Source organism: Trachypithecus francoisi, unplaced genomic scaffold (genome assembly GCF_009764315.1).
Source record: "Trachypithecus francoisi isolate TF-2019V2 unplaced genomic scaffold, Tfra_2.0 Lachesis_group1, whole genome shotgun sequence".
Classification (NCBI taxonomy): Eukaryota; Metazoa; Chordata; class Mammalia; order Primates; family Cercopithecidae; genus Trachypithecus; species Trachypithecus francoisi.
The window spans coordinates 147,888,002-148,136,780 of NW_022681454.1; the positions used below are offsets into that span (position 1 = coordinate 147,888,002).

The window sequence follows — 248,779 nt, forward strand, 5'->3', positions numbered from 1 at the left end:
TAGACATCATCTCTTTGTTTGAAGTATAATTGACAAAAATTATATATATAGTCAAGGTGTACAATATGATCACTTAAGTATACATATATGTGAAACGATTGCCACAATTAAGTTAATAAACACATCCATCACCTTACATAGCTGTATGTGTCGGGGTGGGGGACGGTGGTGAGGACACTTAAGATTTACTCTCTTGTCCTTGCCATGATCAGGACTAAAACATAGAAAATAAAAAAAGATTTATGACTGGGCGTGGTGGCTCATGCCTGTAATCCCAGCACTTTGGGAAGCTGAGGTGGGTGGATCCCAGGATCAGGAGTTTGAGACCAGCCTCGCCAACATAGTGAAACCCCATCTCTACTAAAAATACAAAATATTAGCTGGGCGTGGTGGGGGGCACCTATAATCCCAGCTACTTGGGAGGCTGAGGCAGGAGAATCGCTTGAACCTGGGAAGTGGAGGTTGCAGTGAGCTGAGATGGCACCACTGCACTCCAGCTTGGGTTACAGTGCTAGACTCAGTCTCAAAAAAAAAAAAAATTTACTCTGTTAGCAAATTTCAAGTATACAATACAGTATCAACTATAGTCACCATGCTGTACATTAGCTCCCCAGAATTTATTTATTTTTATAATTGAAAGTTTGTACTCTGCTGGGTACGGTGGCTCATGCCTGTAATCCCAACACTTTGGGAGGCTGCGGGGCGTGGGGGGCAGATCACCTACGTCAGGAGTTCAAGACCAGCCTTGCCAACATAGTGAAACCCCATCTCTACTAAAAATACAAAAATGTAGCTGGGCATGGTGGTGGGTGCCTATAATGCAGCTACTCGGGAGGCTGAGGCAGGAGAATCGCTTGCACCTGGGAGGCGGCAGTTGCAGTGAGCCGAGATTGTGCCATTGTACTCCAGCCTGGGCAACAAGAGCAAAACTCTATATCAAAAAAAAAAGAAAAGAAAAAAGAAAGAAAGAAAGTTTGTATTCTTTGACTAACATCTCCCCATTTCCTTTTTTCTGATCTTAGGGAAAAGTCATCCCATTTTTTACCATTAAGTATACTGTTAGGTGCGGGTTTTTCATAGATGCTCTTTATTAGATTAGGGAAGTTCTCTTCTTTTCCCAGTTTAGGGGTTTTTATATGAAAGAATGTTGAGTTTTGTCAATGCATTTGATATGATGTATTACACTTACTGATTTTCCGATATTAAACCAACTTCATGTTCTTGGGATAGATCCAACTTAGTCATAGTTGCAATTTCTTTCTTTCTTTTTTTTTTTTTTTTGAGATGGGGTCTCACTCTGTTACCCAAGATGGAGTGTAGTGGCACAATTTTGGCTCACTGCAACCTCCATCTCCTGGGCTCAAGCAATCCTCCCACTTCAGCCTCCTGAGTAGCTGGGATCACAGGCATGTGTCACCACACCCACCTATTTTTTTTTTTTTTTTTGTATTTTTGGTAAAGACAGTGTTTTGCCATGTTGCCCAGGCTGGTTTTGAACTCCTGGGATCAACTGATCTGCCCACCTCGGCCTCCCACAGTGCTGGGATTATAGGTGTGAACCACCATGCCTGGCCAATCTCTGCCTTTAAATTGGATTGGTTAATTTATTCACACTCAGTGTTATTGGATTAGATTTACATCTGCCATTTTACATTTTTCTTTTCTATTATGTCTCATGTGTTTTCTGTTTCACTTATTTATTTTATTTAATTAATTAATTTATATTTATTTATTTGAGATGGAGTATCGCCCGGTCACCCAGACTAGAGTGCAGTGGCGAAATCTTGGCTGTCCTGTCTCAGCCTCTCAAGTAACTGGGATTACAGGCATGCTCCACCAGGCTTGGCTAATTTTTGTATTTTTAGTAGAGACTGGGTTTTGCCATATTGGCCAGGCTGACTGGTCTTGAACTCCTGACCTCAGACGATGCCCACCTCAGTCTTCCAAAGTGCTGAGATTACAGGCATGAGCCACCATGACTGGCCTATATATTTATTTTAAAGAGATGGGATATTGCTATGTTGCCCATGCTGGCTTCGAACTGGGTTCAAATAATCCTCCTACCTCAGTCTCCCTAGTAGCTGGGACTACAGTCATGCACCACTAGGCTTGGCAATTTTTTTTTTTTTGTACAGTCAGGGTCTTGCTCTGTAACTTACTTTTCAGTGCTCTTACTTTTTTTTTTTTTTTTTGAGACAGAATCTAGCTCTGTTGCCCATGCTGGAGTGTAGTGACACAATCTCTGCTCACTGCAACCTCTGCCTCCCGGGTTCAAGCGATTCTCCTGCCTCATCCACCCTAGTACCTGGGATTACAGGTGCCCACCACCACGCCCAGCTATTTTTTGTATTTTTATTACAGATGGGATTTCACTGTGTTGGCCAGACTGGTCTCAAACTCCTGACCTCATGATGCGCCCACCTCAGCCTCCCAAAGTGCTGGGATTACAAGTGTGAGCCACTGCACCCCACCTCTGTGCTCTTACTTTTTAGTGTACACAAAAATGGTTTGTGTATGTTTCAAATAACTTAGGTTGTTCCCTAACCAGTATATGCTGGATTTCCAAACCAACATTGAATACAGTATTACAGCTTTTTATTTTATTTTATTGTACCTTTTTTTTTTTTTTTTTTTTTGAGACGGAGTCTCGCTCTGTCGCCCAGGCTGGAGTGCAGTGGCCGGATCTCAGCTCACTGCAAGCTCCGCCTCCTGGGTTTATGCCATTCTCTCGCCTCAGCCTCCCGAGTAGCTGGGACTACAGGCGCCCGCCACATCGCCCGGCTAATTTTTTGTATTTTTTTAGTAGAGACGGGGTTTCACCGTGTTAGCCAGGATGGTCTCGATCTCCTGACCTCGTGATCCACCCGTCTCGGCCTCCCAAAGTGCTGGGATTACAGGCTTGAACCACCGCACCCGGCCTATTGTACCTTTTGAGATGGAGTCTCGCTCTGTCACCCAGGCTGGAGTGCAGTGGTGCAATCTTGGCTCACTGCAACCTCTGCCACCCAGGTTCAAGTGGGATTCTCATGGCTCAGCCTCCCGAGTAGCTGGGATTACAGGTGAGCACCACCACACCCGGCTACATTTTGTATTTTTAGAGAGATGGGGTTTCACCATGTTGGCCAGGATGGTCTTGAACTCCTGACCTCAGGTGATCTGCCTGCCTTGGCCTTCCAAAGTGCTGAGATTACAGGTGTGAGCCACTGCCTCCGGCCCAGTATTATGGATAATATAGTATATATTTTTTATTTTTGTTTTTATTTTTGAGACAGAGTCTCACTCTGTCGCCCAGGCTGGAGTGCAATGGTATATCTCAGCTCACTGCAATCGCCACCTCCTGGGTTCAAGCGATTCTCTGGCCTCTGCCTCCTGAGTAGCTGGGATTACAGGCACCCACCATCTTGCCCAGCTAATTTTTGTATTTTTGTAGAGACAGGGTTTTCACAAGTTGGCCAGGCTGGTCTTGAACTCCTGACCTCAGGTGATCTGTCTGTCTTGGCCTCGCAAAGTGCTGGGATTACAGGGTGAGGCCCTGTGCCTTGCCATTTTTTATTTTCTGTATATAATGATGTTTTGACATCTGAAAAAACTTTTCTGCCTAGAGTGATTGCCCATGCCAGGGCTAGCCAATTCTTTTTTTTTTTTTTTTGAGACAGCATTTCGCTCTTATTGCCCAGGCTAGAGTACAATGGCGCGATCTAGGCTCCCTGCAACTTCCACCTCCCGAGATTTTTAAGGGATTTTCCTGTCTCAGCCTCCTGAGTAGCTGGGATTACAGGCGCCCGCCACCACACCCAGCTAATTTTTTGTATTTTTGGTAGAGATGGAGTTTCACCAGCTTGGCCAGACTGGTCTTGAACTCCTGATGTCAGGTGATCCACCTGCCTTAGCCTCCCAAAGTGCTGGGATTATAGGCGTGAGCCACCGCCGTGCCGGCCTTTTTTTAAAAAAAAAAAAAAAAAAAAAATACAAAGTCTCACTGTTACCCAGGCTGGAGTGCAATGGTGCCATCTCGGCTCCTACCTGCAACCACCACCTCCCAGATTCAATTGATTCTCGTGCTTCAGCCTCCCGAGTAGCTGGGATTACAGGTGTATGGGACTGGGACTGGCTAATTTTTGTATTTTTAGTAGAGTCAGGGCCTCATCATGTTGGCTAGGCTGGTCTCAAACTCCTGACTTCAAGTGATCTGCCTGCCTCAGCCTCCCAAAGTGCTGGCATTACAGGCATGCGCTACTGTGTTCAGTCCCAATTATTTATTTTATTTTACTTTTTTGAGACAAGCTCACCAAGTCACCCAGCCTGGAGTGCAGTTGTGTGATCATGGCTCACTGCAGCCTCAAACTCCCCAGCTCAAGCTATCCTCCCACCTCAGCCTCCCAAGTAGCAGGGCTACAGGTGCATACCACCAAGGCTGGCCAATTTTTTTTTTTTTTTTTTTTAATCTTTGAGATGGAGTTTCACTGTCTTCCATGTTGGAGTGCAGTGGTGCTATCTCGGCTCACTGCAACCTCCGCCCCCAGGGGTTCAGGAGGTTCTCCTGCCTCAGAGTCCTGAGTGGCTGGAATTACAGGTATGCACCACCACGCCTGGCTAATTTTTATATTTTCACAAAAGTACAAATTAGCTAAAAATACAAAAAAATTAGCTGGGTGTGGTGGCGGGCACCTGTAGTCCCAGCTACTTGGGAGGCTGAGGCAGGAAAACGGCATGAACCTGGGAGGCACAGCTTGCAGTGAGCTGAGATCGTGCCACTGCACTCCAGCCTGGGCAACAGAGCAAGACTCCATCTCAAAAAAAAAAAAAAAAGAGAAAAGAAAAGGTTAATCTTTGGCCAGGCACAGTGGCTCACTCCTGTAATCCCAGCACTTTGGGAGGCCAAGGCAGGCATATCACCTGAGGTCAGGAGTTCAAGACCATCCTGGCAAACATGGAGAAACCCTGGTCTCTACCAAAAATACAAAAATTAGGTGAGCATGGTGGTGGGTGCCTACAATCCCAGCTACTCAGGAGACTGAGTCAGGAGAATCACTTGAACCCAGGAGGAGGTTGCAGTGAACCATGATCACACCATTGCATTCCAGCCTGGGCAACAGAGTGAGACTCCATCTCAAAAAAAAAAAAAAGTTAATCTTTGAGGTCAAATTTGGGTTTGAATTCTAGCTCCACACTTTTAACTGTGTGATTCCAGCCAAGTCACTAAACCATTGAGTCTTCTTTCCTCATTTAATAATCCTACCCTGCAGCAGTGTCCTGAGGACTAAAAGAGATTAAATGAGATCATGTAAATAATTCTAGTACTGAAACCACCTTTGCAAAATTATGACTGAGACAGTGAAAGAGATCTAACTTAACTGACTCCATCTTGCTTCTAGGTTGAACTAACTTTGGGAGAAACTTAGTTTGTAGTTTATAGTTTTAAAACAAAGACAGAGGCTGGGCGCGGTGGCTCAAGCCTGTAATCCCAGCACTTTGGGAGGCCGAGACGGGCGGATCACGAGGTCAGGAGATCGAGACCATCCTGGCTAACACAGTGAAACCCCGTCTCTACTAAAAATACAAAAACTAGCCGGGCGAGGTGGTGGGCGCCTGTAGTCCCAGCTACTCGGGAGGCTGAGGCAGGAGAATGGCGTAAACCTGGGAGGCGGAGCTTGCAGTGAGCTGAGATCTGGCCACTGCACTCCAGTCTGGCGACAGAGCGAGACTCCGCCTCAAAAAAAAAAAAAAAAAAGAAAACAGCAAAGACAGATGTTGGGCGTGGAGGCTCACCCCTGTAATCCTAGCACTTCGGGAGGCTGAGGTGGGTGGATTATGAGGTAAGTAGATCCAGACCGTCCTGGCCAACATGGTGACCACTAAAAATAAAAATAAAAATAAAAACTCATCTCTACTAAAAATAAAAAATAGCTGGGAATGGTGACGTGCGCCTGTAATCCCAGCTACTCAGGAGGTTGAGGCAGCAGAATCGCTTGAACCAGGGAGTCAGAGGTTGCGGTAAGCTGAGATCAAGCCACTGCACTCCAGCCTGGGCGACAGAGCAAGACTTAAAAACAACAACAACAAACAAAGACAGTAACAGTCCTTTCCCAAAGCACTTCCCCTTCTTGCCTGGATTGCCTTTGTAGGACTAGCATTAACCACAAGATTAGAAATTACGGTTTAGGGGCCGGGCGCGGTGGCTCAAGCCTGTAATCCCAGGACTTTGGGAGGCCGAGACGGGCGGATCACGAGGTCAGGAGATCGAGACCATCCTGGCTAACACGGTGAAACCCCGTCTCTACTAAAAATACAAAAACTAGCCGGGCGACGAGCGGGCGCCTGTAGTCCCAGCTACTGGGGAGGCTGAGGCAGGAGAATGGCGTAAACCCGGGAGGCGGAGCTTGCAGTGAGCTGAGATCCGGCCACTGCACTCCAGCCTGGGCGACAGAGCGAGACTCCGCCTCAAAAAAAAAAAAAAAAAAAGAAATTACGGTTTAGGATTCATGCAGCTGGAGACTACAAGATTCTGACCCTCCCTAAACTGCTCCTAAAATCAGTGCTTGAGATACTTTGAAGAAGCTGCACTTTATGGATCAGCTGGCACTACCCAGATGGATAAACTGGCTCATCTGATCTTGTGGCCTCCACCCAGGAACAGACTGAGAGACAGAAGACAGCTTCGACTCCCTGTGATTTCATCTCTGACCAATCAGAACTCCCAGCTCACCGGATTCCCCCTACCCACCAAGTTGTCCTTAAAGACTCTGCTTCCCGAACGCTCAAATGCTTGGGGACACTGATTTGAGTAATAATAAAACCCCGGTCTGACACTGATTTGAGTAATAATAAAACCCCGGTCTGACACTGATTTGAGTAATAATAAAACCCGGTCTCTCACAATCGGCTCTGTGTAAATTACTCTTTCTCTATTGCAGTTCTCCTGTCTTGAATCGGTTCTGTCTAGGCAGCAGTCAAGATGAAACCCATTGGGCAGTTATACTAGTAGGTCAGGATTTCCACGATGTTTTCTTTCCCATTGCCATTGTAAACCCCAAATATGTGAGACAGGTCTCAGTCAATTCAGGAAGTTTATTTTGTCCAAGTTAAGGATGCGCGCCCTTGACACAGCCTCAGGAAGTCCTGACAACATGTGCCCAAGGTGGTTGGGGCACAGCTTGCTTTTATGCATTTTAGGGAGACATGAGAGATCGATCAATATGTGTAAGATTGCCATTGATTGTCTGGAAAGGTGGGACAATTCGAAGCGGGGAGGAGGCTTCCAGGTCACAGGTGTTAAGAGACAAATGGTTGCATTCTTTTGAGTTTCTGATTAGCCTTTCCGAAGGAGGCAATCAGATATGCATTTATCTCAGTGAGCAAGGGGATGAGACTTTGAGTTCTGTATGTCCTTTGTCCACAAGGATATTCCCTGTGAGGGTGGTATGTAGCTTTTTAATCTTAGTAGCTATACATATTTGTAAGGAATAGAATGAAAGGCAGGGGCTGGGTGGGGTGGCTCATGCCTGTAATCCTAACACAGGAGGCTGAGGTGGGTGGATCACCTGAGGTCAGGAGTTCAAGACCAGCCTGGCCAACATGGAGAAACTTTGTCCGACTAAAAATACAAAAATTAACTAGGTGTGGTGGCATGTGCCTATAGTCCCAGCTACTTGGGAGGCTGAGGCAGGAGGATTCCTCGAACCCAGGAGGCGGATGTTGCAGTGAGCAGAGAGAGCGAGACTCTCAAAAATTTTAAAAAATGAAAATAAAAAGAATGAAAGTCCGGTTTTTAAGTAGTTCCCCAGCTTAGACTCAGTGATTTTGGGGTCCCAAGATTTATTCTATTTTCCTATCACACTATATTATAACGAAAGCTTCTACCTGTTTTCTCATTATTTTATTGTAACTACCAGAGGCTTAAATTACTTAAACTACTCATTTTAGCAACTACTGGGAAGGAAAAATGCACAAACAGGAATAGGAATAGAAAAATGAGGTATGGTATTTTCAAGAAAAAGAGAAATTCAGTATGAGATCATTTTTCAAGGTATTCAGAAAAATTAGTTGATATACCACCCTGGATGCTGGTGTATGCTCAAAGCCTGCAATGATAGCAATTTTTAAAAAAAAAACACTGAAAAGGCCAGGTGCAGTGGCTCACGCCTATAATACCAGCCCTTTGGGGGGCTGAGGCAAGCAGATCACCTGAGGTCAGGAGTTCGAGACAAGCCTGGCCATCATGGTATAAAACCCTGTCTCTAATAAAAATACAAAAAGGCTGGGCGCGGTAGCTCACGCCTGTAATTCCAGCACTTTGGGAGGCCAAGGTGGGTGGGTCACGAGGTCAGGAGATGGAGACCATCCTGGCCAGCATGGGGAAATCTCGTCTCTATTAAAAATACAAAAAATTAGCTGGGTGTGGTGGCATGTGCCTGTAATCCCAGCTACTCAGGAGGCTGAGGCAGGAGAACCCCTTGAACCAGGGAGTCGGAGGTTGCAGTGAGCTGAGATCATGCCACTGCACTCCAGCCTGGCGACAGAGTGAGACTCCATCTAAAAAAAAAAATTTGCTGGGCGTGGTGGCATGCACCTGTAGTCCCAGCTACTGGGGAAGCTGAGGTAGGAGAATCACCTGAGCCCAGGAGGCAGAGGTTACAGTGAGCCGAGACTGCGCCACTGCACTCCAGCCTAAGCAACAGAGCAAGACTCTGTCTCAAAAAATAAATAAATAAAAATAAAAATAACCAAAAAAAAATCACCATTTTATGCATTTTTTTATTTTACTGAGAGAATGCCAATAATCCTTTGAGGTAGGTAGGACAGGCATTATTAACTCCATTTTACAGGGACTTAAAACACAGAGGGATTGAGTGACTTGTCTGTGATTATAAAACTATTTGATGAGGAAGCTGGAAATGAAGTCATGTCAATTAATTACAAATTACATAGTCTCAGAGCTTTTGATAATATCTCAAAATAAAGGTCATACTGAGAGGATAAGGGTCATTATGCACTTATAAATAATACAATACAACACAATATATAATAATACAATAGTATTATTAACTATTGAATAAATAAATATCAGATTACAAACAAAAATTTTTTGTTGTTGAGATGGAGTCTTCGTCTATTGCCCAGGCTGGTGTGCAGTGATGTGATCTCCGCTCACTGCAGCCTCTACCTCCCAGATTCAAGGAATTCTCGTGCCTCAACCTCCTAAATAGCTGGGACTATAGGCGCTCACCACCACACCTGGCTAATTTTTGTGTGTATATATATTTTTTTCAGTAGACTCAGGTTTTCACTGTGTTAGTGAGGCTGGTCTCAAACTCCTGACTTCAAGTCATCTACCCACCTTGGCCTCCCAAAATGCTGGGATTACAGGTGTGAGCCCCACTTCCAGCCAGTGAAAATCTGATTACAGTGAATACCATTGCATACATACAATGAATGCCATTTGCATAGGAAAAGGAAGCAAAGAGGATCTCCATGCTATTTAAGATGAGCTTCCTATTTCCAATACAGATTTTGGGAACAGAGGGTAGGAAGCATATGTATGGATATTTATTCTGATCAAAATTTAGCAGCCTGGGCAACATGGTGAAACCTGGTCTCTACAAAACAATACAAAAAATTAGCCAGGCTTATGGTGGTGCATGCCTGTAGTCCCAGCTACCCAGGAGCCTGAGGAAGGAGGATCTCTTGAACCTGGGAGGAAGAGGTTACTGTGAGGATCACCTGTGAGCCCAGGAGGTCCAGGCTGCAGTGAGCCATGATGCCACCACTGCACTCCAGCCTGGGTGACAGACCAAGACTCTGTCTCAAAAAAAGTAAAACAAAATAAAAGTTTAAACAAAATGAGTGAATCTTTTGAAAGCTTTGTAATTTCCCAGGCACTGTGGCTCATGCCTGTTATCCCAGCACTTTGGGAGGCCAAGGCGGGTGGATCATCTGAGGTCAGGAGTTTGAGACCAGCCTGACTAACATGCAGAAACCACCGTCTCTACTAAAAATACAAAATGAGCAGGGCGTGGTGGCTTACGCCTGTAATCCCAGCTACTCGGGAGGCTGAGGCAGGAGAATTGCTTGAACCCGGGAGGCGGAAGTTACTGAAAGCCGAGATCACGCCATTGCACTCCCGCCTGGGCAACAAGAGCGAAACTCCATTTCAAAAAAAAAAAAAAGAAAGCTTTGTAATTTGACTTGACATGGACTTCATAGTAGTATGTACAGAACATTGCTGTTTTAGTAAACCACGTGAAGGTATCACTGGATATGGGAGTGTGTAAGTAAACAGACACACATTATTCAATATCCTTAGATTCCAGACCACAAGATCCCTGAGGATACAGCCTGATCTCTCTCACATCCACATCACAGTACCTAGCACTAATGAATGAATACATAAATGAGTGAGTGAATAAATTCATTTTCTTTAAAATTATCCTTCTCCAACTCATCTTGTCAAAAGTACGTTTCTCTACTTCTGACCCTTGGGGCCGCTATTCTGTCCTTAGTCAAAAATACTTCCACTCCAGGACGAGACTGAATTCCCTCCAGAAACAAGATCCATTCTTCCCTTTAATCTACGGGAAGATAAGTGACAGATTCGAGTGACTCTCCCAGTCATTTGACCCCCGACTATGTTGGGGTCTTCTGGACTGCTCACATATATTTGCTCATTACCATTTCCATTCTCTCAGTTTGCGTGTGTGTGTGTGTGTTTTTAGACAGGGTCTTGCTGTGTCACCAGGCTGGAGTGCAGTGGCGTGATCTTAGTTCACTGCAACCTCTGCCTCCTGGATTCAAGCGATTCTCGTGACTCAGCCTCCCGAGTAGCTGGGATTACAGGCACGTGCCACCACACCCAGCTTATTTTTGTATTTTTAGTAGAGACGGGGTTTCACCATGTTGGTCAAGCTGGTCTCGATCTCCTGACCTCATGATTCACCCCCCTCAGCCTCCCAAAGTGCTGGAATGTATCTTACTCAGTTTTTATAGCCCAAGCTTCTGATCAAAATCAACACATTCAAGGTTCTTACTGCTTGTTCTATTTTCCAAGCCTTTAATTTCTGCATGTCGATGAAAAGAGTCAAACTCTGCAAAATATTTAAAGAGATTTATTCTGAACCAAATATGAGTGACCATGGGCCATGACACAGCCCTGGAGATCCTGAGAACCTGTGCCCAACGCAGTCAGGCTACAGCTTGGTTTTATACATTTTAGGGGGACACAGGACATCAATCAATATATGTAAGATGTACAGCCCAGGCGCGGTGGCTCACGCCTGTAATCCCAGCACTTTGGGAGGCCACGGCAGGTGGATAACCTGAGGTCAGGAGTTGTAGACCAGCCTGGCGAATATGGTGAAACCCTGTCTCTACTAAAAATACGTAACTGGCCGGGCGCGGTGGCTCAAGCCTGTAATCCTAGCACTTTGGGAGGCCGAGACGGGTGGATCACAAGGTCAGCAGATCGAGACCATCCTGGCTAACACGGTGAAACCCCGTCTCTACTAAAAAATACAAAAAACTAGCCGGGCGAGGGTGGTGGGCGCCTGTAGTCCCAGCTACTAGGGAGGCTGAGGCAGGAGAATGGCGTAAACCCGGGAGGCGGAGCTTGCAGTGAGCTGAGATCCGGCCACTGCACTCCAGCCTGGGCGACAGAGTGAGACTCCGTCTCAAAAAAAAAAACAAACAAACAAACAAAAAAAAAAACGTAATTATCCAGGTGTGGTGGTGGGCGCCTGTAATCCCAGCTACTTGGGAACCTGAGGCAGGAAAATCTCTTGAACCCGGGAGGCGGAGGTTGTAGTGAGCTGAGATCGCGCCATTGCACTCCAGCCTGGGGTACAAGAGTGAAACTCCATCTCAAAAAAACACACAAAGATGTACATTGGTCAGGAAAGACAGGACAACTTGAAGTCCGGTCTGGTGGAGGGGCTTCCAGGTCATAGGTGGATTCAGAGGTTTTCAGATGGGCAATGGGTTGAAAGAGTTTATCTAAAGACCTAGAATCAACAGAAGGGAGAGTCTGCGTTAAGATAAGGAGTTGCGGAGACCAAAGTTCTTACTATGCAGATGAAGCCTCCAGGTAGCAGGCTTCAGAGAGAATAAATTGTAAATGTTTCTTATCAGACACGAAAAGGTGCCAGACTTAATTCGCTCCTGGATAAGGAAAAAGACCTGGAAAGGGAAGGGGATTCTCTACAGAATGTAGATTTTCCTCCACAAGAGATAGCCTTGCAAAGTCATTTCAAAATATGTCAAAGAAATATATTTTGGGGTCAGGTGTGGTGGCTCATGTCTGTAATCCCAAGAACTTTGGGAGGCCGAGGCCAACAAATTGTTTGAGCCCAGGAATTCGAGACCAGCCTGGGCAACATGGCGAAACCCTGTCTCTACAAAAAATACCCAAAAGTTAGCCAGGCATGATGGCACATGCCTGTAGTCCCAGCTACTTGAGAAGCTGAGGTAGGAAGATTGCTTGAGCCAGGACGGTTGAGGCTTCAGTGAGCTGAGATCACGTCACTGCACCCCAGCCTGGGCAATAGAGTGGGACCCTGTCTCCCCTCCCAATCCCCAGCATATCCCCCAAAATATATATTTTGTGATAGAATACTTTTATTTCTTTCAGGGCCCACTATCTGTCATGTTGGTATCTTATTGCTACAAGAGTTGGCTTTGTCAGTCTTAAGGTCTCTGTCAATGTTAATGCTGGTCAGTTGCACCTGAATTCCAACGGGAATGGGGTATAATGAGGCGTGTCGGACCCCCACTTCCCATCATGGCCTGAACTAGTGTTTTAGGTTTACTTTGGAATGCTCTTCGAGAGGAGTCTGTTCAGTTGGTTTGGGGCTTAGAATTTTATTTTTGGTTTATATTAAGAATCATTCATGAATTTATTATAGTATTCCACAGTTTTATGGATGTATGAACTTGCGATTAACCAGTTAAGAAAAAAAAATTGGCCAGGCACGGTGGCTCACACCCGTAATCCCAGCACTTTGGGAGGCTGAAGTGGGCAGATCACCTGAGGTCAGGAGTTCAAGACCAGCCTGGCCAACATGGCAAAACTCCGTCTCTACTAAAAATACAAAAAACTTATCTGGGCATGGTGGCACGTGCCTGTAGTCCCAGATACTTGGGAGCCTGAGGCATGAGAATCACTTAAACCTGGGCAGCAGAGGTTGCAGTAGGCAGAGGTTGCAGTAAGCCAAGATCGTGGCACTGCACTCCAGCCTGGGCAACAGAGAGAGACAGTGTTTCAATAAAATAAAAGAAAAAGAAAGAGAAAAAAATTCACTCTATACAATTGTTATTAATCTGTTGTAAATGGATTGTTAATCAGCAACTACTGGAAATAAGTTGCCTTTTTTGGTGAAAGGGTAAGGGTAAGAAGAATGGGAAAAAAAATGAAAGGAAGCAACTTTTTTTGAGCATCTACTTTGTGCCAGATATTTTACTATGCATTTAATTTTCACAAAAACCTTATAAGTAAGGGAGACAGATAATAATTGTTCCTAAATATCGGTTCTTCCCTTCTCGAAAAGTAACGGATTTTTGGTGGGCACATGGCTCTTCTGCTAAGTTCTATGATTATATTTATCAGCCTATCTCATAGCTAGGGACTCAGGAAAGTGGCATGAGCAGAATGGATGTGTATAACTTGTGGATGGTATTGTGTAAGGAAAGGAATGTGCCCTCCTCTTGGCTTCTCCCTCTCCCTGTTGGACTAAATGTCGACTTTTCTTTCTATTTTTTTAGAGACAAGTCAACCAGGCTAGAGTGCAGTGGTAAAATCACAGCTCCCTCCAGCCTTGAACTCTGGGGCTCAGGCGATCCTCCTGCTTTGGCCTCCCAAAGTGCTAGAATTGCAGGTATGAGCCACTCCACGACCAGCCTAAATGTTGACTTTTCATTCCAGACCACATGGATGAGAGCACAGTTTGAATAGCAGAGTAATAAGATTGATGAAATCACTGTCACCTAGGTAACTAACACTATGGTGCCTACACATCAGCCCTGGGCAGCATCCCCTTGGACTGTCACATAAGTGAGAAATAACTTCTACCTTGTTTTTTTTTTTTTTTTTCTGAGCCAGAGTCTCGCCCTGTCACCCAGGCTGGTGTGCAATGGCACGATCTTGGCTCACTGCAACCTCCGCCTCCCAGGTTCAAAAGATTCTCTTGCCTCAGTCTCCCGAGTAGCTGGGACTACAGGTGTCCACCACCACGCCCAGGCAATTTTTGTATTTTCAGTAGAGATGGGGTTTCACCATGTTGGCCAGGCTGGTCTCAAATTCCTGACCTCATGATCTGCCTGACTCAGCCTCCCAAAGTGCTGGGATTACAGGCGTGAGCAACCGTACCCGGCCAACTTCTACTTTGTTGATGTCACTGTTATTTAAGTCTCTGTTATAGCTTCTGAACCAAGTTGTTGTGTAATTCCCTGTGCAATCTATGTGAGTGGCTCTCCTGGAGTTGTCCAACACGACAGCCTTGACCTGAACTAATATGGCAATGAGAAAACAAGTTCAGAAAGATTAAAAATTTTTCTGAAGTCAAACTGCTATGTGATAATAGCAAAGACATGGAATCAACCTAAATGCCCATCAATGGCAGACTGGATAAGGAAAATGTAGTATATGCACACCATGGACTACTACGCAGCCATAAAAAAAGAACAATAAAATGTCTTTTGCAGGAATATGAATGGAGCTTGAGGCCATTATCCAAAGCAAACTAACACAGGAACAGAAAACTAAATACCACGTTCTTACTTACAAGTGTATAAGTGGCAGATAAATAATGAGAACACATGGGCACAAAGAGGAGAACACAGACATTGGGGCCTGCTTGAGAATGGAGGGTGGGAGGAAGGGCAGGACCATTAAAAATAACTAGTGGGTACTACGCTTAGTACCTGGGTGATAAAATAATCTATACAACAAACCCCCATGACATGGGTTTACCTATATAACAAACCTGCCCATGTACCCCTGAACATAACGTAAATGTTTAAAAACAAAAATGACAACAAAAAAACTACTATGTGATAAGGTGGGATTGAACCTAGACCTACATGATACCAAATAGTTACTGTACAAGATTCTAGATTCTAGCCCTAGATTTTCACTTTGTGAAACGTTGCTGACCAGAAGGAAAGTTCCAGCACTTGTGCTTTTAGAGTATGAGCAAAGTGGTTTTATATTTTTTATTTATTTATTTATTATTTCTGAGATAGAGTCTCTCTGTCACCCACAGAGGAGTGCAGTGGTTTCAATTCCCATATTAAAACAGCAACAACAACGGCAGTGTGGATCGTGAAGCAAAAGGAGTGCCCCTGCCCTGGACGTGTGCTGCTCTTAGGAACAGCAATGGTATGAAGGAATCCAGTTTGGTTGTACCTCTGGACTTTTCTAATGACACGAATATCACCATGTACAGATTTAATCTCAGCTTTTGTTCTCAATTCTCTTGCTTTATATCCTGGAACAAGTTCTTTCTTCCTACCTGGCAATCACAACAAACTCTGCAGGGGAGGCAGGGATGGGAAATGACTCCAACAAGAGTCACACTCGACAGAAAGTTATCACAAGGCTGAGGACAGGGAGACGTTGATATAAATGTCAGTGGGCAGGGAGAGAAAGCTAGATAATAAATCGGATTATTTATTTTAGGAAACAGAGAAAAGAAAAGTTAAAGTTACCGAATGTCTACTACAGTTATGTGCCACATAATGACTTCCAGTCAATACCAGTATCCCATAAGATTATAATACTGTACTTATTTTTTATTTTAGATAGAATCTCGCTCTGTCACCCAGGCTGGAGTGCAGTGGTGCAATCTTGGTTCACTGTAACCTCTGCCTCCCAGGTTCCAGTGATTCTCCTGCCTCAGCCTCCCAAGTAGCTGGGATTACAGGCGTCCATCATCATGCCCGGATAATTTTTGTATTTTTAGTAGAGATGGGGTCTCACTACGTTGGCCAGGCTGGTCTCCAACTCCTGACCTCAGGTGACCCACCTGTCTCGGCCTCCCAAAGTGTTAGGATTACAGGTATGAGCCACAATGCCCAGCCAATGAAACAACATTGACAGCTTACTAGGATTGATGTATTCTGACATTTTTCTGTTCCATTTTATTCTTTTTTTTTCAGAGACAGGGTCTCAGGTAGTGGTGCCATTACGGCTCACTGCTGCCTCAACCTCCCGGGCTCAGGCAATCCTCCCACCTAGCTTCCTAAGTAGCTGGGACCACAAGTCACCACCACACCTGACTAATTTTTGTATTTTTTGTAGAGACAGGATTTTGCCATGTTGTCCAGGCTGGTCTCCAATTCCTGAGCTCAAAAGATTCACCCGTTTCAGCCTCCCTAAACGTGGAGGCGTGAACCACCGTGCCTGGCCTGTTCCATTTTATTCTATCTGAAAATATTAAATGATGGTTGAGACCCAATAAACTGATTTCACACTCCCTAAATTTTATTCAACACACTTACATTAAAACTGTTTATTACACCATTTAATGTAAGAGGGTCAGGAAAATATTAATAGAATTTTTTAAAGCTTTTACTACAAAACAGAGTTGAGGATTGAAATACAGACCTCCGACAAATCTTAGGTGTTGGTGCTGCTAAAATAAATTAGATGCAGCTGACTTCATTAAGGCCTCTCCCTATGGCTTTCGCTCTTGGGCAGAAAGAGGAATCAGACCAGGAATAAGGTAAGTTTGGTTTTATGCTGCAGTAGGCAGACTAGAGGCCCTATATATATATATTTTTTTGAGACAGAGTTTCACTCTGTCCAGCCCAGACTGGAGTGCAGTGGCGTGATTTTGGCTCACTGCAGCCTCCACCTCCCAGGTTCAAGCGATTCTCGTGCCTCAGCCTCCCAAGTAGCTGGGACTACAGGTGTGCACCACCAGCTAATTTTTGCATTTTTAGTAGAGATGGAGTTTCACCATGTTGTCCAGGCTGGTCTCGAACTCCTGGCCTCAAGTGATCCATCTGCTTCAGCCTCCCAAAGTGCTGGGATCCTCCTACCTCAGCCTTCCGAGTAGCTGGGACTACAGGCATGAGCCATCATGCCGGGCTAATTGTTTTTGATTTTTAGTTGTGATGAGCTCTTGTAAATGTTGCCCAGGCTGGTATCAAACTCCTGAGCTCAAGCAAACCTCCTGCCTTGGCCTCTTAAAGTGCTGGGATTACAGGCGTGAGCCACCACACCTGGCCAAATTTACCATCTTAACCATCTTTTTAAAAAGGAGATGGGGTCTCACTATGTTGCCCAGGCTGGAGTCCAACTCCTAGCCTCAAGTGATCTTCCTGCCTCAGCCTTCTGAATACCTGGAACTGCAGGTCCAAGGAACCTGGCAAGGCTACCTTAACCTTTTTCAAGTGTACAGTTCAGTAGTGTTAAGTACATTCCTACTATTATGAAACTAAGACTTTGAATTTATCCTCCAGGCAACTGAGATTTATGGAATTACTGAAAGATTTCAGGACCCTACTAGAGGTTTAGGAAAGTTGTCTTAGGGGGTGGGCGTAGTGGGAGGTAGGTGATGGAGGCCAGCAGGACTGGAAGGGATTGTAAGTTTAAAAGCTTGCAGCAGGCCTCGTAAGTGAGGGTTGGTTTTTGGCTTGGTCACAGGGTTTTCTGCCAGACAGGAAGTTAGAGAAGGGAACTCAACACACCACTGGCTGAGTACCAAGCCTGTATGGGCCAGACGCTTTCCAAGGGCTGCACACTTGAGCTAGCCAGCCACATCTTGCCAAGATGTGCACTGTTAACCCCTACAGTTAAAAAAAAAAAAATGGGGAAAGGAGAGTCGGATTAGTTGCAAAAATGGAAAAATTTGGAGATTTCACTTTTTTTTTTGACAGACTTTCACTCTTGTTGCCCAGGCAATGGTGTGATCTCGGCTCACTGTAACCTCTGCCTCCCGAGCTCAGATTCTCGTGCCGCAGCCTCCCGAGTAGCTGGCATTACAGGCACCCACCACCACGCCCGGCTAATTTTTTGTATTTTTAGTAGAGATGGGGTTTCACCATGTTGGCCAGGCTGGTCTCGAACTCCTGAACTCAGGCGATCCGCCTGCCTCAGCCTCCCAAAGTGCTTGGCTTACATGCGTGAGTCACCGCGCCCAGCCAACGCCCTGGTAATTTTATAATTTTCTTGTAGAGACAGGGTCTAGCTGTGTGGCCCAGGCTAGTTTCCAATTCCTGGCTTCAACTGATTCCCCTGCCTCAGCCTCTCAAAGTGCTGGGATTACAGGTGTGAGCCACCGAGTTCGGTCTCACTCCACTTTTAACAAACCTTTTAATCAATATATAACAGACATATAGAAAAGGACACAAATAAGCGTAGAGTTCAGTGAATGTTCACAAAGCAACAACACCTGAGATGAACCAGCACCCACATGAACAAGCAGAACGTTGCTAGCATCTCTGGAGTGATGCTCATTTAACCCTACGAAACCTCATGAAGCCGACCGTTTTATCAACCCCATTTTACGCATCAGGAAACAAGCGTGGAGAGGTCGGTCTCAAGCAAAACCCTGTCGAAACCGACCTTTGAATCAGATCCGCTGACTGACTCCAAAGCCAATGCTCTCAAGAAGAAGCCGGTTTGGGGGTTAGACGTGAGTTCAGCTTTGAACGGATGTTGAGTGGGCGTCTCATTTTATCTCGTTTTACAGAAACTTACTTCCAGACGTCACAGCCACAGAAACCACAGCTAACCAGACGCCTGCACGTCAGGCCATCGACGCTTTGTCTACACAGCGCAGCTTCCAGTGAGCCCGCGGCGTGCCGCGCGACCTCCCCACACACGATGGCGCTGTCGCAACGACAGTAGCAGGATTGGCGCTCTCTACTGTCGCGGAATTCTTGAGGCCGGAAGAATGAGAGGGCAAAGGTCACGTAGACGGCGCGCCCCGCCCCGTACGCCTAAGTTCTCGCGCGACTTCCATTTTCGCCCTTTCGGCTCTCTGATCAGCGCCATGGCGGTTGGCAAGAACAAGCGCCTTACGAAAGGCGGCAAAAAGGGAGCCAAGAAGAAAGTGTAAGTGGCGACTGTTGTGGCGTCCTGCTTTTTGGATGTCTGCTGGAATCGGCAGGCTGGTCCTAGATCGCGGCGTAGGCCGGATGGCGAGGATTCCAGTCGGATTTTGCGGGCCGTGGCGAGTTGGTGCATCCAGGAACGCGGCCTGGCGGGTCTGGGTGTTGAGTAGCGGCAGGTCGGCTGCCTTTCCCAGGCCTTCTGGTCCTTGCGCACTTCGCATTTGAGCCGGCTTGCCGCCGCGACTCGGCTGGAATGTTTGTTTTGTGGGCTCACGTGCTGCCTCAATTCCGCGGGTGTTTGATGGCACTGCGACAGCAGGAGTTGAGGAAAGCACCCTCCTATCCATTCAGGACCTGTCAATCCTGCATTTGCTTGGTCCCGCTGGAATCTGCGAGCTCCTACTAAGCTTTGAGGCCATGCAGGGTCTTAGTTATCAGTACATGCCATTACGTACCAGCAAAGTTAATGAGATTGCATGTTACTCGTACCTGTGTAGTGGAAGGACCGATGGATGTTACTCGTGTCTGTGTAGTGGAAGGACCGATGAGGGTGGGAAGTGGACATAACCTTTCAAAGTCTGATGCATGCAGTGAAACGTAGAGTGGGAAGAGCTAGATTTATGTTTGTGCCCCTCACCTCACTGTGAGATACATTTTAGTATCAAATTGCCGGTTAGCTTTTTAAAATATTGATGGGAAATAACATTAACAGTGATATTAGAGTGAAGAAAGCACAGAATAAACACAGTAAGAATGATCTGCAATGAAACTTAAGCATTTTCTTAAAATCCAGGGTTGATCCATTTTCTAAGAAAGATTGGTATGATGTGAAAGCACCTGCTATGTTCAATATAAGAAATATTGGAAAGACGCTCGTCACCAGGACCCAAGGAACCAGTAAGTAGCTTATTCTTGGTTTGTATTTTCCTTAAGTTGGCGCTTATATATTGTAGCAGGCATCTTGGTCTGTTGGTCCTGTGGTGGGAGACTTTAAGGGAATGTCAGCTCTCGGTTGCAGCCTTAGCACCTGTGGTGCTTGTTTTTAGTACAGCACTTGGAGAAGCAAGATGGTGCTTTTTGAATTAAGAAAATGTGCCATAGGTAGTTCTTTTTTTTTTTTTTTTTTTTTTTTTTTTTGAGACGGAGTCTCGCTCTCTTGCCAGGCTGGAGTGCAGTGGCTGGACCTCAGCTCACTGCAAGCTCTGCCTCCGGGTTTACGCCATTCTCCTGCCTCAGCCTCCGGAGTAGCTGGATTACAGGCGCCGCCACCTCGCCCGGCTAGTTTTTTGTATTTTTTAGTAGAGACGGGGTTTCACTGTGTAGCCAGGATGGTCTCGATCTCCTGACCTCGTGATCCACCGTCTCGGCCTCCCAAAGTGCTAGGATTACAGGCTTGAGCCACCGCGCCCAGCCTTCGCCATAGGTAGTTCTGAGCTTCTAATAAGTACTGTCGATAAGTCACTGGTGTCTGGATAGATTTGACAACAAAGGTTAAGGTCTTTACGATTTACCATTAACTTAATTTCTACCCTCAGTTTACAGGCTTGACTTTGCTTATATGGTTCCTAAATGTTAAGATACTTGTTTTTTCTTTTGTAGAAATTGCATCTGATGGTCTCAAGGGTCGTGTGTTTGAAGTGAGTCTTGCTGATTTGCAGAATGATGAAGTTGCATTTAGAAAATTCAAGCTGATTACTGAAGATGTTCAGGGCAAAAACTGCCTGACTAACTTCCATGGCATGGATCTTACCCGTGACAAAATGTGTTCCATGGTCAAAAAGTGGCAGGTGAGACCCAGAGTTCCTTAGAGTGTGTTGTGCTATGCGTGTTTGACCAAGGATAGCATGGTTTGATATGACAGGAAGGAGCAAGTTCATTTTATTTATTTATTGATTGAGACCAGTGAAATGTCCACAAAGTTCATTTACAATTTTGTTTTCTTGCCATTATTGAGTGCTAACTCGGGTTGCTACACCATGATCTTTTACTTAATATTTAAATCTAAGATTTAATAGTGGTGTATCATCAAAGTCAGATTATCTTGCTGCATAGATCAGTGGTTTTTTGAGGAACGTTTAGGTGCAGGTGGACGGTTTTGCCTGTCTTCAGGATATTTTTTGACCTCAGAATTGAGTGTTGATTAACTGGCAAGAGAGTATAATTGTGGCAGAGCCTCCGGTGTGAGGTTAAAATCTTGGCTCCATTTCCCTATTGTGTTCTCTTTGGAAAGTAACTTGTTTTCTAAGCCTCGGTTTCTTTATTTGTAAAGTGCAGGTGAGAGTATCATTTTATTGAATTGTGAGGATGAAATGAAAATATTTCAGATGTTTCTGGCTAACTATCCAGTTAGAATATTTTGTGGGAGTTTTTTGTTTTTGGGAGATTGAGGCTCCAGGCTAGAGTACAGCGGCACCATCTCTACTCACTGCAACCTCCTCCTCCTGGGTTCAAGCGATTCTCGTGCCTCAGCCTCCCGAGTAGCTGGGATTACAGGTACCCGCACCATGCCCAGCTAATTTTTGTATTTTTAGTAGAGACAGGGTTTCACCATATTGGCCAGGCTGGTCTCGAACTCCTGACTTCAAGTGATCTGCCTGCCTCAGCCTCTCAAAAGTGCTGGGATTACAGGTGTGAGCCACTGCACCTGGCATAGTTTGAATATTTTGTATGTGGGAATGAACGATGACAAAATGTTTCGGTCCCAAATGATACATACTGATTATACCGTTACATTTATCCTGACATTCCTCTAAGGCTTTATGGTTTACATTTCTGGAAATATTTTAAGGTCCCTTATCTGTAAATTGTATTTGATTTTTTTTTGTTGTTGTTGTTAATACTAAGGTTTAAAATTTACAAAATGCAAAAAAGGTAAATCAGTTTTCATCACTACCCAATATGGTTTTTGTTTTTTCAATGTAGGCAATAATATGACCACTAATTAGGGTTTTTAATTATATTTTAGCTCTGAAATTGGGTATTTAATCATCAACATGGCTTTAGTTTGGAACATTAAAGACATCTCTCAAGGTGTACATTTAGAGTTGTTATAGCAGTTACCTATTCACAACACAGTTTTTTGAAAATGATATAATCACTGTAGATGTTCATATAAAATACCATGGATCCTCTCAGAACCTATTTTCCTCTGGCGTAGTTTTACACTTGAAGGGGGATGAGCTGTTTAGAGGGGTGTATGTATTTGCAGTGGATGTGGGTTTGGGTGCCGTCGAAATAGTAGTAGTGATGGAGGGTAGAGAGGAGGAAGGGCAGTTGAGAGGACCTGGTTATTTAATTGGGTAAGAATTTGGGGGTAACTATTGGTAAGTTCAAGGAAGTTAATTCTGTAAACTTAAGAGATGTTATTTATATTAGGATACTTTATATTTATTTATTTATTTATTGATACTTTATATTTAATAATGAATGTTGACAATTTGACAATCCAGCTTTTTTTTTTTTTTTTTTTTTTTTTTTTGAGATGGAGTCTCGCTCTGTCGCCCAGGCTGGAGTGCAGTGGCCGGATCTCAGCTCACTACAAGCTCCGCCTCCCGGGTTTACGCCATTCTCTCGCCTCAGCCTCCCAAGTAGCTGGGACTACAGGCGCCCGCCATCTCGCCCGGCTAATTTTTTGTATTTTTTTAGTAGAGACGGGGTTTCACCGTGTTAGCCAGGATGGTCTCGATCTCCTGACCCCGTGATCCGCCCGTCTCGGCCTCCCAAAGTGCTGGGATTACAGGCTTGAGCCACCGCGCCTGGCCGACAATCCAGCTTTTTAAAAGTAGAACTTCAGGGATAAATGGATAATGTAAAACCCGTTAAATCTGACAGTATCTTTTTTCTCCAGACAATGATTGAAGCTCATGTTGATGTCAAGACTACCGATGGTTACTTGCTTCGTCTGTTCTGTGTTGGTTTTACTAAAAAACGTAACAATCAGATACGGAAGACCTCTTATGCTCAGCACCAACAGGTCCGCCAAATCCGGAAGAAGATGATGGAAATCATGACCCGAGAAGTGCAGACAAATGACTTGAAAGAAGTGGTCAATAAATTGTAAGTGTTTCTTTGCTTCCTCACACATCAAAACCTTGAGTATTGATTATTCCTCAGATAAGGGAAAGCATATGAGACAAGGTAAAGGTCCGTTGAAATCCTGTCTGTGAATCCTTCTAGCTATATCCCTTTACGTGAAAGAGTAAGTACTCAGTAAATATTATTATTTGAGTCAGAGTCTTGCTCTGTTGTCCAGGTTGGAGTGCAGTGGTACGATCCTCCTTGGCTCACTGCAACCACTGCTTCCTGGGTTCAAGCAGTTCTCGAGCCTCAGCCTCCTGAGTAGCTGAGAATACAGGGGACTGCCACCATGCCCAGCTAATTTTTTTTGATTTTTAGTAGAGATGGGGTTTCACCATGTTGGCCAGGCTGGTCTTGAACTCCTGACTTCAGTTGATCTGCTAGTACGCTGTAAATGGTAACAGTTTTTGTTTGTTTTTATTTATTTTGAATGAAGCTGTCTCACAGTAGATGGAGTTGAAGGACAGGAAATGTTTTTCCCCTACTTGGAAAATAGACTGCTGAATAAGCTGAGTGCAGTGGGATGTGCCTGGAGTCCTGGCTACTCAGGAGGCTGAGGCAGTAGGATTGTTTGAGCCCAGGAATTTGAGGCCAGCCTGGGCAATATAGGGAGACCCTGTTCCAAAAAATAATAAACATACGTATATATATATACACACACAGACAAAGAGAAAATATACTGAATAGACAAAACCTTTCATGATTAATAACACATGGGAATAAGTGATGAAAAAAGTTTCGGTCCCAGATGATGGCCAGTGATAACTTACATTTTTCTGATGTTCCCATGCAATATACAGTTAGCTAAGAGGGTGTAATGGAAAAAGCATAAGACTTGGACTCAGAAGACTTTACTAAGTGTAATTCAGATAGATCATCTATCCTTTACATGTGAAAGGAAAATAATAGCTTATCTTACAGGAGGATTTATGCAGGTTAAATGAGGTAGGTGTTACATGTGTAAGTTTATTCCAAGGCTTCTCTACATTTAAAGGAAATGACTTATCCCCTTATATCTCATAATTAGGACTTTAAGAAAAAAAATTTACTGTTACTGGTTTGCAGGATTCCAGACAGCATTGGAAAAGACATAGAAAAGGCTTGTCAATCTATTTATCCTCTCCATGATGTCTTCGTTAGAAAAGTAAAAATGCTGAAGAAGCCCAAGTTTGAATGTAAGTGAGAAATCACATGATTCCTGTAGGGCCAAATACATTGTTTTTGGGTGGAGGAGGAGTTTGGGGCTATATCATGGCCTTCTTTTTCTTCCTGTCATGCTTGCATAGTAGTGATGACCATTGTTTCAAGATATACTATTACTGACAGGTTTTTTTTTTTTTTTGCCTTTTTAGTGGGAAAGCTCATGGAACTTCATGGTGAAGGCAGTAGTTCTGGAAAAGCCACTGGGGACGAGACAGGTGCTAAAGTTGAACGAGCTGATGGATATGAACCACCAGTCCAAGAATCTGTTTAAAGTTCAGACTTCAATTAGTGTCAAATAAAAAGTGCTATTTGTGATGGTTTGCTTCTGAATATTGTTTTTTTAAAAATAATCTGACAGCTTGGTGTATTAGATAGTAAATTTGACAGCTGGTAAACTTTTCTGACCCAGACAAATTGGATATAAACTTACTACTATGCACTTTTACTGTGAAGCTGAAATGGGGCAGAGAAGCTGTTACCAAGTGGGCATTTAGTGCTATCCACCTACAGTCATTCATTCATTCATTCAGTTTCTACCTCTTCTCAAGCCTTCAGTTTTCTCACTTCTTGCTTAGCTGATAACCTTGCTTCATATAATCACTAAAAAAGTTGTAAAGCAGATGAGAAAAGAACCCCACAAATTTCTGTTACCTATTACTTTGCCACCTATGCATGTGTTAAATCATACTACCTTCTGTCATACCACTGGATGGATTGTGCTAAGACATAAGACAGCCTTTTTGTTTTTGCCAAATTGGCCTCATGGCTCCAGTAGGTCACACCTTTATCAATTCCTTGCTATGCCTTCCATCACCACACAAATACTAGTAATAGAAATCCCAGAGCACCTTACTCAGCCCCTTGATAGCAAAGCTCAAAGGAATGTTTTATGTATCTACCATTTTTTTTTCTTTACATAGAAAAAATCACATATTTGAGGTCGTGTGGTAGCTCATGCCAATAATCCCAGCACTTTGGGAGGCTGAGGTGGGTGGACTGCTTGAGGTCAGAAGTTCAAGACCAGCCTGGCCAACATGGTGAGAGACCGACTCTTAAAAAAAAAAAGTTAGCCACGTGTGGTGGTGGTCGCCTGTAATCTCAGCTTTTTGGGAGACTGAGGCATGAAAATCACTTGAACCTGGGAGGTGGTGGTTGCAGTGAGCTAAGAACACACCACTGCACTGCAGCCTGGGCTACAAAGAGACTGTTTAAAAATAATGTTTGAGAGACATGATCTTCCTCTCACCCAGGATGGAGTAGAGTGTGATCATAGCTCGCTGTAACCCCAAACTCCTGGGCTTAAGCAGCCCTCCCTCTCAGGCCTCCTGAGTAGTTGGGACAGGTCTGTGCCACCACACCCTCCATTTTTTTTATTTTAAAGACAGCCTCACTTTGTCACCCAGGCTGGGGTGCAGTGTTGCGATCTTGGCTTACTGCAACCTCCATCTCCCAGGTTCAAGTGATGCTTGTGTCTCAGCCTCCCCAGTAGCTAGGATTATAGGTGCCCGCCACCATGCTGGGCTTTTTTTTTGCGTTTTTTAGTGGAGATGGGGTTTCACCATCTTGGCCAGGCTCGTCTTGAATTCCTGGCCTCAAGTGAGCCTCCCGCCTTGGCCTCCCAAATTGCTGAGGTTACAGGTGTGAACCACTGCACCAGGCCTACCCTGCTAGTTTTTAAGTTCTTTGTAGGGTCTTGGCTGTTACGTCCAGACTGGTCTCAAATTCCTGGCCTCAAGGGATCCTCCTGCCTGAGCCTCCCAAAGTGCTGGGAGTATAGGTGTGAGCCGTGGTGCCCAGCCACATTTTTTAGTTTTTATTTTTCTTGGATTTGTTGCAGTTAGGCTTTCCCTCCAACACCACTCCAAGAAATTTCATTGTTAAGATTAGCAGTGATTTTGTTGGTAAGTCCAGTGGTCCATTCTTTTACTTGAGGTCTTTTGACCTCTATTAGTGACTTTTGCTTGTCACCTCGTCCTATTAGTGATTCTTGACAGTTGATTTCTTCCTGATTTTAACTGTCTTCCAGATCCTCGACTCAAGCTTTTCCTCCTACATCATTGGCTACTCCTTTGCTAGTTCCAGTTTTTAGGCTTTTAATCAGTTTTATAAGGCCCTAGGGCTGGTCGGGTGCAGTGGCTCATGCCTGTAATCCCAGCACTTTGGGAGGCCGAGGTGGGTGGATCACGAGGTCAGGAGTTAGAGACCAGGTTGGCCAACAGTGAATCCCTGTCTCTACTAAAAAATATAAAAAATTAGCCGAGTGTGGTGGTGGGCATCTGTAATCCCAGCTACTCGGGATACTGAGGCAGGAGAATCACGTGAACCTGGGAAGCAGAGGTTGCAGTGACCTGAGATTGGGCCATTGCACTCCAGCCAGGGTGACAGTGTGAGACTCTGTCTCAAAAAAATAAAAGGCCCTAGGGCTTGGTCGGTCCTTAGACGTTTCTATACTCTCCCTAGGTTCTTGGTTTTAAATTAATGGAGATTTTTATGTTTCTAGCCTGTACCTTTCTTTGGGAGATCAAGGTTTGTCTAAGTGCCAACTTGATATCCCCACTTTGATGTTAGACAGGCATTTAACATAAAATGTTCTAAAATGGTATCATCTCAATTGTACCCACCCTTTTGGTTGCTTAGGCCAAAAGCCTCTGTGGTCATCCTTGACCATTCAGTTGATTCAAACTATATATATCTGGAGTCTAATCAGTTATTACCACCTTTCGCTATTTGAAACTAACCACCATTACTACTTGGATTGTTAACTGCCTACCTTGTCTATGTCCTCTCTTGTAGAAGTCTTTTATTTTTTATAGGCAGGATCTCACTCTGTTGCCCAGAATGGAATGCAGTGATGCAATCATAGCTCACTGCAGCTTTGCATTCCTGGGCTCAAGCGATCCTCCTGCCTTAGCCTCCTGAGTAGCGGGGGTTACAGGTGTGTGACACCATGGCTGGCTAATTTTAAAATATTTCTTGTGGAAATGGGGTCTTGCTATATTCCCAAGGCTCCAAGGCTGGTCTGGACCTCCTGGCCTCAAGTGATCCTCCCGATTACAGGTGTGAGCCACTATACCAGGCCCTGAAAATCTGTTTTAGATGATTCATTCAAAGATCCATGTCATCTTGCATCTGACTTGTCTCGTGCTCCTATTCCCCTTGCTCTTTCCTGTGCTTGAAATATTCTCCTTTACGTGGCCATAGTGGTTATTTCACCTCCTTGAAGTCTCTGCTGTTTGTTGTTTATTTTTAAGCAACCTGAATGAGGACTTGAAGTCTGTTCTAATAACGTCCCTCCATAGAATCTGCTGATGCCCTCTGACACTTGTGATTTTTTTCCAGTTTTGTTTACTTGTGTCTATGAGAAAAATTCCATGAGGACAGTGTTTTTGGTGGTGGTGGGGCACTGATTCACTGTCAGATCCTCATTGCCTAGGTGTTCAATTCGTTGAATAAAGGAATGAGTGATATACCCTATTAATGTCCCTTAGTCAAGAAACAAATGCCTTATTTTCTACTAAGGGCTGGTTTAGACATAGATATGGGTCCCAAATGGTAAGGGCTCCCTCCCCAGGGTAGAAAAAGAGGTCATGGGATGAGGACTGGTTATTACATAAATGGTGGTTTTCCTCTTGATGCATTGAGGCTGGATATAATTTAGTAAAATAATAGTATAATCCATAATCAAGCTCTAATCTGCTACACCTCAGAACAGGGGTTGGCATAGTATTCTACTTTTAGAAGGGCTCATTTGAAAAAGGTTCCAAAAGTAATTTTTTTTTTTTTTTTTTTTTTTTGAGACAGAGCCTTGCTCTGTTGCCAGGCTGGAGTGCAGTAGCATGATCTCGGCTCACTGCAACCTCTGCCCCCTGGGTTCAAGTGATTCTCCTGCCTCAGCCTCCCAAGAAGCCGGGACTACAGGCACCCGCCACCAGACCTGACTAATTTATTATATTTTTAATAGAGACAAGGTTTCGCCATGTTAGCCAGGATGGTCTCGATCTCCTGACCTCGTGATCCACCTGCCTCAGCCTCCCAAAGTGCTGGAATTACAGGCGTGAGCCACCGCACCTGGCCATATTTTATTTTTAAAAAATGGTTTGGCTTATTTGATGGATTTAATCCAGTTTCCTTCCCAGAGACCAACTCGAAGGTGGTTAACATAACTATCTACTGAAAAACACTGTAAGGGGTGTTGCAAATTTCTCATTTTAAGTATCTGGATGGCTTTCCTTTTTTTTTTAGAGACGGAGTTTCACTCTTGTTGCCCAGGCTGGAGTGCAGTAGAATGATCTCGGCTGGATGGCTTTTCTTTATTGATTTTACTTGAACTATTTTCCCTTAGTTTCTCATAGGAAAACTTTTGTGATCAGGGATCCACGACTCTTCAAAAACAGATGACTAGCTGGAGTGCAGTGGCTCACTGCAAGCTCCGCCTCCTGGGTTCACATCATTCTCCTGCCTCAGCCTCCTGAGTAGCTGGGACTACAGGTGCCTGCCATCATGCCCAGCTACGTTTTTGTATTTTGTAGTACAGACGGGGTTTCACCATGTTAGCTACGATGGTCTCAATCTCCTGACCTTGTGATCTGCCCGCCTTGGCCTCCCAAAGTGCTGGGATTACTGGCTTGAGCCACTGCGCCCAGCCAAGGCATCCCTGTTGTTAGCAGCAAACTGAATATTCAATTTGAAATGAGCTTTTGCTTCTTTAATTTGAACAGTTGAGCAGTATCACTAATGAAAGTGCATACTCATGTGAAAAGGGAGAAAAACTGCTAGGGAGAGTATCCTGAATTACCTGGGTAATTCAGTAATGACACCAGTTCATAAATGTGGAAGAGTGTGGAAGGGGAGATCAAATGATTACTGAAAACGGTTACAATTTTTGGGGGCATGTGCTTATCCCAATTTCCCCCACGAAGTTTTCATAGTTGCACTGTGTCAGAACTGCTTGAGTATACAGCCATCACTTGACTACTCTCCCTTTTAGCCTTCATTTAGTCTCAGTGCTGCGAGTAACTATGTTTTGTTGTTTTTTCTTTTGAGAAGAAGTCTTGCTCTTGTCCCCCAGGCTGGAGTGCAGCATGTGATCACGGCTCACTGCAACCTCCACCACCCCTGTTCGAGAGATTCCCCTGCCTTAGCCTCCCGAGTAGCTGGGATTACAGGCGCCTGCCACTACACCCAGCTAATTTTTTGTATTTTTAGTAGAGACAGGGTTTCACCATGTTGGCCAGGGTGGTCTCGAACCCCTGACCTTATGTGATCTGCCCACCTTGGCCTCCCAAAGTGCTGGGATTACAGGCGTGAGCCACCATGCCTGGCCACAAGTAACTGTTTAATGTCCACCACCAGTCTTTAGATTGATGGCTGTCTAGTTATTCTGGTTGTCTGAAGCATGTTCTTTGGTAGGTTCCTTAGGAAGTTCTTATTCTTCCATGATGAGTATAATTTGTCAGTGTACTTTCTGTCTCAAAAGCACTTTTGCTGCATCCTTAGCTCACTCTGAGCATCTTAAATACGCTACTTCAATTTTTTTTAATAACCTAAAGCATTGCTAGTGAAAAGTATGATAATTAAGTTTCTTTTAAAAGTCTTTGGCTTTGGGTAGAGGCCCCCCCAATTTTTTCTTTTTTTTTTTTTGGAGACGAAGTCTCACTCTGTGCCCAGGCTGGAGTGCAGTAGCACGATCTCGGCTCACTGTAAGCTCCACCTCCCAGGTTCACACCATTCTCCTGCCTCAGCCTCCCGAGTAGCTGGGACTTCAGGCACCAGCCACCACGCCCGGCTAATTTTTTGTATTTTTAGTAGAAACGTGGTTTCACCGTGCTAGCCAGGATGGTCTCGATCTCCTGACCTTGTGATTGGCCCGCCTCGGTCTCCCAAAGTGCTGGGATTACAGGCGTGAGCCAACCGCACCCAGCCTTTCTGTTTCTTTAAAATCCAGTAATTTTGCTTGAATATGTCTTGCTAGGGTTTTTTTCTGATTAAGTAGTGTTATGTAGGCAGTATATTCTTTTTTTAATTTTTGATACAGAGTTTTGCTCTTGATGCCTAGGCTGGAGTGCAATGGCACGATTTCAGCTCACTGCAACCTCTGCCTCCCAGGTTCAAGTGATTCTCCTGCCCCAGCCTCCTGAGAGGATGGGATTACAGGTGTGCACCACCATGCCTGACTAATTTTTTATTTTTAGTAGAGATGGGGTTTCACCATGTTGGCCAGGCTGGTAATCCCAGCACTTTGGGAGGCCAAGCTGGGCAGATCACTTGAAGTCAGGAGTTCTAGACCAGCCTGGTCAATGTGGCAAAACCCTGTCTCTACTAAAAATACAAAAATTAGCCGGATTTGGTGGCATAGGCCTGTAACCCCAGCTACCTGGGAGGCTGAGGCAGGAGAATCACTTGAACCCCAGAGGAGGAGGTTGCAGTGAGCCAAGATTGTGCCACTGCACTCCAGCCTGGGAGCCAGAGCCAGAATCTGTCTCAAAAAAAAAAAAAAAAAAAAAAAAAAAAAATTTGCAGGTAAAGTTTTCCTAAATTGCAGTTTTTATAGATTTGAAAAAATATTTTACTACCTGTGAAAATTATATGAAATTCAAAATAAATGTAAATATCCACAAATCAAATTGTATTGGAACACAGTCATACTCATTCATCGTTAAGTATTGTCTGTTTCTGCTTTTTAAAATTTTTAATCTACTTCTAAATAGACATGGGGTCTCACTATGTTGCCCAGGCTGGTCTTAAACTCCTGGACTCAAAATAATCCTATTGCCTCAGCCTTCCAAAGTGCTGAATTACAGGCATGAGCCACGGCACCTGGCCCACTTGCTGCTTTTTGCGCTACAACTGCAGTGGTGCGGATGCAGTTCACACTGAGGTGGTGCACTCATCACTTCATACTGAGGCGCACACTGCAAACTGCAGTGATACTGCGCTCAAACATTTTGAGCGCCACATGTGTTACCTGTGAAAACACACCTTCGCAAATGAAATACAGGCGAGGTGCTGTGGCTCATCCCTGTAATCCTACCACTTTGGGAGGCCAAGGCGGGTGGATCACTTGGGGTCAGAAGTTCAAGACCAGCCTGGCCAACATGGTGAAATCCCGTCTCTATTAAAAATACAAAAATTAGGCGTGATGGCATGCTCCTGTAATCCCAGCTACTTGGCTGAGGCAGGAGAATTGCTTGAACCTGGGAGGCAGAGGTTGCAGTGGGTGGAGGCTGCAGTGAGCTGAGATGGCGCCACTGCACTCCAGCTTGGGCAACAGAGTGAGACTCCGTCTTAAAAAAAAAAAAGAAAGAAAGAAATACAGAAAATCTTGTTACGAATCATTGTTCACAGATGAAAATTTGCAACTCATTTTTATAATGGGAATCACTAAGCCCTAATTTAATGAAATGTTAGTCCCCATCCCAAAAGAAAAAAATTCCATTTTTTTCCTCATTAGTAGATCTGTATTACAAAAAAAAGTACTCAATTATTATCATCATAGTTTGAATTTCATTAATAATTTTGTGGAAATTGTTTTCTCTTGTTATATGCCTACATCCCAGTTTTGCTTCTTGGCCCACAAGGCCACAATGATTTATCAGGCTTTTTAAGAAAAAAGTTTGCCAATGCCTACTGTAAATAAGGAAATAAAGCATCCAAATTCAACTGAAAGGGTTTGGGCAAAACTTGCAGTGGAGAAAAAGGTTTCTTAAATTTCTTAAATTTATAAAATTTATAAAAAAAATATAAAATTTTTTTTTTTTTGGATATGGAGTTTCACTCTTGTTGCCCAGGCTGGAGTGCAATGGCACGATCTCCGCTCACCGCAACCTCTGCCTCCTAGGTTCAAGTGATTCTCCTCCCTCAGCATTCCCAGTAGCTGGGATTACAGGCATGTGCCACCGCACCCGGCTGAGTTTGTATTTTTAGTAGAGATGGGGTTTCTCCATGTTGGTCAGGCTGGTCTTCAACTCCTGACCTCAGGTGATCTGCTGGCCTTGGCCTCCCAAAGTGCTGAGATTACAGGTGTGAGCCACCGTTCCCAGGCAAAAATATTGTTAAATTTAAGTGTGTGAGTCCCTCTGGGCCAATTCAGTGTTCTATTTTCCACTGCTAAATGTGAGATTGATGTGTACATGCTTGTGCACTTCATGTTTCAGAGGAGGATCTCCCATTCAGGGCACTGCTGTATTTAGAAAAGTGTTAATGGAACAAACTCCCCTGCCATTTGCCATGTGTGTGTGAGTGTCAGTATTTAAACACAAGTGTTTCTACTCTCTGATGGCCACAGTTTTCACATGAGAGAGAGGATGCTGTCCAGTTGTTTGACAACTCAGAATTCTCAATCTCATACTTCGTGGTTTCGCCACACCTCTACCAACAGGAGTGTTTGATAAAACTCCAAAAAAATCCAGGAGCCCATTCACCAAGTAGTTTCTTGGGACTGTGTGGATAGATTCACAGTGCTTAATCCCTCTGGCAGTCGAGGACAAACTGCTATCTCTAACATTTCACTGCTTCTAGGCTTATTGGAGGGCTTTGGGTATTGGAAACTGTAAGCCTCACTTAAAAAGCCTTGCTGATAAAAAAAAGTGTGTTCTGGGATGTAGCAGCCTTAGGATTGTCTTGGTTTTGCATGAAGTGCTAGTAGAAACTTCTGGAAAACTGTTTATCTCACACTCCACTGCGTGAAGCGTACTTGCACCTGTTGGCTCAATGGGGTCCTTACTTCACATAAGTCTCCTAAATGATTGGACCTGATTCACTGATGGCTCTGCAGAATGGCAAGCTGATACTATCCATTGTGCTGCTGTTGCAATTCAACTTCAGTGATAGCCATGCAACTGAAGTGAATGAAGTCCCTGCTCAGTGGGCGGAACTCAGTTCTCATAGCCAATACTGCTTTTGATTAACCTTGTCCTATTTTAAAAATTATTATTTTTAGAGACAGGGTCTTGCGCTGTTGCCCAGGCTGGAGTGCAGTGGTGTGATTGCAGCTCACTGCAGTCTCAACCTCCTGGACTAAGGGATCCTCCTACCTCAACCTCCTGAGTAGCTGGGGCTACAGGTGTGTGTCTCATGACCTGCTTTTTAAAATTTTTGTAGAGATGGGTGGGGGGGGGGGGTCTCGCTATGTTGCCCAGGCTGGTCTTGGATTCTTAGACTCAAAGGATTCTCCTGCCTCAGCCTCCCAAAGTTGAGATTACAGGTGTGAGCCATCACACTATTTTTTGCTGACTTGGGCTGTTACTAATGGCCTAGACATCTGGTCTGCCACTTGAAAGGCAGACTAAAGACATCTCTTTTAAGGCTATAAACTATGAAAATAAATTGTGGCTGCCAAGCGGAACATCTGGGTCACTCATGTCGATGGCTATGGTTAAGGGCTGATAATACCTAAGACTGATAACACCTTGGAATCAAGCTGCTGATGAAGTCAGCATCACCTGGATTGTCCTCACAATGGCAACACATCCACCATGGCGGACTAGGCACCCAGTAAAGAACTTTCTCATGCATGCCAATCTTGGTGACCCCTGCTAAAGTTATCCCATTTGTCTGGAGGTAAATAAGGCCACATTACACAGGATATGGGCCTACTTGCTCCGAACTGACTGACTACACTGGCCATTTGGCCTCCTCTTAGGGCAACTCATGACGGACGGGCTGACTGCTGTTGAGACATTCTTAGGCTAGGACGTAGCTGTTTCAGCCTTATCAACTGACTTTGACCACACAATTACAGCTATTGAAACTAATGTGTCATATTCTTAGCCTATCAAACTATTTGCAGTCTGACAATAGGGCTCCTTTTGTCACAAAGGCCGCTCAGCAGTGAGCCAAAAGAGATTATGTGATGACTATTTCACACTCCCTACCATCTGCAGATAACCGGCATTGTTGAGCATTAAAGAGGTTACTGAGTATATCACCGTGACAACTCCTGTTCCACATACCTGACTATCCAGTATTTGGGTCACAGAATAGGACAGTCCTAGAATCCCAGATAGAGATTATCTCCATTTCACTGTCTCCTGGATAGTAATCAGGACAAAGGTCTGGCTGAAAGAGGAAGGTGAAAGAAAAGGTCTGGATGAAAGATGGGATGATTGAAGAAAAATGTGTTACAGGTATTAATTTTGTATCAGTGGAGGGAAGGCAACAACCCTGGCAACCGGGGAGAAAACAGCTCAGACCACACTAAGGAGTAAAGACAGGGTCTCATTCCATCACTGAGGCTGGAATGCCACACTGCTATCACAGCTCACTACAGCCTTGACCTCCTGGGGTCAAGGGACCCTCCCACCTCAGCCTCCTAAGTAGCTGGGACTACTGGCACATGCCACTACGCCTGGCTAATTTTTTATTTTTGTATTTTTTGTATTTATTTTTGTATTCACTGTATTTCCCAGGCTGGTCTTAAAACTCCTGGCTCAAGGGATCCTCCTGCCTTGGCCTCCCAGAGTGCTGGGATTACAGGTGTGAACCACCATGCCTAGCTGGAAGGGGAATCATTAATGCACAATTTGTTCCCTAGGTCAGTTTCTCAACCTTGGCACTATTAATATTTTAGGCCGGATAATTCATTGTTTAGCAGTTACACTAGCCTGTACCCACTAGATGCCAGTAGCACCTTCCCTCTAGTTGTGACAAATAAAAATGGCTCAGACATTGCCAAATGTCCCCTGGGGGGGGGGGGGGCAAAACTGCCCCCAGCTGGAACCACTGCCCTTGATTCAAAACCACTACCTGAATCAAGTGGCAGCTGCAGCTAACAGTCTACCCTGCTGCTGGGTTTGTCCAGACCACTATGAAATGTGCTATGAAAACAGAAAATCTCTGTGGACATGGTCAGTCCTGCACTGTTCTGCTGTGCCTGATATCATCAACAACAGCACCCAAATTGGAATGTATACAGACATCAGGACCAACACAACCTTGATTCAATCTGACTGATCGTATGCTTTCCATGCCTGAGTGGTCTTGGGTAATACCATATATGGCTATTTGGTGACACTGCCCCTGTGACTTAACCAATGTGATGATACAAATCAGGTTTAGCAACGAGTCCTGAACCAAAGTGACTTGTGTCCTTTGCGGTTATATTTTTGTATGTAGGGGAAAAATGGGTCATGAGATGTCTCCCCATTAAGGACAGGGGTCACTTTCTGGCCCATTGATTGTCTAATTATTGCCATGACACCAGAGATTAACAGACCAGTTTAAACTCTCCGTGCAGGTCTTAATGAGTAAAATACCCTGGCCCTAGAATACCTCATGGCTGCCTAAAATCGGACTGGTACTCCCTGAGATTTATTCACAGTGAGCTGTCTGGGACCCTGGAGAGGAAGACTGAGATCAATACTGCAGGTTGGCTTCATCTGCTGCTTTGAGTCTTGATAATAGACTTAATTAAACGTCATATGAGACAAATTGAGTGGATTTGGTTCTGGCTTCTATTTGTTAGATTAATCGAAGTGGTTGGTTGTCAGAGAAGCACGCTTGTGTAAAAATTTAAGTTTGGCCAAGAATGTGTCAGGCTGAGGAGTGAATAGTGACAGAGGCAATGTACTGTAGACCCCAAGTGTCTCTGCACATTCCTGCTGAGTGTGCCAAGAATACAATCCCTTGACTGTTCTTTACCCTGGCCACTTCTCAGGGCTGTTTTTGCACCCTTGTGAGCAACCTTGAAGGATGAGGTAATGTCTCCCCCAGGAAAAAAGCAAGCTTGCTTCCACTTGCTATAAAAGTAGTAGATCTCAGTGTTCCTCTCCTGTCACACAACTCACTGCATAATGGGCCCTTTGCATCACCTCCTCGGGATTTGGGGGGGTATAGGAAACTGACACATAAGAACATGAAACTCTGGTTCTCACTTTTGCTGTGAGTGATAAAGTCTTTTGTTCCTGGCCCAGAAGTCTTATGTCTTCTGCTAACATCCATGAAACCATGACAGACTAACTTTTTAGCTTACAAGTTGCGTAAAATGGCTAACACTGCACAGTTCCTGTCAATTTCTCCTCCCCAATTATTTGAAGCAAATTGAACATATCAAAAGTAAATATTACATCATGTATCTCTAAAATGATTTAAAAAGAAATGTAACCACAATCCTATTAACACAACTCCAAATTTCAGTAAGAATCTTTAATATCTTTAAATATCCAGTCATACCAATTTAATGAGTCATTAATTCTCTGACATAATGCTGTGATCGGCAATGCAACTGTGACAGCTATGAAGGGTGATGGGTTGCCATTTGCTAAGATCATTTAAGAAGTCAAGGTAGGGCCGGGTGCGGTGGCTCACACCTGTAATCCCAGCACTTTTGCAGGGTGAGGTGGGTGGATCACCTGAGGCCAGGAGATCGAGACCAGCCTGGCCAACATGGCGAAACCCCATCTCTACTAAAAATACAAAAAATTGGCTGGGCACGGTGGCTGATAACTTTAATTCCAGCAGTTTGGGAGGCCAAGGTGGGTGGATCACCTGAGGTCATGAGTTTGAGACCAGCCTGACCAACATGGTGAAATCCTGTCTCTACTAAAATTACAAAAATTAGCTGGGCATGGTGGTGGACACCTGTAATCCCAGCTACCTGGGAGGCTGAGAAGGAGAATTGCTTGAACCCAGGAGGCAGAGGTTGCAGTGAGCCGAGATCACACCATTGCAATCCAGCCTGGGTTGACAAGAGTGAAACTCCATCTCAAAAATAAAAATACAGATACAAAAAATTAGCTGGGCGTGGTGGCAGGCACCTCTAATCCTAGCTACTCCAGAGGCTGAGGCACAAGAGTTGCTGGAACCTGGGGACAGAGGCTACAGTGAGCCAAGATCACACCATTGGACTCTAGCCTGGGCAGCAAGGGCAAAACGCCGGCTCAGGAAAAAAAAAAAAAAAGAAGTCAAGGTAGAAAAATTATTGCAGGTGTCAATTCCTCGAAGTGTGTAACATCCATCCCAGCCCTATTATTTTTTTGATACGTATTATTTTTTTGATATGTATATGTATATATACGTATATATGTGTATGTGTATACACATGTTTGTGTATACGTATATGTATATACATATGTATGTATATGCATGTGTATACACACATACGTATATGTACATGTATATATACAAACACGTGTATACATGTATACATACATGTATATATACATATACACATGCATACATATATAAATATACACATACCTACATATATGTATACACAAACACACTTTTTTTTGAGACAGTGTCTCTGTCACCCAGGCTGCAGTACAGTGGTGTAATCTCAGCTCACTGCAACTTCCATTTCCCAGGTTCACGCAATTCTCCTGCCTCAGTCTCCCCAGTAGCTGGGATTACAGGCCCGTGTGACCATAGCCTGGCTAATTTTTGTATTTTTAGGAGAGACAGGGTTTCCCTATGTTGGTCAGGCTGGTCTTGAACTCCTGACCTCAGGTGATCCACCCGCCTTGGCCTCCCAAAGTGCTGGAATTACAGGTGTGAGTCATAGTGCTCTGCCAGAGGCCAATATTTTGGTATTGTCAGTTAATTTTTGTGAAACACAGACAGACAACCAGTAGGTAATATTCCTGCCAGAATTATGAATATAAAACATTACTTCTCCTAAAAAATATTTAATTATTGCCTAATTTACAGTACTTGAAGATAAATAGTCCGTGGTATACATATAATTAGAATTCCTTTAAAAATCAGAATACGTCTCAGACTCTGAAATATAAATCTGTTAGCTTAACAGTGCTTTGGTTAATCTATTAGACTCCAATATACTTATACAGTGTTTTGTGTTATATTTTAATGAAAATCTAGATTTATGATTGCTCTACTGTTACCAAGGGTACAGCTCTACAAAATACAGCTGTACAAGATCTGATGTTCTAAAAATTTGAATATTTTCTATTAAAGACTAAAAGGAATCCCCATTAGTGGATCCATTCATGTTTCAGTTTCTAGGTGACATCAATATAAATTGTCCACACAAAACCGAGAAGCTGACAGGACTTTTCTTCCTGAAGGATAAAACTTCAAGGCTTTAATACATACTGTGTAATTCTTTCTAATCATTAAGTATTAGAGGCTACAACCATTACAGGACAACGAAACAGATCAATTCTTCTTGTTTAACTGCTAAAGAGAAATGTATCACGTTGCCATAATAAATGGAAAAAGAACTCGATTGGAAATCCACAGAGACAGGTTTTACTTTAGGCTCTGCAAGTAACTGTGACCTTAGGCAAATGATTTAACCTCTGCAAGTTGAGCTCTGGTCTCCAAGGGCTCTCTTCTGTGGTGTAACAGGATGAGCTCGCAATTAAGAGAGAGGCCCCTAGATGGTGGTGGTGTTCTGAGTCAGGCTTTCTATTTTTTTCCTTCTATAATTACAGTGAAGTAAAAAGGCACAAGTTAGAAAATGACTTCACGTTAGTTCTGAAAAAAATTCAGTTGGCTGGGCAAGGTGGCTCACGCCTGCAAACCCAGCACTTTGAGAGGTTGAGGCGAGAAGACTGCTTGAGCCCAGGAGTTCAACACCAGCCTGGGCAACATGGTGAAACTCCATCTTTACAAAAAATAAAAAATTAGGCTCTATGCGATGGCTCACACATGTAATCCCAGCACTTTGGGAGGCCGAGGCGGATGGTCACTTGAGGTCAGGAGTTCAAGATCAGTCTGGCCAACATGATGAAACCCGGTCTCTACTAAAAATACAAAAAAATTAGCCAGGCACGGTGGTGCGTGCCTGTAATCCTAGCTACTCAGGAGGCTGAGACAGGAGAATCACTTGAACCTGTGAGGCAGAGGTCACAGTGAGCCCAGATCGTGCCACTGCACTCCAGCCTGGGCAACAGAGCAAGACTCCATCTCAAAAAATAAAATAAAATAAAATAAAATAAAATAAAATAAAATAAAATAAAATAAAATGAAAAACAAAAAGTTTGCCAGATATGGTGGCACATGCCTATAGTCCCAGTTACTTGGGAGGCTGAGGTGGGAGGAACACTTGAGGCCAGGAGTCTAAGGCTGCAGTGAGCCGAGATCATGCCATTGCACTCCAACCTGGGCAACAAAGTGAGACCCTGTCTCGAAAAAAAAAAAAAAAATTCACTTTGAAGAATTCATTCAATGGCATTCAAAATGACATTGAATCATGAATCATATGGCTCATGTGCATTTTACATTAATTAAAAGAAATAAACCATTAATGATTATACCAAAGTGAACATATCACCTTATAATTAGTCCATATAGTCATCATTATTTTCTCTAGGTATATTTAGGTAAGCTTAAGAAACTGAGTAAAAACTAAGTGATGATTGTTAGGAGTACTGATTTACAACCCTATAGAAAAATGATTTTTTTTTCAAATGCCAGTTCTACTAATAAATTCTGATAAGCACACTTTCTTTCATTTTGAATATTACAGACTGAATTCAAGACCTGTGATTTCTATGAGCACAATGACAGATATATTCCATTACCCTTCCAGCCATGTAAACAAGGGCATCTTTTAAAGAAAAATGCTTTTAGTGTTCAAAGGATAAGAATAATATATTAAATGGCTTCTCTAGGTTTTTTTTCACTTGAGTCTGCTTGCTAGGAAAGGCTTCTCTAGGTTTAACTTATCAAAGAAAAAGGATTAAGAGATTCTAGTTTGAGGAGGTTTAGATTTTAACCTAAAATTCCTGAAAGGAAACAGAATGCATTCCTATTTCTCTCCCATAAAATTCACTGAGTATAAAAATTATGTTTCTCCTTAAACATGGTCAGTCTTGCCTTGAATTCAATCAATATGCAGAATAAGAAAGTACCTATGAGAGCCCATATATTAGCTTTTTGCTTCCTGTCGGTTGGGTGGGTAATGAGTGGCAAGCACAAAATAGAATATGAGAGTGAAATGACATAAAACTGTGAATTTTGTTTCAGTATAGATTTATGTCAAAAATTAAAGTGGAAAGATACTGAGTGAATCCAAGATAGTATCGCTGTATGTGAAAGTCATCCATCCATCCATCCATCCATCCATGCATCCATCCATCCATGCATCCATCCATCCATCCATCCATGCATCCATTCATCCATCCGTGCATCCATCCACTCCAACCAACCAACCTACCCAGCCCACCAACCAACCTTTATTGAGCCTGAATGGTGCAAAGGACTAGAGATACAAAGATAAGTAAGATACCACAGGCCAGGTGCAGTAATACCAGCACTTTGGGAGGCTGAGGCAGGCAGATTGCTTGAGCCCAGGAGTTTGAAACCAGCCCGGGCAACATAGTGAAACCCTGTCTCTACAAAAAGAAAAAAAAAAATACAAAAATTAGCTGGGCACGCTGATATGTGCCTGTAGTCCCAGCTACTCAGGAGGCTGTGGCAGGAGAATCACTTGAGCCCAGGAGGCAGAGGTTGCAGTGAGCCAAGATTGCATTGCACTCCAGCCTGGTCAAAGGGAATGAAACATGAAACCCTGTCTGAAAAAAAAAAAAAAAAAAAAAAAAAAATATATATATATATATATATATATCACTACCACCTCCATTCTCAAAAAACTCAGTCTAGTATGAGAAAGGGACTTTGAAAGTTCAGTTCAGTTTATTACAGTGTCAAGTAGATTTACAACTATTGCACTTATCATTCTGCTGACAGAAGGCCAAAATTTAAGATGGAGATTTTCCTCTAATAAAGATAGGTTTTCAGAATCTTCAATATAAGATGTTAAAATTATAAAGGCAAAGATATATACCTCATGTTCCAGTCCATATCCTTCCTGCTGTTGTACAGTTTGCTGCAAATGATAATTTAATTTGGATAATGCTTTAAATAGATTTCTCATGAAATTACTTTTGAGTGAAATTTGACAAGAATTTTCTTTATACTCTCTTCTTCACCAAAACGTATTAGAAGTCCCCATAGTCCAAAATAAAATGTAACCACAGAATGGGGAGATAACTTTAGTCAAACACCAAGTAAATATTAGCTTCTTTGCAGAACTCCAGGTGGTATTCATGTAAAAGTGTGGTCATTGGTTGCCTAACTTTTTGGACAATGGGGAAAAAAAACAATAAAAGCTAAAATGTGGTCCAGCATATGAAACTCTTCTCAAAAACAGAAGAAGGTCATGAACATTGTTGGGAAAATGTTTCACATTTCCAATGAAATTCTATTCCATTGATCTGTTTGAAAGATTGTCTTCAACCTATTTGGCTCTAGTCCATAAACTGTAATTGATTCAGTCATGTAAAGAACCACTTTTATCTTAAGCTTAGAATTTATAACAATGGAAAGCAGGAAAATGGTTTTTCATTTACTCTAATAATTGTGCAGGGATGAGCTAGGGAAAAAATAAAACAAAAAAGTATCAGTCTTCTGTCCTCTTATTTTTCATTCTGATTATATCACAAAGAAATGAGCTGTGGAGGTGTGGCACTGTTTTCCATCTTAACAGTTGTTCTGTATTCTAAGATTTTATATGTGATTCATAATGTACTACTATAACAAGACACAATTTTTATATATTACTGAAATAATGCAAAGAAAATGAATTTTCCTTTGGGTCCAGTAATTGTCAAAGGAATGATTGCAGATTCAGGAAATGTGCTTTGTAATAACTCTGTTAACATAAAGTATACACTGAGGAAAAAAATAAGTATGGCACATATATGGAAGGATTAGTTGTATTAGCAAGGCATTTCAGGGATGGTTTTGGTTCTTTAGACTAAGTAAGATACATCCAATTTAGACCCCCTTCAAATCCTTAGACAAATGGGAATCACTTGGTAACATAAGGATTATTTTGGTGGGCAGGGGCTGATTTCACCATGTGCTTACAAATGCTCCAACTAGTTGGTAAACTCCCACCTGAAGGAAGGATTTGCTCTGGTAATAAGGTTGATATGCTCAAGCTGTAAGAATTAATTTGAATATCAAAAATGAAATTTAGATTGCTAACCATGTCGTTACAGCATGTAGAATATTAAATGTTCTCTTTTTAAACTAAAGTAAAAAAAATGAAGAAGCATGGTTAATTCACTTGTGCTGATTAAAACAGACGTCCATGTGCAACTTCTGCGTGTAAGCCTCCCCATGCTGCCATGCATGCCACCAGATGCTTTCCCTTCGCCTTGCTCATCCCACTAGATGATTTCCTCGGTAGAACCCTAGCTCATGGGTTTCCATGTGCATGTTTGTACTGTAATGAAAACTATCTACAAAATCTAGACGTTTTCTGCTTTCAGAAAATTCTAGTGTACCATGTACGGCTTAGATATTTCTTTTTCAGTTAAAAAAAATAGTGCAAAAACATATCTGATAGTCAAGGTGATAGTTCAAGTGAGTTCTTGTGCCAAGGAACACAGTCAAGCTTCTCCTCTAGCTGATCTGTAGAAACTGTATGTAGTTTTTGGGAAATATTCCAGATTTTCCCATTAGTTCTCCACTCATCCAGTCATCATCTACAGATTCCAGCTCTGTTATTATATCTCCAGCCTGTAAGACAAAAGGAGTTAGAATTATTGGTTTCTGTTGAGAATAAGCATAGTAAATAGTGGTCTACCTAGGGCAGCATGAATAATCTTTTTTTTTTTTTTTTTTTTGAGGCGGAGTCTTGCTCTATCGCCCAGGCTGGAGTGCAGTGGCCCGATCTCAGCTCACTGCAAGCTCCGCCTCCCAGGTTCACGCCATTCTCCTGCCTCAGCCTCCCGAGTAGCTGGGACTACAGGCGCCCGCTACCTCGCCCGGCTAGTTTTTTGTATTTTTTATTTTTTTTTTTTTTTTTTTTTTTTTTTGAGACGGAGTCTTGCTCTGCCGCCCAGGCTGGAGTGCAGTGGCCGGCTCTCAGCTCACTGCAAGCTCCGCCTCCCGGGTTCACGCCATTCTCCTGTCTCAGCCTCCCGAGTAGCTGGGACTACAGGCGCCCGCCTCGTCGCCCGGCTAGTTTTTTGTATTTTTAGTAGAGACGGGGTTTCACCGTGTTAGCCAGGATGGTCTCGATCTCCTGACCTCGTGATCCGCCCGTCTCGGCCTCCCAAAGTGCTGGGATTACAGGCTTGAGCCACCGCGCCCGGCCTGCATGAATAATCTCTATAGAACTCATTTGTCTTGATTGCTGAGAGATTAAATGACAAAGATGATCTATACCTAATGATGCCCTTTGCTTGTATGCCTCTATTCCTTAAATCTCATTCATTTGCCATTGCCACCCTTGCTGCACTTTGATTTTCCTGCTTATATTTTGTGCCTCTCAAATTCACCACTCCTAATCTAAAATCCCTCTTGAACAGATAATATTAGTTACCACACACACACACACACACACACACGATTATTTATTGAGTACCCACTATGTGTCAGACACTTTTCTGGGCACAATTAATATTCCCTCATTCTACAACGGGAAGGCAAATAAGCTGGCAGAAGAGGACAGAAAGCATGGGATTGCCAACTCATTAGGGCCATCAAGGGAGGGCCTCACTGAAGGTGTCATAAAGGCAAAGACTTGGAGATGAGTGAGTCATGTGCTTCCTGTATGCCTTGTCTTATTCTGTGTACTTCACAGGAACTAACTTATGTAAACACCACCACAGTCCTAGAGATGAGTATTATGTTATCCTCATTTTAGAGATTTTTTTGTTTGTTTGTTTTTTCCAGACAGAGTCTCGCTCTGTTGCCCAGGCTGGAGTGCAGTGGCGCAATCTAGGCTCACTGCAACTTCTGCCTCCCAGGTTCAAACAATTCTCCTGCCTTAGCATCCCAAGTAGTTGGGATTACAGGTGCCCGTCACCACGTCCAGCTATTTTTTGTATTTTTAGTAGAGACGAGGTTTTACCACATTGGCCAGGCTGGTCTCAAACTCCTGACCTTGTGATCCACTTGCCTTGGCCTCGCAAAGTGCTGGGATTACAGGTGTGAGCCACTGCCCCTGGCTGAGATATATTTTTATAGATTTCCTTATTTTAGTGAAAAAGAAACCAAAACTCAGATAGATTATAACTTGCCAGTGTCGCATGTCTAGTTAGTGGTAGAACCAGATTTCAAATCTAGTGCGATTCCAGGGCTTGTATTCCTAACCACTAGACTATGTGGCTGCCACATTTTACAATGGTCCTTTTTACTTAGAAAGGCTTTTACTATAATTGCCTTTTATCAATACCCAGAGCATTTTGCACTTTACATTTATTCTTGTACATAATGGCATTTCTCCTCTACCATTTGGTTTATCACATTCCTCCTATGGCCCCGGTATCTTTTTTTTTTTTTTTTTTTTGAGACGAAGTCTCACTCTGTGGCCCAGGCTGGAGTGCAGTGGCACAATCTTGGCTCACTGCAACCTCCGCCTCCTGGGTTCAAGCGATTCTCCTGCCATGGCCCCAATATCAAATTTGCATTTTTTCCCATTTTAAAGAGCTTCACCTTGACTCAGGACACTGATTTATCTTCATCGGGTTAGTCAAAGGGGCTGTGTGTCTTATTCATGTGCAAATTAGAATTCCTTCAGCAGACGAAGACATAACTATTTTGTTCTTTATGGTTTCTAAACATTTCTTAGAATCTGTGTTTAAGATGCTACAATGGTCCAATATGACTCTGGCTACTGTTAAGAATACCTTTATCAGGCTAACTGGATTTATTTGTAGCCTTAGTACATTACCCTCTGGAAAAAAAAAGTGGCTTGATTTAAGGGTTTTCTTTATGGAAAACGGAAAGGAAACATGCTATCAGATGTTATTAATTTATGCTGCTCTGCTAAAATCTGTAAAAATTCTGGCAATTCAAAGTTTTTGTTATAAATAAGTTCCTTCTGGTTCCTAAATTATAATTTAATAGTTAACTGAAGCTATTTTTTTAGGTCTGGTCCAAACCTACATACCATGTCAGTTTCCTGAGGGCTAGGACTATTTGTTTTTTTTTTTGAGACGAAGTTTTGCTCTTGTTGCCCAGGCTGGAGTGTGATGGTGCGATCTCGGCTCTCTGTAACCTCCGCCTCCCAGGTTCAAGCGATTCTCCTGCCTCAGCCTCCCGAGTAGCTGGGACTACAGGCGTGAGCCACCACGCCTGGCTAATTTTGTATTTTTTAGTAGAGACGGGGTTTCTTCATGTTGGACAGGCTGGTCTTGAACTCCCGACCTCAGGTGATCCGCCTGCCTTGGCCTCCCAAAGTACCGGGATTATAGGCATGAGCCACTGTGCCCAGCCAGGCTAGGACTATTTTTAAAAATGAGTTTTGGCTGGGCACAGTGGCTCACGCCTGTAATCCTGGCACTTTGGGAGGCTGAGGCAGATGGATTGCCTGAGCTCAGGAGTTGGAGACCAGCCCGGCAACACAGTGAAACCCCGTCTCTACTAAAATACAAAAAATTAGCTGGGAGTGGTGGCACATGCCTGTAGTCCCAGCTACTCAGGAAGCCGAGGCAGGAGAATTGCTAGAATCTAGGAGGCAGAGGTTGCAGTGAGCTGAGATTGCACCTCTGACTGTACTCCAGCCTAGGCAGCAGAGCAAGATTCCTTCTCTAAAAAAAAAAAAAAAAAAAATCAGTTTTATCTATTAACATTCTGTGGATATTTAATAAAACTGAAAGCAGTGTAGAATCCCTTAATAACAACAACAACAACAACAATTCTAGAACTATCTTATGGACAACCACTTGTAAAATGAAATGAAGATAACCTGTTTTCTGGGAGATACTGTGCATTCTGTTATTTATATTGACATAGTTTAAATGAAGACCAAAACAACATCCAAGAAATTTGAATTCAGATTTTCACTTGCAGTAAGTTTATGTAAAGATAAAAGGAATACATTTCGAGCCACTGACTCTCAAGGACTAAGGCAACAGTTTTCTTTCTTCTTTTTTTTTTTTTTTTTAAATTTTATTTTAAAGATCAAGACTTTAAAGGAAAAAAGGGAACTGATAGAAGGTTATGAATTTTTAATTTTGCATAGCTACAGCATAAGAAATACCTATCATTTATGGCTGGGTGAGGGGGCTTATGCCTGTAATCCCAGCTCTTTGGGAGGCTGGGGGTGGGGTGGATCACTTTGAGCTCAGGAGTTTGAGACCAGCCTGGCCAATATGGTGAAATGCCATCTCTGCTAAAAATACAAAAGTTAGTCAGGTTAGTCAGGTGTGGTGGTGCACATCTTTAGTCCCAGTTACTTGGGAGGCTGAGGCAGAAGAATCACTTGAACCCAGGAGGCAGACTGAGAGCGTGCCACTGCAATCCAGCCTGGGCGACAGAGCAAGACTCCATCAAAAAAAAAAAAAAAGAAAGAAAGAAAGAAAGAAAGAAAGATATCTATTATCTGCTAACAATATATTATAACAGAAATGACATTTAATACAAAAGATGCAATAATTTTATTATTCAGAATAAAGTAAAACTCCATCACAAAATAGGAAGCTAGCAACCTTATGCTGACATATTTCAGTCAAGGTATCCCCCTCTTACCCCAACAAAGGCTGCACATACCTGATTCCGGTATTGCCTTGTTTTCCTCTTTTTCTTTGTTGAGATAGGGTCTTGCTATGTTGACCAGGCTGGTCTTTTTATTTTTTCATTTTTTATTTTTTTTATTTTTTATTTTTTGACACAGAGTCTGGCTCTGTCGCCCAGGCTGGAGTGCAGTGGCCGGATCTCAGCTCACTGCAAGCTCAGCCTCCCGGGTTTACGCCATTCTCCTGCCTCAGCCTCCCCAGTAGCTGGGACTACATGCGCCGCCACCTCGCCTGGCTAATTTTTTTTTTTGTATTTTTAGTAGAGACGGGGTTTCACTGTGTTAGCCAGGATGGTGTCGATCTCCTAACCTTGTGATCTGCCCGCCTTGGCCTCCCAAAGTGCTGGGATTATAGGCATGAGCCACTGCGTCCGGCCATTCAGGCTGGTCTTAAACTCCTGACCTCAAGTGATCCTCCTGCTTTGGCTTCCCAAAAGTGTTGGGATTAGAGGTGTGAGCCACTGTACTTGGCCTTTTTCTCTTCTTGTTGTAGGCAAGTGAAAACCCTGTTTGGCTCTCCACTGTTTTAAACCACACCTTGTCCAATCATTCCTTGATATGTTAATTCTTTCTATAGCATCCTTGCCTCTGACTGAATATCTTCAATGCTAGAGAATTTACCACTGTCTGACACAGGCTATTTTTACAGCAGTGACTACTAAATCCACCCTCCTTCTTCTAGCACTGTTCCCAAAGTACTTTCCTCTGACCATGGTCCAGTTGTGGATTAGGGAAATAGAATCATGAAAATACCTACTTTTGGCCAGGCGCAGTGGCTCACGCCTGTAATCCCAGCACTTTGGGAGGCCGAGGTGGGCAGATCATGACGTCAGGAGATCGAGACCATCCTGGCTAACATAGTGAGACCCTGTCTCTGCTGAAAATACAAAAAAATTAGCCGGGCGAGGTGGCGGGCGCCTGTAGTCCCAGCTACTCAGGAGGCTGAGGCAGGAGAATGGCATGAACCCAGGAGAGGGAGCTTGCAGTGAACCGAGATCACGCCACTGCGCTCGCTCCAGCCTGGGTGACACAGCAAGACTCTTGTCTCAAAAAAAAAAAAAAGAAAGAAAAGAAGGAAAAGAAAATATCTACTTTTACTTTAAGAAAAAATTAGGCATTTCTTCGGTGGAAAAACAAAACAAAACAAAAGCGAACAAACAAAAAACCTCTGCAAACTAGCTCAACCTTTTGGGACTATTTCCCCAAAGCTCTGGTCATTGCCTTTGTGGACAAGAATTTAGTGTCTTATAAGGCTACTATGCTACTAGTGCAAATTGTAGCAGGTGCTATCTGATTCTCCATCAGTTTCTTTTTTTTTTTTTTTTTTTTTTTTGAGACGGAGTCTCGCTCTGTCGCCCGGGCTGGAGTGCAGTGGCCGGATCTCAGCTCACTGCAAGCTCCGCCTCCCGGGTTTACGCCATTCTCCTGCCTCAGCCTCCCAATAGCTGGGACTACAGGCGCCCACCACCTCGCCCGGCTAGTTTTTTTTTGTATTTTTTTTAGTAGAGACGGGGTTTCACCGTGTTAGCCAGGATGGTCTCGATCTCCTGACCTCGTGATCCGCCCGTCTCGGCCTCCCAAAGTGCTGGGATTACAGGCTTGAGCCACCGCGCCCGGCCCATCAGTTTCAAAGACATGTCAATGTCAGGCTTGGAGGGCCATGTAGACGGTCATCTGTTACTAATAAAAAGCCTAATATTACTGAGATGTGATGATGTAAGACCAAGGAACAGGGGATTACTTTGGGGATGTATGGGGGTGTAAAGCCAAGGTTTTCTCTAAGTACCTTAATGCCTGGTTGATACTGTAAATTAACAGGCAGGCCTATTTGCACTATTCACTTTCTGTAATGTCTTCCCTTATAATTAGGGTCGGAGATCTCTTCATTCTTGAGTAATGATTAATATTCCACCCAAATGTTCCATCCTTCAATGGAAAACATTTCAAAAATTATAGTGCTTTATGTAGTTATGAAGAGACACACATTCTGACCTTGAAGGAAAGCTCATCTTCATTCTCCCCTCGGAAATCATATAAGGCTTTGGCCTTCCTCCCCTTCGGTACCATGGCTGACATACTTTTTGCCTCAGCTGTGAAGACATAAAAAATTTAAATATATAGAAACACAGTGGACTAAAACACAAATCTAACATCTAAAAAAAAAAAAACTCTTGTCACTCTAAAAACACAGTATTTTCTCTTCAGAGGTAGTGATATTAGAGATAAAAAACACTTTTAAAGATGAACAATGTCCTCTTAGCAGGGAAAAATTACATAAACTGTTTTTATTAGATGGAATATTAGCCATTATTTAGTGAAGACATTTTTATCTTTTTTTCTATAACTCTAACAAAGTATACGAATGCAGTTTGCACAACTTCATGTATCAGCTCTTTCAAATATAGACAGACAAACTGAGCATGGCCAGAGGGGAAAGGAATGTATATAGTTTTGAAGGTTTCAGGCTCCCCGTGAGGAGTAGCACTCATGTCTTGCGGTTGTCATACCTGGGCAGGGCCTCACAAACACTGCTGGGAAGATCCCCTCCCTGTCCTGCAGTCTGCCCCTGCACCAGTCAGAATCCAGACGTTCCAGAATCTGGATCCGGTCTCCCCTCTTGAAGGATAAGTCATCACTGGTCTCTGCTGTAAAACTGTGAAGAGCTTCACACCATTCTGCAGAAAGACTGTTAACCTGTTATCAATTAGAAGTGTGGTCAGAAATGTAAGATTTTATTTGAAATTGAGTTCTACAAAGCTTAAAGAGTAGTGTGGAAAAAAAGTTAAGTGGTCTTAAGATTTCAAAGCCTGAAGACTTCTTTAAATTATCTAATACTTTATGTTGCTATCAAGTTTCAGAAATAAAAGTTTCCAATAATTTTTTCTTAAATTATAACTCTAAATGACAAGTGTGATAGAATTTGTGGCTTTTCTGCTTTTGAGGGATATACAAAGCTTAAGCAAACACTTTTTTCCTTTTCTTTTCTGAGACAAGTTCTTACTTAGTAACCCAGGGTGGAGTGCAGTGACAGAATCATAGCTCACACTGCAGCCTTGACTTCCTGGGCTCAGGCAATCCTCCCTCCTCAGCCTCCCAAGTAGCTGGGATTACAGGAGCGGCCACCACACTCGGCTATTTAATTTTATTTTTGCGGAGATGAGGTCTCACTATATTGCCCAGGCTGGTCTTGAACTCTTGGCTCAAGTGATCCTCCCAGCCTCCCAAAGTTCTGGGATTACAAGCATGATCCACCTCACTCAGCCAAAAAACTTTTTTCTTACTATGACCTATTATATTGTTATATTGAAGAATTAGGTCAAAGCATAAAATATTTATGCATAGTATTTGACACTATGAAAAAATTCTGATACAGTAATTATCAGTGAAGCTCTTCTTTATTTAAATTAGGAAGGATTGGAATGGGTGGGTCTATTAATTCCCAGGTCTTTATTTGATTCAGAGACTATTAGATTCCATAGCACAGAACTTCATTAATTCACACTTTTAATTTTATGAGGTGTAGTTAACTCTGAGATGGGCAGGATAACACCCAGATGTGGTGGGCTAGTGTAAGAACGCTTTTATCCCAGGTACATTAGAGAAAGGTTTTGCTCTGTGAAGAGGCAGCTCTGCCAGTTTGGGATGGGAACCCTATGTTCAAGAGGCTCAAGCAGATAATAGAGGATAATGAAAAGGCTTTTTTTGTCCGAGATAGAGTCTCGCACTGTTGCCCAGGCTGAAGGGCAATGGAGCAATCTTGGCTCAATGCAACCTCCGCCTCCCGGATTCAAGCAATTCTCCTGCCTCAGCCTCCTGATTAGCTAGGACTACAGGTGGGCACCACTACACCCAGCTAATTTTTATATTTTTAGTAGAGACGGGGTTTCACCATGTTGGCCAGGCTGGTCTCGAACTTCTGGCCTGAAGCAATACACCTGCCTCGGCCTCCCAAGGAGCTGGGATTATAGGAGTGAGCCATAGCGCCTGGCCAGGACAAAGGCTTTGGAACTAGCCAGGCAAGGGTTCTAGACCCAGTTCTGCCACTTCTTAACTTTGTGACACTGGGCAAGATGCTTCTCTTAGCTGAGGCTCAGCTTCATCTTGGGGTTACTAAGAGGATTAAATGAGACAATGCATGTCTAACATTTAGCCCAGTGCCTGGCACATCTTAAGTGCTCAATAACTGATGGCTTACAAAACAAAAACAAAAAGCAAGCAAACAACATTAACCTTGCCCTCTTGCTCCTGCACCTGAGTAACCAACCCTAAAGGATGGAACTTATCATTCCCCAGAAATGCAGGCAACAACCATGTGAACATTTCCTTTTGGAGAACTGTAGTCAGTTTCCTTCCTGTTTCACTTTATCAGTGGGTAGGGACGAAAGGATTAGGGTACAAGTGACATTTTCACAAACATAATCATCCCATCAGGCTTAACTCTTCTAAATTTGTCACCAAAAAAACAATGGAAGGCTGGATGTGGTGGATCACCCCTGTAATCCTAGCACCTTGGGAGGCTGAGGCAGGTGGATTGCTTGAGCCCAGGAGTTTGAGACCAGCCTGGGTAACAAAGTGAGACCCTGTCTACAAAAAAGACAAAAATTAGCTGGGAGTGGTGGTGTGTGCCTGTCACCCCAGCTCCTTAGGAGGCTAAGGTGGATTGCTTGAGCCTGGGAAGCAGAGGTTGCAGTGAGCTGAGATCTTGCCACTGCACTCGGCCTGGGCATCAGAGTGAGACCCTGTCTCAAAAAACAAAACAAAACAAAAACAAAAACAACAAATAAACAAACAACAACAAAAACAACAACAACAAACTAAAAAACAACAGAAGGTACCATATTCCTAGTACCTTTAAGCACTTCTGGAGTCATGTTACAAAGTGTAAAAATTTTAACCCATTATTTTTCTCCTTCTCATTATACAAATGAAACAATTTTTCCTAAATATTTGGTAAGCTCAGAAATGTATAAAGAAATGGAGGAGGCCGGGCGCAGTGGCTCATGTCTGTAATCCCAGCACTTTGGGAGGCTGAGGCGGGTGGATCATGAGGTCAGGAGTTCAAGACCAGCCTGGCCAACATGGTAAAACCCTGTCTCTGCTAAAACTACAACAACTAGCAAAGCATGGTGGCAGGCGCCTGTAATCCCAGCTACTTGGGAGGTTGAGGCAGGAGAATCGCTTGAACTCGGGTGGCAGAGGGTGCAGTGAGTCAAGATCGCGCTATTGCACTCCAGCCTGGGCGAAAGAGTGAGACTCCATCTCAAAAAAAATAAAAGAAGTTGCGGGGGGGGGGGGGGACCTACCCATGTATATAATCTTACTACCTAGATGCAATTTAATACTAACTTGAATAATTTCCTTCCAGTCTTTTTATGCTATATATTCAATTTTATATCCCCTTTCCCTATATGTTTCCTCTCATGACATTTAAAAAATGATTTAACTTTATAAATCTAGTTTTTCATAGCTTTAGTACATTCTCCCAATAATGGTCATATTTAGGTCATTTCCAATTTGTTCTTATTATATTAGCACTATGCTCATCTTTGTGACTCAAATTCTCATTTTTTAATCCTTTTCTGTTTTTTTTTTTTTTTTTTTTGAGATGGAGTCTCGCTCTGTCGCCAAGGCTGGAGTGCAGTGGCGCGATCTCGGCTCACTGCAAGCTCCGCCTCCCGGGTTTACGCCATTCTCCTGCCTCAGCCTCCCGAGTAGCTGGGACTATAGGCGCCCGCCACCTCGCCCGGCTAGTTTTTCATATTTTTTAGTAGAGACGGGGTTTCACCGTGTTAGGGAGGATGGTCTCGATCTCCTGACCTCGTGATCCGCCTGTCTCGGCCTCCCAAAGTGCTGGGATTACAGGCTTGAGCCACCGCACCCGGCTTTTATCCTTTTCTTAGGGTGATAATAATGTGTACTTTCTCTCTTTGTTGACACTCACATGCGTATAATTGCTTGTTTAGTGTTGAGCAGCACTGAATCTTTGTTAACTGAATAGGTTAAATGGTATTTTATTGCTGTCTTATTATATATTTTCTTGATTACTAGAAAGGTTAAATATTTTTTCAATATTAGCCGCTTATTGTACCTCTTTTATGAACTCTCTAATCATGTCTCTTTTTCATTTTCTTTCTTTCTGTTTTGAGACAAAGTCTCAAAGTCTCGCTCTGTCACCCAGGCTGGAATGCAGTGGTGCTATCTCGGCTCACTGTAACCTCTACCGCCGGGTTCAAGCTATTCTCCTGCTTCAGCCTTCTAAGTAGCTGGGACTACAGGTACATGCCACCACACTTGGTTAAGTTTTGTATTTTTAGTAGACAGTGTTTCACCATGTTGGCCAGGCTGGTCTCAAACTCCTGACTTCAGGTAATCCACCCACCTTGCCTTCCCAAAGTGTTGGGATTACAGGCATGAGCCACTGTGCCCAGCATCTGTTTTCATTTTCTATCAGGGTTTGCATGTCTTTGCATGAGCTCTCTATATAAAATATATTAACCATCTAAGTAATTTATTAAAACATTTGTTGTATGAATTGAAAAATTAATTCATACTATATTCCCTTAATAACCTGGCTGTCACTATAGTCATCTGTTCAAGCAGCCTACCTGAGAGTTTGAACCAGAATCTTCTTTTTTGGTTTTCAGTGGTACCTTTGTGCCTACATTAAAAAAAACAAACAAACACAGGAAGTCAGAACATTAGATGTGAGGGCCATATAGTATTAAAAATAAATGGTTGGGGTGGGAGTGAAGAGTCTGGGATTCCACACCAGTCTCTTCATGTATTGCCTACGTTGCCTTAACCTGTAGTACCCTCACTGAGCTTGTTTAGTTAATTGTAAAGTAAGCACAATTATTTATAGTCTACATACATTAGTAACAGTCTATAGTTCATTTCTGTTTAAAAGTCTTTGCCATTTATTTATTTATTTATTTATTTGAAACAGAGTCTGGCTCTGTTGCCCAGGCTGAAGTACAGTGGTACAGTCATAGCTCACTGCAGCCTCAAACTCCTGGTCTCAGGTGATCCGCCCACTGTTGCCTCTCAAAGTGTTGAGATTACAGGTCTAAGCCACCACACCCAGCCTCTTTGCCATTTCTTATATGAAGTTATTGCTAATTACCTAAAATACCAAAACCAGCTCTTTGAGAGACGCCCACAAATGATGTCTATCCCACACAAATTCTCATTTTAAAATCAGTTTTCCTTCTACCTTAAAAATATGGCAATATGGATTATTATACAGCTTAAGTATAATGCTATTATTTGGTTTATTTGAACTAGGACATGACATAACAAAAAAAAATTCTCTATACTCACTTAAAACATTTGCACCAGAGGTGGGATAATCCTCAACAGGTTCCACAAAGTTCAGGGGGAAAATCCCAGTTCTGCCTCGAACTTCTCCTCTGGCCCATTCCTCATTCACGTACTCTTTAAGAATAATAACTTCTCCCTCTGAGAAACTCAACTCATCCTTCTGCTCTCCAATATATTCAAACCGAGCAACACATCTTGAGCCTCTGAATGAAAAACAAATTTTGTGGATTAGACTAGAGAGTGCTTTTAAAATGTTTAAAAACCTTCATTCAGTCTTTCAATAAGTATTTATTCTGGGTTTACCATGGAATAAGGTATACTAGGCTAATTTGAAATTATTCCATGAAAAACAGTAAGTTACACTTCTAATTAACAGATATGAACCTATTCACTCAAAAAGGCTAAAGCTCAAGATCACAGAGTGCACGCAGCTGGGTGGTTAGTTTATCCTGCTGTGTCTTTTGATCATCTTACTCCCCAGTCTCCATATGTTTGTATCCTTGGGCCACAGCAATCCATGGTCCAGTCTGAACCCTTCCAATTATAAATGCACTGAGTTGAGGAGTGTTAACCCTGAGAATCTCAGGGCAAGTCATCAAATTTCCTGACTACTAATCAGGGCAGAATGCAATGGGCATCAGCTGGGCAAAGTCGATGCTCAATTAATCAGTGAGTTGGCCTTAAAAACTAGGAGAAGGTTTAAGGAAAACAGAAACTCGGCATATCATAACACACAATCTCGGACCCAACTCTGTTACCTTTAAAAAGAAACGATTTTTGTATCGCCTTTAAAAGGGCTAAATTTCTGACATTTGGGACAATCCTTACATGATCTGCAATTTTGACTGAAAATAAGATAAAAGCAGAGATAAAATCGTGTCTCTAGAAGGTGTGCTTTAATACTAATCCCTAAATTTGAGGGTTTAGAAAGGAAGTTTCAATAGCAATAGGCTAAGGAGAAGCAATTGCCTAAAGAGAAAAGGTTGATTCTAGCTCTAACAGAATTCTGATTTAAGTCAGATCAATGGGTCAATGACTGTAAAAGCCCACTTCAAATTCAACCTGCTGAGACACAGTATATGCTGCTTAAAAATAGAGAAAAACTGAATCTGAAATAGAATTCAACTACTGTGGATCAGAAGTTTTCTTATTTGTGATAACCTTTGCATTTGTTTTCTAAAGTCCTCTGGGAGCATCTCCTTATGTCTGACCTATTCATAGACAGGTTTACAGTCTCCAGCAGGTAATGAATTCTATTAATTTGCTCATTTAACTGGAATATAAAGTTGCATTATGGCAGTGTTTTAAATCACAAAGGAGTTACAACGACGCATAAAATGGTATATAAATTCAGGGAAAGGTCCTCAACTTAACTCTTCCTTCATTTTCTTCTAGTTCCTCTTAAAAACAAAAAAATACAAAATGTCTAGCAGTTATTGTAGGGTTCATATTTCTACAGGATTTAATTATTTCTCATGACAAAAATACTTGAACCTTCTAAAAACTGGGTAGATAACACCAGAAGGCCAAAATAAAATGCAGTAAATGATGAAACTATCTCTGCTCATGCTAAGGCCAGGCTGCAGGAAGCACTGGCATAGACTGCGCTTTGCTGCTTTCTCTATGTCCCGCATTGATGTTGCAGAATTGCTTAGGTAAGCTTCTATCAGCATGTTCATGATGTATTTTCATCAGAATTTTAACCCATTGTCACCTTTTAAACAAGTTTTCTTTGTAATTAAAAAGACACAGTGAGCATCGAAATAATCACTATGTGAAGCGTTTTCTTTTAAAATAAAGAATAAATAAATAATAGAGAGGGGTTCTTGCTATGTGGCCCAGGCTAGTCTTGAACTCCTGGCCTCAAGCAATCCTCCCACCTCAGCCTCCCAAAGTACTGGGATACAGGTCTGAGCCACCATGCCTGACCTTGGAGTGTTTTAAGCTTGATAATTCTTCACGATATAGATGGTTATCTCCTTTGTATTTTGTGCAAAAGAACACAAATAAAACTTACTTAACACAATGAGATGAAACAGATTCTCTTTTCCCATTTCCTCCTTCTGGAATATCAATCTAGTAAAGACAAAATCAAGACAACAATTATTTTTTTTTCAGATTTTCGTCAGATAAATTTAAGGTTAAGTAATTAGAAAGTGCATGATTGAAATGGATTTGTTTCGCTAGGTGTTAATCTGATTAAGAGGAACTACAGGTGCTAACTGGATTAAAAAAAAGTATAACGTGTGAAGTAGCCTTCCTTGAGTAGCCAATCAATTCTCTTATTTGCTGGAATAACCACATTAATATCACTCTAATTCTGACTGAATTTTCTTTATCCCTTTTTTTTTTTATTTTTTTTGAGGCAGGGTCCAACTCTGTCACCCAGGCTGGAGTGCAGCGGTACAATCAGAACTCACTGCAGCCTCGACCTCCCAGGCTCAAGTGATCCTTCTGCTTTACCTCCCCCAAGTAGCTAGGACTACAGGTATGTACCACCATACCCGGCTAATTTTTGTATTTTTAGCAGAGACAGGGTTTCACCATTGTTGCCTGGGCTGGTCTTGAACTCTTGGACTCAAGCAATCTGCCTGCCTTAGCCTCCCAAAGTGCTGGTATTATAGGCGTGAGCTGCCACACCCTGCCAGCTCTATCCCATATTCTCCAGGTTGAAAACTGCAGCTGAGAAGGACTTAAGATAGAAATCAGGCATTAGGCATTCACAGTGCCACGCATTAGCTCTACCACACCTACTCCAAGTGTTGGTAGAACCCTGCAATACTTCTCTGACCCCAAGATAAAATATTTTAATAAAACTTTGGATTCTTGGGCCGGGTGCAGTGGCTCAAGCCTGTAATCCCAGCACTTTGGGAGGCTGAGGTGGGTGGACCAGGAGTTCGAGACTAGCCTGGCCTGGGCGACAACTGTGAGACTGTCTCAAAAAACAAAACAAAACAAAACAAAACAAAACAAAGCAAACAACTTGTGGATTCTCTTCACATTTATAACTGGAACATTTTCCCCCTTCAACATGAATAGGGAAGGAAGAAAGGAATCTGTATTTAGCAAACATCTACTAAGTGGCAAGCACTTTATTTTATTTATTTTTTGAGACAGGGTCTCACTCTGTTGCCCAGGCTGGAGCACAGTGGCATGATTATGGCTCACTGCAGCCTTGCCCTCCCATGCTCACACCATCTTCCCACTTCAGCCTCCCAAGTAGCTGGAGTTGCAGACACCTGACACCATGCCCAGCTAATTTTTCAATTTTTTTGTGGGGACAGGGTCTCACTATGTTGCCCAGCCTGGTCTTGAACTCCTGAGCTCAAGTGATCCTACCGCCTCAGCCTCCCGAAGTGTTGGAATTACAGGCATGAGCCACTCTGCCCAGCCAAGCACTTAATATAGTATCTTATTTACAAGGCTCAGTAGAGGAGGGCTGGGCTGCGATAAAACATTTGGCTATAATGCATGCAATCTAAAACTACTTAAAGCTTGAGGTTTATATTAACTAAATCAGTGCCTTCTTGATGAATTTTAAAGGTTTGAAGTTTTAAAACAATTTTTTAAACTTGCGGGCTTAGAAATAACACACCAATAATGTGGCAGATTCTGTGTGATTGATTTCAGTGTGGTAATTGTGCTTTTTAAAGTACTGCTACATCGGGCAGAAGAAAAATGAGGAAGAGTGCTAAAACAAACATTATTCTTAATATTAATTTAGAGAATGTAGTTGAACTTCTTCAAAGAATCAAGGCATAGATAAACTAGACAATTTTTAATGCCTACCCTTCATAATCCAAGAGATTCAAATTCATTTCTATTTGAAGAATTCAGATTTTCTGTTAGTCTTGTTTTCTAATTTTGTGATGTAATGGAATTTGTTTACTTTTTCCTTCCAAATAAGCTGTTAATGCAGTTAAGCTAGATTTTTTTGATATTTCATAGTATCATAAGTGATATCAGGGACGAAGTCATCCTCTTCCAATGATACAAATGTGTGAGGGCTGTCTGATTTTATCCCCATATTTCACAGCCATCTGGGCTTACACACAGCTCTCACACACAGGAATCCTTTCACAAGTTAGGCTGTGAGGGTATATAAAATTCTGGTACTTTAATATAATTATTCTAATCAGATTAGAAATTATTTTGTGGGCACAACCATTAATGAACCACTATCTACAATACAAATACCTCTGTATTCCCAAATAGATTTTTTTTTTTTAAAGACAGAGATAAATAAGAATGGAAAAGATGAAAGAAACCCAAACCAAAATGTACTCCAAAGAAAAGAAGTGGTACCATAATCTCAGAGGACACCTCTACAGGATAATCTAGTATCATTCAATTCATGTTCACTAAATGTCTCAAAGAATTACCATATATCCTTAAGTGCTTAACAACCCTCCAAGAACAGCTGATTCAGCAGTTGACCTATGGTGGTCTTTCACTTTAGGATTTCAGACAGCATTTAGGCATTAAGCTCTAACACCCCATAATATAATAATTAACCATCATCTAGTTGACCAAATCTTTATTTTTGAGTTTTCCAAATGCCAAATGAATCAATGAAAAAGAGAGAACTAGAATCTGGGTTTCTAGTTATTTTTTCCAAACTACAAGTCACATAGAACCCACTGAGTATATGACTAAATTAAAACAAATACAACCCACTTACAATCACTTTGACATAGTTGGCAGGAAATATGCCAGTCTGGTTTCTACAGTTCCCTCTGTACCAGTCTGTATCTATCTTCTCCAGAAGATAAACAATTTCTCCAGAAGTGAGGTTCAAATCATCAACTTGCTCTGTAATATAAAATTATGGTCATGTATGATGAATTATCCTGGTTGCAGATTTGATAAAGGCACAAAGTAGCATTTGGTTGTGTCCACTGAGGCAGTTACATTCCACTGATTCTGAGAATGTATTATACTAATCAAATTGACTTAAAAAATGCTATTCTTTTTTTGGATATTGTTATGAGCTCCCTTTTTAAAGACCAAATTAGTTACATTTACCATGCTTTGATTGATGGGAAATGGTTGAATAAAAACACTATTGTGTTAGCAAATGTTTCCTACTGTGCCAATATAAACCCATGCTGAATACACACTGAACAATGAAAAAAGTTTATAGACGTGGTATAATATTCTTATTATTCTCAATCATGCTTACAAATCATTTTAATTTCAAATGTTAACTAAGGGAGTACTATAAGTCTTTAGCAAATAAGTATACCCATACCAAAATAAAAATCAGCCTATCAAGTGGATAAAAAGAGATTGTAAGTAAATCAGGAGTTTATTTGTAGCCTTGGGTATGAGGGTATTTTAAAAATTATTACAAAAATAATTATATTATGTGTGGGCATGGGTGGCTCATGCCTGTTATCTTAGCACTTTAAGAAGCTAAGGTGGGAGGATCACTTGAGGCCAGGAGTTCAAGACCAGCCTGGGCAACATAGCGAGACCATGTCCCTGAAAAAAAAAAAAAAAAAAAAAATTAGCCAGGTGTAGTGGCACCCCTGTAGTCCTAGCTACTGGGGAAGCTGAGGGAGGAGGATCACTTGAGTCCAGGAGTTCAAGGTTACAGTGACTGTGCCACTGCACTCCAGCCTAGGTGACAGAGCAAGATCTCGTCTCAAAAAAAAAAAAAAAATATTTTGCTCTCATAGGTAAGTAGCAGCTGAGACAACTTTGAGGACAAAAGAACTTCAGTTATTATGTTAGAATTAACTTTATTACTAATTTTTTTTTTTTTTTTTTGAGACAGGGTTTTGCTCTTGTTGCCCAGGGTGCAATGGTACAATGTCAGCTCACTGCAACCTCTGCCTCCGAGGTTCAAGCGATTCTCCTGACTCAGCCTCCCAAGTAGCTGGGATTACAGGCATGCATCACCACGCCCAGCTGCTTTTTTGTATTTATAGAGATGGGGTTTCAACATGTTGGTCAGACTGGTCTGGACTCCTGACCTCAGGTGATCCACCTGCCTTGGCCTCACAAAGTGCGGGGATCACAGGTGTGAGCCACTATGCCCAGTCATATTACAATTGTTAATTAGTACCCACTATTTTGAAAGAGTTAAAGAGTTTGTGACTGGTAGGCAATTTGCAATGTTCATCTGTAAGGGAAAGTCTCTCTCTCTCTCTCTATTTCTCAGGGAGCTTCAAAGGCAAGGGTATACAACTAAGCTTTCTGGAATGGCTGGTACAATCGACCCTTCTTGAAGTGGAGTCCTGGATAAGATGACCTCTCTAGTCTAGGACAGTACAGGCATAGAAAACGAAGAAGGAAGCCCTTGAGAGGCTAACCCCAGGGCAGGGAGAAAGACTTACTCCTGGATCCTGTGGTTCTCCTACTGTATTATTTACATCCTTACCTGCTGGGAAATCATGAAGAACAACAGCATGAGGAGCACCACTGTCAACAGGCTTCTGAGCGTGGCTTGGATCCTTAGGGGGGAAAACAGGGCTGTGAATGAAGTGTGCAGGATAGATGGTGGATTTATTATTCACTCTGAGATCAATTTTTTTTTTCTCATTAGAGTCCTCTTGACACAATTACATTATGAGTACAAGATGCAAACCACACAGTTGAGCCAAACAAGGGAATTATTATCAAGTTGAAGAAGAATGTGTCCTTGCCAAGGGAGGACAAAAATCTCAATTAAAATATCCCCCAGTGTGTTTTGTTTTTGCTTTTTGAAACTGAGTAAAACAAAAGGGAACTGTTTGTTTACTTTTAAACAGTGTCTATTCTACCCTGAAGTAGTGGTTTTTGATCTCTTTCCCTTTCAAGGGTAGCTTTTTCCTTAAAACTGATCAAGACGGAGTCTTGAAAGTTGTGTCTTTATTAGGATGGGAAAAGGAAGAAAGTTCTATGATTTATGCTCTTGCCTTTTGTAATGAAAGGAGCTAATGACTTTCCACAAAAGTATAATTCACAAAAAGTAAAATCCATTTCATTTATTACCTTAACTAAGTGCTTTTTCTAATTTGAAAGCAACGCTGCCTCCCATGCCTGGTCTGCATTCTGTCTTTAATCCGAATGGTTTATTCCAACAGTAGTTCTAAATAAATTTGCAAAAATAAGCTAACATTCTCTATCCATCTAGCCAATTGCCTAGATTGGCCAGACAGAAGGCAAAGCTGAAGAGTGACCTCTTCTTATTGACTAGCAATTGTTATTCTTAGTTTCTTTACATGAAGAGACAGGCTTATCCTCATCACCATCAAATCTCACTGAAGGATATTATTTGGAGTTATAACTTAACACTCTTCAACACTGGCAAGCCTGTGAAATAAATAAAGGCAGATTTTTGTGCCCTTTCTTGTCTCTTCACCTCCTCTAATAACTCTTGTCCCCTTAGAGACATCCTGACACTTCGATACCTCTGCCCTTCCCCTGGCCATGATGCACCAGGCTGATCAGAGTGCACGGTGAATGATGGTCCACTCCATTTCAACCCTGCAGCGCCTTTGCTGAGATCTTTTCTAAATCTCACGTGCTCTTTCAACCAAAATGCCCCTGCAGAAACAAAACTTTCATTCTCTCAACTTAGGTAAACTGAAATATAACAAGTCAAGACTCTAATGGCTAATGTAGCTTACTAAAGTGGCTTACCAAGATGACCCTAACATTTTTTCATGGACTGCCTAATGCTTTTCTCTAAATAAATGAACACTATGGAAATTTCATGAATTCTGAGATATTTTAGTTCTGACATGGCTTTTTTTTCTTTTTTTTTTTTTTTTTTTTTTTTTTTTTTTTTTTTGAGGCGGAGTCTCGCTCTGTCGCCCGGACTGGAGTGCAGTGGCCGGATCTCAGCTCACTGCAAGCTCCGCCTCCCGGGTTCACGCCATTCTCCTGCCTCAGCCTCCCGAGTAGCTGGGACTACAGGCGCCCGCCACCTCGCCCGGCTAGTTTTTTTGTATTTTTTTAGTAGAGACGGGGTTTCACTGTGTTAGCCAGGATGGTCTCGATCTCCTGACCTCGTGATCCACCCGTCTCGGCCTCCCAAAGTGCTGGGATTACAGGCTTGAGCCACCGCGCCCGGCCTACATGGCTTTTTTTTCTTTGACACAGGGTCTTGCTCTGTCACCTAGGCTGTAGTGTAGTGGTGCAATCACAGCTCACTGCAGCCTTGACCTCCAGGGGTTAAGTTATCCTCCCACTTCAGTCCCCCAAGTAGCTACGACTACAGACATGCACTACCATGCCTGGCTAATTTTTGTATATTTTGTAGAGATGGGATCTCGCCATGTTGGCCAGGCTGGTCTCAAACTCCTGGGTTCAGGTGATCCACCTGTCTTGGCCTCCCAAAGTGCTGGGATTACAGGCGTGAGCCACCACACCCAGTCCCTCACTAAATTCTGGAATTTTACACAAAATCATATAATTTGTCAACTGTGAAGACAACTCTGTGGGCAGTTATCTCACACATTAAAAAAATAAAGTTTAGAGAAGTTAAATAACCACTGAAGAAGGTGGAAGGGGAACCAAATCCCACTTCCCTGAAACCCAGGTCTAGGGTCTCAACCACGTACCAGGCAACAACCTTCCACTGTTCCCATGATCTCTCTGATTCAACCACAAATGGTCATGTTCATTCAATATTTTCTGTTTGCCAAGTTAGGGGGAAAGTACAACACATTCGTAGAGATATTTACCTTAAAACTAGGCTTTCAAATAGGTAAGTTTTATTTTTAAAAAATGTAACAAAAGCCATTAACCCAGAAGCATAAAGGACGATTCATTTCATTATCACCAATAGCTGCCTATCAGAGGCCAACTCTCTGCAAGTCTGTAGTAAAAGATGAGAAGGTGGTATGTAAGGTGGGAAGAACTTTGCACTGTTATAAAAGACCAACTTTTGGCTGGGCATGGTGACCCATACCTGTAATCCGAACACTTCGGGAGGCCCATGCAGGCAGATGGCTTAGCCTAGGAGTTTCAGACTAGCCCTGACAACATAGTGAGACCCTGTCTCTACAAAAAATTTTTAAAATTAGCCAGGCATGGTGGCGCACGCCTGTAGTCCCAGCTACTCAGGAGGCTGAGGTGGGAGGATTGCTTGAGTTGGGAAGGTCAAGGCTGTAGTGATCATACCACTTTACTTCAGCCTGCCCATGGAGTGAGACCTTGTCTCAAAAAAAAAAAAAAAAAAAAATCTACTTGCTTTTAGCTTCTATTTTTCACAAAGGAAAGCTTTTTGGCAGTATAACTCCCACTGTTGCCATGAGTGTGTTCTGAAAAGAGGAAGGACAGCTATGACAGATGGATAATGCTGTACCAAAACAGACAAAAAGAGTCAGAGGAGAACTTGCCACGTGGGAGCTAAAGTAAGGATTTTCATATGCCAGCAGAAGCTACCTTAACACATATCTCTTCTGCTCTCCAAATACAATTTTTCAGTTTCTTAGCAAACTTCAAAAGATAAACTGCCTTCTAAGAAGAAAAAGTTGGAAAAGATTATGAAAACTGGGATAAATGGCAAACCAAGTACTTTACTTGATTACTATTATTTTTCATATTTACTCCATTTTTTATTTGTATTTTTTTTCAAGACAGAGTCTCGCTCTATGGCCCAGGCTGGAGTGCAGTGGTACAATCATGGCTCACTTGTGGCCTCGATCTCTTGGGCTCAAGTGATCCTCCCACCTCAGACTACAAGCATGCACCACCATGCCAGACTAATTTTTGTATTTTTACTAGGGACACGGTTTTGCCATGTTGCCCAGGCTGGTCTTGAACTTCTGGGCTCGAGTGATCTGCTGCCTTGGCCTCCCAGAGTGGTGGGATTACAGGCATGAACCACTGTGCCTGGTCTATTTTTCATATTTACTATGTTAACAGATAGTGAAATTTTACCTGGATAACTTAAGAAGCTCTTTAAAAAATATACTCCTACAAATTGTTCAACATCATTTTTCTTGCTAAACAAATGACTTTCAATAATCACTGCATCTTCCCAGGTTCCACAAAATCGGGACTTGAGGTTGTTGGATTACATTTCATTGTTTTATGAGCTATAATCAGAGAAATGAGGTTTATATTAAGCTTAAATCTTAAAGGGAAGTGCTTTTTAGTGTCAGACTTCCATTCTGCTAGAAAACTATTCTCTGACACTTTGGTAAACAGGTTTACATTACTTAAAAAACAAACAGCTCTTACAGTTGAAAATTAATGACTGAATATTCTGGTTGTCATAAGTCAGCACATTACGAAGAAAGCAAAACACAGGGTAGTCACTCTATCGAGGTGATTAATATGGCAGCGGCAAGTCTCTTAGTAGTAATTTATTCTAAAAGTGGAATAAAATGCTACTGTAATTTTTACTCTGGTTACAATAAATGTGCTAATAAAAACCTGAAGATGAGATGTAATTAATAGTTCCATGAAATGTGCTGCTACGTGTGATATGAGGGCTGTAACAATATTAATCCCTTACGTGTGGTCTGCTTCTAAGATGTTCATCAAGTGGAGTGATAATCTTCATTTGAGACAGGTGAACTCTGCCAGTGTCTTCTCCCTTTTGGCACTCCAAGTAATTATTTTCCGTCTGCTTCAGCATCACAAGTACATCCCCAAGCTGTAAGGTACAATACTACTCTCTAAAGCAATTATTATTTAATAAAACATTATTACTTTTTCACATTTTAATCTTTGGAGCCTAAAGCATTTAATAACGTGTAATAGTAGGATTAATTTTTTTTTTTTTACATTAACCAGTAAAGAAAGAGCTCTACTTTACCTTACAAGAGAGTTCTCCAGGGTTTTGTGAGACAATATCTTCATTGGCAATTCCATGAGGCACAGACAGCTTAAATGTAAACCAATAAAAGGCTTATTCACAATCAAATAACCTCCTCTTACGTTACTGATCATTTAGGAATTTGGCATGTGTGTGCCTAAAGAGCACCTTCTCCAGCAGCTAAACTCACCCGGCTTCATCACGCTCTAGATCAACGGGGCCTGTCATTTCTCATGGATGTTAAGAGGCTCTTGGGAGTTGGAGTTGGGCCCATAGAACCACAAGAGCTGAACATGGCCTAACATTCCCTTAATGACTATAACCAGGAAGTTCCATTCTACAGGATAAGAGCCACCAAGTCCCCTGGGGGTTTGAAGGAGAAACACCCAGCACTTGACCTCACAGCCAGTTCTTTAATTCAGGGTTCTTACAATGGTGGCCTCTGAAGGCTGATCAGTGATTGGAGCTCTCTGTGTACTGCCTGCCTGCCTGCCTGCTTGTTTCCATAGACCTTGAAGCTCTTCTTCTGCTAGAGTCTCTCTGATACCAAGTGTCTACTTAAATCCATTTCATGGCCTGATCCCAGCCACTTCCTGGTCCACTCAGCTCTGTCTGATCTTAGAATGTTTTTTACATCTCTACTGGACCTTGTCCAAGGGGCTCTGTTTCCTGCTTTGGAAAATTTTAGCTGATGAGTGCACATCAGAGGGTCTGTATTATATAAAAGGCATACCCCAGAAATGTAACCACGCGAGCTCACATCCAACATGGGAAGAAGGCTGCCTGGGCGTTGGGTCACCCAGGAGCAAAGATCCATAGTGCAAGGATGTGGCCCTGTACCGCTGGCTTGGTGGTGCCATTTCCCAGCATCTTTGTCAGATTCCTGGCTAGCAATTTAATGGTACTATAGGCAGGCAATAAATGAAAGATTTAAAGAATTATTTGTAATAAGACATTCAGCTCTAAATATACCATCATTTTGAATGTATTGAGTTTTTTTTTTTTTTTTTTTTTTTTTTTTTTTTTGAGACGGAGTCTTGCTCTGTCGCCGGGGCTGGAGTGCAGTGGCCGGATCTCAGCTCACTGCAAGCTCCGCCTCCCGGGTCACGCCATTCTCCTGCCTCAGCCTCCCGAGTAGCTGGGACTACAGACGCCCGCCACCTCGCCCGGCTAGTTTTTGTATTTTTTTAGTAGAGACGGGGTTTCACAGTGTTCGCCAGGATGGTCTCGATCTCCTGACCTCGTGATCCGCCCGCCTCGGCCTCCCAAAGTGCTGGGATTACAGGCTTGAGCCACCGCGCCCGGCCGAATGTATTGAGTTTTTAAAAATGCTTTATTGACATTATACGACTATGCTAAGAACTGTCAGGCCTCTGAGCCCAAGTTAAGCCATTGTGACCTGCACATGTACATCCAGATGGTCTGGAGCAACTGAAGAACCATAAAAGATGACATTCCACCATTGTGATTTGTTTCTGCCCCACCCCAAGTAATCAATCGACCTTGTTATGTTCCTCCCACGGAAAAAGAGTCACCTGATCTCCCTACCCTACACCTTGTGACCCCTGCCTCTGCCCACAAGAGAATAACCCCTTTAACTGTAATTTTCCACTACCTACCCAAATCCTATAAAACTGCCCCACTCCTGTCTCCCTTTGCTGACTCTTTTTCAGACTCAGCCTGCCTGCACCCAGGTGAAATAAACAGCCTTGTTGCTCACACAAAGCCTGTTCGGTGGTCTCTTCACACAGACGTGCGTGACAAGAACCAAACGTGAAATCTGGTTCCCCTTGAGAAAGGGCTCTTGACACAGAATGGCCAAATCAAGTAGAGGCTACAACTGGCATGATGGTTGGGAGCAGGCGTCAGAGCCAGCTGACCTGTTCTCAAATCTTGCTCCCACCATTAATTAACTGGATTTACAACCCTGGGCATGTTACTTTATGTCTCTGTTTCTTACTTTTCTCACTTGTTCAAGGATAATAATATCTACCTCACAAGGTTGGTGTGAGGAATAAATGAGTTATTTAATATACACATAAAGTGCTTCAAACAGCGCCTGGCTCATAATTAGTACTCAATATACATCAACTACTGTTTTTATTTATTAATTAAGTAATCTATGCCAAAGAACACTCCTGGGTTTTAGCAATTAAAGTTTTATCAGTTTAAATGAATATTAATATATATGAATATACTGCCTCCTTCTTATTTGTCTATACCCTTCTCTAAAGAGGATTTTTAAAAAACTCTGAACAGCTTAAAGAAAAAATAATTCCTGGCTCGATGATGGAAATGTAGTAACACAATATAGAATTATTAATTGCTGTTCTTGTTACAAGCTACTCTGTCATTCAATTGGTAAAAAGTGTAAGCAGTCCTGCTCTCATGATCATTTTTATTTTTTATTTTTTTTAAAAAAGAGACTCACTGTGTCACTCAGGCTGGAGTGCAGTGGCATGATCTTGGCTCACTGAAACCTCCACTTCCTGGGTTTAAGCAGTTGGCTTCCCAAAGTGCTGGGATTATAGGTGTGAGCTACTGCTCCTGGCCTCCTTATCATTTTTATTTGTTTTACATCTTTCAGGTTAACCTGATTAATGTAGAGAACACATCAACTTGTTGTTGTTGTTGTTGTTGTTTTGTTTTTTTTTTGAGATGGAGTCTCACTGTTGCTCAGGCTGGAGTACAGTGGCACAATCTCGGCTCAGTGCAACCTCTGCCTCCTGGGTTCAAGTGATTCTCCTGCCTCAGCCTCCAGAGTAGCTGGGATTACAGGCGTATACCAACACGCCCAGCTAATTTTTGTATTTTTAGTAGAGACAGAGGTTTCACCATGTTGGCTAGGCTGGTCTCGAACTCCCGACCTCAAGTGATCCACCCGCCTTGGCCTCCCAAAGTGCTGCGATTACAGGTATGAGCCACCAACCAGCAACTCTGTTTTTTAACTGTGGCAAATGCAGACAAAAGTTTAGGTCATTTGATGAGAAAAACATTAAAAGAGAACAAAATCAGTATCTCAACTATTGATGAAAACTTCTAACTGGTAACTATTAAATGGATCATGATAATTATTAGGCTTACAAAAGGGGAAAATGAGGGAAAAATCATCCATCTTAGTAAGAACTTTCTACTTCATTTTAAAATTTACTCAATGGGAAAAGGAGTTATTAGATATAAACTACATCAAGATATAAACCATAAGCCTGGAGGGGAGGCATGTTCCCATAGCCCCAGCTACTCAGGAGTGTGAAGCAGGAGGATCCCTGAGCTCAGGAGGTCGAGACTGCAGTGCACTATGACTGCATCACTGCACTCCAGCCTGGGTGATAGAGCGACACTCTTAATGAAAGGAAAAACAAAAGATATAAACTATAGTATCTATCAGAGTTTTCCCATTAGTATTACCCACAGGGTCAGGTTTTTCAAAATTTCTGTTTGGTCCAGCCAGGCAGCAAGTTACAAGCGTGGCCTGCCCGGCTTTCTCTCCCCTTTCCCTACATTTCTCCTAATAATGAAACCCTGCTTTAAAGACCTAGGTGTTTTGTTTGTTTTGAGACAGAGTCTTGCTCTGTTGCCTCGGCTGGAGTGCAGTGGCGCGATCTTGGCTCACTGCAATCTCTGCCTCCCGGGCTCAAGCAATTCTCACGCCTCAGCCTCCTGAGTAGCTAGGATTACAAGATTGTGCCATCACGCCTGGGTAATTTTTTGTAATTTTAGTAGAGACGGAGTTTCACCACGTTGGCCAGCTGGTCTCAAACTTTTGGCCTCAAGCTGCTGCACCAGCCTCAGCTTCCCAAAGTGCTGGGATTATAGGCATGAGCCACTGTGCCCAAGACCTAGAATTTATTATGGCTACTCATCTAAAGCACTCTTGGCGTCAAGGGACAATTCCACATTTGTTCCATCATCTTTTTCTAAGGAATAAATGAATCTTATATATACTTTAGGGCACATCTCTTGACCACGAACATTTTTAAAAGCTAAATTTACCATGTATTTACTGTAGAGAGGGTGTCCTGGTTTGGGGCGAGGGGGTAGCACCGGATCTTGATTTTTAAAAACTTGACTCTTGGCTTTTGAGAGTCCAGTTGCCAAGTTACTTTGTTTTTTCTGAAGATCCATGTCAGAAGAGGATCGATTAAAAGGCAGTTTCTTATTAGATCTTCTGGTTGCAGAAAGCTTTGGGGGAGGTGGTCTCTCAGGGGGCACCTTGGTTGGAGGCTGTTGAGTTGGAATGGTTTTTCCATTCACAGGTCTGAAAATCAATGTAGCAGCCATGAGTCAGTGTTCTGATCAGTATTAAATTCTGTTCTGTCCTGTCTTACACACATACACACACACACACACCACACACACACACACAGCTTTCTGCTAGTGGAATACAATTTACTGAAACATGCAGTGTATGCTATTTTTGAGCAAACGACTGCTGCTGCATTAAATTAACATTACATTATTAGAGGAAATGCCACGATTTTCCAGCTTCCTCTTATCTTGCACTAGAGATTCATTAGTTCAAGACAAACAAGCATTTACTATCATGAGCTCTCTAAGGTCCCATTTGCTCTTAAACACATCATGACTATTTCTGGAAACTAGGCACTTTCCACCAAAGTCTGAGATGAAAAGCCTGTAAGATATGATGCATGTGTGCTGGGGTCTTGCACATGATTAGAAAAGGAACATCAAAATCCCCTAATATTCATGTTATAGGTGTTACTATTAAAACTCTAATTTAGATTAATATAAAGAAAGCTGAAAGGATAGGACAACTGTTCTGAAAGGATAGGACAACTATTACTTTGAAAGCTTTTCCTTAATCTCTATGATATAAATAATTTTCAGCCGGGCGTGGTGGCTCATGCCTGTAATCCCAGCACGGATTTTTGGGAGACCCAAGCGGACGGATCACGAGGTCAAGAGATCAAGAACATCCTGGCCAACATGGTGAAACCCCATCTCTACTAAAAATACAAAAATTAGCTGCACATGATGGCTCATGCCTGTAGTCCCAGGCCTGTAGCCTACTCGGGAGGTTGAGGCAGGAGAATTGCTTGAACCTGGGAGGCGGAGGTTGCAGTGAGCTGAGATCGCACCACTGCACTCCAGCCTGGAGACAGAGCAAGACTTCGTCTCAAAAAATAAACAAATAAATAAATTTCAACATAGTAATAATGTCTTCTGATAGCATTACAGCCCTTTATTTGAACAGCTCTGGAACTCAGAAGGCAGTCACCTCTGAGCTCACAAAGCCAGTCCCCTTTGGAAATGTCAAAAACCAGTCTCTTAACCAGGAGGGTGTTAGTGGGCATGTATATGTATATTCTAGAAGTGGAGCTGTTTTAAGTTCAGAAATGAGTCTTGTTCATTTATTTGAGGAAATAAATGCTCTATGAGTTGAACTGTGTTAAAAAGGGAGCAGAGATTCCCACAACCTACCGTTATAAGCAGACTGTGGATTACGGGGCCTGGGTGAACTGGTGAGATTATTTCATCGCTAAAAAAAAGATCCAAGGCCAACAACACTGAATTGTGGTGGTAAAAAAGAGAGCTGGGTCTCTGAGTCATTAATTTTTCTCTAACTTTTCCCACATTTACTTACCTCGGTGGCAACCTTGGGGGTCCTCGCACAAAACCTCCTGTTTGACCCGGGTGGTTGGATTCCTACAAGTAGCAGAGAATGCTTTTTAGTTAAGGTTAATCTGAAACGAGAACTTGTCAAGAGAAATTCTGGACAACCTTTTGGCTGGATCTACAAGCAGAAATGCAGTTGAGTTATAGAAAGTAGCTTACAAGAGTTTTCAGCATTAAACAATATTAACTTACTTCTGCCTAAATTATTCATGTCCTAATACAAGTGAAAACACTGACAGGAAGAAACCAGTCTCCTGTTGTGGACCACAGCTTGAGCAATTGCACTGCATGGTCATGCACTCAGTGGATTCACGAGATATTAAGGGAAAATTTAAGCAGGCCCTAAAGAGAATTTAAAAATATATGTTCTTGGCCAGGTGCGGTGGCTCCGCCTGTAATCCCGGCACTTTGGGAGGCTGACGCGGATGGATCACGAGGTCAGGAGATCAAGACCATCCTGGCTAACATGGTGAAACCCCATCTCTACTGAAAATACAAAAAATTAGCCGGGCATGGTGGCGGGCGCCTGTAGTCCCAGCTACTCGGGAGGCTGAGGCAGGAGAATGGCGTGAACCTGGGAAGCATAGGTTGCAGTGAGCCAAGACCATGCCACTGTACTTCAGTCTGGGCAACAGAGTGAGACTCTGTCTCAAAAACAAAAAACAAACAAACAAAAAAAACTATCTATCCATCTATCTATCTATCTATCTATCTAATCTAATCTAGATAGATATATATGCTCTTTATTCATTCCTCTTTATTCATTCCGTGATCACACACAAGAAACATACTGCTCCTAAGTTTAAACACATAGTAAGTGGGGTGGTTACTAGTTGGTATTGCTTTGAATAGGCAGATCTTATCTCACCACTGTTTGGTTTCAACAATTTGCAGTGGGTTTTGAACTAGAAGGAGGTGGGAGTAAAAGAGCTTGCAGGATGGTCTGAGAGGAAGGCATGTGAGGAGAAATAGTTAAGGTCCAAGAAAGCAGTGTGCTTGTACCACTCCAGCAAAGGGGCTGGATGGGGTAAAAGAGTTTTGTAGAAAAAAGGAAAAGGAGAATAATGTGAAAAATAAAAGGTACAGTTGGAATGTTTTATTTTAATGGTAGATGAGAGAAATTGGAAGTGGACAGATCAATAGGAAGATTTCTGTAGGGGAAGGGATTCAAACTGTTCCATTTAAACAGGTTTTCTGAACATGTTATAGCCCAAGGATTGGGAAATGAGAGTAATACATGGAGAATATTTTCAGATCCTCTGTGAGTGGGAAGCCAAAGGATCTCAAAGCCAAAATTTCTGTTTTTTGGGCGGGGGAAAAAGCCTTCACAAAATTCTTTTTTTTTTTTTTTCTTTTTTGAGACAGAGTCTCGCTCTGTCCCCCAGGCTGGAGTGCAGTGATGCAATCTCAGCTCAATGCAACCTCTGCCTCCCAAGTTCAAGTGATTCTCCTGCCTCAGCCTCCCAAGTGGCTGAGACTACAGGCAAGACTACATTCCTCTAATGCTGTATTTTCTTTCCCCCCACTTTTCCTACTTTCTAAGTCCCCAACACTAACACTCAGGAAATAATATTTCTCCAAAACTTCATAAGAAAAAAAAATGCTGACCCTTTATATTACACTTTTTTTTTTTTGTAAAGGAGGTTTAATTAAAGCTTGGGAATCTTTGGGCTACTTCAGACTATTTTCTTTTTTTTTTTTTTTTTTTTTCCGAGGCGGAGTCTCGCTCTGTCGCCCGACTGGAGTGCAGTGGCCGGATCTCAGCTCACTGCAAGCTCCGCCTCCCGGGTTTACGCCATTCTCCTGCCTCAGCCTCCCGAGTAGCTGGGACTACAGGCGCCCGCCGCCTCGCCCGGCTAGTTTTTGTATTTTTAGTAGAGACGGGGTTTCACCGTGTTCGCCAGGATGGTCTCGATCTCCTGACCTCGTGATCCGCCCGTCTCAGCCTCCCAAAGTGCTGGGATTACAGGCTTGAGCCACCGCGCCCGGCTACTTCAGACTATTTTCCTCCTTCTTATAAATGAGCCAAAACTCACTTCCATGATTTTTAAATTATACTGAATATTTATAACCTTTTCCTTAAATACCAAATGATTAATTGCCAATAACTGTGATCATTTAAACATGTTTCAATGTTATAAAATCCCATTTTAAAAAACAAATTAAGCTTGCCCTTAAAACTTGGTTTCACTAATGAGTTCAGTTAATGTAGTGAGGCAAGTAACCAGCTCATAAACCCTGCAATATTCCAGAATATAATCCATGCCTTATAATTACACTGCTGCCCATATTTTTCCTGACAAATATTGCCATGATGCTTGAAAAATGCATTTATTTCTGTGGCTACCTTTAAAATTAAAACAAACTCTAGCAGATAGGAAGAAACTTTAATTGCTTTTATCAAAGCTGTAATTTTGGCCGGGCGCGGTGGCTCAAGCCTGTAATCCCAGCACTTTGGGAGGCCGAGACGGGTGGATCACGAGGTCAGGAGATCGAGATCATCCTGGCTAACACGGTGAAACCTCATCTCTACTAAAAAATACAAAAACAAAAACTAACCGGGCGAGGTAGTGGGCGCCTGTAGTCCCAGCTACTTGGGAGGCTGAGGCAGGAGAATGGCGTAAACCCGGGAGGCGGAGCTTGCAGTGAGCTGAGATCAAGCCACTGCACTCCAGCCTGGGAGACAGAGCGAGACTCCGTCTCAAAAAAAAAAAAAAAAAAAAAAAAGATACCTTGATAAACAAAATTTAAAAAACAGATGTATAAATTTGACATGGAAAGATGCAGATGATGTACTGTAATAAATGCATAGCATATGACTCTAATTTTGTACCAAATATTAGCTGTAGTTTTTCCTCGGTGGTGGTATTTTTATGGGAAATCTTCAACATCTTTTTAATTTCTTAATTTGCAACAGTAAGAAAATTTTAAATCAGAAAAAAAGAGTAGCACATTCAAATTCCTTTTTTTTTTTTCTGAGACGGAGTCTCGCTCTGTTGCCCAGGCTGGAGTTCAGTGGCACAATCTTGGCTCACTGCAAGCTCTGCCTCCCGGGTTCATGCCATTCTCCTGCCTCAGCCTCCCAAGTAGCTGGGACTACAGGCACCCTTCACCACACCTGGCTAATTTTTTTTGTATTTTTAGTAGAGACGGGGTTTCACTATGTTAGCCAGGATGGTCTTGATATCCTGACCTCGTGATTTGCCCGCCTCGGCCTCCCAAAGTGTTGGGATTACAGGTGTGAGTCATCGCACCCGGCCACATTCAAATTCTTTAGGGATGTTAGGCACATTCCTAAAGGCACTTCTTTATCTGACATACTCCAAATATTGAGAGAAGGAGATAGTTCTTGCAGGAGCCATTGTCTTAGCGTTTGCTCAAGTCTGGGTTTACGTCCAGGTTCTGCTGAGTCTTTGCAAGATAACTGATTAGGGACTTCTTCCTCGTGGGTATTCCACAAATAACCTGAAGGCTCTCTGCATTTGCTTTTTGGTAGTTTTTCTCTAGCTCTGATATCCCTGAACTCTGGCTTTTAATGTGTTTGGACAAGCATTTTAGTTTCTGGTGAAGCTGGTTTTCCTGCTTGTATTGTCTCTGCAGATTCCATCTTTTTGTTCAAAATGGAATAATCTTGGAACATTTTGGAATATTATTCCATTGCAATAATAATAGCTGGGACTACAGGTGTGTGCCACCACACCTGGCTCATTTTTGTATAATACTATTTCTTTTCTTTTTTTGGAGACGAGTCTTGCTCTGTTGCTCAGGCTAGAGTGCAGTGGTGCAATCTCAGCCCACTGCAACCTCCACCTCCTGAGTTCAAACGATTCTCCTGTCTCAGCCTCCCAAGTAGATGGGATTACAGGTGTGCATCACTATGCCAGGCTTTTGTATTTTTACTAGAGATGACGTTTCACACCATGTTGGCCAGACTGATCTCAAACTCCTGATCTCAAGTGATCCACCCGCTTTGGACTTCCAAAGTGCTGGGATTACAGGTGTGAGCCACCGTGCACCCCAATATTATTTCAATAGAGCTTTATAGTTTATGAAGTCCATTAAGTATGATGGACGTTACATATGATGGATATTAACGAATGATGTTTTACTTACTTATCACCCTCTCACTCCTTTTTATAACCATTTCAGAGTAGAAGCCAGTAACCTTCTCAGGCAACTTTTCCTCCACGGGAATTTGGGATTTTCCTATTTAACATTAGTATGGTAGGAACCCTGCTATCCTCTTTTGGGCTTTCTTGGCCCAGATTTAATAAAAATTTATTACCAGCTACTTTGAAAATCACAAGTGATCACTAAATTTTAATTCATTCTTCAGGAAAATCTCATTAACTAGATATTGACTAATTTAATTTAATGTCTCCTTCAAAGAAATTTTTCTTTGCCAGATGATTAGGTGGGCTTGCCTGTATAATAAACATAGTTAATGCACAATGTAAAACCATTATGAAATTTGAACTGCAAATTTGGTTCAAAGACTTTAACAGTTAATTTCTCTTAAAACAAGCCTTAAAGATCATATGCCATATGGACATCTAAAAAAAATGAGTGTGGTCCAGCGTGGTTGCTCATGCCTGTAATCCTGGAACTTTGACAGGCCAAGGTGGATGGGTCACTTGACAGGAGTTCAAGATCAGCCTAGCCAACATGATAAAACCCTGTCTCTAATAAAAATACAAAAAAAATTAGCTGGACATGGTGGTACGCGCCTGTAGTCCCAGCTACTTGGGAGGTTGAGGCAGGAGAACTGTTTGAACCCAGGAGGTAGAGGTTGCAGTGAGCTGAGATCGTGCCACTGCACTCCAGCTTGGGCGACAGAGCGAGACTCCATCTCAAAAAAAAGGTGTGATCTCATATCTAGAAAAACCTAAAGACTCTACCAACAAATCCCTCTTAGAATTGATAAATGAATTCAGTACAGTTGCAGGATACAAAATTAATATACAAAAATCGGTAACATTTCGATACATGACAAAGAACTAGCTAAAAAAAGAAATTGAGAAGGCAATCCCATTTACGATAGCTACAAAAAGAAATACCTTGTAATAAATTTAAGGAAGTGAAAGACCTCTACAAGGAAAACTACAAAACACTGATGAAAAAATGGAAGAAGATACAAAGGATACAAACAAATAGACATTCTATGCTCATGGATTAGAAGAATTAATACTGTTAAAATGAGAATATTACCCAAAGAAATCTACAGATTCAATGCAATCCCTATCAAAATACAAGTGACATCTTTACAAACATAGAAAAAAAAATCCTAAAACTTGTACAGAACCACAAAAGACCCTGAATAGTCAAAACAATCCTGAGCCAAAAGAACAAAGGTGGAGGCACCACACTATCAACTTTAAAATACACTGCACAAAGATGTAGTAGCAAAAACAGCATGGACCTAGCATAATAACAGACACATAGGCCAATGGAACAGAATAGAGAATCCAAAAATTAATCCACGTATCTACAGCCAACTGATTTTTGACAAAAGTGTCAAGGACAGTCACTGGGGAAAGCAGTCTCTTCAATAAAGGCGCTGGGGAAAACTAGATATTCATATGCAGATGCATGAAACTAAACCCTCCCACTTACTCTTGACAAGACTCAACTCAGAGACCTAAATCTAAGACCTGAAACAATACAACGACTAGAAAAGCAGGGAAAACACCTCAGTACATTGGTCTTAAAAAAGGTTTTATGAATAAGACCTCAAAAGCACAGGCAACAAAAGTAAAAATAAACAAATGGGTTTATATCAACCAAAAATCTTTTGCACAGTAAAGGAAAAAATCAACAGAGTGAAAAGACAACCTACAGAATGGCAAGAAATATTTGCAAACTACTCATCTGATAGGGGATTAGTATCTAGAATACAAAAGAAACTCAAACATCATAACAGCAAAAAACCCAAACAATCTGATTTTAAAGTGGGCAAATAAACTTTGGGAGGTGGAGGCCGGATGACTGCTTGAATCCAGGAGTTCAAGAACAGCCTGGGCAACATGGCAAAACTTGTCTCTACAAAAAATACAAAAAATGAGCTGAGTGTGGTGGCATGCACCTAAAGTTCCAGCTACTCAGGAGGCTGAGGTGGGAGGATCCCCTAAGCCCAGGTCAAGGCTGCAGTGAGCTGTGATCATATCACTGCACTCCAGCCCAGGAGACAGATAAGACCCTATCTCAAAAAAAAAAAAAAAAAAAAAATCAAATGATCTGGATATTTCTCAAAAGAAGACACATAAATGGCCAACAAATACATTAAAAAATGATCAACCTCACTAATCATCAGGGAAATTCACAACAAAATGGCAATGAGGTATCATCTCACCCCAGTTGGGATGGCTATTATCTAAAAGAAAAAAAAAAAAAAAAGTGCTGGCAAGAATACAGAGAAAGGGGAATTCTTATACACTGTTAGTGGGAATGTAACCTAGTACAATCACTGTAGAAAACAGGATGGAAGCTCCTCAAAAAACCACAAATAGAACTACTATACGATCCAGCAAGCCCACTACTGGAAATGTATTCAAAGGAAAGGAAATTACATCGAAGAGACATCTGCACATCCATGTTTACTGTAGCACTACTCACAATAGCCAAGATACGGAATCAACCTAGGTGTCCAACAACAGATAAATGGATAAAGAAAATGTGGCATGTGTACACCATGGAATACTATCCAGTCATATAAAAGAGTGGAAACCTGTCATTTGTGGCAACATAAATGGAACCGGAGGATATTATGTTAAGTGAAGTAAGCCAGGAACAGGAATTAAACACTGCATCTTCTCATTCATATATGGAAGCTAAAAATAAGTTGATCTCATAGAAATAAAAAGTAGAACAGAGGATACTAGAGGCTGGGAAGGGTAAAAAGAAGGGAGAGAGAAGGAGCTTTGTTAAAGAATACAAAATTATAGCCAGACAGGAGGAATAAATTCTAGTGTTCTATACCACTATAGGATGACTATCGTTAACAATAATATATAGCTTCAAATGACTGGAAGGAAGATATTGAGCATTCCAAACAGAAGTGGCGAAAAATGTTTGAGATGACAGATATGCTAACTACCCTGATCTGATCCCTATACAGTATATGTACTGAAACATCACTATGTACCCCAAGAATATGTACAATTATTATTTGTCAATTTAAAAAAGAGGAAATAATCAGGAGCTTTGTCATGGGCTTCCCATAAAGTTCTCTGAAAGCCTTTATTCATTCTTTATTTATTTATTTTTTGAGACGGAGTCTCACTCTGTCGCCCCAGGCTGGAGTGCAATGGCATGATCTTGGCTCACTGCAACCTCTGCCTCCCGGGTTCAAGCGATTCTCCTGCTTCAGCCTTCTGAGTAGCTGGGATTACAGGCACATGACACCACGTGCAGCTAATTTTTGTATTTTTAGTAGAAACGAGGTTTCACCATGTTAACCAGGCTGGTGTCAAACTCCTGACCTCAGGTGATCCACCTGCCTTGGCCTCCCAAAGTGCTGGAATTACATGTGGGGGCCATCGTGTCCAGCCAACTTTATTCTTTTTCTTAAATCACTTATCTAATTACTTGTTGCATGTCTGTTTCCCTAAGAAACCACAAAAGTTGGAAGACCAAAAAAAAAAAAAAAGTATGAGGATACTGAGGTTGAAATGAAAAATATATATATTTACTTCAAAAAATCTTTGACCACCATCTTAACAAGTGCACAGTAAAACACTACTTTTTAAATTAAAAAAATACATTTTTCTTAAATTTCAGATTTAAATATTCTTATGGTAATTATCTTAAATTTTGGTCACTAATTGGGTATTTTAAATAAAAACTGACAAGTTGAATAAAGTTATTTCCCTGAATATTAAAGGTGTTTAGAGATTTTAATAACCTCATTATTAGTTTCATTTAAAAGACAATGTCATTAAGTTGGTATACAAATTATTTTATAGTGAAGTACAATGAAGTGGCCTAATCTCTCTACAGGGACTATTTTTTTTTTTTTTTGAGACGGAGTCTCGCTCTGCCACCCAGGCTGGAGTGCAGTGGCCGGATCTCAGCTCACTGCAAGCTCCGCCTCCCGGGTTTACGCCATTCTCCTGCCTCAGCCTCCCGAGTAGCTGGGACTACAGGCGCCCGCCTCGTCGCCCGGCTAGTTTTTTTTGTATTTTTAAGTAGAGACAGGGTTTCACCGTATTAGCCAGGATGGTCTCGATCTCCTGACCTCGTGATCCGCCCGTCTCGGCCTCCCAAAGTGCTGGGATTACAGGCTTGAGCCACCGCGCCCGGCCATCTACAGGGACTTTTAACATATTGAACACTACATTATGTAAGTACATGGGGCTTAGAAACTGGTCTGTAATAGAGGGTTCTTGTTTTTAATTTGACCAGTAATAAAATAATTTAGATATTAGCTGACTATTCAAAATTAATGCATAACTACGTCTTCAATCTAATACAATCTATAATGACCACTTACCAAGTTTCTAGTTCTGTCAACATTACTGAGTTTTCCAGATACTGTACTGAAAGTGTTTCCAATAGGTTTTTCAGCAGGGAGAGGAGGTGGGCTTTGTGGATCCTCATGTAAACCTGGAAAAAGTAGCAGTAATTCATCAATAATTTCTAGTTTTTAGGATTCCAAAGAATGAAATTATTGCTGTTTAGTTTATTAGAAAAATGGCTATCATAAAAGATACACACAAATAGTTAAGCAAATGAGAAAGAGCTCCCAGCAAACTTCAGAAAATTGATGTGCTAGTCAACATCAGTTAATTTTACTATATGTTTTATAGAGAGTGAAAATAATACTAAATAATTACAACAGCAGCCAGCATTGTTGAGAACCTTTTATGTGACAGGCATTAAGTTAGGCTCTATATTTACATACATTTCACCAACCAAGATCTATGTGCTAGATTTGTCCAGTCCACTAGCTAGTAGCTACATCTAATGATTGTCTTAAATCTTAATTAAAATTTCAGTTCCTCAGTTGCACTAGCCACATTTCAAATACTAGCCACTGTGACTAGTGACTACCAGCACAGTTAAAGAACATTTCTATCTTTGCAGAAAAGTTCTATTGCACAGTGCTACACTAGATAATATCTTACCTGTTTTACAGATGAAGAAACTGAAGCTAAGAAAATAAATGCGCTAACCAAGGTCTTACTGCTAGTAATTGTCAGATCCATTGTTTTGAACCTAAAAGTCCATGTTCATTTTGATAAGACATGCTGCTTCTTAATAGGTGGTGTATTCAACACTCTCTCATCCAAAAATAATTCAATGTGTTTTCTTTCTTTCTTTTGTTTTTTTTGAGATGGAGTCTCGCTCTGTCACCCAGGCTACAGTACAGTGGCGCAATCTCAGTTCACTGCAAGCTCTACCTCCCGGGTTCACACCATTCTCCTGCCTCAGCCTCCGGAGAAGCTGTGACTACAGGTGCCTGCCACTAAGCCCAGCTAATTTTTTTTGTATTTTTAGTAGAGACGGGGTTTCACCATGTTAGCCAGGATGGTCTCGATCTCCTGACCTCATGATCTGCCTGCCTCGGCCTCCCAAAGTGCTAGGATTACAGGCGTGAGCCACTGTGCCGGGCCAATGTGTTTTCTAATTCATTAGCTTCTGATTAATGAACATAACTGCCCTCAATTAAACAAACAATACCTTTACATCCAAACCACAGCCATATCAGTGATAATTTACCCCCAACTTATCTTAAAAAGAAGGAAACAAAGATGACCAGATTTAATTAGTGACAGTTAATTAAAATGCGTGTGCAAAAACAACTGGAGAGTGGATGACTGTAACATACTGAAGGACGCTAAAGCCACCTTTTACACTGTTTGGTTTAGGCATTAAAAGGAGATGAGCAGATAAGCATTCTCTCTCTTTTCTTTTTTCAAATGTACACTCTCTACTTCCATTTCATGTGAAAAACCTATAACAAGAAGATGATTTGTCAGGTTCCTGTTTTATCCGCAGACAGGAAAACATTCTCAAAGGGAGGAAAATACCCAGGCCAGCAACTAGGAAAACAATGATTTAGAGCAAGGCAAACATTCTTAGTGAGAGGCAAGGCTGCTCTGGGAATTAAGACATATATAATAAAAACATCCAACTCAGTCACCATCTTGAAGATATTTTCTGTGCTGTGGTTTCCGTATTCTTACAAGGAAATAGTTGATTATTTAGAATATAATACTGTTGTGACAAATATTTAAGAGTATACGCCAGTAATATGAAAGTAGAAAGGAGATAGCTTACTGGAAGGAGGAACACAGGGAGTATCTGGTGTGAGTATGTGTGGGATGTGGAGGAAGGAGATTTCCAATTTTAAATAATGTAGTCAGGGAAGGTCTCTGAGAAAAAGTGGCATTGAGTGAAGACCTGAAGGACTGGTGAGGGAGGGAGCCTTGCAGACATCTGGGAAAAGGACAACCTGGTCAGAAGAAACAGGCTCCAGGGGAAAGGAGCTGACAGGTTCAAGTAAGATCAAGGACATTTGCACCATGAAGCTATCCCCTTTTTCCCAAATTCTTCAGACACCAAAGTTTAATTCTTTTTCCTCCACAGAATATATGCGTTGCTTATTAACAAAATTCTGAGGAACTGATTTTTGACATAAATACAAATAACTCTCTAGAAATCATTCTGTCATTTCAGTTCTCCTACATTTAGCAGTATAGAATTCAACTTTCTTTTTGTTTTTTTAAGACAAGGTCTCGCTTTGTTGCCCAGGCTGGAATGTGGTGGCATGATCTTGGCTCACTGCAACCCCTGCCTCCTGGGTTCAAGTGATTTTCCTGCCTCAGCCTCCCAAGTAGCTGGGATTACAGGCGTGTGCCACCATGACTGGCTAATTTTTTTTTTTTTAATTGAGCCTTTATTTTTATTTATTCATTTTTTAAAATAATTTTTTAAAAAATTTTACTTTAAGTTCTGGGATACACATGCTAAACATACAGGTTTGTTATATAGGTATACATGTGCCATGGTGGTTTGCTTCTCCTATGAACCTGTCATCCAGGTTTTAGGCCCCACATGCATTAGGTATTTGTCCTAATGCTCTCCCTCCCCTAGCCCCCAACTCCCCAACGGGCCCGGTGTATATTGTTCCCCTCCCTGTGTCCATGTGTTCTCATTGTTCAACTCCCACTTGAGAGTGAGAACAGGGGGTGTTTAGTTTTGTTTCTGTGTTAGTTTGCTGAGAATGATGGCTTCCAGCGTCATCCATGTCCCTGCAAAGGACATGAAATCATTCTTTTTTTATGGCTGCAGCCGGGCTAATTTTTATATTTTTAGAACAGATGGGGTTTCACCATGTTGGCCAGGCTGGTCTCGAACTCCTAGAATTCAATTTTCGACCAGTTCTTGGAGCTTTGTCAGGATAATAATTTTTTTTTTTTTTTTTGAGACGGAGTCTTGCTCTTTCGCCCGGGCTGGAGTGCAGTGGCCGGATCTCAGCTCACTGCAAGCTCCGCCTCCCGGGTTTTACGCCATTCTCCTGCCTCAGCCTCCGGAGTAGCTGGGACTACAGGCGCCCGCCACCTCGCCCGGCTAGTTTTTTGTATTTTTAGTAGAGACGGGGTTTCACCATGTTAGCCAGGATGGTCTCGATCTCCTGACCTCGTGATCCGCCCGTCTCGGCCTCCCAAAGTGCTGGGATTACAGGCTTGAGCCACCGCGCCCGGCCAGGATAATAATTAAAGTTGCTTCCTCAGCATATCCTTTTCAGGATTTCAGAGCTTATTAATGCAGTTTCTGAGTGTGCAGAAAAAGTAAACATAGCAGGCCTGAGACTTCATCCCTAGGAAGTCCTACTTACAAGATTGGTCCCTTTTTTTGAGTTTCGCTCTTGTTGCCCAAGCTGGAGGGCAATGGCATCATCTCAGCTCACTACAACCTCCACCTCCCGGGTTTAGGTGATTCTCCTGCATCAGCCAGGCACACGCTACCATGCCAAGCTTATTTTTGTAGTTTTAGTAGAGATGGGTTTTCACCATGTTGGCCAGGCTGGTCTTCAACTCCTGACCTCAGGTGATCCACTTGCCTCTGCCTCCCAAAGTGCTGGGATTATAGGCATGAGCCACCATACCCAGCCACAGGATTGGTCCTTGACTGGCATATAGGAACTTGGACTTTGGGACAGTTCTCGCCATCCTCAAAACTGATAAAACAGAATACGTGGTTTATGCTGAACATTTGCTTTCCTCCTGGAAATCTGGAATTTTGCTATGTGCCAACACTTCTAGGAGTGCCTACATAACCAGTCCCCAATAAAAACCCTGGTCACTGAATCAGTAGTGAGCTTCTCTGGTAGACATTTCACATGTGTCGTCACAACTCATTGCTGGAGGAGTTACGTATGTCCTCTGACTCCACCAGGAGAAGACTCTTGGAAGCTTGCATCTGGTTTCCTCCGGACTTCACCACATTTGCCTTCTCTTTGCTGATTGTACCACTTACACTTTTGCTATAATAAATAATAGCCATAAATACAACTATATGTTGAGTCCTGTGAGTCCTCCTAGTGAATCATCAACCCTGTGGGTGGTCTTGGGGACAATGACACAACAGATGAATAAATTTAAAAATTGTATTTATTACTAATGTCTGTAAAAGTTGTATTACTTAAAATCCAGGCAATATTTCTCATCATTGTATGTTAGTATAGCTGTTAAAATCCAGAATATATTTAACAAAGTAATAGCAAACAGGCAGATAACCCAATGAGCTATCATTTTACTGATTTGTGGGCTATATAATACTGTCAAAAGAAACATACTGCCCATTTTTTCTTTTCTATTTTTTTTTTGTGGAGATGGAGTTCTCGCTCTGTTGCCCAGGTTGGAGTGCAGTGGCATGATCTTGGCTCACTGCAACCTCCGCCTCCCGGGTACAAGCAATTCTCGTGCCTCAGCCTCCCAAGTAGCTGGGATTACAGGTGTGTGCCACCATGCTTGGCTTTTTGTATTTTTGATAGAGACGGGGTTTCATCAAGTGATCTGCCCACCTCAGCTTCCCAAAGTGCAGGGATTGCAGGTGTGAGCCACCATGCCTGGCTACCACTGGCTTTTAAATCTAACATTAAAATATTACCTGTAAAAAAATAAAATATAACTTCCTAAGAAACTAGAACCAGAATTTGATACCTCTGATTTTTTTCTCCTCCACATTCTTCATAGCAACTCAGTTCAGTTTTCTTGCTACTTGGCTGAGATCCATCAGTTAGTAACAGAATCATCAAGAAGACACTGAAACCAAGAGACTGATCCTTCTGGGTAGTGCTTTATGGAAAAACCAAACTCCTAAAATAAAGGGAATATGCCTGCAGTACAATCCTGGGTGCTACAGGTGAAAGAGTGGGATGCTTGTTCTGCTTTAGGAGGAATGAAGTGGGCAGAATCTCTTGTTAGACAAAGGCAAGAATGCATGTGGGCTATAATATAAAGGCATTGCAGGCATAAATGAAATTAGAGGCCCACAGAGAAAGCTGTGTGATCACTCCAAGCAGTGCCATGAACTGCTCTGGAACCCACTGTGTGTGTGTGTACACATAAAAAACACACTTTTAATCACACTTTTTAATAATCTGGTGCCTAAAATAAAGAGTACTGGCCCTTGTGGCTTTCCCATTATAATAAATATCAGATTTCTTTTTGAAGTACTTATTAAAGCTCCTACTGAATTTCATTTGCTATACTATTAAAAAATCAAGTAAGGAAAAAAATCAAGTAAGGAAGTAAACCAAAATGTAACGTTACACTAATTTAAGAAGTTTTCTTTTTTGAGAAGGATTCTTACTCTGTCACCAGGCTGGAGTGCAGTGGCCCAATCTCGGCTCACTGCAACCTCCGCCTCCCAGGTTCGAGTGATTCTCCTGCCTCAGCCTCCCAAGTAGTTGGGACTACAGGTACGCAGCACGACGCCCAGCTAAGTTTTGTATTTTTAGTAGAGACAGGGTTTCACCATGTTGGTCAGGATAGTCTTGATCTCTTGACCTCGTGATCCACCTGCCTTGGCCTCCCAAAGTGCTGGGAGGGATTACAGGCGTCAACCACTGTGCCTGGCCAATTTAAGAAGTATTTTTATAAACTATTATTTCAAGCTTTTGGTTACTGCTCTTCACAGAATTCACACATAGCCATATTTGAGATTATGCTGATTGGAATAATATACTCCTGACTGACAGACATATACACCTTTATTTGCTTTTAGTTTAGATTACTTTCCAACCAAATATGTACCAGAGGTGTTAACATGGGATATACTAATTGTTCTAAATTTCAGTCTCCCTCTATTCTTTGTCTAAAGACAACATTAAAGAAAAATGAAATCCCCAGCCTGACCAGTGAGATGAAACCCCATCTCTACTAAAAATACAAAAATTAGCGAGGTGTGGTGGCATGTGCCTGTAGTCCCAGCTACTCGGGAGGCTGAGACAGAGTTGCTTGAAACCGGGAGGCAGAGGGTGTAGTTAGCTGAGATCACGCCACTGCACTCCAGCCTGGGTGACAGAGTGAGACTCCCAAAAAAAAAAGGGAAAGGGAAGGAAGGGAAAGGGAAAGGGAAAGGGTAAGGTAATCCAAATTTACTGAACTAATTCTTCAAAGAATTGTGAAAAAACAACTTGCTTTTAAATAGCTTTGACTACGAATGAGAGATTATACATAATTTCAAAAGCAGACATTGATAAATTGGCATATATTTCTCCCAGGCTCTTGAAGAAGCAAATAAAGAAAGCAGAGAAGTGCTTACATTTTCCTGGTTTGGCTGGAATTCGAATTACAGTGGGCTTCCTGGTGGGTGCTGGTTGAACTGCTCGTTCTTTTACTGGTTCTGTTTTTGCAGGGAGCTGAAAGGGATCTAATGAAAAACATAGTTTTATTTTGCATGTTTTAGTTAACATGGACTGAAACAAAAAACCTCATTCATAATTTAAGAGTCATACTTTTCATGCCCCTGGGGAAACTATTCATGGATAAACAAAATCTCAGTTTGCAGAGACAAAAACAAAGTTGGAACTCATAAAAGGAAATAAGTTAGTGTTCTGTAAATAATTCATGTGGCTTTTCTTCCTCTCTGACGAGAGAAATCGAGGATGATCTTGAATTATGTAGAAGCTGATCTTTCAGGGGAGTGTAATCATTTCATACATGTCTGCCTGAAAATGAGGGGCAATTGAGAGGAGGAGACCATCTTTCCCACATCCTAAAGCCTCCCAGATGCCACAGAGAGGAAAGTCTCTTTCCCCGTACACCCCCTGTGCCTGTCCCAGAATATTTACTCCCAGGGCCCTCATCCTACCCAGTGCTGTGCCTGGCACAGGGAAGGTGCTTAGCAGTCTCAGATTTAGTAGTTTAGTAAAACTACACTTCAGTAACATAAAAACGAAAAACATTCTATCCCAGAAATAAAATAAGACATATCCCTTCAAATATTTAATTTTGCGGCAAGGATATATGACTCGGCATTCCTCTATCTTAACCGATTTATTAAGTAATTGCAGTTTTTGCCATTAAAAGTAATGCACCAACCCAATATTTTAAATGGACAGTATATACTTAGGAGAAATACTTTAAACAAAAGCATAGTTCTAAACCTTTTACTGAAACAGTCTTTAACATAAATGTCCTTTTTAGTGGTTTGGAAAAATGACTATAACTTTTTTTAAAAAACGGGAAATCTACAAGTAAAAAGATTAGCAAAAACAAAAGAAAATGCTCTATAATGGATATTCTACTCAGCACACAGGATCGCATGAGACTGTCTTTGCTTTTATTTAACAAGAGGCGAAATGAGTATATGCTGTAATTCTGCACCTGTTCTATGGATCTTGCCTGTGGGGAGATACTCTCTATAAAACTATGCACTCCATAGCTCCTGGGATGAACAGCATTCAAATTCTGCCTGTTATGAGGTGTAATTCAATAAGCACCTTTTGCTGACCAGCTCTTTGCAGGATACATGAATGGCTGAGCTAAGAATAAAAGCCCTTTTGGTAATCTGATACTTCGCCTTCTCTTCCACTCAGTTTTCAGTCAACCTCACCATCAGATACCCTGCCAGAGGCATCACTCTCTCACTAGCTACTTGCTCATATATTTATGCCAGTAACAGTGCTGGGTGGGGAAATATGACGGTAAAGTACAATCCTAGTTTAAGTTTCTTATCTACCACTTAGGAAGGGTCCCCAGATGGCAAGCTAGCTAGAATTATTATTATGCCACTGAGGAAAAAATAAATCGATGACTCCTCTGTGGAATCTTACCAGCTCACAGTGAGCGAGGCGAGCCTTACGTTAAAAACGCCAACTCAAGATTATCAGAAGAATGGTATCAAACTTTAAAAAAAAGACTACTAAATTAATAATATAACTTTCTTCCACTGTGACCTATGTCACCCATAAAACAACAAAGCTCCTGTTTTCAGATTTAACCAAATTCCTTAATTATTTAATTTTATTATAACAAATATATATTAAGTATAATAGTACATTTTTCACTTCACAGCAATATTTGTTGTAAAAGTAAGAAACAGTAAGAATTATATAAAATAGAAAAAGAAAACCTCTTGTAATCTTATCTCTCTAAAATTAATATTGTCTAAAATTTGGTATATCTGTCCATGTATTTTCTATAAATATTACATGTATCATTATTATATAAATATTTTGAAAAACAAACCCAGGATCATTTTATATCAATTTCTTTGTAGTTTAATATCAATTTCTTAGTACTTTTATATCAATTTCTTTGTAGCACTTTTGTTCATTCAATATTGACTGGGTGCCTGCTATGCATTAAATACTGGGAATATAGCAGTGAACAAAGCACAGAACTCTGCCTTCATGGAGTTTGCATTCCAGCAGGGAGATGGAGACAAGAAACAATACATGTAATAGACAAGGAATTTACGTGGTATATTAGAAGGTGAGAAGTATATTGAAAAATGAAAAAGCAGAAATGAAAAGGGTGAGGAACTTCAGGTGTGGGCAGAAGGGAAGCAGGCTGCAGAAGGAAATAGGAGTGCAGTAGGTGAGGCAGGTGACATTGTCTTTCCAAAAACTGGATTTTACATATTTCAGTAGTTCTTCCAATAATCATTCACGGTGTCCTACCTTTCAAGTAGTATTTCTTTCTTTCCTTTTTTTTTTGAGACACGGTCTCACTCTGTCACCCAGGCTGGAACGCAGTGGTGCAATCATGGCTTATTGTAGACTCGACCTCCTGGGCTCAAGCAATCCTCCCACCTCAGCCTCCTGAGTATCTGGGACTACAGAAATGTGCCAGCATGCCTGGCTAATTTTCATTTTTTGTAGAGATGAGGTTTCACTGTGTTTTCCAGGCTGGTCTGGACCTCTTGGGCTCAAGAGATCCTCCCATCTTGGCCTCTCAAAGTGCTGGGATTATAGGTGTGAGCCACCGTGCCTGGCCTGAAGTGCTATTTCTTAAATAGCTGCTTTTGGTACCAATAACCTGTTGGTTATTAGTTTAAAATTTCAGTTAATGATGCTTTTGGGGTGGGTGTGAAGGGCGAAGAAAATCTTGAGCATGTAATGACTTAAATTGTTTCCCAAATCAAATTAAATTCTGGGCCAGTATAAGACCTACACCTCACATTTCACAAGTAAGGGCATGGATGGGGGTAGGGGCGGGCAGGGAAAGGAGAAAAGAGGACAATCAGCACCTCTGAGGGGCTGAACACAGGGGGCATCCAAAATGTGCTTGCTGTGGGAAGAATGGCCTTAGGAAATCCTGACCCAAATCCTGCACACAGTGTGGGCAGAGCTCACCTATCGTGTTAAAGGGTCCAATCATTTTTTGTTTTAACCTGAAGGATTTAAATTGAAGTAGCATAGGTATAACTTATGAAGTATTCAAAGTGTCCTAGCTTACTCTCTCTCGTTTTTTCATTTTTAATACTGTTAGCTGTTTTTTAATAATTGGCACTTAGATCGTGTATAATCATTCTACTATACATGTCTTCGGAAAAAAAAAAATTCTTTCTCCATGTAGCGAGGCAAGGAAGTCTTCGTGTTCCATCACCGCAGGCTGTTTGGCAGGAGTGGTCTGTTTAATGATCTCCCCCAGCTGTGCTCACTGAGTCAGTGAGCTCTGCATCTGCCTCTCTGTCTGCATGTTGTCTGGGCTGTGATCCATGCGAGGAGTGCAGATTAGTGGGGAGGATAAACAGCATCACTTCAATGAGAAGGTGGAGCCAGAGGCCTGTTTTTTATCTTATGATGCTGTGCAAGCTTCTCTCTAGCAACATAAGTTCACTTTTTATGTCTTCTCATAAGAGGGCTATTTTTTTTCCAACAGAAGTTATAAGTGGGCAACATACAAAGCAAAGCTGGCACTTCATATTGGGGTACTCCAGACACCACCAGGTAAGAAATTGGATCATTAGTACTAGTTAAAATGTTTAACGTTCATAACCTTTGACTAGTAGTCCCACTTTCAGAAATTTATTCTTCAGAAATAAAAGCCTCAGCAGAAGTGAACATGCTTATGAGGGTATTTACTACAGCATTTTTTGTAGTGGCAAAACCAACAAGGAACAAAACAAAATAACCTCCCCCTCCACCAAATAAAAAACAAACGAAACAACCTGAATGTCCATCAACAGGGGAAATACTGAAGCAGCTATGATACACTATGAGGTATCAGGCAGGTATAAGGAGACAACGAATTAGAATTAGACCTATCATCCTGAAGAGAAGTGATAAATGGCATTGTTTAATAAAGCACTCTGCTGAGTAACAGGTATAGGATGGTAAAAATTTCTGGGAAAAGTCCATTATGTGTATATGTGTAAGCTTTGGTTTGGCATGCCCAAAGGCACAGAAGGCTGCATACTTTGTTCACACTGGTTACTGTGGGGAGATTACATTTTTTTTTTAAATCCAAAATCTCTGAATTGTTTGACTTGTTACAATGAATATATTTTACTTTTCTAACAGAAACAAATCCAATAAAATAAATTCAATCATAAGGAAAAAGTTACAAGATTAAGCTGAGTTAACACCTCTGCCAAACAAACCAGAACAAAACCACTTAAAAATAAGAGAACAAAAGAGGAAACTTCTGGTTTCTTTCGTTGCTTTTTCAAGGCAATAATGGCCATAAAATTTTCCATAAAGCAACTAGAAAAATAAAAACTCTTTTTTTTTGGATTTAATTTAAAAGAAAATAATGCAGATATAAAATTTTGAATTTATCTAATTTAGACGTATTTAGTTCATAACAATTCGCTTCTATTTGTAACCTTGAATAATATAACTGTTTAGATAAATCACTGTTTTGTTATTTTAAAAATTTCTACTTATCAGAATCTGAGGGTCAGTGGGGGAAGCAGTTCTTCAGAAGTGGCAAAGACGACAAGAGATAATTCTCCCAGTTTCTTTCAGCCTAATTATGCTTATGCTCAGCTATTTTAAAAAGATTATTGATCAAATACCTTGTTAAAGGTAATGCCTCCACATGGTCTGAAATTCAAAAGGGATCAAAATGCTTACAGTGAAACCAAGTTCCCTGTTCTTTCCTATCCAGTTCCTTCATAAAAGACAACCTTTGTACCACCTTTTCATACATCTCTGTACATTGCATTTGAAATTTAACACAAACAATAGCTAAAATAACACAAAAAGTATCCTGTATCTTGCATTTTTCATCTAATAATATCTTGGAGGTTGGTCCAAAGTAGGGGATAAAAGGTTTCTCTCCCTTTTAATTATCACACAATACTCCATTGTTATGGATGTACCATAATTTATTTAAGCAGTCCATTGACATTTATTTCCAATATTCTATAGTAGAAGTCCTTAATTCTAGAGCCCAAATGGGCCCTCGAAGCTCTGGATATTGTACCTTGAATTGTGTGCACATGACTAATGGCTATTTTCTTTTTTTTTTTTCCTCACGCTCCAGTCATTGAATTAATGGCTATTTTCAAGGCAGAGAAAAGACTCTAAGGCTACCTCAGATTCTCAGAGTTTGGTAGTCTGGAAAGGGTTAAGAATTTGCTGCCATAATTCTATTATAGACTGCTCTTGCTTCTACAGAAAAACAGAAAACAAAAAACACGGAGCATCTCAAGAAGAATCTCCTATCTGAATCTAAGACAAGAAAATGGCATTTTTGTCTACTTTTGTTTGCAGTGATGGCATTTTTGTCCACTTATATTTGCAGTGTTTATTCTGTCTTCCCTCTACCCCCTCACACCAGCACCAGTTATTCTACACCTGCTGGTGAACAAGCAGAGGCCTCTTTATAACTATACCCGCACGGTCTTCATTACCGGATTGAGAAAAACACTGATGATAAAGTAGTTTTCCACCCATTAACTGTCTCTAATAATATGCTTGTCATCACAATTAGTTTCACCATCCCTGGCTTGCTTTTCTGTCATTTCTTTCCCTTGAGTTCTGTTAATAGCAGAAATTGGCTGCTAAACTATTATTCTGGTCTGTGTAATGGGGCTGCCGGCAGAAACATTCTCCTTTTTCTGACAGCTGGGTATGATTTGTAAAGGTGTGAAGAAGAATTGCTAATACTTCTGGGCTCCATTACATTAACCTGGAAGGCATTCTACCCAAGAAATGAATCCAATATTAAATTGCCTGTTTTATGAGTTTTCCTTTAGTAATTTTTCTAATCTTTACAATGTTTTCATAGCTTCAGTATTTTCGGATCTCTATTTCCTGAGATTAATATGGCAACTTCATTTTACGAATGCTATTTTATTAGATTTTCTTTAATGTTGAGGTAAGAGAAAGGGAAGGGAAGACTTATTTGTAAGTTTCTCTTCTTTCTCCTGTGTTCCTCTCCCAGTTTCTGCCTGGTGTCTGGATGATTAGGCAAGGTTTCCCAGGACCATAAACCTTTACTTACAACGATAATGCTACCAAAATACCACCAAAAAGTCACAAACCCCAAATCAAAAAGCAAACAAAAACCCCTCCACAGGTCAAGGCATTCAGAGGTGATCCTGAAGGCCTTTGGAGGGCGTAAGCAGGGAGGCAACAAGGGCCAGTGTGCAGTATAGAAACTCCCCCTGGGTAGCCACAGTATGGAGTGTGATAGGCTTGTCTGAGTGGGCTCAATTTAGGAGGCCACTGCAGCCATCAGAGTGTAAAGGCCGAAAGTGGGGCAGAACAGGGAAGGATGAAAAGGAGAGGCAGAGTCAAGAACTATTTGGAAGGTAAAACCAGCAGGAGTTGGTAACTAATGAGATGTGAAGGCAGAGAAGTAGCAATCATAAAACTACTACTTAATGATCATCGTATTTCACACAATGTGATAGAGCTTTCCTATATGATCACATTAAACCCTTGCAATACTCTAGGTGAGAAGTAGTATTATGTCTTCCAAATGAGGAAACAGAGGCACTGTGAGGTTAAGAAAATTGCCCAAGGTCACATAACAAATGTGGTAGACCCTGGCGGACTCCAAATCTGAACAGCTAGTCACTGCGTGACACAGTGAGAAGACTCAACGATGATCTCTGGGTTTCTCCAGGGAAGGCTGGTGTGTGTGATGGTGTCACTAGTGAGTTGTAAAATATAAGAAGAAAGACAGGTTTAGAAAGAAGATAGTATTCAGCTCAGTATAACTCCATAGTCAAGAGCAATGGTTAAAGTCAGATAGCACAAGCAAATTACACATTTTGCTAAAAGACGCCCCAATAATTAAATGTTGTGCAATGAAGTGGTAGAAATCAAGAAACAGAAAAGGCTGAGTATGAAGCATGAGACTGTATTTATGTTGAAAGTATATTGTTGACCTTCCTTTTTGAAGATAACTATAATTATCTGCTAGATGATACAAAATAAATTCTCAGCAATTATTAGTCAAGTTGCCATCCCCATAGAAAGTAGCAAGTTCTACAAAAGGTAATATTTCTCCAGCTTGCTGCTGTTGGGTTTATCTATCCCTGTCCTTCTCTGAATCTTGTTAATACCAAAAAGGTTTATACAAGAAAATGGTATTATCAAAGACTTGAAAAGTTTTTAAAGTGTTGCCTGGTTAAGGATTCATGAAAATATTGGGTAGCAACATTATACAGTGAAAAATAAACTAGACTTAGAATAAAAACACTAAGTTTGAATCCTGACTTGGACAATTGTTTTATGACACTGGGCAAATGATCCATAGATCTCTCTCAGTCTCACTGTCTTCATTTGCAAACTTAGGCAGTGATATCTCACAGAAGGTTGTTGCAATTATTAAATAAAATAATAATGTATGTCTCAGTATTTAGCAGAGCATTAGGTACACTGCAGAAGCTTAATATATTCAAATGTTTTTCCTTCTACCCTTTATGGACAAAAGCCATGTATGTCTTTTAGTTTATATGCTAAAATGTTGTGTGTCAGTTACAATGTTCTGTGCATGATGAATGTTTAATAATGTGTATGTTTGCTTTCATTTTTTTTTTTTTTTGAGGCAGAGTCTCGCTCTGTCGCCCGGACTGGAGTGCAGTGGCCAGATCTCAGCTCACTGCAAGCTCCGCCTCCCGGGTTTACGCCATTCTCCTGCCTCAGCCTCCCGAGTAGCTGGGACTACAGGCGCCCGCCACCTCGCCCGGCTCGTTTTTGTATTTTTAGTAGAGATGGGGTTTCACCGTGTTAGCCAGGATGGTCTCGATCTCCTGACCTCGTGATCCGCCCATCTCGGCCTCCCAAAGTGCTGGGATTACAGGCTTGAGCCACCCCGCCCGGCCTGTTGGCTTTCATTTTAAATATACCTGTGCTATGCAGAATTTGGTTTTGAAATCACAGAGCCTTTCGATTTTGATGCATGTTATTTTGATGCATGTTATATTTTGATGCATGTTAAACATTTATACAGTGACAGTTAACCTTTTGAAAATTCTATTAAGTTTATATGTTCACAAATTCCACCCAAATAAGTAAACAGCAGTAAAATAAATCTTATCAATGACAAGTAGAGCAGCTTAGCTTGACAAATCAAAGACAAGCTTTACCATCACACTCTCCAACGGAACAGTGAGAAGAAAGAAAACACACTCTCTACCTTCCGGGATATTTAATTGTACTGATCTTGGCAGCTAATTTACAACTGTTGTATTTTATTTACAAAATTTTTCACTCTCAAGGGAAGATGTTCTGTGAAGGAACAATTTTGCAACATGTGGCTGGGTCTTCATTCCGTACATTTTCAAGTCCTCCCCTGGAGCTGGCCCCTCGCCCAGCACTCCCAGCTGAGGCCCATTTCATCTGAGGAGCCCCTCTGGGGCCAGGGCATGACTTCCCATCTATGAGAAGCCTCCTCTGCATCCTTCTACACGTTCCCTAACCTCCCTGGATCCTTTCAATGTGAAGCCTGAACTTCCAACTGTCAAGAGTAAGGGAAGCCAGCCCCACAACCTATTATAGTTTAGCCCCTAGCCCCAGTCTGCTTACTTCTGGCTCATATCATAGTAATCGATGCATGTCTCCTCCTTTCTGACTCCATCACCCCCATCCCGTATTTCCCCTTCCCTCTCTGTCTCCATTCCCCACTTAGCTCCATGTTTTGTGATCTCTCTGTTCATTCCTGTCTGTTTCTATACACACACATGCATGTGCATATACTTGCACACACACATCTCAGTAACTTACATACTAGAAACTAAAACAGCAAGTGCCATTTAAAATACCCTATCATGAATTTAGATTTCCCTCCACTGCTGACTTTTCACTCACCTAGAACCATCTCTGAACGAACAGATTCTTCAGCCAGGTTCCCCGATGGGGTGGGCAAAACATCATCATCAAAGCTGATGAGATCGATGTCCCCCAACGGCTTGCTCTGCAGAACTGGAACTGGGGGGTTGGCTGGGGGCCCTTCTCCCAGTGACTTGTATGCTTTGGCTTGTGATGCCCCCGCGAGTCGGGGAGGAACAGTGACAGGTTTCAGTGGAGCTGAAGGGTCGGTGGGATTTTCTGAGGAAACAGATTTCTTCAGCAGCAAAGGCCGCGGGGCAGGAGTTGGCACTTTCTTCCCACCATCAGAGCTCTCAGCCAGGGGCCCTCTTCCTGGAATCTCAGGATTAACACTTCGTATAAGGCCAGGGTTTGGTTTCTTTGGCAATTCAGGTTTGGTTACTGGGATGCTTCCTGCTTCTTGCAGGGGAGGGCATGGGGTGAGTCCTTCCTTGGAGGTCACCTTGAGTCTGTTCTCAGTCCCAGAGTCCCACTCTCCAGAAGCTCTGTTAGCAGCTGGTTTGGGAGCTACAGAAGGTTTCCCTGAGGAAACAGTAGGCTTTGGAGGAAGTGAACGTGGAGTAATTTCCGGTTTCTTGGGCAGTCCTGAGGTTTCTATATTTGCCTGACCCTCAAACACTTTAATTCTGGAAACAATACTATTTTGGCTTTGTTCCGTGTTCATAATGTTCATCACTGTCTGACTGTCTGAGGTGCTAGCGTTGTCCAGCAGAGACTGGGGCCGGCCTGGGGATGACTCCTCTCCTATGGCTGCTGGGCTGATTTTCTGGTGACTTTGCCCTTTAATGCGAGAATCTCTGAGTATTGGTCTGAGGTTGCTTTTTGATCTTGGTTTTGGCACTGGACATCTTGTAGCACTGGGGTTTTCTGGACAATTCTGTTCTTCAGAAATATCAAAGACTATTAAAGGTGCCACATTTGTTGGAAGATTGCCAGATGAGACTGTTGGGAAAGGCTGAAGAGGCTTGAGAGGTGCCTGTAGTGCTGATGAGACCAAAACAAAACCAAAACAAATAAAAACAAGCTGTAATGTTGACAATTTATAAGAAAAAAACATAGAAGATACACAGATTTAAAATTACATACATGGAATATCAAGAGATTTTGGTTTCTTTAATTAGTTAAAAGTGATTCAAAAATGGAAATGTTTATTCTGTTTCCTGTAGGAGTGCTCTTCATATAACACATTTTTTTTTTTTTTTTTTTGAGACAGGGTCTTGCTCTGTTGCCCTGGCTGGTGTACAGTGGCTCTAACGCAGCTCACTGCAGCCTCACCCTCCAGTGCTCAAATGATCCACTCACTTCAGCTTCCCTAGTAGCTGGGACTACAGGCACACACCACCACACTCAGCGTATTTTTCCATTTTTTTTTTGTAGAGATGGGGTTTCACCGTGTTGCCCAGGCTGGTCTCTTTTTTTTTTTTTTTTGAGACTGCGTTTCGCTCTTGTTGCCTAGGCTAGAGTGCAGTGGTGCAATCTCGGCTCACCTAAACCTCCACCTCCTGGGTTCAAGTGATTCTCCTGCCTCAGCCTTCCTGAGTAGCAGGGATTACAGGCGTGTGCCACCATGTCCGGCTAATTTTGTATTTTTAGTAGAGACGGGGGTTTCTCCATGTTGATCAGGCTGGTCTCGAACTCCCGACCTCAGATGATCCACCCGCCTTGGCCTCCCAAAGTGCTGGGATTACAGGCGTGAGCCACTGCGCCCGGCCATCAGGCTAGTCTCAAACTCCAGTGCTCAAGGAATCCACCCACCTTAGTCTCCCAAAGTGCTGGGATTGAGCCACATGAGCCACTGTGCAACACTTTAAAAAAGCCTAACAGGACAACCACCCTTAGCATCCTATCAAGTATAAGTTGCTAAATATAAGATACTTCTCAGTGGAAATGAATGGAATCAGTGGTAATACCCACCATGAATTATATAGATAATGTTTTTGTGATATAAACTAGGGTAAGCACAAGAGATTGGGGCTGCAGTTTGTACGAATGATCTATTATAATAATCACCACATACCCAAAAAAAGCAAGTGCACAGTGATCACACTGACTGGGCAGCAGAGCTCAATGAATTATGCACAAATTGCAAATTATTTTAAAGGCTGGAAGCCTACAGATCACTTCCCTAGAACTAGGTCAGAGTTAGGGAAGACAAATTACTTGCATTACTTTGAGGCAGATCGTTGTCTACTTCTGAAAAGTCAGTCTGAGTTGCAGAAGTAATAGTGTGCCTTGGAGTAGCAGCAGCATTATTATTATTTGTAGTATTAACTTGAACTTGGTTGATTTCTTTTATAACTTGTTCATAAGATGGTGGGAGCTGAAAAGTAAAGAATGAAGATTTTAGACATCTAAGGGCAATAGCCAAGGTGTTGACAGTCTCACTGTTCTTAGCTTCGAATTTCATTTAAAAAATAAAATGCAAAGAGATAATGTAATGTTTATTCACCTCAGCAGGAACCAGCTCATTAGGCCTCCAAGAGCCTGCTGCAGATGATGTAGGAAATCCCAATCCTGGGGGTGGGGTTCCTGGAAACCACGAGGCTGGCCTCAGCGGCTCAGCTGCCACAATGGTGATCTCTGGGCGCCTAGTGGACAGAAGCCTCAGTGAGGTTTTGCAGGATGGTAACAAGCTACTGTCTATCTGTAAATGTCCAAAGATTCATGAAAACCACCACCACCCAAAAAGTTACGAGAACTAACACAGTCACAGAAATGACCTGTCTGGCCTAGGCTGTCTCTGACAGTACACCCAGACAGGCTTCAAGGGAGCAAGTGACAATCATCCTCTATGACTTTGGCCTCAAAAAGTTAGAGCTGGACCCCGGGCACACTTGGCTCTGCCTTGGTTGATAAAAACTAAGTAAGGGCCTATACAATCTCTTCAATCCAGAGCTATCTAGCCTTAAGGCAGACATATAGCATAAGGTATAAAAGCCCACCAGTCAAATGGAATTGTTTTTCTGTTGTTATTATTATTATTATTTGAGACAGAGTCTCACTCTGTTGCCCAGGCTGGAGTGCAGTGATGTGATCTCGATCTTGGCTCCCTGCAACCTCCACCTCTCAGGTTCAAGCAATTCTCGTACCTCAGCCTCCCGAGCAGCTGGGATTACAGAAGTGCGCCACCATACACGGCTAATTTTTGTATTTTTAGTAGAGATGGAGTTCCACCATATTGGCCAGGCTGGTCTCGAACTCCTGACCTCAAGCAATCTGCCCACCTCAGCCTCCCAAAGTGCTGAGATTAGAGGCGTGAGCCACCATGCCCAGCTTGGTTTTCTGTTATTACAAAGCGCATACTCTGAAATGAAAATTACTATTTAAAAAGAATATCTTCTTCTGCCTTACTTCATCTCTGTTACAATTCACAGTTATGTTTAAGTGTTTTGGGTTTACATGTTCACTTCTAGACTTTGATATGTGTCTCTGGGTTCATGGTCAGTTTTGTATATGATTTGATGATTAATCTTTAATAGTGGAGAGCTGTAGTGATTTAGCATGGCTCCTTTTATCTTTTTCTTCATCTGATTCTACCTTCTCATGTTTAAAGTAATTAATTAATTTTGCAGAGACAGGGCCTCGCTCTGTTGCCCAGGTTGGAGGGCAGTGGCGCAATCACAGCTCACTGCAGCCTCAAGCTCCCCTCTCCTCAGCTTCCTGAGTAGCTGGGACTACAGGCACATGCCACCATGCCTGGTTAATTTTTAAAATTTTTTTGTAGAAATGAGGGCTCGCTATCTTGCCCAGGCTAGTTTCGAACTCCTGGCCTCAAACAATCCTTTCAAAGTGTTGGGATTAAAGGTGTAAGGCACTGTGCCTGGAGCATGTTTACATTTTCTCTTCAACCTGATTTCCTAACAAACACCAACTGTGTGACCCTGAACAAATCAATCAACAGTTTTGATTGGAAAACTCAGTTTTCTCACGGGACATATATGGATAATACCTGCTCTGCCTTTCTCTAGCACTCTATGGAAAATAAAAACAAAAAAGCACTGTCATTGTCAAAATTATATATTATATACACACTCATGCTACATTGTGAAACAGTAGAAGCTGATCATTGATTAAATTTGAACTGCACTCCCTAAGAACCTCTGCTTATAACTTTTGTCTAAACAGTAAGAGTTATTAGTTAATAAATGTTACGCATCATATGTACATTAATTCTTATGACAACCTTGTGATGTAGGTATGATTAGCACCATTTTAAAGATGGGATAAAGGAGCTAGCGAGATTAAGCAGCTTGTCATCCAAGGTCATATGGTAGAAAGTGGTGGTCAGGATTTGAACTTGGTTCTGATTCTAAAGTCCTTGTCCTTCATTATTCTATACCATACTGTAAGAAATTTGACAGCAGGGACCATGACTTATAAAAACCTCTCTATCTGATTGAATGTCATGATGTAATGTAAATAAAAAAGAATCTATCCATCCATTTAGCCATTTGTCCACTTCTCCCATTCTTTTATTTGTCCATCCATTCTCCCATCCATTCTATTGTCCATCTGTCCACTGGTCCTTCCTTCTATCTACCCAAATATTATCTCTTCTTCCTTCTCTTTTCCCTTCCTTTTTCCAAAAAGCCGTCCAGCCTTTATTCATCGTGCCTATCTCCTCTTTTCCTTTCTTTATCCTTTCATTCAATTTTCTATCCTGTCATCCATCCATTTGGTTAGGCAACAAGTACTACTATGTAGCATGAGGTACAAAGCATTTCTCTGAAGCAGTTACAATGCTTTACATGTAGCAGTTGTTTAACAAACATTTAAAAAATCAACTTCAGTAAATAATTACACTCAACATTTTCAAGTCTGTATCACTCATTCTCTCAAGCAAAATCATCTTTCAAACTTATAAGTTAATTCAGGAGATATACCGATGAAACAGAATATAAGAATACATTGCTTATGAAAGCAAAACATTTAACTTGCTACCTGATAACACACTTTTATTTCAGTTATTAGCCTAATATATGTCCTCCATTATAAATATAACCATACCTTCTATCTCGATGAAGTTCACTCTGAATAGAAGTCCGAGAAGCTGTTGAAGAAGGAATAAACTGGTATAGTACAAAATTAGTACGTTCAGTAAGGGTTTAAATTTTTACAGATTACACAATTGGAAAAAGCTTATACTTGACATCATATAGAATGTATGAATTTTAATATCCTTAAATAAAAAAGTAAATCAAAATGATTATTTTATTGGCATAAAGTTAATTATGGCTATATATTGGAGATTGCATAATGTATAGATTTCAAAAACTCCCCAAAGAACATTCTGTAGTTGTGAAAATAATTTGAAGAATGAACAGAGAAAAGAAGACACCTATTAAACATAAATTGCATGGTTGGAGCATTAAGATGATGACATGAAGTAACAATGGGCAGAAAAAATTTTAAATGTCTATTCTAATCTATATGACTATGCTTTTGTGATGTTTGTTTATAAATCTACTGTAGAATGAAACTGGTCAAATTTTCATTTTTAGTCTAACTTATCTGAAATTTTATAACCTTTAAGTTGTTTTATTATTTATTTTGAGACAGGGTCTCACTCTGTTGCTCAGGCTGGAGTGCAGTGGCATGATGTTCAGGGCTCAATGCAGCCTCAGGTTCCCAGGCTCAAGTGATCCTCCTGCCTCAGTCTCCTAAGTAGCTGGGACTACAGGCACATGACACCATGCCCAGGTAATATTTTGTATGTTTTGTAGAGATGAGGTGCCGCCATGTTGCTGGTCTCAAACTCCTGGGTTCAAGCGATCCTCCTGCCTGGGCTTCCCAAAGTGCTGGGATTACAGGCATGAGCCACTATGCCCAGCCTTTTATTATTTAAATTAAGATATAATAATAAATGTAAAAGGTGTTCAAATCACTTTTATAAATGTGTTTATAGCATATATTATATATGCAGCACTGACTTTTTCCTTAAGTCTCAAACTCAAGTCCTTAAGCTTGATAGTTAAAATTTTTCCCCAAATTTTATTTCATAAAGTAAACCAAGTCTTAATCAGATAATCTGGAACATATCACATATGGGGTCGTTTTTCTTTTCTTTTCTTTTTTTTTTTTTTTTTGAGACGGAGTCTCGCTCTGTCACCCAGGCTGGAGTACAGTTGCATGATCTCGGCTCACTGCAAGCTCTGCCTCCCGGGTTCATGTCATTCTCCTGCCTCAGCCTCCCAAGTAGCTGGGACTACAGGCAACTGCCACCATGCCTGGTTAATTTTTTTGTATTTTTAGTAGATATGGGGTTTCACCATGTTAGCCAGGATGGTCTTGATCTCCTGACCTTGTGATCCACCCGCCTCGGCCTCCCAAAGTGCTGGGATTACAGGTGTGAGCCACTGTGCCCGGCCCATATGGGGTCATTTTTTATGTAATAGAGACTATTACCTCTATTTTTCAAGGTACATATTCTAAAGATCTCTTTGGGGAAAAAAAATCTTCAAATACTATACTGTAAAGATTTGTGCACAAAGGAAATTTGTTTCAGATATAAAATATTTTAACCATTTGCTTTCATATCTCTATAATACTCAACTTGTTCAATTCTTCCTATTTGAAAAGATTGGAAGTATAGATCTTCCTCCTCTCCTATTAACTTCTGCTTCTCTCTGAACAAGGAGGCTGTCAAAACTGGGGGAGGCAGGGGTGGAAGTTGAAGGTGGGAATGAAATTTAGGCCGGATTGGAGCCGTGACAGGTAAACCTCTGCTGGGTTGGCAAAGCAAACCTCTAACATCTGAAACCAAAACCCTGGGTCTCTACTTGGAGGATGTCCTCATATTCACACCATCAACTGGTTTGACTGACCATTAACTTTTTTTTTTTTTTTTGAGACAGAGTCTTGCTCTGTCGCCCGGGCTGGAGTGCGGTGGCGCGATCTCGGCTCACTGCAAGCTCCGCCTCCCGGGTTCACACCATTCTCCTGCCTCAGCCTCCCGAGTAGCTGGGACTACAGGCGTCCACCACTATGCCCAGCTAATTTTTTTTTGTATTTTTAGTAGAGATGGGCTTTCACTGTGTTAACGAGGATGGTCTTGATCTGCTGACCTCGTGATCCGCCCGTCTCAGCCTCCCAAAGTGCTGGGATTACAGGCGTGACCCACAGTGCCTGGCCCATTAACATTTTTATTAGGAGCTAAAACCAAGCTGACAGGGAGGCTGGAGCTCTGCATGGTGTGTCTAATTGGTAAGAATGGTTTTATTAAGTCAGAGGCCCACTCAAGTTTGCTACAGTCACATTACCACCACCACTAACGCTGAAATCAGCAGGGATAACACTTTTGAAGACTACCTGTTATCGTCACAAACATACCTCTTCCACGGGGCATTTTTGCTGTGTACTATTCATGAGTGCTAAGGGAAAAAAAGAAGGGGTTATAGAAGAGGAAAGGAAGAGCAAAGAGTGAACCTAGTTGTCTAATCTTTAAAAGGAATTCAGGAGCATGACTGTCTTGCCATACCACTGATTACCCCTGCTATGCACACTTAAATGGAAAAGGAAAGTTGATGATCCACAGTTTCAGAGAGTAAAGAAATATTGCTGCAAAGATTTGTCTGTGCAGACCAGGATATCCACATACATAACCAATCGAAAAACCAGCTGGTAGGTTTTTTTTTTTTTTGAGACAAGTTCTCACTCTGTCACCCAGGCTGGAGTGCAGTGGCGCAATATTGGCTCATTGCAGCCTCGACTTCCCTGGCTCAAGCAATCTTCCTTCCTCAGCCCCCCTGAGTAGCTGGGACTACAGGCATGCACCACTACACCTGGCTACTTTTTGTATTTTTTGTAGAAACGGGGTTTTGCTATGTTGTCCAGGCTGGTCTTGACTTCCTGACCTCAAGTGATCCGCCCACCTTGGCCTCCTAAAGTGCTAGGATTACAGGCATGAGCCACTGTGCCTGGCCTGTCTGCAGTTTTTAACAACAGTTTTAAAAAATCTAAAAACTATTTTGCAAAATCAGTTTGCTACTTCAATAAGGATTGATTTTAAAGTATGGATAGTACTTAAAAGGTAATTCAGTAGTCGATTTACATTGTTTCAAATCAGCAATTTTAACTTGATTCTGCTGGTTCACACCAGAGGTCATTCATAGCAGGCCCCCTGGCACCAGAGTGGCACTGCTGCTGCAGAACACAGAGGGGTCTTGCAGTCATACTTACAGATCTCCTTCTGCACATCCTTTGAGAATCACTGCTTTGCCCTCTCCCTCTCTGATTTTTTTCACATTCACTCAGCTATGAAATCTTTCTTTTCTCTCTTGATCCTTCTGGAAAAACTGACACCTTCTGTCAGTGCTGAACAAGATTAATAGCTACAAACACTTTCAGTTTTTGCCGCAGATTTTCATGTGTTGTCTTATGCTCTTTCTGCTAATTTCTCAACTATCTGGTTATATATCTCATTTTCACTTCCCCAGATTAAACAAATTTGCTGTAGTTGCCCAGGAAAATCGAATTTGCCAGAGTGCCCATATAGACAAGCATGTCCCATTTTACCTTTCTGCCACAAGCTGCTAGTCTTGTACGTTTTGGGTTAATGCCACAGAATAAAGGCAGTATTTTCAGTAAAAGTTATCCTATCATTTCACAGAATTATTTTCAAACTTTTCTTTTTTTTTTTTGAAATGGGGTCTCACTCTGTCGCCCACACTGGAGTGCAGTGGCGCAACCTCGGCTCACTGGAACCTTCACCTTCCAGATTCAAGCGATTCTCCTGCCTCATCCTCCCTAGTAGCTGGGATTACAGGTGTCCACTACCGCGCTGGGTTCATTTTTGCATTTTTAGTAGAGATGGGGTTTCACCATGTTGGCCAGACTGGTCTCAAATTCCTGACCTCAGGTGATCCGGCCGCCTCAGCCTCCCAAAGTGCTAGGATTATAGGTATGAGCCACTGTGCTCAGCCTATTGTCAAACTTTTCTAGTTCAAGTGGTTAAATTCTAAACACAAAATATATTCATGTTAGAGTTGAGATGTAGATGTGCGGTATCACCACCAATAAAGAATCTTCTCGAATTCCAGCAGGATCTCAAGCCTGGAAAGGCCCTCAGTGATCAACCTACTCAAACTTCACAGAGGAGGAGACTGAGATACAGAGGGGTTAAATGAATTATCCCAGGTCCAACAGCCCTTTAGGAGCAAGGCTAGGAGCGGTTTGTTTCTTGAAGCAGTTTAACTCTACGTGGAGCCAGGAGAGGGGGATGCTAGCTAGTCTTGATCTAAATAATTCAAAATTATCAATTAAATGATATCAGAAGAAATAAACACACAGAAAGATTATTAATTATACATACCCTTGCCATAGAACTATGAATGAATGATCAATGAACTATGAATGAAAGATCAATGAAAATCACAATAATATAAGAAACTTACTGACTACATTTGTTTGGGACAGGGTATGAGAGTTAGATGCATTTGACATGATAACAAGAACGTCTGTAGAGTGGAAAGCTGAATGGCCTTGAAGTCAGGAAGCCAGGTTCATATCTCAGCTCTACCTTGTGAAGCCACTTAACCTTTCTGAGACTCAGTTTCACTACCACATGTAAAATGGGTCAACACCTACCATGCAGAGTGCTATTCTATAATGTATGGAAACAGTGCCTGACTTATGGTAGGTAAGCAATATTAACTAAGTCTGAATTTCAGAAAATAATTTTCTCTTAAAAAGTTAATGAAAGGAAGAATGTAAAATTCTAGATGTATCCAATTAGGATACATCAAAACACTTTACCAAAAATATTCAGGACTCATAAGAATACATGCAAAGAAAAGGACCCCAATGCTTGACTGGAACCAGAATGATTATGAAATAAGTTGAACTACAACCAGTTAAGGAATATCACTTTAAAATGGGATAAAGTCTTTCTGCTTGCCAGGGTTAGATGACTGAGTATGGGATAGTAACATAGGTACATTTTAATGGGCTGGCTGAGATAAAAATTATTTACAGCTTTTTCTTATAGAATAGGCAAAAAGAAGAAAACAAAAGGAAAAGGCACAATTGTTCCTCATTCTGTATTTATATGTTATCATGAAAGGATCTGTTTGGCCTTCCTGCCTAAACATCAGGAATACAAGTTTACTTTAGTGTTTACAAAGTGACTGACAGAAAAATTAAAAGACAACTGAGTTAAAAACCAAAAAACACCAGCTACTTCAAAGCAAGGGTTTTCCCTTTGTTTCACATCCTCCTTCCTCTCTCTGCTAGGGCCCTGTTTCATCGTTTTCTCTTCTTTCATGGCTCCAGTCTGATCCCTCCACTGACTGTTTCCCCGCTGCCTACAAATGTCTTCATGCTTCCTCATCCTAAACATGGTCAGATCTCCTCTTTCCTTAATTCTGCCTCCTTCTCAAACTACAGCCCATATCTTTCCTATTCACCACCAAATTTCATAAAAGAGTAGGCTACCCTAGCCGTCCCAACTTCCACATATTCTATTCATGGTTGAAACTGAAGTGTGGCTTCCAACTTCCATATTTACTGAAACTGCTCTCTCATGGGTCTGCACTGACCTCCTAAGCGCCAGACACAAGAACCTGTTCTCAGCACCTTTTGCTTGGCCTGGCTGTAGTATTAAGAGCTACTGGTAATTAGCCTGTTCCTTTTAAAATAGCCTTTGACCTCTAAAACACAGCTGTCTCTTGTTATTTATGTATGTATGTATGTATTTATTTATTTATTTACTCTGACCATCCCTTTTCAGCTTTTATTGCCCATGTCTTAGCTGAGCCTTGCACAGCATAGGGGTCTCTAGGTGAGCAAGATCCATCTTGGGGATCCATGGGAAGTCACGCACAGGTTGTGATTCCCTAACAAAAAAGTCCTGAAATCCAAGGGAGTTAAGGTAAGAAGCCAGGGGACAAAGGCAGGAGCCCACAGATATGACTCAGTGAAAGGAGGCCTTTCACAGCAGGGCTGGGGTCATTGGGTCATGCATTTTTGCCTTACGCCCCTTGAAGGCATAGCTTGTCCTCAGATGTCAGTGTCTCCAAGATTCTATCCCTTCTCATCTTTCTTATCCTGTGTACTTTCTCCCTACATGTTTGGCTACTTCCAGGATTTTGCTTATATCCGTGATTACTCTAAGTTATATCTCCAGCCAATAAATTCTTACCTGAGTTCTAGACCCTAATTTTGTATTTAAATTATCTCTCTGCCTGTCATCGCCTACCACCCCCAAGCCAAGGGTTATAAGGCATGAAAGGCTATCAAGAATTTTTCATTTTTATATCTGAATTCTTTTCATCCTATACCATAGCATTCCACATATTTATAGTTCACCAATAAAGCAAAAAAATGGAGTGGGGAAACATGGCATATTTTTCTGTATTGTCACCTTGTAAAATTTTCACTGGAATTGTTCAAATGCATGTTCTTCATGACCTGTGAATATCCTAAATTAATAGTAAATATTACAAATTATGGACCGGGCATGGTGGCTCACGCCTGTAATCCTAGCACTTTGGAGGGCCAAGGTGGACAAATCACTTGAGGTCAGGAGACCAGCCTGACCAATGTGGTGAAACCCCATCTCTACTAAAAATACAAAAATTAGCAGGGCATGGTGGTGGATGCCTGTAATCCCAGCTACTCAAGAGGCTGAGGCAGGAGAATTGCTTGAGCCTAGGAGGTAGAGGTTGCAGTGAGCCAAGATCGCGCCACTGCAGGCCAGCCTGGGTGACAGTGAGAGACTCTGTCTCAGGGGAAGAAGAAAAAAAACCAAGTTATGCTTCTAAAAATAGGGCACATTCTCCTCAGGGCAGTAACCTCAGCCCAAATAATGTGAAGAACATCTAAAATCCTATCTTTATCCTTTTCTAACACAGGCAATCCATGTTCTATTTTTAAAGAGACCTTTCCAGAGACTTTTATTTAAAAAAGTGTTAAAATACCACACTAATAGGAAGTTTTGAAGTTTTAACCAAGAGATAAGGACAGAAAATAGAAATGTTCCTTTCTGATGGGAATTCTACTCTTAGCACTTCTATCTTGATGTGGTAGTATAAGCCCGTCTTTATAGGCACTTATACAGTTAAAAAATAAATTTTGAAGAGTACCTGTAGAAACAAATGAACCACAAGGATTAATATTTCTTTTTTCTTTTCTTCTCTTTTTTTTTTTTTTTTTGTTTTTTTTGAGACAGTTTCGCTCTTGTTGCCCAGGCTGTGAGTGCAGTGGCGCGATCTTGGCTCACTGCAACCTCCGCCTCCTGGATTCAAGTGATTCTCCTGCCTCAGCCTCCTGAGTAGCTGGGATTACAGGCATGTGCCACCACGTCCAGCTAATTTTTGTATTTTTAGTAGACAGGGTTTCACCATGTTGGTTGGGATGGTCTTGAACTCCTGACCTCAGGTGATCCACCTGCCTTGACCCCCAAAATGGTGCTGGGATTACAGGCCTGAGCCACCGCACCCAGCCAGGGTTTAATATTTCTTAAACCTGTAAGATATCTCTAACTCTAGAAAATAGTTACATAAAATTTATATTAGATCACAGAAACTAACTAGATAGGCAAATTAAAAAAATAAAAAAACAGATTTATACTATCACATTTTTTAAGAAAAAAAACCCAGCTTTATTCTGTAAGAGACAAACACAGTTCTGAGAAACTGGCTTATCAATAAATATAAGCTGAAAAGTAGCTGTTTGTCTGAAATCCTTTAATACTTCTTAGGAGAAGCTACTCTTGGGTATTTTGTAGATTTGTCAAATACAATCACCTGCTGGAAATCTAAATCATCACTTAAAATTATTACAGAGGAAAATACAGAGAAGGAAAAAACAAACTTACATCTCTTGATTACCGCTCTAATGGATGACAAGGGTCCTTGGCTAGAAAAAGAAAGAAAACTTATTATACATTCATTAATCCTTTTGAGAAGAGTCATTCATAAGGCCGAGTCATTTCTGGGATTCAATATGGTGCCAAGCCACAAGTTTGATACATTCTTTACTGGCCTATCCTCTTTACAAATCAAAAATTAAGGAAATTTTTAAAATTACCTTTAATTTCTTTTATGGGAAATATATTTGCGGTGTAAGTAAAATTTTGCCTTAAAATTGCTTTCGTAGCTGCTTACGTATCTTCCAGTGAAAACCTGGATACCACTCGTAATTCGACAGCATTACATCGTGCTCAAAATAACGTTATTCCCTATAGCTCTTTTGTGTTTGACACTGAAATTCCTGTCTTCACATATCACATCAAAGTACATTATCTATATAGTCAATTTGACCTAAGGACCAACAGCATTTCTTCTTAAGATCAGAATTTAAAACATCACCACCTAAAAATAAAATAATCTTGTGAGACGTACCCCTCTCCCTCCCAGACTCCCTGTCTCTCTTTCCCGCTTCTTTCTCTCCCTTTCTCCCCTCCTATCCAACACCCTGCTTCCTCTCTTGCTCTTCTGCCTTTCACCATGGGATGACATGGTAACAAGAAGACCCTCTCCAGATACCAGCCTCTCAATCTTGGAATTCCCAGCCTCCATACCCATGAGCCAATACATTTCTGTTCATTATAAATTACCCATTTAGTGGTATTATAGAAACACAAAATTGACTAAAACAATACTATTGTGCTATACAAGGGGAAAGATTAAGCTCTAGGAGGTCTCTGATGCCATAAAGAGAGGACTGTAATATAAAGATACAACTGTTTACAGTAATACTGATTTTTAAAAGAGTGCTTGAAGGCTTTCTGTAAAACAGCTACTTGAAAAAAATGATTGGTATAAGGTACAGGTGGAATGTCCCTCATCCAAAATGCTTGGAACCAGAATTATTTAGGATTTCTTTTTATTTTGGAATATTTGCATTATATACTTACCAGTTAAGTATCCCTAATCCAAAAATCTGAAATCTGAAATGATCTAACGAGCATTTCCTTTGAACATTAAGTTACTGCTCAAAAAATTTCAAATTTTGAAGCATTCTGGATTTTGGATTAGGGATACTCAATCTGTAATACAGAAGGGGTAACAGCCCTCTTAGTGAATACATCACAATCTCCTTGCTCACTACCACTGATTTGGCAGGGATAATATTATGAATTTAAAACATCCTTTGTTTCTTTTGTTGAGAAGGAAGATGTACTGATATGGATGGAACATGGAAGGTGTTACGGGTTGAACATATCCTCCCTCAAAACGAAATGTTGGTGTCCTTACTGGTAGGACTTCAGAATGTGATCTTATTTGAAAATAGAGTCATTACAGATGTAAATAGTTAAGATAAGGTCATACTGGAGTTGGATGGGCCCCAATCCAACTTAACTGGTTCCTCAGAAGATGGTCATCTGAAGAGCCAAACCAAGGTACATCAAAGACTGTACCTTATGCTGGTCAACCTCCATAAGCTAATATGCAAGGAAGAATTCGCCTATGAGTTTCAGAGGAGGGCATAGCCCTGCTGACACCTGATTTCAGACTTCAAGCTTCCAAGACTGTGAGATGGAGTCTCGCTCTGTCGCCCAGGCTGGAGTGCGGTGGCACAATCTCGGCTCACTGTAAGCTCCACCTCCTGGGTTCACATCATTCTCCCGCTTCAGCCTCCCGAGTAGCTGGGACTACAGGTGCCCGCCACCACGCCTGGCTAATTTTTTGTATTTTTAGTAGAGACGGGGTTTCACCGGGTTAGCCAGAATGGTCTCCATCTCCTGACCTCGTGATCTGCCTGCCTTGGCCTCCTGAAGTGCTGGGATTACAGGCATGAGCCACTGCGCCCGGCCTAAAGGCATTCAGTTTTATAAGGGAAGCAGAGCATAAAAGTTTGGCAAATTTGCAGCCTGACAATGTGATAAAAGAGAAAATCCCATTTTCTGAGGAGAAATTCAAACCGGCTGCAGAAATTTGCATAAGTAACAAAGAGTCAAATGTTAATCCCCAAGACACTATGGAGAGAATGTCTCCAGGGCATGTCACAGGTCTTCATGGGGCTCCTGTCATCATAGGCCCTGAGACCTAGGAGAAAAAAATGGTTTCATGGGCTGGGCCCAGGGTCCCTCTGCTATGTGCAGTCTAGGGACTTGGTGCCCTGCCTCTCAGCTACTCCAGCTGTGGCTGAAAGGGGCCAACATAGAGCTTGGACTGTGGCTTCAGAGGGTGCAAGCCCCAAGCCTTGGCAGCTTCCATGTGGTGTTGAGCGTGCAAGTGCACAGATGTCAAGAACTGAGTTTGGGAACCTCCACTTAGATTTCAGGGGATTTATGGAAACACCTGGATGTCCAGGCAGAAGTTTGCTGCAGGGGTGGGGCTCTCAAGGAGAACCTATGGTAAGGCAGCACAGAAGGGAAATGTGGGGTCAGAGTCCAACACAGAGTCCCTACTAGGGCACTGCCTAGTGGAGTTGGGAGAAGAGGGCCACTGTCCTCCAGATCCCAGAACAGTAGATCCACTGACAGCTTGCACTGTGCTCCTGGAAAAGCTGCAGACACTCAATGCCAGCCATGAAAACAGCTGGGAGGGAGGCGATACCCTGCAAAGCCACAGGGGTGGAGCTGCCCAAAACCATGGGAACACACCTCTTGCATCAGCATGACTTAGATGTGAGTCAAAGGAGATAATTTTGGAGCTTCAAGATCATTTTGGAGCTTTAACATTTGACCTGCCCCACTGGATTTCAGACTTGCATGGGGCTTGTAGCCCCTTTGCTTTGGCCAATTTCTCCCATTTGTAATGGCTGTATTTACCCAATGCCTGTACCCACATTGTATCTAGGAAGTAACTAACTTGCTTTTGATTTTACAGGCTCATAGGTGGAAGGGACATGCCGTGTCTCAGATGAGACACTGGACTGTGGACTTCTGAGTTAATACTGAAATGAATTAAGACTTTGGGGGACTCTTATGAAGGCATGATTGGTTTTAAAATGTGAGGACATGACATTTGGGAGGGGCCAGGGGTGACATGATATGGTTTGGCTGTGTCCCCACCCAAATCTCATCTTGAATTTTAACTGTCACAATTCCCATGTGTCATGGGAGGAACTTGGTGGGAGGTGATAGAATTATGGGGGTGGGTCTTTCCTGTACTGTTCTCGTGATAGTGAACAAGCCTGGAAGATCTGCTGGTTTTAAAAAGAGGTGTTCTCCTGCACAAGGCACATAAGTAGAAAGCATGATGTATCCACTGGGGCAGTACAACTGTTGGAAGAGTAGGGAATCTGTTCTTATTTATTTATATATTTTTTGAGACACAGTCTCGCTCTGTCACCCAAGCTGGAGTGCAGTGGTGCGATCTTGGCTCACTGCAAGCTCTGCCTCCTGGGCTCATGCCATTCTCCTGCCTCAGTCTCCCCAGCAGCTAGGACTACAGGCGCCCGCCACCACGCCCGGCTTTTTTTTTTGGATTTTTAGTAGAGACGGGGTTTCACCATTTTAGCCAGATGGTCTTGATCTCCTGACCTCATGATCCGCACACCTCGGCCTCCCAAAGTGCTGGGATTAGAGGCGTGAGCCATCACGCCTGGCAAGTGTACAGAATATGTAGTCAGTTAGAGGTGTTTTCTTATTTGTGTGAGCTGTCCAATTTACTTACTTGCTGGAATTGTTTCCTTATCTGTAATATGAGGATACTAATGCCTATCTTTTGGCTTGTTGCTAAGACTGAATAAGAAAACTCTGTGAAATATATATCACAGTACTGGGCACATATTAGAGTCTCAAGATATGTTAAATTTCCTACCCTATTTTCCAATATAAACATTTCTGTGGTTCACAATATATATGGCTGAAATTTTTGGGACTATCCTGCCATCACCAGCAAGTTAACCTATAGTTATTATAACGCTACCTTATACATTTAAATGATCTGCATTTCTGCAGAATTATTATTTACCATTTACAATCATTCTGAGTTTCACAACACATACTTCTCATATACCCAATCTCCTATGAAGCCAAAGCAATAACAAAACCAAGAGAACAAAACAAACCTACAAGCTTTTGTGAACACTATATTTCCCCCATTGAAAACACAGACCTCTGTTCCTTTAGGTCATCCTTCTCAGGATGTTTCCCAGAAAATGGGCATGCTGATCAAGTAGCTATGTATATTTAGTTTCATATTTAACTCTATTAAAAAAGAAATTCCACAAAAAAGTTCAAAGATCTTGGAAAAGACTTTCAATTATGTTATTTATAACTACAGCCAGTTTAAAAATCAGAATATGTTGCCCCGTCCTTCTCAATTCTTCTTCTTTTTGTTTTTAATCACACATTCCTGTCTTGACTCTCTAATTAGGCTGCAAGCTTCTCAAGGAGAAAGAATGTATCACATAACATGTGCCCACTACTGGACTAATGTGAACTCAACTCTGCTCACAGAGAGAAAGAAATATTATAATTTAAATAGTACTAGTTATTCCACCTATAATCCACTTAATAAGCAAATCCCCAGGGATAATTTTGCTGCTGGTTTTGTTTTGTTGGACTCAATTGCCAGTTACATCTCACTATATGCACGTCTTATCAAGAGTGTTTGGTCTAATGTTTAAAGTAGTTTTTTTTGTTTGTTTTTTGTTTTTTAAATACAAAATGTCATCTTGATGAGCATTTGGTGTTAACTAAAGAATAGCACTCCTAATGGAAAACTGGCCAGGTTGAACTTATTTAGAGATGGTGCAGTAGACTTCACCAAGGCACTTAAATTGGCAATAAATCTTGTACTTTTAGTATAAATTAACAGAATTTTGGAAGTAATTCTGCAATTTGGTTTTCTCATTGTACACTTTCTTTAGAACCTGTCTCTTCATAAGTTAAGACTCTGGTAGTTCCCAAGCAACAAGCAGCACAAACTCTTCACTGGTATGTTGCTAAATTTCAAACCATGTGTAATATACAGTAACATACAGTGATGTTAATCAGATGGAACTTGTCTGAGTGGGTTATGTTACATGACGTGGAACAGATACAACTTGGTTTGGGAAGAGGTATGGTGCATGTCAACCCAGCACCTAAGAAATGTGGCATTTACGGCAACATATGAGCACATAATCTAACCCTTTCAAATGTGAACACAGAAAGGTTAAGAACTGTGGGTCTGATGTATAACTGTGCTCAATGAACACCTGTTGAATGAACCAAGGAATTAATAACCAGAATAAACCTTTTCTGGGGTTATATCTTTCCTCCACAGTCAACCTAAGTGATCTATAGAAAGAGTTTATACAGAAAACCTAAAAAGACAAAAAGGGCTAAAATCTAATCCTCTCTTTTCTAGATGTGTAGCAGTATAGTAGGATTAATTTTTTTTTTTTTTTTTTTTTTGTCACTCAGCTCTGTCACCCAGGCTGGAGTGCAGTGGCATGATCTCGGCTTACTGCAACCTCTGCCTCCTGGGTTTAAGTGATTCTCCTGCCTCAGCCTCCCAAGTAGCTTGGATTACAAGCGCCCACTACCACACCTGGCTAATTTTTTTGTATTTTTAGTAGACACAGAGTTTCACCATGTTGGCCAGGCTGGTCTTACACTCCTAATCTCAAGTGATCCACCCACCATGGCCTCCCAAAGTGCTGGGATTACAGGCATGAGCCACCACCCCCAGCCAGTAGGATTAATTTTTATGATTAGGAGTTATTTGTTGGTAAAAGGCATAAAAAGGATACACAGGTCTAAAGAGGTGTCTATTAAATGCCAGGAAAAAAATAAGAGATAAAATATAGACACATATATGGTAGTTTCAGTTTGAAGCATCCACAACATCTACAGACTGATTTTTCAAACTTTTGTCTTTTTCAATTCTCTCCCCTCAGTCTCCCGAGCAGCTGGGATTACAGGCACCTGCCACAACGCCCAGCTAATTTTTTGTCAATTTAGTAGAGATGGGGTTTCACCATGTTGGCCAGGCTGGTCTTGAACTCCTGACCTCAGGTGATTCGCCTACCTCAGCCTCCCAAAATGCTGGGATCACAGGCATGAGCCACTGTGCCCGGCTAAACTTCTGTCTTATTAGCTGATGATTTCTTTATTTTTCATCAAACAATTAATGTGCATTTAACTGTTAAGAGTTAACTTTAATTTTCAGCTGGGCATGGAGGCTCACACCTTTAATCCCAGCACTTTGGGAGGCTGAAGCGGGTGGATCACCTCACGGCAGGAGTTTGAGACCAGCCTAGCCAATGCGGTGAAACTAAAAATACAAAAATTAGCCAGGTGTGGTGGCACATGCCTCTAATCCCAGCTACCTGGGAGGCTGAGGCATGAGAATCACTTGAACCTGGGAGGTGGAGGTTGCAGTGAGCCAGGATTGTGCACTGCACTCCAGCCTGGGCGACAGAGGAAGATTGTCTTAAAAAAAAAAAAAAAAAAACAGGCCAGGCACAGCGGTGGCTCACGTCTATAATCCCTATAATCCCAGCACTTTGGGAGGCCGAGGTGGGCGGATCATGAGGTCAGGAGATCAAGACCATCCTGGCTAACACCGTGAAATTCCGTCTCTATTAAAAAAAAAAAAAAATTAGCCAGGCATGGTGGCGGGTGCCTGTAGTCCCAGCTACTAGCGAGGCTGAGGCAGAAGAATGGCATGAACCCTGTGGGCGGAGCTTGCAGTGAGCCCAGATCACCCCACTACACTCCAGCCTGGGCGACAGAATGAGACTCTGTCTCAAAAAAACAGAAAAGAAAAGAAAAAAGAGTTAATCTTAATTTTCAACCAAGAAACCTAATGCCTATGCTATTCCGGGCATTGTGCTGGGCACCAAAGAAAGAAGATTAACTAGGACATGGAGCCTGCCCATTGGTGCTCGTGGTCTAGTGAGAAGCCTGTAGATAAGAAAAGAGCTTATGATTTGAATTTCTGCTTTTCTTAAAATTAGAACATTTATATTTTTTTAATCTTTTATCAGAGAGGTATTTTTACATATTAGTTCCTCTACTAATTATAGAATATAATCTCCTTATCAGGCCATATACATGTTGGAATGATGTTGCACATAAATCCTAAATTAAAAAATAATTACAGCAAATTTTTAAAAATTGAGGCAATTTAAGAAGTCCTCTTCACACGCCCAGATTCTGTGCCATAAAATACTTGAGATCATATGTAAAGAAAAAGTTTCTGAAAAACAACTGACTCATCCAGTTACACCCTACTCCCTGCTTAACAATGACTTTAAAATATGTGAAGAGAAGTTCTTAAAAAAAAAAAGAAAAAAGAATTTTCTCAAACCTGTCATCCTGGTTTCAAAAACTATATATATATACACATCCCTTCGGACACTTCCTTAGAACGTTTGGGGAAAACCTAGTATAAGCTGCTGCCACAGACATGAGACTGGCAGGGGAACACTGCCTGGCAAGAGAAAGTAGGACACAGGAAGCTGGGTGGAAATTCAAACAGGAATCATTTGGTCATATCAAAAAAGGAACATCAAAGGCAGATGTTTTCTACATCACAGTCCATATTTAGAGTCTTAACATCTATACGTACAATAAGAAACAAATCTGGGCAACATAGTGAGACCCCTATCTCTACAAAAAAAAAAAAAATTAACTGGATGTGGTGGTGCGTGCCTACCCGTAGTCCCAGTTACTTGGGAGGCTGAGGCAGGGGGAAGGCTTGAGCCTGGGAATTCGAGGCTGCAGTGGGCCAGGATGGCACCACCACAGCCCAGCCTGGGCAACAGAGAAAGATCCTGTCTCAAAAACAAACAAACAAAACATAAAACACAAAGTAAAAGCCCTCTGTCCAGGGACGAAAAAATTCTCAGGGAGAAAAGGAAAGGAGAAAAGATACTAGCTTATCACTACCTAGAAAAATCTGCTATTTATAGTATTATTTTTTTTTTTAATTAAACATATACTGAATACTCCAATATGTTGGTTCTCATCAGAACACAAAATCTATTTTTCTTGATGGGACTTAATTAAATTAAAAAGCTTCTGCACAGCAAAAGAAATAATCAGCAGAGTAAACAACCCACAGAGTGGGAGAAACTCTTCACCATCTATACATCCAACAAAGGACTAATATCCAGAATTTATAAGGAACTCAAACAAGTCAGTAAGTAAAAAACAAACAATCCCATCAAAAAGTCGGCTAAGGGCATGAATAGACAATTCTCAAAGGAAGATATACAAATGGCCAACAAACATATGAAAAATGCCCGACAACATTAATTATCAGGGAAATACAAATCAAAACCACAATGTGATACTCCCTTACTCTGCAAGAATGGCCATAATCAAAAAATCAAAAAACAATAATAGATGTTGGCATGGATGCAATGAAAAGGGAACACTTTGACACTGCTAGTGGGAGTGTAAACTAGTACAGCCACTATGGAAAACAGTGTGGAGATTCCTTAAAGAATTAAAAGTAGAACTACCATTTGATCCAGCAATCCCACTCCTGGGTATCTACCTAGGTATCGCGCACTGTACTCCAGCCTGGGTGACAGAGTGAGACGATCTCAAAAAAAAAAAGAAAAGAAAAAGAGTTAACCTTAATTTTCAACCAAGAAATCGAATGCCTATGCTATTCTGGGCATTGTGCTGGGCACCTTAGGGTAAAATAAGTCATTATACCAAAAAGATACTTGCACATGCATGTTTATAGCAGCACAATTCACCACGCCCAGCCTTCTAATTTACTTTGAATTCACCAGAAGGGATAGTTGCATGGCCTGGGTGTATAATATCTACTGATGATGTGGCAATCAAAATCAGCACGAAAATTCAAATGTTCCAAAAGCAGTTAATATTTGGAACTAGGTTAGCAACAAATGTTACAAACAAAGGGGTGCGTGCATGCATGTGACCATTTGGGAAGATGCCTTAACCTTAACATGTGATATTTTCAAATGAGAGCATATTCATCTCAATTAACCAGTGCAATATTCTGTAAAAAATAAAACCCTACTATTAATTCTAAAACATATGAAAAATCAGTGTGTTTAGAAGGCAGAAGGGAAAGAAAAAAGGTGAGAACCATGATTTTGTTTCTCTCCATTCTTTACGAGATTAAAATAAAACTACTGTAAGGGAGAATAGTGGTCATTTTAAAATGTAAAAACAAAGACATATTTTAAGCATCTGAAAATGATCAAAGCATTAATTAAATGACATTTCTAAAAACTTAGAAATTAGGTCAGTTTGAAGCCAAGGCTTTATGTGAAATAGTGAGGCAGATACTTTTTTAAAAAGCAAAATTTAAATGTTATTAATAAAAATGCATAAATTATTTAAATTGTTGTGACACTGTAAGATTTTTTCCACATCATATAACTTTAAAAAAATATATCTTTCAGGCCAGGTGCGGTGGCTCATGCCCGTAATCCCAGCACTTTGGGAGGCCGAGGTGCGTGGATCTCGAGGTTAGCAGATTGAGACCATCCTGGCTAACAAGGTGAAACCTCATCTCTACTAAAAATACAAAAAATGAGCCAGGCCTGGTGGCACACGCCTGTAGTCCCAGCTACTCAGAAGGCTGAGGCAGAAGAATCACTTGAACCCAAGAGGTGGAGGTAACAGGAAGCTGAGATCACACCACTGTACTCCGCCTGGATGACAGAACAAGACTCTGTCTCAAAAAATATATATATAAACATATATATTTCTTTATATTATATATAAATATATATTTCTTTATATATATATATATATTTCTTTATATATTATATATATTTCTTTATATATATTATATATATATATATATATATATCTTTCAAATGTGAATGCCCTAGTCACCCATTTCTTAGTTTGTATCACTTGATCAAAGGTTTTAGGTTAGCTAAGCCTTCCTTTGACCTTTTAGAGGCTCCTACATCATTACATTTCTAGCTTTTCACCAAATATCTAGTGATGTCTAAGCCAAAATAAAATACGCTCAATCAATGGTTGAGAAAATAATGAAGCAACAAATATATACATAACAGCAAAACTTAATGTAAATTCATAAAAATGCATAAATTATTTAATTACCAACAAAAACAAACACATTTTAAACACTCATTTAATTGAGTCTTTCAAAAATAGGCAGCTCTTAAGGAGTTACTGTTATAAAGCTGAAGGCTTTAACCAAGAATATAAACACAACGTGGAAACAGCTGAATTCATTCTTAACAATCAAAGATTTGTTCTCCTCTGGAAATTGCAACAGAAACTTCAGCAGTGGGTAGGCACAAAACCTTTACTCTAAATATTCAACAATTTCTCCATGACACAAGCAGGGCTAGCAGCCTTCCCACCAGCTAATATCTCTCTTTTTTTTTTTTGCAAAGTCACTGGAGAACTTTCCCATTAGATACCAAGAACATACTTGGTAGCCCAAGGACATTAAAGTGATTTAAAATTATAAATACCAATAGTTACATGAAATTACCCAAAAGATACAGTAAACTTCTAGATTTGGGAGCTCACAAATAAGTATGTTTTAGGATATTATTAATATATGATGTATCTGAGGATACCATCATTTAAGGGGAATGACTGACTATAGACACTGCGTCTGAGTACATCTGTCCCCAAACAAGCAGATCTCTTTTCAGGATATTTAAAAAGATTCACAGAGAGGAAATGTGCCTTTTATCAGCTTCAGTTTAAAGAAGCAGACAGGAGAGACACAAGAATGTACAGCAGAGAATGTAGTACAGAACGGCAAGTATCGAGTTCAGCAGAACAAAGGATGGGGCACAATATTGTGGGCGGACAGAGCAAGGTTCCAGATATTCTCAAAGTAAGGACTCTGCCTGAGAAATGATAAAGTTCATTTGGCAGCATACTTTGAAATAACTGGCCTGCTGCACAGGGGGGCAGATGCTGTCCCATCCCCATTCATTCCCTCTTCTTTCCTGCCACACTGGAAGCATTTCATTCAGCTATTCTCATCTAGCCTCCCCTTGTGACCAGCTCCATCCACTGTGAAATGGCCTGAAGTGCAGACTGTAAAGCAAAAGAGTATGCATGACCAAATGACACCGGAATCCATGTCTACAAGGTAGATAAACAAGTCCCCAAACTATGAAATAGCATAATCCCAATATTATATGTAAAATCTTACTTTAAAAAATATATATCTCTTTTGCTGTGGTCTGAATGTTTGTGTACCCATCAAATTCATATATTGAAATCCTAACCCCCAAGGTTTTGGTACTAGGAGATGTGACCTTTGGAAGGTGATTAGGTCACAAGGGTAGAGCCCTCATGAATGGGATTAATGTTCTCATAAAAGAGGCCCCAGAGAGATCCCTTGCCCTTTCTGCCATAAGAGGAAACAGTAAGAAGATACTGTCTATGAACCAGACTGCAAGACCTCATTAGACAGGGTGGGAGTCTGCTGGTGTCTTATCTTGAACTTCCCAGCCTCCAGAAGTCTGGATTTTTTTGTCATTTATAAGCCACCTGCTCTACAGTATTTTGTTACAGCAGCCTGAATGGACTAACACATACATACATACACACACACACACACACACACACACGCACACACACACCCCACACACATACTTGTATAATTACATTTATACAAAAAAAGTGAGAATGCATCTACCCAGTGATGTGCTGGAGCCAGCTCATACTGGCTCATGTGAGCTGACAATTGAATTTTCAGAAATTTTGCAAGCCAGTTGTTAAATATAACCATTATGAAAAATTAAGTTATATAAACTTATAATTAAAACAAAGCTAATATTAAAGGTTCATCATTTCCTAACTATTTTCTTAAACTTTACTACTGCTAATGATGTGCTACTGTGCATCTCGTCCCAATCCATCACCAGCGGTATCATATTGGTAGCTTTAAATTGGCCATGGTGGTAATATTTATACCACAAAACTGGCAAATTAGGGCTTAATTTATCATTTTATTGACTGTCTAAACTTAAGAAAGTGACAAAGAAAATGTTAGTAATAATGCACGTTCAACCTAAAAGCATGTTATATGTGGCGCTGTTACATTATGACAAGAACAAAAAAACTGAGGAAACATTCTTCCAGTATTTGAAAATTATCATCTGAAACAGAAAAGAGGTTGCTCATGCAATTGACAAATGAATAGAAACTCTGACTTATATTTTGGTTTTGGTTTTTGTTGACACATATTTTGTTTCACGTTTATCTTACTCATTAATATAAACAAACATATCAACCAACATTCATACTGGAATTACACTCAGACAGCGAGTTGCTCACATTTATCACCATACCACTGCACCAGCCCCAGATGTTAACAATAGTTGATTCTAAGAGGTAGAGAATTAGGAATGATTTGTCATCTACCTGTGTCTCTGAATTTTTCAAGCTTTATAATTACTTTAATAATTTGTATGCTATTTTAAAAAATTGCTATAGCAAAAAGCAAAGCAAAATAAATTCACTGGTTCATGTCAAATTCATGACCTCTAAATAATGAAGATTATAGCCAAACCACCAGCCAATCAATCACTTTCTGGAAATAGCAGGCTGAGTTCAAAGTCACATGTAGATGTCATTATAGGGCTGAAAATTCCCCAGAATCCTGATGTGAATAACAAAAGTGAATTAGAGCATGCACACAACTTCAAATCTCTGTATTTCCCATACCCCCACCGCTCTAATATACAATAAAAATACAGGGCATTAATAATCCAATTAAATCCATATAAACATTTAGAATTTTAAAAGCATTAATTTAGATATTATTTCCCAAGTGTTTTCTATGTTCCAGCAATTTTCCTAGGTGCTGAAAACAAAAGTAAAACAAGATGAGTCCCTCTATTCAAAGAGATTACACTTAAGTACAGAAGACAGAGAAGTAAACAATTTTTTTTAAACAGGTAATTTTAATACAAATTAGAAAATGTGGAACCACCTAGGAATATCTGGAGTCTTTAAAAAATAGTATCACAAATATAGAACTAACCATGAATGCCAATTTCAATGAAATACAATTAAAGGAGAGGGTAAAGTATAATCAAACTTTAAAAAATTATAAAATAGGCCGGGCATGGTAGCTCATGCCTATAATCTCAGCACTTTGGGAGGCCGAGGCAGGAGGATCACCTGAGGTCAGGAGTTCCTGACCAGCCTGGGCCAACACGGCAAAATCCCGTCTCTACTAAAAATACAAAAATCAGCTGGGCGTGGTGGCGGCCACCTGTAATCCCAGCTAATGGGGAGGCTGAGACAGGAGATTCGCTTGAACCCGGGAGGCAGAGGTTACAGCAAGCCGAGACTGCCCCCTTGCACTCCAGCCTGGGCTATAAGAGCAAAACTCCAACTCAAAAAAAACAAAACAAAACAAAAGATAATAAGGCCGGGCGCTGTGGTTCATGCCTGTAATCCCAGCACTTTGGGAGGCCGAGGTGGGCGGATAATGAGGTCAGGAGATCGAGACCATCCTGGCTAACACAGTGAAACCCCATCTCTACTAAAAATACAAAAAATTAGTGGGGTGTGGTGGTGGGCGCCCGTAGTCCTAGCTACTCGGGAAGCTGAAGCAGGAGCATTGCTTGAACCCAGGAGGCGGAGGTTGCTGTGAGCCACCTCACAGTGACACTGCACTCTAGCCTAGGTGACAGAGCAAGACTCCATCTCAAAATAATAATAATAATAATAATAATAAAATAGATTCTTAGTGGCAAGACTATGCATACATGAATAGTAACATCTGCTTCTCTGTAGCAGCCAAAGCCAGAGTTGCTCCTCAGACTCCCAGCTAGTCCAGTGCTGGCATTTTTAGAATTGATGTGGCACTACAGTCCAGTACTAATTCCAACTTTTAGTTGTACTAAAGATGATCTTCCTCACACCTGTAACCAATGTCTATGTCACCATAAGAATGTCTATAAGATATGCCAACTGTCTCTTACGTCATGTCTCTTGTGTCATGTTGGAAAAATTCCTAATGATAGAAATCAACCGAAATGAAGGTGTGAATGGATAGATGGAGGGACAGGTAGGTAGGCAGACAGACAGACTTCTTTTTAACAACCTTACTTTCAAAACACAAGATACAGTCGTTAGTAATTTCCACTACCTTTAGGTTCCATCTATTTAGGTAGCAAGTATTTATGTTTTATTAATGGAGTAACAGAGCATGAGGGCCCTTCTAAACACCCAAAACTCGTGTGATAAAGTTGTACATTTTGCTTCCAGACAAATACTCTGACCATTAAAACCGGGTCTTCGATTTTCCCAGGAGAGATTATACAACTGTTTCGGTCTAAGTTGAACTATGTTGAGGCTATTTGGAATTCTGCCTAAAATTTCAAGAATGTTGGGGGGTTGAAGGGGGAGAGGAGATGGAGACAAATGAGTAAAGAGAAACGTGACTGTTGGTGGTGGGGTTAGGATCTAAGACTCACTTCCAAGCTTTACTCCTAATCCCACCTCATTCCCACAGGGCACAGCCCTAACACCAAAGGTCTGAAAAAGACAGGTAGAATTCCCATGACAGGACCTCGAGCAATCACAGCGTCGGTGCCACTGGCCCTGTCATCGCCACCAGCCCTTTTCCAGGAAGAGTCAGCTGATGCGGAACAATCCTTGGCAGTGGGGATCGGGGCTACTGGATGACTTCAGCAGTCTGAGAAGACAAACAGTGTGAAGATCACCAATGCACAGATCCTAACCAGAAAGATTTTCTTTAGCTTATTTATTTTTGCAAGTAGCTTCAAAAAGGAATAAACTTCTAGAGGTCCTCAGATTCTCTGTTGTTTTTATTTCATGTGAAAATGTTTCCTCTCCACTCAGTTCAGGAAACATTCACCGATCGCTGATAACCTCATGGTGTCGGACCACGGCTGGAGATACAAAGATGAACCACTGCCCTCAGGTGGGGATGCGAGCCCCATCAACTTATAACGGTCATTTGTGCTCTAGATAAAAGTATGCCAAGGAACTGTCTTTGCTTTGTTTTTGACCCTGAGGCATCAAAATGTTTCAAATAATAATTTTAATCCCAGTTTTAAAATTTTAACACCAAGACTTTGTACTTGTATTCCCTTCTAATTCTATCCCGCTGTTAGAGACGTTTGTTTTCAAACTAGGACTTTCTATAAGAATAATGACCTTTCTCTTACTGAAATAATTCAGCCTTGATCATTTTATTTTATATTATTTGGGGGAACAGGATAAAAGCTGGTCACCATGCTAATACTAAATTGCTGCAATTTATTTCATCGTAGTAATTTTGTATGTATGTTTTTGGGGGAGGATTTTTTTAAAATAAACTTTTAATTGTAAATTAGTTTTAGATTTCCAAAATAGTTGTGAAGAAAGTTCTCATATACTCCACACTGCTTTCCCTACTATTCTCATCTTACTTTAATATGTTACATTTGTCACAATATGTTTTTAAACTAATCTGGTATAAATTCTACTTTTCCATGTTTTATCTGTAAGAGGTTTATAGAAAGTAATAGAAAAAAGTCCTACATGAATTAGCATAACACTGAACTGTAAACACTGAGTGACAGTATTGTTAGCAAAAATGATGTCAAAACCTAAATATTTTCTTAAGGTAAAGTCATGTCCAAATTGAGAAGTGAGGTCAAGTAAGCCCATTCACAGGACTCACCACTTTGTCTAGCTAGCTCCGTACAAAGATAGAATATCTTGGTTGGTATTTTACAAAGAAGTACTAGTAAAAGGAAGAAAAAATCAGGAGGCAGGAAGACTGCTAACCCTTAATAGGGTTTATATAGTAAATCTGGGTGAAGCGAAAATTTCTGTAGATTTATTTTTTAGGGTTCCAAGTCTTTACATTTAGTATAAACTACTTCAGTGCCTAGCAAAATGCTTTTCACACACAATACCTTTTGAATATAAGTGAATCTCACTTTCAAAACATATCATAGTACAGAAACTCCAGTGTATCTGCTGTTTGATGTCAAATATGGATTCATCAATGTTTCATGGAGATGTTATTTTTAAAATCATGATCTTTCCCACATCAGGCTTACATAAATTAAAGTTGCAGTTTTGCCTCAGGCTTAAGCAGAACAAATCTATGGGAAACTCAAAGGTGGTATTTTTAACAATCATTATCTAAAGAAATATAGCAGTACCTTATTTAAATACTGAGATCAAGTCTGTTCTTTTTTTATTTTTATTTTTTGAGACAGAGTTTCACTTTGTTGCCCAAGCTGGAGTGCAGTGGTGTGATCTCTGCTCACTGCAACCTGTGCCTCCTGGGTTCAAGTGATTCTCCCACCTCAGTCTCTCAAGTAGCTGGGATTACAGGTGTGCACCACCACACCTGGCTAATTTTTACATTTTTAATAGAGACGAGGGTTCACCATGTTGGCCAGGCTGGTCTCGAACTCCTGACTTCAGGTGATCCGCCCACCTCAGCCTCCCTAAGTACTGGGATTACAGGCATGAGTTACTGAGGCCGCCCGGCCAAGTCTGTTCTTTATGCAAACCGAAGGCCAAAGAGAAGAGGGAAGAGGTGAGCATACAAAGGTATCCTGGGAATTTGTACAAACAGGAAGTACAGCTTAACTTTGTGCAGTGCTGGGAAACACGGTGGCTTTTCATGCAAGCTCTCATTCTTTCTCACTTTCTCTCTGAAAACACATAATTTCTGCTTCAGTCTTCACATCTTCTGCTACACTTGAACTCTTCTGGATTGTTCGCTGGCGTTCCTGTCTTTGTACATAAACCATCTGTTTGTTTTAGGCTATCGATGAATTCTTGGAGACACAGAGAATGTAGGACCATCCCCTTGATGGTTGTCAGACACAGCATGAACTGTGTGAGGAGTCTGGGGGTCTGACAAGCCCAATTTCAGCTCTGCCTTTACTCACTCCATGAGTATAATCACATGTCAGTTTCCTTATCTGTAACATGACATTATTGGGTTGGATGATCTCTATTCTACCCACTAGGTCTAAAATTTTTAAAATATGACACTTAAAACATTCCAAGATTCCAATTTAAATTCATTTAATAAGAACCAATTACTTAATCCAACCGCAGTAAAGGGAGCTGGACTTGATATTTAATCCATTCCAATAGTAATAAAGAAATAACTAATCTAATTGACCTATGCTAATGGTTTTACATCTCTTAACTCACTTAATCCACACATCCACCCTTATAAGAAGGTACTGTTATTATCCCAGTTTTAGAGATGAGAAAAGAGTTTACATAATTTAAATGCCAAAGGACTCACAGCTGGTAAATCGTGAAGTCAGGATTGGAACTTGGACAGTCTGGCTCCAGGCAGGGCCAGAGTTCTTTGCCACTGTGCTTCACTATCTCACAAAAAGTTCACATACAGTTGAATGTTGAGAGGAAAACACACACACACACACAAAACATATTAAGTGAGAATTGTGATTTAATTACCAAAGAACCTTAAGTACTGTCTTCTTTCACTGAACATCCCATGGCTGGAAGATTTAAATCAGGCAATGGTGGAGGAAAGGGGACAGAATCTTAAATAGTATCAGAAAATGATTTAAAACTTTTATCACTCCTGGGATTTATTCATAAAATATAACATGTCAGGGAGTATATACAAATAAATGATTGGATATTTATAGGTCTGGCTGTATTTTGTGTTGTTTTAGAAAATCCTACATTAAAGAAGGGTTTTGTGTGTGTGTGTGTGTCTGTGTGTGTTTTGCCTTTTGTTGATGAAAAAAGACAAAACAATAAAGTCTTCTATTACTCACTGGCATAGATCTGATGTCAGTGTTCATAAGACAAGCAATACACTTCCCTCTTCACACAACATATTATATGGCATGGCTTTTGTTTCTCCATAAATACTGTAAAGTACTACCCTACTCTATTTTCTCAATATATTCATGGCACCCTAATCTACATGGAAATAAATTCTAGAATCAAGGCTATAGTTTTGGTAGTCCTAAAACCAATGTGAGTATGTTAGGTATGTGACTTTCATTTCTAAATTACAGTAATTTTATCATTGTTTCTCCTAATGGTATTGCATTGTCTTGTGAGGTTAAAACAACCGAAACCCCTTTAAACTTGAATGAAATTAAAGGGGTTTTTATTATGAGCACACAAAGGTATCCCGAGAATGGGTATGAACAGGAAGTGCAGCTAAACTTTGGGCAGTGCTGGGAAACAAGGCAGCTTCTCGTGCACGCTCTCATTCTTCCTCACTTTCTCTCTGGGACCACATCATCTCTGCTTCAGTTTTCGCAGTCTTCTTCACTTGGACTCTCCGTTCACTCACTGGCATATCTGGCTAGTGTTCATCAGCATGCATATCCTACCAAGCCCACATCTAAATAATTTTAAAGCTCCAGAAACCATGGCTCTCAGCTCTGTGTCTTTTAGTTTAAACTTTCAAGAGAAAAAAACTTGATTAGCACACCCTACAGGATAGAGTTCTATCAACTATGGCCAAATGGGGTAGGACCATGTGGAAACCTGGCCACAGGTGCCTTTCCTTCAGCTGAGATTGGAGGCTTGGGAGGCACTTCTCAGGGATGCAGTGCAACCACCACTACTGCATGAGATACGATTTAGTAGTAGTGCATCACCACCTCATCGTTCAAAACTATGGAAAAAAACTAAGCACTGAAATGCAGGCCTAGAGAATCTACAAGAGGAGCAATTACAGGGGTTGTTTCCTGAGTGACTGGTAAAAGCTTTGAAACCCAAGGCCACCGGGAAGTATCCTAACAGTTTATCATGCTTTTTCCATTAGCTATTTTACTTCTGAGTGGTCTATCTTTTCCTACTTTGAGTGAGATGGCAAAGAAGACATCCTACATTCAAATGAGAGGAGGTTAGGTTATGCTCAAAGAAATGCAATGAGCTTCCCAAAAGGAAGTTGATCACTGTGTGGAAAAATTAGCACTAGTGAAAAGAGAGGACCAAATCTGTATCTTTTCTTCACGTAGCCAAAGGTAATATTCTGCCACTATGTCAGAGGCCTGTGGGACTCTCAACAGTTCCTATCAACTCCAGACTTTACCAGTGCATACAAAGCAGGCATGTGTAACAGTGTGCTTATCTAAGCACGAAGGGATAGCACAAATGTATAAGAGCAAATAGCGCCTGGATCAAGGTGTTTATGCAGATGATGGCTTATGTTCCTTCACAGAATCCCATTATGACCACACACCCTGGCTTGAGTTGAGAATCCTTGAGGACAATAATAATGCAATTGTAGTTTCTTATGACAAAACTAACAAATATCAAACTGATATGTCAGAAAGAACTTCTGGGTTACAGAGACTTGAAGAGCCCCGACCTTGAAAAGCAGAGATAACACTGAAAATCATTTCCGAGTGGGTTTAGTCTGCTTAACTGAGGTCCAAAGCGACTATGATAATCAATGTTATGTGTCAACTTGGCTAAGCTACAGTCTCCAGTTATTTAATCAAACATTAATTTACATGTCGCTACAAAGGCATTATGTCAGTGTGATGAAAGTCCATCAGTTGATGGGGCTTTATCAGAGATTATCCTACCAAATCTGTGTGGGCCTGATTTAATCAGTTGAAAAGCCTGAAGAGCAGAGCTGAGGCTTCCCAATGAAAAGAAATTTCACCTGTGGATGGCGGCGTCCATCCATGGATGAGAGTTCCAGCCTGCCCTTCCTGGTGGCCTGCCTTACAAAATTCTGACTTGCTTAAATCAGCTCCAACAATCACATAAATATTTCCCTGCAATAAATCTTTCTCTCTCTCTTTTTTTTAAAAGACGGAGTTTTGCTCTTGTTGCCCAGGTTGGAGTGCAATGGTGCAATCCTGGCTCACTGCAACCTCTGCCTCCCGGGTTCAAGCAATTCTCCTGCCTCAGCCTCCTGAGTAGCTGGGATTACAGGTGCTCACCACCACACCCAGCTAATTTTTTTGTATTCTTAGTAGACATGGGGTTTCACCATGTTGGCCAGGCTGGTCCCAAACTCCTGACCTCAAGTGATCTGCCCACCTTGGCCTCCCAAAGTGCTGGGATTACACGCATGGGCCACCACACCCAGCCTGAAAAAGTATTTCTTAAAAATCATTTCGGATTGCCCTAAAAAGCTTCCAAATTTGGGCATGACCTGAGAGTATTTTTAAAATTCATTTTGGGTCACCCTAAAAGTTCCCCAAATTTGAGCACAGACAGTCCAGATTACAAATACAGGCTTAAGGGTTATGCACTGGTGTCTATGCCTTGAATCCAGGTGATCTGACTCCTGAATGGCTTCAGAAAGGCCTCTGAAAAGCTCCGAGCATACAGATTTCCAGAGGCTGTGGATTAGCACAAGACCCCTTTTGGAAAGCACTCTTTTGGGATCTGAAATAAAAATAACAGAAATGGGTTAAAAAATCTGAGCATTCTAACATAAAAATACGAGTTACACTGGAAGAAACAATAGTCTTATTGGACACCTTCTAGAATAGAGTTCTATTAGCTATGGCCAAATGGCACAGGACCATTTTCTTCTGGTTCATACATAAACAACACAGGGAAAGGGAAGAACCTCAAAGAATGTTACAGAGGTAAGAATGCAACCCTTCATTAAGACAATTTGGTAGTATATATGAAAAGCCTTAAAATGTTTATATATTTTTTGTTCCATTAATTCTACTGTTAGGAATTTATCACAAGGAGACAATCAGTGATGGTCCATAAAAATGCAGGTATAAGAATCTGATTACAGGATTATTTATAATAGTAAAATCTTAAAATAACCTAAATGTCTGATAATAGAAAAATGGAGTTTGGTATACTACATGATGAAATGCCATGAAAATCATGTTATGGGAAAATGTTTATAAACTATTGTTTTATGAAAAGAAGTTTATACATCCCATCCCGAGTTTTTTTGTTTTTGTTTTTGTTTTTGTTTTTGTTTTTTTGAGACAGAGTCTCACTCTGTCACCCAGGCTGGAGTATAGATCATAGCTAACTGCAGCCTTGTGACCTCCCAGGCTTAACCCACCCTCTCATCTCAGTCGTCAGGAGTTCGAGAAAAGCCTGACTATCTCTAATTTTGTAAAAATACAAAATTAGCCGGGCATGGTGGCACATGCCTGTAATCCCAGGTACTCGGGAGGCTGAGGCAGAAGAATCACTTGAACCCAGGAGGCAGAAGTTGTAGTGAGCCAAGATTGCACCATTGCACTCCAGCCTGGGCAACAAGAGCAAAACTCTGTCTCAAAAAAAAAAAAAAAAAATAGTGAACATAATGGATAAATGCTGTGTGTGTTCTGACTGTTCCCCTGGCAGTTCCCCCATCTTTTCCCCTCTCCTTGGGTCTCCTTATTCCCTGAAACAATATTGAAATTAGGACAATTCATAATCCTACAGTGGCCTCTAAGTGTTCAAGTGAAAGGAAGAATTGTACTTCCTTCATTTTAAGTTGAAAGCTAGAAATGATTAAGTTTAGTGTGGAAGGCAGGTGGAAAACTGAGATAGGCCAGAAGCTAGGCCTCTTGCACCACACATTTAGCAAAGCTGTAATTAAAAAAAAAAAAAAAAAAAAAAAGATTCTTGAAGGAAATTAAATGTGCTATCCCATGGACCACATGAATGATAAGAAACTGAAACAGCCTTGTTGCTGATATGAAGAAAGTTTCAGTGGTCTGGATAGAAGATCAACCCAGCCACAACATTCCCTTAAGCCAAAACCTAATTTAAAGCAAGGTCCTAACTCTCTTCAATTCTATGAAGGCTGAGATAGGTGAGAAAACTACACAAGAAAGTGGGAAGCTAGTAGAGGTTGGTTTACGCAATTTAAGGAAAGAAGCTGTGTTCATGACATAAAAGTACAAGGTGAAGTTGCAAATGCTGATGGAAAAGCTGCAGCAAGTTATCCAGGAGATCTAGCTAACATGATTGGTGAAGGTGGCTACACTGAACAACAGATTTTCAGTGTAGATGAAGTAGCCTTATATTGGAAGAAGATTCCATCTAGGACTTTCCTACCTAGACAGAAGCTAATGCCTGGCTTAAAAACTTCAAAGGACAGGCTGACCCTTGTTAGAGGCTAATGCAGCTGATGACTTTAAGTTGAAGCCAATGCTCATTTACCATTAAATAATTTTTTGTTTTTTAGTGAGGTCTCACTCTGTCATCTAGGCCAGAGTACAGTGCTGTGATCAAGGTTCATGGCAATCCTCCTGCCTCAGCCTCCCTGGGACTACAGGCACATGCCAACACACCTGGCTAACTGTTATTTTTTGTAGAGACAGGGTCTTGCTATGTTGCTCAAGCTGGTCTCAAACTCCTGCCCTCAAGCAATCCTCCTGCCTTGGCTGCCTGAAGTGCTGGGATTATATGTGTGAGGGGCACCTGGCCTCATTCACCATGTTGAAAGTCCTAGGGCCCTTAAGAATTATGATAAATCTATTCTGCCAGTGCTCCATAAATGGAGTAACAAAGCCTAGATGACAGCATATCTGTTTATAGCATGGTTTACTAAGTATTTTTAAGCCTACTCTTGAGACCTATTGCTTAGGAAAAAAGATTCCTTTCAAAATATTACTGCTCATTGACAATGCACCTGGTCACCCAACAGCTCTGATGCAGATGTATAGGGAGATTCATATTGTTTTCATGCCTGCTGATACAACATCCAATCTGCAATCCATGGATCAAGAGTTATTTTGACTCTGAAGTCTTATTATTAAAGAAATATATTTTGTAAGGCCATAGTTGCCATAGATAGTAATTCCTCTGATGAATTGGGGCAAAGTAAACGGAAAACCTGGAAAGGATTCACTATTATAGATGCCATTAAAAATATCTGTGATTCACGGAAGGAGGCCAACGTAACAACATTAACAGGAGTTTGGAAGAAGTTGATTCCAACCCTCATGGATGACTTTGAGGGGTTCAAGACCCCCATGGAGAAAGTAACTGCAGATGTAGTGGAAATAGCAAGAGAACTAGAATTAGAAGTGGACCCTAAAGATGTGACCAAATTGATGTATCCGATGATAAAGTTTCAGTGGATGAGGAGTTCCTTCTTCTGGATGAGCAAATAAAGTGGAATTTATTCCTGGCGAAGATGCTGTAAACATTGTTGAAATGACAACAAAGGATTTAGAATAAATTTAGTTGATAAAGCAGTGGCAGGATTTAACAGGATTGGCTCCAGTTTTGAAAGAAGTTCTATTGTAGGTAAAATGGTACCAAACAGCATTGCATGCTACAGACAAATTGTTTGTGAAAGGAAGAGTCAATAGATGTGGCAAACTTCATGGCTGTCTTATTTTAAGATATTGGGACCAGGAGTGGTGGCTCACGCCAGTATTTTGGGAGGTAGAGGTGGGCAGATAACTTGAGCCCAGGAGTTCAAGACCAGACTGGGCAACATGGTAGAACTCTGTCTCTACAAAAAAAATACAAAAATTAGTCAGGCATGGAGGCATACACCTGTAGTCCCAGGTACTTACAAGGCTGAGGTGGGAAAATTGCTTGAGCCCAGGAGGTCAAGGCTGCAGTAAGCCATGATTGCACCACAGCATTCCAGCCTGGGTGACAGATCAAGATCCTGTCTTGGGTGGGGGTGGACGGGGGGGAGATAGGAATTAATAATATGAATTTATTTATTTATTTGACAGAGTCTTGTTCTGTTGCCCAGGTGTGTGGTGGTACAATCCTAGCTCACTGTAGCCTTGAACTCCTGGGCTGAGGACTTAATCCTCCTGCCTCAGCCTCCTGAGTATCTGGGACTACAGGTGCATGCCACTGTGCCTGGCTAATTTTTAAATTTTTTGTTGCCCAAGCTGGTCTCAAACGCCTGGCCTCAAGCATTCCTCCTGCCTTGGCCTCCCAAAGTGTTGGGAATACAGGTGTGAGCCACCACATCCAGCCTCATGAAAATATTTTGAAGACCGTAGTTCAGTTTACAAGGCTTCTTCTACCGAGAGTTTCTCTTCAGAATCCGTAACCAAGAGAAACCACTGGGCAACAGATAGTGATAAACTTTAAGTCCTGCCTGTCATTCCTTGATAGCATCCCTGAACTGCCTGCACAAGGCAGTGTGCCAAGGAAAAACATTATCTTGAGGAAACAGGTTTATAGCTGAGGGAACGTTTGTATTGTAGACACAATGTTACTCTGAAGCCTTCAAAGAATCGATACTTTCCTTTCATTCTTTATTTTTTTAATTAACAAAGGATACTGATTCTCAATCCTCCTATCCAAAAGGAAGGAAGGTCACCAACGAGTCCTTTCAGATTCCTGCCTTAAATTTTGCTGCATTTAGAAGTGTTGCAAAAGAGCCGGCTTGCTCACTCTGCATTTCTGGAAACATGGCCTACAACTAAAATGAGATTAGAAGTGGCAAAAACTTATTACGAGGGCAGAAATGAATGCTCTGATTTATTATGCAGGGGAGCTGCTAATCAACAAAGATACTTCTAACCTTGAAATTGAATTCTTGGGACCAGGCCTGATTTCTGGTTTCAGGAAAGGGTTTTACCTTTTTTTTGACGGAGTCTTGCTCTGTTGCCCAGGCTGGAGTGCAGTGGCGCACTCTTGGTTCACTGCAACCTCTGCTTCCTGGGTTCAAGTGATTTTCCTGCCTCAAGACTCCTGAGTAGCTGGGATTACAGGCGTATGCCACCATGCTCGGTTAATTTTTGTATTTTTAGTAGAGATGGAGTTTCACCATGCTGGTCAGGCTGGTCTCGAACTCCTGACCTCCTGATCCGCCCACCTCTGCCTCCCAAAGTGCTGGGACTACAAGCGTGAGCCACCACACCTGGCCAGGGTATTACCTTTAAGGACAAGACTGAATTCCAATCAACAGCAGTTTACTTTCAATGAGACAGGAGGTGACTGAGCTAATTAACAACTGTTTAGCAATTCTGTCCTAAGATTTTTCGAGGAATTAGCTAGTACGCTTCTGTGGCATACAGTCATAATCAATACATTTGAAGAACGTGATGTATGCTGTGTTCAATAAGGGAAAATATTTGAATAAAATTTTAAAGTCCACTTGCACAAGAATATTTATTAGTTGGAGTAAAACCATAACCTAAGGACAGACTGAGGGCCACAAAGATGTATACAAATTTCACTTGACTACAGGCTGTTTAACCGAGATTTTGTAGAACTGTATAAACAACTACTTCTAAATTACACTGCAGAAAGGTAAATAACTATTATAAAATATAACCCAAGGTAAGAGAGGAAAGAATTAGGATGAAAAAAATTTAAGGGCCAGGAGTTCCATGCGCCCTGGACTGCAGAGAAATGGGTGGCCAACATGCCCATCTTGAGAAAAAGTAATAAACACAGGACCAGCTGCTGTTCCAAAGTTAACTGCCTGCTGATAGTTTAATTTGAAACAACTTCAGAAAAGCCCCACACTAAGTACTATGGCAGTGGTAGACCAGCCAATAAAACTTTTCAATTACCTAACTGATACACCATATAAATGCTTCATTTTCATTCCCATCACACTAGGGGGAAATGCTAAAGTTACCTTTCTGAAAACCACAACAAAACAACACTCTGTGTGTGTGTGTGTGTGTGTGTGTGTGTGTATTCTCTGCAGGACGACAAAAAAATGTTAATGGTCCTTTCACATCTTCCTTTGCAAAAGAATTTCCTGCCCACAAAACCTGTATACATCGAAATGTTTCACATTGTTTATGGCATTACAGATGCTGCAGCAAAAGTAATGTTTCTCTTATAGCTTAGAAAACATAATGCCAGAAAGTAATTACACACAGCCATAGTTTATAGAGGTACAGGCATCAAAACATATGGTCAGGGAAATGCTACAGAATTACAGTATTAAACTAACCTCAGCAGAGCATGGTATTTTGATAGATATACTTAGAAAAGAGAACAGCTAAAACAAGTTGAATCTTTTGCTTTTCGCTAATCTATTTAAACCACAATGTGATGATAGTTAAGTGTCAAAATAAAATCTTCAACATCTTCATAGGATCAACAACAGGATACCAATGCAGAGAACCAAGACCCTTTCAAATTCTTAACGATATAATGATTGCTGTAAGTTTTAACATCACCAACTACTAACTCGGAGTGTACTAAACTATGTGTTACAAACATTCTGCATGTTGTTTCAGTCTCTCCCTGTGCTGGGTGACATTTCAGGTCACACTATGGGGAGGGAAGTTGTAATGGGCTCTAGAGAACTTGGAACAGTACCAAACACCAGGGAGCTATCTGAGATTTGGGAAGAAAACAGACATGTACGGTATATAGTATTTAAAAACTTAAAGTAATTGTGAATGAAAACAAAAACTTAAAAAAATCTATCTTGGAAGAACAATAAAGGTTTTCCTACATATCTATATACAAAGATATGAACATAAAGATGCTTATTGCAACATCATTTCTAACTGCAATGGATTGGAAACAACCTAAATGCTATCAATAAAGGACTGGTTAAATGAATTATAATAAGGTTACACTGGAAATTTTTATGCAGTAGTTAAAAAAAATAATGAAGTGGAAACTGACATGGTAATACTTTCTAAATAAGTGAAAAAGGCAAATTGACAGAAATACATATATATGTATATATACAGATATACAAACATACATATAAGCACACATACACACATATATAGCCCCATTTTTTTCTAAATATTATTTAAATATGTGCTATATATACACATAGAAAGCAGACTATGATAGACACTGAACCACCACTCTTAAGTCACCTATGGGATAAAGGCAGATACCACATGTTTCTGTACTACTAAAAAATGTTTTCATGAGATACTCGTAGAACTATTAAGTGACAAAAAGGAGACAAAAATTTTCAGAGAAATACAAGATGCTTCTGGTAAAAGGAGACATGGGAGCAGGACTATAAGTAGAGGTAAAATCTGAACAGTGTTTAATCAATTTTTTTCTGAACATTCTTGACTATTTCCTCCATTTAATTTTTCTCTTTAAAAAGAATTCACTCAATTTTATACTCATGCCCTATAAAAACATCTTCTTCACTGTCATAGGATTCAAGGTCTCCTGATGGCATTTTAAAAAAAAAATTATGAAAATATGCAGAGTTTTTTTTTTTTTTCTTTGTTTAGAGACAGGGCCTCACTCTGTCATGCAGGCTGGGATACAGTGGTGTGATCATAGTTCACCACAGTCTCAAACTCCTGGGCTCATGCAATCCTCCCACCTTAGCCTCCCAAGCAGCTAGGACTGCAGGCATGAGCCACCATGCCCAGCTAATTTCTAGGAGTTTAAAAAAGTACAGATATTGCAAATCCTATCACTTAGCTTAAGAAATAAAGCAGTAAAGGCCGGGCACGGTGGCTCAAGCCTGTAATCCCAGCACTTTGGGAGGCCGAGACGGGCGGATCATGAGGTCAGGAGATCGAGACCCTCCTGGCTAATACAGTGAAACCCCGTCTCTACTAAAAATACAAAAACTAGCCGGGCGAGGTGGCGGGCGCCTGTAGTCCCAGCTACTCGGGAGGCTGAGGCAGGAGAATGGCGTAAACCCGGGAGGCGGAGCTTGCAGTGAGCTGAGATCCGGCCACTGCACTCCAGCCTGGGCGACAGAGCGAGACTCCGCCTCAAAAAAAAAAAAAAAAAAAAAAGAAATAAAGCAGTAAAGATACACTTGAAGCTCCCTGTGGATCCTTTCCTGGCCCATCCATTTGATAATCAATATTCTAATTTCACTACTTATGACTTCGCACATCTTTTTATACTTTTAGTACCTATATGTAGTCATAAAAATATACAACAATGTATTGTTTGTGTTTTGCCATGTGGTCCTTGTTGTAATAACTGTCCTGTTGTAATGTGAAAGCAACCCAAGATGATATGCAAATGGACATGGCTGAGTTCCTATAAAATCTTAATTACAAAATGGTGGCAGGCCAGATTTGACCCATTTGCTGACCTCTGCTTTATATAAATGGTATTATACTGTATCTATCCTTCTACAGCTTGCTTCTGTCATCCAAAATTATGTTTATGAGATTTATCCATGTTCTCACATACTACATATCCTTAATTCAAACAGGGCTACTCTGAACTGACAAAGATTCTGAATCTTTTCCCAGTCCCATCTGTGTACTTCCTTGTAAAATCCAGTTTTGGCAGTAAGTCAGTTTAGCAAGAATCCTCATCTTCAATATCAGATTACTCTTAACACCTGATCAGGTTCAATCCCCCACCATCCTCCTGGTGAGGTCTGATCACCCTGGTCTGACTTCAACAAGAATCCTATTATGTCAGCTTAGCCATAATCCCCTTGATCCCCAATGTTTCCTCTCAGTAATTTTCTATCCACTGACCCCCACACCCTGCTCCTTTACTATAAATTCCCACTTGTTCATGAGTTGAGCCCAACCTATTTCCCCCACTGCAAAATCCCATTGCAGTTGTCTCTATACCTATCATGATGGTCCTGAATAAAGTCTTCCTTACAGTTGTACCAAATTACATACTCTCATATGTACTTGGTATTTTCAGTCTTTGAGATTTCTTTGCCAATTCCATGGAAGTGAAATGGTATCTCATTATCACGTTAGTGCACATCTTAATCCTAGCAAGGTGAAGAATCTTTTCGTATATTAACTGGTTACTTAGGTTTCATCTTTTATGTGTCCCCTACCCATATTTACTTGTCTTTTTCTTCCGTATACGTAGTTTTTCTTTATCCTGGATACTAACCTTTGTCACCTACGTGCACTGCACAGTCATTACTTCCCTTTTCACATGCTTCTGATGTACATAAATTTTAAATTTTCACATGGTCAGATTTATCAATCTTTTTCTTCATGGTTTGTATTTGTTGAACCTTAAGAACTCACTACCTCATAAAGATATTCGTATACATTTATTTGAAATGTTTCCATTTTACTTCTTTCATTTCTTTAGATTTTTATCTCATGTCATAAGATAAATCAAATTCTGTGTAGATTAAAAATATGGATAATCAGGCCGGGTGCGGTGGCTCAAGCCTGTAATCCCAGCACTTTGGGAGGCCGAGACAGGTGGATCACGAGGTCAGGAGATCGAGACCATCCTGGCTAACCCGGTGAAACCCCGTCTCTACTAAAAACTATAAAAAACTAGCTGGGCAAGGTGGCGGGCGCCTGTAGTCCCAGCTACTCAGGAGGCTGAGGCAGGAGGATGGCGTGAACCCGTGAGGCGGAGCTCACAGTGAGCTGAGATCCAGCCACCGCACTCCTGCCTGGGCGACCCAGCGAGACTCCGTCTCAAAAAAAAAAAAAAAAAAAAAAAGGATAATCAGTTATTCAAGCACCATCTGTTGACATCTGCTTTCCCTCACTGATCTGTAATGTCGCCTCTATCATATCACATGACACAGAACTCTATGTATTCATCTATGTCTGTGGGCTCTTTAGTCTGCTTCAGCAACCTATTTCTATGTTTGCTGACAAAAAAATTGTCTTAATTACTTACAAGAGTCCACCTCTCCTCTTTGATCTTCAAAATTGCCTTGGTTAGTCTTGCTCTTCCTTACACATTTTAGAATCACTTTGCTGAATTTCCATTTTCTTACTTCTATGATTTTTAATGAAATTTCATTTAATTTTATTAATGGATATCGAAGGGGATTATGACAGCTGACTGTAAGAAGGCTTTAGGGAGGCCAAGATTCAAATGACAATTTTTGAGAAATAGAGTTAAGATTCTTTGTTCTGCCGCCTCCTTTTTTTGCTTCTGTAAAATATTTCCTTGTAGTAGGTAAAACATTTGAGATGAATTAGGTGATAATTCAGACCCCTAAGTCATCAAGATCTATTATTTAGAGCTGGTGGGGTGGTAAAAACAGCTCTTAATTTTCTGTTCGTGGCACTGACTGCCATAGGGCTTAACATTCTTATTATCTTTAGCTCCTACTTCCCTCTAATTAGTTTCCCAAACTGCCATTCCATGGTACTTTTTTCTAGATGTTATTAATAGCTATGTCTGGGAAAAGAAGTTATAAATTCAACTAAATTTTCAAATGGGTGTGTAGTGTAGCTCTCACTTGGAGTTTTATAATGTACTTGAGTGTATTAAAGACTCTGAGGAGCATCACAGTAAAGAAATATGTCTCATTTTGTTTAATTCGCTATTTCATAAACTTTTCTGCATATTAACACTTATTTCTTGACATACTGATTAATAATCTACAGAAGAGAGTTCTGTGGGACATCAATTTGGGAAATGGTGTGTTTAAACTAACAAGGTTGAGACAAGAACAACTTAGATATTTCTCACATGTATATCAATCAATCGGCAGCAAGCAAATCAACATCAAAACAAAGTAATCAAAAAACACCCAGGATGCCTTTTGCTTGGGGTCTTAGTGTTGGCCTACATGTGATAAAACTTTTCCTTTAACTTGACAAGAATTATGTTTTCCTTCTTAGTCTAGCACTGAAGTGAAAGAACAGGCAGACGTCCCAGATTTATTCACCTCTTACTATGAAAGCTATAAGAGTGCGTGGCCTCTAAAAACACAAACAAGAGAAATGCATTTCTGTTATCACTGTGGGGCTTTGAGCCCATCATTCTTGCTGCTGAGTGGCCTGAGAACCGAAAAACCAAAATTAAATGACTTTTTGTTTATATTTTCTTCTTTCTGCTCTGTTGATGCAGCAGGTATTAATCTGCTTGATGCACTGCTGGCCTGGCAGGATAGCCCTGCTTAGTGGAGGATGGCAGGAGAAGAACAGGTCACCGCCAATGTCAGCAGATACCCTGGACAGAAAATGATGGCCTTTCCTGAAAAAACATTTCCCCTTTCTTATAGGGCATCACTTCTTGCTGTTGTAACACACATATCCAATAATAGTTGTGGGCGAGCTTTTCAGAGTCAGGTTCTTCCCGATTTGCAAGAGAAAAATACTGCCATTTCCCTTTCTCTCCTCAAAATACCTTTGGCATTTATTTATTCAACAGTTATTTATCGTTTATTGTGGGCCAGGCAATCTACTAAGTGTCAGGGTTACCATGAACAGTAACACAGTACTAAAGAACTTGTTTATACTAAAGTACAAGTAAGAGATTAAAAATACAGAGAATACTTTAGAATACCCTCAAAAGTACCACAGCATTGCCTAAAATATAACTGTAAAGACTGGGAACTTCACTTTAGGGTCAATAGATTCTCAGAGATTGGGAGTGTAAGTCCACAATAATGGACCCTCCATCAACCTGGAGACTTTTTCTTATATTCTATTGTATCCTCAGCCAGAATAGAGACTCACAAGAGATATTTATTGGCTATTAGTGTGCAAGGAGCTGGAGCCATCTAGAATAATGACTTAGCCATGCGTGAATCTTCTCTATTTTTATTTCCAGCGCTAGCTTGTTTAGCTTTTCTTTGACAGTATTACTTCACAGAGTAGCCCATGCCATTTTTGACCAGCTCTGTCAGGAAATTCTTCCTCATTTTGTGTAGAAATATATCTCCCTCCAAGTTCCACCCACAGAGGTGGATTCTGTCCTCCGGGACTCCCAGGAACACACACAACAGTTCTCTCCACTGTTTCTTTCTATTTTGAAATTTTCATGTGTACAAAAAAGCTGAAGAAACAGTATAAGTAACACCGATATGCCTTTCGTCTATTCACCAATTATTAATAGTTTTCAATATCTGCTTCTTTACTGCTCATCCTGGGTTTTTTCCCCCAAATTGAGATTTAGTTGCTAACATAAAACTATATCACCCTTATATTAATACCTTGGCATATATCTCCTAAGAATCACATTCTCCTGCATAATGACATTTCTATTCTACATCTTAAAAAGTAATGTTTAATAAAATATTATTTAAAATAACATCCATGTTTAAATTCTCCCCTCCCCAACCTTTTTTAAAGTTGGGATTTTTTAGTCCTAGATTTTTTTTTTTTAATTCACATATTAGATTTGGTTGTCAATATATCTTTGGTGTCTCTCTCTCTCCTCTCCTCTCTCTCTCTCTCTCTCTCTCTCTCTGGTTGTCAATATATCTTTGGTGTCTCTCTCTCTCCTCTCTCTCTCTCTCTCCTCTCTCTCTCTCTCTCTGGTTGTCAATATATCTTTGGTGTCTCTCTCTCTCCTCTCTCTCTCTCTCTCTCTCTCTCTCTCTGGTTGTCAATATATCTTTGGTGTCTCTCTCTCTCCTCTGTCTCTCTCTCTCTCTCTCTCTCTCAACAGAATCTCACTCTGTTGCCCAGCCTAGAGCGCAGTGGTGTGATCTTGGTTCATTGCAACCTCCACCTTGGCCTCACAAGTAGCTGGGATTACAGGTGTGGACCACCATGCCCAGCTAATTGTTAGCAGAGATGGAGTTGGCCAACGTTGAACTCCTGACCTCAAATGATTCACGTGCCTTGGCCTTTCAAAGTGTTGGGATTACAGGCGTGAGCCACCAGGCCCGGCCTCTTTGGTCTCTTGTTATCTGGAATATTCTCCCAGCTTTTTTTTTTTTTCTTCCCTAGGACTACTACATGAGTGTACTACTTATCTCACTAGTGATAATATACATGCTGACCACTTGATTTAGATGGTGACCACTAGGTCTCTCCATTAAAATGGTAAATTTTCCCCCTTTGCAATTAAAAACTGATCTATGGGGTGATATTTTAACAACTTTTCCCAATAACCTTTTCTTCTTCTTCTTCTTCTTTTTTTTTTTTAACAGCAGCTGGTATCTTTTGGTTTCCCAACAACTTTTTACAGAAGTTTTAGCTGCTACTGATGATCTTTGCCTGCATCAACTATTACTTTGAGAATTACAAAATGATGATTTTCTAAGTTCTGTCATTTCTTCTACATGGAATCCATTATCATCATTTTTTTGGATACTGAAATTACCCCAAAATTTGGCCAGTGAAAATCCCTTGATGCTACCATCTCTCTTTTCAACATGACCCCATTAGTTAAGCACATCCTAGCTTTCCACCACAACTAGATGTCCAGGATCATCTTGATTTTCCCTTAGCCCAGACCCAGAATCTGCCATTCCTCCAGTGGCCAGGGTTCCTCTTAGTAGAGAACAGTATTTATTAGGAAGAATTCTGCTAGTTTCCTCCACATATCAGCCTCTGGGTGTTTGAAGCCAGTTATCATTTCCATCCCATGCACTTCCCCAAACTTCCACATCTGGGTTAAGTTCTCCCAATTCCTCACACCAGTCTTCCTATGGTTTAGCTTTGACTTTTATCTTACTCTTCTTTTTCACCTTCCCTGTCCCAACTCCGCTGCTATATTCTAGACCAGTGGTCCCCAACCTGACTACACATCAGAATCACTGGGGGACTTGTTTAATATACAGATTTTGAGGATTCATTCGAGACTTATGAAATAGAATCTCTTGGGGTGTCAAAGTCCTTTTTCTTACATTGCTTTATTTTTATTTTTAACAGAGATGAGACAGTGTTTTGCTATGCTGCCCAGGCTAGTCGTGAACTCCTGGGCTCAAGTGATCCTCCTGCCTCAGCCTCCCAAGTAGCTGTGATTACAGGTGTGAACCACCATGCCTGGCTGCTATTTTTCTTTAGGTATCTAAAATAAAGGAATCTTACAAACTGTTTAATGATTATGGTGGTAGATACATAATTGTACATGCCTGTCAAAACTAATAAGATTATACACAAAAAAGAATGAATTTTAACATATGTAAATCGTACCTGGAAAACAAAAATCAGTCAATATTCTAAATACCCAGCTATATTCTTCTCTCAGATTAGGTCTCACTAACTTATTTTGATTGACAATTTCTGCAAAATGCATTGCTACTCTAAGTGATGAAATTTTTATAGATTTTATATTTTTATTGACTGAAGTCAATGAGGATTTGGTTTACCAAAGCAGTCAACCCAATAAGTACATTAACAATTCCCACAACATAAAATATTTAAAAAAGGTGGTAGAATGTGGAATAAAAAGAAATTAATATTAGAAAAATTATAATCTTTCATAGTACTGGGTTAAAAATATTAAATATAGCCTGTCAGTCCTGCCTATGAGAAGTCAGACAATTTTTCATCTCTAACTTTGACAAGGATTTTTTAATGTACTCTTCAGTGTCGGAGAATTCTAGTGAAATACACTCAGTGTGGTTGAGAGCCTAAGTGATACAACCTTCCCCGCCACTTGAAATACCTAACAAAAACATAAAATAATCCATTTGAATATATACATACATATATAATCTAAAAGTCTAGAAAGAAACATACCAAAATTTTAGCAATAGCCAGCCATTGCTGGCTGATGGAAGGCAGTCTGGGTTTTGTTTTGTTCTGCTTTTTTCATGCTCTGTATTTTTAAAATATCTTTTAAATTTCTACAGTGAGCCTATATTCATTTTATGATTAGGAAAACAGCAATACACACTTATAAAAATACTGGTTACAGGGAGGGGAGGAAAATAAGTAACAAAATAAAGAAATGAGAGTAAAATAATTTTTATGAAAATATATCTGTCACTGATAGGAATTCTTAAAATAAAACATGTTTTCCAGGTAGTCAATAGTTTTATATGAAATTTTTATTCAGAGAATGAACAAGATTTCCCTTATGAAGCTTCTCTGAATGCCACAGAAGATTCCAATAGACAGTAACTCTAAAGAAGACACTTACATTGCCTCCCAACAATACTTTTCAAATAAGAAACTTTATACAGGATTATCAGATACTGTAAATTCATACCTTGAAGAACGGTGTTCTGGTTTATTTCGTTCGTTGCGATCTGTAGAGAAAGAAGACGGTTACATGTGAAAATGTTCTTTAAAAGCTCTGGAAAGAAGTTTTTAAATACCAGCTGCCATACCATTAGATTTCACAAAGGATTGTTCAAAGGCAGTTGTGTCTTCCTAACTATAAGTCTCTTCATCACAGTTCGTCTGACAGAGGCAGAAAAGAGACAACGAAGGACAGGCGTAAAAGCTTATGGTTTGTTAAAATCATCATTGGAAAACGTATCGTTACATGTATTATTTCATTTTAAAAGATCTCTCCTGTGCTAAATACTTTGCTAACACCAGAAGAGATTTAGCTAAGGAAAGAAAGCAAGGAAACTGCAAAGCCACAGATTACTCAGCTCAAAAAAATCATTCCATGAATCATGGTTGGCAGAAGCTTCTAACAGAATGGGGAGGGGGAAAAATGAACAGTCAGCTACAACATCTGCAAATACTAAGACCAATACAGCTTCACCCTTAACTATCTATCACCCAGAACGTTTCAGAAGTTGGATTTCAATGTTTCTCCAGTAATTAGATATAATGTGCCCTCCATATAAAATTTTTGACTGTCACAACTGGGAAGAAGGGAGCTCTTCATGGGTAGAAAGCAGGAATGTTGCTAAAGGTCCTACAATGCATAGGGCAGTCCCTTTCACCAAAAGAATTATCTCATCCAAAATGTCAGTAGTGCAGAGGTCGAGAAACCCTGCTATAGGGTAAGAAATAAGAGCACAGATGCTTGAACTTTTCAAAAGTGCCTCTCTAGACTGCTGTAAAATGCTATTAATCAACCTGGAGACTATCATATATAAGAGAAACAATCATAAAACCCACAGGTTGTCTTTTTTGAATCTGAATAACAATTTTTCCTCCACTATATGCTTAAAAATTAAAAATAAATGAAGTAAAAGGCCGCAGTGTCATGCAAAAATAAGCAATATAAAGCAATATACAAACCACAACATATCCTAAGCAATGACTTTAAGAAAAAATCCTATGGAATATTATCAAAATACAGTTTTCTATAGTATCTTCTGAATTAATGCTAACAAGATAGAATTTAATGGCAATGTAAAGATTAGACAGGAATTCTTTTAGTTTTTCCTTAATTTTATTGCTGGTGGAACAGAATAAGAGGATTATGAAACATACTCTAAAACTTCTAGAAAGAAATATGGAAGAAAAGGAATAGGATTTATACAGTTAAACATATGTAACAATTCTTTCTGAATGAGTTCATAATGAAAAACAAATGTTTTTCAAAGCCAAAGAGTTAGCACTCATGAAAACACTGTTCTCTGAAAGACTAGTAAGTAAAAAGATCCACAATAAAGCATGTCTGCTTAGATATAATGCTTTCCAAACACATAGTGTTAGCACGTTTCTGGTTCCAATTTCTCTACACTGTGACTTAGTATTACTGCAGCTTTAAAAACTTTTCTGTTTTAATTTAACTTGGTTTTACCCCTCCCTTAAATGAAAATATCATGTTTTTCATTTGATGAGTATTAAGATTTTAAAGTCATAGTAACGCAGGGCACATTTAAGTCATTTCTTTCAATCATTCTTCTCCAGTTTTTAGTCTGCTAGCTTCGCTACAAAAATGACGTATAATGTCTCAAAGTAAAGCCAGAAACTGAATACAGATTAGCTATCCCCATATAACAAAGCAACAACTCTTACCTGTGGCTAAAGTTGAGCTAAAACTCTGTCCAGAACATCATTTGCTGTGGCTGTGATCCTAGTTTCATAGTTTATTTAGGCATGTAATAGCAAATTTCCCCACTAATCTTCCTAGTGGTACAACACACAAGAGGAAGGGAGAAACAGAGTCACGATGCATGTAAACAAGACTCAGTATCCAAGGGCTTCCCTCCAGGGCCTGTTCTGATTGGCAGATGTGCTATGACCAGTCTGCACAGCTGGAATGTGGCCACTCAGGAAGCAAATGGCTCACAGCTCTCCTTCATTCTTGGTTAAAACAGGAAATTCTACAGTCATTTTTACACTTTCTGCTCTAAGAAAATACGAATGCCTTCTCACAGCACTTCTCTATTGGACCAGTAATTAAAATTCAAGAAAAGACTTGATTATCTGCTGAGGGAAATTTAAAAAATTTTCCCCCGAATTCACTATTAGTGTTATCTGTGTTACATTCCTGTGTAAATATAGATACACAGTACTTATAAAATGTTACTCCTAAGAACTCATATAGTTGATAATCTGAGGGTAAGGGTAAATTATCCATTACTCACAATATTTCCCATACCTCACCTCTTGACAATGAAAAACAAATTGAAATACATGTTCTTGGCTTGATCTTTTCCCTCAAAGTATACAAATATTTTGATTTCACATTTTGCCATAGAGCCATATTTTAGCTTAAATACATATAAATAATGGTGTGTGTGTGTTGCGTATCTGTGTGTCTTATATACTTATACTTTTTCATATACTTATATTTTAAACAAAGTAATTTTCATGACAGTCAGGATTATTGTGCAATTGTCAAGAAATATATTAGCAGAAATAAACTTTTTGGCAAAATAGTAAGTGGTTATTATTTTGTTCCAAAAGCCAAGACTGAACAAAACAAATCACGAGGGTGGATTCAGAATCTGCTTTCTTGCCAACAATAACAAAACATTTGGATAAAATCCCCTTAAGAATGAGAACAGATCTACAGCAAACACGGAAATTTAATTTGGCTATATATAGTGCTTTAAGTGTATGGATTTTCTTTCAAATCAAATACTCTTCAGCACATTCTCCGAATTTTTTCTTTTTTCTTTTCTTTCTTTCTTTTTTTTTTTTTTTTTTTGAGACAAGGTTTCGCTCTGTACTCCAGGCTGGAGAGCAGTGGTGCAATCACAGCTCACCGCAGCCTTGAGCTCCTGAGCTCAAGTGATTCTCCCATCTCAGCCTCCCAAGTAGTTGAAGTAGTTAGGATTATAGGCACATGCCACCATGTCCAGCGAATTATTATTATTATTTTTTTTTTGTAGAGATAGGGTCTCCCTATTTTGCCCAGGCTAGTCTCAAACTTCAGGACTCAAGCGATCCTCCTGCCTTGGCCTCCCAAATTGTTGGGATTGCAGGTATGAGCCACCATGCTCAGCCTTCCAATTTTTTAGAGTTTCCAATTTTCAAATAATTGGGGAAGAATATTTCTAAAGCTTTTCTGAACTTCTGCATATTTAGAAATCATATGAATAACTTTCTGGCCCAAAGTCTCACCATTTCTATGAAAAAGAGTTATTAAAAATAAAATGCCTTAACTCTAAAATTTGACAAATGCTACACATTTGCTATGGATGATATACTTATTCCAGCGGCCCGCCCAGCAGAGCATGATGGTTTAGGTCACTCAAAGACCAGCAGGACATTCTCAGTGTGAGGGTAACCATGGCTGGGTAACCATGTAATGGTTTTGTAGATATGTATGACTGACACACACACACACACACACACACACACACACACACACACACCTCGTGTGTTCCTTGTCCCTCTCATCCATGCCTCATGGTTAATAAAGCTAACTGAGGAATAGAAGAGTACTCTGTAAGCAGAACAAAGACAGAAAATAAGGCAGAGGCTGGGGGCCATGGTTCACACCTGTAATCCCAGCACTTTGGGAGGCTGAGGTGGGTGGATCACCTGAGGTCAGGAGTTCGGGACCAGCCTGGCCAAGAGGCAAAACCCCATCTCTACCAAAAATACAAAAAAATTAGCTGGGCGTGGTGATGCACGCCTGTAATCCCAGTTACTGAGGGGGCTGAGGTGGGAGGATCACTTGAGCCCGGGAGACAAAGGTTGCAGCGAGCCAAAATCATGCCCATGCATTCCAGCCTGGGTGATGGAGTGAGACTCTGTCTCAAAAAAAAAAAAAGGCAGAGCTGGCACAAAGACTGTTGGTTGTGTATGTATAAATGCTGTGGGGGAGATGTGAGGGATGCAGTGGGGGAACCCATGGTTTGTCAAGGGGACTGAAGAACAGTTAGGAGAGTGGTAGGATGTTATCATGGGTTAAGGACTCTGTGTAAGAACTCCAGATTATCCACGTTTTCTTTTCACGTCAACTTGGTTCCATGTAATCTAGACGCATGATTCCAATGTTTATGTATTTAGGTGTTATACCACTTATGTAGAAATGGGCCCCTATTCTGGCAGGGACAGCTTTTGGGTACGGCTACGCAGATCCTACTGATGTGGAACCATTCAGAGTGATTCTGACTCTAATAACACTTTGAAATGGAAATGACAAAAATGCAAATGCCATCTTTGCTTTGATTAAGAGCCAACTCGGAACATATTAGAATCTGTTGTAAGACATTCAGGCTTTGATGATTTAGCTTTGATCACTTAACTGGAGAGAAAAATCAAACCCCATTGGGTAGGGACTTACTTTACTAACTTAAGTTGGAAATGAAAGACCTGAAATCATTCTTTGAAATTAGGGGGAAGGCTCAGTCTATATGAATGAATATACACAGATACACTCACAATGGAGTAAGAAGTGGTTTAAAGTGAGTCTATCTTTTTTTTTTTTTTTTTTAATTAAGACAGAGTCTCACACTGTCGCCCAGGCTGGAGTACAATCTTGGTGTGATCTCGGCTCACTGCAACCTCTGCCTTCCAGGTTCAAGCAATTCTTCTGCCTCAGCTGGGACTACAGGTGCATGCCACCACACCCAGCTAATTTTTGTATTTTTAGTAGAGACGGGGTTTCACCATATTGGCCAGGCTGGTCGTGAACTCCTGATCTCATGATCCACCCACCTCGGCCTCCCAAAGTGCTGGGATTATAGGTGTGAGCCACCGCGCCCGGCCGAAGTGAATCTCTTATATCTCATCTTGGCATATCAAAATCTCTTTAGCAGGAGCATTACCAAAGAAGTGATTCTGCAGCATACTCCCAAGCATTACTGTTAAGTTCCAGCTTGGGAGTATATATAGTAGATATCACTTTTAAAATATGGATGAACCCTACATAAGCCCTTTGTGCCATTCAGAATTAACTAAAGTTTCCTTGGGGCTAAAAAGGAATTATTTGCAGCAGCAACGTCATTACATCTTTACTTATGACAAGCAGAATAAATAAAACAATGAAGTCATCCATTATAAGACATAAGATACCCAGTGTTCATACATCTTACTCTGGTGATTCTTTAAAAGATTGCATAATTGATTCCAAACAAATAGAACATGGATGGGATTTTACTTATCAGATACCAAAATTTCAAATACTTTTCTAAAAACTTTAAATGGTTCTTATATTTAGAGAGAGAAAACTGCAAATATATATATATATAAAATATATCTTTCAAGTATATGCTTCAAGCATATATATATATATATACACACTTGAAAAGAAGGCAGTGCTCATTCTACAAAGTTACTGACACTAACTAATATGAATCCACCTCTGTTTTCTATTTGACAGCCTTGTTTAGGTGTGTCTCCAAACTGATTTTTATTTACATTTGAGATTCCCACAGTGATGGTCTATTCTTTACATGAGAGCTTTTCAATAAATATATATTTGTTGTTGCTGAACTAACACATTGTTGAACTTAAGTCAGAAAGTTCCTACTCTCTTGGTTAAAAAAGCCAAGAAATTAAAGAGGGTCTCTGTCAGTTACCACTGCAGCGGAGAAATAAGACATATGACAGAGAAGTTTACATGGCTGCTGCTGCCCACGCTTCTATGGGTAAATGGGAAAGTCTGGTCTACAGCACTATCAGTACTGACACTGTTCATTAATTAAAGTGCCTAAATTCATTACAATTCATTAAAATGCAGTAACCTAATCACCCAGGAAGGGAAGAATTGGAGATGAAAACGAAGTTTTTTCAAACAAGAATTTGTGTCTTAGCTGGGTGTGGTGGCTCATGCCTGTAATCCCAGCACTTTGGGAGGCTAAGGCGGGCGGATCACTTGAGGTCAGAAGTTGGAGACCAGCCTGGCCAACATGGTGAAACCCTGTCTCTACTTAAACTACAAAAATTTGCAGGACATGGTGGTGCACATCTGTAATCCCAGCTGCTCAGGTGGCTGAGGCGGGAGAATCGCTTGAACCCGGGAGGTGGAGGCTGCAGTGAGCTGAAGTCACGCCACTGCACTCCAGCCTGGGGGATGGAGCAAGACTCTGCCTAAAAAAAAAAAAAAAAAGAATTTATGTTTCAACAAAGAAGCAGACTATTTCTGGAATGTTTTCTCCTTCTCATCCCTACTGTTTTTACCCTCATTTTAGGTTCTTATCAGCAACTGTCTGGACTCTTAGGTCCTGACTGGATTTTCTGGCCCCAGTTTCTTCCCCTCCAACCCAATCATATTGCTGGTCAAATAAATCCAGGCCTCAGAGAAAATATACATCACTTAGATCTTGAGAGGATTAAATGAGATAATGCCAGTGACATTCTTAGCACCCTGTCCATACACTTAAGCACACCACAAATGTCAGCTGCCATCATGTTGTTAAAAGGCCAGCTATTAACTAGTTGTAGCAAATGATACTGCATCATAGTGACTGTACAAGTTGCTTAACCTCCTTAAGCCTCAGTTTTCTCATCTACAAAATGGGAAAATACTATCCTTATGGAGGTTTTATGAGGATAAAAGAATTAAAGGGTATGAAAGGTTTAGCTCAATATCTAGACCATCAATTCTAGGACTCTAATTCTGTGACTACCACTCTTAGTATCTTTAATGCATGGCTCAAGAACCACCTTCTCCATGAAGCTGTCCCTGATTCCTCTCTGTCTTCATCATCCTTGTATTCATTTCTTATTGCTGCTGTACCAAATTACCACAAATTTAGCAGTTTAAGATAACAAAAATGTATTATCTTAAAGTTCTAGAGGCCAGAAGTCAAAATGAGTATCACTAGACCCATCAATGTGGGGGTCCCCAACCCCTCTGCCATGGACCAGTACCAGTCCATGGCCCGTTAGGAACTGGGCCACAGGGCAGGAAGCAAGCAAGAATTACTGCCGGAGCTGCGCCTACTGTCAGATAAGCATCCACATTAGATTCTCACAGGAGAGTGAACCCTATTGTGAACTGCACATGGGAGGGATCTAGGGTTTATGCTCCTTAAGAGAATCTAATGTCTGATGATCTGTCACTGTCTCCCATCACCCCCAGATGGGACCATCTAGTTGCAGGAAAACCAGCTCAGGGCTCCCACTGTTTCTACATTATGGTGAGTTGTATAATTATTTCATTATATATTACAATGTGATAATAATATAAAGCACACAATAAATGTAATATGTTTGAATGATCCTGAAACCAGCCCTCTGCACCTGGTCCATGGAAAAATTGTCTTCCATGAGACCAGCCCCTGGTACCAAAAAGGTTGGGGATCGCTGCATTAAGGTGTTTGCTAGGCTGCATTCCCTTTGGATGCTCTAGGAGAGAATCCATTTCCTTGCCTTTCGCAGTTTCCTGAGGTCACTTGCATTCCTTGGCCTGCTGTCCTTTCCTCCAATAGTGTAGCATTTAAAAATCTCTTTATGACTCTGGTTTCCTCATCTACCTCCCTCTTCTACTTTAAAGGACTCTTATGATGACACTGGGTACACCAGGATAATCCAGAATAATCTCCCTATGTCAAGTTGATTCACAACCTTAATAGTCCTTTGCCATGAAATGTGACACATTTGCAGGTTCCAGGGATTACGATGTGGACATCTTTGTGGGGCGGGGGATAGCATCATTCTGCCTAACGCACATATCTGAACTCTCAGACTATCCATCTATAGCACTCACTTCACACTAAGCATGATAGTGTGCACTGCTGTTCAAGGTTTTGGGCATGTGTCTGTCCCCTTTATCGAAGCAATGTCTGATGTAGGCAGGGTCTCTGTGTTAGACTCTGCTTCACAGTCAGTACTCTGTAAATGTTTGTTCATAACGGGACTATCCAATGCCCTCCCATTTCCTTTTCTGCCCTGCATCCTTTATGCTATAGTTGGTTCACGGATATATCTAATATTGCTGCAAAATGATGTGTCTTCTTAAGAATTACCATACATTTTTTGACTTTTTATAAATACAATAGTGATTTTAGTGTCAACTTTCTCCTAAAACAATTCACATTTGGTCTATTCTTCTGCTGAACATAGGCCTCGCCAAAACAAAAAACGCACAGGAAAAAACTACAGCACATTTGAACTGGAAGAGAAACCAGCTATTTGGTGACAGGCTGCTAATTCTTTTTAATAGTTCTTCTTCGAAATGGTTCAAATGAATCATTTTGATTGTTGGATTCAACTATCGAATCAGGCTTTTAATGATTTGGGGTTCTTATGTTAGTCGTTTCAGAGATGAAAAATCAAAGCCACCATCTGTATTGCCCCTTTTTACCCCGGGGTGAATTTGGCAGAGACTTTAGGAAAATAACATTTGATCAGTGTCACTTGGGTCCTGGGAAGTAAGGCAGGGAGGGGAGCACCAAAGGAAGCTGGTTTAGAGACAGGGGGTCATCAACCCTTCCTGCTGCTCCCTCCTCAAGCTCCCTAATGATTCCTTTGCCTTAACAGTTACCTTCATACCTCTTTTTGTTATAAAATATTTTTCAGTAAGCAACATTTGTGATTTAAGGAGGGATAAAAGGACCTTTTAGTTCCCTATCAAATTCAAAATATTGGGCCATTCCTAAGGGTTTTTCTTTCTGTTTTTTGATTTTTGTTTTCTTTCCAAGTTTTTTTTTTTTTTTTTTTTTTGAGACAGGGGCTCACTCTGTCACTCAGGCTGGAGTGCAGTGGTGCAATCTTGGCTCACTGCAGCCTAGACCTCCTGGGCTCAGGAGATTCCACCTCAGCCTCCCCAGTAGCTGGGACTACAGGTGTGTGCCACCACACCCAGGTAATTAAAAACACTTTTTTTCCTGTAGACATGGAATCTTACTTTGTAGCCCCGGCTGGGCTCGAACTCCTGGGCTCAAGTGATCCTCCTACCTCAGCCTCCCAAACTGCTGACATTACAGGCATGAGCCACCACCCCCGGCCTCCAACTTTTATTTTAGGTCCAGGGGTACATGCGCAGGTTTGTTACATGCGTCAAAGGGATTTGGTGTACAGATTATTTTGTCACCCAGGTAATGAGCACAGCACCCAACAGGTCATTATTCAATCCTCCCCCTCCTCCCGCCCTCCACCCTCAAGTAGGCCCTAGTGTCCATTGTTCCTTCTTTGTGTCCAAGTGTACTCAATGATTAACTGTCACTTTTAAGTGAGAACATGTAGTATTTGGTTTTCTGTGGGTTTTTAATAAGGATCATAAATTTAACCTGGAATAAGATATGCTATAAGAAAGGCAATCTGAAAAAGTGACCTAATAACGGATTGCTTTCAGTGTTTCCCACGTTACAATAACCTCTCAAAATCCTGCAATTTAAAAAATTTATTTAACTTTGTTTAACACATTCCCCTAACTAATCTGAGGATAAAACTTTCTTACAGGCCGGGTGCGGTGGCTCGCACCTGTAATCCCAGCACTTTGGGAGGTTGGGAGGTGAATCACATGAGGCCAGGAGTTCAAGACCTAGCCTGGCCAACATGGTGAAACCCCGTCTCTACTAAAAACACAAAAATTAGCTGAGCGTGGTGGTGCACGTCTGTAATCCCAGCTACCTGGGAGGCTGAGGTTCAAGCTACCTGCTTGAACCTGGGAGGCGGAGGTTGCAGTGAGCTGAGATCGTGCCACTGCACTCCAGCCTGGGTGAAAGAGCAAGACTCTGTCTCAAAAAAAAAAAATTTCTTACAAAATCAGTTTGGATCAGACTTAGTATCTGGTACCTAAGCATAGACAATGTTATCTCATTATCACCATCCGCTCTCCCAGGAAACCAAAGTCCCTTATACAGAGCTTAGTCTTAGTCATCTCCATGTCCAGCACCAGGCCTGACCCACAGCTATCACTTCTCAAATGAATTGAACTCCAACTGCTATAGGGTCAGGTACAGGTTCCAAGTGCCAAAGGGAGTGGGAAGCAAAGATAAATTAGTCTCCCCTCCAATCCAATCAGGTCACAAACCTTTTAAGATCTTTTAAGATTATATTAATTATACATTTTCTTTAATTCTATCACTTATATATCTTTGATTTTGCATTGCTTAGGTTAATTTGTACATCTCAGAATAACAGGTTTCACAAAGAAGGTCAGCACCAATTGCTTACCATCTCCAGGTATCTACTACTGGGGTGTGCCTGCAGTAGAAAATCAATAAATATTTTAGTATGACAATCTACATAGATGTTAAAAGCAGGAACTCTACATCAGACAGGCCTTGTTTTGAGTTCTTGCTTCACTACTTATTTATTACCTGAAGGACCGCAACAAACTGACGTCTCTAAGCTTCAGGGTCCACATCTGTAAAAGGGGGAATAATAGTAATACCCATCTCATCAAACTGAATGAGGATTAAATGAATAAAGTTATATAAAGGGTAGTATATTTGCTACGAATAAGTGCTCAATAAACATCTGCTATTACGATGATAGTATCAGGAATACAGAATATTTAGCAAGTTCATAATATTGTGGGGAGAATTACCTAAATGGGTAATTTTCCTTTGTCTAATAGGGATTTCTTAATCTGTAGGATTTTTCTTTCTTATTACTGGTCAAGAGGACAGCAATGTACTAAAAGTAATTTCTAAACCTTCCCTTATTCAATGGTTCAGCCTATTTTTCCTTCTCTTCTTTCCCTTCCCAGCCCTTCTGAACCAGAGGCTATTATGAAAATTAATAAATCTGATTTTCATTTTCCCACTGTAGCCTTCGGCAGAAGTAATAAATAAGCCCTAAAAGTAAGCAGAAGAGGGAGAAAGAGAGCTAAAAGGCAGGCAGATAAACTGTGCTGACCAGGGATCACCATCCCTTCCATTCTCCCTAAAGTCTTCCCTCATTCCTAGTTCCTCATGTGGGTTTTAGTCCTCACTGTCATTTTTTAAGACTTAAGAGAAGAGTCCCCAAATGAATTTTCTGAATAGGATGAATGAGTGGCATAAAGCAAGGAACTGGATTAAATGTAAATTTTTTATCTATTTATGAAATTACTAGAATCTCCCATATTTCAGAGTAGTATGGAATCCTTAGACAATAATACAGAAAACAAAAATTAAAAGTATTATTTCAGGTGCCAAAGGATGGATAACATCTCTGTACATTGGTTTTCAGCTGTTAAGGGTAAAAATAAAGATTTTATTTTCTTTAAAGGGCAAAAGTCCCACTTTTTACTGTCTTTTCTTCCATTAGTTTTGTTTGTGCCACAGAGCTCATAACGTAAAGTTATACCTTTATGTAGCTGACCCTGCAAAATGAACAAATATCAGAAACTGCTGTAACCAAGAGACTCCTTCACGGGCTCCAAAGACCAGGCACCTCCCTCTGGTATAAGAACACTCAGCTCTGGCAACCTTTTCTACTTGGATGAGGATTCTTCTGATCTGTGTCTTCAAACTAAGATTTTTATCCACAGTGGGGCAGTCTTGGTCTCTAATCTAGAGTGATAAAAAAGAAATAATAATCTTTTTCTTTTAATCAAGAAGAGGTAAAGCCACAGCCAGGCCTTGACAAACTACCTGAGGATAGGGAATATATTCTCTGTACAATACAACATCTGTTGCAAATTCAAGCCCACTCCTGTCCTTCCTCTCCACTTCATTAACTTCCATCCATACAACACTTTCAAAATGATACAGAAATACAAACAAGGAGAATGTCCAATTGTTTCATTCTATTATTCACTGTGTAGAATGCTTCTAAAGTAAGTGTTCAATTCTGATTTTTCACAGTTCTAAAGATTCACAGAATTCTTGAGTGAGAAGAGACACCTGGAGACATCTGTCACCTTTACTTTGAAGCCTTATTTGATCTTCCACAGGCAGAAATAATGCCCTCCACCTTGACATCTATATATTCAGTGCTTAGCACCTATGGGCACTTACCACATTTTGACTCACATTATAATCCTCCTTATGGCTTATTGCTTCTACTAAGATAAGGTTCTTTAAGACAGAGCCTGTATATCCCTTGAAATGGCTGGCAGAGCACCTTACACAAAATAGGTACAACATAAGTGTCTGCTGTTGAAGATACTGGTGTGAGTCCTCTCCACACCTCTGCAAGCTGGAGATCAGCTGAGCTAAAAAGCCTCTGTGTTGTTTGTTTTTGTTCCTTTTAGGGGTGGATGTTATTAATTCATAGAGAAGAAATACTGTGCTTACCACAAGGCTTCAAAAATTTTTTATTTGGAAAGAACGCATTTTGAAGTACTACTTCAGAATTGCAGAATTACTAAAAACATAATATTCATGTAACGAAAAATGTACTATTTTGGGAGGGGTGGGAAGCAATGCAATCATGACAAGGAAGCATAGGAAGCTACATGAAGGATTCCCTTCTGTGGAATAGACATAGATAAATGTAATCTAAAAAATATGTTGACAGAATTTTAAAGAACACAAGTCAAAAACACAGAGATAGAAGACATAAACATTAAGAGCCAAGAAAAATAGATTCAGGAGGTCCGTATCATTCATTCTTTTACACTTCTCCTGAAATGCTAATTCAGCATAAGATTAGATAGTAGAGCTAATAGAGGGGGTAACATGTTCAAAGGTATGGCAGCTGAAAAGTTATAAATAGGAAATAAGCTACCCTGAGACTTTAGTGGATAAACGACCAGATTTATCTTTAGAACATGCTCTAAAATTCTGTTATGAAGAAAACTCTTGGGCCAGGTGCCATGGTTCACACCTGTGATCCCAGTGCTTTGGGAAGCTGAGGCAGGAGGATTGCTTGAGGCTAGGAGTTTAAGACTAGCTTGGGCAACATAGGGAGACCCTATTGCTACAAAAAAAAATTTTTTTGTATTAGCTGGGCACAATGGTATGGGCCTGTCGTCCCAGCTACTCAGGAGGCTGAGGTGGGAGGATCATTTGAATCCAGGAGTTTGAGACCAGCTTGGGTAAGATGGTGAGATCTAGTCTTTACAAAAAATAAAAATTAAAGTATTAGCCAGGTACCGTGGCATAAGCCTGTAGTCCCAGCTACCTGGGAGGCTGAGGCAGGAGGATCCCTTAAGCCCAGGAATTCAAGGCTGCAGTGAGCTATGATTGCACTACTGCACTCTAGCCTGAGTGACAAAGAACATGTCTCTTTAAAAAAAAAAACAAACAGGCCGGGCGCGGTGGCTCACGCCTGTAATCCCAGCACTTTGGGAGGCAGAGGCGGGCGGATCACGAGGTCAGAAGATCGAGACCATCCTGGCTAACATGGTGAAACCCTGTCTCTACTAAAAATACAAAAAAAAATTAGCCGGGCGAGATGGCGGGCGCCTGTAGTCCCAGCTACTCGGGAGGCTGAGGCAGGAGAATGGTGTGAACTCGGGAGGCGGAGCTTGCAGTGAGCCGAGATCGCGCCACTGCACTCCAGCCTGGGCGGCAGAGTGAGACTCCGTCTCAAAAAATAAATAAATAAATAAATAAAAAACAAAGTCAAGGGAGGTTTTCTTCACTATGTGTTTCATAAGCAGAAGATTCTGCACATGAGGCTTCATTTCTCAGTCATTCTCACCGTTGACCAGTTGTCACCGAAGCATGAGCAATATAATTTGTATGAATTTAATTTTAAGAAGTTACTAAGAATACACAATAAGATGCCACTTCACATCCATTGGGCTGGGTATAATGAAAAAGGCAGATAATATTAATAACAAGTGTTGGCAAAGATGTAGAGAAATCAGAACCCTCATACACTCCTGGTAGGAATGTAAAATGGTACAGTTGCTTTGGAAACCAGTCCAGCAATTGTCAAAAGGTTAAACATGGAATTATTATATGACTCATAAATTCTACTCAGATTTCTATCAAAGAGAAATACAAACATGTCTACACAAAATCCTGTACACAAATGTTCATAATAGCATTATTTATAATAGCCAAAAAGTGAAACAACTCCAAAATCCATCAACCGGTGATGGATAAAATGTGGTATAGCCATACAACGGAAGGTCATTTAGCAAGAAAAAGGAATAAAGTACTGGTCCATGCCACACATGGATAACCCTTGAAAACATTAAGTAAAAGAAACCAGCCAGGTGTAATCCCAACACTTTGGGAGGCTGAGGTGGGAGGATTGCCTTAGCCCAGGAGTTTGAGACCAGCCTGGTAAGGTGGCGAGACCCGATCTCTACAAAAAAGAAAAATTAAAAAACTAAACAGCCGTGGTGGCATATGCCTGTAGTCCCAGCTACTTGGGAGGCTGAGGCGGGAGGATTCCTTGAGCCTAGGAATTCAGGGCAGCAGTGAGCTATGATTGTGCCACTGCACTCCAGCCTGGGTTACAAAGTGAGACCCTATCTCTATAAATAAATAAGTAAATAAATAAATAAGTAAGCAAGCTAGTCACAAGAGACCACATGTTATATAATTCCATCTATATGAAATGTGTAGAATAAATAGGTCTATTTATAGACAGAAAGTATTATAAATTAGTGGTTGTCTAGAGTTGAAGGGCATAAGGAGTAAAGGCTAAAACATTCAGGTTTCTTCATGGATTATGAAAATGTTCTAAAATTGATTATGGTGATGACTGCACAACTCTGTGAATACACTAAAAACCACTTTATTTATTTATTTATTTATTATTTTTTTGAGACAGAGTCTCGCTCTGTTGCCCGGGCTGGAGTGCAGTGGCCGGATCTCAGCTCACTGCAAGCTCCGCCTCTGGGTTTACGCCATTCTCCTGCTTCAGCCTCCTGAGTAGCTGGGACTACAGGCGCCGGCCACCTCGCCCGGCTAGCTTTTTGTATTTTTTAGTAGAGACGGGGTTTCACCGTGTTAGCCAGGATGGTCTCGAACTCCTGACCTCGTGATCCGCCCGTCTCGGCCTCCCAAAGTGCTGGGATTACAGGCTTGAGCCACCACGCCCGGCCTATTTATTTATGTGTGTATGTATGTATGTATTTATTTATTTAAGACAGGGACTATGTTGCCCAGGCTGGTCTTGAACTCCTGGGCTCAAGTGATCTGCCCATCTTGGCCTCCCAAAGTGTTAGGATTATAGGTGTAAGCCACTGTGCCCAGCTAAATTGTACACTTTAAATGGATGAATTCTATGGTATATGAATTATATCTAATAAAGCTGTTACCAAAAAAAGAATAAGCCTGATTAAATGAGTGAATGGTTGAACTGTTCATTTTAATACTTATAGAAGTATACAACTATATGAATTAGAACTCTTAAATATATTTTCAATGGATACAATTTGGTATGATATTAAAAATTTAAAGTTCATATTTCGGCCAGTGTTGGTGGCTCATGCCTATAATCCTACCATTTTGGGAGGCTGTGGTGTGAGGACTGCTTGAGCCCAGGAGTTTGAGACCAGCCTGGACAACAAGTGAGAACCTGTCTCTACAAAAAATAAAAAATTTGGCAGGTGGTGGTGCATGCCTGCAGTCTCAGCAACGCAAGAGGCTGAGGCAGCAGAACTGCTTGAGCTTGGAAGGTCAAGTCACCAGTGGAGTGTACCACTGCACTCCAGCCTGGGCAACAGAGTGAGATCCTGTCTCAAAACGAAAAAAAAGTTTGTATTTTCAATTAACAACATTCTAGAAGTGGATTTCTGGTTCTTTATGAAAATGACTTACAAATTTCATATATTGGCTTGGCCAACAAGATCTATGCCAACCTGAAAAGTAATGCTAATAATAATGCTAATAATTAGACCTGTGTTTATTGACTTCCATTCTGTGGGCCATGTGCATCAACTCTAATCCTCACTGTCCTACAATTAGTCCTATCTTAGAACTTCAGTTTCCACATTCTAAATAATATGCCCAGAGTCACAAAATAGGGGATAAATAACATGCCCAGAGTCACAAAACCAGCAAAGGGCAGATCTGGGACTGGAACCCCACTCAGCCTGACTGCAATCCCATGATCCAAATGCCTTTTCAGGCAGCACATTCCTGACATACCTTTAAAAACAGATAGTGAAAGAAAGTAAAAACATCACATTTTTATTAATAAGTAGGAGTTTTGCTTATAAAAAGGAAAAACTGAAATGGAAGGAAAAGGAGAAAGTATATTTAGAAGCATAGCTTTTATATGATTTTATATAATTCTTTATACCCTTGGGTGACAGTTGATTAGGAAATTAATGATAATATTCTAAGACATAAAGTGTCTGGTTATGAGAGCTTTGATGATAAAGGGGGTTATATTTAATGAGAGATATAAGATTCTAAATCTCTAAATATGATACATGGGAAATAAAAAAGATAAATGATCTTTCAATAAAAACCTGTAAGAAAATCTCCCAGATATAAATAGGAAGCTGAACACAGATTCAGCATTGATAGTACAACCAAGCTGTATGAATCAAGAGGGAAAAGAGAATATGCAGAAGAAATTTCCCAATAACAACTCCAGGTGACAGGTGCACTGATAATTCTATGAGGTAATTCTATTAGAAAAATTGCAAAAAGATTTACAGGGAAGAGAACATTCCCAAACTTGTCTTCCATTTCCCTAGAAACAAATAGCACAATAAGAAAGACCTATCCCTGGTTATCTGTCCTCAATCTTTATGATGCTAATCAGCTTGGAGCGGATAGAACTGCAATAAAGAATCTGTATACTTCCTAAATAATCTGTGTCCAAATATTTGTAAGAAAAAATCATTTAATATCTAAGTTGAGAGTACTCTGTTATGAGCAATAAAAAGTATAATAAACAACATGAAAATTTAAGCTTTTATATGATAAAGTAGAAAAAGAAATGTCACTTGCTTTCTATTTCCCTCTGTAAATACCGTTAAGATGTGGGAGTGAAATTGTATAAGTTGTTGACATGGGCCCTCAAAACAAAATGAGAGTGAATGTAAGTGATCCCTGTCTCTTACATGTCAGGATGTCACTGACAATATGGAAATTCTTAACTGTTCTAAGTATTCATATTATGTTGCCAAGTGGCAGAAATTAAGTCCTATATGGACCAGAGATTAAGCAAGATAATGGGTATGAAGGTCCTTCATAACACAAATGACTAATTATTAGTGTTATTATTTTGAAAACTGAAACAGACCATGAGACACTAGATCTGTATCATACGTCTCCAGGGCTATTTCCTAAGTCAAAGCATTACAACTGTTGGGATAAAAGCTGGACATTCCAAAAAAACTACTCATTTTTCTTGAGTATTGAGGAAAGCTGCTATTCTTTGATATAAGCTCAGAGAAGACTGAACACTGCAGTTTGAGAATTGCTGCTAAAAAGGAGACAAACCATAAACAGAGATTTTCAAACTCTTGCTATACCAAGAACTGAACAAGGAGGATATCTCCAAATATCACACCTTCTTCAAAGAGTAAAAAATTCCGTGGATCTTGAAGACTCACTGTGGAATTTCCAAAGCCTTACGTACATTTGTTCAAAGCCTTATCAGGTGTTGACTGGAAGGGAGGCTGAGTTGTTTCTGTGACTTGATAAAACAGCTGGCTATTAGCCCCTGAATTTAATAACTAGGGAATAAAAGTTTATTTGACCCTTAAGGGTCTATAGTAAACAAGACACAGACATCTTACTGTAATACCACAGAATCTTCCCACATCTCAAACAACAATAATAACAACAACAAAAATACACAAAAAAACCCAACCCTGCTTAAGGGTTTTTTATTTTGTTTTGTTTTGGTTCAAAGATATCTTAGTACATGAGTTTGGAGAACAAGCCTTTAGATTTTAGAGAAATTGTTCAAACGTTGATAGGGCATAGAAGGAAAGCTTAATGTTCAATTTAACTCAAGGAAAAGAGAATCTGCAACAAAGTCAGCAAAGGAAGATTCTAATACTTGCTTCTAAGTTGTTTCTTCTTACATCCGAGGATCACAAAAGAATGACTTTTTCTCAGAATTATCTTGTAAATAAAAACAAACAATAAAGATTATTCAAACTGAGATTTAAATGTAAATCCAGGTCTATTTTTAAAGGGCCCAACCAAATCATGTTATAGTGAGAAACTACACAGAACAGTCAAGTGAAATGTACATTCTGAGACAGCCTGAGGTGCCAATGTACCTCAGAAGTGTGGTAGTCCTTTAATTGTGCAAACTATTTAAAACAGATAATCTGTACATAAAACATGTTTCCAATATTGAATTGAAATGTTAACCAAGTGTCACTGGGTGTAGCTATCTCTAAAACACAGCCATAGCAAAAATGACAGGTAAAAAGATTTCTCCGTTGTAGAGAATTCAAATATATATAAAAATAATTGAGTGCAGTGTCTCAGGCCTGTAATCCCAGCAGTTTGGGAGGCCGAGGCGGGCAGATCACGAGGTCAGGAGATAAGAGACCATCCTGGCTGACACAGTGAAATCTCATCTCTACTAAAAATACAAAAAATTAGCCGGGCGGGGTGGCAAGCACCTGTAGTCCCAGTCATTCGGGAGACTGAGACAGGAGAATCATTTGAACCTGGGAGGTGGAGGTTGCAGTGAGCTGAGATCACACCACTACAATCCAGCCTGGGCAACAGAGCAAAACTCGGTCTCAATAGTAATAATAATAATAATAATGATAATTAAGTTGCTTAGGAGTTTTATCACTACTGACCTTTCTGAGTTAAAGCCTTTAAAAATCACTAATATATTAATATTAATTTGTTCAAGTCTTAATTAATTAGTATAACTAACTACTCAGTTCCCTGACTCAGTTCTCTGTTAATTTGTTTTATTTTTTTAGGGGAAAAAGTGAGGAGACACTGTTTGGCAAGATTTACACATCAATGCTTGATTAAGGAAAAGGTACTCCTCCCTTAGCAGCGTGAAGCCTGGATAGAGATGGGTTCTTTCTACTTTCCAGACTTTAAGAGCAACTGTGCCCAGAGCTTCTAGATATTCCTTATACCTGTTCCCTGTAAAAGACCATAAACATTCCTGGTTTACTGTAGCTGAAAAGTCATCTAAACTCAAATTTATTGGATGCTTTGCATTGGTCCAGTGTGGTCTTACGATTTTTTTTTTCTTTCTTTCTTCTTTTTGAGATGGAGTCTCACTCTGTCACCAGGCTGGAGTGCAGTAGCACGATCCTGGCTCACTGCAACCTCCGCCTCCCAGGTTCAAGTGATTCTCCTGCCCCAGCCTCCAGAGTAGCTGGGATTACAGGCGTGCGCCAACATGCCCAGCTAATTTTTGTATTTTCAGCAGAGACAAGGTTTCACCATGTTGGCCAGGCTGTCTCAAACTCCTGACCTCAAGTGACCGCCTGCCTCGGCCTCCCAAACTGCTGAGATTTACAGGCATAAGCCACTACACCCGGCCTGGGTTTATGAGTCTTTCACTGGGACTTGACCCATTCTCCACTTCCCAAAGAGTTTAAGATTGGGATGAAGTTAACTGGAGTAGAAAAAATAAGTAAGATTGGAAAGATATATGACTTTATAACCGCATTGAAGACATACAAAAAAAAAAAAAAGTAAGGCTGAAATATAAAGTTTTCCCTGGTGGCATTTGTTTTGGTACGTTATTTTTAAATTTACGTTTTCAGGAAAAATTCTCCATCAGATTAAATTGCTAAAGTTACAAAAGGCAAATACCCTAACACCACATAAAATTTGAATCTGAAAAGGTAAACCTAACTCCTGGTACTGACAACATTTCTGTTTCTCTGAGATTCAGGGATTTCAGGATAACATTTGAATTAAGGTTGTGTATCTATCCTTTCAACATTTGAATCATTTAACACAGAATGATCAAATGCTGTTTCTGGCCTATCAAATCACCTAACACTTTCTTTGCAATGATGATGTTCAAAGCTGGTGCAAATAGTGCAGGATGGAGTCATTCTTAGCTGCCATTGGTAGGAGTGGGTACGATCTTTCTGGAGAGTAATCTGGGCCTTTAAAAACTTTATGACCTTTTCTCCAAAATTCAGCTTCTAAAAAGCTATCTTCAGGAAATAGAAAGGTGAGATAAATTTCCAGATGAAGATATTTATTGCAGTGTTCTTTACAATAGCAAATCTAAATGGTCAACAATAGAGAAATGACAAAATAAATTTTGTCATTAATAATTTTTAAAATATACTATACAGTTATTATCATATTTGACATTGTGTCAGGCACTTACCTAACTGCTTTACTCACTCGGCCTTCTCAAGAGCCCTATGAAGTACATTCTCTTACTTAGAGTTCCCATTTTACTGATGAGAAAAGAAAGAAGTGAAAAATGAACACTGAATATCTTATGCCCTATAATGGATGAGTTCATTGTTTTATTTATTCTGCTTATCGTAAGTAAAGAAGTAATGACATTGCTGCTACAAATAATTCCTTTCCGGCCCCTATAGGACCTTCGGTTAATACTGAACAGCACAAGATTTATGTAGGATTGATCCATGTTTAAACTTGCCCAAGGTCATGGAGCTAGGAAGTGATGGTGCTGGGATTCCAAACCCACAGCCCAGCTCCAGAGCTGAAACTCTTTAGCATTATACCATATTGATGTTTTGTGTATTACTTTTCTTACTTTTCTTTTGTGTATTATTTTTCAAATGTGATCCTGAATTCTATAAAATGATAAAATTTTTATAATTTTTCTCTCACAGATTTTTGTTTCAATATTCACACGCAAAATTGGTCTCTGGTCTTTTTTTTTTAAGAGAAATGTATTTTCCATGTTTCAATATCAATGTTATTTCGCCTTCATAAAAAGGAACAAACTGGAGGCCTTCCTTCATTTTCTATGTTCTAGGACAGTTTAAAATAGCATTAGAATAATCTGTTTCGTAAAAGTTTGGTAGAATTTCTTTGCAAACTCTGAAGGACAGGGAAAAGACGGTAGCTCTATGACAACTTCTTTGTTACATCAACAATAACTGTTCTTTCAGATTTTCTAAGAGTTCTGGAGTCAGATAGTCATATTTTCTATTTATTTAAAAAATTAAATAGATTTATTGAGATATAGTTTATATTCCATAAAATTTACCTGATTGAAGTATACAATTGGATAATTTTTAGTAAATTTACACAGTTGTGCAATCATCATGAGATCATTTTAGAACATTCCCATCACCCTAGAAAGATCACTTGTACCTAATTGCAGTCAATCCCCGCTGCCATCACCAGCTCCTCCATTTTAACGGTTCAGCTCTATAACTTTAATGTATATAAACAGACATGTTTATTTTATGTGGATTAAATAAGATAGCAGAGGCAAATCTTGGGTGTATTGTATGTAATGTGACTATACTACATAAAAAATATTTAACTTTAAGAATTGAATGTGGTACTCTGCACAAACAGTACAATTTTCTTATAGCTCATTAAAGCTACCTGGTACTTAGGGAAAAAACAAACAGTATGACTGTTTTCATTTTCCTATGATCAGCGCTGAGACTTCCATAAACACATATTCCTTACAGCTCCATTGGCAGCAAGCAACAGGAAGCAAATACCAAAACATGATCACAACAACCACCCTGCCTACAGATGAAATTGCCATTTTTCTTTACTTCATGTTGACCAGATTTTCAAAGTATAAGGTATTTTTTAAAGTTTTACTGTTTCTTTTTTGTTTGTTTTTAGAGATGGGGTCTTGCTATGTTGCCCAGATTAGTCTTGAATTCCTGGCCCCAAGCAACCCTCCTGCCTCAACCTCCTGAGAAGCTGGGATTACAGGTGTAAGCCACCGTGCCCGGCTTTATTTTCTTAATTTCTTCTATTTTTCCTAATGAGAGTTTAGGAAAAGTCTAGCTATTTCTGAAATGAACAAAGTGTTTTACCCATAGTGTTCAGAATTTAGTGCTTAGAATTAAGCACAGCTGATTAGAACACCAGACAATATATTTTTAGTTTGCACTGAACAGAGAGTTCTCTAATTAGGAAGCATTAGGGTCATTTGATTTTTGATTCTTGCTTCAAAGTTCTCCCCATAAAACAGGGAACTTTAAGTATAAGATTAAACTTAATTTAACAAGAAAATATTTTTACATGTTCAAACATGAATAATCCAATCAATAGCATTTTTAGATCTAAGAGTATTGGAAAAAGTTGCTCTCAGCATTGAGAAATTCTTCCACTGATAAAGGTCAACAGAAAGCAAACTCTTGGAGAGGTAGAAGGAACATGGACTTTGAAGCCATTGACATGGGTTCAAATTTCAGGTCCACCAACCACTAGATAGGTGTCCATATTCTTCCTCTTGCCTCTTTCTTTCCCTCCTCCCTGCCTGGCATCCCCTTGTAAAAACAAAACAAAACAAAATGTAAACAACACACTTCAATGGAAACATACTCCCAAGATTTCTTTAAAGTGAATTTACACTGATTAAATTTTTTTTAATTCAGGAACTAAAGTAACTAAGTTAAGTTCTCCTCTTGTTAACTCAATATCCTTGTTGGCCATCTGTTACTTTTCTATCATCTTCTACTGAAAGACATAAAGTGAGCCTCAAAAACATTTAAGTGCATATTGCAAGATTGTTTTGAGATTTAAACAGATGTGTACTTACATGAATGTCCAACTATCAAACACTCAAGGGTATGTAATTATTGTGCTGACAAGTATAAATTCACAATAAAGGTATTCAAAACACACATATACTCACAGAGGTATTCAGAGTCTGTCCATACACTTCATGTTAGGTATATATGGATTATATCTATAAAAGTCACAATATTTAAAAATATTTTCTTAGTTAAATAAAAGAATTATAATTGGCTCTTCTAATTTCATACTTAAGACTTGTTTTCAAATGTTTCTGTGAAAGAAGTATTAGAAAGTTATCAAGTGATCAATAAGAAATGTGACTTTTAATTGGATGGAGATCATAAATAAAAGATTCTGTATAGAAAAAGCACGAGCAAACGAAAAATGCTATTAACTCTAAATCTGTACTATTACATATTAAACATATACAATTACAGGTCCTTCTTTCCAAAATAGGTTAAAGTTTAAGGATCCCAAAAATCTGAATATTGACATAAAACTTATTTCCAACTTAATCACTACAAACTTAATCACTACAAAATGAGAATTAAACTCATATGAAATCTGAAATCAATACCTCATAAGGGTTTAGCACAAAATTTGCAATTTTTGTAAACTTCCTGCAAAAAAAAAGATTTAGAAACAAAATTTTCAGGAACAAAGGAACAGAAATCAGATCTGATCTTTTTTAATGCTTTGATGACTTTCATTACTCTCCATCTCTTCCCCCGATCACTTTCCTCTTTAAGGAATTAGTTAAGGACAGATCTACTCAAGTCAAGTCTTAAATTAAATTTTGGAGAAATATTAATATTCAATCCTCTATATAAAAAAAGAATAAAATGTATTCCTATTTTCTAATTCCTGAATTTCAGTTATTCTTCCCAAATTGGTGCCGTATGCTCTGGTGAAAATATTTTATCCTGATGGTCTCATCAAATTGGCCAAAATGTAGGGGTTGGGGGAAGAGATAATCAGTGTGAATGAGCACATGGGAAAAGGGATGTTCTCCATCAATGTGAATTGATGCCATCTGTTTGGAGGATAACATGGCAATAGAGGTCAGATTTTTAAACGCACATTGTCTTTTCTTTAATACTTCCACGTCAAAGCAATTCTTGTCAAAGCAATTGCACAAGTACTCAAAAAGAGGAGTAAAGAATATATATACTGCAGCATAATTTATAATAGCAAAAAATAAAGAAAAATAAGTGTCCATCAACACAGGCATGATTTTAATGTTAGGTTACTTCTGTATGTGGAATGTTATGCAGCTATTTCAAAGAACAGTAATCAGGTCGGTACACAGTAGGATGGAAGGACTTTGAAAAAAGTTAAGTTGCATGTAGAATGATATACAGAATATTCGCATGTTTTCCTGTGATGAAAATACATATTTTATTTATATATATGTGTGTGTATATATATTATACACAGACGTGTATATGGACCCCACACAAATATATATGGATCCAGGCAGCAAGAGGAGAAAAAGAAAGCGAGAGAGAGAGAAGAGAGATCGATCTGGAATGATGCTCACAAACAACCCATGAGTGCTAGAAGTGGAGACAGTAAGTAAGTATATTTTACCTTATACATTTCTCTGCTGTTGAAATTTTTTTAGTAATTGTAAAGAAAAAACCCAACCATATATTATGCCCAGCAGGCACCAGAAGAAGAGGGAGTCAAATCTATTAATATTTTAATAACAGTTATTAATTCTCAGATTTCTTTCCATCAGTCTGCTGGAGAGAAAGAGCATTCTGCTTTGGTTGTCAGTACACAATTCCTAACACAAGGTCTCCCAGCACCGTTTCGTGAATCAAATGGAAACCTGTGGCCCAAAAAGGAGCACAGTTTAGTTGGATACATTGTTAGTTGAGGATCAGTCAACAAAGACTGTTGGCCAATGGATCCATTCCAGTCTCAAGTTTCAGGGGCTCTGGCGGGAGGGAGGGCACAGACCCCAGAATACTCCTGAGAAGCCCTCGCCTATCCCTCCTCCATTCACTGCCTTTTCATCATAACCTGCCTTTAGGATTAAATGATCTTTCACCAGACCTTAGGCACTACTTCCATGGTCTTCCTGACCTTGTTATCACCAATAGCTGCACCCTTTCCAGAATCTCAATTTTAAGCATCCCACCTTGCCAACTCTTCCTTTCCTTTCCTCTCCTTCCTCTCCTTTCTCTTCTCTTCTCTTCTCTTCTTTTCTCTCCTCTCCTCTCCTCTTCTCTTTTCTCTCCTCTCCTCTCCTCTCCTCCCCTCCCCTCCCCTCCTCTCTCCTCTCTCTCTCTCTCTCTCTCTCTTTCTAAGAAGGAGTCTTGCTCTGTCACCCAAGCTGGAGTACAATGGTGTGATCTTGGCTTACTGCAACCTCTTCTTCCAGGGTTACAGCGATTCTCCTGTCTCAGCCTCCCGAATAGCTGGGATTACAGGTGCATGCCACCATGCCCAGCTAATTTTTGTATTTTTAGTAGAGGCAGGGGTTTCACCATGTTGGTCACACTGGTCTCGAACTCCTGATCTCAAGCAATCTACCAGTCTTGCCCTCCCAAAGTGCTGGGATTATAGGTGTGAACCACTGCACCTGGCCCATTTGTTCCTTCTTGAACTCCTTACAACAAGAAGGCCAGTTCCAATACTTTTCTACTCCATCAGGATTTATCATCTACTAACTTTATCTTGCTTTACTCTCTACACCCCCTTCATTCCTTACTTTCCTCCTTTCCAGCTTAAGTTCACGACTTCTCATTGTAATCACTCCCCTGTCCCTGCTTCATCATACCTACCTCTGAAAACCTCACCCTGCTTTCAGCCAACCCTCTGCTCTCTCCATGTCTCTACCTATGTTGCTGAGCAGCACTGGTGAACACACAATTATGCCAATTTCACTTGAAATTCAAGTGGATCCTTTCAGCTGCCCAGCAGTCACGCTATTATTTTCTTAGTTCATTCATCTCCCACACTGCTACATGACTAGCACACTTCTCCATAAGTCCTCAATACCTCCATTCCCATCCTCGTTCTCAGTGGATAATTTCTATGCTTCACTGAGGAAACAATAAGCAGAGGAATTCCACCACCACACCTGCTGCCAAGTCGCATCTGTGCCCATTGCCTTTGCTCCTGTTTAGGAAAATCCATCTGTGTTCCAATCTAAGCATTCTCACCTTCCAGTTGGCGAGTTGGGATCTGTCCCCTGCTCAAGGACGCCTCTGCAGCACTATTTACTTTCTTTCCTGTGTCATCAATTTCCTCCTCTTTGCTGGATCATTCAATTTGCACACAAACAGGATGTAATTTCTCTCATCTTAAAACAAAACAAAAAGAACAAAACACTGTGCCACCCAGCCTCTTCTGCCAGCTGTTTCTCTGTTCCCTTTATAGCAAAACTACTTTTTCTATCTCAAAGCACTCCCCTTTTATTCTCTCTTGAGCCTGTTCCATGATGCTAAATCCAATGGTCAGTTCTCAGCCATTTGCAGCATTTGGCAGCCTATCACTTTCCTCCTTGAAACACTTTCTCTACTTGGCTTCCAGGATTCTACTCTCAGTTCTCAGCCTACCTCACTGCTATCCTCTCAGTCTCTTATTGGTTCTTACTCATCTCATGAAACTTAGGTGGGCTCAATCCTTAGCATTCACAGTGGGCTTTATTTATACTCACTCCCTAGGGGACCTTATCTCATCTCATGGCTTTAAATACTATGACATGCTGAGGACACTCTTATCTAGATCTAGTTTGGGCCAAGTCTCCAAATTCCAGATTTATATATTCAACCGCCTACTGGACATCTCCAGCTGGATATCGATCAAATATCTTAAACTTATGCTACCAATGAACACTTTATCCTCCAGAAACCCTCTCCTCCTACAGTGTGCTCCATTTCAGTAAACAGTACTTCCATTCTTCCAATGGCTTAGGCCAAAAACCTTGGAGTCATCCTTGACTCCTGTCTTCTTCTCACAATCACATCCAATCTATCAGCAAGTCCTGTGTGTTCTACCTTCACAATGCAACTGGAGTCTGCCACTTCTTACCACTTCTCTGTATCTCTGGTCTCCAAATCCACCACCACCTCCTGCCCAGATTACTGCAATAGTTTTCTGCCTGGTTTCCCTGCTTTTATCCCTGACCATTATCAATCTACTTGACAGTTTGATTCATTTAAAATTTAAGTCAGTAAACTACCTTCCCATACTACTAAGAATAAAAACCAAAGTCCTCACAATAGTCTGCAAAAGCCTACATCATTTGGTCTCCATTCCCTGTCTGACCTATTTCTCACCACTGGAGCCCCTCACTCACTCCTTTGCTCTGGTCTAAATGTTTCCTAAATGTCCCAAGCACACCCCTGCCTCAGGAACTTTGTACTGCTGTTCTCCAAGCTTCAACCTCTTTCCCCTCAGTTCTCCACCTGGCTCATTTCCTCTCTTACCTCTCATGTCTCTGCTCAGAAATCACCTCATGATGCCTTGTCTGACCACCCTATTTAAAAGTTATGCCCTACTCCAGCATCCCTATGTATCTAAGCCTGTTATTAAGCAAAGCACTTGTTGACGGTGCAGTGGCTCACACCTGTAATCCCAGCACTTTGGGAGGCCGAGGTGGGCGGATCATGAGGTCAGGAGACCAAGACCACCCTGGCTAAAACGGTGAAACCCCATCTCTACTAAAAATACAAAAAATTAACCGGGTGTGGTGGCAGGCGCCTATAGTCCCAGCTACTCGGGAAGCTGAGGCAGGAGAATGGCGTGAACCCGGGAGGCGGAGTTTACAGTGAGCTGATATCGTGTCACTGCACTCTGCCCTGGGTGACAGAGCGAGACTCCCTCTCAAAAATAAACAAAAAACAAAGCACTTGTCATGATCTGACTTACAACTACAATACGACCTCTATGAGGACAGCGGTTTTTTCTATGTTGTCATACCTCTATTCTAGAAAACAGTCCCTGGCATGGGTATTGAATAAATGATTGCTGGACGAACGAATGAGGTTTCCTGGACTTGGGAGGCTGCTGTAGCAAGATAACCAGATGATGACTCAGAAGATCTGGGTTTGAATATGATTACAAACAAGAGAACAGAAGTAACGCCCATCTTTGTTACTGCACAGTATAATTAGTTAAGCCATTTAACCTCCAAGGGCCTCAGTTTCCTCATCTATAAAGGGAATGAAAACATGCTATACCCTCTGTGTGAATGAAAACGTCAGGCAAATGTAAAACACCATCAGGCTTCTGTAACTGATCACATATGTTAAACTATTTAGAATTAACATTTTTTTTAGACAATAGTTTATGCTTAGAAGATTCAGTCACTTTGTAAACCAAAAGGATACCTTGAATTATAATAAAGATTTCAAACTGTCTTTCCCTCTCTAGAGTTTGTAATTGTCTCTACATAAATTGTATGCTTTAATCTCATATACACTTCTAGGCATTATGGCTAACATTATTTTTGTGTTCTGCCCTGAGGCCTTATCCATTCTCTTCTGAACGGGGGATATGAGACTTGTCATCTTGAGATCTTTGATACTTTTATTTGGCTCTGGAACTATCCTTCCCACAGGTGCAGAAATACAAGTCAGATTCCTCAGTTTACGTAAAATGTCGAGAAAGTCCAAAGGCCATTGAGAGAACCTGGGCCTTGCCAAAGCACAGCTGGAGGTAGTTGCATTTATAGAGGAAAGAAGCATCTTCTATTAGGGTCCACTTCTGTTTCAAGTTACGTAACAAGAAATATAAATACTTCAATTAAATTAGTTTAACTCTTCACAGAAATGCCTTAATCATGATTCAAAATGATAGTGTTCGCATTCACTGAGAGACAATATAAAAAATAAGGAATGTTTCTCAGTCCCCTATAGAACTGCATTTTACGTTAACCAATGTGCTTTTTACAAAGGTGAAAAATTCTTCCCCTGACTAAAGAGTATTGTTCTTATTATCCGATGACATAAGGTGTATGGCACACTTTTTTTTTTTTTTAACTTGGCCTCCAGAAAGCTTCAAGTTAATTATTATTATTATTATTATTGTGATACAGAGTCTCTTGCTCTATTGCCCAGGCCGGAGTGTCGTGGTGATCTCAGCTCACTGCAACCTCTACCTCCTGGGTTCAAGCGATTCTCCTGCCTCGGCCTCCCAAGTAGCTGGGGTTACAGGCATGTGCCACCATCCCCAGCTAATTTTTGTTTTCTTAGTAGAGACAGGGTTTTGCCATTTTGGCAAGGCTGGTCTCGAATTCGTGGCTTCAAGTGATCCACCTGCCTCAGCCTCCTAAAGTGTTGAGATTACAGGCATGAGTCACAGAGTCAGGCTGGCCTAGTTAATCTAGTTAATTTCTTTTCTTTTCTTTTCTTTTTTTTTTTTTTGAGATGAAGTCTTGCTCTGTCATCCAGGCTGGAGTGCAATGGCATGATCTTGGCTCACTGTATCCTCCACCTTCCGAGTTCAAGCAATTCTCTTGCCTCAGCCTCCCAAGTAGCTGGGACTACAGGACCGGGTCACCATGCCTGGCTAATTTTTGTATTTTTAGTAGAGGTGGGGTTTCACTATGTTGGCCAGGCTAGTCTCAAACTCCCGACCTCAGGTGATCCACCCGCCTTGGCCTCCCAAAGTTCTGAGATTACAGGCGTGAGCCACCGTGCCCAGCAGTTAACTCTTAATTGTAATAATTATAATAATCCCAGCCTTGATTTTTGTAAGTATAATCTTCTCCATTTTTTCTATGGCCCTTCTAACTCTGCTCATTTTTACTATACACATGATGCCGTCCTGTGCCAGGCACTGGGCTTGGAATATTAAAGTGTCTCAACAACTATTTCTTCTTACTCATCATTATTATGTTATTAATCATTATCATCATCATCATGCTATTAAGAATAGTAACCGTGGCTGGGTGCGGTGGCTCATGGCTGTAATCCTAATGCTTTGGGAGGTTGGAGAGGGAGGATTACTTGAGTCCTGGAGTTTGAGAACAGCCTGGGCAACATATCAAGACCCTATCTCTACAAAAAATAAGCCAGGTGTGGTGGTGCATGCCTGCAGTCCCAGCTACTCCAGAGACTAAGGAGGGAGGATCGCTTGAGGCTGGGAGGTCTAGGCTGCAGTATGCTATGCTCATCCCACTGTACTTCTAGCCTAGGTAACAAAGTGAGACTCTGTCTCAAAAAAAAAAAAAAAAGAAAAGAAAAAAAAAAAACACCAACAACAACAACAAAAAACAAAAGCAACAATAACAACAAAGCCAGTTCTTGGGGAGAGCCAGGAATAAGGCTGAACAGTCTGTGCCACATATACAAATGCTCTCTGTCATAGTCCCATGTCACAGTCCCTTGTTTAGTTTCCATAGTCCCTTGTCCCCCTTTTCAAATGAACAGGATATAAATTATAAGTAAAAACCTCCTGAGTTATTTCCTTATTCCACCTCTCTCCCACTAGATGTAAACTCCTTGAAGACAGGCAGTTCCCTATAGATCCCATTCTACATTTTAACACAATATCCTTAACATAACAAAGACCTAAGACATATTTGCTACCTAAAGAAGGTTAAGAGCAGGTAATGATTGAGGCACAAAGGGAAAGAGAAAACAGAAAACACTGGTCAGAGAACTGACTGGTTCATTTTCCCTTTATTTTCTCCTGTCAGTCCTGTCAGAACCATTCTAGAGGCCAAGGACCTGGGGTGGCCAGTCGGCACAGCTGTTCGAGATCCCAACTCAGGGATCTGCCCTCCCTTGGTTCACCTTGGTCAGGGCGGAATTAAATGGGCACACCAGGGCAGGTCCCTGAGATGTTGCAGGTTAGGCAGAGGGGAGTGTGTTAACTTAGATTTGTTCAACACCCGGGTCACTAAACACTGAGCGAGCCCTGCTCCTTCCAATGCCCACCTCCAACCTTCCCTTCTTACCTCCCATCACCCACCCTCAGGCTGAATCCCAGACACCCTGCTCTTCCAGGACAGCAGGGGGCGCCGCAGACCCCCACCCCCACCCCCCCTCCCCCAGTTCCTTCCTTGGGTCCTGCGGCTGAACTTCTGAAGTCTGGTCCCTTCAGGATCTGGCAGGGGGTGAAGACCAAAGGAGAGGAAGGGGTGAAGCAGAGGAATCCATCTAAGAGGAGATGATCCTGCCCTCTCTTCTCTGGGTGCTCTCCACTGGCCTCTCCCTGGGATCCTGAGTCCAGGGGGCAGGGAGTGCTGGCCCTGAGAACAGAGACATGGTGCTGCTGGCTGTTCATTCACGCTGCTCCTTCTGCTGGGGATTTCGGGTGAGCTCCCAGAGCGAGGTAAGCTCTAGGTAGGGACAGGGGCTTCAGACCAGGAAAGGCTGCACAGGGCATGGGTGAGGGCCCTCTGTAGCAACAAGAATCCATCAAGAGTGCCTCCCACATTCCCCATTCTCCCACTAGGAGGTCTAGGCTGCAGTATGCTATGATCATCCCACTGTACTTCTAGCCCAGGTAACAGAGTGAGACAAGGTCTTCCCCCATTTCATTCAATGATATAACCAGTTACTCAACACAAATATTGTATCTCACTTCCCCTCACCTTCCACATCCAATGTATATACCATTCTTGTCAGTTCTACTTCCAAAACTGACAGATGAGGATGAACCAGAGAATCTCTTGAAGTCAAGTAAGACACCTCAGGCCGGGGCAGCATGCCTGGATGGACTGAGGGAAGGGAATCTGTGTACAGAGGAAAGAGGACCTGAGTTTGGGAAATGACCATGGAGGGGTGAGGGCAGAGGGGCAGGATTCTAGGCTGCATCCCTCCAAGTTTTCTTGGCCCAGTATCATCTGGCATTGACTCAGGCTGGGAGGCTAGTGTGGGGCAGTGGCCCTGGCAGGTCAGCATCCGCCAGGGCCTGATTCATGTCTGCTCCGCCACCCTCATCTCAGAGGAGTGGGTGCTGACAGTGACGATCTGCTTCCGGTGAGTGTTGGCCCTGCTGTGGGGAGACCTGTGAGGGCACCTGGGTGACTGCAGCGCCTGAGCTGAGGCTGGGCGGGGCTTATCGTGCACTGCCCAATACACTATGTTGTGCGTTATTAGTGGGTTCAAATATTTCCTACTCCAGGTCTCAGTTCAGTGCAACTACTCTCAGACTTTAGGCTTCTTCAAATGTAACATCACCTTGATTGAAATGACTACCTAAAAATAGTTACATTCTCCCACCCCATTCCTCAAATCGAAGCCTTAACCCAGGAGACATCCCCCAGGAAGGGCTCCTTCCCTTACAGCATGCCTGCACCTCATACCACTCTTTAGATGCACAATCCTGAGCCCTCTTCACTATCCCTAAGTTAACTCATCCATCATTTTTTTTTCTTTTGGAAAGAAAGTGTGCCTCTTAGTTTAAAATATTTTTATTTTATTTGTATACATTTATGGAGTACAATTGTAATTTCTGTTATATGCCTAGACTGCATAGTGGTGACATCAGAGCTCTTAGGGTATCCATCACCCAAATAATGTACATTGTACCCATTAAGTAATTTCTCATTATCTACCCTCATCCATTTCCCTTGGTTTAAATGTCATATATTTGCTGATAACACTCATACTTGCATCTCTAGCCCCAAACACCAGTCCTGATGCACTTCCATTTGGCATCTCAAAGGTAACATGGTCAGAAAAGGTAATTTTACCACCATTACTGTCCCCCAATCTTTTTCTCTCTCTCTTCCTCATTTCATTCAATATAACCAGTTACTCAAGACAAATATTGTATCTCTCTTTTTCTCACCTTCCACATCCAGTGCATATACCATTCTTGTCAGTTTTACTTCCAAAATATACTTTGACTCTAATATAGCTACCCCTGGACCACTGCAACAGTATAATAGGTTTTACTACTTTCAATACACATCAAAAAGTGACTTTTTAAAGTTAGGGGTGAGATAATATCACTCCCTGCTTTGAATCCTCCAGTGGTTGCCCAGGCACCTATAATAAAACCCAAATGCCACATTGTGGCCTACAAGCCATGAATCACCAGGTGTGTGCCCACTTTTCCAACCTCATCCCATTCTCCACTTTTTCTTTCAATTCCTGGAGATGGCCAAGCTCTTTCTCACCCTCAAGGCCTTGCATACTCTATTCCCTGTCTGGAATGCTTTTATCACTCTTATGGCTTTTTCCTTTTGGGACTCAGTGGAAAAGTTACCTCTTCAACAAGACCTTTCCTGACCATCCAATCCAAAGACTCGCCCCGATTCCTTTACTCTCTACTTTAAAATTCGGTTTGTTTTCTTCATAACATTTATTACAATTGTAAATTTTGTACTTGTTTGTTGTTTCGCTCGCCCTGCCCCAACACACATACACACACACACACGCACCCCTTAAAATTATAGCCCCGTGAGGGCCAGATCATGTCTATTTTCATTTCATTTATCAGGAGATGCTCAATACTTGTTGAAGGAATGAAAGCCTCAGAAGAACTAGAGGAAAAATGGCATATCCAGAACAATGGGCTCTGCTATGATGACCCAGGGCAGAGTCACAAGAAACCCATGGTATCTCTTCTGCTTCTCTTCTCAGGTCTAAGGATGCCAGGAAATACAGTGTATTGGTGGTAGATCTTTGGTTGTGCAGACTCCAAAATGATAGCACATGTGTCCCAGATTATCCCCCCACCCTGATTTCCAAGCAAATACATCTAGTGCAATCGCTGTGGTAAAACTGCCCTCCCCAGTTTCTGTTAGCCCTGTTGTCCTGCTCATCTGCCTTCCCTCATCTGAAGTCCACCTGAAGAAGAATACAACCTCCTGCTGGGTGACTGGATGGGGCTATACTGGAGTGTTCCAACGTGAGGATACATAGATTTTCTGTGTTCTACTTCTTCGACTGACATTCTCTCCGCCTGCTCTCTATCCTAGCCCTAGAGCACCAGATATACTGCAGTAATCTGAGGTGCTTCAGACTTCAAATTCTTTGTGACCCTTTGCCTCTTTCATATTTCTTCTGCTATAATCTCTTTGCTTATTGATACCAGCTTTTGTTCTTGTTTAGCAATAGTGCTGAGACCTTAAAGTAAAAAGGACAGAACAATGAATTTAGAGATAGGATAGTTCTGTGCAGTCTGATAATATAGTTCTCCCTCCGCACCTGGGTGGAGTGTGTGTGGGTAGGTGGATAGGGGAAGGAGACACGAAGATGTGTTCAGGAAAGTAAGGCCACTCAGCAAAGGTTCCTGAGTCAAACTAGCTAGGAGAGTACAGCCTCATTTCTGGGTAATTCTTCTTACTAGATCTACCCCTTATTCCTATGGAAAAATAAATATACATTCTGAAGACAATTTAATTCTGCATTCACTGTTTTGGGTTTTCCTAAATTACAAGATGTTTCTGTTATTAATTTGTGCTATAAGAACAGGAGCCAACTGGCCGCCGCCTTGTCCAGGGCCGGGGAGCTCAGCCTTTAGGTTGTTTCCCAAACCAGAAACCAGGATGGCATCTAACACAGGGCGGAATATCTGAAATTAGAGCTTTCTCTGAAAATCAAAGGCACAAAATCTGTATCCATAGCTAGAAATCACTTTTTAATTAAGACAGCTTTGACTGTTTTTGGCCCTACCGATATCAAGCCTTCTTATACACGGATGGAGGTGAAAGTGTCCCTCACTGATCTCCAGACATGCGGTGACTACTATCAAAATGAAAGCTTGCTGCACAGAGTTGAGCTCATCGTCAGTGAAGCTCTGATCTGCTCCAAGCTCCCAGTGGGGCAGATGGATCAGTGTACTGTAAGAATCCACCCCTCAGGCACCTTTCACAGGCCTTGCCTTCCCCACTGTGCTTCCTCCACATCTCATATCTTCGGAGACCCTGGGTGAACCCAGGAGTGTCTGGACAGGCCTAACCGCACAGTTCTTGGCTAAACTGTTGAAGAGTTTCACCTCTTCCCTTTGCCCTATGCACTGTCTGGCCAACTTATCTATCTCCATCTCCATCCATCTCCATCTCCATCTCCATCTCCATCTCCATCTCCATCTCCATCTCCATCTCCATCTCCATCTCCATCTCCATCTCCATCTCCATCTCCATCTCATCTCATCCATCTCATCTCATCTCATCTCATCTCATCCCATCTCCATCTCCATCTCCATCTCCATCATCTCCATCTCCATCTCCATCTCCATCTCCATCTCCATCTCCATCTCCATCTCCATCTCCATCTCCATCTCCATCTCCATCTCCTCTCTCTCTCTCTCTCTCTCTCTCTCTCTCTCTCTCTCTCTCTCTCGGCAGTAGAGGAGACCCCCTGATGTGTCAAGTTGAAGATTTCTGGGTCCTGGCAGGAGTGGTGAGCCAGGGATCAAACTGCATCCAAACCAATGGGCCTGGAATATACACAAATATCCATTTCCACAAGTCTTGGATTGAGAAGTCTGCCATCTCGCTTGCTGAGTTTTCTGCTACCCTCAGTCTGGGCCTCTCTGGGCTCCTCCCTATTGTGCTTCTGCCTCTGATTTTCCTGGGGCCACCTTAACTGGCTGAGGTCAGTATGCCCTGGGTAAAGTGGCAATTGAGAATGAGAGAAAAAGGAAATTCCAGAGCTGAGATTCTGAAGATAGATTTTGAAGGGTCAGCAAGACAGATGCAGTTCTGCTGTCCCATAAGCCTAATTTGCTTGTTGCCTTTCCCCCGCACAAGTCAGCCTAGTAAACAAGATCCCCAGAGTGAATAAAATTTGGTTGATTCTAACAATTATTTCTCATATTCATTCTTTTGATGAAATTGAAGACAGAGCCTGGGGAAATGCAGAAGCAGAGAACTTGAGGGCTAAAAGGAATCTGGACATCACTTAGCCCAACAAACCCCACATTCTACAGGTGAAGACACTGGGGTCCAGAGGTTAGTTTGCCACTGGTTTAATCCAAGATGAAAACCATCCAATCCTGGGATTAGACTGGATTCTGAGGAAAAAGTAGGGACTTGGAAGATTACAAGGTTTCAAATAAAACAGGCCAGGCTGGAGGAGGAACTCAGGAGGTATATTAGTTATCTATCGTAGTACAACAAATTACCCCAAAACTCGGTAGTTAAAACAATGAAGATTTATTATCTCATAGTTTCTGTAGGACAGCAATCTGGAAGACTTAGCTGGTTAGTTATGGTTTAGGATCTTTCAAAAAAGCTGCTGTTGTGTCAGCCACAGCTGCAGTCATCAAGGCTCAACTAGGAAAGGATCGGGTTCCAAGCTCACTCACGTGCCTGTTACCATTCATGTGGGCCTCTCTGAAGGAATGCCTTTGGCAGCTGGCTTCTCCCAGAGTGAATGATCCAAGACACAGCAATAGAGAGCACCCAAGATGGAAGCTACAGTCTTTTTTTTTTTTTTTTTTTTAATGGACAAGGTCTCATTCTGTGGCCGAGGCTGGAGTGTGGTGGTAAAAACACAGCTCACTGCAGCCTTGATCACCTGGGCTCAAGTGATCCTCCCCACTTCAGCCTTCTGAGTAGCTGAGACCACAGTTACACACCACCACTCCCAGCTATTTTAAAATTTTTGTAGACACAAAGTCTTGTCACGTTGCCCAGGGTGGTCTTGAACTCCTGAGCTGAAGCGATCCTCCGGCCTTGGTCTCCCAAAGTACTGAGATTACAGGCATGGGCACCCATGCCTGGCCAACCACAGTCTTTTTTTTTTTTTTTTTTTTTTTTTTTTGTTGAGACGGAGTCTCGCTCTGTCGCCCAGGCTGGAGTGCAGTGGCCGGATCTCAGCTCACTGCAAGCTCCGCCTCCCGGGTTTACGCCATTCTCCTGCCTCAGCCTCCCGAGAAGCTGGGACTACAGGCGCCCGCCACCTCGCCCGGCTAGTTTTTTGTATTTTTAGTAGAGACGGGGTTTCACTGTGTTCGCCAGGATGGTCTCGATCTCCTGACCTCGTGATCCGCCCGTCTCGGCCTCCCAAAGTGCTGGGATTACAGGCTTGAGCCACCGCGCCCGGCCCACAGTCTTTTTATAACCTAATCTCAAAACTGACATCTTGGCCAGGCGTGGTGGCTCACATCTGTAATCCCAGCTTTGGGCGGCTGAGGCAGGCAGATCACCTGAGGTCAGGAGTTCGAGACTAGCCTGGCTAACATGGTGAAATGTCGTCTCTATTAAAAATACAAAAATTAGTCGGGCTTGGTGGTGGGCATCTGTAATCCAAGCCACCCAGGAGGCTGAGGTAGGAGGAGAATCACTTGAACCCGGGAGCTGGCGGTGAGCCAACATCCCATCACTGCTCTCCAGCCTGGGCGACAGAGCAAGACTGTCTCAAAAAAAAAAAAAAAATAATAATAATAATAATAAAACCCTAACATCTCATTACTTCTTATATTATTCTATTCTTTAGTAGTAAGCCAACAAGGTGTGACCATCAGGAGCTGAAGATCATTGGAGGCCGTCTTGAAGGCTGCCTTCACAAGTAGAGAGTACAGGAAGAGTCTGGAATGAGAGCCTGAGAAGCTAAGGCTGACTGTGCTTAGTCATGGATTAAATGTTACAGTTGTGTTCTCAGGAGTGTTGGCGTTAATGAAGGTATTTACTAGGGATATTTCCAAAATGTAACATCCTGTAACCAGAGTAGTCTGAGAACATGTTTCATATGAAGAATATATGGCTGCCTTATTTTCTTTTTTTCCTTTTTTTTCTGATATACAAAGAATGATTAAAAACATGGGATCTGACACTGACCAGAGCTGAGCTGGATTTCACAGTATGCAGATTAAAATATAATAATAGATACAGTACTCTACATTACTTGATGAATAAAGAGTAAAAAATAAGGAAGGAGTTTTGGCAAGACAGTGGAATGAACAACTGCAAAGTGAATATTCCTCACTCTAATTGAGTACTAATAAAATCATTGTTTGAAAATAATTTTCATAAATAATCACAAAAATAAGGTAATTACATAATAATAAGTTAATTAAATGTGGGCCATGAAAAAGCTTTCCATATATATAAAAAAAGAATTCAGAAGAAAACAAATTCCCAAATGCAAAAATTATCAAATTATAAGCAGGATAAAGAACGATTACAATTTATTCTCAAAGGGATACCGTTTATGTCAGTAACATCTTGTTAGAATTTTTGTAGATGACACCACCACAGAATTTCAAACAAGGCATACTTGACACTGTGGAAAATGCTTCAGCAAAAGAAAATGTAAACTCACTACCCACATGGGATGCTAAATCAGTTGAAACAAAAAAAAAAAAAACAGGATAGAATGTGAGAGAAGATGATGGATCTAGATAGTGGAGCCAAAAAATAGGAGATAAAAGGAGGTTATAAAATCACAAAATATAACAGTTGGAAGGCACTTCATAAATTATTCGATACTACTCCAAGCTCAAGGCAGAAGTTTACTTTTTAATAGAATGATCAGTTAATCTTTATATTTCTTCTATTTCTTTTCTTTTCTTTTTATTTTATTTATTTATTTTTTTAAAGACAGAGTCTTGCTCTGTTACCCAGGCTGGAGTGCAGTGTCGCAATATCGGCTCACTGCAACCTCCACCTCCCGGGTTCAAGCAGTTCTCCTGCCTCAGCCTCCTGAGTAGCTAGGATTACAAGAGTGCACCACCACACCCGGCTAATTTTTATATTTTTTGTAGAGACATGGAGTTACTCCATGTTGCCATTGCCCAGGATGGTCATGAACTCCTGATCTCAAGCCATCCACCCGCCTCAGCCTCCCAAAGTACTGGGATTACAGGCGTGAGCCACAGTGCCTGGCCCCCTTATACTTCTTATTACAAGAGCTTTGGAAAAGGATTCATTGTTGGGAATGAGGGAATGGGAACTATTTTCACTACACAGTATTATCCACCCCTTGCCCACAAGAATCCTCTAAAACTGAAACTTAACAAGTAAAATAACACACATAATGGATGAGATAGTTACATGTAGGACAAACCTTGAAGTAAATACATACCTCATGTTTTAGGAAGAAGGTAATCTTGGAGACCTGGGTATAATCTTAAGGCTACGTACTAGGAATGAGATCGTACCGACGAAAGTTTAAATCTAATCAATAGTATTATGCACTGGTTGAAGAAAACCAGGATTAAGACAGGAGATAGCATGGAATCTAAGAAGGGAAAAGTCCGTTAACTATATATGTTCATCAGATTCTAGGCTGTTAAGGGAGAAAAACCCTGAGTCTAATGAATATAAACTTTATAATTACTTAGAAAAACATGTTCTGTTTTAGAAAAGTGGTCTTTCAGTTTTTGTAAAGATGAGATATTTCCTCTTAGTAAGTGAAATGCTCCTGAAGATTAGCCACCTTCATTTATTCTCATTTTAAACCTCTTTAAACCACAACACATTTGGCTTCTTGACTGAAGAAAAGGTGCCCTGGTAGGGAAAACTGAAAATTCCAAATAATGGAAATGAATAGCCCTTAGTGAGAATAAATATTCTGGCTCATATATAAGCCTCAGAGTTTAGTGAATCAGTCCCTTGAATTTGATCTCTTCTAGGTGCTCTGACAAGGCCTGAAGTCCAGAAGCTAAAAAGCTAAGAACCCAGAAACTAGACTGAGATTACTTGAGTCAAGTCATGTTGCTTGTGGAAGAGCTGCCTAAGTGAATTCTCTGGATAACATGACATATCTCATTTCTTAACAATGGCAGGAACTCATATTTACTTTATGACTCCTCTGTGTTAAGTACTATGCTGGTCACTTTAAATATTATCTTATTTAGTCTTAACAACTCAAGAAGGTATTATTTAGCCCCATTTACAAACGAAATAAAAACACACAAAACTGAGGTTCAAAGAGGCTAAGTAATCTGCCTAAGACTAAACAGCTAATATTTAATTTAACAGATCTATCCAGGGCTGTCAGACTTCAAAAATATGGCTTTTTCAGCTGCGTGTGGTGGCTCATGCCTGTAATCCCAGCACTTCTGGAGCTCGAGGTGGAAGGATGGTTTGAGGCCAGGAGTTTGCAACAATCCTGGGCAACACGGTGAGACCCTCTCTCTCTCAAAAACAAAAAACAAAACAAAACAAAATTAGTCCAACATAGTGGTATGCGCCTGTAGTCCCAGCTACTCATGAGGCTGAGGTGGGAGGATCGATTACGCCTGGAAGGTCAAGGTTGCAGTGAGCTGTGATTGTGCCACTACACTCTAGCCTGGGCAACACACTACACTCTAGCCTGGGCAACAGAGCAAGACCCTATCTCAAAGGAAAAAAAAAAAAAAAGGCTCTTTCCACTATACCAAATTACCTCCGTTCATTGTTGGAAAGCTGTAAGATTTTTCCTTATATTACGCCAAAATAACACTTGGCCTTTGGCCCTAGTTATTTGTACCTCTTGTTGTATTTCTTGTCTCTATTTGTAGTTCCTTGGGTGCACATAGCTTTTACTTTTCCTTCTGAATAGATAAAAACAGACTTGAGAAAATAAACTAATGTCCTACTCATCTTTCTGACCTTCTAACAACATGTAGTATCCTGCAAACAAAGTATTGAATCTTGTTTTTTCAATTAACAAAATGAGAACTATAGACTATAAAAAGCCAGCTGTCAAAACTATAGGGAAGAATTCCTTTAGTATAAGTAGAAGTGAATAAACATAAAAAGAGAAATGTATTTTGTTAGTGATCAAAAGAACAGGTGCATTAGTTGGTGATCAAAATAACCAGTCCTCCCTGTAAAGGGGGGACTGGTTTTAAAGGGCATTAGTGTTCCAAGCAAGTAGGATGGTGCTCAGAGCAAGATTAGTCCCTGTCGAGGAGATGAGTGCAGTCTAGGGAAACCTGTAGACTGGTCAATAAGGCAAAGAGTCGGGGAGAAAAAGAAGATTATCTCTGAAAGGTTGTCCAGGGCTTGGCCCTGACATAACAGATGCTAAGTACATGACATGTTGCTTAATGATGGATATACGTTCTAAGAAATGTGTCATTAGGTGATTTTGTCATTGTGTGAACATCGTAGAGTGAACTGACACAAAACTCAATGATACAGCCTGCTACACACTTAGGTTACATGCTATAGCCTATCGTTCACAGGCTACAAACCTGTGCAGTAAGTGACTGTACTGAATACTGTAGGCAACTATAACACAATGGGAAGTATTTATGTATCTAAACATAGAAAAGGTACAGTAAAAATATATTATAGAAGATAAAACCTGGTACACCTATATAGGGCAACTTACTGTGAACGGAGCTTGCAGGACTAGAAGTTGCTCTGGATGAGTCAGTGAGTGAGTGGTGAGTGAATGTGAAGGCTTAGGACATGATAGTACACTACTGTAGACTTTATAAACACTGTACACTTAGGCTACATTAAGTGTATTTTTAAAAATTTTTCTTTAATAATACATTAATCTTTGCTTACTATAACTTTATAAAATTTTGATTTTTAAGAACTTTTGACTCTTCTAATAACTCTTAGCTTAAAACACAAACACACTGTATAGTTGTACAAAAATATTTTCTTTCCTTATATCCTTATTCTATGTGCTTTTTTCTCTTTTTAAAATTTTTTTATTTTTACTTTTTAAGCTTTTCTTTAAAAAAAAAAAAAAAACTAAGACGCAAGCACAGACATTAGCCTAGGCCTACACAGGGTCAGGATCATCAGTATCATTGTCTTCCACCTCCACATCTTGTCCCACTGGAAGGTGTTCAGAGGCAATAACATGCATGGAGTTATGATACTACTATGTCTACTATGATAACAATGCCTTTTCCAGAATACTTTCTGACAGACCTGCCTGAAGCTGTTTTGCAGTTAACTTTTTTTTAAAGTAGACAGAGTACACTGTAAAATAATGATTAAAAGTATAGCATAAAAAATACATAAACCAGTAACATACTCATTTATTATGATTATCAAGTATTATGTTGATATAGTTTGGGTGCTGACCCCCACCCAAATCTCATGTTGAATTATAATCCCCAATGTGGGAGGTGGGGCCTCGTGGGAGGTGATTGGATCACAAGGGTGAGTTTCTCCTGAATAGTTTATTACCATCCTCTTGGTACTATCCTCAAAACAGTGTATGAGTTCTGGTCATTAAAAGTGTGTGGCACCTCCCCACTCTCTCTCTTGCTTTCACCATGTGATGTGCCTCCTCCCCCTTTGCCTTCTGCCATGATTGGGAGCTTCTTGAGGACTTCTCAGAAGCGGATGCCACTATGCCTCCTGTGCAGCCTGCAGAACCATGAGCCAATTAAAGCTCTTTCTTTATAAATTACTCAGTCTCAGGTATTTCTTTACAGCAATAGAAGAATGGCCTGCCACATATGTACTATATGTAATTGTATATGTTATGCTTTTATACAACTGGCAGTCAGTAGGTTTGTTTATAACAGCACCACCATGAACATTTGAGTAATGCATTGCCCTACAACTCTAACGTCACTAGGCAATAGGAATTTGTCAGCTCCATTATAATCTTATGGAACCACCCTAGTATATGTGGTCTGAAATGTCATTATGAAGCACATGACTGTATATGGACTAATTCTAGCACTTACTGATTTGTGAAAGAAGTAGAGGGAACACAAAGGCAAAAGCCAAGGCCTGATATACATGTACTAGAGAAGTCAATTATTCTTTTTTTTTGAGACAGAGTCTCACTCTGTCACCCAGGCTGGAGTGTAGTGTCCCAATCACAGCCCACTGCAGTCTCAAACTCTCAAGTTCAAGCAATCCTCCCACCTCAGCGTCCTGAGTAACTGGGACTACAAACATGCAGCACCCCACTTGGCTAATTTTTTAATTTTTCTGTAGAGATGGGGTCTCACTATGTTGTCCAGGCTGGTCTTGAACTCCTAAGCTCAAGCAATCCTTTTGCCTCGGCCCCCCAAAGGTCTAGGATTATAGGTGTGAGCCACTATGCGTGGCCTCAATTATTCTTTAGGAGACTGTTTTATAAGAAGATCTATTCATTTTCCAATAAACAGATTGATTGATGGGTTGAATTAGAAAACAGACAATGGTGTCCATTTGCCCTTTCTGTTAATACAGATAAAAAGCTACAAAGCTTGCAAATCTATTGTTTTCCCTGTTTTATCCTCAGGGTGCTCAAAAGAAGACTGAATTCTTGAATTTACAGCAGTGGTTCTCCCAGGGGACATTTGTCAATGTTTGGAGATATTTTTGGTTGTCACAACTAGGTGTAGTAGGTATGACTGGCATTTAATAGGTAGAGGTTAGGGATGCTGCTTAATATCCTACAATGAACAGCCTAGCTACCCCACAACAAAGAATCATCTGGCCCAAAATGTCAATAGTGTCAGGGTTAAGAAGCCCTGGTCAATAGGTACCACCAACATCAATCCAAGCATCCAAGCCATCACCAAGATAAACTGTTTGGGCAGAATCAAATACTTAAAGCTAAGAAATGAGTTCAACAACAATAATAATAAAAATAGCAGCTGCCATTAATTATCATATGCTAAATAGGTCAAACCCAAGCTAAGTATTAGCTCTATAGTATCTCATTTAATTCTTATGACACTCTTGCGGGATATTATTATTCCTATTTTGCAGAGATTATTATTACTATTATTATTATAGTTATTGTGTACAGCAGAGGTATTTAAAGATAACTTTAATGATAGCATAGGGTAATAATCTGGGGACAGAGAATCTAAGACCTGAAGACACGGCATGATGAGAGATGTAGGAACTGTAAGAGCCGTGTTCAGGGAAGTCCCTGGGGTGGGCATTAAGCACCCACTCTCTTGCTTCCAACTCTTTGGCACTTCCTTATAAGAGTCAATGAAGCAGTAAAATGGCAGATCCAACATGTTTCTTGATTACTGAATGAAAAGGAAGAAAATATTTATAGACAGATAATATAGGCAAAAGGCAAAGATAAATAGATAAAACATGGTGATAAACAAGCAATGCATAATTTAATCTTTGAGATCATGAACTGATTCCAGCGCCTTCAAGGTACAATGGGAAAATACAAGCCTTAGGGAAAAGGTGACTTGCTTAAGGTAATACAACCATACCCATGAAAACAAAAGAATAGCACTGTGGGCTGAAAAACAGAAGAACTTTTCTTTTTTTTTGAGATGGAGTTTCGCTCTTGTTGCCCAGGGTGGTGCACAATGGCGCAATCTCAACTCACTGCAACCTTCACCTCCCAGGTTCAAGCGATTCTCCTGCCTCAGCCCTCCCGAGTAGCTGGGATTACAGGCATGCACCACCATGCCCGGCTAATTTTGTATTTTTAGTAGAGACGGGGTTTATCCATGTTGGTCAGGCTGGTCTTGAACTCTCGACCTCAGGTGATCCACCCGCCTCAGCCTCCCAAAATGCTGGGATTACAGGCTTGAGCCACCGCACCTGGCTGCAACCAGAAGAACTTTCTCCAAAATGATAAATCATTTTAGCTTAGATTTAGAAAGGGTTAAGAGGGTCCCACCTTTCTCTTTAGGAATAGATAGTTTCTTAAAAAGCTAAATGCCATTATCACACCTGCCAAGATTAACAATAAGTTGGTTTGTTAAATCAGGATCCTAACACAAAGTTTCTTATAATCTAAATCAGCCTCTCTCCCTTTTTACCCTTGTAACATTGACTTACAACAGTAACTGGGTCAGCTGCTTTGTAAAATGTCCTACATTCTGGATTTGACTATTTACTTCCTTAAGTTGTAATTTGACTTACTCCTTTATCCCTTATATTTGCTGCAAGAGAAAGGAGCTTTAGAGATTCAGGTTTCACTTTTCTTTTTTTCTTTTTTTTAACAAGGATACTTCATAGGGGGTAACATCAGGAGGCACATGTCTGCCTTGTCCCACTTTTAGTGATGCTAAGATTGATCAGAGGGTTCAAATGGTAACGGCCTAAGCTCTCTATCAACTTTTCATCTAAAGATTTGATAATCATTCTTTGAATCAATTATTTCATGAGGGGCTGTAAGTGGTGATTTTCTAATGCTACTGGTCCAACTACATTTATTAGTTGGAATTTTTCCCTCACCACCTAAACCTATTTTGATACTCTGAATGACAGTTTATACAGGAAAAGTAGGATAACTATTTAATTATTTCCTTTTACCTTCCAATTTTCAAAATAAAGTACTGGTGCCTTATTATTTCCAACTAAATTTAACAGACACCAAAACTGAAATATATATTTACAAAACATTTAAACAAAGGAGAGGAGAGATTCTGTGAGCAATCCAACTAACATATAAAAGGTATAAGCCAGTACTTCAGATTTGTCCAATGATGTATTAATAAAAGTCCCGCCGGGCACGGTAGCTCACGCCTGTAATCCTAGCACTTTGGGAGGCCGAGGTGGGCGGATCACAAGGTCAGAAGATCAAGACCATCCTGGCTAACATGGTGAAACCCCGTTTCTACTAAAAATACAAAAAATTAGCCAGTCTGGTGGCACGCACCTGTAATCCCAGCTACTTGGGAGGCTGAGGCAGGTGAATCGCTTGAACCCAGGATGGGGAGGTTGCAGTGAGCCGAGATTAGGTCACTGCACTCCAGCCTGGGCAACAGAGCGAGACTCCATCTCAAAAAAAAAAAAAAAAAAGAAGTCCAAAGACCTGGGACAACCACAAAATCCTCAGAGGGAAAGGACTGTCCGGTCAAGATTTTTGCTCCTGTGGTAAGTCAACAGAAAGATCTGTTCAAAGCTTTCAAGTCTCTGCAAAATGAATAATAAGCTACCTTTACTCTAAACATGATCAGAAGGCAAATCTCAAACTGAGGTCTGACTTTTTATAAAAACTATACTTAAGTGACTTAACAGCCAAAATTGTCTGTGAATACCATAAATTAATTGGAATACTCACATAGATGGCTGTGCTATGAATAAGAAATCTTTTTCTTCTGGCCGGGCGCGGTGGCTCAAGCCTGTAATCCCAGCACTTTGGGAGGCCGAGACGGGTGGATCACGAGGTCAGGAGATCGAGACCATCCTGGCTAACACGGTGAAACCCCGTCTCTACTAAAAAATACAAAAAACTAGCCAGGCCAGGTGGCGGGCGCCTGTAGTCCCAGCTACTCGGGAGGCTGAGGCAGGAGAATGGCGTAAACCCGGGAGGCGGAGCTTGCAGTGAGCTGAGATCCGGCCACTGCACTCCAGCCTGGGCGACAGAGCGAAACTCCGTTTAAAAAAAAAAAAAAAAAAAAAATCTTTTTCTTCAATGAAATGAGCTGGAGAAAACTGCCAGTTGTAATGTTAATTTCAGAAAAAATTAAGGTGAAAAATACTAAGAGTCATTATATAATGAAAAAAATCACAGTTAGTGGCAGAAAACCAGAGCGAATACATAAACAACAACAACAAAAAAATTGGATATACAAAACAAGAACCATTAAAAATGTATACAGAAACTATCACAAATGTAATAGTAGTAGTAGATTTTCATCCCAATCAAGCAGACACAAAGGAAAACAAGTGAATCTGAAAAACATACATTTGGTAAAAATTCATGGTGTGGCAGGGTTTGTTTAAAAAAGCAAATGGGCCGGGCGCGGTGGCTCAAGCCTGTAATCCCAGCACTTTGGGAGGCCGAGACGGGCGGATCACGAGGTCAGGAGATCGAGACCATCCTGGCTAATATGGTGAAACCCCGTCTCTACTAAAAAATACAAAAAACTAGCCGGGCGACGAGGCGGGCGCCTGTAGTCCCAGCTACTCGGGAGGCTGAGACAGGAGAATGGCGTGAACCCGGGAGGCGGAGCTTGCAGTGAGCCGAGAGCCGGCCACTGCACTCCAGCCTGGGCGGCAGAGCAAGACTCCGTCTCAAAAAAAAAATAAAAAAATAAAATAAAATAAAATAAAAAAATAAAAAAGCAAATGAAGAGCTTTTTTTCATGTGTTCACTTCTAAAATCTTTTAAAAGGTATTTAAAGAGGTAAACATCTTTATGCTACTTTACTAAGATACAGCAAACCTGGCATCTGCCCTGCCACAATAGCACCTGCTGCTAAGCTGGCCATATTTCTGCATCTCCATCTTCTCACCTTCCCATATAAGGGTACTTACCCCAAGGGCAGTTAATCCATGGCCATGAACCTATAGCCTAGTTAGAAAAGATAATCTGTACCAAATAAGACATCTTGGGAGTCTGAACTGAAAACAGGGAACAACTTGAGCAGTTTATAGTAGGACAGAAAGAAACGACACGGAATGTGGCGTATTAATATGGTTGAGCCATATTAATAGCAGAGAACCAGAGAGAAGATCCTGCTATGAGCTCTTAAGCTATCAAGAATCCAGAGCTCCTTTCAGTTCTGGTCTTCAGGGTTGTCCTATGGCAGCTCCAGGTGTCCTTGTTATCCTGTTCTTATTGTTCCATAGACATCTACATAAGTTTGCTAGGGCTGCTGTAACAAAGTACCACAGACTAGATGAACTTAACCAACAGAAATTTATTTTCTCACAGTTCTGAAGCATGGAAGTCCAAGATCGAGGTAGCAGCATGACTGGTTCTTTCTGAGGGCCATGAGGGAAGGATTTGTTTCAGGCATCCTAGGCTTGTAAACAGCTGTCTTCTCCCTCTGTACATGTAACATGTATGACATTTCCTCTTCGAAGGACATCACTCATATCAGATTAGAACCCAACCTAATGACCTCTTTTTAATATAATTACCTCTTTAAAGACCTTATCTCCAAATATTGTCATACTCTGAGGTATAGGAGTACAGTTAGGACTTCAAGATACATTTTTGAGGAGACATAATTCAGTTCAAAACAATAGCTTTAAAATAATCTCCTCTTGATTTAAGCTAGCTTAAGTGAGCCTCAGTGGCCTGTAACTGAATAGTTCTTACCAAAATAGCTACATTTTCTGGTCTTCCATTATTATTTGAGACAGGTTCTTTCTGTCACCCAAGCTGGAGCACAGTGGTACAATCATAGCTCATGTAGCCTTGAACTACTGAGTTCAAGTGATCCTCCTGCCTCAGCCTCCCGAGTAGCTGGGGACTTCAGGTGCACGTCACCACACAGGCTAATTTTTAAATTTCTGTAGATATAGGTATTGCCCAGGCTGGTCTCAAACTCCTGGCCTCAAGGGATCCTCCCAGCTCAGCCTTTCAAAGTGCTAGGATAACAGGCGTGAGCTACCACACCCAACCACCTCTATTACTGTTATTATTTTTTTAATTTAATTTTATTTTTTTTTGAGATGGAGTCTTGCTCTGTCACCACGCTGGAGTGCAGTGGTGCCATCTTGGCTCACTGCAACCTCCGCCTCCCAGGTTCAAGCAATTCTCCTGCCTCAGCCTTCCAAGCAGCTAGGACTACAGGCGTGTACCACCACGCCCAGCTAATTTTTGTATTTTTAGTAGAGACGGGATTTCACCAGGCCAGGATGGTCTCAAACTCCTGACCTCAGGTGATCCAACCGCCTTGGCCTCCCAAAGTGCTGGGATTACAGGTACGAGCCACCGCGCCCGGCTTATCACTTTTAAACTATTTAATGTTTCTTTCAAGCATCCCAATATTTTAAGTTGCAAGACAGCAGTAACGTTTTAATAGTTCATTGAATTCTACCTCTACAGACTTAGCACCCTATAAACAATTGGCACAGAAAGCAAAAGGCACAATGAAGATTTCTGAGGCAGATGTTGTGGTGTACTACCCAGACCACCCTTTATAACTGAAGCATTCATTGCCCTAGCAGCTAATAGTGTTGGCTGCTGACAGTTCACAGATAAGTCCTATCCCAAGAACTGCCAACAGAGCCACCTCACCCAAGGTAATGCTCCCTCCTAGGAGGGGGCCTGCATCCAATTATGCAGACTTCTAAGAGCCCATCCTTCTTAGCTCAGTACAGAAATTCTCTGAGGGCCACCTCAGCTTCAGAGAAACTTGTGAGATAGGCTGAGGCCTCTGTTGCAAATGCATCACAGTTCAACTCTCCCTCTAACCAATCCTACTACCCACCCAAGAGGTGCTGATCCTGAGACCACTCTAAAATAAATTTCCTGCACACAAATCTCTGTCTTAGAGTCTTATTTCCCAGGAAACCTGACTTGCAGTGCCGCTAACACTATAACAGAAATGAAAACAAACAAAAAAATTCAGAAAAATTCACCAGATACTGGGTTCATTTCCTCTTTTCCATTTCTTGCTTTTAGAGAATCATGTCCACCTTCTATCTCCTTGCTAGAGACGGGGTCCTGTTCCTTCCAGCGCCCTCAAGCAGCCACTCCTCAACACCACAGGCAGAAACCCCAGACAGCAGGGGGCGCCGCAGACCCCAGTTCCTCCGGGACAGCAGGGGGCGCCGCAGACCCCACTTCCTCCCCTGGGTCCTGTAGCTGCACTTCTGAAGTCTGGTCCCTTCAGGGTCTGGTATAGGGTGAAGACCAAAGGAGAGAAGGAGGTGAAGCAGAGGAATCTATTTAGGAGGAGAAACTAGTTCTGGCGGCTCCCCACTGGCCTCTTCCTGGGAGCCTGAGTCCAGGAAGCAGGAAGCGCTGGCTCTGAGGGCAGAGACATGGGCCCTGCTGGCTGTGCCTTCATGCTGCTCCTTCTGCTGGGGATCTCAGGTGAGTGCCAGGGTGGGGTTGGGAAGGAAGAGGCAGAGGATTTTTACTCAAGAAGGCATCATATACAACAATGTGACACTTCACTCATGGGAGGTTACTTATGAGTAGTATGGCCTGAGAAAGTCCTGAGAGGCTACTATATACCCAGCACCATTCCAATGCTCCTTATTGGAAATAGCAGTACACACACACACACACACACACGCACACACACACAGACGATCGCTATCTTCGTGGGACTAATCAATGCACATATTAAACGTATAAATTATAAGGCATGTTAGAAGGTAATAAGTACTATGAAAGGAAAGGGGCATCTGAAGTACAGGGGCAGGAGTGTTGCAATCTGTAGAAGGGTAAAGAAGGCCTCACTAAGAAGTCATTTGAGCAGAACCGAAGGAGATAAGTAAATTAGCTAAGAGGATCCAGGAAAAGAGCATCTCAAGCAGAGGGAACTGGAAGAGCAAACACAGTTCAATGATTTCAGGTATACGCTTGAGCAAACACAGTTCAATGATTTCAGGTATACGCTTGTTCATTTATTTTTCTGGTCCACAGGGATTTAAAAGAAGGGTATACTGGCCAGGCACAGTGGCTCATGCCTGTAATCCCAGCCCTTTGGGAGGCCAAGGTGGGCAGATCACCTGAGATCAGGAGTTCAAGACCAGCCTGGGCAACATGTCGAAACCCCATCTCTACAAAAAATATAAAAATTAGCGGGGCATGGTGGCGGGCACCTGTAGTCCCAGCTACTCAAGAGGCTGAGGCAGAAGTGCTTGAGCCTGGCAAGTGGAGGCTGCAGTAAGCCAAGATAGCACCACTGCACTCCAGCCTGGGCGACAGAGTAAGACCCTGTCCCCCCAAAAAACAAAAAACAAAAAGGGTATGTTGAAAGAGCAAAAAACTTAACAGGTAGCAAAGAAGAAAGATACACGAATACTGCAAAATGCCAATTCAGTTAAACTAAATAGCACAAAAGTAAACAGCTTGCAAACCTCAACCGCATCTGAGGGCATCATTGTATTTATAAACTAACACACTTCATATTCCTGATGGTGACTTTGAATCAAGTAAAAGTTAAATTTGAATCTTCATAGAGCATATATATATTTTTTAAGAGACAGAATCTCAATCTGTCACCCAGGCTAGAGTGCAGTGGCACAATCATAGCCCACTGCAACCTCAAACTCCTGGGTTCAAGCAATCCTCTCACCTCAGCCTCCCTAATGGCTGGGACTACAGGCTTGCGACCACACCTGTTGTGTTTGTGGCCCAAAAGAGCTGAAGACAAAAAAAAAAAAAACCCTGACTGGTATTTAGGAAGTGATTTGCGAAATATAAGAAAAGTCTCTAATATAGCACCTGTCTCCAACATTCCTTTTTCTACTTCTATGCCCTGTCTCTGGTCATTCCTAGTTTGAGAGTCCGATGTGACCTAGGGTTTCCTTCTGCCCTGCCTATCTCACCACCATTTTTTCCTTTTTTTTTTTTTTTTCAGACAGGGTCTTGCTCTCTCGCCCAAACTGGAGTGCAGTGGCATGATTCCAACTCACTGCATCCTCCACCTCCCAGGCACAAGCGATCCTCCTGCCTCAGCCTCCCAAGAAGCTGGGACTACAGGCATACACCATCACACCAGGCTAATTCTTTATATTTTTTGTAGAGACGGTGTTTGGCCATGTTGCCCAGGCTGGTTTTGAACTCCTGGACTTCAGCAATCCACCCACCTCAGTCTCCCAAAGTGCTGGGATTATAGGTGTGAGCCATGGCGCCCAGTCAATCTTACCACTTTCATTTGTCTGTTGGTTCATTTATGTAGTCATGCAAATATTCACTGAGAACCTGTTGTGTGCTAGATACCAGCTAGAGCTCACACTCGTATGCAGTGTGCTGTTGTCAGTAGCCACTTCTCATCGATGAGGGAACCGCCACAGATAAAGCTGTGGTCCAAGTGTAGGCTGACCTGCCAAGGCCAGCGCCCTGTAGCAGCATCCTGGCCACCTACAACACAGCTTGAGTATACAGGTCACCAGCACACTGGAGAAAGCAGAGAGAGGGAAATATGGAAATCTTTTTTTTTTTCAATTTTTTTTAGAGACCTTGTTTCACTATGTTGCCCAGGCTGGTCATAAACTCCTGGCCTCAAGCACTTCTCCCACCTCATCCTCCCAAAGCACCAGGATTACAGGCATGAGTCACTATCCCTGGTTTAAAAAACAATAATAAATTTTTATTTTTTTATTTTTTTATTTTTAAATTTTTTTTTATTATTATACTTTAAGTTCTAGGGTGCATGTGCATAACGTGCAGGTTTGTTACATATGTATACTTGTGCCATGTTGGTGTGCTGCACCCATCAACTCATCAGCAAAAAACAATAATAGGCCGGGCGCGGTGGCTCAAGCCTGTAATCCCAGCACTTTGGGAGGCCGAGATGGGCGGATCACAAGGTCAGGAGATCGAGACCATCCTGGCTAACACGGTGAAACCCCGTCTCTACTAAAAAATACAAAAAACTAGCCAGGCGAGGTGGCGGGTGCCTGTAGTCCCAGCTACTCGGGAGGCTGAGGCAGGAGAATGGCCTAAAAAAACCTGGGAGGCAGAGCTTGCAGTGAGCTGAGATCCAGCCACTGCACTCCAGCCCGGGCGACAGAGCGAGACTTCGTCTCAAAAATAAATAAATAAATAAATAAATAAATAAATTTTAAGTTAAATTGTGTTTCATGTATGCTGCTAAAGGCAGCTAAATATGTTTGTGAAGGTTCCCACTAATAGGTAGAAGCCATTTGAAAATTTTGGCCTTTAACACCAATCTGGAAAATTTAAATATAAAGGAAGGTTCTCTGTTCAGTGAATCTAGATATTAGATGTGTTATTATGTATTAATGATACCCTATTTCTTCCTTAGGGTCTTGCTCATGCTCTTTTCCCAAAAAGAAAGAGCTGCAATCAGGTGAGTGGTCTCCATTTTGAGCCCAAGACTGCTGGGTGTGGAACCAGAATAGGATAGAGTATGGTGTCTAGGGAGGGTTCAGGTCCTAGGAATAGATGGGAGTTTGGGAATGATGATAAGGTGGGGGCCAGAGAAAAAGGACTCCTAGGTTTCCACATTTCCCTTTCTTCTCTTTCTCTAGTGTGCGGGCGACCTGTATACTCAAGCCGCATTGTAGGTAGCCAAGATGCTGCTGCAGGGCGCTGGCCTTGGCAGGTCAGCCTACACTTGGACCACAACTTTATCTGTGGAGGTTCCCTCGTCAGTGAGAGGTGGATACTGACAGTAGCACACTGCATACAACCGTGAGTTCTAGCTGGCAGCTAGCACACAGACAGGTTGTCAGTGAATATTTGCAACACTTCATGGATGAACCAACTGACAAATGGAAGTGGTAAGATAGGTAGGGCGGAAGGAAACCCAAGTCATGTCAGACTATCAAAACCGGAACATCTAGAGACAGGGCATAGAAGTAGAAAAAGGAAAGTTGGAGACAGGCACTATGTTAAAGACTTTTCTTATTTTTTGCCAAATCACCTTCTAAATACCACTCAGGAGATTTCTGTCCTAAGTTTTTTGGGGTCATAAACACAATCTGAGCTCTAAGAGCCACTGCTGTGAGATAAGCAACTTGTCATGTGGTGAGTGTCCCTATGGAGAGGCCCATGTGGAACCCACATCTCTAGTCAACAGTGAGAAGACCCAAAGCCTACCAACATAAGTGACTCTGGACCCAGATCGCCCCAATAAGATGACTGCAGCTCACCTTGATTGCAGCCACATGAGAGACCTTGAGTCAATGGTACTCAACTAAGTCACACCTGATTCCTGACCCATAAAAACTATGAGACAAATATTTGTTGTTTTAAGCCACTAAGCTTTATGATAACTTGTTATGCAACAATTGATAACTAATACATACAGAAATTAAAATTCCAGGACTCTTCAATAACAACACTGAAAGTTCAAATAAAATAAGCCAGGTGTGGTGGCTTGTACCTGTAATCCCAGTTACTCATGAGGTTGAGGTGGAAGGATCACTTGAGCCCTGAGTTCAAGGCTGCAGTGAGCTATGATTGTGCCACACATTCCAGCCTGGGTGACAGAGTGAGACCCTGTCTCTAAAAAAAAAAAATTAAGTTTTAAAAAAACTCAAAGAAAATAGAGTAATAACTTCAAAATGCTAAAAGAAAATTATTTCCAACTTAGAATTCTACCCATATGCAAACTATCAATCAAATGTGGGATAGAAGTAAAACATTTTCAAATATACAAAGCAGCAAAAATGTTACCTCTCATACACGTTTTCTCAAGAAGTCATAGGAGGCCGGGCGCGGTGGCTCAAGCCTGTAATCCCAGCCCTTTGGGAGGCCGAGACGGGCGGATCATGAGGTCAGGAGATCGAGACCATCCTGGCTAACACTGTGAAACCCCGTCTCTACTAAAAACTACAAAAAACTAGCCGGGCGAGGTGGCGGGCGCCTGTCGTCCCAGCTACTCGGGAGGCTGAGGCAGGAGAATGGCGTGAACCCAGGAGGCGGAGCTTGCAGTGAGCTGAGATCTGGCCACTGCACTCCAGCCTGGGAGACAGAGAGAGACTCCGTCTCAAAAAAAAAAAAAAAAAAAAAAGAAGTCATAGGAGAATCTGTTCCACCAAAATAAAGGGGGAAAACAGGAAAACACAGAATCCAGACAAAAGGGGAATGAAACAGAGAAGAGAATCCCTAAGAAAGTCATAAAGGATAAAGAAAGTGCCAAGATGATGGCTGTGTAGCAGCCCAGATTAGAACAAGAGGGCAGAGGGCTCCAAAAAAGATAGTATTGATAGAATGCCTGACAAGTTTGAACAAAATGAGAGGAGATTTACACTTCTGGTAGAGAGTCTGGGGAATGAGACTGGTGATGGGTATAAAGATAAAAACAACAAACCAAAGTGAGCCCACTTACCAACTCCAGGAAAAGCAAAAGGTTTTACAAGAAATGTAATCACCCAATAGGACCCAGTAGTGAATAATGTTTACATAGTCACAAGAACAAACACATTAATGATCAAAAAAAAACAAATGATAACAAAAAGTTATGATAACACTGGCTAGGAGGATGGGTGGAATGGAAGTGGGAGGTGGAGGGTAGAAAGCGATGTGTAAGAAAGTTCAATCCTCATCTTCCACACTAGGAACTCAGGATTCTAAAACTGAAAAAGAAAAATCAAGAAACAGGTATACATAGGGTTTCTTGAAAACACTTGAAAATTACTAAGAGCTAAAAGAGGTGAAAGTCATTGCCTCTAAATAGTTTGAACTGAAGGTGGTGGGGCAGATAACTTGTTATTCATTATTTATTTATTTATTTTGTACATCTTCTCAAACTACATACAAATAAATACACTATTTAACTGTGTATATATATTAACTGTGGTTACATTTTGCTTTAAAATTTTATTCAGAAATGAAAGTCTAGTGCTCAGAACAGGAATCAGTATGGACAATAAACAGCAATGTCTATTAAGCATACAGGTGATAGTTGAAACCATGGAGAATGGGAGAGGTAAATGAGAGAACCGGAGAGAAAATACAGGACAAAACTCAAGCCACAAACCTCTAGGAAGAGACCACAGAAAGAGTGGTCAGGGAAGGACGGGGAGAGAGAAAGAGAGGAGAGAAGGAGACAAATCAACCCTACTTGAGATTGGAAGTACCATGGTTAATTCTCAGTTGGCTACCCTCCTTTCTTGACTAGATACTTAGTGCTACATATAGGCAGCTTGTTCTGACCCAGCTGCAGGCCATAAGCAGGCCTCCTTTATTTTCTCCGTAGGACCTGGACTACTTTTTCATATACCGTGTGGCTGGGATCGATTAAAGTAGGTGACTCAAGTAAAGGTGTGAAGTACTACGTGTCCAAAATCGTCATCCATCCCAAGCACCAAGATACAACAGCAGATGTTGCCTTATTGAAACTGTCCTCTCAAGTCACCTTCACTTCTGCCATCCTGCCTATTTGCTTGCCCAATATCACAAAGCAGTTGGCAATTCCAGCCTTTTGTTGGGTGACCGGATGGGGAAAAGTTAAGGAAAGTTCAGGTGAGAATGGGCAGAGAGAAGGGTTGTTTTATATGTCACCCTCTTGTACTCCAGAACATTCCTATTCTAGGCATATCCTTACCATGGCAAATATTTTTCAACAAAACCAGATCAATCTAGTGATATTATCTATATGTTTTTAAATAAAATATCTTTTTTGATATTTATATTTTTATGTTATTTACTCTTACATCTTGCAGAGTCTAGCTATAGCTGGAAGAGCAGATACTAAGAATTTAAACACATAACTACCTCTCTCAAACAGAGGTTAACAAGCCTTATTTAGAGTTTGGAGACAGTCTAGTGTTTTTTAACTGTTTTTAAAGTTTTGTGTCAACTCTTTCCCAGGTTGGAGTAGAGACAAGACAGGAACTGATCTAGAAGCAAAAACAAACAAACAAACAAACAAACAAAAAAAACGGGGGGGAAAGGAAGAAGTTTTAGAATCCTTTAGAATACTCATACCTTTACTCAATCAGAATTTGTCAGCAGTACTTGTTATGTAGAACAATGACTCAATTTAAAATAACCTCAAAGCAGCAGAAATAATTTAGAATTACTGAGTTTTAGATTTAAGTGTACCAAAAGATCCAACCATAAGCAAATATGATTGGAAAGGGATTGTAAGCTGCTTTTGGATTCCTATTCAGAGACTTCTGCACATCATGACTGAGTGCTGCCCCTGCACTTTTCCAGGTTGCTTTAATCTTTTGTTCCTGTCTTCCTCCACAGATAGTGACTACCATTCTACCCTTCAGGAAGCAGAAGTACCCATTATTGACCGCCAGGCTTGTGAACAACTCTACAACCCCATCGGTATCTTCATGCCAGCACTGGAGCCAGTCATCAAGGAGGACAAGATTTGTGCTGGTGATACTCAAAACATGAAGGATAGTTGCAAGGTCAGGGTTTGCTCTTGAGAATTTTTTCTTTTAAACATGAGATCTTAATTTGGATCCAGGTTTTCCTATCTGTAAATAACAGTGGATTGGGAGTCAGGAGATGAGGGTTCTAAGAATAACTCTTATGTTACCCTGGACAAATCACTTAACTTGCATCTGTGAAATCAATTTCTTCAACTATAAGACTATTGATCTAGACCAGTGTTCATCACTGGTCAGTGGACTTTTTCTTTTTTTTTTTAATTAGAGACAGAGCCTTGCTCGTCACCCAGGCTGGAGTGCAGTGGCATGATCATAGCTGACTACAGCCTCCAGCTCCTGGGTTCAATCAGTCATCCTCCCACCTCAGCCTCCTGAGTAGCTGGGACTACAAGCTCACACCTCACCAGGCCCACATACTTTTTTCATTTTTTTGTAGAGATGAGGTTTCACTATGTTGCCCAGGCTGATCCTAAATTCCTGGCCTCAAGCAATCCTTCCTCCTTGGATTGCTGGACTTTTATAGACTTGTATATTTTCATAAGTATATTATGAGGTTGAAGCAGAATTGCCAACTTTTAAATTTTTTCAAGTAAGAACATTTCATTCTATACCTAAAATATGTCATTCTATTGTCTCCTGGTCATAACTGATGAAAAATCAGCCATTATTTGCATCTTCATTCCATTGAGTGTAATGTGTTGTTTTGCTCTTGGCTGCTTTCAGTATTTTTTTCTTTACCTTTGATTGTCAGCAGTTTGAACATGATGTACTAAGTGTGGTTTTCTTTGCATTTATCCTATTTGGGGTTCAGTGAGTTTTTGGTTTTTTAAATCTATTCTTTAACATCTTTCACCAACACTTGGAAATTTTTCAGTAATGATTTCTTTAAAAACTATTCTGCCTCATTTATCTCTCCTCCCCTTCTAGATGAAACCATAAACTTGTTAAGTTATACCTTTTGGTATTTTCACACAGGTCCATTTTATTTTTATGTTTTTCTCTCTGTTCTTCACATTGGATACTTTTAAACTGATCTATATTGAAAATCACTGCCTCTTTCTGCTGTCACTTACATTTTACTTTAAGTCCGTCTAGTGACATTTTTATTTCAGATTTTTTATTTTTTAGTTGTAGAATGACCATTTGGTTTTATTCTCTCCTTCTCTCATCCACACATACTTTCTAGATCTCTGCCAAGATTTTCTATCTGTATATTATAAATATTTTCCTTTACATGTGTTGATCACAGTTATAATAGTTGCTTTAAATCCTTCCTGCTAATTCCAAAATCAATCTGAGTTATCTCAGGGATATTCTCCAACAATTGCTTTTTCTCATGAGTAGCATTTTCCAATTTATCTTGGAAAACATTTTCCTGTTGTTTTGTTTATTTTAATATCTAATCATTTGGGAATATATCCTGGACAATGTCAGTAGCATGGTGTAGGGAGTAGAGATTGTTATGCTTCTCTAAAGAATGTTGATTTCCTGTTTCAACGGGAAGTCAACTTGGCTGACCTAAAAATCCAAACTGGATCTCTCCTGTGATAGCCATCAGCAGTTATTTTAGCCTTAGCTGAGCTGCTTGGAGTCTAACCTACACATGTGTGTAGTTCAGGGTTTATTCAGAAATTTGAGCAGAGTTTATATGCAGAACTCAGAACTCTCTCTCTGTGGCTCTCTCCTTTCTGGTATATTTCCCTTCACTTTCCGAATGCTAAGGTAACTTTAAACTCTATCCTCTGATTCCTCAAGTCAGTAAGACTGTGGGTTTCTTTCTAAGTTCCAGTCACTATGCATGATAATAACTGGGGCATGCTTTAAGGGAAAAATCATTTTTTTAAAAAAAGAGTGTCATCCTTTTCTTCCAAGAATTGACTCTAGTTTCTGCCTATCAGCCACTCTCCACTGCCTTCAGAGAGTAGCCTTTTATATGCTGTCCACAATTTATAACTGTTATCCGAAGCAGAGTTTGTCAGAGACAAGTCACTCCCATAAGAAATTTTAAAAACAGAAAGAGTCTTAAGAAGGGCAGAATATACTTTCTTCTTAAGTGCCCATGGAACATTCTCCAGAATAAACCATATGCTAAGCTGTAAAACAAGCCTCAATAAAGTTGGAAGGATTAAAATTATACAAAGTATATTTTCTAATCACAATGGAATGAAATTAGAAATAAATAAGAGAGAAATATGGAAATTCACAAGTATGTGGAAGGTAACACACTGCTAAATAACCAATGGGTCAAAGAAAAAAAGAATCATACAAAAAAATTAGGAAATATTTTGAGATGAATAAAAATAAAGAAACGACATACCAAATCTTATGGATACAGCTAAAGCAGTGCTTAGAGATACATTTATAAATGTAAATGCCTGCATTAAACAATAAATCTCAAATCAGTAACCTAATCTTCCATATAAGACACTGGAAAAGAAGTTCAAGATCAGCCTGGGCAACATAGTGAGACCTTGTCGCTACTAAAAATTAAAAATTAAAAAAATTAGCTGGGTTTGGTGGCACAAGCCTGTAGTCCCAGCTACTTAGGAGGCTGGGGCAGGAGGATCCCTTGATACCAAAAGTTCACATACGTAGTGAGCTATGATCACACCACTGCACTCCAGCCTGGACAACAGAGCAAGACTCTGTGGCTCTGTCTCTTAAAAAAATAAATACGTCCATGGAATACTATGCAGCCATCAAAAAGGATGAGTTTGCGTCCTTTGTAGGGACATGGATGCAGCTGGAAACCATCATTCTTAGCAAACTATCACAAGAAGAGAAAACCAAACACCGCATGTTCTCACTCATAGGTGGGAACTGAACAATGAGATCACTTGGACTCGGGAAGGGGAACATCACACACTGGGGCCTATCATGGGGAGGGGGGAGGAGGGAGGGATTGCATTGGGGAGTTATACATGATATAAACGTCATGCACATGTACCCTAGAACTTAAAGTATAATAAAAAAAAAAAAAAAAAACGTAAATAAAATTTTAAAAGGCTGGGTGTGATGGCTCATACAGCACTTTGGGAGGATAAGGTGGGAGATTTTTTTTCAGCCCAGGAGTTCGAGACCAGCCTGGGCAATATAGTGAGACCCTGTCTCCACAAAAAAAAAAAAAAAAAAAAAAATCAGCCAGGCATGGTGGTACACTTGTAGTCCCAGCTACTTGGGAGGATCATTAGAGCCCAGGAATTCAAGGCTGCAGTGAGCTATATTTGCACCACTGTGCTCCAGGCTGGGTGACACAGTGAGACCCTGTCTTAAAGGGGTGGCGGAGGGCGGGGAACAAAAAAACTAAACCTAAAGAAAATATAAAGAAGGAAATAAGGGATATAGTGGAAATTACTGAGATAGAGAACAGAAACACAATAGAGAAAATAAACAAAAGCAAAAGGTGGTTTTTAAAAAGATCAATAAAATCGAAAAACACTTTAGCTAAACTGAGCAAGAAAAAAAAAGGCTCAAATTACTAAAGAATAAAACTGGGACATTACTACTAACTTTACAGAAATAAAAATAATTTGTAAGACACTACTATGAATAACAGTATGCCAAAAAATTAGATAACTAAGATGATATGGACAAATTCCTAGAAACACATAAACTACCATAATTTACCTAAGAAGAAATAGATGGTCTGAACAAACCTAATAAAAATTAAAGAGACTGCATTTGTGATTAAAAAACAACAACAACAACAAAAAACTACCAACAAATAAAAGACCAGGTCCAGGTAGATAAATTCTACCAAACATTTAAAGAATTAATACCAATTCTGGCCACATACAGTGGCTCATACCTGTAATCCCAGCACTTTAGGAGGCAAAGGTGGGCAAGTCACTTCAGGCCAGGAGTTCGAGACGAGCCTAGCAAACATGGAATAACCCCGTCTCTACAAAAAATACAAAAACTAGCCGGGCATGCTGGCACGTGCTTGTATTCCCAGCTACTCAGGAGACTGAGGCATGAGAACTGCTTGAATCTGGAAGGCAGAGGTTGCAGTGAGCCGAGATCGCGCCACTGCACTCCAGCCTGGGTGACAGAGTGAGATTGTGTCTCAAAAAAAAAAAAAAACAAATAAATAAATAATAATAATAACAATTAATACCAATTCTACACAAGTTCTTTTGAAAAATAAAGAAGGAACTGGGCACAGTGGCTCACACCTGTAATCCCAGCACTTTGGGAGGCCGAGGTGGGCAGATCACCTGATGTCAGAAGTTTGAGACCAGCCTGGCCTACATGGTAAAACCTCATCTCTATTAAAAATACAAAAATTAGCCAGGTGTGGTGGCACATGCCTGTAATGCCAGCTACTCAGGAAGCTAAGGCAGGAGAATCACTTGAACCTGGGAGGCAGATGTTGCAGTAAGCCAAGATCATGCCACTGCACTCCAGCCTGGGTGACAGAGCAAGACTCTGTCTCCACAAAAAAAATAATAAAAAAAAGGAACACTTCCCAACTCATTCTGTGATCAGTATTATCAAGACCAAAACCTGACAAAGGCATCACAAGGAAGCTATAGACCAGTATCTCTTATGAATAGAGGTGCAAAAATCCTCAACGAACCAAATCCAACAACATATAAAAAGGATTATATATACCTGCATGCCAATTTCTTGTTTCAACAGGAAGTCAAGTTGGCTGACCTCAAAATCCAACTGGGGGTAATTACAAATGGGTATGTGGATTCTTTTTAGGATGTGGTGACTCAAGCCTTGTATTCCAGCACTTTGAGAGGCCAAGATGGGAGGATCACTTGAGGTCAGGAGTTCAAGACTAGCCTGAGCAACATAGTGAGACCTCGTTTCTACCAAAGATTTTAAAAATTAGCCAGGCGTTGTGGCATACAACTGCAGTCCCAGCTACTTGGTAGGCTGTGAGGCTGTGGTGGGATGATCACTTGAGACTGGGAAGTCGAGGCCACAGTAAGCAGTGTTTATGCTACCACATTCTAGCCTGGGAGACAAAGTGAGACCCTATCTCTCTCTTTTTTTATTTTTCAAAAAAATGAAAATAAAAGGATATACCATAAACAACTGGGATTTATCCCAGGAAACTTAGGTTGGTTTAAAATCCAGAAATCGGCTGGGCGCGGTGGCTCAAGCCTGTAATCCCAGCACTTTAGGAGGCCGAGACGGGCGGATCACGAGGTCAGGAGATCGAGACCATCCTGGCTAACACAGTGAAACCCCGTCTCTACTAAAAAAATACAAAAAAAAAAAACTAGCCGGGCGAGGTGGCGGGCGCCTGTGGTCCCAGCTACTCGGGAGGCTGAGGCAGGAGAATGGCGTAAACCTGGGAGGCGGGGCTTGCAGTGAGCTGAGATCCGGCCACTGCACTCCAGCCTGGGCACCAGGGCGAGACTCCGTCTCAACAACAACAACAACAACAACAAAATCCAGAAATCAATTAATGTTAATATACCATGTTCTTAGAATAAAGAGCAAAACCATATGATCATGTCAATAAATATGGAAAAAACATTTGATAAAAATCCAACAACCCTTCACGTTAAAAAACAAAACAAACAAACAAACAAACACTCAACAATGAGATGAGTGCAGTTTTTCTACTCGATCAAGTGCAACTACAAAAAAGCCCACAGCTAAAATACTTCATGGTAAAAAACTAAATGCTTTTGCCATGAAGTCAGGAAAGAGACAAGGATGTCTACTCTTGCCATTTCTATTCAACATTGTACTGGAAGTTCTAGCCAGAATTAAGCAAGAGACAAAAAAAAAAAGACATCCAGATTGCAAAGAAAGAGTAAAACTATCTCTATTCACAGAAAATCTAAAGGAATGCCACCTCCCAAAAATTAGAACTAATAAACACATTCATCAAAACTGAAGGATATAGGGACAATATACAAAAAGCAACTGTAGGCTGGGTGTGGTGGCTCACGCCTGTAATCCCAGCACTTTGGGAGGCCAAGGCAGGTGGATTGCTTGAGTTCAGGAGTTTGAGACCAGCCTGACCAACATGGTGAAACCCCGACTCTACTAAAAATACAAAAACTTGCTGGGCGTGGTGGCAGGGTGCCTGTAATCCCAGCTATTCATGAGACTGAGGCAGGAGAAACACTTGAACCCGGGAGGTGGAGGTTGCAGTGAGCTGAGATCTCGCCACTGCACTCCAGCCTGGGCGGGGCAACAAAGCGAGACTGTGTCTCAAAAAAAAAAAAAAAGCAACTGTATTTCTATGTAGTTGCAATGAATAATCTAAGGAAACATATAAGAAAACATTATTCCATTTATAATAGTTTTAAAAAGAGTAAAAGAGAAATAAAGTTAATATTGTTTAAATTGCAGTATTCTCCAAATGGATATACAGATCCAATGTAATCCCTATGAAAACCCAGCTGGTTTCTTTGCAGAAACTGGCAAGCTGATCCTAAAATGCATATGGAAATTCAAGGGGCGCGAAACAATCTTGAAAAACAAGAAACAAGTTGAAGGACTCACATTTTTCATATTTCAAAACTAACAGTAATCAAGACAGTGTGGTATGGTACTAGCATAAAGAAAGACACATATAGATCAATGAAATAGGATTGAGTGTATAGAAATAAACCCTTATACTTATCAATTAATTTTAAACATTGGTATGGAATCAATTCAATGAACAAATAACAGTCATTTCAACAAGTGATGCTGGGACAAGTAGATAACCACATGCAAAAGAATGAAGTTGGACCCTGACCTCGCCATATACCAAATTAACTCAAAATGGATCTAAGACCTAAATATAAGAGCTAAACTATAGCACCTTTAGGAAAAAACATAGGTAGGTCTTTGTGACCTTGATTAGGCTACATTTTCTTAGATATGTTATCAAAAGCATAAGCAACAACAAAAAAAGATTAGAGTTCTTCAAAATTCAAAAACTTTTATGCTTCAATGGACACCATCAACAAAGTAAAAAGGTAGCCTATGAAATGGAAGAAAATATTTGCAAATCATATATGTAAGGGATCTGTATCTAGAAAAAAGAACACTTGTAACTTGATCATAAAAAGAACACAATTTTTAAAAGAGCAAAGAATTTGAATAGATATGTTTCTAAAGATACACAAATGTCCAATTGGTATAAAGATATGCAAATGTAGAGAAATTGGAGCCTTCAAACACTGTCGGTGGTAATATAAAATGGTGCAGCCTCTTTGAAAAACTGTTTGGCAGTTCCTCAAAGGTTAAATATAGACTTACCATATGACCCAGAAATTCCACTCCTAGGTATACGACCAAGAAAGATAAAAATATGTCCATACAAAAACTTGCACATGAGCTGGGCACAGTGGCTTCCACCTGTAATCTCAGCTACTCAGAAGTCTGTGGCAGGAGGATCGCTTCAGTCCAGGAGTTCAAGACCAGCCTGGGCAAAACAGGGAGACCCTGTCTCTAAATAAACGAACAAAGAAAAAACTGGTACAAAAGTGTTCACAGCAGCATGATTATTATTTTAGAAACAGGGTCTTGCTCTGTCACCCAGGCTGGAATGCAGTGGCAGGATCATAGTTCATTGTAAACTTGGCTTAAGCAATATTTCTGCCTCAGCTTCCTGAGTGGTTGGGATGACAGGCATATGCCACCACAGCAGTTATTTATTTATTTATTTGTTTGTTTGTTTGTTTTGTAGAGACAGGATTCCACTAGGTTGCCCAGTTTGGTCTCAAATGCCTGGCCTGATCCTCCTGCCTTGGCCTCCCAAGACACTAGGATTACAGACATGAACCATCATGCTGGGCCATAGAAGCATTATTTATAATATAATAGCCCAAATAATGGAAGCAATCACAATGTCCATCAGGTGATGAATGCAGAAACACCAAGTGGTACATCCATACAATGGAATATTCTTCAGCCATAAAAAGGAGTGGAATACTGATACAACATGAATAAACCTTGAAAAGAATGTGCTAACCAAAACAAGCCAGACACAAAAGGCCACATATTACATGATTCCATTTACATGAAACGTCTAAAATAGGCAAATCCATAGAGGCAGAGAGTGGACTACTGGTTGGCCTAGCTGGGAGGGCTGGGAAGAAATGGGGGTAATTATGAATGGGTATGAGGTTTCTTTTTAGGGTGATAAAAATGTTCTAAAATGGGTTGTGGTGATGGTTGTACAACACTGTAAATATACTAAAAACCACTGAATTGTGTAGTATGTGAATTATATGACAGTAAAGCTGTTACAAAAAAGAAAGAGAACAAGACTGGAAGACTACTACCAACTTCTATCATTATCATTTTAGGTAAGAATTGATTACTTAGCACTAAAAAAGAGCAGTAAGAACAGGAAATTAAGGCAGTTCATTCATTTGAATAAATTTATCTTTAGTGAAAAAATCATCCCATTAGTTTTATTTCTCCTTTTATCACAGATAAACATTTTGAAATTACTCATCTATTTCACTAAGGTCCCTGACAATTTCAATTCTATGATTCTAAAACTCCTGTGATCTCTCCCTAAAGCAGTGATTAGTCTAGCTCCCTGCAGTTCCACAGCTCCATGAGTCTCATGGCCCAGTTTTAAAGAATTCTCCACCCCTTATTGCTGCTCTCTTCTTCATGCCTCTTTTCACTATGCTCATTACCTTTATTTCTTCCTTAGGGTGATTCTGGAGGGCCTCTGTCGTGTCACATTGATGGTGTATGGATCCAGATAGGAGTAGTAAGCTGGGGATTAGAATGTGGTAAATCTCTTCCGGGAGTCTACACCAATGTAATCTACTACCAAAAATGGATTAATGCCACTATTTCAAGAGCCAACAATCTAGACTTCTCTGGTTTCTTCTTCCCTATTGTACTACTCTCTCTGGCTCTCCTGCGACCCTCCTGTGCCTTTGGACCTAACATGACACACAGAGTAGGCACTGTAGCTGAAGCTGTTGCTTACATACAGGGCTGGGAAGAGAATACATGGAGATTTAGTCCCATGGGCAGAGAACTCACAGGAGAGCCACTGGTAACCCTGGATGACTTTATTCACAATTTGAAATGATTTTGTTTGTAAGGTTCTTGATTTTGTAAGTTTTGGGGTTGGAATGTGAAGAGTTAAGAAATAAAGCTGCCACTTTGTACATTCTTTGTCCCTGACTAATGAGTCTTCCAAGGCAGGAAGGATGTCCTTTATGAATAAGTATTTGTAGACACAAATTAAATAGCTACTACAGAGGCAGGCAAGTATCTGTGATGACACAGGAAAATATAATAAGGGTCTACCTCGTGCCCATGGGTTGCATCATGGGATTCTAGTCTATTATTTCTCACCTCCTCTACTATCTTTAACTTCCCTTCTAACCCCTGCTTTACCCCTCAACTGTAAAAAGAGGGCTAATAAAAAATTCATACAAAGCCAACTCTGGGTACACTGCCTAGGGATTAGCTAGCCCTGCTCCATAAGGAGCAGTAAAAAAAGAAGAAAAAAAGAGAGATGCAAACATGGGTCAGGCATGTTGGCTCACACCTGTAATCCCAACACTTGGGAGGCCAAGGATCATCACTTGAGGCCAGGAGATGGAGACCAGCCTGGGCAACACAGCCCCTGTCTCTATAAAAAAAATAAGAAATTAGCCAAGAATGGTGGCTTGTGCCTGTGGTCTCAGGTACTTGGGAAGCTGAGGTGGAAGGATAGCTTGAGACCAGAAGTTCCAGAATGCAGTGAGCTATGATCACATCACTGTACTCCAGTCTGGGTGACAGAGAAAGACCCTGTCTTTGAAAAAAAAAAAAAAAAGGAAAAGAAAAGAAGGAAGGAAATGCATATATGTAGTTCAGCTCTGTATTTTTCTGAAGTCTTTACTTTTTAAAATATCAGTGTGACCTACTACCAACAATGGATTAATGCTATGATCTTAACAGCTAATCTGGACCTATCTAAGTGTTTTAACTTCACATCTATTAAAAAAAACACTTTAAATATTTAGAACAGGCCGGTCGCGGTGGCTCAAGCCTGTAATCCCAGCACTTTGGGAGGCCGAGGGGGCAGATCACGAGGTCAGGAGATCGAGGCCATCCTGGTTAACATGGTGAAACCCCGTCTCTACTAAAAAATACAAAAAAACTAGCTGGGCGACGTGGCGGGCGCCTGTAGTCCCAGCTACTCCGGAGGCTGAGGCAGGAGAATGGCCTGAAAAAACCCGGGAGGCGGAGCTTGCAGTGAGCTGAGATCCGGCCACTGCACTCCAGCCTGGGCAACAGAGCGAGACTCTGTCTCAAAAAAAAAAAAAAAATTTAGAACAAAGGAAATTATAGAAAAGAGCATTATATCCCATGCTTCCTTTGTTAAACAATCACATGACCTATCCTATTCCCTTCTATACCTAGGCTGCCAGAAACTCAGAGCTAACTTTTGAACTCAATTACAATCATTATCTTCACCATAGATTTTTCTGGTATAATTCCATTCATACTTCTTTAAGTCATCCTTTATTTCTCATTTAAATGAACTTAAGTTTTATTGCATCTGTGTCTTTTACAAGATATGGCTCCTTTTATAAAAAAAATTTGAAAGTTTTTGAAAGTAAGCATACTTTGGCTTACTTTAAGCTTTAAGCTACAGGTGGCTCACGCCAGTAATCCCAGAACCTTGGGAGGCCAAGGAGGGTGGATCACTTGAGGTCAGGAGTTCGAGACCAGCCTGACCAACATGGTGAAACCCTGTCTCTACTAAAAATACAAAAATTAGCCAGGTGCGGTGGCAGGTGCCTGAAATCCCAGCTACTTGGGAGGCTAAGGCAAGAGAATCACTTGAACTCAGGAGTTGGAGGTTGCAGTGAGCCAAGATCCCATCACTGCATTCCAGCCTAGGTGAGAGAGCGAGACTCTGTCTCAAAATAAAATAGAATAAAATAAAATGAAATAAAATAAAGTACATTTAATGGACATACATTTAATAGACAGTAAGGGTAGATTTGGGAACTTAAAATTCTTGCTAACGGTTAACCCCACCTGGGTTAGTAGCATCTGGATTGCCTTTACAGGCTCCTAACTAGCATTTCCACATCCTTTCTTATGCCTTCCATTTACACCCAACTCCATTTATTCTCCTCCACATTCAGATTAGTGTTTTAAAAATAAAAATAATTTTTATACCTCTCCCCTTTTCCCCTGCTTACAGCACTTCAAAGGCATCCTCCTGTTGCTCACAGAATAAGGACCAAATCCCTTACTGTGGCCTACAAAGCCCAGCCAATCTGACCCCAACCTGTCTCCTCAGCCTCATTTGGCTCACTTTCCAGCCTATTCTCTATGCTTAAACTTCTTCAAACATTTTAAGCACCCTTTCAGCCCCAGACTTTTGCATCTGCTATTGTCTCTCTCCGCTGCCCTTGTCTAGTTAATTCTTACTGTGCCTTCAGATCTCAGTTTATCCTTCACTTCCTCAAGGAAGCCATCCCTGTCTCTCCTAACCAGGACAGGTCCTCCTAATTCTCATAGCACTATGGAGCCCTCCTTTATAGAACCCAACAAAGCCATAACTGAACATTCGTTATTTGTTGTCTAATTAACATATGCCTACCTTATCAAATTGTAAGTCCACAAAAAAAGAATTTTTGTTTTTATCCACCACTGTATCCTAGTCTCAATAAATATTTGTTGAAAAAAATGAATGAGTAATAAACATCAATTCAGCTTATTTGTCTCCCTAACTATACTGTGAGAACCTGGATATTGTTTATGGAGGTAGCCCAGAACCTCAATGTTTCGCACAAAGTAGGTTTCAAATATTAGTTAAATATAAGGATGAAGGATGAAAAGAATGTTCCAATGCAATTCTCTTCCTCAGGCCTCTCTGGCCATAAGGAACAAAGGATGGAAAAAATTATACAAAGTAGGTAAATTGAAAGGTTTCTCAGCGGCAAGAACTCAAGCTAAACAGGATCTGGAATGATGCAGAAGGCAAAGCAAAATGGCAGCTGAGAGGAAAGAACAAGAGACAAAGAAAGGAGGGGTAAAGACAGACTGCAAAGAGAAAAGAGACTATCATCAAGAACCAGAGAGGAATAAAGAGAAAGCACACAAGTATGTGGGCCAGGATGACACAGCAAGGGGACATAAAGATCAAGAAAGCCAAAATATTACTTCCTATCATTCCTCTCACTGTTGAGTTTGAAATTGGAAGCAACTGTTCCACAGCATAGGATCTGGCAACATTTTTCTCATCAACAATGAATAGAAACTTGGAGGGACCAGGCCATGCAAGCGGAAAGAAAGGAGTATCAAGAGAATAGGACATAAGATCTCACTATCTTGATCACTACTGGGTGGATGCACCAGGGGTACGCACCTAACATAACAGTTGCCCAGGGGGTGGTGGGCAGTTAGCCCAGCATCTTAGATGCACTCAGTATTGGACAACACAACAGACCCTCCTCTGGAGAAGTCCAAGTGTGAGCCATATAGTATGTCTACGTGCACTCAACAGTATTAAGTGCCCTCCATGTACCAGGTACCATTCTAGGCATGGAGGACACTACAGTAAATATAACACGTCAAGCCAGGCTTCAAGTAGTTTACATTGCAGTGGAAGACAGATAATAACCAAATGCAAAATAATTTCATATTATAATGTCATGTACAAGAAAGGCTGATAATAAAACAGAAGAAGCAGATAACAGTATCAGGATGGGAAATTCCACCTTAGACAGGGTGGTCAGGGAAGGTTCTCTGAGGAGGTGACATTTGATAGAGGCCTAAACAAAGGAGGGAAGTAAGGACTAAACGAAGGAGGGAAGGTGCAGCCAGGTGCACAGCGAGTACAAAGGTTCTGAGGTTAGGTGGGTGTGAGGAAGAACAGGCCGGTCAGCGTGGCTGGGACACTGTGAGCAAAGGCAGAATGGTGTATGAACTGAGACCAGAAAGAAAGGGAGCAGGGGCCAGGTCCTGCAGAAGCTACTAGGCCTCAGTAAGGACTCTGAATTTCATTCTCAGTGACATGAGAAGCCACTGGTGAAGTGAGAGCAAGGGAATGATGAAAGAACAGAAGAGAATCCCACACCACTGCTCATGGGAATATGCAGAGGCCAGGAGGGGGCCAGGATGGCAAAGAGGACAGTCAGATGGTACCAGAGTCAGAACAAAAAGCCGAGAGAAAGAATCAGACACCAAGGCACTAAAGTAGAGCTGAGTAAAACAAGGACTGCTATAACCTGAACATCAGTGAGTTTCCACAAGAGGCTATGTGCTATCTTATCATCTTCCCCTATTCTTTATCTGCACTGTCCTTAGAGTAAGGCCCCATTTACCAAGTGACTTGAGAAAGGTACAGCCCAAGTTTCCTAGCACTGACTTTGGAATTCGTCACCAAGACAGCTAACTCACTTCCTGTTTGTTTTCTTCTTCTTATCCAGACAAGTGTTCTCATTTCTTCATCCCATTTCCACCTCAAGGCTTTATTTCCTCTGTCCTCTACACCTGGAATACCTTTCTTTTGATACCTCAACCCACTTATTTCTGCCCATTGATTAGAAAAAGGAGGCAGTGAATATCTAAAAAACACATTAAAAGAACCCTAGAAAATGGTTTTTAGGCTGGGTGCGGTGGTTCACACCTGTAATCCCAGCACTTTGGGAGGCCGAGGCGGGCGGATCACGAAGTCAGGAGATCGAGACCATCCTGGTTAACATGGTGAAACTCCATCTCTATTAAAAAAAAACACAAAAAATTAGCCGGGCATGTTGGCGGGCGCCTGTAGTCCCAGCTACTCAGGAGGCTGAGGCAGGAGAATGGCGTGAACCCAGGAGGCGGAGCTTGCAGTGAACCAAGATCACGCCACTGCATTCCAGCCTGGGCGACAGAGTGAGACTCTGTCTCAAAACAATAAAATAAAAATAAACATTTGCATTCACAAAATAAAATTATCAAGTACTTACTGGTAACTAATTTAATCAGTAACACCACAAACGAGGAAGAAATAAAAGGGACATCTTTACTTTTATGGGGTTCAATATAGCATTTCTGCCTTAAAAATGAATATAAATTTGCAGAATATTTTATTCCGTGGAATATCTGATTTTAATATGCTTCAATTTTCATTTCACACATCTTGAGGAATTTTAATTAAGGTGAGATTTTAACAAATAAAGGTTGCTAAAAATACTATGAGCACTTTTTTTCCTAAACGTGGGGAAAATTTGTAAATTCAGTTATTTCTTGATCTTTTCACAATACACTACTTCAAGTATGACCCTTTTTTTCCCTATATTCCACTAAACTGTAATGTTACCCCAAAAATGTGAGGACATAACGGAAAAAGGATTCAGAATAGTAAAATGTCGAAGCTATATTTTGATAATATTTCGACAGTGAATGTTATATCTTTTCAGATGTTTGACTTCATCCTCTCTGCCCAACTGTGTATAGTTTATCCACACACTAGAAATCAGCTCCCTGAGAACTTTTTAAAATATATTGTGGCCGGGCGCGGTGGCTCAAGCCTGTAATCCCAGCACTTTGGGAGGCCGAGACGGGCGGATCACGAGGTCAGGAGATCGAGACCATCCTGGCTAACACGGTGAAACCCCGTCTCTACTAAAAAAATACAAAAAACTAGCCGGGCGAGGTGGCGGGCGCCTGTAGTCCCAGCTACGCGGGAGGCTGAGGCGAGAGAATGGCGTAAACCCGGGAGGCGGAGCTTGCAGTGAGCTGAGATCCGGCCACTGCACTCCAGCCTGGGCGACAGACCGAGACTCCGTCTCAAAAAAAAAAAAATAAAATAAAAAAAAAAATATATATTGTTTCAGGAAATGGAGGAAGGGGAGGAGTCATTCAAAATAATCAGAAATCAGATTACTTTATTCTCTGCTATTAATAATTGAGAAGAAACATTCACTGTCTGAAGAGTAAAAAAGATAGAAATCTTTAATGGAAATTCTATTTGCCTTCCAGGATAATTATCCTCTACCAACCTAAATCCTCTCCACTGTCTACTACTAGGTAAGCCTTCACTTTCCATCTCCATGTAGTTGAATAAAGTAATTGGAATCTAGTCCTGTGGCATTTTGTGTACCATTCTTATGACACTTAGCCCACACAGCCTTGTACCATAATTATCTCTGAACACCAAGAAGGGAAAAGAACAGGATAGGATGAGGGGCCTGTGGCTCCAGAATGCTAATTCTACTCTGCTTTTAGTGAAAATTAGTGAGAGGAAGACAAATCTAGAGACAGTTGGGTAGTAGAAGCAAGATAACATATTGATTGGATTTGGATGTAATTTAATGAATTGGATGTAGATGGTAGAAGGAAAAAATAAAGACAAAGAGAAATCAAGAATGACCATAGGTTACTAGCCTGAGAATGTTGTACCATTAAATAAAATGAGGAAGGCTAGAGGAAGAATAGATTTGCCAAGCTAAGAAATCAAATGGTGGGCTAAACAATGGCCCCTCTAAGGATGTCCATGTCCTAATCCCCAGAATCTGTGAATATGTTACTACATGTAGTAAAGGGGATTTTGCACATATGATTAAGTATCCCGAGATGGGGACATTATCTATATTATCTGGTGGGACCAATGTAATCAATCGCATGGCTTCTTATAAGAGTAAGATAGGAGGATCAGGGTCAGGGATACTAATGAGAGTATGCAGAAGACAGAAGGATGGAAGCAGAAAGAAGAGAGGAATGAAGATGCTACACTGTTGGCTTTGAAGACAGAGCAAGGGGCCATGAGCCAGGGAATACAGGTGGCCTTTAGGAGCTAGAAAAGGCAAAAACAGGATTCTCTCCTAAAGTCTACTGATGGAATGCAGCCCTTCCAGTACCTTGATTTTAGCTCAGTGAAACTGCTTTCAGACTTTAGACCTCCAGAATTACAGGATAATAAATTCTTTTTCTTTTTTTTGAGACAGAGTCTCACTCTGTCACCAGGCTGGAGTGCAGCTCAGCACACTGCAACCTCTGCCTCCCAGGTTCAAGCAATTCTCCTCCCTCAGCCTCCCGAGTAGCTGAGACTACAGGTGCCCGCCACCATGCCCAGCTAATTTTTGTATTTTTAGTAGAGAGGGGTTTCACCATGTTGGCTCGGATGGTCTCAATCTCCTGATCTCATGATCCGCCCGCCTCGGCCTTCCAAAGTGCTGGGATTACAAGCGTGAGCCACCGCGCCCGGCCAAATTCATCTTGTTTTAAGCCACTAAATTTGTAGCTAATTTGTTATAACTGCAATAGGAAACTAAATGCAGACATTTTAGAGTTGAGAGGCCTATTAGATATCCAAGTAGAGATGCTGAATAGGCAGTCTAGAGTTCAGAAGAGAGGGCAGGACTACAGAAATAAAAGCCTAAGACTCTGTTTGAATCATGGACCCTCTTCTCCATATCACCTTAACACTGCATCCAAGAAAGCCCTCATGCACATTTACAATATTTTTTCATATAATTTCAAGATGTTCAAGAATACCCTATATTCATAGAACTCCCAGAACATTATATATAATGACAAAGCAGCCTATTCTAACCCTAATAAGATTGCTGCCTCCCTGCGGAGGAGGAAATCGAATATCGTTTCACTTAAAAAAAACTTAAAAACCCCTTTTCCACTTCTACTTATTAAAACAAAAAACAAAATGTCACAGAAATACCTTACATAAAAAGTTCAAATCCCCCACATAACCGTAGTGTTCCTCACCATCACCCTCTAACCTTTCTCCTCATACTTAAGGATTTGGTCATGGTCAATATGCCACTGATACCTTTTTAAATGTTTAAAATCTTGCTTTTTAAAATTAGTTTATGGTAACAGAAAGCTGCGGTTGCAACAACTGCAAAGTTTCAGAGTTCAGAGATTTGATAACTTGTATTAAAAATTCCATATTACTAGGCTAGATAAAAATAAAAAATAGCAGTTGGTTGATCAAAGAAATCTGTGTCAACAAATTTTAAAAAATGAAAACATTGTGGCCATAAAAAATTAAAATCATGGCTGGGCGTGGTGGCTCACGCCGATAATCCCAGCACTTTGGGAGGCCGAGGCGGGCGGATCACCTGAGGTCAAGAGTTCGAGACCAGCCTGACCAACATGGAGAAACCCCCGTCTCCACTAAAAATACAAAATTAGCTGGGGTGGTGGTGCATGCCTGTAATCCCAGCTACTGGGAAGGCTGAGACAGGAGAATTGCTTACACCTGGGAGGCAGAGGTTACGGTGAACCGAGATTGCACCACTGCACTCCAGCCTGGGCAACAAGAACGAAACTCCGTCTCAAAAAGAAAAAAAAAAAATTAAAATCACTGTAGCATCTTCAAAGCCAAGTATTTGGATTTTAGGACAAATGTATTCCCAATGAAGTTATTTTTATTTCTGAAACAGCGGGCTAATATGAAAGACCTCAAGGAAACAGTAGCATAAAGAAGAAAAAAAATGCACTTGTGTCTCACATTCTTTTTATCCAGAAGCTGCTAAGTGTCATACAAAGAAAAATATGTTAACCCATTTAAAGAGGTCCAATAAACAACTAGTTCCAAAATAGGCCTATTTTAAACTTCTAAAAAACAGGTTGCAGAGAAAGAAATAAAACTAATGTTGACTGGGCGTTGTGGCTCATGCCTGTAATCCAAGCACTTTGGGAGGCCGAGGCAGGCAGATCACCTGAGGTCAGGAGTTTGAGACCAGCCTGACTAACATGGAGAAACCCCGTGTCTACTAAAAATACAAAATTAGCCGGGCGTGGTGGCGCATGCCTGTAATCCCAGCTACTCGGGAGGCTGAGGCAGGAGAATCACTTGAACCCAGGAGGCGGAGGTTGTGGTGAGCCAACATCATGCTATTGCACTCCAGCCTGGGCAACAACTGAGGTTGTTTGTAACCACAGCATTAACAACAAAATATGACAGGTACTGGTGTCTAACAAATAAGAATGTATGACTTATTAGTGTTTACCCTCTTCAAGTCAAATTTTTCTGGTGGCTTGCTAAGAAGACCTGATGAAAAAAATACTTGGCCCAAGTATTCCAAAACTAGAACAAAGAATTTTGAACCTGAAAAGAAACTTGACAGGAGTTAGCAAACTTTTTCTGTAAAGAGTTAGACAGTAAGTATTTTAGGCTTGCAGACCACATGGAATTTGTTGCAATGACTCAACTCTGCAGATGTAGGACAAAAGCAGCTACAGACAATAAAACTTTATTCACAAAAACAGTCAGTGAGCCTGGGCTCGGGGTCTAAATCTTTCATACTGTCAATGAAGAATCTGAGAGATTAAATCAAGGTCATACAGCAGGCTAGTGGGAGGCTGAGCATTAGAAAGCATGTCTTCTGAATCTAGTCCTCTAGAACAAGTTCTGTTGGGTCACAAGATGGATATGAAATGCACACAATAAATAAAGCAGGGAATGCTAAAGATAGGTTTTGATTATGTTAAACAGCTTTCAACAGTTTGGTTATAAATGAGGATTTGGGGTTTTGATTATGTTAAACAGCTTTCAACAGTTTGGTTATAAATGAGGATTTGCTTTTCGAGTGATTATAGTTTTCATGAAAAGAAGTAAATGTCATGAGACCAAACAGGTAAACAAATGATAAATTAGCCAGTGTTTTGAAAAACGATCTTCAGAGGAAACACAATTATATACTCCTACTACCATTTTCTTGAATAGTTTATCAATCATTTCTTTTATTAACAGGATGGCATTTGCTATGATCATTATAGTAATTCATTTTAGGGAAAAATAGGTTTTTAAAATACTATAATATGAACAACAAATATACTGGACCAGTAGCCAATTATTTCTCCCAGTATTTTGAATTTATTTTTCTTTAATTTTGAAAGTAATAAACATTCATTGTAAGTAACTGAAACAACACAGAAGCATAAAGTGACACATTCCAGGCCCTCCTCAATTCCACTCCTCAAAGTATTAGCCACACATTACTTTTTAACATGACTGATTTGTTCAGAACGGTGCAGTAAAGCTATTTCCTCTGAGCCACTTTAACAACAAAGAGGAATATAGAGTTCCCCTGGCCAGATATCCCATGGATATCATGTTTTGAAAAGTAACAAAGGGGTTTGGGGTGGTACATGGCATAGAAATGAGAAAAGCAAGCTGCTCATTCAGAGTCTGAACATGAACGAGGGGTTTGAGCCCAGCACTGTAACCAGCTGAGTGAGGCTCTTCTTTATAAAAACACCTTGATAATTCTTCTGTAGAATGTAGAAAAACTTCAAAAATGGGTTAAGAGTATCCCTACCTCCTCTTGCTCTCTCTCTCTCTCTCTTTTTTTTTTTTTTTTAACTTGGGCTGGTTTACTCATAAAAACACTGATTTTTTTTTTTTTTTTAAAGAGAGAGGGTCTCACTCTGTTGCCCAGGCTGGATTCAAACTCGTGGGCTCAAGCAATCTTCCCACTTCAGCATCCTGTGTAGCTGGGACTAGAGGCACATACTATCCAATCCAACTCTGATTATCTTAATCAGTTTTTTTCTTTAAGCCATATTTGACATATCTGAGTGACATCAGAAAAAATGGCAGGGTTAAGACCTCCAAAAGTCTATCCCTCCATAAAAGCAATAAAAACCTGATAGAAACTGGCAGAATCAACTTTTCAGAACTCTAGAAACTAACCAAAAGCTTGTAGCGACTAGTGAAACACTGAATCCAGAAAAACTAGCTGGATTTTGGTTAGAATATCGAGCTTTGTGGCATTTTAACTTACCCTGGTCCCCTCCCTCTCCCCCAGCTCAGTGGGAACCTTAAAAATGTTAGCCTGCATTCCTGCTACCAATATCAGGACCAGAGGGAGCAAAACGAACCTTATTCGCAAAGAACTGTAATAATTTGTCTTGACCTGTCTGGTTTCTCCCTGGAGAGGACTTTCTTCTATCTTACCTAATTTGGAACTATCAGTGCAAAAATGGCTAGCTAGAGGGCACTTGCTGAAAACATTGACAAGCAAATATATTAGTTGCTGCTGCACGAGGATAAGAGTTGGGGCAAACAATAAACTAACCAAAAAGGTTGGGAAGATAGGCTAGGGAATGAGATGCTTTGAGGAATACAGGCTTCGAATAGGTCCCACATATTCCTGGGAATCTAGAAGGCCAACTGCATTACCAGGGTGGGCATATGCTCAGAAAAGACCTGAGAAGGCCTTAAGCTGCCACCTCTGGCTAACCGTCAGAATATGCACAAAGAAGTAAAGGTAACACAGAGTTGTAAACTGCCTGTCTGAGTATTGAAGGTGTGTCAAAACACAACAGAGCCCATCTGCATAAGCTGGGAGGTTCTTTTTGGTTCTGGGCATAAAACAAAACAAAACAAAACAAAAACCTCTGTCCAATCACTAGCTGACCGCTAAGCTAATGAAATTGAAACTTCAGTGTCATGCATGACAAAGAACATAGGATTTACAAAATTAGTTCAGAGAAGTCACTAAACAACAACAACCATAACAAGCAGCAATAACAAACCCTGGGGAGGGAGAAGAATCTGATTTCCAAAGCTGTTACATTATAATATTCAAAATGTTCAATTTTCAACTTTTAAATACGAGGTATGCAAATAAATAAGAAATATGGCCCATACACAGAAAAAAAAGTAATCAATACAAACTGTTCTTTCTGAGGAAGCCCAGACACTGGATTTACTCGACAAAGACTTTATACTTCTGTATTGTTGTTTTGGGAGCTCTTTATGTATTCTACATTCAAATCTTTTGTTGGATATATGATTTGAAAATATTTTCTCCTATTCTGTAGCTTATCTTTTTATTCTATTTAACAGTGCCTTTAGCTCTTTGAACATATTTAAACAACCCAATTTTTAAATGTGCAAATATTTGAACATTCTTCCCCAAAGATGACATATGGATGGCAATTAACCATATGAAAAGATGGTCAATATCAGTAGCCAAAAGGAAAATGCAAATTAAAATTACAATGAAATATGACTATACCTCTATTAAAATGGCTAAAAACAAACAAACAAACAAACAAAAACTAGAAAAATCTAGCAGCATCAAGGGCTGGTGAGAACACAGAGCAATGAGAACTCTCATACATTACTGGTGAAAACACGTAACAGGATAGTCACTCTGGAAAACAGTTCGGAAATTTATTATAAAGTTAAACATATATTTACCATATGACCCAGCAAACCTGTACACAAATGTTTATAGCAGCTTATTCATAATCACTAAACACTGAAAACAATCTAAATATCCTTTATCAGGAAAATGCATAAACAAACTGGTACACTCACACAATAGACTACTACTCAGCAGTAAAACAGATCAAACTACTGATACAGTAACAGAATGAGTGAATGTCCAAGGCATTCTCCTGAGTAAAGGAAACCAGTCTCAGAGGTTATATATTAATACTTTATGAATTCATTTATTTAATATTCTAGAAAAGGCAAAATTATAGAGACAGAGAGCAGATCATTGGTTGCCAATGGAAAGGCGTGTAGAGAAGGTCTGACTACAAAGGGCAGCAAAGGGAATTTCCAGGTGAAGGAACTGTTCTGTATGGTGACTACAGTAGTTGTAGTCTTGTGACTACAAGAAACTACATGTGTAATAAAATTCATAGAACTGTTCACCAAAAAGAAGCCAAGTTTACTGTATGTACATTTAAAGATTAAAGAAGAAAAGACTACAGGGACTCAAATCTCAGCTGCACTTAACTTCTCTTTCTGTCATTTTTCTCATTTTAAGAACAGGATGACAAAAGAACCTGCCTTCCAGGATTGTTAGGAAAATTACATGAGTTCCTGACATATATTTAGTATAAATAAATGATTGGTAAATATTTTGTTCAGATATGCTAAAAAGTTGGTACTTTAAAAGAAAAGTCTACTGCAGGAATAAGAAAACTGGGGACTCAACTAAAACAGGGGAAAAAAGAATATTGGAAGTAAAACCCCAATTCTTCATTAACTTCATTAAACATCCATTGGAAAGCTATGAGGTGAGCAATACCAAATTACATTCTACAAGGTTGGCAAAACCCATGTGCTCAAGGAGCTATTGAAAGGTTTGTTCTAAATGCTACATAAGTACTCGTCATTAAATTTAACACTAATAGCAAATGCGCTGTAATTAAGGTTTAATACTAAATGTTCAGTGTCACTGTCCCTTTCCTGAAGAGGCTGTCAAATGGTAACCACCTTTTTCCAAGTTACGAAACATTAGCAACACTGGACTTGTCCCTCATGTTGAGGCCCTGCATCCCATGTCACTAACCCAGTAGATTCCTTCTCAACTATCTTTATCATCCACTCTTCCGCATCACTCCTTACAATTTTCAGGGTTTGGGGTTTTAAAAACCAGCAGCTGCTGCAATCACTCCTAATGACGACTTCTATCTTTTTAGTGTCTCCCTCCTTACCTGAACATGAACTTTCTTTGGCCAAATACCCAAAACTACATTTAAGCTTCAAAATCCAATTTAATCAGGACCCAAGGTGGCGCTGCCCTCATGAACCCAACAAGCCACTCACATACGGGCGCCAACACTTAGGCTCTGCTTTCCCAGGGTTCCTGGCTCTAGACCCGTCGGGCAGGTGTGCGCCCGCGGGGCCTGAGGAAGGGCATAGTGTTCAGGAGTTCGAGGCCTTGCGAGGCCCCTTTGCTGACTTTGAGGACAGTCGGGAAGGCCTCTGGGCACTGGATTTGACATCCATGAACTGTGCAGCAGCCCAAAGCCTGGGTCGGTTGTATTGACACCAAATGGCAAACATCTAAAGCGCTCAGGAGTAACAAAGAAACAGGAAAACGTGAAGTTTTGCATATTAGCATGCATGGTTTCCCCTCCACAGGGTGCGCCATGAGCAGAGGAGGGATTTGCCTTCCAACCTTGTGTACATAAGAGTTCCAGTTAGACAGGCCGAGTGCGGTGGCTCAAGCCTGTAATCCCAGCACTTTGGGAGGCTGAGACGGGCGGATCACGAGGTCAGGAGATCGAGACCATCTTGGCTAACACAGTGAAACCCCGTCTCTACTAAAAAATACAAAAAAAAAAAAATTAGCCGGGCGAGGCGGCGGGCGCCTGTAGTCCCAGCTACTCAAGAGGCTGAGGCAGGAGAATGGCGTGAACCCGGGAGGCGGAGCTTGCAGTGAGCTGAGATCCGGCCACTGCACTCCAGCCTGGGGGACAGAGCAAGACTCCGTCTCAAAAAAAAGAAAAAAAAAAAAAGAGTTCCAGTTAGAATGCAATGTAATCGAACTAAAAATAAAGACTACATTAAACCGTCTTTATTTATTTTATTATTATTATTATTATTATTATTATTTAGACAGTGTTTTGCTCTTATTGCCCAGGCTGGAGTGCAATGGCACGATCTCATTGCAACCTCCACCTCCCAGGTTCAAGTGATTTTCCTGCCTCAGCCTCCCGAATAGCTGGGATTACAGGCATGCACCACCACACCCAGCTAATTTTTGTATTTTTTAGTAGAGATGGGGTTTCACCATGTTGGCCAGGCTGGTCTTGAACTCCTGACCTCAAGTGATCCACCCACCTCAGCCTCCCAAAGCGCTGGAATTACAGGCATGAGCCACCGTGCCTGGCCTAAAACATCTTTTAAAAACCTCAAGACTGTCCTATTTGACAGCTATGTACTGAGAACATGTATCAAGCACTAGTCTGAGTTATGAGAGATATGAACAAAGTAAGCCTCTTCCCTCAGGAAACTCACATTGCTGAAAGTCAGAGTGGTCAGTTTATTCCTGGAGCCTACCAACTTTACCCTCTTTCCATTCTGAGAAACCTCAAGGTACTCCCCACAGGCTCTAGGTCCCATCAGACAGAAGCAATTGCAGGCATTTCTAGTATGTAGGTGAGCATGTGGGTACCACAAGACTCCGCCATCTTGCCCCAAAGGGACCTGGGATGGATCTGAAAAGGCAGCTCTCTACGGGTTTGCCATAGACCTCCATTGTAAATGGGCATAAGAACCCTGCTGCAAAAGGCCATCCTGTGCAGAACTGTGGCTGACCAACCTACTTAGAGACTCTTTCTTGGGGAGGCTGACTGTGAGAAAAACAAAAGACAGCCAATTATTTAGTACCTTAGAAGCCATGGAAGCAGACATCAATAAACCATAGTGTCACTAACCATAAGGAGCAACGTCATTCCAACTTATTAAAAACTGTTCTCCAGAGTAGCTATTTGCTGTCAGTTTTTTAGAGTTACTCTCATTTTCAAATACTTTCTGAAACTGCTTCCTGCGTCTTTCTTTTTTATTTTTTTAGACATCTTGCTCTGTCACCCGCTGGGGCTAGAGTGCAGTGGCACAATCTCGGCTCACTGCAGCCTCCACCTCCTGGGTTCAAGCAATTCTCATACTTCAGCCTCCCGAGTAGCTGGAATTACAAGTGCACACCACCATGCCCAGCTAATTTTTGTATTTTTTAGTAGAGATGGGGTTTCGCCATGTTGGCCAGGCTGGTCTTGAACTCCTGACCTCAAGTGATTCACCCACCTCGGCCTCCCAAAGTGCTGGGATAAGAGGTGTGAGCCACCGTGCCTGGCCATATTTTCTGTGTCTTTCAACTTACGTGTGTATCCTTCCAATAAGCCTCCATCAGCTAAAGTGAGCATGCCTGTTTCTTGCAAGCTGAAAGAACATCATGAACACATACAGTGCTTTCCAGTTACTTCAATGATAACTCACTACACAATTCTTTATGTGGAGCCTACTTAGACTATAAAATAATATAGGAGTTGACTGAAATCCATGTATAAAATTCATGGTGGGACTAAAAAGTTTCTGCAAAGCAAAGGAAACCATAAAAGGAAACCCAAGGAATGGGGGGAAATATTTGCAAACCATATATCTGATAAAGGGTTAATATCCAAAATATATAAGGAACTCATATTACTCAACAGCAAAAGAAACCCCAGATTTTAAAATGGGCAAAGGATCTGAATAGACATTTTTTCAAAGAAGGTATATAAATGTCCAATGGGTATATGAAAAGGTACTCATGGCCAGGCGTAGTGGCTCAAGCCTGTAATCCCAGAACTTTGGGAGGCCGAGACGGGCGGATCACGAGGTCAGGAGATCGAGACCATCCTGGCTAACACAGTGAAACCTCGTCTCTACTAAAAAATACAAAAAAACTAGCCGGGCGAGGTGGCAGGCGCCTGTAGTCCCAGCTACTCAGGAGGCTGAGGCAGAAGAATGGTGTAAACCCGGGAGGCGGAGCTTGCAGAGAGCTGAGATCCGGCCACTGCACTCCAGCCTGGGTGACAGAGCGAGACTCCGTCTCAAAAAAAAAAAAAAAAAAAAAAGAAAAGGTACTCATTACTAACTACCAGGGAAATGTAAATCAAAACCACAATCAGATATCATCTCACACTTGTTAGGATGGGTATTATCAAAAAATCAGCCAGAGGCTGGGCATGATGGCTCACTCCTGTAATCCCAGCACTTTGGGAGGCCGAGGCAGGAGGATCACTCGAGCCCAGATGTTCTAGGCCAGCCTGGGCAACACACTGAGACCCAATCTCTACAAAAAATTTAAAAATTAGCTGGGTATGGTGGCACATACCTGTAGTCCCAGCTACCTGGAAGGCTGAGGTGGGAGGATTTCTTGAGCCCGGGAGGTCAAGGCTATAGTGAGCAGAGATGACACCGCTGCACTTCAGCCTGGGTGACAGAGCAAGACCCTGTCTCAGAAAGAAAGTCAGCTGGGCATGGTGGCTCATGTCTGTAATCCCAGCACTTTGGGAGGCTGAGGCAGGAGGATAACTTGAGGCCAGAGTTCAAGACCAGCCTGGTCAACATAGCGAAACCCTGTCTTTACAAAAAAAAAAAAAGAAAAAAAGACTGGTGGTGCACATCTGTAGTCCTAGCTACTTGGGAGGCTGAAGCAAGAGGATTCCTTGAGCCCAGTGGCTTAAGGCTGCAGTGAGCTATGATCACACCACCACACTCCAGGCTGGGCAACACAGTAAGACCCTGTTGCACCAAACAAAGAAAAAAAAAAAGTCAAAAGATATGTGTTGGCGAGGATGTGAAGAAAAGGGAACTCTTACATGTTGTTGATGGGTGCGTTGGTATAGCCATTATAGAAAACAGTATGGAGGTTCCTCAAAAAAATGAAAAATAGAACTACCATTCAGCAATGCCACTTCTGGAAATAAATCAAAGGAAATAAATCACTCTCCCCCCCTTTTTTTTTTTTTTAGACTCTCACTCTGTTGCCCAGGCTGGAGTGCAGTGGTGGGATCTTGGTTCACTGCAACCTCCACCTCCCGCGTTCAAGTGATTCTCATGCCTTGGCCTGCTGAGTAGCTAGGACTACAGGTGCACACCACAACACCTGGCTAATTTTTGTATTTTTAGTAGAGACGGGGTTTCACCATATTGACCAGGCTGGTCTCGAACTCCTGACCTTAAGTGATCCACCCACCTTGTCCTCCCAAAGTGCTGGGATTACAGGTATGATTCACTGCACCTGGCCAATAAATCCCTATCTCAAAGAGATGTCTGCACTCCCACGTTCACTGCAGCATTATTCACAATAGCCAAGATACATAAACAACCTAAGTCTGATGATGAATGAATGGATAAACAAAATGTGGTGTGTGTGTATATACATATATATAAATGCATATATGTGTACACACACAGTGGAATTTTATTCAGTCTTTAAAAAGAAGGAAATCCAGCCTGGGCAACACAGTGAGACTGCATCTCTACAAAAAAATTATTATAATAATTAGCTTGGCATGGTGGTGAGCGCCTATAGTCCCAGCTTCTTGAAATACTAAGATAGGAGGATCACTTGAGCCCGAGAGGTCAAGGATGCAGTGAGCCATGATCATGCCACTGCACTCCAGCCTGGGTGACACAGCAAGATCCTGTTTAGCGAAAAAAAAGGAGCAAATCCTGCCACTTGTGACAACATGGATGAACCTGGAGGACATTATGCTAAGTGAAATAAGCCAGACACAGAAAGACTAATGCTGCATGATCTCATTTATATGTGGAATCTAAAAAAGTCAAACTCATAGAAGCAGAGAATAAGCTAGGCACAGTGGCTCACGTCTGTAATCTCAGCTCTTTGGAGGCCAAAGTGGGAGGATCACTTGAGACCAGGAATTCGAGGCCAGCCTGGGCAAAAGAGCAAGACCCTATCTCTACAAAAAGTTTTTTAAAATAAAAAATGAGCAGGGCATGTCCCTGTAGTCCCAGCTACTCAGGAGGTTGAGGTGGGAAGACCATTTGAGCCTGGGAGGTCAAGGCTTCAGTGAACCATGATTGTGCCACTGCATTATGGCCTGGGCAACAGAGTGAGACCCTGTTTGGAAAAAAAAAAAAAAGAACCAGAGAGCAGAAAGGTGGTTACCAGGAGTTGTGAGGGTAGGGGAAATGGGGAGGTGTTCAAAGGTCTAAACTTTTAGTCATAAGATGAATAAGTTCTCGAGACCAAGTACATAGCATGGTGACTATAATTAATAATAACGTATTATATTTAAAATTTGCTATGGGAGTAGAACTTAAGTATTCTCACTATAAGAAACAAGAAAAAAAGGTAGCTATGTGAGGTGATGGATACTTTAATTAGCTTGATTGTGGCAATCATTTCACAATATATACATATATAAAAACATCATGTTGTACATCTTGAATATATTCAATTTTCATTAGTGAATTATATCTCAACAAAGCTGAAAAAGGGGGAAAAAGAAAAATGCATGGTAGATTCTGTTTATTCTGTTTGAATAAAAGTTATCACAACATGAATTACTTAAAATGGAAAAACTAACGGTTCAAATTATAAGAAATCACACTGAAACCAATCAACATCATAACATCATATTTTTGTTTTGAGACGGAGTCTCGCTCTGTCGCCCAGGCTGGAGTGCAGCGGCGCGATCTCCACTGACTGCAAGCTCCGCCTCCCAGGTTCACGCCATTCTCCTGCCTCATCCTCCCGAGTAGCTGGGGCTATAGGCGCCCACCACTATGACTGGCTAAATTTTTGTATTTTCTTAGTACAGACGAGGTTTCACTGTGTTAGCCAGGATGATCTCGATCTCCTGACCTCGTGATCCACCCGCCTGGGCCTCCCAAAGTGCTGGGATTACAGGCGTAAGCCACCGTGCCCGGCCAACATCATATTTTTAAATACGATACTAGGGCAGTGATTCTCACCTTAAGTACAACTTTAAAAATCCAGTTCCTCAGCACCTATTACAGAAGTAATGAATCTGGAAATCTGAGGGTGGGGTCATGAGCACGTCTTTTTTAAAGTTTCAAAGTTGATTCTGATGTCCTGCCAAGAGTTGAGAAGCCTGGCCCTACAGTAGAGATAACTGAGGGCCTTGTTACTCAAAATGTGGCCCAGGGACCACCAGCAGCAGCATCACCAGTGCCTTGTGAGAAATGCAGAGTCGCCGGGCGCGGTGGCTCACGCCTGTAATCCCTGCACTTTGGGAGGCCGAGGCGGGTGGATCACGAGGTCAGGAGATCGAGACCATCCTGGCTAACACGGTGAAACCCCATCTCTACTAAAATTACAAAAAATTAGCCGGGCGCGGTGGCGGGTGCCTGTAGTCCCAGCTACTTGGGAGGCTGAGGCAGGAGAATGGCGTGAACCCGGGAGGCGGAGCTTGCAGTGAGTGGAAATCGCGCCACTGCACTCCAGCCTGGGCGACAGAGTGAGACTCTGCCTCAAAAATAAGAAAAAAAGAAAAAGAAATGCAGAGTCGGCCAGGCATGGTGGCTTACACCTGTAATCCCAGCACTTTGGGAGGCCCAGGTGAGTGGATCACATGAGGTCAGCAGTTTGAGATCAGCCTGGCCAACATGGAGGAACCCCGTTTCTACTAAAAATACAAAAAATTAGCCAGCGTGGTGGCGGGTGCCTGTAGTCCCAGTTACTCAGGAGGCTGAGGCAGGAGAATGGCGTGAACCCAGGAGGCGGAGCTTGCAGTGAGCTGAGATCTGGCCACTGCACTCCAGCCTGGGCGACAGAGCGAGACTCCATCTCAACAAACAAACAAACAAACAAACAAACAAAAAATTAGCCGGGTGTAGTGGTGAGCGCCTGTAATCCCAGCTACTTGGGAGGCTGAACCATGGGAATCGCTTGAACTTGGGAGGCGGAGGTTGCAGTGAGCCGGGATCATGTGACTGCACTCCAGCTTGGGCAACCAGGGGGACTGTCTGAAAAAAAAAAAAAGAGAGAAATGCAGAGTCTCAGCTCTACCCAAAACCTACTACATCATATCTGCATTTGAACAAGATCTCCAGGTGATCTGTAGACAGATCAAAGTCTGAGGAGCACTCTTTAGAGTTCCCATTGCTACAGAGGTGTTAGAAATACCAAACCACATTACAAAGTTGAATACCTCATGAAACTTTCTATGAAGGAGAAACAGGAATGGAACAAGGTGGGAGATAAAATGTTACTTGTGATATAAAAGAATGTCACGTTATGAAGCATCTAATTAAGAGTAATATTCAAATATAAGTCTGCATACTTTATTTATTTATTTTAGAGATAAGGTCTCACTCTGTCACCCAGGCTGGAGTGCAGTGGCGCAATCATGACTCACTGCAGCCTCAAACACCTGGGCTCAAGCAATCCTCCTCCCTCAGCCTCCTGAGTAGCTGGGACTACAGGCACACACCACTGCGCCCAGCTAATTTATTTTTTATAAAGACAGGGTCTTGCTTTGTTGCCCAGGCCGTGCACATTTTAAAACTTGCAATAACATTCCTTATTCCAAATGAATCCCACTTCCAGATGCTCCCTCCACTGGCAATAGTTACACTTTCACTGAGAGAAACGAATCTACCTTGTAATCTCCAGGTAGCCTCAGTAGTGCCCACTGAGCTAGTGTGTATGTTGAGGGGAATCCTTGTGAAGGAATGAAGAAACAAAGGGTGTGGTGGCAAGATAAGACAGGATCATTTACATGGGTGACCCTATGCTGGGGGCCTTCGAGTGTTATGTGAACACCTTTGCACTAGTTTCAGAGGACTATTTGGAAATGGTGACAATTATTGCCAGAAAAACTAATTCTCCACATCTTGTACAAACATCTTCTTCTGAGCCCTTTGTTCTTGGCCAGCTCTGAGAGAAAAAGCGGTTAACTATCATCCAGTATAATGATTCCTTGATTAATATATCTTCTGGAAACAAAGCTCCAGTATAATGAAGGCAGCCATATTGAAAACAAATGAACTCTCAGTCCCATGCAGCAGCCCTGGCATGCATTCTAGGGCTCATCAGCAATGCAATTGTTAATCTGCTCAAATGCATCAGAGCAGGGACAACATCACCTCCCTTCACAGCTTCTATTTATTTATTCTGAATTAAGTTGGCACTAGGCAAAATAACAAAACCAGAAAACTATATTCAGATTCTAAAGGCTTCCTTTTTGGTACCCTTCAACTTGCCCAAGGATGGCCACAACTTCAACTTGCCCAAGGATGGCCACAACCACTTCAAAAACTACACATCACACATGAACACTTGAAGTTTACAAGCATGTTCCCCATAATGAGCCTGCAGAGTAGTTAGAGCATGAATAATTCCTATTCCAAAGATGTAAAAAATACAGTGGAGCGGGGGCCTCATAAAACCTAACCAATGTGTCCAAGGTCACACTACAGTAAAGTACAAAATAGCAACAAGAATCTAGGTATCTTAGGGTAACTTCATTATAACAAAATGTATTACAGCTTGGTGGTAAGAGGAGGGAAACAACAAAATCAAGTTAGAATCTATCAGTTAGGAATTGCCTTCAGCTGCCAGTTGAGGCCTACAATAACAGTGGCTTAAACAAGGTAGAGTTTCTTATTCCTTCCTTCTAAATACAGGAGGAGGCAGGCAATCAAAACTCATTTGGTGACTCTCTTAGCAGCAGTGACTGCAGGGCCATCTATTTTTCTGCTCCACTATTCTCAGTGCTTGGGTTCCAACCTCAAAGTAACCTCATGGCCCAGGGTGGCTACTGTGAGCTACACAGCCTTGTTCCTGGTAGCAGGTGGGAGGAAGGTGGTAAGGGGAAAAAGGTACTCTGTGCAGCTGAGTGAACCCCCTTTAAAGAACTTTCCTGGCAATCCCATTCAACAACTTTTACTTGTATCTCATTAACAGGCTAGAAGACGTAGCTTCATAGGCGGGTACATTGCCGCATCCAGAAATACAGGGGTTCCATTGACCAAAAAAGGAGGAAATGAGGAAAAAAGGCAGCAACCAGCAGTCCATGCTACAGAATCCTATTCTGTCCCTCACTTGCTGTGTGACCTTGAGGAGATTATTCACCCTTTCTAGGTCTCAGGTTCCTCATCTGTTAAATGAAGGAAACAGTCACACCTACTGCATAGGATTGGTACTCGGACTAAATGAGAAAAACACACCGAAAACAACTGGAATTGTCTCGGCACCCAATGCACAATAAATATTCACTTGTTATTTGATTATCTTAGCCCAGTGCATTTCCAAATTCCTTTCCTACTCTAGCTTCCCCTCCATTTCCAAAATTGGAAAGGAATTTACATTAGTCATTTATACCTGCTGACAGAGGACTCTAGTGTAAATGAATCTCAGTCACAGGTCACCTCAATCAGACAAATGCATTTCATGCCTTTCCTTTCTAATTATACAATGAAATTATCTCCCAGACATCCACACAGATCAGATATTTTGGACAGAATTGGATGGAGAAATTGAGCTTACATTCTCCAACAGGTGGGGCCTAGAGACAATCCTAACCAGATCTTTGGAGAGACCAAACAAAGACAATATTAAAGAATTTAGGCTGGCACAGTGGTGTGTGGCTGTAATCCCCTCTACTTGGGAGGCAAAGGCAGGAAGATCCCTTGAGCCCAGGAGTTTGAGTTGAGCCTGAACAACATCGCAAGACCCCATTTCTACAAAAAAAGGTCTCTCTCATGCAAAATAATTCCAAAAAAAAAGTATGTAGATACTCTACCTTTGAAGAGGTATAGCATAATTCTTTACTCCCTAAGTGTAGCATAACTCTTACTCCATAGTGACTTCCTTCACTTCCTGCGGTATGGAAAGAGAGGAAAAAGGCCGAACTTTTTAAAAATTTTTCTTTTTAAGAACTACTGCAATGGGGTCTTGCAGTTGGGGAGGGAGAGTGGACGCCAATGCCAAAAAGAGTAACTTTAGAGCAGAGAAACTTCACAAACACTACCTCTGCCAGGTAATCAAGGTCAGTATCAATAGAAAAGTCATGATAATAATATATGCCCTTGAATTGTGATAAAAATGGCACTTTACCTCTGTGATCTTCTTCTCAAACACCCATAAGCCAGTCTGATCATGAGAAAAACATCAGACAAATCTCAGCAGGGGAACAACATACAAAACATGTGACCAGTACTCTTCAAAACTGTCAAGTGTCATCAAAAATAAGGAAAATCTGAGAAACTGTCATAGCCAAAGGGAGCCTCAGGAGACATGACAACTAAATATAATACAGTCTCCTATATGGGATACTGCAACACAAAAAAGGACCTTAAGCAAAAACTAAGGAAATCTGAATCAAGCATGGAGTTTAATCATATATCAAGATTAGTTCATTAATTGTGACGAATCTACCATACTAATGTAAGATGCTAATAATCAGGGTGTGGGGTATATGGGAGCTCTTTGTACTATCCTCACAATTTTTCCGTAACTCAAAACATATTCTAAAAAACACATTTTATTTTTTTAATTTATTTTTTCTTAATTCATTTTTTGTCCTTGGTATAACTTGGAACAATTTTTTTTCCCCTTGGTATAACTTGGAACAAATTTTATTTTTAAAAAGAAAAAAGAAAAGAATGGTCCACAGCTCCTACCCCCACCCCCATGAGCCCATCCCCACCACAAGGACAAGCTTACAGTTCCTGAAGGTGAGGCCGACAGCGGCTGAGGAGCAAGGACTCGTTCCAGCTGCTTCTAAACAAGGGGCCAGGCCTCCGCCAGAGCCTTCTCCTTCCTGCCCTGTGTCAGGCTATCCAAGCTTCCTCCTCAACCTTTACCCTGCCCTATGCCCTGAAACTACCAGACACCTATTTTCCTCTTGTACTTAATTGATAGCAGCATTTCCCTCATACACGTGTCCAGTACTATAAATTCCCCTAGAACACATTCCATGTCTTCCATTGATGAAGGGGAACACTGCCACATTATCAGTGCATGAAGCTGCTATCTTGAAAAGGAGTCTGCATGACAAGTTACGCTAGACTACTTATGCCAATGTAACTGCCCTCACCAGGGAGACACCGTCTTCAACTTTACCCCTTTGGCTTCTCCCGCACCAGTGAAGCAGTTCACAACGAGCCCGGGAGAAACTCTCCAAGATCTAACTTAGCACATGGGCAAACTTCTGTACACTATGTCGGAAGTTATCTTTCTGCTCATCTCCTAATATCGTAAAATGTAAAGTTGGAAGCCTTATTCTTTCAATCAATAAAGCAAAAGCTAAGGCCCAGAAAGATGCTATAAATTGCTGGATGCTACAAAGCTAATTGACAGATGGGATTAGAACCAAGTGTTCAAAGGATTAGTCTCTAAGCACCATTGGATGAAAAGCTGAAATGACCTAAGGGAAAACAGTGAATACGTTGTCCTCAGAATATAATATGCCAGTGAAGTTATAGAACCGCTGGATGAATAGTGTCAGAGAGGGAAAGAAAACAGAATGAAGGGATGCACTCTAACCAGAGTTAGAGTCATAGGATGATCAACTCACTTCTGATTTGCTGAAATCACTTTGAACATAATTGCTTATGTCACAATAATGAGCTTTCAATGGACAATAAAGAAAAGTTGAACGTTGGCTGGGCACAGTGGCTCGCACCTATAATCCCAGCACTATGGGAAGCTGAGGCAGGCATATCACCTGAGGTCAGGAGTTCAAGACCAGCCATGCCAACTCGGCAAAACCCTGTCTCTACTAACAATACAAAAATCAGCCAACGTGGTCACATGCACCTGTAATCCCAGCTGCTTGGGAGGCTGAGACTACTCGGGAGGCTGAGACTACTTGGGAGGCTGAGGCAGGAGAATCACTCGAACCTGGGAGGTGGAGGTTGTAGCGAGCTGAGATTGTGCCACTGCACTCCAGCCTGGGCAACAGAGCGAGACTCTATCTTAAAAAAAAAAAAAAAAGATGGCCGGGTGCAGTGGCTCACGCCTGTAATCCCAGCACTTTGGGAGGCTGAGGTGGGCAGGTCAGAAGGTCAGGAGTTCAAGACCAGCCTGGCCAATATGATGAAACCCTGTATCTAATAAAAATACAAAAAAAATTTAGCCGGGCATGGTGGCACACACCTGTAGTCCCAGCTCCTTGGGAGACTGAGGCAGGAGAATTGCTTGAACCCAGGAGGCAGAGGTTGCAGTGAGTCCAGATCGCGCCACTGCACTCCAGCCTAAGCGACAGAGCAAGACTCTTGACTCAAAAAAAAAAAAAAAAAAAAAGAATAGAAAAGTTGAGCATTATTACCAGGCCATGTTAAAGTAATTCATATGGCTTAAGAAATATCAAAGGAAGAACTAGCCTCAGTCTTTGGGAGTCCCCTAGAATTAAGATATTTCCAAGAGATACATGAACTCCAAAGAAAAGCAACTACATTTGATTATTAAATGATGACACTGCAGATTTACCTTTTTCCTCTGCCAACATGAAATTCATAACTATTCCCAAGTAAAGAAAAATGCAGACTCAACTGTGAAATATTTTATCAATAATAAGAAAAAGGAGACATAAAATAAGTGCTAATAATTTTATAGGTATTTACTATGGGCTTGGCCATGTTCTAAGGGCATTATATACATTAACTCATTTAGTCTTCAACCCCAATGCAATAGGATTTACTATTATTCAAATTTAGAAATATAAATAAAGAATAGAAGAGAGGTTAGGTAACTTGTCCAAGGTCACACAGTTAGCCAGTGGTGAGCCAAAAAATGAACCAAGGCAGTCTGATTCTCTCATATCAAACTGATATCCACCATGGACTACTTTATATTCTTAATTACCTTCTTTAAAGTGTAATAATCTTACCTTCCCTAATTCTATGGCATAGTCTTTAAAAGCAGAGAGTCTATTTTATATATCTCTTTATATTGCCAGTATTTTAGGCACCATTTTGCACACATTATATTGATGGGAATAATTAGACAGGTGTTTTTTTCTTTTTGAGATAGAGTTTCACTCTTGTTGTCCAGGCTGGAGTGCAGTGGTGCGATCTCAGTTCACTGCAACCTCCATCTCCCTAGTTCAAGCAATTCTCCTGCCTCAGCCTCCCGAGTAGCTGAGATTACAGGTGCCTGCCACCACATCTGGCTAATTTTTTGTATTTTTGGTAGAGACAGGGTATCATCATGCTGGCCAGGCTGGTCTCGAACTCCTGACCTCAGGTGATCCACCTGCACTGGCCTCCCAAAGTGCTGGGATTACAGGCGTGAGCCACTGTACCCGGCCCAGTTCTTCTTAGAGAATATGATGAGTACAGGATTTTTAAACAACATGTAAATATAGTTTCCATGGAACTTAAAATTTAACTTTCTCAAAATAAATTAGACAACTTTGGAATTCAAATAACAAAACACAGTAAGCTGGTGGTCCCGAGAACTAATGCAGTTTTCAACACTATCTAACTAACTAGACAAAGTCACAGACTCTGAGAGGATACGACTTGACGTGTTATATGAATCAATTAAACAAAACTCTATGACTTGCAACACACAATAGAGGCGACTGAGGTTCAGCTATACCTAGTTGCGTAATTTTAGATAAAACCTTCTAACATTTCTGAGTCTCAGTTTACTCATCTTTAAAATGGGAACAATAAAACTTACCCTCTTCCCTCTCAGTTTGTGGTAAGAATCCAATTAAATGCAGTTGTGAAAACCCTTCATAAGTAGAAAAGCACCACATAAATGTAAAGTACTTCTAAAATACAGCAAGCAGCATGCAGGTATAAATGTGTGGAGCATCAATAGTGACTGACTTGTATTAGCAGTCAGTGTGATCACCTGAAAAAACATGGACTTCCACTTCAAAAAAAACCTGCATTCAAATCACCATTCCAGTATTTACTAGCTGAGGGACTGTGGATAAGTTGCTTAAATGTTTGTGAGCCTCAGTCTTTTCAATGATAAAATGAAGAAAATAATATCTACCTCACAGCTGATAACACAAAGAAGCACCTGGTACACCGCGAACACAGTGAATGTTCTTCTGTGCCCTCGTACTGATGACATTAAAGTTATTTTACTCAAAGCACAACAGACAACAATTATATCAGTCCTTCCAGGGTTTACCATAAACACATCAAAATACAGAAAGAGTAAATTTATTTAGTATTTAATAAGCCCTATTATGTGCCTACTACTCTTCCAGATATTGGAAGGAGGATCCACAATCTTGCATATCCTCCCTTTGGAGAAATAATATTAAAATGTTGTATGTCAGGCAGAGATTCTCAAATCTTTTTGAGAATCTGATGAATGCTATGGCATTTCTCCCCAAGGAAAGCTACAAAGCTTTCAGGGGACAATAAAGGAGATATAGGAGACTATTTTCATGACCTTGGATAGAAATCATATTCTTAATGAGGGTGAGGGGGGAAGAGACACAAATTATAAAGGAAAAGATTCATAAATTCATCTATACTGAAATGAAGAATTCCCACATCAAAAGAAACCATAGAGAAAATGAAAAAGTAAGCCAGAGTTGAAGAAGATATTTGCAACACACATAACGAACAAAAGTTGAGATTCCTGGGTAAACAAAGAACTCCAATAAATCAATAAAAAAGAATAGGCAAAATGCTGTGGTATATATTTATACAATGAAAACAAAACAAAGAAAAAACCGACTGGGCATGGTGGCTCACGCCAGTAATCCCAGCACTTTGGGAGGCTAAGGCAGGCGGATCACCTGCGGTCAGGAGTTCGAGATCAGCCTGGGCAACATGGCAAAACCCCGTCTCTACTAAAAATAAAAAAATTAGCTGGACATGGTGGCATGCACCTGTAGTCCCATCTACTTGGGAGGCTGAGGCAGGAGAATCACTTGAATCTGGGAGGCAGAAGTTGCAGTGAGCCCAGATCACACCACAGCACTCCAGCCTGGGCAACAGAGCAAACAAACAAAAAAAAAACCCCACAGCTACATGTAACAATACAAATAAATCTTACAAACTTAATGTTGAGTGAAAAAAGCACCTGGACTAAAGCAGGGATGTTAGTATAAATAACATTATCAGTAGCCTTTATCCTCACTTCTTCCCCCACCCAAGCTATCTTTCCACTATGGTGAATATCCTTGATTTGCCTGGGACTGAGGAGTTTCCATAAATGGGGCACTTTCAGTTTTAAAAGCTGGAACAGTCCTGGGAAACTGGGAAGAGTTGGTCACCCAATCTTGTCCGCCTATTCCCCCCACCCTCCACTTCTTGCCCTTGGCTAGCACTAACTAGCACTAACGCAGTGGCACTAACACACCAATCTTAGTTGTGCAGATAGATATGAAGAATATGCAATCAATAACAAAGGAAAAAAAACAAGAAACAAAAATGAAGTTGATCATAATTGCCAGGCTGTATAAATCAACCATGAAATCCTTTAAGCTACTGAGGAAATCCACAATGGAAACTAAGTCCCATATGTTAGTCTGTGGAAATCTCCATGTTTATCTCATGGGTTTTCATCTGATCTACTAAAAAGGACAAGTTAGCCAAAGGAACTATTTCTTAGAATTTAACAATCAGTGTTGGGGTGTGATTTCTCTCTTAATTATGTGGAGTTTGCAAAGTGCATCATCCTTTTGAACCAGCAACATAAATATTATCTGGGAATGTGTCAAAATGAAAATTCTCAGGCCCTATCCCAGACCAAGTGATCAGATACTGAGTGTGTACAAGGCCTTCAGGCAATTCTGATACATGTGGCAAAAGTTTGAGAACCACTGGATTAGTGTACCCACATCCTCTCTTCCTTTTTTGTGATGGGCATTCGGTGGATTAGTAAGACACCCCCAAGAATTCAGGTGTTGTGTCTAGTTTTCATATTACCACTCTCCGTCAGGTCAGGCAATTAAGGATCTTGGATACCACCATCAACAGTAAATATTTCACATAGTGCCAGATGTACGACACCTTAGCCTCAGCACATGACACCCAAACAATGGAATACTCTCTGCTCCCCATTTACTTTCCTGTATCTGCTTATTAATCTTATGCATCCTGAACTGCTACAGAATTAACCTTCACTGGCCGGGTACAGTGGTCCACACCTGTAATCCCAGCACTTTGTGAGACTGAGGTGGGAGAAGTTCGAGACCATCTTGGCCAACATGGTGAAACCCCGTCTCCACTAAAAATACAAAAATTAGCCAGGCATGGTGGTGCACACTTGTAATCCCATCTACTCTGGAGGCTGAGGCATGAGAATCGCTTGAACCTGGGAGATGAAAGTTGTAGTGAGTGGTGACCACGCCATTATACTCCAGCCTGGGCGACACAGCGAGACTGCCTCAAAAAAATAAAAAAATAAACCTGCACTGAATTGACCTCAGTACTTGATTGCCTATAATTCTGCAAAAATAAAAATAAAAATAAAAAAATAAACTGAACTTTTTATTTTAGAATCATGTATTTTATTACTTTAAAAGCTGGAAAACATAACAAATACATTTTATAAAGAAGGTGAGCACAAGATCAACTATCATCCTTTGTTGTAAGATGAAATTGTGATTAATCAAACCCAATTTTTTTTTTTTTTGAGACAGAGACTTGCTCTGTCGCCCAGGATGGAGTGCAGTGGCTGGATCTCTGCTCACTGCAAGCTCCGCCTCCCAGGTTCACACCATTCTTCTGCCTCAGCCTCCTGAGTAGCTGGGACTACAGGTGCCTGCTACCACACCCGGGTAAATTTTTTTTTTTTTTTAGTAGAGATGGGGTTTCACTGTGTTAACCAGGATGGTCTTGATCTCCTGACCTCCTGATCAGCCCGCCCTGGCCTCCCAAAGTGCTGGGATTACAGGCTTGAGCCACCGCGCCCGGACAAACCCAATTTTCTTAACATTATTTTAAAAACACACACACATTTATTTCCAAGGATGCCCTACAAGGACTGTCCTGTGCTCAGAACCTGCCTGGGGCTCTTGGCCTTTGAATGAAAAGAACTCATTCCAGACATTTCATAATCTCAAGTCATTACTTGCTTTCTGTTGGGTTGATAAAATACAGGATGATTCCACTTATTATGATTTTAAAAGGTAAAACTAAACAATATTTTATAGAGATGCATATGTGTATGGTAAAACTATACAGAATAAAAAGGAAATAATCACAAAGGTTAAAAAAAAGGGTTACCTGTAGGGGAGAGAGGAGGCTAAGTCTGGAAGGGATGGGAATCCATTTTTAAGGAACTGACTGTATCCTATTTCTTGACTTGAGCATGAGTTACAAGAGTTTTTACTTTATAGTTTACAAATCTTACACACTCTTCTGTATGTATGTTGCAAAAATAAATAAATGCACTTACACAACCACTCCAAAATTTAGCAGGGAGAGAAGGAAGAGTTCACAGACTACCTTAAGTCCATAAACCCCAGGTTTATGGTTATCAAACTATGTGAGATCAGAGAAAAGGAAACTCTTTAGATTGTAAAATGGTAAGGGAAGGAGGGAGCATTGAGAACAGGAAAAGTGAAAAACTGAAAAGGTGATGCAGAAAAAACATGAAGCTTCTGTGTCAGTTCATACCCTCTCACTTGGAGGAGAGCAACATCTAGCACAGACATAACTAACAAATGCCCAAGCTTGGTAAGGAATGTGTTAGTGTCTGAAAAACATGTTAACTAATAAGGCGAAAGTGGAGCTCAGCTTGTAAAGAAATGTAAACTATCAAATAATTTCTTCTAAAAGAAATAAATCCAAAAATTGCAAGTTTAACCCTCTTACTCATTCCATAACATCATCCTTACACCCTTTAATGAAAAAAGGGCATATAAATGGTTAGACAACTACAAACACCAATTACTGAATGCAAAAAGTACACAATGTCATGTCTCAGCACAATATTATCAAAGAATCTAGAAAAGCCTTTGCCAGCCTTGGGAAATTAGGGAACTGGTGAAAACTAATTACAAAATGTCATTTCCACACTGGAATAAATACACATATTGCAACTAAATGATAAACACACATCTGGATCATATCTAGTCCGAACTCCAAAAGAGGTCTTCACTGTACAGTCTCTTGTAAGTGAGAGTGAAGCTTTTTGCTGAAGGTAACAGGAATCTAAGGTGGCCTACCCTGTTTAAATCCACAGGTCAGACATGGCGGTATATCTTTGTAAAGTTTTTTTCATTGTACTCTTGCAAGAAATACTCACTTATACCCAGCAACTATTCATTATTTCACTAGGTCTGGGTTTACACTGAACAAAATTACCAATTATGTTCAAAACTGGTGTTCATATAGACAGCCAAATGCCTTATTTTGATGAAAAGTTGTAGTATGAGCATGGAGAATTATTTTTATGGTTCCAAGATTCTACCAAGGGCATTAAATTGACTATTTCTTCAAAATGTTCTTCTCAAGTTTTCCTTTCATCCTACCTTCTACCCTCCATTTGTTCCGCACAGATGCAATATCTTCCCTATTTCTCCAACTTTCTCTTAGTGGTTAAGGCAGTCACACAGAAAAGGTTCTCCACTTCATGGAATATTCACTATATTCCACTTTCTAACGAGGCTCTCAGTGAATCGTTCTCCTCCGACTCTCTCACTTCCCTATCTCCCTTTTGTTGCCAGTCCCCCTAGGTTTGTTCTTCCCTCTTGTTTTCAGATAACTCGGATTACCCAGTTGGAACCAAAGGCCAAAGAATTTCCTCTCTATTATGTTTGATTGAAAAGCCGCCCGGGAAGAGGGAAGGGGTGTGGATCTACACTTATTCACTCTTTCACTAATGCGCCAAACTATTTGATCCGTGCCGCTTTTGTGTACCCAAAACACACTATGATAAAAGTAATTATAGGCCCGAAAATGATTCTCAGCCCAAATAAATGGCCTTTTGGGATGCTATATTCTGGACTTCTCTTTGCGTGGGGGAGGGTCTTACAAATAATGAAAACAAGTCCTACAGAAAACTGGTGAGCTCGGCGGCTGGGGGAGGGAGGGAGAGGGTCACAGGTCCGAAGTTCAAGGGACGCCGAAACAGGACTTGACTCATTTATGAGCACGTGCTCTGACCTGGCTGGGGCGTCGCACGCAAACCCCTCGGGAGGGGTCGCTGACCACCAAGACAGCCACTGGCCTCTGACTCATCCAGAGATAAGTCATCACCTAGGCCACAAGTCCCAAGCCAGCAGCTCCTGGATGTAGTGTGCACGGAAAATTTGGAGTTTCAGCTGCACGACCACTAGCAGTCAGAGATGGGTCTGAATTTCCTCGGGCTCAGCCGGAAAGTGTGGATGGCGATGGAAAGACCACCCTCCCCGAGTCTGGCCTCCGAGAGTTAAAGCCGGTCCCATCCCGGCGCGTGAAGGAGCTGCCGCAATGTGGGGCAGGACCCGAGCGGCCCCAGAGCGCGCTGCTCTGGGTCCCGGTCGCCCCGTTCCCCGCGCCCGCGCCTCTCACCTGCGGCCGAGTGGCCCGAGAGCGCACGGCCCCGGGCGCGGCGCTGGCCACCAAGCTCGCGGCGCTCGCGTAGCTCTTCCTCCTCGTCCTCACGCCGCCGGCCCTCAGCCATGGGCGAGGCACGGGGCGCAGCCGCGGGATGGCCGGCGAGCTGCGGCCCCGGTGCCCCAGAACGCGGGCACCCGGCCCCACGCCACCGCCCTCGGGCCGGGGGGAAGGCGGCTCCCGGAGAGGAGGCGTCGGCGGCGGCTGTGGAAATGGCCACCTCCGCGAACTCCACCTGCAGCCGGCCCGGCAGCGGCCGGGCGCGGGCCGAGCCGATTCCCCGCCTCCTTGCGGCGTCCCGGCGGCCTCTCAATCCCTGGCCTTTCCCACTCCCACTCCCGCTCTCTTCCCCCTTCCTCTTTCCCTTCCCCGCCCCACAGAGCTCCACCGCGGATCGGGCGGGTTCGGGCCTGGCCTCGCCTCCTCAGGGAGGGGTTACCGGCCCCTAAGGCCGCCCCATGGCCACACATGCTAGAAACACCCGCTCGACCCAAACAAACGTATGCAAAATAAATAAACGGCATAGGAAGAGAGGAAAGAGGAGGTGGCGTGGCCTCTTCCTGCTTTTTCACGATATTCCAGTGTCAACAGGAAACCCATTTGTTTGACACTTAAACAAAAAGAGGAGGAACCCGACCGGGGCCGAACTGAGAGAGATGGCACAGCTGGGAGCTGCTGAACTTTGGAGCAAACTTGGCTTGGTGTTGGGTCGAGCCTCTGCGATGCGAACTTTTTTCTTTCCCTCTCTTTTCGCCGTTAAAAATCTAGCCTTGCTGGAGCACAGAGGATTTTTAGGGCAGTGAAACTACTATGCGTTTGATTCTGTAATGGCGGATGCCTTTGTCCAAGCTCATAGAATGTACAAAACCAAGAGTGAACCCCAATGTAAACTATCGACTTTGGGTGATTATGAGGTGTCAATGTGGGTTCATCAGTTGTAGCAACTGTGGCACTCTGGTGGGGGTGTTGATAATGGGGAAGGCTATGCATGTGTGGGAGCAGGGAGGGTACATGGGAAATCTGTGTACCTTTAGCTCAGCTTTGCTGTGAACCTAAAACTGTTCTTAAAAATAGTCTAATAAGACCGGCGCGGTGGCTCACGCCTGTAATCCCAGCACTTTGGGAGGCCGAGGCGGGCAGATCAAGAGGTCAGGAGATAGAGACCATCCTGGCTAACACGGTGAAACCCGGTCTTTACTAAAAATACAAGAAAAAAAATTAGCCGGGCGTGGTGGCGGGTGCCTGTAGTGCCAGCTACTTGAGAGGCTGAGGCAGGAGACTGAAGCTTGTGGTGAGCCGAGATCTCGCCACTGCACTCCAGCCTGGGAGACAGAGCGAGACTCCGTCTCAAAAAAAAAAAAAAAGTCTAATAAAAATGTTTAATAATAAATCAAGCCTCACTGTATTCCAGTTCGTTTAGGGCTAGGATATGGCTACAGTTCTCAGAAGAACAGGAAGAAAATGTGTTAAGGAGACCCATATGTGATTATTTGTAGAGAGGCAATTAGGGGAAGGGGAGAGAGCACTGGCTCTGGAGTAAGAAACTGTCATTTGAAGCACTTAGCTGTGTGAGCTACCCCTAAGAAAGTTTTTCAAAGCTGGAAAGAACCGTGTAACAAAAGTTGTGTGTACCTGTATAATACACATCTTAGGTTCAGTAGGTGCACGTACCTACTTTCACACACAGAGGAACAGATTCTGGAATTTCACCAGAAGATACCCAAGTAGCAGGCAGAAATATTACCTGGACATGAAACCTTAGGAAACTCCTGAGTGCGATAAACGGGCCTTTATCTTTGGCGTCTTGCTCTATTTCTGAGAGAGTATGACAGCTCCTAATGTTCAGCAGCTAGGAGAGAAAAAGAAAGGGAGAAAAAGGTCACTGAAAATAGAATTGCCTGCCACACCTGAGTGCCGTTTCTTTGCCTTTTCAGTAGTGGCTGTTGCCGCCTGAGAAAATCTTTCCGCTTTTAAGCAGATAAGAACCACAATCGATTCTGTGGAATTGAGGTCAAATCCACAAGTTAAAACTTTATTACTGCATAAGCGATTAAATAAGTAGACACTTAGAGAACTGGAAATTAAGCCAACAACAACAAAACAAAGGTTCTGGACCTTTAGGGTTGTTTTAAGTGTTTGGTAAGTGAAACCTTACTTCTCACTTCCCTTCAAGGATGAATAATTTAGAAGCCCCTACCTTGACCAACCGTACCATTTCATTAAGCCATTGGAGTCAGTTTCTACTATCATTGAGTCTTTTTTTTTTTTTTGAGACTAGAGTCTCACTCTATTGCCGAGGCTGGAGTGCAGTGGCAGGATCTTGGCTCACTGCAACCTACGCCTCCCGGGTTCAAAGGATTCCCGGGTTCAAAGGATTCTCCTGCCTCGGGCTCCTGAGTAGTTGGAATTACAGGCATGCACCACCACCCCCAGCTAATTTTTGTATTTTCAGTAGAGACGGGGTTTTACCATGTTGGCCAGGCTGTTCTCAAACTTCTTACCTCAAGTGATCCACCCACCTCAGCCTCCCAAAGGGCTGGGATTACAGGCATGGGCCACTGCCCCCGCCATTGAGTCTTAATTTGGAAAGGCCTGAAAGTTGTTCTGGGTTTCCCAGCCAATTAGAGCTTTGGGAATCCACATTTTTGTGGTGGGTGGGTGGTGCATGCCCAAGCCCACTCTACAATTAACAAACATTTATGGTAACTGTTGTGTGCCAAGCACCACGCTAGGTACTGTTGGGAGACTCAAAAGAAGGAAAGAAATATCCATTATCAGATCCTGTGGTAGGTGCTTTTCACATATGTCTCCTCATTACAAAAGAACAAAACAGATTCCCTGTCCTCCAATGAGAGAGGAAGGTCTATCCAGTTTACCACAAAATGAGACAAAACTTGGTAAGTCCTTCAATAAAGATATAACTTTGGACAGGGTGCCAACATAATTTAACAGGGAAGGAATTATCTTTACAACTGGATATCCACATGCATACGAACGAATTTGAGCCCCTATCTCATCCCATGTGCAAAAATTAACTCAAAGTGAATCATAGACCTAAACGTAAGAACTAGAACTATAAAACTCTTCAAAGAAAACATAGGATTAGATCTCTGTGACCATGGTTTAAAAAATAATTTTTTAGATATGATACCAAAATACATAAATATCAGAAGAAAAAATAAATTGGACTTAGCAAAATTTAAAACTTTCATGTTTCAAAGGACACGATTAATAAAGTGAAAAGACTGAAGGGGAGAACATATTTTCAAATCATATGTCTAATAAGGACCTTATATTCAGAACATATAAAAAACAACTCAACAATAGTTGTTTAAAAACCCAATTAGGCCAGGTGCAGTGGCTCACGTCTGTAATCCTAGCACTTTGGGAGGCTGAGGCGGGTGGATCACCTGAGGTCAGGAGTTCCAGACCAGCCTGGCCAACCATGGCCAACATGGTGAAACCCCATCTCTATAGTGAAAATACAAAACTTAGCCAGGCAAGGTGACACATGCCTGTAATCCCAGCTACTCGGGAGACTGAGGTAGGAGAATCACTTGAACCCAGGAGGTGGAGGTTGCAGTGAGCTGAGATCCCACCATTGCACTCCAGCCTGGGCAACAAGAGTGAAACTCTGTCTCAAAAAAAAAAAAAAAAAGGATGAACTTTGAAAACATTATGCCAAGTTAAAGAAGCCAGAGACAAAAGATTCCTATGATCTTGTTTATGTGAAATGTCCAGAATAGGCTAATCCATAGAGACAAAATGTAGGTTGGTGGTTGCAGGGGAGGGGGAGAATGGGTATGATGGCCAATGGGTATAAGGTTTCTTTTTGAGGTGATCAGAATATCCTAAAATCAGAAGTGGTGGTGGTTGCACAATTTTGTAAATATATTAAGGGATACATTTTTGGTGCATGAATTATATCTCAATAAAGCTGTTTTTAAAAAAGATATAACTAGTTCACTGCAAAAGCACAGAAAACAAACCAGGGAGAGGATTGCACTCTGAAGTCATCATACTGAGGAAGAGAAACCAGATAGAAGTTACAAGCCAGAACAATGTAATCATATGAAATCAAACCAAAGGTGTGGCCAACTAGTAACTAAATAAACTTGCTCAAACATCCTACCCACCCAAGTGACACAACAAGAGCCAAACCCATAGAAGGAAAGTGATAAGAAACTTGGAAAGAAAATTTACATCCTAAGAGTAAAACAAGATTCACCCTCAAAGCTTGAAGGTATAAGAATTTTTTTGTTAGAGATATTGAAAAAGGGCCCCCATTTTAAAGGACAATGTTCTTGGTTTCTCACTTTAGATATATAATCTTACCTGAAGCAAAATGGTCTGCAAATAGAACACTATAAAAAATAAGAATATACTATATAAATATATATGTGGTACAGTGTTTAGCATATAGAAGCACAATAAATATTTGTTTAATGACTGAATGAATATAATTCCAATTTTTTCTTGCTGAATCATCAGAAGGCATGAGTCTCAAGGCTTTTAACTTAAAAAGTAACTATCTGGAGTTAAAAGTTTACAGTTGCAGACTTCAATGGAGAAAAAAGAAGGAAGGCCAGGGATATACAATGGATTTTAAAACTACAGCATGTCCAAAGTTTTAGCTCTTCACGTGACAGAATTTTAAGATTAAAGTAGGAGAGTAAGTCCATGAGTGGTTATTATATTATTCTCCATATTTTCTATTTGCCTTTAATGTTTCATTAAAAAAAAATAAAAGCAGGCAGGGTTCCATGGCTCACACCTGTAATCCCGATGCTTTGGGAGGACAAGGTGGAAGGATTGCTTAAGGGCAGGAGTTCAAGGCCAGACTGGGCAATATAGTGAGATCCCATCTCTATTTAAAAAAGAAAAAATTAGTTGGGCCTGATGACATGTGCTTGTAGTCCCAACTACTCAGGAGGCTGAGTTGGGAGACTGACTGCTTGAGCCCAGAAGTTGGAGGCTGCAGTGAGCTATAATTATGCCACTGCACTCCAGCCTGAGTGACACAGTGAGAACCCATATTAAAAATAAAAATAAATGAAAAGCTAAAAGTACAGTATAGTAGATTGAGATCGCTATAGTTTCTATTTGTCCAGTGCTGTTTGTCCATAGTTTCTGTTTGTCCACTATAATTCTGTGCGTCCACTTTAGCAAATTCTCCCTGTGGCAGATTATTGCAAAACTGTTCCAAAATCTTTATGCCCCCCCTCTATTCATACATTTCTAATGTACATTTGCATCTTCTTCATCAAGAAGTGGTTCCAAATTGCAGCTACTCAGGAGGCTGAGGCAAGAGGATCACTTGAGGCTGCAGTGAGCTATGATTGTACCACTGCACTCTAGCCTAGGTAGCTAAGTGAAACCCTGACTCTAAAAAGTAAACACACAAAAAATGGGGTTCCCTGTCTCCATGAAGCTGAGCTAGCCCTTGGATTTGCTTTGGCCAAATAGAATATGGCAGAAAAGACAGTATGTGAATTCCAAGTCTCGACCTGCAGAGGCCTTGTTTGCTTCAGTTTGTTCTCTTGGATGATGTATTAGTCTGTTCTCTCACATTGCTATAAGGAACTACTGAGACTGGATGATTTATAAGAAAAGAGGTTTAATTGACTCACAGTTCTGCAGGCTGTACAGGAAGCATGGCTGGGGAGGCCCCAGGAAACTTAAAATCATGGCAGAAGGTGAAGGGGAAGTAAGTATATCTTCACATGGCCAGCAGGAGAGGGAGAGGGAGAGGGAGAGCGAGTGGGAGAGGGAGAGACAGACAGACACACACACACACACACACACAGAGAGAGAGAGAGAGAGAGAGAGAGAGAGATGGATGAAGGGGGAATTGCTCACACTTTCAAACAATCAAATCTCATGATAACTCACTATCATGAGAACAGCAAAGGGGAAATCTGCCCCCATGATCCAATCACCTCCCACCAGGTCCTTCCCCCAACATTGGGAATTACAATTTAACACGAGATTTGGGTGGGACACAGAGCCAAACCATATCAGATGCCTTCCACCACCATGTGATCAAGCCAACGTGAGCCAGCTAAAGAATGCACCACTATGTGAAGGAAAGGCCAGCTGTCCCAGTTGAGGTTATTTAGACCAGCATGTAGCCAACCAACTCCCACACATGTGAAAGAACCCAGTTAAGATCAACAGAAATGCTTATCTAACCAACAAATGACCACAGACACCTGAGTGATCCAGCTAAGACTAAAACCACTGCCACCTGGCCTGTAAACGTGTATGCGGTAAGAAGTGCTTACTCTTTTATGTCAGTGAGGCTTTGTGATTGTTTGCTATGCAGCATGTGCTGGTTTGGGATTCTCCAGGAACCAGTGGGCTGAAAGAGAGTTCTAGTACAAAAGTTTAGAGGGTAACACCTGTGAAACGAGCAAGGGAGACAGAAAGATTGGTCAAGGGGAACTGTCATACCCCTATGCAGACCTGACAAAGCCTCTGCTAGTCCAACAGGAAGCTCTAGAATAAAGATCAGAATTCTACTTTTAATATAAGCAGGTGGACCCTTGAATCACCACCTTGCTCAGTCATTGACTTTGACTGCATGAAAGCTGAGGCAGACACTGTTGGAGACACAAAGAGATGTGCCACTCAAATCTCCCTCCAACAAAGCCTTGCTGCACAGGTATGCTGAATATGGTATGATATGTCAGTATGCTGACAGTTCCTAGCTTCAGTGTCTGCCTCAGCTTTCATGCAGATCTATTCCTTGTATCATGCAAATCTTCTTTCCCATACATGTTCAGGGAATAGCTCAGGTTACCCTCCATCACTGCAGTTGGTCTCAGGGCCTCCAGTATAGTATCTCTTCTCCACCCTCCATCTAAATTCCTCTTGCCCCCAGCCACCACCTCTGCTGGTCTTGGCGGCTTATCTAGTGGTATAACTCAAACTTTCATTATTGAGTTTTCTTAGCCCCTAGTGATCATATCCTTCTCAGGTAGGAGTTGCTTCACTTACCTGTTCACAGTTATGATCTATCAAGGGAGAACCAACAACCAAGAAGCACCCAAATGGGTCATCTTGAGTTCCACGCATATGTCTCCTGTTCCCATTGTGTAAGATCAGTCTTACCTCCCACTGTTGATCAGAATTATTATTTCTGCCAAGATGGTTAGTCTTCTTACCTGCTGGCCCCTAGTCACAAGAACCTCAGTGCCCAGATGGCATCCATAGTTTGTAATCAATTGGACCTTTGCTGCGTCCTCTGGTGAGCATGTGCCCCTGCTGGCAACAGGACCTCTAACCCTATGGAGCCCTGGAAGCAAAAAGGTCTCCAGTAGGCCATTGGGAGTGATTGTAACTGCAGCCAATCCTGGGTCCACCCCTCTGATCCCAGATTTACAGATTCTGACTGGAGATACAGCACCATGTAAAGGTCTCTGATACAATGTGTATACTGCATTCTGGAAGATTAAACTCCATATTCTCAGGGTATTGCCTCTGATTTTGCACTTCATTTATGCCTTCAGCAGGAATACACATATATAAACTAGAAGTAAGAAGTATAACATATAAAACTATTTATTTTTTTGAGATGGAATCTCGCTCTGTTGCCCAGGCTGGAGTGCAGTGGCACGATCTTGGCTCACTGCAACCTCCGCTTCCCAGGTTCAAGCGATTCTCCTGCCTCAGCCTCCTGAGTAGCTGGGACTACAGACACATGCCACCACGCCCTGCTGATTTTTGTATTTTTAGTAGAGACGGAGTTTCACCATGTTGGCCAGGCTGCTCTCGAACTCCTGACCTCATGATCCGCCTGCCTCGGCTTCCCAAAGAGCTGGGATTACAGGCATGAGCCACCACACCCAGCCAAAACTTTTTAAAGTGGTATTTCACCCATCAAAAACAAATCTATAAAGCATGTGAACATAAATTCTAAACTTCTCAAAGTTACATTCATAAAACATGTTGTTATTAGTCCTTTCCCTCAAACAAAAATGAAGCCTATATTGCAAAATCAAGACCAGGGCTCTTAAGAGCTGTAGCTTCAGGTTTGAAATATAATAAAACAGCTGCAAGTGTCAAAAACGAGGGAGCATTTCCTTACTCCTTCATTTCGAAGAGTTCTTCAGACTCATCTAAAAAGAAAAATGTTAGTGACACATCTGAAAAAGAAAATGTTAATGTTTTATATAGTGACCTAGAGCTTCTAATGTTCTTAGAAGGTCATGGCAGGTCAAGTTTTAATCCTTTTCCTTCACTATTTTCTTTCTTTCTTTCTCTTGATTCCTGTTCATCTTTTAACTTCAAGTTTTTCCCCTTTCTTCTTCCCTTCTCTCTGTCAGTTTGCCTTTATCACTGTCTCTTGATGCCTCCTTGGCACTCTGGTTTTCTTAACTGCTGTGTGCCTCAATTTCTTCAACTGTAAAATGAGGATAATAATAATAATAGCTATCTCACAAGAAAGTTGTAAAGATTAAAATGAGTTAATATGTTGCATTGGTTTGCTGAGGCTGCCATAACAAAGTACTGCTAATTGAGTGGCTTAAACAACTGATATTTATTTTCTCATAGTTCTGGAGACTACACGTCCAAGATCAATGTGCTGGGAGGGTCCTGTTCCCTCTGAAGGCTCTGGGGAAGGATCTGTTCCAGGCTTCTCTTCTAGCTTCTGGTAGGTCCTTGGCTTTTAACTTAAATCTTTTTAATCTTGGCTTTTTAACTCAAATCTTCACATGACGTTCTCCCTGCATGCTTGTCTCTGCGTCCAAATTTCCCCTGTTTATATAGACACCAGTCATATGGGATTAGGGCCCCACCCTATTTCAGTATGACTTTATCCTAAATAGTCACAATGGCAGCAACCCTATACTAAACAGTGTCACCTTCTGAGGTACTGGGACATTAACATAGGAATGTTGGGGGAACAAAATTCAACTCATGATATATACCTAAAACCCTTAGAACAGTTCCCGGCATATAAAAGCACCACATATTTGCTATTTATTGAATACATCCTGTATGTGCAGCCCTGTGTGAGATACTAAAGATATGACAGTGAATAGACACAGATTTGTCCTTAAGGAGCTCATGGTGTGATACGATCCATGGTAGAGGTGATGTAGCATGACCAATCATCCCAGTTTGCCCAGGACTGATGTGTGTTTGGGAGGTTTTGAGACACAAGACTTTCAGTGCTAACTCCATAAAAGCCCCAGGTAAACCAGGCCAAGTCTTTCACCCCAGAGGTGAACAAGATAGGGAGGATGCACACTCTTAGAGGGAACATAGAAGAGGCATTGTGGCAAA

At 41.2% G+C, this 248,779-nt stretch overlaps 3 protein-coding genes and 2 non-coding genes across 19 annotated transcripts; 4 read left to right on the top strand and 1 right to left on the bottom strand.

Moving 5' to 3' along the window:
- Positions 1-18,892: 18,892 nt before the first annotated feature.
- LOC117086015 (40S ribosomal protein S3a) lies at positions 18,893-24,645 on the top strand. The gene is made up of 6 exons (XM_033215463.1): positions 18,893-19,048; positions 19,841-19,944; positions 20,647-20,834; positions 22,895-23,103; positions 24,190-24,299; positions 24,477-24,645. Exons 1-6 carry the CDS (start codon positions 18,987-18,989, stop codon positions 24,596-24,598), a joined length of 795 nt encoding a protein of 264 aa, XP_033071354.1. The 5' UTR covers positions 18,893-18,986; the 3' UTR covers positions 24,599-24,645.
- Positions 21,722-21,793, top strand: LOC117086499. The gene has a single exon (XR_004438399.1). It is a non-coding gene; the product is annotated as a small nucleolar RNA SNORD73 (small nucleolar RNA).
- On the top strand, positions 23,843-23,908 carry LOC117086500. The gene has a single exon (XR_004438401.1). It is a non-coding gene; the product is annotated as a small nucleolar RNA SNORD73 (small nucleolar RNA).
- Positions 24,646-40,901: 16,256 nt separating the features above from the next.
- SH3D19 (SH3 domain containing 19) lies at positions 40,902-239,924 on the bottom strand. Of its 15 annotated transcripts, none has more exons than XM_033215472.1 (22): positions 143,536-143,677; positions 141,818-141,857; positions 107,099-107,139; positions 101,614-101,654; positions 99,292-99,334; positions 96,734-96,872; positions 96,454-96,604; positions 94,264-95,268; positions 85,311-85,418; positions 79,027-79,139; positions 70,507-70,568; positions 68,895-69,159; positions 64,902-64,970; positions 64,599-64,739; positions 60,528-60,600; positions 58,824-58,954; positions 56,160-56,218; positions 54,143-54,345; positions 53,428-53,480; positions 49,330-49,516; positions 48,815-48,912; positions 40,905-42,816 (listed from the first exon to the last, which is right to left on the bottom strand). In XM_033215472.1, the coding sequence occupies exons 4-22, from the start codon at positions 101,627-101,629 to the stop codon at positions 42,700-42,702; spliced, it is 3,033 nt and encodes a 1,010-aa protein (XP_033071363.1). In that variant the 5' UTR covers positions 101,630-101,654; positions 107,099-107,139; positions 141,818-141,857; positions 143,536-143,677; the 3' UTR covers positions 40,905-42,699. The 15 variants fall into 15 exon arrangements, with proteins under 15 accessions (XP_033071355.1, XP_033071362.1, XP_033071363.1 ...); XM_033215470.1 differs by having other exon boundaries at positions 96,445-96,604; XM_033215464.1 differs by lacking the exons at positions 101,614-101,654; positions 143,536-143,677 and adding an exon at positions 239,444-239,916 and having other exon boundaries at positions 40,902-42,816; positions 96,445-96,604.
- On the top strand, positions 190,753-207,286 carry PRSS48 (serine protease 48). Its single transcript, XM_033215481.1, has 5 exons — positions 190,753-190,879; positions 194,014-194,176; positions 196,689-196,954; positions 197,687-197,856; positions 206,471-207,286. The coding sequence occupies exons 1-5, from the start codon at positions 190,828-190,830 to the stop codon at positions 206,858-206,860; spliced, it is 1,041 nt and encodes a 346-aa protein (XP_033071372.1). The 5' UTR covers positions 190,753-190,827; the 3' UTR covers positions 206,861-207,286.
- Positions 239,925-248,779: the final 8,855 nt, after the last annotated feature.

What these genes read in the sequence shown, in the direction of transcription:
- LOC117086015 (XM_033215463.1), top strand. Translation starts at nt 18,987, where the DNA reads ATGGCGGTTGGCAAGAACAAGCGCCTTACGAAAGGCGGCAAAAAGGGA. An exon ending in AAAGAAGTGGTCAATAAATT is followed by an intron (nt 23,104 to 24,189) that starts GTAAGTGTTTCT and finishes ACTGGTTTGCAG; the next exon opens with GATTCCAGACAGCATTGGAA. An exon ending in GAAGAAGCCCAAGTTTGAAT is followed by an intron (nt 24,300 to 24,476) that starts GTAAGTGAGAAA and finishes TTGCCTTTTTAG; the next exon opens with TGGGAAAGCTCATGGAACTT.
- SH3D19 (XM_033215464.1), bottom strand. Translation starts at nt 239,555, where the DNA reads ATGGCTGAGGGCCGGCGGCGTGAGGACGAGGAGGAAGAGCTACGCGAG. An exon ending in ATTCTGGTTCAAACTCTCAG is followed by an intron (nt 49,517 to 53,427) that starts GTAGGCTGCTTG and finishes AATTGATAACAG; the next exon opens with GTTAACAGTCTTTCTGCAGA. An exon ending in AAGATGAGCTTTCCTTCAAG is followed by an intron (nt 42,817 to 48,814) that starts GTCAGAATGTGT and finishes TTTGTCTTACAG; the next exon opens with GCTGGAGATATAATAACAGA.
- PRSS48 (XM_033215481.1), top strand. Translation starts at nt 190,828, where the DNA reads ATGGGCCCTGCTGGCTGTGCCTTCATGCTGCTCCTTCTGCTGGGGATC. An exon ending in CCTTCTGCTGGGGATCTCAG is followed by an intron (nt 190,880 to 194,013) that starts GTGAGTGCCAGG and finishes CTCTTTCTCTAG; the next exon opens with TGTGCGGGCGACCTGTATAC. An exon ending in GTAGCACACTGCATACAACC is followed by an intron (nt 194,177 to 196,688) that starts GTGAGTTCTAGC and finishes TTTTCTCCGTAG; the next exon opens with GACCTGGACTACTTTTTCAT.